We start from the raw sequence: 288358 nt of genomic DNA, 5'->3' as shown, positions 1-288358 counted from the left end.
TCGCGCTGGCGAGCGATCCGAGGGAGCTGCGCCGTTCCTTCAACGCACATCCCGAACCTATTCTTGCAACCGCGGTTTTCTCTCCATTATAGCCCAATCTCGCCAAAGGTACATGATCATGCATTACTGAATTGAATAAGATGGCGCAGCCAAGTAGTCTATTTTCCTCCTCTATCAAATAGAGGGTCTGCAGTTACTACAGGCAAAATCACCCAGCAATTACAGAGCCAGCGAGCGTATCGCTGAAAGTGCGGACGGGTATTAAAGCGACGCTGTAGCGTTCTTACTGAAGACCTCTATAACGCGAAAACTTCCCTTGAAGTGAAAGAAAACCTAACGCTTTCCGTGGCCGGAATCGACCCTAGGTCGCTCGCTATATGAAGCGGGCGACTATACGTTTGCTCCATTTTGACAGGGTAACCAAACTCAGACGATAACCAAAAAATCCGCCACGAGGAAGCTTCGCGTTCAACCATCGTCATCGTTAGACGGTTCATGAATTTTGTTTAGCAAATGCTTACTGACGACGCGTGCCTGTACAAGCCGTGGAGAGAAAAAATCCACGGCAACGGCAAAATACGGCTCCTCTCTTCTCATCGCCTATATGATAAGCGTTGCTATTCTAACAAACAATGCGGCCATATCTTTTTGTCGTTGTGGACGTTCTTATCCCTGGGTTGAATGTCACACGTCAGCGTAGGGGTTCAGCTTAGTATTAGCCCCAGAGTTCTAAATAAAACACAAAGCTGAACGATCAATATTTCGCGTTGGAAAAGAAGGTCATTTTTTATAACATGCGACAGCAGTAAGGAAAAAGAAATGCCCAATGGGAATTCCGATGGTGATGCGGACAGGGCAAACACTCGATTCGTGAGTTGGTGACAATATTCACCAAGGCGGCACGGAGGACTGCTAAAGCAGAAAAAGCGGCTGCGTCGCTTCAGCCAGTGGCGGTGCAGGCGTCGGAAACGATACGCAAAAAAACGGAGCAGTCAAGGCAGGCGCCTCAATTTCGCCCAGCGAGACGATTTCCATACTGTCCCGTATCCACAAGCGTGTGAACGAACATTTAATTTGTGACATCGCAGCCAAGACGACGACGACGAACGAGTGCTACGCGGAACGCATCATCGTCAGTTACTTGCTCTGCAAGCTCGAGAGCTTCTCGGTCAACAGCGTTCTTCTCCGCTGCTTCTTATATTAGCTTCATCTAAGAAAAGCTTACGAACACCCCTAAACGGGCATTAGCTGTATCCGTCAATGTGAAAAAGGACAATTTCTTCAAGATAGCACTTTAAGCGGCAAAAACTCCCTTTTCACAATTGTTTTAATATTGACAGCGTGTTCATATTACAACAGCTAAAATACTAACTTTTCGGAATTCTATAATCCTTATTAGAATACAATAGCCAGAAAACCGCGATATAGCGACCTTTTTAAATAAATCTAATTGATAGGTATGAACACCTATAAAATTTCAAAAAAGCTTATGCACTCTTTACAAAGTAGTGAATGCAGAAGTATTGCTAATATATTGCCAAACGCTACCTCACTTCATCCTTATTAGTACCATTTTACCTTTTTGTTAGTCATTTCATCGTTCTGGTATTATGACTCGCAACGATACGCGTTCGCATTGCGAAAAAAAGAGAATATCTGGCGGAAAGGCACTTTCCTTCACGAATTACTGCTACTTTGGCCCTAGCGCTCCCAAATTTCTTATGTATTCCTGAGTACATGTGTCTAGCAGGAGCCTCCAAGACGAAGGCTACAGCGCATCCACTAGGTCCTTCCACATTCCTTCGGGTAATAATATCCGTGCTGCGTACTGATGGTGTTCCATACTCGTCTCGCTATTACAGTTGCCGGGTTCGATTGCAAACAGATAAAACTATACCCAGCTTTCCTTTCCAGCAAATTGTTTTTGCTGGAGCTACTCTGAAAAATTTGGCAACAATCCGGGCATTCTTCCAGCTGTTTTCCATGTTCGAGCGGTCAGCCTTTTCCCCTCCTATCTGTCATCGATGTTGTGGTTCATCTCATCGCCAAGACACTGGGTTTTCGACTTGTAGTTATGTAATGCTTTCGCATTAGGGCAAAACCGGAAAGCCTCGTTCACAGATTTGTTTGTATGAACTACAGTACGTCTCGGGTAAACTGCGGCTGGCCGCGTTGCTGCGAATTCTTATCGCGGTACCGACCAAATATGGGGAATAAAGCAAGCAACCTATTGGACGAAGCACAAGGGTTAGACAGGAATCAGAAGCCGATTTTGGCACATTTAAAATAATGCATCTACCATTTTCTCTTAGGCTTTTCAGGATGAATTGCCATGAAATGCAGGTTACGTGTTACCTGCCTCTGTCCATTTCTGTGCAGAGTTAAATGCGCTATTTTTTTTTTCGGGGAGGTTTACACAAAAATGCCGGTGCTTGAACCACAACTCGGGTTCTCAATGCCCGCATGCTTTAAAACACAACCTTTCTTTATTCTAGATATTTATGCAGGTGTTGGTAAAACGTTTGAACTAGGGTTTGAGGGCTACCCTGTAATTTATCGCGCTTGTAATTTATCTGTTTTTTGCTGTCAAGGTAGTGCTAATAGCTCGTCTCAAATAAGAAACGAATGTGACTATTTCACAGTTCAGGAAATTAAGCAGTGTGATCGCCCTAGTTAGTAGAGTTACTAGGCAACAAGGTGAGCAATGAAAATAGCAACAAATTGTTTCCTATGGTGCTTTGGGGTACGTCAGGTCCGCTGTCTTTACGTATGTTCGACACACTAATGGGGATACGCGGGAGCCCAAAGACAGACTTTTAGGGAGACAATGGGAGTCTTGAGCAGAGCAGAAAACGCAGCTGATCATCTTCGAGCGATCTTGCTGGCCTTCCCAGCTTTCGCCGTTGTCCTTCAGTATTGTTATAAGAACTTGGCAGCACCGCACTACGCCATGCTAACCCTGATTTAAAGACGGTGGTGTTCCGAATGGAACATTTCCCGGGAATTCGTGCTTTAATGGCCGGCCATGATATCATCGCTTAATCCACTGTGGTGCGTGTCCCTACCGACACGTCACCGAAGCCCTCCAGCCCCGTCTCGGCCTCAAAGCGACCGTGGAGGCTACCTGTGCGGCGTCAGGCCACTCCGCCTCACGCCGGTCCACCACGTCGACGTTCGGCGCTCAGAGTCCGCCGCCTGTGAGCCGACGATGAATAGACCACGATGAGACCAGCCGTCACCAGAGAGGGCTACTTTCGCTATGCCCCCACGTTTTCCTCCAGCGCGCCTCCGAGTGCTTCGAGGTTGCTTATCGGCCATGGCGGCCATTCTGGTTCTAGGGCCAGTGGTCACTCAGCTCACCATCTTTATTCGCTGCGGCACGCACTGTGTAACAAATCACTTTCATTTCCCTTTCATTGTTAATGGACTCGTTCGTGAATGTGGGCCTGGACCGGGGCTGCCGCCTTCTACGCGGGCGGAGGGGGGAGGAAGTTTCTCTTCGGGGGCTTTGTGATGGGGTGGTCGTCACACCTATAGCCACACAGACGTGGGGACCCCCATCTGAAGGACCGAGAAACGCCTGCCTACCGTATGGCATCGGTATGTGAGCCAGATCCCAAGCATCTTCTGTATATGTGCCCGGACACGAAGACAGCTTACGTCCCCTAGGTGCCCCTTCTGTGGAGCAGACTTTACTCTTTTCCAAATGGTTTGTGGATGCCCCTCCCACCCTCTCCCCAAACCGAATCCGTACAACTCTCCCAAGCTCTGGAGGTGCGCCCTGTCCAGCTCATGCCTCTCCGACCAGCTTCGACTGGTGGAGCGGGCTGTAGCGGCTGGCAAAGCATAAGGGGGTCCTGGACTGAGGACTCCACCTCCTGAAGACGTCACACAAATTTATTACACAACAAAGATGTTTAACCTCCTCCTTCTCCTCCTCGGGACAAGCTGCTAGAACTCATGCAGGCTGTTCTCCGGTTGGATAAGCCAGGTGACTACAACAAATGGGTGCAGGAAAACGAATATCGCGTGTTGTTGCTGTAGTTTCTGCAGTAAACTGGACTGCATGCCAACCTATACATTCAACCACTGGTACTGCTTCCCTCACTACTTATGATTTCCATACACCTTCCTTCTCTTGCTTTTCTACTTTCTTCATTATTTAAACATTCTTTAATGTGCCATATGGCAAAACGGATTGAACAAAAAAACTGCGCAGTCTGAAGACGACGATGTTCCAAACGGCCGTAGCTATAATGTTCGTGCTATCATCACCGGCTTATAAATCATGGCTTCACTTACCAGTTTATTCTCTCCCTCCTCTCTTCATCCCCCACGATTCGTGTCTTTTACTCTCAGGCCGCTTGACGGTATTTTCGTCTTCATATGTTCCTTATTTTGTATGTACAATCTCCCTACCTTCTTTTAGTATGAGAAGTGAGGTCCGTAATATTTCTACCCCATTTAATTTTTGTCCCATGTCTTCCAACTCCGCCATACTATCATACGACGGCCTCACTTTTAAAGCATAGCTTTCTGCCTCTACTGTGCAACGGTTCTTTCGTGGCGTGCCGGACCAGAAACTCTCAACGCGGCTGGGGAGGCGTAGGGCGCTTTTCACTCACGAAGCACAGTGTAGAGGGCGCGAAGATAGGGCGCTGTTACCCGTGCTCACCCCGTCGGGTGCGTCGGCGGGACCCTTCCGTAGGCTTTTTAGATGCAGAGCATCTGATTCACTCGCCTTGTCCCTCCGGCGTCGTCGTCACCGTCGTCGTCGTCAGCGTTGTCCACCCCTCCCCCATTCTCCTCGCCGCGCCAGCTGCGCTTTCCGCCGCTCACCCCCTCTCCTCTCCGATAACGAACACGCTCTGGCGAGGGGCATTGGATTGGATTTGATTGGATTGGATTGTATTTGGATTGGATTGGATTAAAGTGGATTGTATTGGATTGTGTTGCGTCATAGCCGCCGCAGACGCGCTGGGGCCGGCGCATGTGCAGTACTCTCTCTTCCGCGGTGTCCTCTCCTTCGGGCGCGCTGCGCATATAACCGGTGTGCCGTTCTCCGGCGAAGCAACATCCACGCTTGGCTCAAACACCTAGAGTCCAGGCCGCTTTACAAGTACGCCAACGTCGTCATCGACTGGGACCGGCTTACGCAGTCCCCTCAATGTTATGCGCGCTATAAAACGCGGTCCCTTCGCCGCTCCGCCTATGCGTTGCATCTACACAGGGGTTCCCGCGAGGGGAGGTGGGCGTTTTTCGTCTGCTTTAGCGACGGTGTTGGGCCTGTTTTGCCGCAGCTTTGTGTCCATTGCGCGCTTACTCGGCACGGCTTCATTCACTTGTTCGACAGCACGTTCTTGGTAACCCGGCCAGACGGAATTAAGCGGTCGTACTGCAAAGATACGTTGAGGATTGGCGAAGGTGTTGGGCCTGTTGTGCCGCAGCTTTGTGTCCATTGCGCGCTTACTTGGCACGGCTTGATTCACCTGTATAGACAGCACGTTCTTGGTAACCCGGCCAGACGGAATTAAGCGGTCGTACTGCAAAGATACGTTGAGGATTGGCGAAGGTGTTGGGCCTGTTGTGCCGCAGCTTTGTGTCTATTGCGCGCTTACTCGGCACGGCTTGCATCACTTGTTCGACAGCACGTTCATGGTAACCCGGCCAGACGGAATTAAGCGGTTGTACTGCAAAGATACGTTGAGGATTGGCGAAGGTGTTGGGCCTGTTGTGCCGCAGCTTTGTGCCTATTGCGCGCTCACTCGGCACGGCTTCATTCACTTGTTCGACAGCACCCGGCCAGACGGAATTAAGCGGTCGTACTGCAAAGATACGTTGAGGATTGGCGAAGGTGTTGGGCCTGTTGTGCCGCAGCTTTGTGCCTATTGCGCGCTCACTCGGCACGGCTTCATTCACTTGTTCGACAGCACCCGGCCAGACGGAATTAAGCGGTCGTACTGCAAAGATACGTTGAGGATTGGCGAAGGTGTTGGGCCTGTTGTGCCGCAGCTTTGTGCCTATTGCGCGCTCACTCGGCACGGCTTCATTCACTTGTTCGACAGCACCCGGCCAGACGGAATTAAGCGGTCGTACTGCAAAGATACGTTGAGGATTGGCGAAGGTGTTGGGCCTGTTGTGCCGCAGCTTTGTGCCTATTGCGCGCTCACTCGGCACGGCTTCATTCACTTGTTCGACAGCACCCGGCCAGACGGAATTAAGCAGTCGTACTGCAAAGATACGTTGAGGATTGGCGAAGGTGTTGGGCCTGTTGTGCCGCAGCTTTGTGTCTATTGCGCGCTTACTCGGCACGGCTTCATTCACTTGTTCGACAGCACCCGGCCAGACGGAATTAAGCGGTCGTACTGCAAAGATACGTTGAGGATTGGCGAAGGTGTTGGGCCTGTTGTGCCGCAGCTTTGTGCCTATTGCGCGCTCACTCGGCACGGCTTCATTCACTTGTTCGACAGCACCCGGCCAGACGGAATTAAGCGGTCGTACTGCAAAGATACGTTGAGGATTGGCGAAGGTGTTGGGCCTGTTGTGCCGCAGCTTTGTGCCTATTGCGCGCTCACTCGGCACGGCTTCATTCACTTGTTCGACAGCACCCGGCCAGACGGAATTAAGCGGTCGTACTGCAAAGATACGTTGAGGATTGGCGAAGGTGTTGGGCCTGTTGTGCCGCAGCTTTGTGCCTATTGCGCGCTCACTCGGCACGGCTTCATTCACTTGTTCGACAGCACCCGGCCAGACGGAATTAAGCGGTCGTACTGCAAAGATACGTTGAGGATTGGCGAAGGTGTTGGGCCTGTTGTGCCGCAGCTTTGTGTCTATTGCGCGCTCACTCGGCACGGCTTCATTCACTTGTTCGACAGCACCCGGCCAGACGGAATTAAGCGGTCGTACTGCAAAGATACGTTGAGGATTGGCGAAGGTGTTGGGCCTGTTGTGCCGCAGCTTTGTGCCTATTGCGCGCTCACTCGGCACGGCTTCATTCACTTGTTCGACAGCACCCGGCCAGACGGAATTAAGCGGTCGTACTGCAAAGATACGTTGAGGATTGGCGAAGGTGTTGGGCCTGTTGTGCCGCAGCTTTGTGTCTATTGCGCGCTCACTCGGCACGGCTTCATTCACTTGTTCGACAGCACCCGGCCAGACGGAATTAAGCGGTCGTACTGCAAAGATACGTTGAGGATTGGCGAAGGTGTTGGGCCTGTTGTGCCGCAGCTTTGTGCCTATTGCGCGCTCACTCGGCACGGCTTCATTCACTTGTTCGACAGCACCCGGCCAGACGGAATTAAGCGGTCGTACTGCAAAGATACGTTGAGGATTGGCGAAGGTGTTGGGCCTGTTGTGCCGCAGCTTTGTGCCTATTGCGCGCTCACTCGGCACGGCTTCATTCACTTGTTCGACAGCACCCGGCCAGACGGAATTAAGCAGTCGTACTGCAAAGATACGTTGAGGATTGGCGAAGGTGTTGGGCCTGTTGTGCCGCAGCTTTGTGTCTATTGCGCGCTCACTCGGCACGGCTTCATTCACTTGTTCGACAGCACCCGGCCAGACGGAATTAAGCGGTCGTACTGCAAAGATACGTTGAGGATTGGCGAAGGTGTTGGGCCTGTTGTGCCGCAGCTTTGTGCCTATTGCGCGCTCACTCGGCACGGCTTCATTCACTTGTTCGACAGCACCCGGCCAGACGGAATTAAGCGGTCGTACTGCAAAGATACGTTGAGGATTGGCGAAGGTGTTGGGCCTGTTGTGCCGCAGCTTTGTGCCTATTGCGCGCTCACTCGGCACGGCTTCATTCACTTGTTCGACAGCACCCGGCCAGACGGAATTAAGCGGTCGTACTGCAAAGATACGTTGAGGATTGGCGAAGGTGTTGGGCCTGTTGTGCCGCAGCTTTGTGTCTATTGCGCGCTTACTCGGCACGGCTTCATTCACTTGTTCGACAGCACCCGGCCAGACGGAATTAAGCAGTCGTACTGCAAAGATACGTTGAGGATTGGCGAAAGTGTTGGGCCTGTTGTGCCGCAGCTTTGTGTCTATTGCGCGCTCACTCGGCACGGCTTCATTCACTTGTTCGACAGCACCCGGCCAGACGGAATTAAGCGGTCGTACTGCAAAGATACGTTGAGGATTGGCGAAGGTGTTGGGCCTGTTGTGCCGCAGCTTTGTGCCTATTGCGCGCTCACTCGGCACGGCTTCATTCACTTGTTCGACAGCACCCGGCCAGACGGAATTAAGCGGTCGTACTGCAAAGATACGTTGAGGATTGGCGAAGGTGTTGGGCCTGTTGTGCCGCAGCTTTGTGCCTATTGCGCGCTCACTCGGCACGGCTTCATTCACTTGTTCGACAGCACCCGGCCAGACGGAATTAAGCAGTCGTACTGCAAAGATACGTTGAGGATTGGCGAAGGTGTTGGGCCTGTTGTGCCGCAGCTTTGTGTCTATTGCGCGCTCACTCGGCACGGCTTCATTCACTTGTTCGACAGCACACGGCCAGACGGAATTAAGCGGTCGTACTGCAAAGATACGTTGAGGATTGGCGAAGGTGTTGGGCCTGTTGTGCCGCAGCTTTGTGCCTATTGCGCGCTCACTCGGCACGGCTTCATTCACTTGTTCGACAGCACCCGGCCAGACGGAATTAAGCGGTCGTACTGCAAAGATACGTTGAGGATTGGCGAAGGTGTTGGGCCTGTTGTGCCGCAGCTTTGTGCCTATTGCGCGCTCACTCGGCACGGCTTCATTCACTTGTTCGACAGCACCCGGCCAGACGGAATTAAGCGGTCGTACTGCAAAGATACGTTGAGGATTGGCGAAGGTGTTGGGCCTGTTGTGCCGCAGCTTTGTGTCTATTGCGCGCTTACTCGGCACGGCTTGAATCACTTGTTCGACAGCACGTTCTTGGTAACCCGGCCAGACGGAATTAAGCGGTCGTACTGCAAAGATACATTGAGGATTGGTTTACACGGCGGGAAAACAAAATGTAGAGACCACTTACAGACATCTCGGCGCTAGAGAAATTCCACCTTTTGCGCAGTGCTTGTCACCAATGGGACTGCGTTTTCTAAACTTCTGAATACCAATTCGGTTGTGTTATAACAGGTATTACAGAAGACGAATGGAGCAACTGGTTCTGATAAACAGCGATTATAAAAGTTCCGTCAGCTTTCTCGCAATTCTAAAACTTACGAAGCCGTTTAGTTTAAATCTGTATAAATGGGTATCACTAAGCTCACACGCCGGATGGTTCATTCTCTGCACTTGTGCCGCGCGGTAGTGTAGCCCCGAGCTGGCACACCACGATGGCTACGTTCCGCGTTCTCACCCTTCGAAACACGCTCCTCTCCGTTTTCTTACTTCCAATGCAAGGCCGGGCTACTGCGGCGGCGTCCGCCCCTCCAACCAGGATGTGAGCAACGCTGCTGCGTTCGGGAAGGCGCCACCGCGTATCCCAGATAACGGCTGGCAGAATCTCTGGTTTTACTCTTTCTAGAGCCACGTGTGTGAATTGAAGTGGCGTTGTATGTGGAATTGTTGTCGGGGTCGTTCACAGCTTTGCTTTTCAACAACTTTTACGGCGTGGATTAGAGCCAATTCTTTTTTGGTTTAGAAAGTACAGTGCGGATGAAAGGTGTATTGTTAAAACAGGTTTTGAAAAGATTTTCATTCCGGCAGTCTGGAGACGGTGTTGAAAGGGCAGATATATTAGACATCGCACATCACGGGTTAAGCAACCAGGCGTAGAAAATTTAGAGAGCACGAGTCTGAAATGATGTCTGCAGCATGAGGTGGTGAGCCTAGTTTTGCAGACAATGCATCACCAGCACTTCCTAAGCAGCGCCCGTCCGTATAATGCATTCCACGCGCGCACGTCAAAAGGCCTGGAAAAATCATGCGCCCGCGGCAACCTTTCCGCGAAGGGAGCGGAAAAATGAAGGTTCGCGCCCGTTGCCGTGCTTCTTCTAATGCGGTTTCGTGGTCTGCGGTGCGAGATAATAATGCGAGCGTGAGGGATTTTCTCTGATCTCAACGGGATGCTCTTGGGGTTTCCAGAACCATTTTCATTTGAATGCGTTCCTTGGCGACTGTTTGGAAAGTTGCGAGCCCCTCGAGTACTATGCCAAGCGGTCGTATGAATAAAATCCCATCAGGTTTTCTGCACCATTCGGACTTACTCTGATAGCATTTTGACAACAATGCATTCTCCTTCACGACAATGTAGTAGCATACGCGTTCGCGATATGCCACCGGTTAACGTTGCAGCCATTTCGCAGGCTTACACGAATTGGTGGACATCCCACTTGCGCCCACAAAATGGCGCGCAGAAGGTGCAGGCAAGATAAATAATGTACAGTATAGTGGGTAGTTATCTGCAGCATCTCTTCATGTTGACATTAGGGTCGCGGCACAGAATATGCAAACCACGTGGCATCACGACAAGAAAATAGTATAGAGCGAACGACGCTGGCCTGCCCATGGGTCGCATAGGCTGTTGGTCCGCCACCACATATCCAATAACCCCGCAGTGTTCAGGTAGAAGCTGTAACCGAACGACGCTCATAAATGTATGTAGGGGGCATGCTTGTAGGCTCATTGCGCAGACAGTGCATTTTCTGGACCAGAAAATGAGGCGAGTGAACTAATCCTACAAGAACTACTCGTAGAAACTAATCCTACAAGAACCTAATCCTACATGAACTAATCCTAAAAAACGCAACTACTAACATTTACTAACGATTTGCTCGCAAATGCTGATTTGGGAATTGAAACCGATTGCATATTCATAGATTTCGCTAAAGCCTTTGATAGTGTCCCGCATGATTTATTAATTTTCAAGCTCGGCAAACTAAACATTGATCGCAAAATTTTCGAATGGATCAAAGACTTTCTTTTCAACCGTTCTCAATTTGTTATCGCTAACGAATACTCATCTGCTTCATCTCTGGTAGAACCAGGCGTGCCACAGGCATCGGTGGTATGACCACTTTATTTCCTTGTTTATATGAATGACCTTCCAGACTGTGTTCAATTCTCGTCAATTAAGTTATTCGCGGATGACTGTGTAATTTACCACAAAATTTCTAACCTTGCTGATATTCAAATTTTGCAAAATGACCTTAACAGTGTAACTAACTGGTGTAACAAATGGCACATGAAGCTTAACATTTAACATTGCGAAGTGCAAAAGTATGAGGATATGCCGGCAGTCCAATAAAACATATACGCATGCGTACTTTCTTCACGATATGCCTCTTGCACATGTTAACTCATATAAATATCTTGGTGTACATATTTCTGATAACCTGTCATGCAACACTCACATTGACCACGTAATAAAGAACGCTAGTCGCATGCTAGGTTATTTGCGGCGGAATTTTTCTGCTGTACCTTCATCTTTAAAATTAACCCTGTACAAAACACTCGTCCGTTCCAAATTAGAATACGCATGCGCCCTATGGGATCCCCACCAAACCACGCTCACCCTGGCTTTAGAATCTGTTCAAAACCGTGCCGCTCGTTGCATGTTATTATCTTATTCACGGCTTGCCAGTGTCTCATCCATGAAAAATACGCTTAATCTCACCAGCCTTTCACACCGTCGCAAATGCTCTCGTCTTTGTTTGTTTCACAAAATTTATCATCACAACCCCACTTTAAAGGATCAACTTATCACTCTCCCCCCCCGTTACGTGTCATCTCGAATTGACAACTTCAGTAAAGTTGGTGTACCATATTGTCGTACTGATATGTATCATGAATCATTTATCCCCAAAACCAGCGTTTAATGGAACCCCCTCCCTCCCACCATCGCTGCCATCATTGATGCCACTCTCTTTAAAGCAGCCGTTCACAACGCTTCTTGATGAATCGCTCTTTTGTTCTTCATTTCTTTTGTTCTTTTGTTCTTCAAAGTTAAAATACACGTTTTTTACTGTAATTCCAAAAGGTACATGTCTAATTTCCTCTTAAATCCTTGTTCAGATTTAGCATCCTGTGCCATGGTTAAAATTGCGGGGTGACTGTTTAACATGTTAGGAATCTGGTAGCTCAATTTCTGGTGCCCGTAGTTTGTGCGAGTTTTTGGCTTTGTATATATTACCTGCCTAAACCCATATTCATGTGTTCGTGACGTGTATTTTCTGTAAAAGTCATTAGAGTCTGTCTTTATCTGGTGATAAATAGTTAAAGAGAGTTTTTTATTTAGAATGTTCATAATTGTCTATACCCGATGTTTCTTAAATCATGGAGAACTGTGGCTGAAGTAGGGTGCATTTTCAATTATGCGTAAGACTTTTTTTTGGAGCCGGTATAAGTTTTCTATGTTTGTTTTCCCTGTTGACCCCCACACTAGAAGGCAGTAGTTAAGGCGATAACGTACTAGACTGTAGTACAGTTGCCTTTTTAACCAAGCTGGTAGTAAATATTTCATCTTATAAATAATACCAATGCACCGGGATATATCCGTTCTAAGTTTGTCAATATGTGGAGACCAACTCAAATTTTCATTGAACACAATGCCAGGAAATTTGAGTTAACTAACTTGTTCAATACATTCGCCTCTGAAATTGAGGAGAACCTGTTGCCCTAAACGTTTGTTGTAAGCTCGAAAAATCATATATTTTGTTTTTCTTACCACTCCTGTATCTTACCACTCCTTTCTGTTATGCCCTATGGGCCTTGAAAGTATTTTCAATAAATAAATAAATAGAAAGGAGATTGTCCAGGCTGCTTTGCGAAATTTCTAGATGTTATACTTTATCACAAGAACTCCGGACCATAATGAAGAGCCTGATGCTTATTACGAATTAAGGAAGATTGCATACTTCACCTAGTTCAGGAACATAAACGTTAATTCATCCATTATTCCACGCAAATTTCTCCCAGTAACGCAGCATAAAAACACATTTTTGACGTTCTTGCTATCGCCCAGAACCTGCGCGCCTTTATATTCTTCATATTGTCTCGTACCAATTCAAGGTAATCATTTCGGTTTATGCAATGCGCCTGCAACGTTCGAGCTCATGATGTACTCTCATCTTCGAGAATTCATATTGTCCACCTGTTTGTGCTACCTTGACAACGTTATTGTCTTTTCACCCTCGCTTCCTCCCCGTCTTACCGTCCTGTCTGACATCCTCGCGCTTTTCCGCCAAGGAGGCCTCCAGTTAAACTCTTCAAATGTCCCTTCGGGCTGCGCCGGATACTATTCTCGGGCATCTTTTCGACGAGCCTGACCCTGGTAAAGGCAAAGCTGTGAAGCAGTTTCCTGTGCGACGCTCAACCGCTGACGTCCGGAGCTTAGTTGGCTTTTGTTCCTACTCCCGTAGGTACATAAAAGGCTTTGCGAAGACCGCCGGCCCTCTTAACGATATACTGAATAAAGACGCCACTTTCTCATGGGCCCGTGAGCGAGCTAAGGCATTTTCTACATTATTTCGGCGGCTGACATTTGCCTCCGTGTTTGCCCGCTTCAACGTGTTCGCCCCCACCGAGGTTCGCACTGAGGCCAGTGGACCTAGCATTGACGCCATTCTCAGCCTATTAGACAAGCCGGAAGCGAACACGCCATTCCACATGCTACCCGCCTTTTCTCGCCATCTGTACGAAATAGTCATATCCTTACGGACGTCGTGCAAGTCTCCCGTCGTAAGCCTTACACCCTACTCGTGAGCGCAGAGACGGCGCTTACACCGGCGGGGGTTATGTCACGGGATGGATCCTCTGAAGGGAACGCAGGCACCGAGAGATTGGCACCACCATGCGGAGCAATGAAGAGATAGGGGCTGTCTGTGGGGTCAGGTTGCGTGACGACATGAAAGAAAAACTTTGGCTTCAATCCACGCTGTGAAGGTGGTTGGAAAGCAAAGCTCCGTCTTGGCAATGAGCAAGTCTCGGCTCGGTCTTGGCACCGGTTCTATTCAACATTTATAACAATGACGTTTGCCAGGTTTTGAAGCCCCCTATACGCCTTATGTTGTTTGCAGACGATTGCATCATATTATTTATATAGTGTCTGCCGCTGAGCAGCAAGTTATTAACGCTGCAATATTGGAATGGTGCAATAAGTGGAATATGCTTATAAATCTCGACAGGACGGTTCACATGTGCATCCCAAATAAAAAGAATAAAGCTCCTTTCACGTATAGTTTCGGCCATTACCAGATTAAACAAGTGGAGGAACATAAGTACCTAAGAAGTGGGGATTCCTGAAGCATCGATTAGGGGATGCCCTCTCGGCGCTTAGACTTATTGCATACAAATCCATTGTAAGGCCCACCTTAGAATACGGAAGCATTGTCTGGAATCCTTACACTATCACTAATAAAGAAAAGCTCGAAAAAAATTCGGAGATTGTCAGCTCATTTCATCTATAAACGCTTTAGACGTCGCGACTCCCCATCAGCTATGCTAGAGCTTGCACACATTGAGACATTGGCCACTCGACGTAAAAATGTCTGTGTAAACTTTCTACACCTGCTCTATTTTAATAAACTGGGAATCCAACCTCGAGATCACATAACTAGCAACCCTGCTCGAGTGCCTCGTCACAAAAATGTTCGATGCATTAAACCGTTCTTTGCCCGTACTGATAAATAAAAAAATTCATTTTTCCCCAGAACTGTTTCCGATTGGAATGTTTTGCCAGAGTGCTCACCCTTGCTGCCCTCCAATGTATAATGATTGCATTCTTACCTGTTGATTATGTATCTAGGCGTTCATGTATTGATCTTGAAACCGTACACATGTCTTCTGGGTGTGTACACCCCTCTCCTGTTTGGACCACTCAATGTCCGCAGTATCGTACAAACAAATTAAAAGATATCCAGGCGGTCAAAAATAACCCAGAGCCATTCACTACGGCGCGCTTCATAGCCCGAGTGTTGCTTCGCAGCTTCAAACCCCCTGAATTCTTAGGAGACGGCAAAAGACAGGACCATCGCAGATCTTTCGTCTTCCGAAAATGATGCCTACCGACAACCGTGAGCCCCATTGTTTGGTGCACCCCTCAATACTGCTCTCGTCCAGATTAAGGGGCGCCAACCAGCCCTCTTCTTTTCTCTCAGATATGCAAGCCCATGTGCCGCCATGTTTTGTTACCCGCGCTAACCGCGCTGCCGTGGCCTTTCGATACACGCATTGGGCGGCACTGTGTTCTTTCTTTGTTTCTCAAGCTATGTCTAAGCTCCTGCCATAGTTATTTCATCTGCCGCGGAGCGAACATGATCCATTTCCTCTACGAGGTACAGAAGGGGCAGTGCCGCCATGACACTATTGATGGCGGATGCCCAGCCGCCACCAGTTGCTACCGCAACCGCGTCAGCGCCGCGTCTTGATCCACGCATCGTTATTTTCCAGCCCAGTAAGACGCTGTAGACATCCAACGATACTTCGGTAAGCGCGCATAGGCGCATACGTATTTACCGCCAGTCAGTGCCATCGCCGCATACCGGTGTGGCGCCGCAAAGCGGCGCTTCCGTGTGTGGTGCAAAGAGCGCATGCGCAATCAAAAGAAAGTTATCTTCGAGAGGAAGGCTGATAATAAGCAGTCAGTTGTTGTTTGGGACGCTGGTTGTTAACTTGCGCAGCTGTGCCCAGCAGCGTGTCCCAACATTGGTGACCCGGAATTCAGACTCAGCCACCGGAGTGTCGAACCAGCCGCAGTATGGCTTCAACGTCCACGACCGATGCCCCTCTGACAGTCTCATCAGTCAACGGTAAGCTGCCCCCCGTTTGGACTGCGGACCCCTTACTTTGGTTCATACAAGTGGAATCTCAGTTCGCAGCCAGACGCATCACCGCAGTCCTTACGAAATACCCCAACCTAGTCAGCAGTCTGCCGCCCGCCATAGCCAGTGAAGTAAGGAATGTTTTGCTCACACCACCTGTCGAAAATGCATATACAACGCTAAAAGAAACACTTGTTCGCCGAGTTACGCCCTCCGAATCAAAACGACTGCAGCAATTGCTTCACGGCACAGAACTCGGCGATCGTACTCCTAGCCAGCTTTTGCGGCACATGCAACAGTTGTTCGGCGAGGCATCAATTACGCTAGACGGAGCAGTGCTTCTAGAACTTTATTTGCTAAAATTCCCTTCAGGTGTCCGCATGGTCGTCGCAGCCTCAGAGCACAAAGATTTAACCGCGGCCGCAGAGCTTGCCGACCAACTGGTAGCGATGACCCCGCCCACGCCCGTGGCGGCCGTGCCAGCGCAGCAGTCTCGAAACGAACTTCAAGAGATGCGTGAGGAGATTTCTCCACCCGCAAATACAGTATCAGCTCTGCACACAAGCCGAAGGGCGCCAACGATAACCGAGCCTAACACGCCGTTAGCGCAAACACAGCAGGAGCATATATGCTGGTATCATCGGAGGTTCGGAAATAGTGCCCGTAAATGTGTCCAACCATGCGCGCACTATGGAAACGGCTGCGGCAAGCACTGAAGGCGACCAGTGCTACTACGTTGCCTCCAAGTCGTATCTCGGTATTCTTTGTTACCGACCGCAACAACGGAGAAGGTTTCTTAGTCGACACAGGCGCCGAGGTGAGCGTTATACCGGCGTCACAAGCAGAAAGATAGAAACCTAGTGCATCACCCTTGCAAGCTGTCAATAACACGGTGATAACAACATATGGCCATCGATCACTGTCGCTGAACTTAGGTTTCGGCAGAACGACGTTTAGCTTGGTGTTCATAGTTGCCGATGTCAAATTCGCCATATTAGGCGCATACTTTCTCCAGTTCTTCGGTTTGTTGGTCGACGTCCGCAAGAAACGGCTTCAAGATCCTGTTTCTCGGGGAGCGGTACAAGGCACGCCTTGTTGACACCCCCCTATCAGCCCGACCTTGCTTAGTCCGTCTGGAGAAGCGTACTTTACCGCAATACTACAAGAGTTCCCACAGCTGACGCGACAGTCACAGGTATTTCCTGAAGTAAATTAGCACGGCGTCCAGCATCACCTCGAAACCACAGGCCCCCGGTCTATGCGCGACCACGGCGCCTGTCACCCGAGAAGCTGCGGGTGGCCCCACAGGTGTTTGCCCACATGATGGAACTCCGGATAGTGCGTCCTTCATCCATCCCATATGCGTCACCTCTTTACATGGTCCCCAAATCAACAGACGGTGATTGGCGCATTGCGGGGACTATCGAGCGCTGAACCGGGTAACCGTACCAGACCGTTACCCAGTGCCGCACATTCTTGACATGACCTCCTTTCTGCATGGTGCTACCATTTTCTCTAAAATAGATCTAGTACGACCATATCATCGGATACCAGTAGCACCGGAGGATATTCCCAAGACCGAATTAACAATGCCGTTCGGAATGTTCGAGTTCCTACGTACGCCTTTCGGCTTACGCAACGCCGGCCAAACATTTCAACGGTTCTTGGATGGCGCTGTTCGTGGCCTCGACTTTTGCAAGGTATACCTTGATGATCTTCTTATTGCTAGCAGCACGACCGGCATCTGCGCTGCGTACTCCAGTGACTGACAGAGAACGGCATCGTTATCATTACGGCAAAGTGCGTGCTTGGGGTACCGACGTTATCATTTTTGGGCCACAGCATTTCAAGTGCAGGAGTACAGCCACAGAAGGACAAGAAAAACATCCGCCAGCTTCGACAGTTCCTGGGACGCGTGATCGTCTAGCGTAGATTTATCCCGAAATGCGCCAACATCCTTCACCCTCTCCACAGCCTATTTGCGGCATTAGGATCTAAAGCGACTGCCATTCAGTGGAACGACCAATCCATACAAGCATTCCGGATGATTAAGGAAGCTCTTGCAAATGCTACCATGCTCACGTACCCGCAGCCAGGTGTTCCTCACTGCGGAAAGGTAGACGCCTCCGATGCAGCGATTGGAGCCGTGTTGCAGCAGAAGGTGAGCGGAGTGTGGCGACCAATTTCCTTCTCCAGAAAATTGAGCCCGTCCGAACGAAGGTCCAGCACCTTTGGTAGGGAACTCCTGGCCATATACGCGGCTATCCGGCATTTCCGGCATTATGTAGAATGACAAGAATTTTTTGTGCTCACGGATCACAAGCCGCTCACCTACGCATTGCGCGCGAACTCCAATCCTGGCTCGCACGTGGCACGGGAGCTCCGCCAAATGTCGTACATCGCAGAATTCACGACAGATGTACGCCATGTCAGCGGGACGGATAATGCTGCTGCCGAAGCTCAACGCCGTCCAGTGAATGCCATCAGTCTGCCGAGCGGCGTGGACTACACCACACTAACCACGGCTCAACGCAGTGATGGTGAATTCAAGCGTCTACTGACGTCTTCAACCAACGCCTTCAAGCTGCAATGGTTGGCAGAACCCACAGGGTCCGTATGCTGCGACGTGTCTAGAGGCAGGGCCCGACCGTTCGTCCCCTCGAACCTCCGTCGCAGCATTTTAGATGCGACGCTGAGAGGAGCATCTCTTGCCGGCAGCCCTGTCCTGCGTCCGTCGGCGTCGTTGTCCGCGTCCGCACAGCTGCGTCTCTCCTCCGCTCACCCCCTCTCCTCTCTCCGATAGCGAACGCTCTCACCCAACATCTGCGGGCGCGTGGCGCAGCGCACTCCCACTCCGACGGTGGGCGGCGCTGCGCGCTGTGCGCATGTGCAGTACTTTCTCTCTCCGCGGTCTCCTCTCCTTCGGGTGCGCTACGCCCGCATCCCCTCGCGTGGAACCCAACGATGTGATTGAAACGCAATTCACGTTCACTACGCGTTTCACGCAATTCGACTAATCGACCCAACGGAAACACCCAACGGAACCCCCTTCAGCGTCGCATCACACCAGGGTTCCCGCGAGGGGAGGTGGGCGTAATTTTTTGACTCGCTGCACAGCCTGGCGCATCCTCGGATTCGAGCCACGCAACGGCTATGCACAGCGAGGTTCGTGTGGCCAGGAATAAACCAGGATGTCCGACACTGGACACGAGTATGCCTCGCATGCCAGCGCTCCAAAGTTCAGCGACATACCTTGACCCCCTTGGGACCCTTTCCTCTGCCGGACTCACGATTTGCCCATGTGCATGTTGAAATTGTAGGACCACTGCCCTTGTGCCATGGGAAAAGCTGCTTGCTAACTTGCATCGATCGCTTCACGCGATGGCCGGAGGCCGTGCCCATTCCAGACATGACTCCTGATGCCGTCGCCCGCGCCTTTATCTACAACTGGGTGGCCCGCTTCGGAGTGCCAGCAACCGGGACAACAGATCGCTGAACGCAGTTTGAGTCCGCCCTATTCGCAAGCGTCACCCGGCTCTTGGGTACTTCCCGCATCAGAACAACTGCCTACCACCCGATAAGCAACGCTATGGTGGAAAGGTTCCATCGGCAGCTGAAGACGAGCCTGACGGCTACTGCGGGTCACAATTGGGTTGAGGCACTGCCGTTTGTTCTGTTGGGAGTTAGGACGCCTCTAAAAGCAGATATTGGATCCCAATCTGCTGAACTGGTGTACGGAACAACGCTTCGTCTCCCTGGGGAGTTTTTCGCTGACAGTAAGGACGAGAACGTGTACGCGAACACGGACTACGCCGTGCGACTGCGAGACATGAGCAAGCTACGCGCTGTTCCTCCGCGTCCGGCCAGCCCGGCCAGTCCACGTGCACCGTGAACTCTCCTCCTGCTCTCACGTGTTTGTGAGGCACGACGCCGTACAGCGTCCAATCCAGCCCCCGTACGACGGGCCTTTCAAGGTGTTGCAAAAGGGAGACAAGCACATTACGATCTACAGAGGTGGTCGTCACGACGTGGTTTCCCTGGACCGTGTAAAACCAGCCCGCGTGGACTCCGACAACGAAGTAACTGCACCACCTCGAGCTCCATCTCCGCAGGGGCCTCCGGCAGACCACATTCCGCAGCCCCAACAAGTCTTCAAACGGTTCACGCGGAGTGGACGATGTACGAGACCGCCGGTGCGCATGAACTTATGAACCGCAGTGGGTCGTCCGAGTGCGGCCGTTGTGCGCGCACTCACTAGGGGGGGAGTACTGTGGCGACGCAAAGCGGCGCTTCCGTGTGTGGTGCAGAGAGCGCATGCGCACGCAAAAGAAAGTTATCTTCGAGAAGAAGGCTGATTACAAACAGTCAGTTGTTGTTTGGGACACGGGTTGTTCACTTGCGCAGCTCTGCAGAGCAGCGCGTCCCAACACCGGAGACGGAAGGAAACAAGCTTCCCGAATCTAGGGGATGTGAAACTAGGCGGCGGCGCTTTTAAAAAAGGGGTCATGGATGTGATGGAGGGGCTTTAGACGTAGTTATATTAAATTCCATGTTTGTAAATATGGTGTTAAAAAACGTATCAATAAAACGAGTCAAAGGAAACGCTAACAACAGTAAATAATAAGGAAGGGCTTACGTTATACCAAAGCTGGTACAAGGGACCTGTGGCTTGTTGGAAATCACAGTGAAGACCAAGGACAGAGAATGCATAACACAGCTAAACAGTTAAACTATTTTCTTAAGCTGTTCAACAAGTGTACAGATAAAAAGTATAAAGTATAGTGGGCGAGCGCAGTGTAGTTTTTTACGGGATCTTTACGTACATTTTGGAGCTATACGGACACAAATAAACGATTATGGCAATGTGTTTTCAAGAGACCGAAACATATAGAAAACCATTTTCTTTAGCTCAGGACGTTGATCACCTTGCTGAAACACTGTCACCAGATAAAACGTAGTGGAAAAGATCTGCTGAAGGTTGCATCGAGTTTGTTTTCTGTATCTAGCGCGCGCTATGGGCAGACGGTGTTCCGCGCAGGCTGTCACCCTTGTCACCGAAATGTATATAAGCACACTCGAGTGAAAGCAGTTATTCGTTCTCCAGCAACCCGAGGCTGTCGTCTTGTTTTATCGCATTACGCGATACAAAGGTCACATAAAGCAGAACTAAAAGCCGAGGATTAAGATCTAAGTGTTCATTTCAATATTATGCTGCAAAAACTGCCTTTCGCATACTCACACACTCAGTCTGACCTCTTCTAGTTCGACGCAACAAAATATCGCAAGAGACACATAATGAACGGGTGGGCTTTCGCAAAATGACAAAAAAAAAAGCAAGTTACCTCCCAGCCTCAGGCCTGTCTTCGGGTTTCGACAGCAATACCGGAGTAGACACAAAAAACCAATGGTTGTCCAGCCAGCCTAATGCCGTAATGGCGAAAGAGTTCATTCCTACGTGTCTCGACTGAAGTACGAACCCGCCAAGTGAATTAGAAGACAAGTTGCAGTCTACCGGATTACATTCCGCTGTCGCGTCCTGACAGTGTACTTCAAAACGTTGAACCAAAAAAGAGAAAACGTTACGGCTTCATGGATCTCCTATAGCGAATTAAAAAATTGTCATTGTCCTGTTCCTTGTGTGAGAATTTGGAGCGCATTATTGACTTTTTGTGAGTGTCTTCTAGGGCTTATACCACCAGTAGGGCGTTCTATCATATCACTTGTATATAGAATGTTTTTTTTTTCATGGATTTCTGTGTACAGGCGGCAGGTAATTATTGCAAAGCACTCCCGTAATCATTTTTTCGAAATGGGCCAACTCCACAAACCAACACTAAGTCAGATAAAACTGTAGTGACAAGCAAAACTCGACTACTTTCGCCTAGAGAAGAGGTTGTAACCAAATAGGTGAGGTAACTTCCGGAAAACGTGCACGCAGATCATACTTCGTATCCAAAATGAGCTAGAACCTACTGTATCAGCGATCAACATGAGCCAAATCTATTTGCCCAACGGGAGTTTCCTTTTGGCGTGGCTAATCGCACTTTTTCGTGGCTGTTTCGGAAGTTCTGTTTTGGAATGGCCCGAGAGCAGCAGATGTGGCCGTCGACAAGATGCCTTTAAAGCGGAACGACTTCTCTCGCTATAAGCCAAGAATACATGAAAGTAAGAAGCCGCGTCCGTTTGTAAATTATTTTGAAAGACGGGTACATTTTGCGAAACACACATTTTCTTTAGGTGTCAGCACCTGCTGGAAATCACAGGGTGTTACGATTGTTATTTTGAAAGCTATGCCTGCAATGCATCCTACCTGGGTTTCTTTTTCCATTTTTATTGTATCCCGCATCGCAACGCTTCGGAGTGCAGTTGCCTAAATGCTCAGCACCGAATACTAAGAGAAAACTGTTATTGCCTTCTTACAGGCAACTGTTATACCTTAAAAGTAAATACTTGCCGGAATTGAAGGCGCAAGAAAAGAGGAAGAAATTGTGATTTACTGTCTGCTTCCAGGCAGCTGTAGTAACCTGGAAGTTCATATTCGTGTAAATTTTCGGTAGCTCCCAAAAGATACCCGCACCGGTGCACCTATGTATGCCGGACATTGTCCCCGCCAGCAGTCGCTCCAGCCACGTAGCACATCACGCTTTCCCGGTAAGAGCGATTACTGCCTAGCAGGATGCCCTGGCTACAATTGCAGGCTGTGAAACCTATCTCTAATGGTATTGCGCGCAATCGATTGGGATACGGCACGCCTTCTGGTTTAGCTTTTGTCTTCTCTTTGTTCTATTTAGAACAGCAGAAGCCAATATCCTTTGTTTTAGTATTTGGTATCACGCCGACCCTCTTCCACAGCATTTGAACGCTGGATTTTTTTAATGGCTATCGTAAAACCCACGCAGAGTGTATTTCTTGCCAATAGAATGACCGTGAACGCGGCATCTTCTGAAATTTCGTTTACAATATGTCTTTGCACGGAATTATGTAAACATGCATCAGTCAGTCCAGCTGTGTTCGTAGTTTGGAATCGTGTTGCCTGTACAGGGTGTCCGAGCTATCACGCACAAAGATAAAAAAAACAGCATTGCGTTACTCGAAGAAAACCTACTGCATAATGTTTCGAGTAGAGTGGAATAGCGGCCAGCCATTTTTTTTCATTCATTAATTGGATTTCATTGGGAATTATGAACACTTATCTACCTCGAGAAGTACTGTCCCAATCATGAAAGTTTCAATGTGACGCTTGTGCGTACCCACGAGAGGGATTTACCTGCGGCATTTTCAGCGACGAACTAATTGCGTACTCATTTATTGTGCTGATAAAGAAACACCGCGAAATATGAAAAGTTCCACGTATCCGCGTTGCCGCCCGCATCCTAAAGCAGTTCGCTCCGATTGGCTGCCTCTCCGTTAGCCAGAATGAAATAAATAACAGAAAGGAAGAAGAAATCGCGACCCAGTTTGTTCCTATCTGCCACACGCGCCCCGCGAATCTTGCTCTAGCGGCTCCTTCCATGCTATTATCAAGCCGATGAACTGCCTCTTCGGGCGTGTGACAGGCAAACCAGATGGTTTTCAATCAGCTTATGTGAGAGCGCTAGTTTATGAGGCGTTTGTCAGCGCAGTCACGGGGTATTTCTCATATTTTGCGGGTTTCTTTAATGGGAAGATCAATGAGTGCGCAATTAGTTCGTCGCTGAAAATACCCAAGTTGTATGCCTCTCGTGAGCACCTCGTAGTGCCTCATTGACATTTTAATGATATGGACAGTAGTTTTCGAATAATAAAACTGTTACGAATAAATAATTATTTATCATTAACGAGAAAATTACTGGCGGCTACTCCGCTGCTGCGTAAACCTTACGCACAAAGTTTACTTCCAGTAACACCATTACGCTTTCTTAAAATGATAGCGCGGACACACTGCACATGTTGTGTGTTTGGCTGAACCCAGTGGCACCTCGCGTACATTGGCCCTAGGTTTTCCCGTTTGGGTAGCTAAAAAATAAAGGAAGCGCACACTAACGCGTAAGACTTGAAGGGAGCGAAGCTGTATGCGACCTCCACGACCATCACGACTGTTGAAGTCCACGATTGCAGCCGATTTGTTTCTATTTCGCTGCCGCAACGGGCTTTCCTTCATCATTGCTGCTGTAAGTGTAAGCTTCCTCAATTTTTTTAGACGCGATAGTCATGTCACATCACCTCGGAGGGGCGTATGGTATGACGTGTCTTTCTCTATCAGAGCAGAAGTGTTGCCACGATTACAGCGAACGCTGGTGTTTGTTTTTTTTTTTTTTGCCAATCTCGGCCAATCTCCATAAGTGGGTATGCTTGCCTCAAGAAACTTGCGTCGGGGAAGCTGGGCGGTCGACGCGAGGCTCGCACACATGAGCGCTCGGCATTTTCTTTGTTTTTTGTTTTTTTACCTGCCACGTCGTCGCCCTGAGGCACACGGTCAAGTGCGCGGGCTCACGTGCGCTCGGCGTTTTCTTGGTATTTTTAACGGCGGACACAAAACCCTAATGCTTTACAAAATAGCTTCGCCCTGAAAAAGACAAAACGTAATACAGCCCCCTGTTACGCTACTTAAAGTGCAGTCGCGCCTGTCACCGTGCTTAAAGGCCAACAGCACTCAAATTTAACCTCGGCCAAGTTTAGTTTGAACGCAGAATACGTACCACCAAAACAGCGGGAGCATGACTGGTAGCCCTGTGAAATGCGTGGTTAATTAACCAGAAGCGGTTAAAGTAGCTCCGTCGCAGGCGACGCCGCCCGTGCAGGGGATCGCGCTAACCGCCATGAAGCGGAAGTGACACTTCCGCTTCGTGGCGGAAGTGTCATGGCGGAGTTCAGTAACTCACGATGTCACCCGCGTTGTGCCGTCGTAGTCCGCACCGTCGTTGTCCGCACCCCTCCCCCTACACTATATAAAAGAAAATACTATCCGGCGCCTGGTTTCGATCCCTCGACCCTGCGGGCGGAACGCAATGTACATGCTGCTCTACCCACTGCGCCACAAAGCCGACAAAGAATGAGACGCTACGAACGCGCCTTATTTCGTTGACTCATTGAAATTACTGCTGACGAGCGCTGTCTCGTCAGCAGTTGCCACAATTGCACCAACATTAACGTAACGCAAACTACTTAACATCGTGTGCCCCCGGAAATGATCTGCATTTGATCGTGCCCCTCGCGAGGGGATGGGAAATCAAGACGCGCGTTATGCTTTTCCCTCCTTCTTCCCGAAAGCCGCTCGATACGGGGGCGGTGATCGATGTTTCACTGCGTCGCCATGCGAACAGTTTCCCACGCTTTAGTTTCAGTTCTTTCTTTGCTGGGGTGCCGACGAGCGGGGCCACCTCCTCGCACTTCGCCGCGGGAGGATCCGCGGCGCGGGCGAGAGATGGCGCTGGCGTCTCCGCGGCCGCGTCTGCGGCCTCCGCGGGCACCGGCGCCGGCGCGGGGTCATCGCCCTTCTTTAAAAGTTTAGTTCGCACGCCACGCAGGAACAATTTGGGGAATCGGTCGAGCTCCCCTGGGCGCGCTTCTCCTTGGGCTGCCGTGAGGGCAGAGGGCAAAGCTACGTGCACACTAGCGCCTAACTTACCATCGGCAGTGCGACACGCCAATGTTCGGCATGTCGTCCGGGCAATCCGGTTTCTGACGCAGCGCACCGAATATCTGGCATGTTCGATGCGCGAGGAGGGGGCGACGCAGCGGGTCATCCGCAGCCAAACCGGTTCTCGGCGCGGAGAAGCGTGAGGGAACGCGTGCTTTTCCGCCCATTTGTTCGACTAAAGCCCTACATGGAGCGAATTTCGCCTGAGAATCCTCTGGAACGAACATTCGCACTTGAGAAGTTCGCAATGCCTGGAATTGTCGTCTACATGGGGCCGGCGAACGCCGCGATTTTCACATTTCAGATGCGCCTTGTTTGTATATATGGACTGAATTAAGTTTGCCACCAGCAAAGCTTGTCGCGATTTTATCAAGGGTGGTTTTATTTTACTTTCTTGGCAAGTTGTTTCTGCCTGGTTGGCGGTAAATATAAGTTTATTTGCGGTTTTATATAAGAATCGCCAATTCTTTATCAATATACGCACACAGAGCAGAGAAGACAAACGTTTTGGTGTGCCCGCGCTTTTGTCGCGCTCATACAACCAACGCCATCTGGTTTCCAAGCGTGCAAGTGGTGCCGAGCTGTGCTCCTATTGGCCGCAGGTCCGGCCCCTCTACGCCGCACACGCCGCACGAGCGGCATTTCCTCGACCGCTTCAAATGTTTGGCACTTTGCCGCAGCAACAAAAAAAGGTGGTTTTGCCGCACGAGCGACGCCGCATCATCGAATTCGCAGGCTAAATCGCTCCATGTAGTACGACCCCTCCCCGCCCGCTTTCCTGTAGTTTGCCTGCAGCAGTTGTCCCTCAAGGTACCAGGGACACCTTCTTTCTTTCTTCCTAGAGTCACCAGATAATGTATCCGGATAGTGACACTGACGCAGGCAAGTCAGCAACGGGGGACATTTTGTCGTTCATCAGGGTAGCGAGATTGCCCCTTCTGCGCCATCGCCGCCAACTCCGACCGGCTCGTTTGTTAACAGCGCTGCCAAAGATGCAGCTGTTGCTGAAATGTACACGGTTGTCTTTGATTGGCATTCCGAACGACGTCAGTCACGTGCAGCCGCAGACCAGGGAGGACAAAGGACAAGGTTAGTGTACCAAGGTTGACCGACTAGAACGCATAAACAACATAATTGGCAGCGCCCATGAACAGTGACAGTGTAAACAAATATCTCGTGATGCTAACCGACCAATGATCATGGCGGCGGCGCAGAACAATAGAAGCCGGTACTCTATAGCCGATCTAGTGACACTAGTTCTTCCTAAGAAAGCCAGCTAATCAAAATCCTCTCCTGTTAACGTCACTGCAAGCAAGCCCGAAGACCATATTTAAGCATGTTTAACTTGACTGTGTCGAACTGCACTAATAGTTTTTCTTTATGTACCAATAGTCGCACTTCGACTGAACGCAGCAGCGCACGAAATCCGTCACTCACAGACCTGCGCATCCTGGCGCGGAACGAACGCGCATGCGCCCTTTGCGAGCGGCAAGGATATCCGCTTGCCGCACGCCCACGTCGCGAGAGCGCTGACATGTCATTTGCTACTTCGGCGTTTTCGATAAAACCGAAGTTTAAGTGAAATCTCAATCACGGTAATCGGCCATAATTTATGTGTCACAATTTTGTAACAGCTTTGGCAGTACACGTGAAAAATAAAGATCGGAATATTAGATCTATCGCACAGGGTGTTCAGCAGGTGTGGGGAATACAATTAGTCACCGAGTAAAAATGCTCCCGTCTTGATCGTTAGCCTCGTTTGATAAAGCAAGCCTGTATGACATTATTAGGACTAGTTTATCTGGATGAACTTCCGATTAGTCAACCATGTTTGGACCAATCGAGTCCAAGTACGCATGGGAAAGTAGTGGGGAGCACGTGGCACAAGACCGCGGAGGAGGGTCGCAACACAACACAAAAACCACGAATAAACGTTTCCCCAGTTCAGTCCTGTCCAAAGGTGAGCTACCATCCAAACCGCCAAACCATGTGACGTAGCACTAGTAGCAGGGGCGTGGGTCGAATGACCTGAGGTACACGTCCGCGCAGAAGTAAACGGAGCACGGAAGCCGTGGCCGAACTGCATCGCCGCGCCGCGTATGGGCGCCGACGGGAACCATGGAGCGCCGGTCAAAGAGTGTGTCCGCACTGCCCATCCGCCCTATCTGATATGTTCAATCGCCGCTCTGTTGGCGTGTCATGCTCGGCGAGACGGTCTTCAAAAGGCAGCGCTCGGCTATAGAGGGGCGCTGGTTGCATTGCCGCTCGGAGGCATCAGCGGCGTCCGAATCCGCTGCTCATGAGCTGGACGAAGCTGCGCGCGCCGGGAAACGTGCCTTGTTGGCGCTGTGAAGGGCGGCATAAAATTTTAGGCCACTGTGGTTTCGCATAGCATGTCATTGCCATATAATTAATTCTAAGCCGACAACAAAATTGCCATGTACAATATAGAAAGCACATTCACAGGCATTTTCGTTGTTCGGGAAAAAATCTCGCTTACGAGATTTCTTCTTTAATTTTGAGTTTGTCCCAAGTTATTGCTCCCGGTCAGTCCAGTTCTGCTCTGAAGAAAGTGAAATACAAAAAGTCCATGTGGTGGAAATTCTGTATTAGAGAACACCTTAAAGAATAGGTACAATCGTTGCCTGCTATTACAGCGGGCCTCATAGGGCGCATATTTTGTTGTCGCATTACAACCGACGTTGTTATTTTCAACGAAAACCTTATATTAGTTAAGATGGTGTTGTAGATTTAAACTAAACTCCGTATTGAATGAAAAATGGCGTCACCGCATCACTTCAAAGTCTTGCAGAAAAGCGCCCCCAAGGATCCAAAATGACCGATGGCGAGTATAGTCGTCATGACCGATGGCGACCATACTATTAATCGGTTAATTTGGTACAATATCTAATGGTGGCTATCCTCGTCAGCGGGAGTGTAAGGGTTATGGAAACAACAAAATATGTGCGCTATGAGGCCCGCTTTAATACCTATTCTTTACGGTGTTCTCTTTTACAGAATTTCCACCGCATGGACTTTTTATATTTCCCTTTCTTCAGAGCAAACCTGGACTGACCGGGAGCAATAACTAGGGACAAACTCAAAATTAAAGAAGAAATCTCGTAAGCGAGATTTTTTTTCCGAACAACAAAAATGTCTGTGAATGTGCTTACTGTATTGTACACCCGCCCAATTTTTTACCAATATCACGGGAGCGCCGACCATTCGGTCTATCAGCGCCGCGGGATGGAGCGATATGGCAAACTCGGCGAGAGTAGCCGCATGCGCACTAAGCAAAGGCCGCTGCTGCCGTCGTCTGCTAGGCTGTTCCAAGAGCAGACAGCGACCCCCCGATAGTTTATTCGCTTATCACACCGCGTGCCATACTCGAAAATTTTCTTCAAGTCAAGGCACGTGGCGCCAACTGAAAACAGAGTAATCGGCGTTGCCGAACGAACCTGCTATCAATGTATCGTTCTTTCATAGTTTGCTTCCAAATGTTTGTCGAAATGCGTACCGCCCACTGTTTTCATTAATTCAAGAAAACGCAAAGAAAAATGGGGAAAATGAATTCCGCTCAATAGGTCGGGTGATGTTCCCCTCAGGCTTGTCTTACAACTGCGCTTGTTTGATTTGGTTTGCGTGCACGCATGAGCCGTAGGTATGCACAAACTCATGAAAGCGTTGACTATCGAAATCGTCAAATTCCAGCCATTTTCAAGCAATATGCTTACCTTTACAGATAAGAGGGTTCGTTTTCGCTGCTAGGCTGATATAAGAACAACGGGGGCTGCCTTCGTTTTCAGTAGGTGTTGCATATTCGTTAGGATGTCTAGTCGGGTGCCCCATGAAACAAGACGAAATGTTGTGAAAATGTGGGCCAGGGGTTTGGCACAGCGGAAAATAGCCACCGCCGTTGGGACTACGCAGTCAACTGTCAACAGAATTATCCAGGCATATCGAGACGAAGGGCGCATTTGCGACGCAGCAAGAAACTATAGCCGCAAAACTACCGAAGATGAGGATTGCGCCATGATTGCTGCCGCCTTTGCGGACCCGTTCATTACCGCAGGACAAATAAGGGACGGGGCCGGCATCAATGTCTGCGACGAGGTTGTGCGCCAGAGGCTTCATGAAGCTGGGTTAAGAAGCAGGACCGCTGCCCAAAAACCCCTTCTCTCAGCAACTGCTAAAGCAAAGCGGCTTGCTTTTGCACAAAGCCATGCCGACTGGTCAGCACAAGACTGGCAAAATGTGGTTTTCACCGACGAATCTACAGTGTGCACTGAGTGGGACCAAGGGCGCAGAGTCTATCGTCCGGAAGGCACAAAATTGGTCTCTTTTTTTTAGACTAGTCTTTGTATTTTTAGGATGTTTTTATCTCCAGGCGCTTGTTTTTTCGGTGTTTGTCCATGTTGCTGGCTTTCTGCTTTTGTCCCGTCTCCATTCCTTATTTAATTGATAACTTCAATCAGGGCTGTTTTTTTTTTAATTTTAAAGGTACGAGCCAGCCTACGTCCAGCACGTCAGAGCTAGCGGGCGGAAATCGGTGAACATTTGGGGCCTCATTACAAAAGACGGACTGGGACCACTACACAGGATCGAAGGAAGATTTCGCTCGGAGTCATACGTTAACATCATAGACCACCACCTCCTTCCTCATTTGCTAGATGGACCGTTTCCGGACGGATGTTTCATCCTGCAGCACGCCCTCTCCCCAGTGCACACAGCATCTGCCGTGAAAACGCATCTTCAAGATTTTGGCGTGATGACCCTGGAATGGCCGCCCCAGGGCGCTGACTTGAACATTATTGAGAATGTGTGGGGTATTTTGAAAACGAACCTTTCAAAAATGGGTCTGCATCACGCGACTTGTGATGAACTCTGGGAAAACATCCAAGACGAGTGGGAAAGAATGAAGATGGATTCGGATCTTGTAGCGGCTCTATATGGTTCTCTTCCCCGTCGCGTCGCTGCTGTTGTGGAGTCTGGGGGGGAATTTACCAATTATTAAATTGGATGACGAGAGCGTTATCCATGACAAGGGTCATTTTAAGTGCTTGTTTTTGCAATGCTCTTTGGAAGAGATTTCTGTCAATGAATCCCGCAATAAACTGTAAACAAATTGTTCGTACAACTTGCATTTTTTTCCTGTGCAATTAAAAAAAGAAAAACGTATCAGAGGGAACACATTTAGAAACCACGTTTCAAATTTTACAGCTTCGCTAGGGAGATGGCCGCTTACTGATCCTCTTAGTTTTCACTTTGTCGGCTATACCTCAGAAACCGCAAAAAAACCCGCAAATTGAAATTATGTTTTTTGAAGTTGAAGTCTTTATTTATTTAAACTAGAAATAAAAGACACATATACAATCTGCACATGAACCCAAAAATGTTGTCAAAGGGTTCCTGGAACGATTACGCCGCTGTTATCAGTCGCTTTCACTTGCCCTCTTCGCACAGTTAACGGCGGGTTGAAGGGCTGTGTTATAAGCGAATAAAATATCGGGGGTGGCTGTCTGCTCTTGGAACAGCCGAGCAGACGACTGCAGAAGCGGCGTTTGCGTAGTGCGCATGCGGCTACTCTCGCCTAGTTTACCGTATCACTCCATCATACGGCGCTGATCGACCAAACGGTTGACGCTCCCGTGATATTGGTAAAAAATTGGGCGGGTGTACATGGCAATTTTATTGCCGGCTTAGAATTAATTATATCGCAATGACATGCTATGCGAAACCTCAGCAGCCTTAAATTTTACGCCGCCCTTCACAGCGCGCAACAATCCACGTTTCCCGGCGCGCGCAGCTTCGTGCAGCTCATGAGCAGTGGATTCGGTCACCGCTGATGCCTGCGAGCTGCATTGTGTGGTAATCCGGCAATAGTGGCAGGGGACAATCCCACGGGATGGACATGTGCCGGCTGAGGATGAGGAGGTGGCGCGAGAGGAGCGAGGATAGGACCTGGCGGACTCGGCTGGGCGACGTGTCTGCAGCCGGATTGGCTGAGCGGTGTACCTTGGCGTAGCGGGACTCCAAGTAAAGGTGTGTTCGAGGGGGCTCAGTGTCCTTTCTTGGGAACCGCGGCCGGGTGCAAGAACCCCGGTACCACATTTGGCGCCCTGAACGTGGGGCCGGCCGTGGTTCCTGGGAAGGGCATTGTGGTCTTCTTCCCGCCCAGAATGCAGTGGCACAGGACATGGTGAGTGGGCGTTTTCGAACGGAGGAAGCAGCGAGGCCGGCTCGGAGCGGTCGCTGCTTTGGGTCGTGCGTGATTTCGGTGGACTGCGTCGTCGCTGTGCCGGCCAGCGCCCAGTGATGATGACTCTTCAGGACGGCAGCGATGACACGGCAAACGTGACCGACAGCTCGCTGAAGATGTGGTCAGACACGATCGACCTGGCGGACCAGTCTCTGGTGGTGGACATCTCGGATGCCCTCAGCGAGAGGGACAAGGTCAAGTTCACTGTCCACACCAAGACGACGCTGTCGGACTTCCAGAAGCCGGAGTTCTCTGTGCTTCGGCAGCACGAGGAGTTCATCTGGCTCCATGACGCCCTGGAGGAGAGCGAGGACTACGCCGGGATGATGATTCCCCCGGCCCCTCCGCGGCCGGACTTCGACGCCTCGCGGGAGAAGCTCCAGAAGCTCGGCGAGGGCGAGGGCTCCATCACCAAGGAGGAGTTCGCCAGGATGAAGCAGGAGCTCGAGGCGGACAGCTGCTGACGACTGCGCCGGGCACCACCCCCGCGGAGGAAGGCCCGCGGACAGGACCTTGCCACGTTCGGACCTTCTGCAAGGACCCCCGGGTCTTAGGAGGCCACCTGTGGCACCGGTTTACTGCCATCCGGGCTGAGCCGTGGTAGTCCCTCGAGAGTGCCGACGCGACCCGCGGAGCAAGGCCCGCGGACAGGACCTTGCCACGTTTGGACCTTCTGCAAGGACCCCCGGGTCTTAGGAGGCCACCTGTGGCACCGGTCTTCTGCCATCCGGGCTGAGCCGTGGGAGTCCCTCGAGAGTGCCGACGACTGCAGCCGAGGGCAGTCAGCGTCGGCCTTTTCTTCGGAGGGGGGGAGAGTGTGGTAATCCGGCAATAGTGGCAGGGGACAATCCCACGGGATGGACATGTGCCAGCTGAGATGAGGAGGTGGCGCGAGAGGAGCGAGGATAGGACATGGCGGACTCGGCTGGGCGACGTGTGTGCAGCCGGATCGGCTGAGCAGTGGACCAAGTAAAGGTGTGTTCGAGGGGGCTCAGTGTCCTTTCTTGGGAACCGCGGCCGGGTGCAAGAACCCCGGTACCACAATTGCAACCAGCGCCCCTCTATAGCCGAGCGCTGCCTTGTGAAGACCGTCTCGCCGAGCATGACACGCCAACGAAACGTCGATTAAACATATCAGATAGGGCGGCGGGGGCAGTGCGGACACACTCTTTGACCGGCGCTGTATGGTTCCCGTCGGCGCCCATACGCCGCGCAGCGATGCAGTTCGGCCACCGCTCCCGTGCTCCGTTTACTTCTGCGCGGATGTGTACATGGGCAAAGCGGTTTGCGGGCAGTGGCATTTGTGCGACAGCTAGTTTCTCGTTTTTCTCAAGAAACGCCAACGGTCGATCTCCAGCGTGCTCCTGCAATTTAACCCACTGGAACGGCGCCGCTCGAGCAGACCGTGCGATGAAAGTGGCGCATCTATTTTCCGTTGTACGTAATTTTTGTATGGATTCTTTTCGGCAGGTTTGTTAGGCAGGTTTTACATCGGCTTTCTTAAATCTGTTTTAAACTTAAATTAAAATTGTTGTTGCATTTTGGGATTTGAACCTATGTTGTGCCTCGAATAAAACTAAAATTTTGCTTTCAGCTAAGGAATGTTGACACTAACACGGCGGAACAACAGGGCTAGTAGTTTGAAAAGTCCTTGCCTATATATGTACAGTGGAACCCCGTTCATACATTTTTTTCCAGGCCGGGAAAACAAAACGTAACAACCAGGAAAACACAGCAGTGAGGAAGCCTTCGAAAATAAACGAAATCAAGTTAGCTTTGACATACAACCATGTATTTCTGTAACTTTTGCTTTGGAACCTTAAAACACTCGATAATGTAGGATTGCCGCTTTTTGCGGTCGCTGGAGAACCCCACGCTCGGCAATGCAAGGTCCCTAGCGATGTCGACTCCCTTCCGCGCAGGCTGGTTGTCTGCTGCGTATAGTCCGCCAAGCTGTTCCTGAAAGCGCCTGGCCTTTTAGTGATGCCATCAAGGCACGGCGATGTTCGCGGTTGCAAGTTCAACGGTGTTCTCAAAGCTTGAAGCGCATGATGACGACGAGAGCGTGTGCTTTTCTTACGGTGTTCTTGGTGGCTAACACGCACTTCCGCAATTCCGAAGAGAAACTTGCGTTGTAAGCGGAGTGATGATGGTGATAGCATAAAGTAAGGTAGGGCCATCTAGTGGTGAGGAATCGCACCCGCGTGTGGCTTCACGCTGTCAGTTCCGTAGCTAAGCCTGGCCAACGCTCGTCAAACGTCAAAAAGTCGGTCCGCCCATGTGTGCCCGGGCAGCTTCGGAGTGTCAGATTACCATTAAAGATCCGGGAACGTACTGTTAGCCACTACGTAAAAGAGGGCCCGATTTTAATACACGGGACTCTATGTGAGATGCGCCGGGACTAGACAAAAACAACGTGGCAGCCAGGAAAACGCAGCACTAAGGAACGTAAGTGCCTGGTTCTAATGTACTTCTTCTTGTTCACATTTATTGTAAAACCCCACATGTTTTTGCTACTGTTTGCGGTGTTCCGGAAGCTGAAAACGAGAACACAAAATCAGCACACGAAAAGGTGAGCACGCACCCCATACAGATGGTTACCCAGGGAAGCTGTAAGGTGCGGGCGCTCTCGTGCTTCGCTCCGTCCCATATGGCGTTCACACTTACCACTGGCGCTAGATGTGAGAGGGCAGCTGCGTCTTCTATAAACGCCGGAAATCTCCCTCTCGTTATTTCAGACTTCTGTTCAACTTCGTTTATTCACGCATGCGCGCGAATGAGGCTTCGCCGTAGGAGTTTCCTGCGTACAGGGGACCACCTGGTTCTGCCTTCGCCTAGCCAAATAAAATTTTGCTTTAAAATACCACTGGGGCTCGCGGAATAAGCTCGGCGCACAAGACGATAAGTTGTTGTTATCTTACATAGAGCGCAGAGTTTTCTTAATCCTATGGCGTAGCAGGCGAATGCGAGCAGTGAGTACATTGTAGTTCTCGCTTCGACCGGCGCGGCTGCGATTTTCCCGCGAAAGCGGTTCATAATGTCTCGTCTCTGAAGACATTTTTAAGGCCAAACAGGACATGCTGTATTTTTGTCGCACTGGAGACATTTTCGGCTGCTCGGCTTAATGGTGTATATCACTCTGACTTGTGTGACGACATTCCACGGCAGTGCAAGTTTCGCAATCTTTGCCACCTTTCTGGGCAGGCAATTCTGTTCGACGTTGTTTTCTGCGTCACTGATGAAACAGTTAAAACGATAGAGTACATAATGGCAAAGCAAGAAAAAGTTATGCAGAACGTAACAAGAAAAGAAACTTTTTAATCGGCGACACCTTTGCGGTGGTTTGGCTTCGCCCCTTTTCGACGAGACAAGAACAGCGGCTACACACTTAAGCCACGTCACGCGCGTGGTGGAGGCAGAAAGCGTGCACAAAGACGGAAGTTTCCTGAACATAGCGAAGAAGAAAAGCCAAGCTTAGCCTGGTGTTATAGAAATTTAGTTCCTTCATAACTTGAGCACGCGCACTCCTTTAGAGTTGCTAATGAAGGGAGTAACCATTTTTGAAGTCCGCTGGTTTAGTGGCAAAGAATACAAAAATTTGGACAACAGCTGACAGCGCGCCAATTTGTCCGTCGATAATAATAGTGCCTGTCAAGGCAGTAGCCCTAGTAGATAGCGTGGGCATAGTAGAGGTTTCTGCCGCGTCCGAGAAAAAAAAACGTTTTTTAAAGCAATTGGTTGGAGCTTATAAAATAAGGGAAACATGCGCGATGAGCAAGAACCCTGTGAAAAACAGCTAATACTTTTCTGTTCTATTCTGTTCTTGTTGAAACAAAGAAAAGGACGTCCGCCACATCGTGTGCTGTCTTTTCTGTGAATAAAAGAAACACAATGAAGGTTTTTTAACCGATATACTCCAGAAGTTTCAAATTCTCGTCAGGAAATCTGTCATGTTACTTCTCATCGTTTCCCGCTCCTCTTTCATAACATTCTAGAGCCCCTTCATACCAAGTTTGAACCTCTTAGCACCAATAATTTTGCATGTATCAGCGTTTCCTTTTTTCGGCGTGGGGGTGGCCGCATCGAGATGGGTGTCAAGGCAACCAAAACAAACCTAGCTAACTTCCGTGAAAGGGTGGCCATGCTCGCATTACCTCAAGGCTGTTCCGACAGTATAGCTAGGTAAATGAGATCGCTAGGCGCAATATGGGAAAGTTACCACCAAAAGACCAAATGTAAACAACCGCAGTCGCCGTAGCCTTGATCGACGAAGCCGCCGGTGCAAATCAACGAATAAGCAAGTAATCCACCCGGTGGAGCCTCTAAACATTTCAAATGGGTTAAAAAAACATTTCAAATGGGTTAAAAAACGCTTCCTATAAATTGGACAGGAACTTAGAAACAAGGAAAGGTCGAATTTTGCTCAGCCGGTGGGGTTACTTCTGAAATAAAAAAGTAAAATATTTGCTAGACAGGGGTTAAAGATTGTCGTAAACGCTCAAACAGATCTTCCGCAGCATCGGACTCTAACTTAAGAAGGTGAAGAACACTAAATAGCCCCACGTGACACACGCCGCGTCCATACGTGGATAGGAACAGGATGCCGTCCCTGGGCGAGAAAAGTGGCATCGCTAAACTTTGAATAACTCCATAAGCCCTGGCTTCACAAAAAAGTAAAACCACTTGCTGGGACAGCTCGGGCAAGGGCTGCATCAATAAGAAATCAATTTTTATGTTGAAAACACGGAAATAAAGTTTTTCCACAGCTGTCGTGGTCCCCATGTTTCTGGACTTTAGAGCACAGGGTTGCCTAACTTTTTCGCTGCCCTGCCAAAAGGACACCGATGTTGTAGAAGCGCACGATAAACGCTTCTTTCGGGTAGAATAGTGTTAAAAGGGCGAGGAAGGATGCTAATACACCTTCAGCGGCTTCTTTGGCCGGCTGAGGTAGCCATGAGCTAGCTACGAAGTTACTAACTAGTAACCTAACTATTTATTTGTCGTTCTACACTTGACCATAGCAGCGGCTGACCCTTCGAATGGCCAGGCGTCAGTGAACCTCTCGTCAGTGCGGCAGCGTCTCAGCTAATTCGTTCACAACTGCTCGTAACTGGTAAAACTGACAGACGCTGCCTCAGTACAACTGCAGGCGTCCACGGCAACGTCGTTCATAGATAACTTCTCTCTCTCTCTCTCTCTCTCTGTCTCTCTCTCTCTCTCTCCCTCTCTTTATTTCGTCAGGAGAGACGTCCGCTCTTGGGTGCCCTGAGGAAGTGTGCTGAGGCCGTTCCTGTTCAATTGGTGCTCGCTCCCTGGCCAGTCTGGATTTTGGCTGGCCTCCGGTATCAGGTGGGAATTGCAGTCTGCGCAGACGACTTTGCAATCTGGACGCACGGGCCAACAAGACAGTGAAGGCGAGTGTCCAGGAGCTGCTGGGGGAGGTCGCAGACTTTCTGAGAAGCCGTGGCCTGCAGCTGTCCGAGCCCAAGACAAAGGCCATCATGTACCACCCACGTGGCTATGATTCACGCAGGACAACATCCCCCTAACTCTGAGCGGTCAGCCGCTCCCATGGTGCCTGAGGGTCGAATATCTGGGGCTCCTCATTGACGGCCGGCTTACCTGGATCACACCGGTGAGGGCACTCCAGCAGCGCACGGTGGGAGTCCAGCTGGACGTGCGGAGGCTGCTGGCACGAGGCCAGGGCTGCTCGCCCTCTGTGGCCCTGCGAGAGTTTCATGAAATGGCATCCATGGCCGTCCTGTATGCTGTGCCACTGGTACATTTGCAGCCACTGCGTTGGAAGGAGCTGGAGATGGACCAGTGCCGGGCCATACGCCTCTGCCTGGGCCTCCCAAGCACGTCCCCGGCTGCGGCTACCTACACAGGAGCTGGGAACTGGATTGTCCGGATGCGGGCCCTGCGTACGGTGCTGTACCACATCCTCCGGCTCCGTACCACACCGGATAGGGAAACTCTTCTGCAGCGCTAGCGCAACCGCCCTACTCGCAGATGGGTATGCGAGCATCGTTCACCTACGCGAGCAACGTCGAGCTGCCGCAGCGCCCCCCTCGAGACTCCGCCACCTGCCACCAGGCGAGCTCTTCGCATCAGCACCAGGCTCCCGGGGATGTGTTAAGCGGTGAACACCAGCCCAGGCTACCCATCAGGAGGTTGCTGCCCTGCTGCAGGACGAAACGCCCGGCCTCCTGCAGCTCTACAGAAACGGCTTCGTGCAACCGTCCATGGGCAGAGCTGGAGCCACCTGCACGGCCATAAAACTTTGCACGAGTCGAGTGTACTGCCTGCCTTTTTCCGCCTGCCCCACCCATCAAGAGCTGGGCGGGGTGCACCTTGCTGCAGACCTGCTACTGGAGCAGAAAAAAGAGATTCAGGAGAGCATCATCCTCACCGACTCTTGCGACTGCGAGTGGCGGACCAACCACCGAGCTCTGGTAGCTACGTGTAGCAATTGCTGGCGGTGAAGCTTCACTTGGTTGAGTCCCGCGGCTGTCACCTGCGGATCCACTGGTTGCCATCTTATGTCAGCATCACGTCAATGTGGTGGCCGAATCCCTGGCCACAGGTGTTGCTCGCCAGAAGGGGGCCCTGCCTCCTGCAATGTGAGGCCCTTACACAATGTAGAACCCTTCCTGGTGCGGGAGGTGGCGACGACGCTCCCGGACCCCAGAATCATAAGCGGCGAAGCTCCACAAGTCCTGCTTTGCCACATCAGCCGGGACGCCCGCCCCGTACTACTCCGCATGCGGCTCGATTGCTGTAATGTGGCAGCCCGCTTGCACCAACAAGTCCACCGGTCTTCGTCCACATGTGCTGACTGCCTAGAGCCCGAGACCCTGGAGCACCTGCTCTGCTCCTGGTGCGAGTATGACGCCCTGAGAGCAGAACTTCGAGCCGTAATCCAGCGTCTCGGGCAGCCCAGCCACACCCTGATGGACCTCCTTTTCCCGACGGGCTTCAATTCCATCCGGCGGGAAGCCTTCCAACATGTCCTGGCCTTCCTCGAGGAAACCGAACTCATCCAAGGGCTGTAGCCCAATGCCTGCCTGCCAGCCTTATGCCCTCCTTATCTCTTTCTTCCTGTCCCTCTTTCTCTGTCCCAATTTTTTTCACCTATCCCCTTTCATCCCCCACTCCTCTTAACCTGGACTGGGTTGTATGCAAGTGAACTCCCAAAAGAGTTCAAAATAACCCCAGTGTACTTGTTTTCCACATTCTATTTCAATAAATCACTTCCCTTATAAGCGAAGACTGCAGGAAGGAGAGCTAAAGGACGAAGAAAAAAAAGAGGAAAAGGGAACACAGACGTCATGCGCATATCAGTGTCGTATGAATATCCGATTTTTTATATATATTTGAAGCTCGCTTAAAAGTTCGCGATTTTTTTTTGTTTTTTAGATACAGACAGCCTTCACCGCAAAGGCTGAAGCCAGAAAAAAAATTTAATTAGAATTATAATTTCATTTATGACAATATGTGTGGGCGTACTAAAATGAAACACCGTTTTTTAAACAAAAGCGCTGAGACACCAGTGTAAGGTTAAGTGTACAACATACACTACTTCTGCGCGGTTACATCTAGAATGCGAAAGTATAATACCATAAGTACCCTTATCAAAAGTATGAGATGAACAAGCTCGAGCTAGTTAAACGGCTAGCTGCTAGATTTTTGTATGCAGCACATCGCAGGAATCCTACTGCAACAGTCTTGCTTCCCGAAGGAAGACTTCCAATATTAGTCACGCGTAAAAATTGGCCATCTCCTGTAAACGCCAGTGAGGGGTAGCAGTGTCTAAAATAAAGGCATAAAGATAGGACGCTAAAAATTGATAAAGGTCTCACTGAAAGGTTGCGATGACTGCTATGTGACTCCAGACATTGCAAGCCCAGCCAAACGAATTTTTCATGACTTTCAGCTTGAATTGAACATTTGCTGCAACCAACTTCGTAACACAGCACGCACGTTTCTTACGCGTCTTGCCCGTCATTAACATTTGCATCAGTGTTCTCTGAAATTAGAAAATATCCAGACTACTGGCGTTGCGGTTTCAATTCGCGCACTTGAAAAACTTCAGTGACCTTTCAAGACATCCTTGTAATCCGCCGATCACCAGATGGGTTATAAGAGAGGGTGAGTGGAGGGTGGGCGGGGAAGCACATTTAAAGCACCGTGACAACTTCATTTGTTTCACCTTTTGTGTATTTTTAAAGACAAACCCGTTCAGGTGTCCTTTTGTCACATAATTACTCGATTTTTCCCGGATCACTCAGCTACTCTTTTGGGGATCCCGTGAGAGACTGCTCTGTCGTAGTGTACGGCAAAGAAGATGCGGATTACGGAAGAAGCCCAGTGGATGGTGCATATAGAATTTTAAGCCATTAACTTTGATAAGCTCAAACACAATGGTCACCACATCGAATAGGCCGGAGAAGAGGTTGAGGGGTACACCGGTTCGAAAGAACAAATTACAAATTAAAACAGGTTTTCGGCTGCGCAATTCTAAGTATATACCCTCTATGGTGCAGCAGTTAGTGTGCTAAAGTGAACTGCTTACAGCGCCGGATCTACTCTGGAAGCACACACCTGAAATGAGTGATACCGGCTAACAACCTCAAACATCACCGCTTTTGACAGAAAACCCTCGTGTGCGTAATGCGTCAATGGTACAACAGGTTGCGGTTCCCGCCAGTGTTTATGAATAAAACATTTGTGTGTGCGTACTGTGACAACGTATGATCTAACACAGTTGTGACAGCCGTTGCAGCTCTCACACGCAACTTCGCTTGCTCTTAATGATCAGAGCTTCAAGGTTACAATATTAGGTCTAAGTTGACGCTTGTTGAAACACTCAATAACACTTGTGCGATGTTCAGACAACCGACGCAAAAGCCATATCATGACTTATGAACGTAAGAATACGTCGTGTCACGCAGTTCAGCTGACTCATACGGGAAATGACGTAGTCCTTTAAAGTTATTACAAGAGTTCTGGCAACAGTCTGAACCGGCCTTACTCAATGGCAGCTGTTTCACTAAAACTCATCTCTTTCAAATGCAATATTTAAAACATTTAGGACCGGGTAGAGGCATCGAGAAACAGGCGGTAATTATTCCATGTCCCTGCCGCTATTTCAGACGCTTCGGGCATACAAAGAAACTCTCCATTTCTATGTCGCTAGCAGGCAAGTGCTGTTCTCTAGTGAAAAGTTTCGGGTACAGTTGTGCTTCCCGAAGCATCGTTCTGAACCACGCATGTGCGGGTTTGTTGCGAAGCTATTTGGTGACAAAAGTGTGTACCTACATACAAACAGTTAAAAAGCAAGGGTCCTTACGGGGCGCTGCGGTTCTCCCTCCGCTGTTAAAATCCAAACATTCGCAGCTTTGCTTTCTTTTGTGTTCCTCATCCGGATGTTATGGCACAGCAGCAGGCGGCGCGAACTTCCGGTCCGCTCGGGATATAACTTCCGGCTGTATTTCTCCGGAAAGTAGTGATGCTCATTCTTTGCTCGTCAGTGTTGCTACGACCGTGAACTTTATTGCAAGAAAAAGAGGCAAAATAGCGAGGGAAGTTTATTCTGACAGCCTCAGGGCCGTGAAAGAATGTTTTGTACCAGAGCAAAGATAAGTGATATAACGAAGAGGATGAAAGAACCTGGGATGTCGCAAATGATAGGGGCCTTCTTAGGCAGTGACAGAGGAAAACTAAAACAACTTAAGGGAGAACAAGTGTTAAATATCCTTCTAGCAACTTTTAAGCATCATATTCAAAACAACGAAGACAGCGTTGCCTCAACTAGTTGCTTGTGTTATCAAATGCTGCGTGATTGGGAAAAGTCTTCGGCATTTTGAGTACTACGGACCTTGTGGATATCAGCCTGGACTAAATTGAAGTACTTTCTTTTTTATAAGTGAGCGCGGGAGAGGGATTCATTTACGTTTGTTGAATATTGCCGGTTTTTATGCTTGTCAGTGCAAGCTTATAAGTCATTGCGACATTTAGGGGCTAAGAAATTGGAACATGGCTATTTTGTCTAAATGCTTGAAACGACTGACAACAAAGAATAAAGTTCAATGAATTCGTAACAATTCGCTTACGCCCATTTGCCGTGCTTTTTAACGTATGCAGAAAAAGAGAGATTCAGAGTAGACGAATACCGTAGCAAATACGGCGTTTGTAGCCGTCGAGTCCTGGAGAAGACGTACGAGACATAGACTGTCCCACTATCTCCTACTGCTCATCTCTTCCAATTCTCTCTTTTCCTGTCCTTTAAAACCCCACTCCACTTCAATGGACTAGGTTGTAGGGGGTGAACTCCCGGTTGAGTTCAACAATAGCCCCAGTTCGTTTCTTTTCCCTCCTTTCTTAATAAATCAGCACCACCACTATATTTTTGAGAGAAACTGGTCACAGCTCTCCGGCAGGTACATTAGCTGCATAAGCCACTTATGAGTCGCTTAGGATAAGTGGCATAGGCCACTTATCTTACGCTGCGGTGATGGCTGTGATTATTTGTTTACTCATGACTGCATGCCCCGCATTCCAGTGCTTGTTACGTGGAATTTTCGGCGGGTTCGGAGATACTTATCACCCGGGTTTTTGTTGTGTAAAAAGAAACTAGCTCCTTCAATTGACCTTTTAGAATACCCAGCCTGAAGACAAAAGATACAACGGCAAAACCTTGATTAACAGAGCATGAAATTTAACGCGCGTGCGCTTCAGAGGCCATGACGCGCCGTAGTGTAGGGCTGTGAATTAATTTTGACCCCCTGCCTTTAAGATGCGCGGAAATCTAGACACACACACCGGAAAAATGTTCCGAACACGCTAGAGCTGGTAGTATTCTTTACATTGTCAAGTAGGAGGAGTGGGAGGACGTATTCTTATTGAGATTTCCCAACGGCCCAGAGGGCACCCTGCGGGAGTGTTTCCCTTCCTCACTGGAGCCACGTACACTCCGCGCTGCCTGTGCTCTGTGCACCAGCTGAAGCTGGGTAGGCAGAGAGGGGCTGGACAGCAACATCCCATCGCTGGGCACGCAGTAAACTTGGGCACGTTTAAGATCTAACGTAAATGAACTCGCCATGTTGACTGCAAGAATTTACGGATAGGCTGTACGCTTTCTCTCGTTCTTCCAGCCGACAAAAATGGCATAGGGAAGGCATCCGCACTTTGACGCTTCATGGCGTTAACTGAAACCGGTTTTAAGGTACACGGTGTTTTTTTAGCAGCGAGGCTGTTGTTGCTGGCTGTAATATGTGCGGCGCCATCAAAAAGTTGTGTCGTAGTTACTCCCGCCGTTTACCGCGACCGTGAGCGCGGGTTTTAAGAGAAGCGCCCGGCGTCATCCAGGCCTACGCGTGGCGTTCGAAAAATATGCTAAGAAGACAGCTAACGTGCGTCGATGTCTCAACGGGGGAGCACAAGACATCGCGCAGTACAGACACCCAGTTCTTGAATCCGGTTGCCACCAGTTCTGGGTGAGAAGTACCGACCCGGAATGATGAAGTTTTCAATGCCTCTTTTATTAACCACTGCGTCAGTACAGCCTGGCTGCCTCGCTGCCTGGCTGCCTGGCTGACAGCCTGACAGCCTGGCTGCCTTGCTGCCTCTGTGTAAATTGTTTTTTTTTTAATATGTGATTTGGCAATGAAGGTTTGTATGCGCGACGCCGAACACTTTGGCCACGCTCTGCGAACGAACGTTACTCGGTGTTCCATGCGACAGTACTTCAGTTCAGATTTAAGGTGACAATGTGGCTTCCAAACTCTCACAGCCACGTTGATATCGGCTCAGAAGCTTTAGCAAGAAAGGTTGTGCATGACGTCTCGGCCTCACCCAACTCGACGTTTTTCTTTCTGAATCCTGCATCCGCACCCTGCTTTCAATATCGCAGGATTAGGAAATGATGGCCTTGACACCGACGTATGTCAGATAACTTCTTCCTTTGTCACCTCTAACCGCCAACGAAATAAATTTTGTTCTTTGATGCAGTCGCATCGGTTCTATTGTTGTAACAAGGCTGATTTCCCCAGGCCGTGCTGATTTCCACAGTCGCAGGGGTGAACTTACTGGCCGTCGTGCACCAAGCGGCAAAGATGGCCGGCTCATCTTCCTCATGCTAAAAGTGAGAAGGGCTTTGTGGACGGGGCATGTATCATTGTCCCTGCGCCTAAGAGGGCTTCCACTGGCTACCACAGTGAAATCGATGACCAACGCGTTGAGAAGTGGTTTGCAGAACAACCTCTACCCTACATTGAGCCACGTAGTGTTAATTCGATGGACAGTGCTCCGTTGAGATCGAAAAGCTGCCCTCGACGTCGTGGCGCAAGACCGACATTCAGTCTTGGTTGACTGCAAATACCATCCCGTGATGTGATGTCCAGTTGAAGTCCGTCCTCCTTCGGCTTGTTCACGAGAACAAACGCAAGTTTCTGGACACCGGATTGAAGCCCTGGCCAGAGTTGCTGGTCATGACAATGTTCGGCTTCCTACTTGCCTCAGTGAATACAACACTATTGAAATGGTGTGGAGCCAGGTTAAGCGGTGTATGGCTGCTAACGGACTTCATTCACTTCAACGCCACCTAGACGAAATTCTAGGTGGCGTTGTTCAATCTCGCTGAAGTTGAACGACTGCTCGACGAAGTCATCGCCCTCGTGACTCGCGAAAACTGGGTCCGGGACTGCGCTCATGTGGACCGTCTTGCGAAAGAGGCCTGGGAGCGGGATGGTACAATCAACACCAGACTCGACAACGTCGTGATCCCGCTAGAATCCGACTCCAGCAGCTCGAGCGACTGCAGTGACAGCGACATGAGCGGTGTAGATAGAGCAACTGTGATGAAACCGGTGTGCGCTGGCTTATGTGGTACTGCTTGAGTGTGGCGAGTGACGACATACTTTGTTTGCGTTTCTTGTGCCCAGAAGCTTGGAAGTACGCTCTGCTTGTTTATGTGGTGCTTTTTTTGTGCAACAACTTACAGGACCCGCTTTTTCCCCTTCAGGTGTCAAGAAGCTTGGAAGTATGCTTTGTTGGTTTATGTAGTGCTGCTTTTGTGTGGCAACTTACAGGACCCCCTGTTTAACTTTTCCGATGCCCAGCAGCTTCGAAGTACGCCTTGTTGTTTATGTGGTGCTGGTCTTGTGTGGCAAAAGACGAGGTACTTTGTGTTCCTTTGTGGTGGCCAGAAGCTTGGAAGAGCTCTCTGTTGGTTTATGTTGTGCTATGTGTGCAACAACTTACAGGACACCTTGTTCACCTCTCTGATTTCCAGCCACTTGGAAGGTAGCTGCCTCATACGGTGCTGGATTTGTGCAGCACCACGCAGTCATAAGAAGTGCTTGTGGTCAGTATGCGAATCAGTCTTCCGATTGTCTGTTGCGGGTGGCAGCTAAGATGCACCTGTTGTACCTTTGTCATGCATAAAATGGAACCTGAGCACAAAAGCTTGGAGCAAGCAGTGAGGAGTGGCACGTCACGTATCTTGTTTCAACAAAAAGAAATGCAATGGGAAAACGTGATTACAACCCAAGAGGTGGTACAAAGCCTTTGCAAATAGCCGTTACCTGTGCATGAAAAGACAAGACTGGGAGAATTATCTGGCAAGAATTGCCGTACATTGACGCAGCTGCCTGATTGGCCAATGTACACATCACGACATAAAAACGGCCAAGAGTACACGGTGCCCGTCGAGCAGGGAACAAAAGGTGACACATGTTTCACACTGCTCCCGGTGCCAGCTTTCTGTCTTGACAGCTTGTTTTCCACCATTTTACATATTCGCCAAAGTTTATTCGGGACGAAAAAACAACCCGAACACCGTAACGACCGGCTACATTTTTCAGGCCGTGTGAGATACAATGCGAGATACGAGTTGAGTCAGCGCCGTCTTGTGTCCGCTCTTCCTCATCGTTGTGTTGTTAAGCGCTGTTTAGGATGGTTCTCCAGTGAAAGCGTTGGCTTTTGATTAAAATTAAGTGAAACGTAGAGAAGGAGACGCCAATATGCCTGCATGATTGGTGATTGCGGTTCAGCGCACAAAATCACGGAGCTGATGCGAAGAAACGAACTGTAGGAAATGTGTATCAGTCACGCTGAAACCGAAACCGAAAGTAGTTTACTGGGAACTACTTCGGCGCAGTAACACAAAGCACTTAGGCCCCCTCCTCCCTAACTTCCTTTCCATTGCCACAGAAAGTTGTACCCGATTATAAGTTCCCCAGTAATTCTGCTGCTCAGGCGCGACCGCTTTGGCCTCCATTGACGCGTGTACTTTCTCCTCCCTCCCTCCGCAGCGTATGCCTTCTCTCCACCTCCAAATGCCCTTACCCTTCTGGCGCCCGTTTCCATGTCGCACCTGGGCGCCTCCGACATCATCTCACCAATTTCACGAAAGGGCCACTAGCGCTTACGCGTAAAAAAATTCCCCGCATTTCCCCGAGGGGAAGAATGTGAAAGTGCGAATGCACGAGTTGAATTTGCGCGGTTCGGTAATGTTCGCGAAAGAGAGATCACACACACACACACAACTACAAAGAAAGAAAGATGCATTTATTCACAGACACCTATTTGTGTTGTCGTTGTACTTGATTGCTAGAGCGGATCTCAGCTTTGAAATTTCGTGTCAGTACTCCTTTAAGCGGGTGCATTAGCCCTTCTCACGCCCGATTCTTGGCCAATCCCCCACGTGGGTATGTGCCATGTCAGCGGCCAGGCAGCGCGCGCCCATCTCCCCCCGTTGCCAAGGAATACGAGGAGATTCCTGGCCAATCCCCCACGTGGGTATGTGCCATGTCAGCGGCCAGGCACGAGCATTCGCACGAGCGCTGACATCGCCGGTGGACGCAGGTTCAGGGTCGCTTAAGAAGTGCATTCACACTTAAAATAAGAGCCGTTGTACCCGCGAATGTGGCGGTAGCGCGAGGGCGAATGTGCGCATACGTTCGGTAGCACAATCCGATAGCAGCGAGTACACAGCCCAGTAAGGCGGAAAAGGGAGGAAAGAGAACGAAGAAGCACGGAAGAGGAGAATGAACAGGAATAAAGAGGTGGACGCGTCCTGTTGGCGCCAAGATTGCCCCTGAAATTCCCCGTGACCCCACGCACTGATGACGGAAACACCAAACAAGGGTGTCTGTAACCAGTCCGTCTATATTGACAACTAAGTTGTGCGTGCTTAAGACACAGTTCCGAAGATTTCAAAAGCATTTTTATAGCCTTCCTGTTTATGGGAAATGTGTAACAATTGAAACTGGTGCGCGGCTTCGTCGACTTTTTTCCCTGTTTGTTTTCTTTTTTCTTTCTGATATATTATGGCTGTACGATCGATATCTCCTCGCCAACTAATTTTTACATTGCACTCTCGCTTGAACCGACGAGGGGTGAAAGGAGCTGGCCCACTGATTTTGCGAGAAGTTGTGCACTTGTGGTGTTCTTCCGTCGAATATGTATGTGTTCTTGCCAGAATTTTCCGTAACACCATTTATTGTTTAGCTTGTTTTTCAATATTTTCAGTGTATACTTCTGTCACCGTTGCGCGACGATGTTATCAATAAGCACCAGGAACACGTAAAGTTTGCTCTGGGAAAAGTGTGTGAGTATTTTATAGTCTATTTGGCCTTTTCAAGACACTCGTGTAGCCTATCTATTAAAAGGGCTTTAAATAGGCTTCCGAAGGTCGCCATTTCAATCGCCGAATCGCTAAAGTACCCCTTCACAGCCACGTATACCGGATATTACGCCTCTGCGTAAAGCAGGGGCCGCATAAACACGCAAAAAAACATCCTTTCATTCTTTGCTTGTTTACGTATACGGCTTCCTCGCTGCCGTTCTACCGTGCTCTTACGTACGGCAGAATGCTCTTACGCAGCGTCTATGATGCATGGAGCACTGAAAAGCACGGCGTCGCTATTGTTGGGACCCTTTAAAGGGACACTGAAGTGATTTGTAAGAATTGTGGGATTACTAGCGCAAAGTGTAGTCCGGAGTCCACGGGCTATGTTTCGACCACTCTGAGCGCGTTTACGCGAATTTATTTAAAATGAAAAATCAATTCGAAAATGCTGTCCTCCACCCTGCACCCGCGGCCATTTTCGGAGGCGTTTTCGTGTGACGTCAGGAGGAGATTACTTGGCTTGACTGCGCTACTGCACGGCTCACCGATCTTCCGACACAGTCAGTCGGCCCAGCGCTTAGTCCGCCGGCCGCCGACGGGTCGTCTCAATTCGCCCGATCAGTTGAAACTAAGCCACAACACATTTGTGAATGGAAGAATGTGCCTTTCTTTACTTTGTCAGTTTGTACACTGTATCAAGCTCCGAGTCCGGGTTACTACACACAAGCGCTGCACAAGTGCACGAGTGCACACGTGACGCTTCGCTGACTGGTACGCTAGTAGGAAAATCTAAGGCCACTTGAAGGCGGGAGAAGAGTCAGCGAAGTCAGTATAGGTACTAGGGAAATAAAAACCACCTAAACCTTTACCGTACAGCGCAAAACTAGGGAGCAGGAAGCACTTTTTTGCGCTGGGTGAACAAGCACAGGGGTCAGGAGCACGACCACACATCTGCGAACGCTTTTCCATCTCAGAAATGCAATTGCTGGACATGAGATAATGTTGAAGTTTGGGGGACGCTTAATGCACGAGCGTAATACAAGAAATAGTCACTTAAGTTACTTGAAAGGCTAAAACTAAACAAAAGTGTAAACTGGTTATACATTATGTACCTTATACCCCGCCAGCGCTGCCTCGTTTTCCAGTGGTCTGAAGTGATAGGATTGTTGTTTTGCAAGTCGCAATTTCAAACCCCCGAGGGTACATGCTTTTTTTTTGTAAATTGATTTTTTTTCGTTTGCAGCCGATATTTTCTAAACTGAGTTCACCATTTTCGGGCCGTAACGTTCACGCTCCACGAGTGAGTTCACAGAACGCGCGCAGACTGACACTGACACGCTAGCGGGTACTCGTTGGTGTGTTGTTGCCACAAGCACCGACTACTTGCGGGCAGTGGGCACAGGCCAGAATAAGCAGACACGTGGCCTGGTGCGAACACGCTTTTTACCATACATGCATGTGTGAGGCAAGCTCCGAATACGCGAGAAAGCGTATGGCATTTGAGCGTCTGCGGTGCCGCGGAGGGCGTTCATCCACTGCGTAGGCCCTGGGAGGCTTATCGTAGGCATTTTACTTCCGACAACATGGCAGAAACACGGTACGACGATTACTGAGATATCGTCGTACCACGCTTATCTTAAATACGAAGGTCATGTTATTGCACGGGTGCATGAACGAAAGTTCCTTGGTGATTGGTTCCAAGAACAGTTTTAAACTGGTCAGTACGCGCAAATGATTTTGTTACGGCTCTGGCCCAAATCGTTGGATGCCTTTGTAAAATATCACACTTAATACCGGCATGGCTAAAAAGAAACATGTATTATTCTCTATTCAATTCAAAACTAACGTAAGGAATCATGGTGTGGGGAACAACGTCACAACATAATTACAATAACCTGGTCCAGCAAAAAAAAAGACATTACGGTGTTTCGAAAATTTTCAAGGGAAATTTCAAGACATGCCAACTTCACCTTTGTATTCAAAACACTCAATGCTTAGAGCTGACCAGCTGCATTACTTTAGACTTCTCAAGATGGTACACAAAAACAAGTTATACAGAGATGGTGACGCAGAAAACTGTCATTACTGTGCACGGCATCCAATAAGACGTACACCTACAACTAGGACTAATTACGGCAAAAAATCGGCCACTGATCAAGTATCATATGTCTTGAACATCCTAGGGGATAATTTAAAATTTAACAATAGTGCAACCGCATTTAAGACCGACACCAAGGTGATGTTTATATATAAAAAAAGTGAGATATGACAATCACTATGCGTGTCTCATTCTAAGGAATTTAAACTGCATTGCGTAGAGACGTGATTTTTTATAGATATAACGAACTATCACCAAAGAAATGTGTCGTGTTCGATTGTATCTGCTGGTAAAAGTTATTGCAGAAAAAGTTTGATGTATATCGTAAAACTTTCGATTCTCATTACTGGAAATGTACGATTTTTTGTATTTTCTTAATACTTTTTTTCTCTGTATTTCTGGATCTTATTTCTAAGCACCTATATTTGATTTGAACAAGTCCTCTGCTGTGAACTCCTCTGTCGTGAACTCCAGAGGGTCAGGAGCCCTCGTCAGGCACTCCATGCCCTTAGCTCCTGTCCCGACAGCAGGCATTGTAACATCATCTGCTGAAAAATAGTCTTCTTCTCCGTCTTCTTTTTCTTCGAGAACGCCCATCCAACGATGCCATCGGATGTCAAGCATGTTGTTTTGCAGAACCGAAACGGAAACTTTTGTTTGAATGCTAACCTTGGACATCGTCCAATCAAGGTGCGTCTCCTTCTGTCGTCACAGCCTTTAGTTGGTGCGGCCGCCACAGACCGCGCATCGTATTTTTTCTTCTTGCCCTGTTTGTAAAATAATTACCGACTTATCAAGCAGATAAGCAATGAAAAGTATGGTAATTTGAGCCAGTCTACGCAGTGCAAGCAAAATTTGGAACCTTGACAAGTTCACTTCAGTGTCCCTTTAGATACTGTAGCCAATCAGCGTTCCCAGCTATGCAGGGGAAACGCGGGTTCCCGTTTCATCGAGCGGCGCTCCCCCACTAGCAGCAGCAGGACGTATCTTAGTAGGGACGAATGTCGATCGTCGCCATCCGTCACTCTAGCTCAGCTGAGTTTGTAGATATAGCGCGTCGTTTACAAGTTACGAATAACACTGAAAAACACGGAGAGTCTCTGAAGGCGGAAACGCCGCTACACGCGCAACTGCGCCAAGCATCTGCCAGCACGGTCGGGTGACATGGAGCCCACTGTGCGGTACGTGAGCACAATACGGCATACACCGCAGCAGCTAAAACTTGTAACTGCCTACCAGAGCGGAACTATTGCTGAAAATCAGACTATAAATGCGGGAGAGGGGGTGATATTGCAGTGAAAGATTGCACTGGTGATCGTCGTAGGCGCGCCTTCGTAAAGCGGTAACCGTATAACTGCGGCAATCCTAAGCCTTTTCTGAGCGTCTGGGCCTCGGAGGGACCTGTTTGCCGCGACAACGCCGCGAGCCGAATCGTTTACGTGTGGCTAGTCGTCCTTGTAAATCTTCAGTTGTTGCCGTGAGCGAGCATGCTGTGTTTGGGACCACCTATATGGCCTTCAAGTGCTCCTATTCTAAAGCGGACGTGCCGAAGTGACCCCGGCCGACGCGAGGAATTCAGCCGCTCGGCAGTTCGATGCAGGCCGAACGGCTTCGCTCAACAGTTGTGGGAGGAGACGGCGCGTCCGCTGCTAAAAAAAACGTAACGTACCGCCTAGCGGAGCCAATGGCTGCGCGCATCCCGAACCTTTCCCTGTTTCACTGGGTGGTCTTGCGCCTTGTAGGTGACGTCACAGGCTCCACAGTCCTCGGAGGCGCGTTGAGAGGGTAAGGGCTCCAGGCCTTATTGCTGGTCTTTTTAACGAACGATAGTTGGGCTAATACTCAACGCTTTAAACCATTTTTGCGGAATGACGTTCCTTTGATAGTGCTCCAGCTATTGCGCACGTAAAATCGCTAGCTTTGGAACCTTGTGTAAAGGCGGGCTTGTTGGTTCATACTGAAGGCAAAAACAGCGCAAAGAAACGGCACGGAAGACGAGAAAGACACAAACACGGGCGCTGACTAACAACTGAATAAATTTTATTGCGCGCAGGCAATTTAAGAAAATCCAGAAAGTACACTAAAACAAGATGCAGTTAAGTTTGTAGAAATGCTATCTCCTTGGGCAACAAGTCGACAATGGTTTGGTGACACATGCGCCCACTCGCTCAGCAGGCGTGCGCCAGCAGCTGTTAGTCAGCGCCCGTGTTTGTCTCTTTCTCTTCTTCCGTGCCGTTTCTTTGCGCTGTTTTTTGCCTGTGGAACTCTGTTTAGGGGCCCTGTTTAGCGCTTCATATAAAGACCAGGATATAGAAGAGACCTACATAAGCCTTCTAGACACCATATTTAAGGGATGTCCGGGCAGGATAATTCCTCACAAAGCGATAAATTTCCGATCCGAAAGAGGGTGATACTGGGAGACACCTTTTCTCCAAATCTATTCACAACATGTCTTGAGGGGGTATTCAGACATCTTGACTTGGAAAACACAGGACTAAGGACAAACAGAGAATACTTGAGCAACATAACGTTTGCAGGTGACATAGTCGTGCTCGTACAGCATGTTGTTGGGCTTGTTGGTGCAGCATTATGAAAGTAGAAAAAAACTGCGCGTAAAAGACAGGACCGTGATAAGTAGACAGGACAAGCGCAGTCGTGCTAATTCGTGTCGCAGTCGTGCACGACAGGACAAGTCGTGCTAATTGAGACTGCAGAACACCCGCACAAATGCTCAAAGAACTAAAATCAAAAGCAAGGCCGTGGGGCTGAAATAAATATGACTAAACCTAAAGTAATGATGAATAAACCTGCAGAAAGCGCCCTCTTTTGTATATATAATTACACGTCAGAACAAGTACAACAATGTAAATACCTCGGACTGGTGGTCAGTGCTGACCCCTACCACGAGGGAGAAATGCGGCGCAGAATAGGCATGGGCTGGGGTCGCTCGCAAACACTCCCAAATAGCAATAGTGAAGAGTAAGCTACCTCTATCACTGAAAAGAAGCACACACAACCATTGAGTGCTGCCGGTGATAACATAGGGAGCTGAAACTTGGCGCTTTTCTCAGCAACCGGAAAGCAACCTTAGGTCGGCTCAAGTGGCCATGGAACGAAGAATGATAGGAGTGAAACTTGGGGGTAAGAGACGAGCATTCTGGATCAGGGAACAAACTGGTTTAGATGATATCATAGTTGAAATAACGGAAAATAAATGGACCTGGCTGGCTGTCTAGTCAGAAGACATGACAACCGATGGGCCGTCAGGGTAATAGATAAGGACATCCAGAGATCGGTCCAGAAAACTTGGAAGGCGACTAACAAGATGAAGGGGTGAAATAAAAAGATTAGGGGGAGATAATTTGCTGGAGCCGCGCAGGACAGGAGTAGTGGGAAGTCAATGGATGAATCCTTCGTTTCTGATTGTACCGGAGTAGGATAATGATGATGATGATGATGGTGGTGGTGATAGTGCAGTATCTCATAAAATTACAAGGTAGCAGGGCACCTTCCAACTTTAAAACGACTTGGCCGGTGTATCCATGACTGGTGCACGACGTGGAAAATGTTTGTTTTAATTCTCTGGTGTTTTCTTTTCCTCAGACTGTGTGCACGTTGTTGCGAGAACTGTCTTGCACTTACAATTTAATACATTGTGATTAAGATGTGTTCACCAGCGACTTTAAAATCTGGGTATTTGACTGGCGTATGACCAGATTTAGAATACGCATGCGCAATTTGAGATCATGCGGACGTGAACAGACGAAAAAATATGCAGATTAGTGCGGCTAGGCTCGGCCTAAGACGGTACTGACGGCGGGAGAGTGGAAAAAATTTGAATCGAAATCTGCTTTCATCGTGTCAGAGAAAAAATGCGATTCAGACATTTACAATTGATACACAAATAAAAGTGGAATGAAGAAATATACTTACTTGCTGGCAGCTGTTGTGTGTAGCGCCAAATTTATCCTTACTGCAAAATTGAACACCGTTGCAGGACTGGAATCTCTGCAAGCTCGTTTTCGTTCGATGCATGCATGAGTGACATCGGCTTTCAAAAGTATTGTCACGAAGCCAACGATCACGCAGTTGGCTTGAAGGAAAAAGATGTTTATTATAGCGAACTTGTGTTCCCCTAACAACTATAATAATACACGAGCAGCGAAGCAGCAGTCAATAAAGCGGCGTGCGCAGGCAAATAGCATGCGTCAGCGAATAGAATTCCGCGGCGTCTAGTTTGCAGGCATTCATCTTTCGGCGGAGGTGTTTCTCGAACCATCGAATTACAACGAGAACACTGTAGATAAAATAAGACTATTGTGGGCTAGTAGCGCTAGGGCGAAACATTCTCCCTATCAAGTGAGGTAATCTGCACGGCATACGAAAGAATGGAAAAAGCGCTTCACTCGCGACACAGATAACGCAGCCGGGCGCAGCACGGCGGTAAAAGCAAAAACAAAAAAATGCAATTCATGGTTTGCGGCAATATGTTTTTCTTAAGCTGTAACGCGCCCCTGCTGTAAGCCAGTCGGGTGCTACGGGTATGCGTCGAATAAAGAATAAATAAAAGTCGGCCCCCAACCAAAACATCCACAAATAAAATGTTCCGTTAGTAGTTTTGCTTCAATTGCAGGCAGGCATGATCGCACGCCTACACACGTGCAATGTCTATCCAACCAAACGTTTATATTTAGCTGGCGCTTGCTGCACCTCAGTGTCATTACTGTTCTTCCGTCGGCAAGTCTAACGAATAGCTTGCCTGTGCGATATCAAGGAAAAGAGAAACAGAAAAAGTGAGTAGTTGCCAGAAGACCATCACTGAGTCGCATTCAGGAGGGAAGCAGGTGCACTTGACAAGCGAGCTCATCCAGAAAGTTTCCTGTTTCTTATATTTCCTTCAGCTCCCAAACTACACCCCCCCCCCCCCCCTAGTGAATCGTGTCGTTTTTATAAATCTGCCTTTCTTGAGAAGACGTTAATGTCGCTCAACTTTATCGCGCAGCCTTCTGGGTAGGCAAAGAGGCCCGTAGAGGACAAGGCTTAATTATATGAAGTGATTAGCGCTTCCGATCAGAGATAATCAGGAAACTGGCTGTTTGATTATTACTCACACTCGCAGAAGCCTCGGTAGGATAGAACCAAGTGATTATGGCTAACTTTGGAAGGGGTGCACATGCATTCTACCATGTTGATATCATTGTGGAGAATATACGAGAATAGCAGCGATAGTCATTTTAGCTGCGCTAAAAACGAGAAATGTTTAACAATATGTTAACAGATACAGAATAAAAAGGAAGGAAGCTCCTTGTAATGCGTAAGACTTTAAGGTAGAGAAGCTATACGCAACCTTCAAGACAATCACGACGGTTTAAGTCCACCATTGCAGCCAATTTGCTTAACTCTAAGAAGTGGAGGAGTCCAGGTTACTCTTAAAGGAAGTCGGAATGCTTGTCCCACATACAATTCCTTTTTCAGACATCATTGGACTTGTCTTACACCAGCATAGCCGTACCCTTCAACCGGGAGTACATGGACTCTCGTGAGGAGGGGGTCAAGGTATTCCTAGAGGAGTTGGAAGGTGCCCTCGGAAACAGCATCGAACAACTCCCAACAGGAGTTGCGGAATTCTACCGGCCATGGAGTTACGGAACGCTGGACCAGCGTCCTGCTATATCTTCCCGAGGAGGATTTCCTTACACTCTCTCGGAATCATAGTAATCATACTCTAATCCAGGCAGATGTTTTTTTTTTCAAAAAAACCATGTGCGAAAGGGGAAGGGGGTGGGGGGGTCGGCTTAGATTTGACTACCGTGGCTTGACCGCTAAAGGCCAGGACGGGCCAGCGCCATGACGGCGCGCCATGCGCTGATCTCAGGCTGTCGTGCCTACGCGATTCTGCATGCGCGCTCGAGGCTCATTTTCGCGACATTCTACGTTAGCTGCACGGTGACGTGGTCGCTCAGGCTCAGCGGCGGTGAAGTGGTACGGCTGCACAGGTGGACCGCGTCTTCTGCTCTGTCCGGTCCATTATTCCGAAACTTCGCAGTCCCACGTTTATGCAGCTGGGATCGTCGTGCCGGCGAACTTTCGCGCCGGCAAGGGTGGATCGTGTCACGTGATTACGGCGCCGGCGATGGCCTGCGCTTTGACACCCCCTCCCCTCTTCCTCTCGCGTGGCGCGGTGGTGCGGGCCCGGAGTTGGCAGTTTTAGAGATGGGCAAAACGGGTGACTTGAGTGAGCGGCTCACAACGGCTCCGTTCACTGAAGTGAACCGCGGTTCATTTGAACGGCTCAGCGGTTCATTAACCTGTGTTAAGCATAATCTACACTATTTTATTTAAGTGGGAGAACTTTTTCGTGTAATGGGAAGCTTTCCTTTGTCACAGCATCCAGTGTATTAGTACAGAAAAGAATTGGAATCACGATCATTACAAAAGTTTTTGTGTGTCTGTGGTATTTCAAAATCGCTCTCGGTCGATATTTTTCGATCTCGGTCGATAAATTTTTGTCAAATTTATTAGCTCACAAACACGCTCTCTACTAGGGAGCTGTGATGCCAGCAAAAATGATTCTGGAAAACACAAGACGATAATTTTATGTTAATATATGAAATATAAATTCTTGTTTATGAACAACACTTTGCACAGTTCATTCGAAGCGATACTGGTCCGCTTCTTGGCACGACAGTAGATGACGCAAAACTCGCCCACAAGACGCGGCTGGGTCGGCCAATATGGCTCTACTAACTCTACCAGAACGCGCCGACACAATTCATCCACAGCCACCCCGCTCAGAACGGTTCTCTAATCTTGCGAACAGCCGTTGAGCGGCGGTTCTTTGGCAGAGCCGCTGTGCCGAAGAGCCTCCGGGAGCCGAGAACCGCCGCTGAACTGAAGGGCTCAGAAGATTCGTCTGGTTCCTGACTCGGACTATAGCTGAGCGGTGAATCATACAAGTCACAGGAGTTCATTTTCTGGTTACTTTCCCAATAGAGACTCAGTTTGTTCACCGCTGCAATTGCGGCCTCCCGATCTATCAATCACAGCCGCCGCCGCCGCCACAGTCACAGTTTCTCAACCACCGTTCCCAAATAGCAGCTCAGAAGATCCGACCCCGAGAAGAGCGGCTCTCCAAAAGAGCGGGTCAGAAGATCCGAAGAACGGCTCAAACGGACCGGCTCTCCAGACTCGGACTGTCTGCTCACACGGGAGGAGGCTGGAGGAATTTGGAAAATTAGCCCCACCTAGCATAGAGTTTCTCACTAGCTATATTGAGAAACTATATGCCACCTAGCCCGGCAGGCCAGTTGCTTTCACGTGCCGATAATAGATGGCGCGAAACTCACACCAAAGAGCCGACTCATTTAAGCCGGCTATTCGGCTAGCCCCCATAGCTCAGTTGGCTCTTCTTCGCCCATGGTTGGTTCTCCCCAAGGAGGTTGTATTGTACATCTGGAGTTGAGGCCGCCCATGGCGAGCAACGCGGGGAGGTGAAGCCGGGTGAACCGGTCGGCGGCCATATTGCCGTGGGCAGTAAAGGCGCTGAGCCGGCAGGGACGCTGAAGAGCGGTCGTGTTTTTTTGGCTTAACAAGGGAGAAAATAATGGGAAGCTGGTTTATCGATTACTATATTTGAGGGCAGCCTGAATTTTGCTTTACACGGAAGGTATTGACGTAAGTAAGATATTGACGTAAGGTATTTACGTATTAAGCCTCGAGTTCGCGTGTGCATATTTTACGGTGGTGAACAGAGCTGTCGCCGCGAGAAAACGCGTAGCGCTTGCCTAAGACACCACCCCTGCTTTTATTTCAATGAACGTTTATTCTGTACATCTAAGGCTATAGGTCGTCCCCCTTAACATTAAGATTACCTCATGTTGCACGCCATGGCAAGAGATGCCGCGTTATAAGGTTACTATTGGCCGTGATTTTACGCTGAAAGCGCGGGACACGCGACAACGCGAGTATTTGACGCTTGTTTCTTGTAGTGGAATTGCTGGGATTAATGAATGCTTATTCATTAATGATTAATGAATACAAACGCAGCTATTACACTCAAACAAGCTCCGTAGACACAGTTTAGCGGTTCGAATGGTTTTAGGCAGTACTGCAAGGAATCATATGCATCATGATACTGCAATCTTTCTATGTAATGCACATGCACGTTTTCTGGTTTAAACAACATGCCCAGTTTTGCCCTTTCCGAAGAACACCAAATTAAGCACGAGATTTTGATTTATTTATTTATTTATATTGATTGATTGATTGGTGTATTTATTTATTTATTTATTTATTTATTTATTTATTTATTTATTTATTTATTTATTTATTTATTTATTGTGGGGTTTAACGCGCCGACGCAACGCAGGCGATGAGGCACGCCGTAGTGGAGGCCTCCGGATTAATTTTGACCACCTGGGGATCTTTTGTTACACGGGCGTCTTCGCTTTTTGCCTTCATCAGAAAAGCGGCCGCTGCGGCCGGGAATCGAAATCGCGTTCTAGGGATGAGCAGCACAATTCCTTATAGCCACTAAGCCACCGCTGCGGGTCTATTTCCCGGTTTTTAATCGTATTTTGCAAAATGGATTAGGCACACACTGAAGCTTAATAAAGCAGTCTTTTTTTTTCGCGTGAACTTTACAGAAAGCATGATCACCACATGTACATGTCTCACTCGCATTGACTTTCTTTATTTTTCAAATCCAGAAGGTTACTTAATTGGATGCACGGCTACATTAACCACGCACGTTCGCACGATAGTAGCGTGCTATTGATAAGAAAACAATGCGCAGGAGGTTACTCAATCACATTCACAACCTCGTTGACCGCGCACGTTCATACGCGAGCACGTGCAATTAATAAGGAAATTACGCAGACGAAGAACGCAGGAGAGCACTGCGGTGCATCGAAGACTTCTACGAAACAGCGCTGAAAGAAACGTCAGAGTATTCCCGCAGGGACGGATGGAGATGAAATATATTAAACAGAGTGCCTTGATTTTTGACGGTAAGTGTCTGAGCAATGCTCTACATTTAAATTAGTGCGGAAAAACAATTTGCGCCCCACATATTTGCAAAGGCGATTTCGCGCAGTCAAGCGACTACAGGACCACCACAACTACGAGCGAAAACATTCGCATATCTGCGTAGACAAGCGCGCACGGTATGTTTAGTAAGCGGACGGCAGGTGCTACGGCGAAGTTTCTCTTTACATCACGCGAAAACGGCGGGCAAGTGTGCACTCATAACGTTATAATACTAGTAATGCCATTCAGACCCAAAACAAACAGAGACCCTTAGTACCTACAGATGAAAGGTGATCCCCGACGCCTTTGTCACGCGATTAGCGCAGCCGAACGCGACGCACGAGCAGACCATTTCTGCTTTCTACACCTTTGGAGCATCCATCCACGAACGACGATCGAAGGAACACGATTTCTGTTTTTTGGCGAGAGAGAACTCGGAAGAACGACACACGGGGCAGAAAAAAAGTCATTGGGTCTTCTGTTTGTGTTAGTTATTTGCGCCCAAGAATGTAAATAATTAGCAGATGTGTGCGCCCACCGGCGCCCGCACAAAAGACGTGCGTAGCGCTTAACTGGAAACACGAAGAGGGGGGCATAACCCAAACCACATGCGTCGAAATGAAAGCGCGCAAGAAAAGCTCGGTGCGCTTGAAGCTGGCCGCAAGAGAGAATCAACTTTCAAAACAAAACAAATCAAAACAAAATAAAACAAAAAAAGAACGTAAGCAAAAATATAACGTAACCCGCCGCAAAAACAAGTACATGTGCGACGGGTGCAATGCGTCTGCTACGACGGAACAAATTTTCTGCCCATGGCAAGATAGCGGCCGTCGGCGTCAGTTTTCGAGCGCCATCTTAACTCCAGAAGTTTTATACAACCTCCTTGGTTCTCCCAAGGCCGATCGATGGAAACTAGGTCCCGCCAGCCGAATGAGCCTCTCCGTCGGTCGGAGCTAGTTTCCTTTTCCGCCACAGCGTCGGCCCAACGTTACTAGGCGTCGGCCGTGGCGCTGGCCATCGGTGAAAGAACCGCGGTGGTTGCCGGCAGCAGAAGCTGCGTCGAAGCGCTGCTACCCGCGTAGATAAACAGCCGTAGTTGATTTCATCGTATTTTTAAAACTATTTGGTGGCTCACTCTTTGCAAAATGATCGACATTTCCAAAGTACTCACAGAGTCCGTTTTTTAGTGCTATCGGCCAGAGCACTTCATTTCTTTTCCTCGCAGCGCGATTTATCGGCATGTCCTACTAAAAACGTCCCGTGCGAAGCGGCGCATTTCTTCCGCATTTTTCAAGCCCGGTGCATGTGAGGTCTGGCCCGTCATGGTGTCGTTTTGAGTAGAACTGGGTTGAACCATTCTTCTGTTGATATTTCACACACTGTGGGATTCTGTTGATATTTCACACAAAGGAGGACCACAGCCTCTTTGTTACTTGCGAGACGTAAACATCCGGAAAACGTTGTATTCTGTGACTTACCGCCCACTTTTTACCAGCGCATTTTACAACTGTGACCACATTTTTCTCCTTCTAACTTTATTAGCGTATTTAAAAATTTCGCTAGTAGCCCCTGGGGATCATAACAAAATTGCGGTCATTGACCAAGTCAAAAGAATAAAATTGACGTTTCGGATCCCCTACGGAATCGTTGTTCACAACCTGTAGGGGATCCGTAGGGAAGGTCGTGCCACAAGGCATCTCTCTTTTTTTTGTAAATACAATTGTTGATACACAATAATGGGATTTCTGAGCCATATTAACTTGCACGGGGAGATAGCTTGAGCTCCTAGGCACCTCAAATACGTTGGTCAAGCTTAAAATTTCCCCGCATTTCCCCGAGGGGAAGAATGTGAAAGTGCGAATGCAGGAGTTGAATTTGCGCGGTTCGGTAATGTTCGCGAAAGAGAGATCACACACACACACACAACTACAAAGAAAGAAAGATGCATTTATTCACAGACACCTATTTGTGTTGTCGTTGTACTTGATTGCTAGAGCGGATCTCAGCCTTGAAATTGCGTGTCAGTACTCCTTTAAGCGGGTGCATTAGCCCTTCTCACGCCCGATTCCTGGCCAACCCCCCACGTGGGTATGTGCCATGTCAGCGGCCAGGCATGGCGCGATCATCTCCCCCCGTTGCCAAGGAAGACGAGGAGATTCCTGGCCAATCTCCCACGTGGGTATTTGCCATCTCCCCCCGTTGCCAAGGAAGACGAGGAGCGCGCGCACCCGCAGCTGTTGCTATGTGGACGGACGGTGGTCAACGGAATTCAGGGTCGCTTATAAGGTGCATTCGCACTTAAAATAGGTCTGTTTTTAAATTGCACTAAAGGATAGCTTCAAATAATTTAGGGTAATAAATGCCGCCAGTCACAGTTCATTTCAGCGCATACACAGAAAAAAATATTTAAACCAAATTCTCATTGCAACAGTCTGCATGGCCGTTTTCCAAAACACCGTGTGGTCGCTGAACGGCTGTTGAAGCGGAGGCGTCATTGCAGCCGTTTTAAACAGCGATTACCATTTGCTGGCGCCATTCCATTAGGTCAAGTTTTGTAGAGATGGCAGAGTAGTCTTTCCGGTCACTGGTATTACTTTCCCTATACACGAGACGGACCGTTAGTTCAAGCCGCTTTCATGCGCGATGATCCCGGCACCTCCGAAGCCGCTTCGAAGCGGGAGCCGAGTGAGCCGTCACTACAGTTCCTCTGTATCGCGTAGCGGAAGAGTTGCGCGTCTGATTTCGCGAAAACATGAGCGAGAACATCCTTGCGCGGCAAAGGAGTGTCGATCTGTTGTTCGGATCATTGCCGCTTATATAATTAGAAATTATTGATCGCTGCTTTGTTTTATGCCGGGGTGCGGTGTTTTATGGGGTGTTTTGCAACAAACTGTTAAAAGGGACATGGACATTACTTTTCTCACAATGCGGTTCTTTCCTTTTTGAGATACTGCTGGAGTGCCCTATTATATATATTTTTTTCTGATGGGATTGCATAGGTTCTGGAACTGCCGCATGACTTACCGGCATCCGGACTCTCCCCCTGCCCCCCTCTCTCCTCCCCACGTACAACGCTGTCTGTTTTTAGGGAGCTGGCTGCGCAGAGGTTGGCGAACTCACTCATGAGTCCACTCACTCAGACTCATTTGGACACAAACTCACGCGTGAGTTTGAGTTTGAGTGAGCGCGAGGCTAGTGTGGCATGGTGAGTTTGACCTTCAGTGAGTTTGAGCCGAGTGATACGACTGAGTTTGAGTCCGATTGAGTTTGAGTCCATTTTGAGTTCTGAGTCCATTTTGAGTTCTGAGTACACTTTGAGTTTGAGTCCATTTTGAGTTCTGAGTACATTTTGAGTTTGAGTCCATTTTGAGTTCTGAGTACACTTTGAGTTCTGAGGACACTTTGAGTTTGAGTACACTTTGAGTTTGAGTCCATTTTGAGTTTGAGTCCATTTTGAGTTTGAGTCCATTTTGAGTTTGAGTCCATTATGAGTTCTGAGTACAATTTGAGTTTGAGTCCATTTTGAGTTCTGAGTACATTTTGAGTTTGAGTCCATTTTGAGTTTGAGTCCATTTTGAGTTCTTAGTACATTTTGAGTTTGAGTCCATTTTGAGTTGTGAGTACATTTTTGTTTGAGTACATTTTGAGTTTGATTACATATTGAGTTTTGAGTACATTTTGAGTTCTGAGTACATAGGAGTTTTAAGTCCATTTGGAGTTTGAGTACATATAAGTAGCCTAGCAGGCAGCTATGGTTGGCTGCTAAGTTTCATGCGTCACTGTGGGCTCGGAATTCAGGTTACCTGCGGGTATGGCACCAATCGCGATCTGCATGATCGGTTGGGAGTGAGGTGGTGTCTGATTTTTTTTAGTTTGTTGTTGAATTTTCATGGCCATAAGCACTTGCTGTATAACTAATTTTCGCGGCTGGGCGCGTGAGTGATTTGACTAGTGAGGTCATAAAAAAGGGTTGTCTTAACCTTTCCTCCTGACGGATCCACTAAGAGCGTGGGAAAAGGTGGTGGGAAAGCACACGGCGGCGCTGGCGTGCTGGTTGTTCGCCTGCTACTGTTAACGGCTTGATATACTAGGGGTCAAAAAGGAAGAGGTGAGAGCCGGGGGGAAATGGGGGCGGGGGCTGTCCTTTCTACTGTTTCAAATGAATAAGCTGAATTGACTGAGCAGCGCCCCTTAAGACAGAATAATGACCACATTAGATTGGGTGAAAAGTGAAACTGATGAGGCTAAGGCGTGTAAGGTATCAAATGAAAGGTCCGGAATAACGGAATCACGGGGGTAAATAAAAAAAATGCTTCCTGATTGTATTCATCAAGCAGTCATAATGAGTCATAGATTGGGTTAAAATTCAAAATGACACTGCGAGGGCATGTGGGGAATCAAATTCAAGGTCTCGATGTGGGGAATCATTCGGGACGAACATGAGATATGGATATGTCATGACGTAGTCATGGTAAGTCGAAGAATTGGTTAAAATTCAGGTTCATGACGCTAGGACGTGCTTCCTGATTATTATCATGACATAGTCAAAATGGGTCATAAATTAGGTTAAAATTCAAAATGATGCCACTGGGTGTCCGGGGCATCAAATTGAAGGTTCCGATAAGGAAAATCACGTGGGACAAAAATGTGGTAGGGCTATATCATGAGATAGTCGTTATTAGTCATTGATTGGTTTAACGTTCAAATTGATTCCGCTAGGATGTGATGGGTATCAAATCAATGGTCTTGATGAGCCGAATCACGTGGGAGAAATACAAAAATTCTTCCTGGTTATAACCATTAGATTGTCATGGCGAGTCTTAATTGGGGTAAAATTCGAAGTGACCCCGCTAGGGCGTGTAGGGTATCAAATTTACGGTCTTGACGAGGGGAATCACGTGGTACAAATAAAAAAAGGCTTCGTAGTTCGAATCATGAGATGGTCATTATGAATCATAGATTGGGTTAAATTCAAGGTGAGGCCGCTGAAGAATGTGGGGCGTCAAATTGAAGGTTCCAGTTAGGGGAATCATGTCGGACACCTAAATAATGCGTCCTGGTTACAGTCATGAGAGGCATCGTTAGTTTGACTGGTATGAATTTTGTATGACCCTCCTAAGGTGAGGGGGGTATCAAATTAAAGGTCTCGTCGAGGGGGATCACGTGGGACAAGTATAAAAATGCTTTCTGGTTTTAATTATGAGGATATAGCAAAAGGTATATAGCAAAAGGTACACACTCACACTCACACTCACACGCTCACTCACTCACACTCACACGCTCACTCACTCACTCACACTCACTCACACTCTCACACTCACACTCTCTCACTCACGCTCACACTCACACTCTCACTCTCACTCTCACTCACACTCTCACTCTCACTCTCACACTCACTCTCACACTCACACTCACACTTTCACTCTCACACTCACACTCACTCTCACTCTCACACTCACACTCTCACTCTCACAAACACTCACACTGTCACTCTCACTCACACTCTCTCACTCTCTCTCACTCACACTCTCACTCACACTCTCACTCTCACTCACACACTTACTCACACTCTCACTCTCAGTCACACTCACACTCACACTCACACTCACACTCTCACTCACTCTCACACTCACACTGTCACTCTCACTCAGTCACACTCACACTCACACTCACTCTCACTCACACTTTCACTCTCACTGTCACACTGACACTCACTCTCACTCTTACTGTTACTCTCACTCACACTCACTCTCACTAACACTCACTGTCTCACACACTCACGCTCTCACTCACACTCAAACTCACACTCTCACTCTCACTCTCACCCCACTCACACTCACACTCACACTCTCGCTCACACTCACACTCACACTCACACTCTCACTCTCGCTCTCACTCTCACTCTCACTCTCACTCTCACTCTCACTCTCACTCACACTCTCACTCTCACTCACACTCACACTCACACTCACACTCTCGCTCTCGCTCTCGCTCTCGCTCTCGCTCACACTCACACTCACACTCACACTCACACTCTCACTGTCACTCACACTCTCAGTCACATTCCCACTCACACTCTCACTCACTCTCACTCACACTCTCACTCACACTCCCACTCTCACTCTCACTCTCACCCAGTCCCATTCACACTCACACTCTCACTCACACTCTCACTCTCACACTCACACTCACACGCTCAATCTCACACTCTCAAACTCTCACTCTCACTCTCTGACTGTCTCAATCTCTGTGAGGCCATGTGAGTTCTGAATTCATTTTGAGTTCTCAGGCCATTTTGAGTTCTGAGTTCATTTTGAGTTTTGAGTACATTTTGAGTTTTGAGTTCATTTTGAGTTTGAGTACATTTTGAGTTTTGAGTACATTTTGAGTTTTGAGTACATTTTGAGTTTGAGAACATTTTGAGGTTTGAGTACATTTTGAGTATTGAGTTTACTTTGAGTTTGAGTACATTTTGAGTTTTGAGTCCATTTTGAGTTTTGAGTTCATTTTGAGTTTGAGTCCATTTTGAGTTTTGAGTCCATTTTGAGTTTGAGTTCACTTTGAGTATGAGTACATTTTGAGTTTTGAGTCCATTTTGAGTTTTGACTTCATTTTGATTTTGAGTACATTTTGAGTTTTGAGTACATTTTGAGTTTTCAGTCCAAATTGAGTTTGAGTACATTTTGGGTTTTGATTACATTTTGAGTTTGAGTACATTTTGAGTTTGAGTACATTTTGAGTTTTGAGTCCGAGTGAGTTCTGAGTTTTGAGCTCGATGTTACTTTGAGTTTGTGTCAGCGCAGATGTGCTGCTCAGCATTGAGTCTGAGTTTTAGTGAGTGGTGATTCGAAAAAAAAAAAGAGTGAGTTTGAGTGAGCCGCGCCAACTTTGCCGAGGTACGTGCGTTGCTGCAGACCATCTATGCGGCGAAAAGTGACCCAACAGAGTGGCTGCACCTGTTGGACGAGCTTGTCTGCTTGCTGAAGTTTTGACGGCTGCTTTATTGTACCTTCTGTGGTGTTAACCGGAAGTTTTTCATGCAGAAAAGAAAAAATAATGTGGCATGTACAAGTGCCCAGAAGCACTAGATGCAGTGCGTCGTAGCAGGAGGTTGGAAACTCCGGTTGACTTTTTTTGCTGTTCATTTGTTTTAAATAGGTAACGTTTTCGCTATTGCATTCACCATTTTGCGGGGCAATCATAATTGCATTATGAGCGAGTTTAGAGACTACGTGCAGAAAGACAGTGGCGCGCTGGCGTGCTTTCGTTGGCGTGGTGTGGACATATCACCGGTACCTTTCAGGCCCAGTGACGAATCCCCTGACTGCCTGCGTTACGGCCCACAAACGAGCAAGGCAAGCTCCGAAGTCGAGGAAGAAGCTCCTCGCAGTTGAGCCTCTCTGATGGTGGCGGGGGTCGTGCAGCTACTGCGAACGCCTCAGCTAGTAAACGTTACGATTTTAAGTGTGGCTGGCAGCCTTATCTAAGCTATCATGCAGCCGACCACGACATCGAACCAGCGATAACGTTGGACGCCAAGCATGTTTCTACGGGGAACCAAAACCGAAACTGGTTTGAACAACTCTCCAAAAGTAAACAACAACTACGTTCCGATACATGTGCTTGTTTCAATAGTAGGAAAGTATAATCGAGGGACGACAAAGCCGTCCCTCCAACGCGCCCGCAGGTGCGAGCAGGCTCCTGCGTGCGGGGAGAACGCGCTGGGCAAAAGCGCCCTCTGGCCGCGCCATGTGCACTGTGATCCCGGAGTGGAAACCGCCTTCCCCCTCCCCATTCGTGTTCGGAGGTTCTTGTCCCGTACGCCACGAAAGTACAAAGCTTTGCTTTAAAACAGATTCTAAATTAGAGGTCGTTTAAGGAACATGTTGAAGTGCGCCCAATTATGAGTGTACCGGTGCTCCCAACCTGTGCCTCTTTCTTACAGCTTTGGATAAATAAATGGTCTACAACCACCACCACAGCTCAAGCCGGAAGCGAAATACGGTCCTGATCCAACTGCCGTGGCTTGTGTCGCCGAGATAGGCATGTACGCTAGCTGTTAGTAGGCTAAATAAAGGCGACCCGGCTACATAACCAGTATTAACAGCAACGTGGGGCCCGTCTACAATATCGGTAAGTGATGTACAGGCGGCATCACTGCGAGACCCTCTCAAATACAACGAAAAACTAGGAGCAGCAAGCCGTATGTATTCAGAGCCTAGCTAGACATGCCGTATTTTGCACGACGGCACCATCTGTCGAGATGGACTGCAGGTTAAACGCCGGCTCCTTGGGATATTTTCGTTTTCCTTTCTCTCCTGTTGCCTTTAGCCCTTTCGAGAACTGAAAATGAACATTTCTGCAGAAGAAACACACCCGTATCACACACAACCCAAGCGGGCTGCTACTTCACTGGGGCTGTTTCATAGAGTTTCTTACAATATACACTAGAGAGGAATCTGGCGCTAGCGTCTATGCGGCTCACATCCAGGCCGTCTGTGTCGTCATGGGCCGCCATGATATATCGCGCTCACCTTAGTTTCATCATTGGCTTGGATTGGAACGTTTTAGTGACCGCAAATATAAACGAAGTGCCACAAAAACGCGAAGAATAGTGTGCAATTATGTAAGTCGAAAATAAAAGCAGGCTGTTTTAAATCTAAGGAAAAAGGAAGTAAAGCATATTTCTGTAGGAATGGTTGTGCCTGCTATTCCGCAGGCCAAGGTTGTAGTTACGAACAAGATTATTATTTGGTCGGGAAACTCTGATTTTATTAATCGTACCATATTGCAAATAGTGTTTTGCTTGAAGAGTTGGAAAGTGTGTTGAGCGTGCTTAATAAAACGTTGCCTTCGTGGTGAACCGGTGCACCGACTGCCAGCTAGTTTAACAAGAAAAAAAGAAAACGTGGCGTTACACATTCGTGGATGATGACGAGATAGGACGCGTACAAACGCCCGTATCTGTCGTATCTTGTCTTCGTCGAAGTACGTTTTTTGTTTCTTCTTTTCATCTGCTACAATTTCGCGGCGAGATGTTACCTCCTCAGTCATACATCCTTCGACTGCGGCATGAGCAACGTCAGGTGCGATCACGCACTGCCTGCTGTTTCACCTTACACGGCTACCACAAAACAGGGATGATTTCGGCTTCCTTGTAGCTCGTAATTGTGTTAATGCATAGTGAAGAAAGCAAATCCCGAAAACCTCTTAAGAATCCAATTGTCATGCCAAGCCCAAGCCAAAAAGGGGGGTCTTCCGATGAACCCCACGACGACATGGCTTACGAGGCGCAGTTTCCTCTCTAGTATACTTACTAAGATGCCGCGATGGCGTAGAGGTAGAGCATCCGCCTCGCGTGCAGAAGGACCGTGGTTCGAATCCCGGTGCCTGACAATTCCCACCAGATTAAAAAAAATCCGCGTATTGATGGAATTGCAAAAAGGGGCTTGGGGTGCGGGCTGACCCCGTTGACCATTACCGGTAATGCCCTCCCTCACCAGAGCAGGATTGGCCACCCTGGTGTAGTAACAGCCACAACCCCCCATGAATACGCCAATTAACCCTCGGCCTTCAGTCCCCAGCGGCTGCGAAGCAACTGACCACGGCGGCGGTCAGACCTGTGACGCAGCAGACGAGGCTAAGAATCCCTGGATCCGGACAGACACCAATGGAATCTGAACCTGGCAACGTTTAACGCGCGAACCTTATCTAGCGAAGCAAGTCTTGAGGTGTTGTTCGAGGAACAAGAGGGCATTAAATGGGATGTAATAGGGCTTAGCGAGGTTAGGAGGGCAGGCGAAGCCCTTACGGTGCTGAAAAATGGACACGTCCTATGTTACCGTGGATCTGGAGGACAGAAGAGAACTGGGAGTGGAATTTCTAGTCAATAAAAGCATAGCTGACAACATAGACGAACACTACAGCATTAACGAAAGGGCTCAATGTCTTGTAATTAGGCTCAATAAGAGGTACAAGCTCAAGGTGGTGCAGGGCTACGCGCCCACATCCAGCTACGACGACCAAGTAGTGTAACGCTTCTATGAAGATGTGGAATCGGCAATGGCTAAAGTAAAAACACACTATACCGTAGTTATAGGGGACTTCAATGCTAAAGTAGGCAAGAATCAGGCTGGAGAAGAGGCAGTTGGGAACTATGGTCTGGGCTGTCGAAATAGCAGGGGGGACCTGCTGGTTGAGTTTGCAGAACGGAATAACCTACGCATAATGAATACTTTCTTCTGTAAACGGGAGAGTCGGAAGTGGACCTGGAGGAGCCCGAATGGGGAGCATAAAAATGAAATAGACTTCATAATATGCGATACCCTGGCGTCGTGCAGGATGTGGAAGTGCTCGGAAGGGTAAGGTGTAGTCACCACCGTATGGTAAGATCTCGAATTAGGCTAGATTTGAGAAGGGATCGCAACAAGCTAGTACGAAAGAAGCCGATATATGAGCTAACAGTAAGACGTAAAGCAGAAGAGTTTAGGATCGCGCTGCAGAACCGATATGCAGCTCTTAACGATGAAGCCGAGCTTACGACACAGGACGCCAGCGACAACCTTACACTCATTATCACAGAGTGTGCAGTAGAAGTCGGGGGCACTATGGCTAGACAGGATACTGGTAAACCTTCACAGGAGACGAAAGATCTAATTAGAAAACGGCAAACCATGGCAATCTACCGCAGCTGACAAAATAGATCTAGCCGAGCTTTCGAAGTTAATCACTAAGGGTAAGACAGCTGAAATACGGAAGTATAATATGGAGAGGATTTAATACGCTGTAAAGAACGGAGGTAGCCTGAAAGCAGTGAAGAGGCGTCTTGGAGCGGGGGAAAAGCAGATGTATGCACTTAAAGATAAGGAAGGCAATCTCATCACAAATAGGGATAAATTAGTCACAGCGGCCGAGGAGTTCTATAGGGACCTGCACAGTAGCCGGGACATCCAGGATAATGCCGAACGAGACAGTAGTTCAGAGGAGATCGACATCCCACCAGTAACGACCGAAGAAGTAAGGAAGGCTTTGAAAGAAATGAAAGGAGGCAAAGCACCTGGTGAGGATCAGATAACAGTAGACATCTTGAAGGATGGCGGAGAAATTGTACTTGAAAAACTGGCAAACCTGTATACGCAATGCCTAATGACCGCAAGTGTACCAGAATCTTTGAAGAACGCGAAAATCATCCTAATTCATAAGAAAGGTGACATGAAACACTTGAAAAATTACAGGCCGATCAGCTTACTGTCAGTCGTCTACAAGATACTTACCAAGGTAATCGCTAACAGAATTTCTGAAACCTTAGATTTCAGTCAACCTAAAGAATAAGCAGGGTTCCGTAAAGGTTATTCAACAATGAACCATATTCACAAGATCAATCAGGCGATAGAGAAGTACGCTGAGTATACTGAACCCCTATATATAGCCTTCATAGATTATGAGAAAGCATTTGACTCGGTGGAAACCCTAGCAGTCATTCAGGCATTACGGAACCAGGGGGTAGATGAGCATTATGTAAGAATACTAGAGGATATCTACAATGGGTCCATGGCTACACATCATCCTTCAGAAGGAGAGCAGTAAAATACCTATAAGGAAGGGTGTCAGACAAGGAGACAAAATCTCTCCAATGTTATTCACAGCATGTTTACAAGAAGTATTCAGAACGTTGGATTGGGAACAGGTGGGAGTAAGGGCTAATGGAGAATACCTCAGTCACTTTAGATTTGCTGATGACGTTGACTTGCTAAGTAACTCGGGGGACGAATTGCAAAGCATGCTTTCCGCACTGGACGTACAGAGTAGAATCGTGGGCCTGAAAATTAATATGCAGAAAACTAAAGTAATGATCAATAACCTTGGGACAGCACAGCAGTTTGAGATATGTGGCGATGCAGTGGAAGTGGTAAGCGAATATATCTACTTAGGCCAAGTTGTGACCCCAGATCCCAACCATGAGGCAGAGATAATTATAGGGATAAGAATGGGGTGGGGTGCATATGGCAGACATTCTCATATAATGAATTCGCAAGGCGCATAGATGGTGGCGCCGCTCGGCGGCCGATGAGAGAAACGGCGCATGGAGGATCGAGGCGGCGGTCGCCCTGTCTGTAGCGTGCGGAGTGTTTCTTCCCACCTCGTTTTTACGCGATGGCGAAGAAGTTTAACAGCAACCGAATGTGCTGCGTGCCACAGTGCACTAATCGAGCTGTGCCCAGCGAAATAAGTCTGCACTCGTTCCCTGACGATCCGCAAATGAAGAAAGAATGGGTGGTGAAACTGGAATAGGGAAGCCCGTGACGCCGCCAATGCGGGTGTGCAGTGTGCATTTCGTCGCATCGGATTTCTTCTGGAGCAGTACAGGTAAGCAAACAATCGTTCGACGCTGCTGTTTGCCGTGTTAAAAGACTCTAAATTTTCGCGTAAATAGCTGAGGCCGTCTGTGGTCTGGCTCAAGTGCGGTGTATTGTTGAAACATGGCTGAAGTCGGCGTCATCTCGCATGTAGGAAGGATGGTTGTATTGCGAGATTAAACCACTTGCCGTGCGTCCCCTTAGAACCGAGCCGTTCCGAAGGTAGCTTTATTTGTGGTTGCCCTCGTATCTCTGAGGCTTTATTTACGCGTCACCGAAAGAATTTCGGAAACGTTCATTACCGTTTAGGCGTAAACGGACGCTACGTTCACATCTTGTATTTCGTTTAAAACGCTTTAAGCGCTGATAAATAGTAAATCGCTGCCTTCAATCGTTTTTTAGGCATGTTTACGTTGAATAGTTGCTTAAATATTTTTCAGAATTTAAGCTTTGAATGCTTGAACAGTAAAACAGTGTCACAAAAAATTAGAACTGGTGATACAAAAACTCATTGTTTGGTTCTCGCACTGCACAGACTTTGAGGTGTGGACGCCTGTACGAAAGCGACTGAAGAAAACGGCAGTGCCGTCCCAGTGCATTCCTGTGCGGAGCCACGAGCATCCAGACCAGTGCAGGCTGCAAGCAGCAACAGCTCGCGCTGAAAGAGCAGCTTCGAGGACTACACATGGTATGCCTTCGTAAACGGTGGCGTTTTTTATTCTGTCATAACTCTTCAATGTGTGTTAAATGCCATTGTCATTCGTGGTACTGAAAGTGGTTTACAAAACGGAGGCAGCACTTACAACTTTTGTGGTTAATTACCGCATATGAGACACAGTTGTGGTCAGCATCAACTGCATTGTTGTCCACTTAGCATACTGATGCACTTTTCTTTGAATGAATAAAAATAACAGCCACCATAGCCACATTTGAACGAGGTGCATATGCCTTCTCAAGAGGTTGTGAACAAGTGAATAATGGCAGTCTATGCACATCTCTATTTTATCTAAAAGGGACTCTCGGTTTTTTTTTAATTTGATTCTGCAGGGTTGCCACCTGTGACGGCAGGCCCCATCGGTGGAGCTGCTAGAACTGCACCAGTGCAGGATGGTGGCAGCAGAGATGCTCCAGCTCAAGATGGAGATGATCCAGCTGCTGCAAACGTTCCAGTTCAAGATGAAGAAGGAGATGATCCAGCTGCTGCGAAAGTTCCAGGTGAAGAAGATGAAGTGGCACAAGCTCTTCTTGAACTTTCACTGGGCAGCAGAGATGTAGAGGATGGTCTTGCTGCACGTCTGCTCGAAAAAGGTGTGCAGGTAAACACACACTCACCTGAGTAGAAAACATCTAAACTTGTTGATCTCCTTGACACCGACAGCAATGTGCTTGCCTTCACTGGCTTACAGTCTATCAGTACATTGGAAACAATTGTTAGTGAGGTGGCTGCAGTCGATGTGCATATTTTAAAGCCGGAAACCCTGAGTAGGCGCCACTTCAAAGGGGCCCCTCCCCCAGTGATTGCTTACTTCCAGTCTGCTCTACACCAAGTTCATTGTTGTGCAACAAATCTGCCCGTAGAGCACAATCCGGAACTTAATACTTGTGTAGACTCTTGTACATTGCTGTAGGTCATTTTGCAGTCAATGCATTCTTTTTGTATGGCATCTGGCATTTTAACAACTAGATTTTGTAGATCTACCACAGTGACTTCATTTCACTGTTCCTGTTCCCAAGCAGAATGATCCAACCCTTTCTAGAGAACATTTTGCTTTAAGACTATGTTCTACGGCTCCCAAGAAAATACTGAAACAGCACCACCAGCAGAACTTGTCAGTACCTGTCCTGGGTTTTTCCTCTTTTACTCAGCCTGTTACACAAGATGTAAAGAAGTGAAATATGTGTTGCCATGTGCAGTTTATGTAGGCAGAGATATTATTCGCGTCTTGCAGTGTTGTTGCCCTTATTTTTATTGCTGCCCTTCTTTTTATTTTATTCATTGTTAAGTAAATCTACCAATCCAATGCAAATGATGTTGAAAAAATGCGCATGTAGTGCAAGACGTTCAGTTTATTGTTTCTTAGGCATCAATTCAGAAGCCCTCTTAAACTGATGCTGCCAGTTTCAGCAAAAAGTGCTTGAAGTAGACGGCCTGCAGCTTCCGCACAAGCATGTCGATGTGGTTGTCACAGTGTGGAATGGTCAGAAACAATGGTTCCACCTTGGAGTACACAACAAAGTGTGTGAGGTTCAGGTTCAATAAAAACATCCCAAGCTGAACTTGAGAGAAGTACTTGTGTTTTTGGCTGAGAACAAGGTTCTCTCCATCTTTCTTGATGTAGCGGAGCTTTTTATCTGCAGCCAGTTCTGCGGCCTTCTTTTCTTGTCCAGAAACGGGGCTTTTAATTTCAAGGAGAATAGCCGGCTTGCCCTCCTTGAAGATGACACCATCTGGGCTGTATCCAAGCCACGGCAGTAAAGGATGTACGCAAAAACCAACTTGCGTGACCTCATTAGCCATCAGGTTCTCGTACGTTGCGGTGGCCTCTGGTTCACTTTCTTTTCCGTACCGGGTTGCATCATTGCCACAAAAGGTGTCGGCCATCATAGCAGAAATCTTCTCTTCCCATGAACGGTGTTCTTTCGGCACGAACGTGAAGTATTCATGGCACTTGCTGCCTGTTATTCTCACTTTGCGTTCTCTGTGCCACTTCGTGTTTTCTTGTGACCGAGTCTCAGCAAGCATCGTTACCGCCTGCGCCTCACTGACAGCTACGTGTTTGCTGTAGAAACTTTGTTCAGCTTCTGAAAGGTCCTGAGCTGAGAATTTGTATATGTGTAGCTTCAGAGCGTCTTGAAATGCTGCATCATGAAAAAGCATCAGTGTGTAGGGATCCATATCCTGCTCTAACATGTGCGCTAGCAAGGCATGTTCCTTAGTTGTCGGAACGAGTGCAAGTGGTGGAGGGCCAGTCGCTTGCTGCATCCTGCCGTGAAAGTGCAGCGCAAGTGCACTTTGAGGGAGAGCTTTGATGAGTCTTTCCCGAATGGCTTGCTGCTCTTCTGCAGAAAAGTGAAGTCTTCGCTGAGGCTGCACGTGACACAGTTCTTGGAGCTCCCGTGCTTGATACATGGGCGATGCTTTCAGTTTCCCCCACGCCTGTTTGACGTCAGTACACGTCAGAGGCTCCAGGTTGGGGATGCCAGTCCTGTTAATCATGCAAAAGAAGTAATTATACTTTAGTTATCCTTTTACTATAGCTACCTGTGCAGTACGTGGGGTTACATGTAATGGTGGCCTTCACACACCCAAAGGTCTATAAAAATCTGCGTATGGCAGTTAGTGACGTGAATCATTTAAGAACATGACGTGCAAGTCAGTTTTGTACCAGGTGACCAGTATACTCTGCTGTGTGAATAAAGAGGTTATTTAAAAAAAAATGTCATTCTTGCCTGTGTACAAAGAGCAGCATTGCGATGAGGTGTTTGCAGCGTTGAGAATTTCCAGCTTTGCATGAACAATTACCCTGCAACACATGAAAAACAGCATATCAAACACTTGTGGGCATTATGCAGCACTCTGTCCACTGTGGAGACATAGTAAAAATTGCATCTCGTAAGCAGTGGAAAGGAATCAAGCGGGAAGTTAGATTTAATTGCGTGACATTATTTTGATGAAAGGCATGGCACAGGGTGGGAATACACTGGACGGACGCTATTCCTGTTCACGTGTATTCCCATATTGTGGCCGGCCTTTCAGCGCTAATATTCTTCAGCAATTTTCATGCATGCGAACTGTATGCATTTATGAATTCTACGTACTCTAAGACGGGCATCGTGATATGCGTGCCGTGCTCGTGGAGCTCGGCAACAAAATCAGGCGTCGTTAAATTGCCGCACTCACACGCTCGCCGGCGCGCGGCCCGAACTCTTAGCGTTTCCTGCCCGTACATATTATTTTCTCCCCCCTCCAATTTCTAAATTATCATATGTACAACTACGCCTCCTGCGTCCTGATCTCTCACCTACTTTTCGTCCAGCACAACTCCGCCAGCACCCGGTCGACGAGTACGCTGTCGGGACGCGCACGGAGAGCGAGTACGGCAATTTCCCGGCGCCTGAATTCGTTGCCGAGCTTCTCGAGTACGGGCCGCGAGGCGGACGGTCTCAACGGCGACAGCCGGTATCACGAGCACAACAGCTGCGAAGCGCTAATATTTCACAACGCCTACGAGGCGCCAGCCCAGGCCACTCCACTATGCGCGCTTTTACGTCGCTGAGTTGACCCACAATAAAACAGACCATTAGGTGAATACATGCATGTTTGACGCGAATTAAACGTTCTCGCCGCGTCACTTCACAACAACAATGGCACGACCTGACCGGGGCGTCACGACGGCGCTACTTCGCTCTAGATCACATGCCGGATTAAGCACGCTGGTACTACGATAAAACGAAACATATGCACACATACCTTGATGGGGCTGTCGCGTTCGTAGATGAATTCCAGCTCGTGCGGCTTTTTCTTGACATGGGATGTCTGTACACACAGGCCTTGTATCGTCACAGACTGGGAGCTGCACGCCTTTACGCCGCAACAAATGATATGATGCGCGTTCAAAACTTCTTCGCCTTCGATGATGCAGCGAATTCTTTTTTCTCTAGCTTTTATGTGCCGCATTATGTCACCTAACGACAGCTGCCGATGCAAGGGGAGCGGCATCGTGGGGTCAAGTTCTCACAAGGATATGACGCGGCCGACGCGGCGCAGATCTGCACACGGGGCGTCTGCTGCTATCCTCCATGGGACAGCCATCTTGGATTGCGTTGGGCGCCCCCTATAGGGCGTGCCCCTTGCGAATAGCAGCCTACCATTGTCGCTGAAGAAGAAAGTGTATGACAGCTGCATCTTACCGGTACTTACCTACGGGGCAGAAGCCTAGAGGCTCACTAAGAGGGTTCAACTTAAATTGAGAACGACTCAGCGGGCAATGGAGCGCAAAATGATAGGTGTAACATTAAGGGACAAGAAGAGAGTGGAGTGGGCCAGGGAACAAACACGTGTTAAGGACATATTTGTAGAGATTAAGAGAAACTACCAAAGTAGTTTCTCTTCAGAGACTCAGAAACTACCAAAGTAATATCCGGGGTTCCTCAGGGATCAGTACTCGGTCCACTTCTTTTCCTTATATTTATAAACGACCTCCCAACTGGCATTTCATCTCCAATCCGTCTTTTTGCCGATGATTGTGTAATTTACCGCCGTGTCACAACCAGCGACGACCAATCCGTCCTCCAAAAGGACTTACCTTTAATTGCCAAATGGTGTTCCCGCTGGATGATGAGTCTAAATGTTAGTAAATGTAAGTTCATGCATGTGACCCGGAAGCGCTCCATAACTACATTCCCATACTGCTTAGGCAGGTTTCATCTATCTGAGGTCCATAGCTACCGCTACCTTGGCGTTACCATCACTAACAAACTAAACTGGTCGAACCACATTCTAAAATTAACAGCCGATGCCTCGAAGTCCCTGAACTACCTTAGAAGATCGTTATACCTGTCCCCTCCATCGATCCGTAAAATAGCATATGAGACTTTCATCCGCACCAAACTGGAATATGCCTCCTCCATTTGGAACCCGCACCAAACGTACTTGGCTGATATACTAGAAGCTGTCCAAAACCGCGATACCCGTTTCATCTCATCCAAATATGGTCACCCTACCAGTGTCACCAACTTAAAAGCATCTGTCGGGCTGCCACTCTTAGCATCAAGACGTAAAATCTCACTGCTCTGCCTATTCCATAAATTGTATTATAACTTCCCTGACCTTCGTTATACGCTTTTATTTCCACCCGTGCGCTCATCACATCGCCTCTTCAACTATCTGAACATTCAGAGATTTCACGGTTCTACCAACGCTTTCAACAAATCTTTCCTTCCCGTAGCAATAGAACAATGGAACTCCCTACCAGAATCTGTCGTTGCCGAGCATAACCCTTCGAAATTCCGTGAGTTACTAAGCTCCTATATCCTTATTTAACCTACAATATTCTGTTTCTTGTTACTTTTTCTACGCGTAATTTTAGCGTCCTTTCGAACTGCTTTAACCTCTGGTTGCTTCTTTTCATGTCTGAAAAAATATAATTACTCCCCCTGCGTCCCGATGCCGGCAAGGCTCCTTCTTCAGAGGTGACACGGCTTACATTGCAACGCCGCCTTGCAACCCTTCGCCGCTGCCGGCCTTCCACGAACCCCGCCCTGCGGAACGCGCTCGTGTGTTTACACAGACTGGGGAGTCCCTTGCGAGCCACTGCGACTCCGTGGGGTTCGCTGTAAAGGCACTTCCTCCAGTTCGCTCCTTTTTCGAAGGTAGCAGTTCCGGCAAGGTCAGCTTTTTGGTCTGCCGCCCCGCATTGTTCGGAGACGGGGGCTGCATTCCTTGACCCGTCTGCGGTCGTCGTTCTTGCCCTGCCTTGTCCTCCCGGGAATATTTTGGGGTACTGAGCGCAAAGAGTGGGGAACTCTACTCCGAGTGCTTTGCCCATTGTTGCATGGTCCTTAGGGCAAGGGGATTACCCGGCCCACTGACGCTAAAAGCTTGTTTCCGTGTGAGAGTACTCAGGCCGGCAGGCAGGCGCCCTTCTGGCTCCTCGTTCGTAGGGCATTGGCACGCGTTTCAAATGCCATACGGTTGACGCCCTCAGTCAGTTCATTGCTCTTTCTAGCTTTGTTTTTCTTTCTTGTTTTTTTCGGCGGACTAGGGAAACTTCGACTTCTTGAAATTTCTCACCTCTCTCCCCCCCCTTCTCTCTTTTCATTTCTTTTTTCATGCCTGTTCGTCATCAGTTTCTTTACACGAATGTATGTCGGAATTGGTTCTGTTTTACTGTCTTAATTCTTGCTATGTGTGTGCTATTATTTTGCCCCCCCCCCCCCTTTTTATTCTTTTCATGCCTGTACGTCTTCACTTTCTTTACACGAATGTATGTCGGAATTGTTCCTGTATTACTGTCTGAATTCTTGCTATGTGTGTACTATTATTTCGCCCCCCCCCCCTTATGTAATACCCCGCAAGGGGCCTTTAAGGGTACATTAAATGATGATGATGATGATGATGAAGAAATGGACGTGGGCAGGGCATGTAATGCGAAGGCAAGATAACCGCTGGTCGTTAAGGGTAACACAGTGGATCCCTAGAGAAGGCAAGCGTTGCAGGGGGCGGCAGAAAGTTAGACGGGCATATGAGATCAAGACGTTTGCGGGGATAAATTGGTCACAGTTGGCACAGGACCGGGGTAATTGGAGAATAATGGGAGAGAAATTGGCCCCGCAGTAGGCGTAGATAGGCTGATGATGATGATGATGATGATACTTACTAAGAAACTCTATAGTCTGTTTCCTGGACGCCGCCGCTGATGCGCATGGAAGTGCAGTTAGCTACCTTGACAGCAACCTAGCGGCGGCGCCGCTGCGAGCGCCGTGTCTGCGCTCCATGTAATTCAGCAATTGCGAACTTCCCAAGACGGAAAGAAAGATAAAAAGGGCGTGCGAAGATTTCTCGGACTGTGCGCACTACCGGCGCTTAGTCGCAAATTTCGCCCGCATTGCAGAGCCACTCACCCCTTTCAGCTAAGAAAACGCCCAAGAAAAACCATTCTGCGACCTGCAACAATGCCTGCAAAGCCCGCCTGTGCTCGCGCATTTCGACGAAAACGCCGAAACGGAAATGCACACGGACGCCAGTGATATAGGCTTGGGTGCCGTCCTCGTCCAAAAGCAAAGCGGGGGTGAAAAAGTAATCGCTTATGGCAGCCGTAGTCTGTACAAGGAAGAAAAAAACTACTCAACCTCTGAGAAAGAGTGCCTCGCGAATATATGCGCTATTTCGAAATTTCGCCCATACGTGTATAGAAGACCGTTCAAGGTTGTGCCAGACCACCATGCGCTGTCTTGGCTTGCCAATTTGAAGGACCACTCTGGCCGTCTTCGTAGATGGAGCTTGCACCTGCACACTAAACTTTTTTACACCCTTTTGGCCAAAAAGGGTGTAATTGAAAAAAGGGTGTTGGGAGGCCCTCACACCCTTTTTCTTGAATCTCAACACCCTTTTTCATTGCTTTCCACCCTTTATTCGTGAAAAAAAGGGTGTTGACCAACCTCAACACCCTGTTTTTAGGAAGGGTGTTGAAAGGGTGTGGGAAAGGTGTTCAGCTCTTCATTGATTGAGGCCATGCATGCAATATAATTTCAAAAAGACATCCCATTGCACCATCCTCCCAACCTCGTCAAAAATATTCAAAAGAAAAAAAAAAGCTGCCAAATTCAATAAAAAGCATCGGCAGCACCGACGTTGAAACAGGAAAAAATATCAGCCCTTGCTTGTTACGACTTCGACAGAATAACACTCGCCCTCCCACTTTTTGTTTTCTACAGCCTTGCACGGAGCACAGCACAGCCTTGAACTGTGACATCTGTATCATCATTCCGTCGTTCCCTGTTCCTCTCCTGCCCCACCAGCACAATCATAGCCCTCTCTGACAAAAGTCATTCTCGTCACTCAGTGGAGTTATAACGTACTAGCAATCACAATTTTATTCCATTCTTATTGTTAGCGACCGTAAATATTGTGTACAAATGCAATAAACAGACCACATAGTTTCTCCTGCAGAAACAACGTTGGAGAACAAGGCAGATATCAAAAGAAAACAAAAGTTTGGGAGGTAGGGGCATGAAATCGGGCGCTATATAAACAGACGCCAAATAATAATACGATTACTTACACCAGAACACTGCCAAATTTCATTGCGCCGTGTTATCTTACTATCTGCTGCTTTTTTTAACGTTCAAATCGAGCGCCAAAAGCTTCAGTTCGCGTTTTGTGTTTGTAAACTTTAAATATCTAAGCTTCTTTATTATAATACACACAATAAATAATAAACCTAAAGATTATGTTATATTCAGTAAAAGAGGCAATTATTTATTGTTGTCGTTTTAATTTGTTTACGCAACTCCCTGCCAACGGCCGATTCCCTGAGTACGGCGCGCGGCGGCGTGGCCGGATTCCGGAACAGATACCCCGTGACCCGTCTTTCATCGATTGTTTACGTGTTTACTGTGGTGTGCGGTTAAACAAGCGCAGTTATTATGATTAATTGGGCACCTCGTCGTCTTCGGTTGTGTCTGTCGTGTTCGACTTCGCGATGGAGTATTTGAGAACAACTTTGCCACCTGAAGACGGCTAATTTCGTTGGCGCTTGCCTCTGAACGTCGCTCGCTCTTCTGCGTCGGCTCCTCTCGGTAAGCTGTCTCGTCACATTTGCCGCCTTTCTTGTCACTGGATGTCGTTTGTAGCTGTCATCGCCACTTTAAGGATTCGTTAACAGGAGCACGCGTGGGTGAATTGTTTAACTGAACTGGCGAGGTTGAACCTAGAGGGCTCGTCTCTAGAAAGGCGATGTGCGAAAGATTGTGGTGCTTGCATTGAGCGCTAAATGCACTGGCGCTCAGTACCGCCGTGGCGCTCAGTAACTCAGTAACGTTTCCCATTCCGCAGCACTATATTGAACAGCTTCAGAGTTTACCACTGCGAACCACGTCTTACGCGTAGTTTATCAGAACACGGGCGGCTACTCCTCTAAACTGTGCTGCGCAGCGTTTTCGGCTTCGTTGATCACCGCAGTCATTTGTGCCGTGTTGGGAATTGCGAGGGAGACTCGTTTTCGAGCGAATGTGCGCGCCTCGCAAGCTTCGTTGCGTTTGCGGCGAGCCACCTCACCATGTGTACGGTGCCGCGGTACGCGGGCAGTGATTTTGGCTGAATGTTGTGTTGCCCGAGACGTAACATTCGTGCACCTAATCATTTCCATTCTTGCATGTGTGGTAATCATGTGTCATCCCGTTTTAGACCTCTGGATGGTCTGAGCGCATCACGTCCCTCCATTCAACCGGACAAGAGCCACAAGCATTGTCAACAGTGTTTGGCCGCCAGAACGTAAGTTTTCAAACACAGTTTTGGTAGCACAGTGGGCTATCATACTTGAATATTGTTCGATCACTTGTATGTACAAGTTCTCTCCCCCGTAACAATTATTGGTGTTTCATGCATAACCTAACATGTAGGCGTTCAATGGCAACCTTTATTGTTAATTTCGAAAAACTCAAAGTTTCACCCAAAATCATAATGTGGGCGTAGCAGTTAATCACCATGTATACGAACTTCCTGGTGTTAGTCATGTTTACGGTGAAGCCATATTTCTTACGTGGTGACACAAAAATGTTATTACCTTTGTAGTTTAGTCTTCGATAAAGCCTTACCAGTTCTGTTTTCAGCTATTTTTTGGATGTTTATCATGTGAATTGACAGTCCTTGCAGTCCACTTTTTCAAATAGTTATGTAACTGCCTGTACCATTTAAACAGGCCTGATTGGGGTTCTGAAGGCTGCGATTTACGCACGCTAGTGCTGTACCGCCAATAAAGAAACATCCTTCCACAAAGAAAAAGATTTGAAAAATGTAAAGTATCCGCAGCATTATTCTTAACTGGAACATGCTAATTGTTAGGCCTGGGGCTTTTCCTGAAAGCACTGTGGATGTTATGAGAGAGGAAAACCACTCAAACACATCTGCCAAGGCCGTTGCTGCTCCAAGATGCGTGCAAGCATTGTGTCTTCTGAGCAATACATTACACCCTTTTTTTTAAACAACCGACGTGCATGCTGAACGTACTCCTGATTGGGCGTTTGCCAGGCGCAAGGAATTTTTTTTCGGGGGGGGGGGGGGGGGAGCCGTGGTCGACCAAAAGATGGGACGGGGAAATATGTAGGCAAGGCATCTTGCGCGTTGTTTTGCAAACGATGCTTGAAATAACTGACTTTAACATGCGATTTGTGTATGCTCAACGCTTACTGTAAAGCCCACCTTAAAGGAGCCATGAAGAGAAAATGCAAGTTGATTTTATTCGAAAGATTTCGTGTTTTATAGTGCCCCCAGCGCTTGTCTGGATACAAACGGTGCTTTATTCACTGAGAAATTAAACAATTTAGGTTAAAATTTTGATTTAACCGCTCAATCGTGCGTTTTCGTGGTCCCAAAGGACATCACAGGAACCGACCGCTCTGCAGCCTAGAGTACCTTCATTCACGCATCCGCCGTACAGGGCAAAGACACGTATACGCTGGCGCCGCCATTTTCGGTTGCTCGCTCGCCGCCGAAGCAAGTCATTGTGTCAAAACCGCACTAAAATTATCGCCGCAACGCGGTTTACTGAAGAAGTTTGAATCATATTGTCTGTTTCGCGTTGCTAGGTCTCGTGGGAAACGAAAAGAATGACGCGTTGAGCCTGTTGGCCCAATTGCGGCGGCACGGGACCGTTGAAAGGTTGTCTCCACCCTGTACAGCGGTGTTGGTTTGTTCCCGCGTTTTTTTTACGTTCTGTAACCTAGATGGCGCCACCATACCGTGGCAAGCGTTTGGTTAGTTTTTGCCCGCATTTAAATCTGGCTTGGTTTTGTTCTGGGAGAACATATTCGTTCCCTGAAACAGTGCTCGCTCGACAAATGGGGTCACGTAAGACACCGTTGCTTGCGTCAATCGGCCAGTGTCGTCTGAGACAACCCCAAGCCCCGCAGTGCTGTGCAGCTAAACCAAGCATGCTGTGCGCAGTACGAACAGCAGAACGCATCAGTACTTCTATGTTTACATGTGCTTTCGTAACTTCCACTGTTTGTCCCATCATTCTTAGTGCTTTGTAAACATTGTGCCCTAAATTTAAGCGCAAATCGCTCATTCGTCTAGTTTGTAAGCTCTACCTAATTGGCGTCTGCTTCTGCCAGCCTCCGCCAATCGCAGAGCTTAGCTCATGTGACATTATAGGTTCTGTTGCGGGAAATGAGCTGGTGGGTCGCATGACCATTCCTGTTTTTCCTAATTATGTAGCTTATTTGAGCGAAGTTTACGTTAAAAGTGGTGTCAGCATGATTCTAACGAGACAATCTTTTGAATGAACCAAACTTGTGTTTTCTCTTCATGGCTCCTTTAAGGAGCTTAGATGGTGATGATAATTAGGATCACCTAAATTCCCGTTTGCTGGTCTATGGGCAGACCACGGGCGAATCATTCGTCCGCAGAGCTGGTGGTCAGGCGGACCCGCGCTCGTGAGCGTGATAATGAGTGCGCTCGTGAGTGGCGCGCGGTCCCCGAAGTTCGTCGGGAGGAAGTGGAGGCCAACACTGAATGTTTCCTATCAAGATTCTCGTGTTTTAGATTTTCCTTTAGAAAAGGGACTATTAAGTTTTCTTGTCAGCTATGAAGTACAGTCGAGCACGATTTGAAGGTTATCGCGCCAGCATCGAGCGGCCAAGCGTGCCACCAGCCCACGGTTTCGTTTCGGAACCATGAAAATCGAGATTTCGCACTCTTCGCTCCCTTGTTGGCTGTTCCATGATACAACAATGGCCCGCACGACTGACTTGCCACCCTTTGGGTTTCAAGCTGTACATTCGTTGTTATCAAGCACAGACTTGGACTTGGTTGCCCTTTATTACGCCGACGATAACGAAACTTGCAAGGAATATTTGCTAAAGCTGGTGTTCTTTCTGCTTCGTTTGAAAGAGTAGCTTTCCCGCGACAACCATCGAATCGCAGTGGACTGTACATGCGGCGCATTCGTATATTATGGCGGTGAAGCTAGCAAACGTGCGTCTTCGTCCTTAAGTAATCGCCTTTTGTTATTTTTTGTGCTAGTAACGTGAGTAGTAAACTTGCGCTAGGCAGAACACCTTATTGCACTGCTGTTGAATGTTGAGCTTGTTGCACGTTTCTTAAATTTCATTATATTTCTATCTGTTAAATCGAAACAGACATGGCTTCAGTAAAATTCCGGTTAAGCAAATACAGAATGCTGATTCTAACCAAGAGGGAGGTCAAGGAAACAGTGGAATAGTGCCAAAAAAACAAAGCTCCGCAATAAGGAGAATTGTGTAGTTTTGTTGATGTGGAGGAAATACAACATGGGCAGAGCAATGCTTTTTATGCAGCAGAAATTATGGATCTGCAATAGTCAATTAAATGCGATGTCGGTAGAAAAATAAACATATCAAGGATTGATAGTTGACTGAACAAAATACCGCGACATGCTCTGTCATGTGATTATACTTTGTACCAGTGTAAAGACAAGGAATGACACGCTCCCGACCACATGTAAGCCCATATGAGGCTTTTCCTGCTGTTCTGCCATTCCCCGGCCGTGCTGTTCCGCCATTGAAACAGTGGGGCTGTTTTGATCGGCTCGCGGCAGGTTCCCGGCGCTTGTCGGTGTATCCGGCGCGAAATGCAACGGGCTGTATATATTGACAGGTACAGCATCTGGAGCGGCCGCAGGGATCAGACGTTGACATAGCCCTTGTTTTCAGCTATATGTGAGCAAGAATGTCCTTAAAACTGCAGGCAACTTCAGGCGGTTTTTCAGGCTGCCTAAACCGCACCCCAGCCTTGGCATAAAACATTATGAAGAAGGGGGGGGGGGAGCACCTGGACCCCCCCCCCCCCCGGCTACGCCCTTGGCGTGTGCTTATTCTTTCTTGCATCCACCACATTCGAGTCGTCACGTTGAATTGGGAATGCTGGAATCCAGCATATGCTGGCAAGATAGGAGAGCTTGAACACAACCCACTTGCCCGCAATGAGTTTTCAAAGATCTCCACCACCTGAATGTACTGAAGTGAGATGTAAGCATTGCCGGAAAACCATTCCAGATAAGGGTACGAAATCATAGTTATGGGCCTTTCTCGCCCATTTACGTGTTTTGAACAAAAAAAGTGCCATTTAAGGGTAACACGTCGTTCCCTGCCGATTTCTGATGCCCGATTAAGTTTGTGGGCATAAATGTAGCAGCTTTCTCACATGTCTAACGTGTATGCGGGCTTGTTAGGAGTGAAGTAGGTAAAAATTGAAAGGTTTGATTGTAGTTGTGCATAGATTACCTACATTGTTTTCATTCCTAGAAAAGAAAAATTGAGGTAACCTGCCAATTGTTCTGCATTGCTGCATTTTATTATGCTTGTATGATTCGTAGAACCTGCAGGAGTTCAGCTGCTTGTTAAAGGAAAAATGAACAATGGTACAAAAAGAAGAGCATCTACTAAATAAAAATCTTCACAATCGCAGGATGCCAACGGTCCACCTACCAACTTGCGTCCTCCATTGTTTCTGCTGGCTGGAGCGGCGCATGGAGCATTTTTCAGCTTCTCGAAGTTTGTGATCAAGCGGTGCCCCAAGTGAAGGATGCCGCAGACGGATCTTCTGTTTTAATGCCACAATTTCATGTGCTGAGCACTTACTCGTAAGGCATTTTAAATATTCATCATCCCAGAGGGTATGTTACCTTCGTCTTGGGTGGAATGTGGCTGCAATCAGGTTATTTGTGACAGAAACAAGTGAACCACGTGGTGAGAGTCATTAAGGCCTTGTTGATTGCGCATGCTTCTGAAATAACGTTTTCATTCAGCTGAATACTTTCTAAATATTACAATTTGTGAACAAAATATGATAAAAGTCATGATTAGTTGTACTACAGTGCAGGAAAGAAATGCCAGCACATGTTTTAAGAGCCTCTTATATTTCAGGTCATTGGCTGGTGAGCAATAAAACATAACTCAAAATTGTTTAAAGTGAAATCAAATATTTGTTGTCACCAGTGCATGACCCGTAGTAAAAGCTATCTGGTCTCCCAATTTCAAATGAGACAGGAAATGCCAAAAAATAAGGAAATAAACAAGACAGCTTGCTACAATAAACCAATTCAAAGAATTGCTCAATGGCCATAAAGTGGTTGCTTGCTACAATAAACCAATTCAAAGAATTGCTCAATGTCTATAAAGTGGTGATTCAGGCGGGTTAGTTCGGTGTTGATGAAATACAAGCAGGCACTCGCCTGGTCAAAAACAAATAAACAAATAAAGACATTTTGGGGGCCCTACTGGTCCCTTGATCACAATGAAAGGGGGGTGAAAGGTCTCGATTATTTATAGGTTCGGTGGCGCAGAGTGCGCATGTGTATCTCGGGGAGATTACCCCGCGACCGGTTAATCGTGTTTTTAGTTGGTTGAATATGCACTGATTCTAAAAGTAGTCGTGTCGACAGGCGCTTCTCTGATGCGATTATGCTTGCGGAATCCCAATTGATGACGTGGTCAGTAGCCAGGTGATGATCCGCCAAGGCATTTCAGCTTACATTGCCCTTTTTGACATCGTTCTGGTGCTATTGAATTCTTCTTTTAAAAATTTCCAGTGAACTATGTAGGATGCATCGCTATCCTTGCATGGAATTTTGTAGGCAACTCCGGGGAATCTTGATTTTTCTAAAGGGTCCTTCATGCGTACCAGCTTCTGCTTAAGCCTGTTCGTTGGCACGTGTGCAGTTTTAACGCCATATGTGCCAAACACCCTTGCAAGAGCTTCACTGATGCCTTGCGTGTAGGGGACGGCAGCGCGTTTTTGCCTGTCTTCTTCAGGAACCCTTTCGGAGGAGGCAACTGAAGCCCACAAGCTTTGAAGGGTAGCCGTTACTCCGAAGGTCCTTCCTTACCACGGCTAGCTCTTGCTTGCGCAGACCAGGCTCAGAGCAGATTCGTGATGCGCGTGAGAAGAGTGCAGCGGCGACGGAGCGTTTTTGGCCTATAGGATGCGCAGAGTTGAACCCCAGGTATCTACCCGTGTGGGTCGGCTTTCGATACACAGTGGTTGTAAATCCTTTGGCCGACCGTCTCACAAGTACGTCGAGGAAGGCGATCTGACCATTATTTTCCTGTTCCATGGTGAACTGGTTGCTTGGAACACAAGAGTTTAGATGCTCAATTAAAGGCATTACGTCTCGGCGGTGGATCACACAAAAACAGTCGTCTACGTAGTAGACAAAGATCTTGGGGCCGTCTTGTACGAGCATAGCGCAGAATTTTCTAGAGCCTCTAAGGCAATATTCGCACAGATTGTGGAAAAGGAATCTCCCATCGCTGTTCCAAATCGCTGCTTGTAACATTATACGTTGAAAACAAAACGTGTTCTGCAGGCCAAATTCCAGGCAAAATTACGCGGTCCGGAGTTGCAAGGACCTACTCGAGAACGATGCATCTCTGCCTTCACGTTCGCCAATTGAGACGCAAGACTTATATTGTCTCCTGGAATTTGGCCTGCAGAACACATATATTTTGTTTTCAACGGACCAGCGGTTTTGAACAGGGATGGGAGCTTCCGTTTCAGTAGTCTGTGCTAATATTGTCCTAGAGGCTCTAGAAAATTCTGCGCTATACTCGTACAAGACGGCCCCAAGATGTTTGTCTGCTACGTAGACGACTGTTTTTGTGTGATCCACCGCCGAGACGTAATGCCTTTATTTGAGCATCTAAACTCTTGTGTTCCAAGCATCCAGTTCACCATGGAACAGGAAAATAATGGACAGATCGCCTTCTTCGACGTACTTGTGAGACGGTCGGCCAAAGGATTTACAACCAGTGTGTATCGAAAGCCGACCCACACGAGTAGATACCTGGGGTTCGACTCTGCTCATCCTATAGGCCAAAAACGCTCCGTCGCCGCTGCACTCTTCTCACGCGCATCACGAATCTGCTCTGAGCCTGGTCTGCGCAAGCAAGAGCTAGCCGTGGTAAGGAAGGACCTTCGCAGCAATGGCTACCCTTCAAAGCTTGTGAGGACGCAACAATTGCGGGCTTCAGTTGCCTCCCCCGAAAGGGTTCCTGAAAAATACAGGCAAAACCGCGCTGCCGTCCTCTACACGCAAGGCATCAGTGAAGCTCTTGCAAGGGTGTCTGGCACATATGGCGTTAAAATTGCACACGTGCCAACGAACAGGCTTAATCAGAAGCTGGTACGCGTGAAGGACCCTTTAGAAAAATCAAGATTCCCCGGTGTTGCCTACAAAATTCCATGCAAGGATTGCGACGCATCCTACATAGGTGAAATCGAGAGCATGATGGAATCCCGTCTGGCCGGGAGGATACATTAGGAACGAAAAAGAGACGCCGACGAGTCCAAAAAAAACGTACTGACGTTTGGGCTTCCAGCACCGAAGCCTTGTTCACAATAAATGCATCACCAGAAGTGGGTCGTTTAAGTGGGCTTCTATAATCGCTGCAAAGAGCGTGAGTAGATCGGGTTTAGATTTCCGTCGTTACGATTGACTGTGTTAGATGTGGTCTGAATGATTAGTGATTCCAGATGTAGCCGTGATGGTCACTTTTTCTGTAGCGACGATTCTTGCATTGTCCCAATCAATCTTGTGGTCATTCACGACGGCGTGTTTGGCTAAAGCATTGTTGCGGACGCTTTTATTCTTTACTTCACGAGCGTGCTGCTGCCGCTGATTCTTAGAATTTCCTGATTCCCCGATATACACGCCGCTGCAGTCTGCACAAGGTATCTCGTATACCACACCTGGGAAGCGCTCCTTGTGCAAGCGGTCCTTGACTCTCACGAGCTCATGGCGCATCTTTTTGGCTGGAACGTGGGCCACCTGCACGTCATATTTCCGTAGGATACGTGTCAAACATTTACTTGTTCCTGGAAGGTAATGCACAGGAGCTCGCTTCATCGGGGCAGGAGGCACGTCCAGTTGTCCCCGTCGTGTCAGTTGGCGTTCTGTTGTGTTTATAATGCGCCTCGGGTAACCGCAGCTAGCCAGGTCGTCCCGTACCTTTGACGTGTCCACCGCCGCATCCTCGGGCTTCGAGCACGATCTTTTCGCACGCTGCAGTAGCGTGCTAACAACAGCCGTCTTGCGGGAAGCGGGGTGCACGGAGTTGAAGTTCAGGTAGCGGTCTGTGTGCGTTTCCTTGCGGTACACGCTGAAACGTAGCCTCTGGCCCTGCCGAGACTCGAGGACGTCCAGGAAGGGAAGTTTGCCATCGGCCCCCTCTTCTGACGTGAACTGAATGGCACGTTCCATACTGTTGAGGTGGGCCAGCAAGCTGTTCGCCGCGTCTTTCTGAACGATGCCGAAACAATCGTCGACATAACGCAAGAACACTTTTGGTTGAGGGGCAAAGGAGGCTAGCGCGCGTGCTTCCAGCGCTTCCATGGTCAGAATCGCCGCCGTGACCGAAATAGCGGCACCCATTGGAGTCTCCTGCCTTTGCTTATAAAAATGGCCTATAAAGACGAAGTACGTATTGTTGAGGCAAAAATCTAGAAGCCTGCGTAGTTCTGGCTCATCCATCGGTGATCTCTTGGGCGTCTGATCAGCCTCGAGAGCAGCGGTGCATAGGTTGACAGCCAGGTCAATCGGAATGCTCGTGAAAAGGGACTTCACGTCGAAGGACACCATCAAGTCGTCTTTCTCGATCACGGTGTTGCGAGTCTTCTCGACAAAATCGAAAGAATTACGAATGTGAGTGGTCCCTTTACCGACGAGCGGAGCCAGAACTTGGTGCAGGGCCACCTGTCGAAGTTCATGCACCAAGCTCTGGCGCCGCTCGTCGGTAAAGGGACCACTCACATTCGTAATTCTTTCGATTTTGTCGAGAAGACTCGCAACACCGTGATCGAGAAAGACGACTTGATGGTGTCCTTCGACGTGAAGTCCCTTTTCACGAGCATTCCGATTGACCTGGCTGTCAACCTATGCATCGCTGCTCTCAAGGCTGATCAGACGTTGCCCAAGAGATCACCGATGGATGTGCCAGAACTACGTAGGCTTCTAGATTTTTGCCTCAACAATACGTACTTCGTCTTTATAGGCCATTTTTACAAGCAAAGGCAGGAGACTCCAATGGGTGCCGCTATTTCGGTCACGGCGGCGAACCTGACTATGGAAGCGCTGGAAGCACGCGCGCTAGGCTCCTTTGCCCCTCAACCAAAAGTGTTCTTGCGTTATGTCGACGATTGTTTCGGCGTCGTTCAGAAAGACGCGGCGAACAGCTTGCTGGCCCACCTCAACAGTATGGAACGTGCCATTCAGTTCACGTCAGAAGAGGGGGCCGATGGCAAACTTCCCTTCCTGGACGTCCTCGTGTCTTGGCAGGGCCAGAGGCTACGTTTCAGCGTGTACCGCAAGGAAACGCACACAGGCCGCTACCTGAACTTCAACTCGGTGCAACCCGCTTCCCGCAGACGGCTTTTGTTAGCACGCTACTGCAGCGTGCGAAAAGACTGTGCTCGAAGCCCGAGGATGCGGCGGTGGACACGGCAAAGGTACGGGACGACCTGGCTAGCTGCGGTTACCCTAGGAACTTTAAAAACGCAACGGAACGCCAACCGACCCGACGGGGACAACTGGACGTGCCTCCTGCCCCGATGAAGCGAGCTCCTGTGCCCTACCTTCCAGGAACAAGTGAATGTTTGGCACGTATCCTACGGGAATATGACGTGCAGGTGGCCCACGTTCCAGCCAAAAAGATGCGCCATGAGCTCGTGAGAGTCAAGGACCGCTTGCCCAAGGAGCGCTTCCCCGGTGTGGTATACGAGATACCTTGTGCAGACTGCAGTGGCGTGTATATCGGGGAATCAGGAAATTATAAGAATCGTCTGCAGCAGTACGCACGTGACGTAAAGAATAAAAGCGTCCGCAACAATGCTTTAGCCGAACACGCCGTCGTGAATGACCACAAGATTGATTGGGACAATGCAAGAATCGTCGCTACAGAAAAAGTGACAGCATCACGGCTACATCTGGAATCACTAGTCATTCAGACCACATCTAACACAGTCAATCGTAACGACGGAAATGTAAACCCGATCTACGCACAATCTTTGCAGCGATTATTTAAGTCCACTTAAACGACCCACTTCTGGTGATGCATTTATTGTGAACAAGGCTTCCGTGCTGGAAGCCCAAACGTCAGTACGTTTTGTTTGGACTGGTCGGCGTCTCTTTTTCGTTCCTAATCCTACATAGGTGAAACTGGAAATTTTTAAAAGAATTCAATAGCACCAGAACGATGTCAAAAAAGGCAATGCAAGTTGAATTGCCTCGGCGGATCATCACCTGGCTACTGACCACTCCATTGATTAGGATTCCGCAAGCATAATCGCATCAGAGAAGCGCCTGTCAACACGACTACTTTTAGGATCAGATCATATTCAACCAACTAAAAACACGATTAACCGGTAGCGGGGTAATCTCCCCGAGAAATACATGCGCAATCTGCGCCACCGAACCTATAGATAGTCGCGACCTTTCACCCCCTCTTCATTGTGAACAAGGGGCCAGTAGGGGCCCCAAGGCGTCTTTATTTATTTGTTTTTGACCAGGCGAGTGCCTGCTTGTATTTCATCAATAACTCACCCTCCCCTGACGAGTTTTCGTCGAAATTTGGACTCTGTTAGGTGTCAGTGGGTTTACACAGCCAACTTGTGGGGACGCACATAAGCTCTTAACAAATGAGCTGCGTAGTGGCTATGCACTAGCCATGGTTTTTATTAGTTGCCTTGATGTATATGATCTTCTGTCGCAGTGTTTTAGGTAGCTCACTCGCACATTATTCCTTTGTTTTTGGACATTGTGGAGTGTCCAATGTATATTCGTTCTATTTCTGATTTTTATTGCAACTGTAAATATGTCAGGAGTCCCGTACTGTGTGCATGAAGGCAGCCTAAATAAAAAATTGGCTGCCTTGTCTTTGCTTAGAGGGGCCATGCAGACAACACACAAGTTTGATTCATTCGACAGATTGCCTCGTTAGAATCATACTGACACCATTTTTAGCTGCACTTCACTCGAATAAGCTATATAATTAGGAAAAAGGGAATGGCCATGCGACCCACTAGCTCATTTCCCACAGCAGTACCTATGATGTCATATGTCCCCAGCTGTGCGATTGGCTGAGGCCGGCAAAAGCAAACGCAAATTGGGCAGGCCTTATAAGCATGCCGAATGAGCTATTTGCGCTTAAATGTAATGCATATTCATTTTACAGCAGTAAAAATGGGGCAGTAAACAATGAAAGTTACGAAAATACGCGTACACATACAAGTACCGATGCGCACTGCTGTTGGTACGGCGTGCACTATGCTTGTTTTAGCTGCACAGCACTCCGCCGCTTTGGAGTTGGCTTGCACGGCCCTGGCCGATTGGCATAGGCGATGTTGTCTTACGTGACCCTGTTTGTCGAGGATACCTCATGTTTCACAAAACCAATACTTTCTACAGTAACGAAAACAAGCCAGGTGCAGACGCGGTCAAAAACAAAGCAATGGCAAACAACGGTTTGTGGATGAGTATGGTAGCTCCACCTGGGAGGACTGATGGCTAGCAAGGCTGCAGACCCGAGTGACGCAGTAGTTTGTTTGATTACATGCACTTATGGCTTCATTGCTGACATCCCAAAAACACACGATATGGTGGGAGAATCAGACTTTTAACCTAAATTAATTTCTCAGTGAATGCAGCATCATTTGCTGAAGCGGTGGGGCACTATAAAACAGGAAATATTTCGAACGAAGCGAACTTCTATGTTGTCCGAATGGCCCCTTTAATGCACTGTATTGTATTTTTGGTTCCTGTAGTGATGTCACCATGAAGGAACCGCAGTAGACAAAGTTACTGTTAGCGCTTTACCATGCATTTGTTTTTGTGTTTGATGGAAACAAATATAATACTCTAACCAAGGACTTTATCCGAAGCGTTCCCAACGTTTCGGAACTTACTTGGCTCCTTCATTAGAACTGTCTATGTTTGACCAAGAGCCATAGTTCTACATATAAACAATTTTTTTGTTTGCTGCAGCGGATCAGAGGCTAGGGCACAAATAGGGGGTAGAACAGCTAGATATCTGCTCATCTTTCGCCGGCTTGCTTTGGTGTGACAACTGTACCTAGTTGTCAATTCCAATTTGTTGTGGTCAGTTTTTCTCAACTAAATTGTAGCTTTTTTAAAGATTATGGAAGGTTTTGTGGGCCTAAAGGGTTGCCGCATTGCATGTTTGGCCTATGTAGCGTTTAAAGCGGATATTTTGCTTCAAAGTGGAATGTTGGCCTAGCATCATGGTCCTGTGGTTGCTGCTCACTTTCATTCATGCCATTATTTTTTATATTATCACTTAAAATTAAAAGTTAACCAATCTGCTGTCATTTTAATTTTGTCACCTGCTTTATACCTTCTTTTTTTTCAACTGTCTGTAAGGAGTGACAATTCGTCTTTTTATGATACCAAGGCATCGAACTGTGCTAGTTGGTACATGTTTGAATGGATGAAAAACCAGTGGAAAACACAGGGTACGGAAGAGAACGACGGGATAAGCTTGTCCTGTTGTTCTCTTTTAACTGTGTCCTGTGTTTACCGCTGGTTTTTCATCCATTCAATTTTCATGAATTTGTTCAACAGTGATTAGTTTAGGTGCTCAAGCAATTTTTGGCTTGAAGGTTCCCTGTAGCATTTATATAAGTGCTCTCTGCTCTTTTTTTACCCAAGACCGCATTACCAGCCTTAATGAGATTGTCTTTTGTAGACATGAAGTTGAAATAAATATTTGTTTGCATTGCTTTGCATATTTTGAAAGAATTGCTTGCTCACTTTCTTTCAACCCTGTTTCTTAATCCTGCTTAAAGCATTTTTCCATGTTTATTTTTTTTCAGAACCAGGAAGGGTGCTCATCCTCGGTTCTTGCTGAAGCACCAGTATCTGTACTTCACACGTGAGCTTTGAACACACAGTAATTATGGTATGAAACATTTTACCAGTATTAACTTGCTTTGTAGATGTCAAAGCTCTCAACAGTGTAGTACATTGTCTGGTGTAGTGCACAATCTCTCTATAACAGCACCCGCTGGGTGCTGTTGTAGAGAATAATTTTGTGGCTATAATACTTGAGATTATTTTAAAATGTACATCAAATACTAGTAAAAATAGCTCTCTAAACTGGTGGCCATTTTCCTGGTGGAGGCAGAAAGTGAAAATGCCCATGTGTGGAGATTTAAGTCCACAATAAATATCCCAAAGTTGCCAAAGCTAATCCAGAGCCCTCCTCGCGGTGCACTTAATATCCCATGTGCAGCTTTGTGTAAAAACAGCCCGAAATGTATGATCAATTTAAATTGATTTTAATGTTTCTAAATGCAAGTAGTCTAAGTTTAAGCTGCCTTATTTAGTAAAATATTTTCTAACAATTGCATAGCTACCAAAGGTTTACAGAAAAGCTTTCATTGGTTATGCACCTTCTCAGCGAAACAAAAATGTCATTAAGAAAAGCAGAAAAAACCTAAATATGGCAAGTAGCAACAGTAAAGCTGCTAATAAAAAAGATACTAAAGGTTTTATTGATAATATTGCTGATTTTACTTCTAGTCAACTCTTAAAAGGGCTATAGACGGGTTTGATGGTTCCCATGACGCACCTCGTAATACTAGACGAAACTAATGGGCACTGGCTGTTGGCTTTTCATTTGCAACATCGAAAAATGACCCCACATCCACCCGCAGGGACATAATGCAAGGCACCATGCACAAGCTAGACTCATGATAAAATACTGCTATAACAACAATGTCATCACATTTCAACCAGGGAACTCATATGCATTGTTCTGTGATGTTTACAGTTCTTGGTATTGCTATGTGGGGTCATTTTTCATGAAGCAAAAAGAATAATGTAAAATAAAATAAGTGGCAGTGGGGACCCAACTTTTATGGGTAGAATAAAGCCACAGTACGTAGGGAAGTATACATATTGTATTTGGTCTGCCTTAATATTGAGCTTTTCTGCTCAGCTCAAGAATAAGGCACTAAACATTGCGAGTAGCTACCGTGATTGGAAGTTTGATGAAATGCTGAGAAGCCAAGGGTTTTAAGGTTCGAAGAACTTTTGTGCAGTTGATTTGTGGCACGCCTTCTTGCTTTCACTGCATAACACGTTTATGCTGTGCAGTGAAGCTCGAAGGATGTGCGCTGCAGTTTAGCAAAATGAACATAAAATTGAATTTTTAACAGCGTTTCGAATAATCAACATCCTCTAATGATACAACTTCTGTACTGCGATTTGGCTGTAATATTAGACTTTATAAATGGATGTTTCAAAAATCGGTGGGTCAGAAAGTTCAAGTAAATTATCAGCTGACATTGAGCTTTAATGGAATGTCTCATAGAACGGAGCTTGGAAAGCACGAATGTTTCATACCGTAATTGTGTGTCATACTGTGCCATATGTGGCTGCACACCTGCAGCGCCATTTGTGAACCGAGGATGATGCACCCTTTTTGTACCCCTTTAGGTGGGTGCTTTTGCAGGAAAAGCTCCTACCTATGATATTTTGGGCAGAAAAGGGTGCTCCTGCGGCGGAAGAATCCAAGCACCCTAAAGGGTGTGCTTGGATTCTGCCGGTACTTGTCCGTGCTAAGCGCATGATATGGTTTGGACATTCCAAGCTCTAGCCCGCCGAACGCAAAGTAATGCCTTGACTCCAACGCGAGTGCTTTTAATAACAACTTTGATGACACCACTGTTGAGAATCGGTTGAAACGGAGCAGGCGACGCACGTCGGTGTTATATTTTTCTTCGGCGTGCGGCCGCAGTGGCACGAGCCGTGCGATCAGCCATGTTCGTGGCTATTTCAGTGTTGCCAAACGAAGAAATTGACAGCTAAACTTTTCAATGAATACCGGCTATAGGATGGGTCAAAGATAAATGTTCTTTATAGTTCAGACTGCTCTGTCCACATCATTGCATTCGGAGGGAAGGAAGTTCATAATTGCTTGTATCTTAATATTTGGTATGTGCTTGGCTGTAAAGTTTTAAGAGAAGTTGCCAAAATGTTTATTAATAGACACCACATTCATAGTTTATGGTTGTGAATTAGTTTTAGTCTCAGGATTCATGCACAGAATTTTGCAAACATTCTTGTTTCTTTTTTTGTGTTGCAACATTTACTGTCGATTGTAAAAGTTTGTTCGGAAAACGTGGTTTCATTCGGCTTGAGTCTCAAGATTTTTGACACAAAAGAAATTGTGCAATTTATGGTCAATAGAACTTATAAATGTGGTTGCCTGCCTTTTAAAAAAGTTGTGACGACAAATACCAATACAAGTTCTCTACGGGTGCACATCATATGGGATATTGTTTTTGGAAGCTACCACAAGAAAACATGATTGCAATTGTAGTGGGGGTCCAGTTCTGTCTAGTTGTATCACTTGAATGCTAATGTGTAGTGAGCACACTGATAACGGTTTTCAGTGGTCCCTCTAGTGCACCAATGTTGTGATCGTCACGTGCATGAAATTGGGAAGTTCTATTATTTCTTCTTTTTTGGTTCAGACTACTACGTTTTGTTTGTGTGTCATGTCAAGTAACCGATATTTCAAGATATCCGAGTTTGATGCCACGAGGGATCACTGTATATATAACTTAAAATTGTGACATTAGTCATAAATTGTTGCATTTCATTTACTTACAGATCCTCCAGACATACACCTGTCGCCATGAATTGCATTAGGACACCATGGTGATAGGTCGCAAGCCTCCAAGGCTATGGTGATGACATGCGCAACACCATGGTACTGCGCATGCCATCACCTTTAAAAAACGGTGTGAGGATGCTCAACACCCTTTATTTAGGGTGTTGAGCGTCCTCACCACCCTTTAAGGGTGTTGAGCATCCTCAACACCTTTTTTTTGTTCTTACACTCTTTTTTCGTCCGTACACCCTTCTTTGGCGAAAACACCTTTTAAAGGTGTTAGCCATGGGACAAGGTTTTTACACCCCTTTCGGCCAAAAAGGGTGTAAAAAAGTTTAGTGTGTGTGATAATTTGACGTTACAGTCGTCTATAAACCCGGGAGGAAACGCTCCGACGCTGGCTGCCTTTCTCGCGCCCACGTCGACACACCACCACAACATTTCGACGAAGAGAGCGCATTCTTCGGACTCGTAACGGAAAGCGACCTAGCCGCCCAGCAGCATGCCGACCCCTATTGACGCGTAATGATCCACTGCCTCGAAGGACAAAACGTCGCCGTGCCTAGGGCCTTCAAACGGAACTTACCAGCATTCAGCCTGAAAAAATCCATCCTCATGAAGAAGAATTTCAGCTCCGGAACAAGAACGAATTATGTTCTTGTCATCCCTACAGACCTTCGTGACGAAATTTTAGAAGCATGCCCCGACGAGCCGTCTTCCGGACTTCTTGGCACAGCTCGCACTATTGGAAAAATCAAGACGAAGTACTACTGGCCCCGCCTTGCATGTGACGTAACTCACTACGTCCGGAGCTGCCGTCACTGCCAGAGACGAAACACGCCACGAAAGAGACCCACCGGACTTCTGCAGCCGATCGCCGTCCCATCGAGGCCCTTCCAGCAGAATGGAATGGGCCTCCTGGGCCCGTGTCCTACGTCACGATCGCAGAACAACTGGATTGTCATAGCAACCGAATTCATGACGCGCTACGCAGAGACCACCGCTCTTCCGAAGGGGACTGCACAAGAAGTCGCCAAGTTCTTAAACCAAGTTGTGCTGCGACATCGAGCCCCTGAAGTCATAATCACAGACCGCGGAACGGCCTTCACTGCGGAGCTCATGCAAGGAATCTTACGCTACAGCAACACGGATCACCGAAGAACTACGGCTTACCACCACAAGTTAACGGTCTAACGGAACGACTGAACAAGACAATCGCGGATATGCTGTCCTTGTACGTCGACGTTGAACATAAGACTTGGGACAAAGTCCTACCGTATGTCACGATTGCGTACAACACGGCTATCCATGAAGCCACGAAGATTACACCGTTCGATCGTATCTACGGAAGACGACCGACTACGATGCTTGACGCCGTGCTTCCCCACTTGGAAAACGACGACCTCAACTCCGACGTCCAAGGATACCTTCAGCGTGCGGAGGAGGCCCGCTGGCTCGCTCGAGTTCGCGCAATGAACCAGGAGCTGGTGGATGCGAGACGCTACAACCTCCGATGCCCAGACGCCGAGTACCTTCCAGGGTTTCGTGTGTGGGTTTGGACTCCCATCCCATGACGTGGAATAAGTGAGAAACTTTTACGACGGTATTTCTGACCCTACTGGATTCTACTACGTGTTGGCCACCTTACCAACGCAATGAACCCCATGGTGATTCCGGAACATCACGACGACGCACGCGGCCCGAAGTCGTCCACGTGGTTCGCTTAAAACCTTTCTACGCACGATGACGGACATCTATTTTAGATGCCGAGCATCTGATTCACTCGCCTTGTCCCTCCGGCGTCGTCGTCGTTGTTGTCGTCGGCGTTGTCCACCCCTCCCCTATTCTCTTCGCCGCGCCAGTTGCGCTCTATGCCGCTCACCCCCTCTCCTCTCCGATAGCGAACACTCTCTCACGAGGAGCATTGGATTGGATTGGCGTGGATTGGGTTGGATTTGGATTGGATTGGATTAAAGTGGATTGTGTTGGATTGTGCTGCGTCATAGCCGCGGCATGTTGCGTCGTAGCGCGGCAGACGCGCTGGGGCAGGCGCATGTGCAGTACTCTCTCTTCCGTGGTTTCCTCTCCTTCGGGCGCGCTGCGCATATAACCGGTGTGCCGTTCTCCGGCGAAGCAACATCCACGCTTGGCTCGAACACCTAGAGTCCACGCCGCTTTACAAGTACGCCAACGTCGTCATCGACTGATATCGGCTTACGCAGTCCCCTCAACGTTATGCGCGCCATTAAACGCGGTCCCTCCGGCGCTCCGCCTATGCGTCGCATCTACACAGGGGTTCCCGCGAGGGGAGGTGGGAGTTTTTTTTATTTGTGCGGACTGTCGATTATGTTAACATCGGGTCCATGCACCCTCAGAGGGGGGGTAATGCCGCGAACCACGCATTGGGTTTGTTTATTTGTGTTTTGCTTTTGTCGCCCGGCTGTGCCGGTCTGTGTTATCGGTGTTGTGTGTGCCAAGGGAGGCGCGTGTTCCGTTATTTCTTTCTGTGCGCATGTGTTATCTCTTCTGATAGCGGGAGCGTTCCGAACTAACGTGAACAGCCCGGAATAATCTTCGTTGATCTACAGTGTTGTGGATACAATTCGGTTATTCCAGAAACCCTCGCGGCGAGTGATAAATTCCCGATGAGCAGATGCCACGGCATTCGAATTGCCGACACCAGTGTACGCACGTCACTTTGTTGACTGCTCTTTCGTCGCCTGTGTATTCTATGAGTTGTTAGGTAAGCACAGGTTTGCTCCAATAAACTTGTTTTTTTTCTTCAAGACAGCTGCGTCGTGTTTTGCTATGTGACAATACAAAGTCCTGCCACGGCAGATTTTCCGCCGCGCGAACTTCGTCGTGAAAGTTCTCTCCAGGTATTCCGGCCTTCAAGCGTCGTGTATGCGGCTCGTTCCGAAGAGAACATACAACCCGTAGTAACAGGGCAAAAATCTTCGCAGCCCAAGCGAGGTTTGTGGAATAAAAACCCATTAATTACGTCACTGCGATGCTGAAATTAATCTTCACGTCAGTTCTGTAATTTTGTCAGCGTGTAGCCGACAGACACCACTTTCAAAAGTGGGATGCTTAGCGCCCCCCTAGCTCCCCCCCCCCACCCCCGGTAGCTACGCCTATGTTATTTACTGAGAGGTAGTAAACAATGATTATTTCACCTGCGTAGCCTGTCTTCGGTCAAGATACGGTCAATGCTACTGAACGTGTTGCTGTAGTACACTACAGTTTTAGGCACTGAGACTTGGTAATTGCGTAATGAAGGCCGGGCAACGCTTTTGTAAGCGTACCTTTGTTCGTTATGATAAATTTGCGGGGAACGCACCAAATTACATTGCGCTACTGAGCCCGAGGTCGCGGGTTCAATTCCCGCCGTGGCGGCCGCTCTTCTGATGAAGGCGAAAAGCAAACACGCCCGTTTTTTTCGAGATTTCGGCGCACGTTAAAGATCCCCAGGTGGTCAAAATTAATCCGGAGCCCTCCACTACGGTGCGCCTCATCGCCTGCGTTGCGTTGGCGCATTAAATCCTACAATCAATCAATCAATCACCAACTTACACTTAAATATCAAGCTAAGCCTTCCCCAGGGTTCATTCATGAAACTCTAAAACAAGGACCAAAATACTCTTGTTTTATCCGATGTTCATGGCTAACCGTGATTTACAAAGGCCTTGTAGTGGTCGTGCGTTTGCAAATGCGTGTCGCAGGGCAACAAATCGACGTGCACAAGCTGTTTATAAAGCTACTGGAAATAGGGCTAACTTGTCGCCTTTGGCCAGGACTGGCATTTAGACATGTATAGAGCGCGCCATCTTGCATCTGAGATTTAAAATAAGGCCGCGGCTTGGCCTGGGCACTTCCTGACGTGCTCTTCAACGCCACGAAAGAATGTAAGGAAAAAATGGCGGATTTATATATTTATTTATATCTGAGAAAACAAGGTATCGTCGATTCCCAAAAAAACCGATGGACCATGGAAGCGTATGATTGTTCAGAATGAAAAGTTGTTGTGCACACGTTGTGCAAAAGTTGTTGTGTAAAAGTGCACACGTTCCCATGGCAAATATTTAAAGAAAATAAAGATGCCTTACTAGCTCAGTCTGTAGGCTTTGTTGCATTTAACTACCCGAGAGCTTCCTACTACATGCATGTTACCCCGCCCTTAATATCCCACCACCTCTCAGTCACCCTTTGAGTTTGTCTCGTTTATCTAGGACTGAAAATAGCGCCCATTCGGGAAATTTTGAAAATCCCAGCACTAAGAGAAGACGGAGTGTAATTTATTTAGTTCACTGAGGCTACCTGGCTGAGCCAAGGTACCGAAGAGCTCCGTGTCTCGAGTCGCCTTTTGTATTTATACTTTTGCTGCGGGGGATTCTTTGTCGTGTACCCCCCTCCCCCCCCCCCCCCCAGGACCGTGTAACACCCTCCATTCCCCAGAAAAGGCAGCTATCACGGAAATTTCACATGTAATCGTTATAATAGCCTGATTGGAGATAACGCAATTTCGCGCGAAAATCCGAAATTCGAAAAATCAGATGACCCGAAATTTCGAAAAACTACAAGATCCAAAAAAAAAAAGCGGAAAACCGGGAAACGTGCGACGCCTTGCATTTCCACAGTAATGCAGCTTTCGCGGACGTTGTACCTGTAATAATTGTTCTAATAGCCTAACTGGAGATACTTGGTCGAACGAAATTTTGAAAACCTATAAAACTAACAAAAATATAAACAAAATTGGCTCCAATCAACCGTGTGAAGGTAGTTGGAACGCGAGGATGCAAATGACACCCACAACAATTGCCCGTGTGACGTCACTTGAATTCACACACGTGGTTCTACAAAGAGTGAAGTCAGATTTTACTCCTGCCGTTTCCTAGAGTTCGCAGGGACAGAGTCCCGAACGAAGAAGAGTCGGCTACCGCCCGGCTAAAGCAAGCGGCGCACGCCGCCGATGTAGCCCGGACGTGCGTCGGCAGAAATAAAATGGAGAGGAGCCTCATTCGAAGGGTGAGACAGCGGAACCTAGCCATCCTGATGTGTTAACTCGGGGCTACACCACCGCGCGACAGAAGCACGGAACCCGAACGATTTCGCCATGGGAGCGCAGCGATTCCCATTTATACCGATTTAAAATAGTTAGCTAAGTAAGGTTGAGAATTGCGAGAGAGCTAAGGGAACTCTTATAAACGTTGTTTATCAGAACTAGTTGCTCCTTTCGGATTTTGAAATACCTGCTAAAACACAACCGAATTGGTATTCACCAATTTAGAAAGGAAGTCCCATTCGTGGCAAGCATTGCGCGAAAGGTTGTTTTTGTCGAGCGGCCATATGTCTGTATGTAGCCTCTACATTTTGTTTTCCCACCTTGCAAACCAATCTTCAACGTATTTTTGCCGCACTACCCCTCAATTCCGTCGTGTCCGGGTTACCCAGGCGCTTCTGTCGAACAATTTAATCAAGACGTGCGAAGGAAGCGCGCAATGCACGCGAAGATGCGCCAAAACAGGCACTAAAAAACCGTCGCTAAAGCAGACGACAAAGCCGGGTTACGCCCGTAGTCGCACCGGTGCGCCCGCATGCGTGAGCGCGCGGGGAACCCTTGGCGAATTCGCCGCACCACCTACACTGTGTTCCGTGAGTGAAAACAGCCCTCCCCCTCAGCAGCCGTGTTGGGAATTTCTTGTCCCGCACGCCACGAAAGAACCCTTGGCTGATAGAAGTAGACAGCTGCGCTTTAATTTCGAAAATGGCGAACCATGTAACGCCCTGCACTTGCACATTAATGCAAATGTCACAAAAGTTCCGCCTCCAATCATTATAATAGCGTAAATGGAGATAACTTGTCGAACCTCTAAAAAATAATAAATAACAAAAATATAAAAACATACGCAAAACGGCAAATCGTATAACGCCCTGCATTTCCACAATAATGTAGATTCTACGGAAGTTCCAACTGTTATCAGAAAATGAGCGTAAATGAAACGATTGGCCGAAGAAATTTTGAAACACTCAAACACAGGTAAAATATAAAACAATTATGGGAAATGGCAAACCGTATACCGCTCTGCATTTCAACTATAATGCATATTTCTCGGAAGTTCCACCGGTAATAGTTATGGTACCGTAAATGGAGATAAATTGGTCGGACAGCATTTAGGAAAACCAATAAAAGTGGCTGTAAAAAACTCACACTGAAAACTACCGTCATAAGAATGCTACGCATTAGTAGGCAATTCTCTGAATTTCTGCAGAATTTTTATACCGTGTGTCGAAACCTTCAAAAAGTCCAACACTTGAAAACACGCGACACAAATGAAGGGAACACAGGACGAGCGCATACTCACAACTGACGTTTAATCAGAAAAGACGATGAATATATACCCTCACAGCCACCATACCACGAATGCGCCTGCAATAATCAGATAGGAACAATCCAAAAACCCCCACACAACAATAAAAACCCACAAAAACAAAAACAAAACAACTAAACCATCAACTGCCAAAGGCAACTGCCAAGGGCAACATTGCATCTCGCCCCCGAGATGCCGGTTTCCCAAGCAATTCTTTGAGGTCACTATATAAAAAAATGATTAGAGAACAAAAAAGAAGGATGGATCACGTTGGTACGTTTGCAGTATCGGACGGTAGGAATAAGAGGCCACCAGTAATTCCCTATCTGCACAAAATGCCACATGCGTTGAAAAAAGTTTGTTCGAAATACAATGTTAAGGCTCTGCTTGCAGCACGAAACAAAGTTGGCAGGGTTTGTTCTTTGGTTGAAAAATGATTGTCTGCTCACCATCGAGCAGGTAGGAATGAATGCAGTGTGAAACATAAAACGAGGTATGTCAAGCGCAATGTTCACTGTGTTTGTGTGCTTCCACTGGCTTGCAGTAAGGAGTACGTAGGACAAACGGGCAGATGCGTCAACGTGCGCCTCAGTGAGCTCGAACTGTACCTGATAGGGGCTATATCGTCACATCTCCCGACGCATTACAGCAAATGCCGGTACCGTGGTAATTGCAGGCCGTTTTTCTCTGATGCAAAGATTGCGTTCAACCATGCGCGCCAGATGACGAGGGAAATCGCTGAGGCGTTCCAGATAAGCCAGAGAGGGGACGTTTGTGTCACTCAGGCTTGTGTTGCCTTACACGCCAAAGAGATTGCGTATCTTGGTAGTAATAGATTGGCACACCCCGTGGCAGTTGAAGATGTAGATGTTTTGTTTTTGTCAGTTTTTATTGTTGTTTGTGGTTTTTGGATTGTTCCCATCTGGTTATTCGAGACGCATGCGTGTTATGGTGACTGGGAGGCTTCATGATCTTCGTCTTTTCTGATTAAACGTCAGTTGTGAGTAAGCGCTCCTCCTTTTAAATGAGTGTGGCGAAGCACGCTTTATTGCTTCCACTACAGAAAACATTCAACAACTGGTTTCCTTTTCGGTGCACGCTCACAATTATTTCTTTGGTTGGCGAGAGTGTTCCTATCTTGACATGGACCCGCGCTCAATCTTCAGAGGCACCGGCGCGGCGCGCAGGCGCAGAAGGGGGCTGCCTGATACGCGCGGCAGTGGTGGCGATAACGTGCCGCCACAAATACTTTTAAAAATTCCGTGTTCACCCCTCCACTTCAAGAATAAAGAAAAATAAAGTGGCGAACAATACCCGCTCCGTAAAGGCTATGACAGGTTTAAAGCCAATATAAAATAAATGAATGGGGCTAGAAGCCAATTTTTTTTTTATTCGAACAGAAGCCAATTTGAAGGGTAAAAAAAATTACTTTCCCATTGTCGTATTCTCGGGCAGCAGGTACATAGAGCGTAAAAAGAGAGTCGGCAATCAAAGATGTGATTTAAAGCAAATAAAGAAAAACAGGTAGCAACATGTCCTAATTGGGAAGTGCCGTAGAAAAAATGTAGTTAAGATTGCGAAAAAAAAACGGATAGGCAGCAGAGGAAAAAAAAACAAATACATATGGTGCTTCACGTGTAAAAGTTCGCCACAAATGTCCTAGAGGTAGATGTTCGAAATGAAAGTCGAGTTGGGGTATTTCCGTTCACGAGTTTATCTAACTTTTAGGCGCTGCTAGAACACCGCACACATTATGTACGCTATTTACAAAATACAAAAAGAAGCACCACCGAGGCACTGTAAAGGTAATAAAAAGAAAGTCACTTGGTCCAGCGTGGACATTGCAGCTATCACTGCCACGCACTGTCACATAGTACACATGATACAAGAAAACGACACCACGCTGAAAAAAGGCAGGAATTGTCCCAGGGAACAGGACTCCAGAGGAAACACGCGTGTTGCCTGTTTATTTTCACTCAAAACACCACTTGAGAAAACCAGTAAAAAAAGAAAAAAAAACACGCGCACTGGCGAACCGCAAAGATCGCAAGTGACATGTTGGGCGGGAAAGAGGCATAGGTTTGTAGGCGGGACGGCGCCGATGAAAGACCATTCGAAACACACCTGCATCACACCTCGGAATTGAAACGGAAATGAAGTCGACGAGCTCGATTAAGATCTGGATGGCTTGACAATTATCCAATAGATGCCGAAGGTTTGGCGGTTCAAGGGGGGGGGGGGGGGCTAACAAGGTGAAGCTGTCGTTGAATAAATGATGACGTTTTTGAGCATTCCGTCAGATAGTAAGAGACAGAATTGGCGGGCACACCACAAAAAACACGGGAGTCCGGCGGAAGTTTGAAACGGTAGAAATAGTGAGGGAATCGGTCATGTCAGTTATAAGGTGGGTAAGTTTTTTAGACGGCGGAAAAGAAGCAGGCAGTTTGAGAACACTCGGCGTCCAGCGGAATAATTATGTTTCACCGTTGTTTGTTGACCACGTCGCCTGCCACAATAGGCGACGACCCTTCAATGGCGACGAGCGCACCATATGTTTGGATATTTTCCCGCACACATCCTCTCCTCTCGTAGCAGCACTTTGCGCGACTGCGTCCGCGATTTCGTTCCCCCACTCATTTTAGTGCGCTGGCACAGGGCCACGGAGAGCGAGCTCGAGAGCAAAAAAATGTTTTGTTTCAATTGGTGAGTTCTGGAGGACTGATTGAAAAGATTGTTGAGTGCCAGAAGTACAGAAAGATTGTCAGAGTATATATTGATAGGAGCCTGTTGTCCAAGAGGAACTGGAGGAGGAACTGCAGGGCCATCACTTCAGCGTCAAAGGATGTGGTGGGCAAACTAAACGGAACCTTCTTACGGCGTGTGCGCGGTCGGGTCCGTCTAGAATGACAAAGGCTGCTCCAGCCGCCGTGGGCGTGTGGGAACCGTCTGTGAAAGCGTGAAGAGGTGAGAGGTGAAGTCGCTGGTTCACCTGCGTGCTGGTCAGGCGGCCACTTCGGACACGAAGACGTCGCATAGGATTAGTGGCGAGACCGATGGGGAGGTCTACGTCGGTAGGTCGTTCGACGAAGTTCTACTTCGGTAGCTTCTACTAAGGAAGTTGTAGGAAGTTCGTCCGTTCGGAAGTTCTAGGAAGCTCGTTCTAGGAAGTTCTACTTCGCTGTCGACCTTTCAAAATGTCTACTCGGAGTCATCGACCTTACCCTTGTTTCCGGTCCCATTTGGAGGTGATTGATCATAGAATGTACATGACACGCCAACTTTATCAGATTACAGATACGTAGTATTCGGCCTGCAACGGTTTCCACTGCCCATGATAAAGCGGCTAACCAAAGCATCATTACAATATTGGGTTGACGAATTGGCAGCAGGTGATTGGATTTAAAATTTCAACCCACACGATGCCTCTGCAAAGGCCGCCCTCAAAAGAGTTCTTGGCGTTTTTTACTCCAAATTTGCCAGTTTAAAAGCGAAGTTTGAGCGGCCGCTGAAGGAACACAGAGGAAACGCGTTGTAGAGCGACGCTCTGGCGAGGGAAGGATTGCGTAGGTGGTACCAACATTGCCGGGATCCACTCTTGCGGGCAGATCGTCGTATTGCTTCTCACAGGAATTTCGCCGCCTACAGAGAGCACATACAGATCTCCAAGGACAAGGCCCTACGACAGGCTTCCGCAGATGTGTCCCACAAAAACTTGTTCGGGCAACCATCCAAAGCGTCATTTCGGAAGGACCGAGTACCTTCTGTTTTATCCCCTCCGCACTTACTAGAAGGTACGTCGACAACAAGCACATTAGAGTCACCAGGTCTCCTTCTGAAAACCCACTTCCCGTCTGATTGCCATGAAGACGACCCGTGTCGCCCACAAACACTGCTGAGCCCCAACATAAGGAGACACGGTGAGGGGAAAGATGTTGAATTTACGGCGGGGTATTAGGACCATGCATTGGGGAGTGTCTGGGTGCAGAAAAAGAAGCCACTCTGTGGCACTTCAAGCACGGTTGACCAGGGAGTGTATGGGTCACAAACTACACCCACATCAATGCGCTCTTCTTCGACGAAATCAACAAGGTGTGGGGTTGCCGCACGAGTGTTGTCTAGATTTGTTTGAATAAATTTTAAAGAATCCATGTTGAGTTTGAGCGGTCTGTTAGCGCTGTTGTGCTAGGCGGAAACGGAAGAGGGCGAGGCAGATGTCGGAGTGGTGTCACAAATAGTTTTTGATGCATGCGGGCCACCCTCCATTCTCCTGTAAAACAGCACAGTGTGGTAGCAACTTCGCCCTGCCACGCGACACTCCGTACACACAACGATTTCTTTATTTTTTTTTTGGAACCAACCAACCAACGTTTTCTTTGTCCGGAAGGTTGGAGTCTTCTGTGCTGTGCGGGTGACCGCACATTACAAGCAGCAGACACTCTCCGAGTTGCATCGTAAAGTGACGTGGCCGTATGTGAAACAACTGCACGCCGCCACGTAGAAATTTTCTTTAATAGGACAGGACGTCCAGCTGATCAATAAGCGATCTTTCGTTTTCAGAATGTGGTAGACGGACGGCGATACCTCCACAAAAAGGACGTTGTTACCAGTAGGGTCCTGGAAGTAGGTCCTGTGTTTAAACTCTACTTCGCGGATATTCAACCCAATGCTAGTATTGACGTTCGTGCGCAAATACCAGGAACGATGCTGGGATCTACACCACTGATTTTAAACTGTGGCAAACGCCGTGGAGGACGGATGGCTTTGATAGCTGTTCTATGCTGGGTATTTCCTTTTATGGCTTTTTCGAGATTTTCTATCGACTCTCGGTCCGCAGAAACTACCGTCAGCCAGGTACGATTGGAAATGAGTTTAACTTGTTTCGCTTCGATTCTGGATGGGTCGTTACCAAAAGCTTATTTTAGCAGGGTTATAGTTTCGGTGCCTGAATGAACAGATGGAAGAAGACGCCTAATGTGCAGGACGTGGTTTAGGTCAGTTGCAAAAGCCCTAACATCTTTATCTCGGCGGTGCTGCACAGGCTGCAGGGGACAAGAGAGTGACGGTTCGGCGACGTGTGCATTGCACGCAGAGTCCCTAGGGTTAAGCAGAGCATCCACAAAGAACTGCCGGGGCACAGAAGGTGGATTATGTGGCGCGACGTCCTCACGGCGCCGATCAGCTAACTGCGATCGTAGCTCGTTGATCGTACCTTCGGCGCGGAATAACGTCGTACGGAGCAACATGAACATTGTCTGCAAGTCGAAGAAGATTTCCATAATCCTTTCGCGCAGTGGGTGCGATACTTTGTTTCTGCCATCACTGAGAAGATTTACGAGCTACTTCCCTTTGTCGCAGAGGAGGGAGGTATCTTCTTCTCTTTCGACTGTCAATTCCTCGAACGGATGCGTCGGACGCGCCACAGGGCTGGAAGCACGGACACTGTCACTTCGGGCACAATCCCGTGGGGGATTGTGCGCCTCCGCATCATGATGGGCACCTTGGGGATTGCCAGCTAGTAACACCTCTTGATCATGACTATCTCGTTGAACGTCTCCGTTAGGACCATTCCCATAGTCATCAAGTGATCCACAAGATGTTGGGAAAAGTGCGAAGGGTGGTTCATCTTCCATTGCGTCCCTGACGCGAGATCTTGTCAGGCGCTTCAATACAGGTGTCCCTGCGGGTTATACTCGATGGCTTGCAACCCACACAAAGCTTAACCGGCTAACCGGGCCCCTTCAATCAAACCGATCGCTTTGGGAAAAAGTTGAAGGCTCACCGGCACCGCTGGAAATGTTCAGACGAAGGAACGTGCCGCTGATTGATCACATCGAGGTCCATGGACTGGAAAAACACGCTGCGAACACCGAGCAGAAAGAGTCGTGGGCTCGATTTACATGGTGCTGTGCGTCTCTCTCTCTCTCTCTCTCTCTCTCTCTCTCTCTCTCTCTCTAATCTTTTGTGAACATTTTATTTTGTTCTTGGTATCCTTTTGCAAACCTTTTGTTCACAGACGTTTCGATTTACAAGGTGCTGTGCCATGAGCACGGACGCCGGTCAAGCCTCGGCCGTAAGGGGCTTCGTCCTTCTAAGTGTTCTGGATTCCCCTCAGAAGCGGCACATACTGGTATACAGGGGTGGGGCTATGTAGTGGTTTCTTTTAAAGGGGGGGGGGGGGATGGCTCGAGGAGGTAAGTATTAATTTTCAGGCCACCAAGAATTCTATTCTTGGCCGTTGGGTAGCTTGTGCGGTGGGGCGTATGTTTGTCTCTGTAGACAATATTGCGCGGTAATCTCATGATACGAGACTAGAGGAAGCGGACGCAGATCTTCGTCTTCAGGTTCTCGGCCGGTCAGTCCTCGAGCTGTGCGATGAGCACTCTCGTTCCCTAAGACTCTAATTTGCACAGGAGCCCACATTATCTTGACGGGTCTTGCTAGTGGCTTCTGCTGCAGTATTTGAAGTGATGGTTTGTGTATTCGGCAGCACGAAAAGTTGCGACAATCCTTTTAACAGTCAGTAATTGTGGTCTCAACTTCTGTTTGTGTAAGCGCCCATGCCGCCGAGGCAATGGTACTGGGACCAGGACAAGTTATGAGTGAAAAGCACGCCACGGTATTTACATTGGTAAACTCACTGCAGGAACAATTCATTAAATGAGTTCTTGAAATCTCAAGGAACTAATTTATTAGTACAGGACATCAACACAGTTTTTTAGTAGTTAATATTCGTTTGCCAGGAACGGCACCAGTTCAAGAAAGATGCAAATCAGCGTACAAGCGAATCTAGAGCGAACAATGAAAGGCAAATCTTTAAAATAAAGCAAAAATAACAAAGGGCTAAGGACTGAGCCCTGCAGAACGCCAGAAGTGATTTTGACCAGGGAATAATCAACGGAATCAAAGTACACAAATTGATATGGGTTAGCAAGAAAGCAAGAAATCTAGTGAACTAATTGGGGGTTATTGAGAATGTTATTTAATTTTGCAAGAGTTTTGAATGAATAACAGTGTCGAAGCCTTTAGAAAAATCGATAAAGATGGCATCAATCTGATCTCCTGCGTCAAGGTTCATGGAAATGTCATGTGAAAGGTAATAAGTTGCGTCACCGTACTGAACCCGCGTCGAAACCCGTGTTGAAAATTAGACAGAATGTTATTAAACTCCAGGAAGTGTATGATATGATTAAGATTACGTGTTCAAGCATTTTACAAGAATATGACGTAAGTAAATTAGCCTGTAATTGGAAAAACAATGCTTACCGCCGAATTTGTGCAGAGGAAGAACTTTAGCTATTTTCCAGGACTATAGGGAATGGTACCACTGCAGACGTGCAGACGGAGTTGTTAAAGATAATTTCAAGGTAGCGTGCACACCACGGTGAATACCTGAGTAAAATGCATTGGGATTGATTGATTGATTGATTGATTGATTGATTGATTGATTCATTGATTGATTGATTGATTGATTGATTGATTGATTGATTGATTGATTGTAGGGTTTAACGCGGCGACGCAACGCAGGCGATGAGGCGCGCCGTAGAAGAGGGCTCCGGAATAATTTTGACCACCTGGGGATCTTTGACGCGCGTCGAAATCTCGTACACACGGGCGCTTTTGCTTTTCGCCTCCATCAGAAAAGCGGCCGCCGCGGCCGGGAATGGAACCTCGTGCTCAGCAGCGCAACGCCTTAGACACTGAGCCACCGCAGCGGGTAAAATGCATTGGGAATGCAGTCAGGACCACTGCATTTTTTTTCCATCGAGATTCAATACATGGTTCAAAATGCCCTCGGCGCTAATTGTAATATTTCGAATTGAGAGATTAGAGAGGAGATCGCCGAAGGGAGGGACAACGTTATTGTCAACTGAAAAATTAGAATTAAAATAGTCGTTGAAGGCATTTGATATGTCAGCTGGGTCAGATAAAGTTCCGGCATCAATAGTGAATGAAGTCGGTAAAGTAGATTTGGGAAGGACAGAACGCCAAAACGTTTATGGAATATTTTAAAGCAAATTTTGAAGCTGTTCGCGAAAATAAAAATCTCTAGCCGAGTTTGTTTTCCGTCGAAGTTCTTATTTGCAAGATTAAACTTAGTGATACTGTCAGGGTTATCGTTGCCTGCGGATGGCTTTAGGCGACTAACACGGCGTGATAAGTGTAGAATGTCACGATTGATACATGGAACGCTGGGATTGTTTTTCTTCGTTTTTAGTGCACGGGTTCTTCGTTGCATGCACGGGTTAAAAGCCCCTCGAAGAATTTGACAAGGGCGTTTTTTCACTACTGAGTCTGCGTTCGTTGAACGTCTTAAAGTTATTAAAAAATCCTCCATAATATAATTATCATCAGCGTCATTGAAGTCAGGGAAAGTTGGGAACATTGAACCTGGTTTAGGCAATGACGAAGGAAGGTTAACAACAAATGCACTGTGGTCAGATATACCTCAACTATGTCTTGAGTGAAGCCATTCTGCGCAACACTAGCATTAAGAAAAACCAAATCCAGTAGGGCGTTGGACCTTCTGGTGTCGGTAACGATCTGAACCAGCCCCGCAGAGCCTGACAACATTAGGAGTGTTTAGTTAATAATGGTATCACGACCGCTGCAGGTCATTGCCGAGCAGTCTACCCCAGGTGCATTGAAATTACCCATGCAAACGAAATGTGCCGCGGAAGAGTTATTTTCAAGAAATAACTGGTATAGGGAGTGAATCCAATCAACCGAACATCCAGAAGGGCGATAAAATATGCCGATTACAACAGACTTTCTAGAAAGATGCAGCTTTCACCAGACTGATTCTGTCCCTACAGGAGAAGGCAACACCGAAAACCTAAGGTCAGAGCACAGTAGCAAAGCAGCACCACCACCTTTTATATTAGATCGATCAGACCTAACTGCGATGACTCCAGGTGGGGTAAATTCTGAATCAAGAATGCCGTCGTGTAACCATGTTTCGGTGATCCCAATTACATGGCGGGAATACGAAGAGACAAGAAAAAGAAGGTGTGGAAATTTAATACTGATACTTCTAGCGTTAAGATTAGGGAGGATAACGTTATCTCGTAGCTTTCGTGCAGGTCAGGAAGACGACGGCTGAACGGCTGCAGGCACTGAGGGGGGGGGGGACGGTTTACTTTATCCCGGCTTTTTACTAGCATAATGAGGTTAGTGTCCCAGTAATGACGAGTGTCGTCAATGTAAACATCGTCAAACCGTATTTTAACTATGGAACCGTTACTACGATGAGATGAGGTGACCTCTCAAAGTTTCTTACTTAACGAACGTAGTGGTGCAGATTAATATTCAACAATGCGGAAACCAGAACCTTTTGGATTCGGAGCATTGATCATGTTACCCATTTTGTCTGAGAAATCCAACATTTTAAGTATGACTGGACGTGGATTACCATTGCGCGCAGTACCTATTCGGTGACAGCGCTCAGTACGTGGGCACACCATTTCGAAATGCTCAGACACAAATTTCGCAATAGTAGCGATTAAGAAAAAACATTCGTTTCTTCTGATTCTTTGGGCAAACCATGGAGCAGGAGGATAATATTAATTAAAGCAATGGAAGTGTTTGGCCTCGTTGGTTCATACTTCATACCAAAACAGCATTCAAGACGGCACACAACGAAACAGACAACACACACATAGCGCTGCTATGTGTGTGTTGCTTTTTTTGTTTGTCCCGTTTTGAGCGCTGTTTTTCTATGAGGGTACGATGTCTAATCAACTATGGTTTTTCTTATGTTAAGAAGTGCGCTCTTAGCGATACGAAATAAATTTATTTAACTACCTGGGTCATGCTGGGTCATGCCTAATGCTGGGTCATGCCTAAAGCTGTGCATATTCTTTTATATTAATCAGAATGACGTGATCGGTTATGTGTAAATGTTTTCACCGGGAATATTGTCTCGTGTTTAAGACCTGCGGATTTGCATAGTTTGCGAACCACTTCCGACATGTGCACGTGGAGAGGCAATGGAGGCGAGTCGAGCTAAAATAACGGCTGCTTTTATCTCGCCTTCCACACTTCCTGATTGATTGATTGATTGATTGACTGATTGATTGATTGATTGATTGACCGATCAATCGATCGAGTGATTCATTGATTGATTGATTGATTGATTGATTGATTGATTGATTGATTGATTGCGTTAATACCATAATGGCTGCACTGCATCGTGTACTTTTTTGTCTGTTGTGCTCTTCTCGGAAATGGGCACGGCAACGATCCGCAGTCAGTCGACAAGAGCTGGATGTGGTTACGTAGCCTCCCCGGAGTTTCTTGGGAGTTGTTCAACGTAGCGCAACGCTTAGGGAAGCAGGTGATATTCGGTACGAATACGTTCATTTTCTTCCATAGCACGCAGTAGTAGGATATGCCAGGAATACACCCACAAAAAGTTTGCAACGTACGGTCCGTGTACGTCGCTTGTCATGCGGCCAGCCCTACCATGTTAGCGATGACGTTAATGTCTTTACGGAAATACACGCTAGGAAGTATGTGCGATTGTTCCTGCAGTAAGGGTGAAATTAGACGGAAATACTACGTTGGTTTTGTCGGAACCATGTGTAGGCCAGTTGCACACCCGAAGACTGCTCCAAATGAGGGAAGAGCCGCATCGTGGACATGCTGTGAACTAGCCTTGGCATTGTACTGGTGAGCACGGTCACTGAATGAACATATGCATTCAGCATCAGGGGGGAGGGTAACGTATGCGTGAGACAGCGTGTTCAACCCTACCATGCATCAGCGCTTCGCTGGCTTCGTGGGCTCTGGCCCTGGCAGCTCCTGGAAGCCCCACTAACGTGGGTTTGGTGGCCGGGGGTAATCGCTCAGACAGGCATATTTCCTTCGCTAAGAACAATGGTTTCTTCGTGGTGAAATCATAGAAAAATAGTGCAGGCGTTGAGGGCGCCGTTATTCAGGCGACTGTAAGATATGTTGGACGACAAAGCAATTCAGCGTGTCTGCAAGCAGCTGTACAGCACGATTCGGGAAGCAGCTAAGTGACAACTTGAGCACCTAAGGCCCAAAGAAGTAAAGAGAGCACGGCTTCGTGAAATTTAATTAATTTATATTTTGTGGTGCTTCCAGCACAAACGTAATCTGTGCGGCCCGATTTTATTTTACAATGACTGTCTTGAAAACTCACCTAAAGGTTGCTGGGTAGGAACATGGCCACAAAATTCACTCAAGATCTTCAACCCACGCTCCGTTTACTTTTTGGGGCAACTGTACATAAATTTTCGTATGCGAAGACAAGGAGGAAACTCTTCCGTCAGGTCCTGGCCGTAACCGTCCATCAATAGCCACCTTTTACTAATTCCAATGCCCGGGAAGTCTATTTTCCTCCGGAGGCCTCTGGTTAAACAATTTTTCGGCAGCAAATTGAAATGATTTACTGCAGGTTACAATAGAATTTTTGCAACGATCATGTGCACATGCTCGTTACTTCCTTTATTACGTGGTCATGACATTGCGGAAAACACTGAACTGACATAGCGACGATGAAAGAGTACAAACAGTACAACGATGTCAGCATCGCAGCGCAGCTGCACATGTTTACCCATTTGGATGCATTTCATTTTTGATAATTCTGCTGCTTTATATCATTGGTAAATTCTTCTTTTCTCAGCCAACAAACTGTACATCTTTATTCTTCTAGATGGATTTCATATTTTTCAATGTAAATAAATTGCAACCAAGGGTGTTAAATCGGGAAATGACAGTAAATTTTAACGCGGAGCACAAAAACCAGCGTTGTATGTGGCGTTGACCGTCAGCGAAAAGAAAAATCCCGTGGCGCCACCTTGCGACGCCCACTGGAACTACCGGTATCCTAGTTAGCTGCCAAACAGAGGGCATTTGAGCAGGAGCAGGAAGTTTTGAATGCTCTGTGGCCGCGCAAATGCGCCCGATGACCTTAGCGTTGTAGTGGAATACACCGTAGCACGTGCTTGCTCCTGATACACGTGTGATGAAGGTGCTACCATATGTTTGTGCCCGGCGCCCTACAGTCTTTTTCATCACAGAGTACGATAAAGGTATCATGCTCCGCGGTTGAGACAACCCCTAAGCGCCCTCTGATTTTCGTAAGAAAATCTCGCACGAAAGTGTTCTGCACACTTCGCATTTAAGCGGTAAGTTTTTTCACACTTTGTGCAGAGTCACGGAGGAGGCAAACGCATTTGTTGCGCACAATTCATCTTCAAGACGGCGCACATGCTGGTCAAGCTATTTTGTAGCTTTGGGAACATACGCAACAATTGGGAAGTGTACGCTTGGTGTGTGTTTCGCCTTTTTTACGGTCGCTGGATGCACTCCATGCTTGCAATGTGACGGGGCTTTGAAAAAGGGGACATTTAGAGAAGAAGTTACACGTTTCATACCAACAATGACACAAGAAACTCGTGTACCGAGCAACGTCACAAATCAGATGAGCTTCGATTTGCTCTTGCATTCCTTCCATTAACGTTTCGTGGTTGCGCAACCTACAGTGGCAAGCCATTATGATAGTGGTGTTGTGTCATGCGATTATTTTAGACATGGTGAAAAAAAGACACCACTCTACGCACTGTGGATAATTTACACTTCACTCCATGCATGTTTGCTGCGCAAGGCAAGATACCAGCGCACATAGTTGAGTCAAACACTGGCTGGGGAACACACCAACCGCAGATCACACTTTAGCGCTGCACAATGAGAGGATGAGCATACAATAATACCAGCACACTTAGGCACATTATGTACAAACCTGCAGGACAGGCGTTTGTCAAAAAGGAAAAGAACGCACTATCAGGTTGTATGGGCCACAGACACATCGCAGGAAAAACTGGCCGAAGCTATGAAGAAATTCTCAGCATGGACGTATAACCACGAGTGGTTTGATCTGAAGCGTCGACTCTATTCTCTGGCATAATGCGAACATGCGATCTGGCCAGGTTTGCCGTGAAATACTCTGTTTTTGTTTCTACAATGGTTTTCCAGACGTTCACATCCGGGCTTAGCCCTCATCCAGGAAGAGTCGCCGTAACCATGTTAGAGCCCTCCTACGACTGCCGCCACTTAAATTGTGAGTGCCACTGAAAGTACTTTTGGTGTGAATACGCACAGATACGTTCCAGCCTGCATCCACCATCATCTGCCACTCTTCTCCCACAGCGACAACATGCTAGAGATAACTGAGCCGTCATCCGCACTAATAGCGTCTGAAGTCTTTGCAGATCACCGAGGCTACATCTAGCATGTCCTCTTCGAAACATCATGCCAACAGAACTCGGACAAAACCTGAGGCAACTTCTCCCTCAATTCGGTCACGTCAGGACTACGCAGACACACTCACACGTTGCTCACACGGAGTATCCTCTCCGCTGAACTGAGGTCCTGTTGAAGTCATTACAACCCCGCCCTCTAACTTTCAAGCTACACTGGAGGCGGACAAAATCCGTCTTATAATGTTCGTCTATTGAGCGATCCACCAAACAGAACGCTTTGAGTGTTTGTTAATGGATTGGCACGCCATCCTCTTGTTGTTGGGGGGTTCAGAGAAAGTCCTCTATGGTTGTGTCTCTGCTGCGGTGTTGGTGGTGCCCACTCTTGTTTTTGGCAGCGCCCTTCGCGCCTGCTGCGTGGAAATGTTGAGCGCCGCGTGCATTGAGCGGCGGGCAGGGCGGGTGTCACAAGGCGAGAGGGTCGCCCGGTAGCGACGGCATCGAGGACGGGACAGCGACTGTTGAGGTCGCGTACGACGTGAACGTGTAGGTGGATCCGAGACGCGTCGTGCCGTTCCTGGACGATGAGCGGTTGGCCGCCGTGGCTGATTTGACGCGGCAGCGCGGTGTGAGACAGGTGTGGTGGCAACACCGCACCATGCGGCGCCTGAACTTGCTGGACATGAAGCAGTACACAATGGGATTCAAGCAGCTGTGGACGAATGGCAGCAGATAGAAGAGCACACGCACAGCGTAGATGCCGTGGTTGAAGACGTTGAGGCAGCACTTGACGACAATCTCCATAATCAGGCGTGGACCCCAACACAGGAGAAACAGGACTACGACCAGGATGAGCATCTTGATAACCTATAAGCAGAAAATGAAGATCGATGCCATTTAACAAGCCGTCCTTTAGCATGGTAATGACGAATCTATGGAGCATTGTAACATGCACGATCATGGTAAGTCTGGTCCTTAGTCTGTGTTAAACCGTTGGTGAAACAGCCATCGCGGCCGCAAAGTGAACTTAATCAGCTACCTTGCCCGCTACACGTGCTACACGTGCACACATTCGCTACACGTGCACACGTCCGCTACAGTTGCACTGTGATTTAGCTGCTTGTTCACGCATGCTCGACAATGCCACAAACAGGGCGTCTGACCCCATTCTTGGAGTTCGTCTTTCGCGTACCCAGTACTTTGTTAGAAAAAAAAAAACACAATTTCGCATTTTTCGCTGCTCAAAACCCCTTTCAGAAATAGGCATCAAGAAGCAAAAACCTTCATGGTGGTTTCGGGAAGCTATAGCATAGAAACTAAGGCGCGACGTCGCAGCTCTTAAGCTAAGGTGGTGAGCCATTGCACGATGTTGCCAGTACATTTTTTCTGGTTCAAATGGCTATTTTCCGCATGTTGGAGTAAGAACCGCCACTTTGAATGATATTTTGGCAGTGTTTAAAAGTGATCAGGGGTCCTACTTCTTCTGTGATCATCCATGCGGCCGGTCTCACACCCCGTGTTAGCTACGTCGTGTTGCAACCGAATTCGGGTGGGAATGTCAAATAACAGTATCCGTCATCCCGTTATGAGTGACGACCCCGGGACAACGAATGTAATACCTGCTGTCGGGCTTTCTTCACGTCCCGGATGTCTGAATTGGCGTGGCCCCGAAGAATGAGCTTGCAGTTCGGCTGTTGTGGAGCCGGGCTTGGTAGGGAACCTAGCCTCGGAACCATGTGGGCCTGGCACTGGTAGCTGTAAATGAAAGTAATTTAATTGATTGATTGATTGTAGGGTTTAACGCGGCGACGCAACGCACACGATGAGGCGCGTCGTAGTAGGCGGCTCCGGATTAATTTTGACCACTTGGGGATCATTACGTGCGCAAAATCTCGCCCACACGGGCGTTTTCGCTTTTCGCCCCCATCAGGAAAGCCGCCGTCGCAGCCGGTAATCGAATCTGAAACCTCGGGCTCAGCAGCACAAACATGAAAGTAATTTATATCCAGCCAGATAAAAAAAGTCCGTGTTTATTTTTTCGAAAAGCGTACAAGTGTGGGTTTATTCATACTGGCAGAGAAGAGGACTATCTTTTGGGTGCATTTTGGTGTTAGGAGATGCATGTGCATGAAACAATAGAGCACCGTGGTAGACCATGAGGCTCAAGAGAGGCTAACGCGTGTCGTCGCACTTCACGCCCAATCGCGCTCCCCACTAAGCTCGATGAACATGCTTGGACCGTATCCTCCTTCAGAACTGTATAACGCTTCAACGTACAATCCTATAGCATTTATCGATTTCGCCGTGGAATATTTGGGTGTGCTGTTCGTACTTATTTATATCAGCGGTCCCGAACTCACTGTGGCTCATCGCTAGCTCGCGGCAGTGTTGTTGACTGTTTCATACCTGAACTTGGCCGATTGGGTGAGCTGATCCATGGTCTTGGTGCTGACCCAGAGCTCGATGATGACCCAGGAGTAGCAGATAATCATGACCACGGACGGGAGGGCAAACAGCGTGACCAGGCGATACCACGACACCGACTGGCCCTGCCAGTCGTGCTCGTCTTTGCACCGGTAGATGGTCACGTTCACCCGCATATTCGTAAACGTTGTCGGCACCACGTTCTGCGCAATACGACCGAAAAAAGCAGTTTCAGTGGATGTAATTTATGTTTCAAAGGAATTTTTTAGAATATGTGATAGGATGACTAGCGATAAATACAGCCCCGCAAGCGAAATACATCCCTGCTACATCCAGTGCTGAAGTTGGTGAGCCGACGTTGACACGCGATTGTCTCTGCTGCATGAAAAGATCATTACCTGCCGCCATGAGTCCACTGGGGATGCCTTTGACGATGGGATAGCTGTACGCTAGTGCAGGTGCTTCGCTGCTAGAGTTGCCGCTCATGCATGAGGTCACGAGTTTCATTATGGGAAGTGAAAGTTATTGTGGTAACAGAGGCAAACGTGGAAACACATTTTTACCACTTTCTGGGACACGTCAAGAGCCGCAAATATCATTCAATTAGAGAGACGCAGGGAAGTCTGAACCCATACAATGTTTTTCTTTTATCTGCGCTGCATGTTGGTTAGAGCTCTTACATGTCGGGAAAGACTTAGGAAATAAGTGCGCACGGTTTTTCTCCAGCACAAATTCATCCGTTAGTGAGCATCCTGACGCTGTATACTCAGCAAACGCCTTGTAAATTCTTTCAACAAATACGGTGTGTTATTGCACACACCGTAAACATTGAATTTCACAGAAAATATAATTTCTATTTTTTTGCGTTCTCATCCTGTTCTTGTCCACTTTTCTCCATGGTAGCGCTCTCACGTCTCTGGTAAAGCGTGAAGAAGGATGAGGAGCCAGAGTCGCAGAGAATTAAAGCGGAAGTGATGTGCCTGATGATTTTTGACTCCCAGTTATAGAGACGAGGTTCATCTCGATGGCGGTGTTCCGTCGCGACGTTGTTTCTATGCGTTTAATACCATTTTATTGTAACAACGTACTGTAACAACGGAGCGCACCTTGACGACGAGCATGGGGAGGGCGACAACAAGCGAGACGAGCCACACTCCCCACATGAGACGCTTGCAGTTGCTCATCGTGCACACGGTGCGGGAGTGAATCGGGAACACGATCACCACAAACCTGCGAGAGGGAAACACCCGCAAGCACACGGTGGAGTCAGATCGGTGAAGTATTTTGTCTAACAACGACAGCTCGCATGAGTTTTCAAGATTCGAAGAACCCTTCTGGGGAAACAGCCTCAGACCATCAAATACTCTTGTCAAATATTTTTAGTGAGACGTGATTGCGAGTTTAAATTTCCTTTACAGATGTCCCATTTGGGTTTTTGGTCATACCAACACTAGCACTGTCGAGTGTTTGTGTTCGAACGATATCAGAAAACTTGGTTCAGGTTTCCGCTTATGTTTCCATTTACGATGCTTCAAAGCACCGAACTACCTACAAGCATTCACTGAAATCTTAACATCGTTAATCGCTGACATCGTCAGCACCGAAATCTTAACACACAGACTCCGCGAGATTCAAGGTAGCATATAGCAGCCATATTGCTGCAAAGCAATTTTCGAAGTGAATCCAATGTTGCATAAAAGGTAGGTACCATCCTCCTTCGCAATATCAGGCCGACGCTATTATTACGTTCCGAAAAAAAATGTTAGCTTCGGAATTTTGTTTATTTATTCATTTATTTCAAAATAACCCTAAAGGCCCTCCGGTAGATGGCATTACATAGGGTGTACAGCAAATAACAAAGGTAGCAATCAAAATTTAATAAAGCAAAACACAAAACCAGTAAATGATAATAGAAATGACAGTACATCATGTAACAAAAAAAAAAAAAACACTCGCAGAGAAGCCCCCTCCTCTCCCCCCAAAAAGGTTCTGGGAGCACCCTATCAAAGTTTATACAACGTCACACGCACGTTTCCTAGCCTGCGGAAAGAAAGAAATACAGTGACAAGAAAAGAAAAACAAATGTACAAATGCGACAGTGCAAATGGTGTTTTGCCTACATGTTCCTGCTTAGAGCATGAGTAAATTTCGAGGCATTTCTTTCGGTGGCAATGTGCGATGGCAGATTAGTCCATTCTATCGCGGTTCGAGCTGTATGAATGATTGAACAAATGCGAGTGAAGGACACTTGACGCATTTGACTGTGTGGATGATCGCGACGCAAGAAGATGGCTGAAGGTTCACACATGAAATCATTATGAAGAGACGCATGATAGTAAAGTTTGTGAAAGTGTTAAACGAGATGTACAACGATGATGGGATAAAAATTCTAGCTCAGCGCAATTTTTTATTGCTCTTACAATGGTGTGGCGTGAATAATCGGAAACAGATGAAGCGTGCAGCACGGTTTTTGAGGGCTTCCTAATCAGTTATTAAGTAGGCTTTATGAGGATCTCATACAAATCGGAATTGAACACTGACCAGACTAATTCCTGCATTTTAAATAACAATTTGCAGTACTTTCCACGGCTGCGAAAGAACACAGATTTATGCAACTGATCATGACTGTGTGCATTCGATTTCTTGTGCAAAGTAACCATTGTGGCTGAAGGTGATCACAGCCCTCCTTTCCTAATCGCCTCCTACTGGCAGGTGTGGCCGTGTTTAAACGAAGGCGAGCCTTCCACTAAAGCTTTCGCATTTCCCCGCCACTTTGTTGTCGCTCTCTCCGTATACTCCCCCTTCTCTACTGAAAGGCAGCCAGGCGAATTTTGTGCCCTCGCCAACCACTCTCCATAACAGAGGTGTGCTTCTTTGTTATAAAGGCTGAAAGGAATTGCAATAATTACAGTGTATTACGGAAATGCGATGACTACAGCAGCTGCCACACTTATTTCCCACTGTCCTTTTCAACTTTTCCAAGATGACCCTTTGGCTGTACAAAGGGCATGTTAAGAACTACGCCTTTCATCTATTGCACTGGAATTAAATATCCAGGGGGAGATTTTTCTGCGTGCAATATAAAAAAATGGAATGTGCATGCATGCTCGAATAACCTTGGAACATACAGACCATAACAGTGCATAAATCATGGAAACTTTTAAACGTACCAGCGTCCGGTGTACGCTCCGCACGTATCGATAAGCTCCTGAAATCACGAGATTAAGAGAAGTGATGCAAAGGTGTAGCGAGATATCATGTGACGATGAATGGTAACGAAGAGGAGGAAAAAGAGGACTAGTATAAAACGAAGCCAATCACCCGTGCGTGGCTACCCCGCCGGGAGGAAATACAAGTCAGTGGAAAGACGAGCTAGAAGAGGACGTCGCGACGTGGCGGGCAAGCAAGACCGGCTGGGGCAAAGGGCTGCTTATCGAACGCGACCTGGCGCTGCGAGGGCAAGAACCAATGTCAAGGCGACCGTGCCGTTGTGCCGGGACGTGGACAGCTCCTGCCGGCATAGCGGGGCCCGCGCCGTAAAGCCGGACCCTCGTTCCCCCTCCTCACCCGCAGCTTACTAGAACTGAAGAAGTAATTCTCCGGAGGCTTCAAACAAACACCTTTCCTCACCCAACTTGGCTACATCGGATGTACCCCACCCAATACCCTGCCACATGTAAATTCTGCCCTAACCCATGTACCCTCATACACATGATCTTGGGGTGCGCACACAACCCAGCCCTCCCACCTTTACCCACTTTCCTTCCCCTCCCTGAGCTGTGGGAGAACCTGACGACCAGCGCCGGTATGGCGGATCAAGCAAGGAAAGCCGGACCCAGACGTCCGGTTCTCGTGGTGGTCACGGAACACTCAAGCTCGAGCACGCGAGCGCGGCCGATCTTCATCTTCTGATCGTGCCGCGCCCCCTGCCTTCGCTTGTCTCAACCACCCATTCCACCTTTATTTTCTACACACTCCCCGGCCCGCCAAGAAGTCTAAGGGTTAGCTTCAAGGAAGTAGAGCCGTTGAATGGGCCGCCTGATTTCTTGACCAGTTGACAGGCGGAGTACACAGGAGCGGGCGATTCCGTCGCGTCCGGGTAGCAACTTGGCCACACGGCCGAGTCTCCAAAACGTAGGGGCGTATCTTTCATCGTGCACTACAACCACGTCTCCGACTGCGAGTTGGTTTAACGGATGTGACGGCGCTTCGTGAGCGGACCGCAGAAGCAGCAGGTATTCATTCCGCCATCTTTGCCATAGGCGATTTGTGACGTTCTGTCGGTGCCTCCAGCGGCGTGTCAACTCGGAGCTTGTCGACGATGGCTCGAATGGCCCGAGGTTCTGGGGGAGGCACGTGTTCGGCTTGCCGAGCCAGAAGTGAGCCGGCGTTATGGGATGAGGTCCGTCGGCATCCGTGGTCAGGTACGTCAAGGGCCGGCTGTTGATAACCGCCTCCACTTCACACAACGTGGTTGCCAGTTCCTCAGCTGTCAGAGAGTTGCGCCCAAGGGTACGTCTCAGCGTCTCTTTCGTTGTCCGAATCACTCGTTCCCACCAGCCGCCCCACCACGGTGCCTTCTCTACGTTGAATTTCCAAACAATGCGCTGTCCGCTGCAGAAATCTTGGAGTGTGGCGTCGGTGAGGGAGTGGAAGGACCTCGCACAGTGTTTGAAAGCGAGGGCGTTATCGGAGTATACCGTGGCAGGTATTCCTCGGCGAGCAATGAAGCGCCTGAAGGCGAGCAAGAAACTTGACGCTGTCATCCCCGTCGTCAATTCCAGGTGTAGAGCCCGCGTGACGCCGCACGAGAATACAGCGACGTATGTTTTGACTTTGGAAGGGTCGTTGGTACGGCAGTACAGAGGACCGCAGAAGTCGACGCCCAAAATAGAAAACGGGCTTGTTTCCGTTATGCGGTCACGCGGTAATGGTGCCGTCGGTGCTGTCTCTGGTGTCAGCCTGCGCCTTCGGCACGGCAAGCACTGGTGGAGGGCTTTATTCACTGTCTGGCGTCTTCGAATGATCCAATAGCGCTGGCGGATCTCTGTGAGCGTGGCCTCTGTTCCAGCATGCAACAGGCGCTCGTGGGTTGCCAGAATAAGCAGCCGGGTTAAATAGTTCTTTCCGGGCAGAATGATCGGATGTCGCACTTCGAAAGGAGATTGTAAGCAGTGTAGTCGTCCCCCCACGCGGATAACGCCAGCGGAGTCCAAAAACGGCTGTAGACGAAGCAGTCGGGAGGTCCCAACACCAAGCTGGCTGTTCGATAGAGCTTCCCGGTCTTGGGGGAATGCTTCCTGCTGTACCTGGAGAATCCAGTACAGTTCGGCTTCTTGGACTTCGTTAGCAACCAGTGGCCCGGTCATCGATGGACGTTGCGGTAAAGCGTTGTTTACGAAGCGTCGAACCCAGGCCGTCACTCTAAGTAGCCGTGAGTAGCGGCTGTAATCTGAAATTTGGCATAGTGGTTCCGGTGGCGAAGACCCCACAGGGCAAGATGACGCCAAGGCTGGTGACAGGTCGACGAAGTCAGCGACTTTCTGGGGCTGGTTCAATGGCCACAGGTTTTCTGTGTGGGTGATCCATGATGGTCCATGCCACCAAAGCTCTGAGGTTCTGAGGACTGTTGCACTTATTCCGCGTGTGATGAGGTCGGCAGGATTGTCCTTGCTGCTGCAATGCCCCCATCTGCATCCCTTGGTCAGGCGCTGGATCTCTTCGACGCGATTTCGGACGAAGGGTGGCCACCGGCTAGGTTCCCCGCATATCCAGTGCAGGGCAATCTGCGCGTCCGACCAGAAGAACGCACGTGTGGCTGATAGGCCATAAACTCGCATTAGGTAGTTGTAAAGGCGCGCTGCGATGAGGCAGGCAAGGAGCTCGAGGCGAGGCAACGTCGTCGCCTTGATAGGGGCCACACGACCTTTGCTGATCAGCAGATTTGCCTCAAACGGGTCACCATGCGCGGAGCGTCGGCGGACGTAGACAGCTGTGCCATATGCTCGCGGGCTAGCGTCCGCGAAGAAGTGGATTTCAATGGACTGCTCCGGGTAACCTTGGTCGTCTGATACGTTTCGTGGCAAACAAAGGTGTTGCAGCTCGGTTAATTCGGAGCACCATGCGTTCCAGGCGGTGAGTTGCTCACGTCGTAGAGGACTGTCCCATGGGTGCCGCATCTTCCATAAATCTTGAAATATAACCTTTGCCCGGACCGTGAATGGTGCCAAGAAGCCTAGGGGATCGTAGATTCTTGCAAATGTTTGTAGCAGGGTTCGCTTGGTGGTGGGCTTTGTGTTGATAAACGCGGCCACGTTTCCTGTGCTGATGAGCAGCGTGTCGTCAATGCGGTTCCAGCTCACCCCGAGAACTTTCATTGTGGTGGCGTCGCCACCTTCATCCTCCAATGCGAGCTTATCTCTTATGAACAAGTCCCGCAGGAAAAAGATGTTGGAAGCCCATTTTCGGAGCTCCATTCCGGCTTCGGCCCTTACAGCCCTTGCTTCCGAATATATCTGATGAGCTCGGTCGACGTTGTCCATGCCAATGATGAGGTCGTCGACATAGAAAGACTCTCGCAAGATGGCGGCGGTGTCCGGAAACTTTTGTGAGACTCGCAGATGATGGTGCAAAGTGGCGGCGAGCAAAAATGGACTCGATCTCGCACCAAAAGGAACCCGTGTCATTCGCCACTTCACTACTGGAGGAAAGGGCTCCTTCGGTGTAGGAAGGCGCTCGACCCACAAAAAACGTAGCGCGTCCCTGTCCTGTTCCCGAACAATCATCTGGAGGTAGGCCTTCTTTATATCTGCGACCATGACCACGGGATAGCACCTGAATTTAAGAATGAGCCTTAGCAGGTCCGCATCCAACTTGGGCCCCTTACAGAGCATGCTGTTCAGCGAAGGTTGCCCCGAAACATGTGAGGAGGCATCGAAGACCACCCTTAGCTTAGTTGTGACGGCGTCCCGACGAACCACACCGTGATGCGGCATGTAGTACCTGGTTGTCGAGCATTGGTCGCCGTCATGCTCGGGAACTCGTTCGGCGTGGCCGTCGTTGAAATACGTCCGGATTGCGTTGTCGTACTGGGACAGCAGCTCAGGCTGACCACGAAAGCGCCGCATCTGCACACGCAACCGCTGTTCTGCGAGCCTATAGTTGTCAGCGCTGGCGTCCAGCCCTGGCTCCTGGATCATGAGTGGAACCTCGTACCGCGCGCCATTCTTCCTCACGTCGCTCTCGAATTGCTCTATGGCCGCGCGGTCCAGCACTGACGCATCAGGTCTTTCTTTGATCCCGATAGCCTCCAGTCGCCACAGTGACGATAACTCGTTATCTGCCGCTGCGTCATCCAGCGAGGGCTCCATGTGGGCCAGGAATAAAGCACTAGATGATCCCGAAGTCCAGCCAGTTTCGTCGCAGTGTGCACCCTGGAGAGTCCAGCCGAACATTGTTTCGACGGTGGTCAGGTGCGGAGTCAGCCGTGAAATGTTCCCCGAGGTAACTTTCCAGTAGAAATCTGACCCAATTAGGATGCTGATGTGGTCATCCATGTAAGCCGACGCGGGCGAAGTGTCAGCGGCGAAAAGACCATGGTCGTGCATCAGTCTAAGCGTGTCATCGGTGATTGGGGGACTCGTAACGACGCAGATACTTGGGACCTCAAGGGCGTCGATGACCACCTGCTTGCCGTTGTTCTGGCTGGCCACCGTGACTGACACGCGAGGATACTTCTCCGCTGCTGCGTGGTGGCTCTTGCCGAATGTGACTAGCTTGAGGTCCTCAACGCCTTCAACGGAGTAGCCCAGAGCGCGCGAAACGTCACGCCGAACGAACGTCCGCTGGCTGCCCGTGTCTAGCAGAACCCTCACCAGAAGCTGACCGTTGGGACCCGTCGCCCATGCGCGGCAAGTCTGCAGGTAGACTGGAGTGGGCCGTGTGCTTCTAGTTGACGCTGTAACCACCGACGATGCCGCATGTGACGGTTTGGGCACTGTGGGCGGGCCCCCTTGACCAGCCGAGTGGGACGACCTGGTAGCGTGCGGGGAACCTGGCTGAGCCACGTCGCAGAGTGACGTTAGATGCCGGCGTGAACAGCGGCTGCAGGACAACGTTCTAGCAGTCTGGCAAGCACGTGCAATGTGATTCTGCTTGCCGCACCGGAAGCAGTGTCTTCCTGCTTGCAGTCGCCGTCGCTTCTCCTCTGGTGGCACATTCGCGGTGCATTGCGCGATCCAATGGCCTCGCCCGTCACAAAGGGGGCAACAGTCACCACGAGGAGGCGGCGATGACTCCGCATGTAGCGCTGCGGCTGACGGTGGAGAAAACTCCTCATGCGGTGTCGGCCGGGGTGCTGGAGGGCGTCGAACCTGAGGACCGGTGCTGTCCATGTACCCTTCTTCCCGAATTTCCACCTGAATACGGAGGAAATCCAAGATCTCCTGAACTTGCTTGGCATCCCCGTTCACCTCATTCGCGGCTGATTCCTTCATCCGTTGCCGGTAAAGAAGAGCGATGTCATGCGGCAACGCCTTCAGCAGGACCCGGTGGATTATGACGGCGTACCGGTCGGGCGCGATGCCTAGTGCCTCCAAAGCGTTTAGGCGAAAGCTAATGTCGTCATGCAAGCGCCGCAGCCCCGCGACGTCCGCAGAGGTCTTCACCGGAGTTATGGCGAGGAGGGCATCGACATGATCCGCCATCAATAGGTCTCTGCGACCAAAACGGTCTTTAAGGATCTTGATCGCAGCGTCGTATCCATCCTCCGCAAGCCTGATGCCCTCAATCGCGGTCTTAGCGGGGCCGGTCATGTACGAGCGGAGGTACTTGAATTTATCGATTTTCGTCAAGTGTTGCTTTGCATGGATGGTGGGCGTCGAATTGTTCCCAGAATCCCTGCCAATCGCGACGGGCCCCAGAGAATGGTGCAATCTGCAGCTTGGGGAGGGCGACGCGAGGAACTGGCACGGCGGGAGGAGCCGTGAATTTGCTCACCCTTGGATCTTGCGTATGTCCACCAGCAGCGGAGCTCGAGGGACCGGAGACGGCAGAAGGCGATGATCGGGCGGTGTGCACGCGGGCCCGAATTTCGCAAATGCTGTGCTCGTAGTCCCATGCTGTGGCGTAGTTCGCCTGAAAGCCTTCGTCCGAGAGTTGAGCGTGGATCTTGGCGTCCAGGGCGCGGAGCTCTGTCTGCTTCTCAGTAAGTTGGGTGACGTAGCCCTGAATTCGGGTCTCGGGGGCAGCGGGATCCTCGAGGAGTGCGTCAAGCGCGGCGATCGCCTTCGTGACGGCAACGCGCAGGGACCCCCGAACTCGGCGTTCGTGCTCCATGAAGGAAGGAACCGGAAGCCTGGGCGGGTTTTCGGCACCAGCGTATGGCGGATCAAGCAAGGAAAGCAGGACCCAGACGTCCGGTTCTCGTGGTGGTTACGGAACACTCAAGCTCGAGCACGCGAGCGCGGCCGATCTTCATCTTCTGATCGTGCCGCGCCCCCTGCCTTCGCTTGTCTCAACCACCCATTCCACCTTTATTTCCATTCCACCTATACTAAAACAGAAGAAGTAATTCGCCGGAGGCTTCAAACAAACACCTTTCCTCACCCAACTTGGCTACATCGGATGTACCCCACCCAATACCCTGCCACATGTAAATTCTGCCCTAACCCATGTACCCTCATACACATGATCTTGGGGTGCGCACACAACCCAGCCCTCCCTCCTTTACCCACTTCCCTTCCCCTCCCTGAGCTGTGGGAGAACCTGACGACCAGCGCCGGCTTGGATGCACAGCAACTCCTGGTGTCCAGGGCTGAGACAGCAAGGTCGTCCCATGGTCTCCTGGTCTGAGGAGCCACTCCCACATCACCAGGCTCACAATAAAGTTTTTCCTCCTCCTGCTCCTCCTCCATCTTCAGGCACTCTGTTTTGCGCCGGGCAGCCTGGCCATCGTTCCCTCCTACGGTGGCCACGACGTCATCTTGCGGACCTCCTGCTGCCCCCACATAGCGAGGTACCCATGCTGTGAGCCGGGGAGTCTCGACTCGTGCCGACTCTGTGGAGCCGGCACGTCTTCTGTTCCTGCCACGGTATCGGGTATTCGCTGACTCCGATTAGCCAAGGCAGTGGCGATACGGAAGCATTGCGCCACATCCGTCCCCGACGCTTGCGACGACATAGGCCGCGGCACACGTCACTTCTAACAACTCGACGCTTGACCCCGAGAGCTCTACCAGGCGACATGAACTGTGAGCTGATCCCTTTACTTGCGTAGCTCCATAACTAGAGTTACTGTTAGGACTATCGCGACTGGTACCTTAGTCTTCAGTCTATCTGTGGTTGTTAGTGGGGTGTGTTTTGTTTTGTCGCTTGCGCCACAATTATCTATTGCTACTTCACACAAAGGTGCTGCTGTCGTTCCCTGGAGAAACGTGTTTCCTCTCGTCCTTTGCCCGTCACGTGCGCGGGTCTCGTTGTTCAACACCCGAACCCTGACATCACAAAGATGCATCCACGGATCAACATAGACGCGTTCAAAGGTGGCAAACTAAGATTATCATAGCAGTAGTATGTGGGAGGTATGCGGAGGTATGCGCTGTACGTTTTTCTGTACTCAGAAAAAATAAACTTCAACTTCAACTTCAAACTTCAACTTGAACTTCAAATATCATTTTCTTTGATTTACAATGCTGGGTGATAAAAGCGGCTAGGCTATGCTGATTACATTGTGCTAATTTCGGATGATGCTGTGTAGGTTTTTTTATGCCTAATTATATACTCCAGTGTGAAAACTGTGGGAGATCAAGTTCAATCTTTTTTCTGTTTACAGTTGGCTTCGTATTCTCGTAATCGTACGGCATCGCGTCTAGTGCCGTTTCGTACGCGCGAGAAATTTTGCGCACTATTCAGAACGCTGTTTTAAGACGATCCACTTTTCTAGAACTTTTACATCTGCTCGCATTGCGTAATTGGACTTCCGTACTCATGTGGTACAGAATTTGGTGCATATCCTCAGTTCCGGTATATTAGTAAAACCTAAAAGAGCGCAACAGACACCTATTATCTCCATTTTTTTAATTTGGCGATATGCTTGAATGTTCCCTATTGTTGTGGGCTACGTTGAAAAATTTCGCTTCATGTCTGCTCATCCTTTCTTATATCGCAGGTTGTATCCCTAAAACACGTTTGCAACCCTTGTACCTTGACGTCGAACCATGTTTGTCGTTCTAATCAATAACTGGGCAACTCTCGTCTTTTGTCGGAGCAACAGTTGGTACAAATACATCGAGCAAAAATAACGAGGCAAACGCATCCATTACTTTTGTTGACAGAGTTCTGGATGCCCATTATACGATGTGATTATGCTTTTAGGCTGACATCAAGCGTATGAAGGAAGAGCTCCTATAATAGCGATAGTCTAGGTGTAGTCAAAATCTCTGATAAAGACAGCGGCTTACGTTGCGCCAGTGGGGGTTCCTACCTTTCAAGCGTGACGGCGACCATGTTGAGGACGGAGGCGAAGGCCGACACCGTTTCGGCGTACGCGGCTAGCTTGCACACTGTTCCGCTGGCGTCCCAGCGGACCACGAAGTAGTGGGCCACATCCAGCGGGGCGCATATCGTCAGGAGGAGCATGTCCGACACGGCCAGGCTCACGAGGAAGACGCTGGTGACGTTCCTGGAAGACTTGTCACCAGCCATGACGGAGATCACCACCAGGTTGCCGCTGACGCCGATGGCGAATGTCACGAGGTATGTGGCCACGATGAAGAAGAAGTACTCGTTGATCACCCAAGGCACAAGCATCTCCTCCGGGTACTCGAAGTACATATGGCCCGGCGGCAACATGGGCCCGGTGTCGTTCCAGGGGTACTCTCCCACCGGAGATGGCGTCCTCCAGCTCGTGTTGACCGCCAGCCCGTCACAGTTCGTCACAATGGCGGTGTCATTGAACGTGAAGCAGTCCTCGCTGACGGGAGGCTCCATTGTGGATGGGGGCCACGGGACGAACATTCGTGAGGGTTTCGGTTGGCGCAGAGGGGATTTAAATTATTCGGGAAAACCAGGCGGGTTGTCTCAGGAATGCACCGCGTTCGAGTAGGCACATGGTTTGCTGATTATCTTCCATCGGAAAGATTTGTTGTTGAGCCACAGCTGCATTGGCCGTTGCCTATTTTTTTGAAACTGCAGTTTCATTTGCGGCGTTACAGCACTCTGCGCGAACTGTCTTCCGCTTGTTTGGCTTGCACCAAGACGCTGCAGTTTGCAACTCAGAAGCCACCAAACACGAAAGTTGTAACACCTTGGCGTTGAAAAACTAAGTCAGACGTATCTTGATGAGCTGAAATTCTTATAAAACCAGCCACCATTTCTCCAGGCAAGGGCCGGTAGTGATGCAGCTGCGGAAACTTATCTGTAAGGGGCGACGAGTTTCGGTTAAGGTGTTATCTGGCACGCAGGCAAGAATGGCCGTGGAGCGTTCTGTTTTCCTTCGGTTCTCTTCAAACCAGAAACCTGCGACAAGCAGAAACGGAAGACGAACATTAGTTTACACGTCTATCTTTTTCGTTCCTGAAGAATAGGGTGAGCCATTCTTTATGTACGGCATTCATATGTACGCTAAAGAGTGTTCTCTTTCCGGCAGCATAATATATACGTCTATCCAGTTACTCTAACTTCTGCAAACACCAACGACGCATTATGTATGTTAAAGCGCATCCCACACGACCCACGTCTCCGGTTTGACGCATTGACACCCGGACGGCACATGTGCGCATTCCTGACTAACAAGACGTAACTATTTCCGCATTGAAGAATGCTTCTACCGGTGCACGTACCTCGTCCCTTCATAGAGTCTACACCAGGACAACGAAAGCCCCGTGTCGTTCACATATCAAGGCTCAGCACAGGATTTGCGGCGCGACAATGTACTAATCTGTAGTAGTTTCAATCAATCAGTACTGTGACGCTCTTCTTGTCTCCTCATAAAGAAAATTGCACAACTGCGCACGAGACTGGAGAGAAAGCTGTGAACTATCCTCGATTATAAACTGTGGTAGGGAAGCACAGCCGAGGGCGAGGTCTCAGCGTTCACATCAGTAATCCGATTATGCGCATGCACTCCGCAGGCAGGCGACACCTCTGCTTGACCTGGACGTAGACGCGTCGGCAATGCCTATGTTAACGAAAACGCGAACACGCAACGTGTAGACACGGACAAATGAAACGTGAACAGGGAAATATCAGCCAGAACACGCGAAATTGAGAAGTACTATTCGTGGAGGTTGCATAGCAGCACGCTGTTGGTATGTTTGGAAAGCCACATTTCACAACACCGTTGCTGTAATTAAGCCGCGCGTACATTTCACCTGCAAGTAACTGAATAGCGCTATTTGTGCGTTCTGGTTCATATTTCTGTGTTCGCGTTTCATTTGTCCACGAGTGTACATGGAAAGCGGTGCACACATCAAAAAAACAAAATTACTCGTTTACAGCTCACCCAGTTGATACGTGAGCAACGAGCGCGGCGGCTCGTCAGCCAGTCAGTAGACGGAGATCGTACTGCTCCTGTGTGTTCACGTAGAACGTGTGCTCTCCTCAGGAAGCCAAGCAGATAATGCATATCGCCCTCTGCCCTTATCGTTGCAATGAACCCTCAGTCGGTTTTTCTGCTATCTGCAGTAGGGTTTTAAAGCACAGCTTTCTACCTCTACCAGCCAACGGTTCGTTTGCGGCGTGCCGGACAATAAACTCTCAACGCGGCGGGGGCGGAGGTGGGGAGAGGGGACAGGCTGAGGGTTTCACTCACACAGGCCACTGTAGATGGCGCGGCAAATTTACCCAGCATTCCCTGCGCGGAGGTACCTGCTCGCCGGCGTTACGGCTTTGTCGGCTGCTTTAGCGACGGTTGTTTTGGGCCTCTTTTGGTGTAGCTTCGCGTCCATTGCGCGCTTCTTTCGCAGGGCTTGGCTTGTTCGGCAGCACCTCCTGGGTAACTTGTACCCAAAAAAGTAACTAGTCGTACGGCAAAGATACGATAAGAATTGGTTTGAAGTGAAGAATTGGTCTGGTTTGAAATTGTAGAGACCACATGCAGATATGTGGGCGCTAGAGAAACGCTACCTTTTGCGGACTGCTAGCAAATAATGGGACTCTGTTTTTCAAATGGATGAATACCAATTCGGTTGTGTTTGAAGAGGCATTACAAAAGCGGAAAGGAGCGATTATAAATGGCGATTATGAAAGATCCCTCAGCTTTCTCGAAATTCTCAAACTTACTAAACTAAAATTTTAAATCGGTATAAATGGGAATCACTCAGCTCACATGCCGAATTGTTTCAGTGACTACGCTTGTGTCGCGCTGTGGTGTAGCCCCGAGCTAGCACTTGAAGATGCCTGGGTTGCGCAGTCACACCCTTCGATAGGCGCTCCTTTCAGTTTTCTTTGTGCCGACGGCGCACGGCCGGGCTACAGCGGCGGCGTCCGGCGGTCTAGCCCGGCCGAGGGCGACGCTGCTGCATTCGGGACGCCGCCTCTCGAATTCGAAGTAACGGCTGGCAGAATCTCTCGTTTGACTATTTGTAGAGCTACTTGTGTGAATTCAAGTGACGTCACATGGGCAATTATTGTGGGTGTCGTTTAAAGCTTGGCTTTCCAACCACATTTACAACGTGTAATGGAGCTATTGTTTTTTGTTTCAGTCACTGAGTACGTGTACGCGCGTTGGCGTAAAGTAGCGGTGGAAAAACCTGTTCCCTAGATTATTGCTTGGAAGCTTTCACCGTCGCTGGCTGTCAGTCCCATGGCACTTTCCGACACACAATCACGACCGGAACGTACACATGCCTTAATGTGAAGTAGAACCGCTTCTAAAAAGAAATCGTACCATCCCCAGTTTCTACGGCTGCATGTACGCGATTGCTTGCCCTGCGAGTTCATTTCGCTCTGTGAGGCTACTTCTCGGTCAACGACGCGACCATTAGTGGCTCTAAAGACAGGAAGTCAGCAAATGCTTACTTCTGTTTGAGTACTTTTTGTCTATAAGGACTGAGTTTCCGTGGCCGACATGCGCTTTTCCGCATCGCCCACCCCGTTTTAGTATGCCACCGTAAGCAACGCACTGCGTCCACCAGAAAAGACGTCCCTCCGCGATGTAAAAAGCACTCGGAAACATCCTGAATCGTTCGGCTCAATATCCGAGTAGTCCGTGGACGAAAAACGCCAGTTCGGGTGTCCATCTCTCACTGAACGCTCACCGACAGCCTTGGGTCACGGCGTCCTTGTAAAATACTCAGTCCTGTCCCTTCCCTGCTAACAAATTGCCTTGTCTGCACGTGCTTGCCCGATGTAAGAAATACGTGTGATTACTTTTTACACCAGCATAAACAAAACTCTGTGCATGAAGTTTCGGTGAAACGGAACTAGCGACTTCATCAAAAGACAAGGTAGAATCTGTACATGTTCCCACACTTAAAGTCCCTAGAAATATTTCTAGGGACCATATTACACTGAAGCGGAAGAGATTCTCGCGAATGTAGGCCTCATCGCAGGGGAAATGCCAGTAAAGAAAGTGTGCACCGTACACCATACGCAACGCGACCACGTTGCTGCTCAGACGGAAAGACCAATGGTGTGCCTGTCATAAAATATGACGCGGAAATATCAGTGTACGGGAGTAAACGTCTGCCGGCCAGGAAGCCCATCCGGTCGAGTGCCATAAATCCCGATTAAAGTGTACCAAGAGGCACGATTATCTCAATGAGAAGACTTATTGCTCAGTTGCTGGAGATGATGGGGAATAGCGCGGGTTGACGATAGGTAAACTGGACACCACTGTCCTCCAGCCGAAATACTGTGAATGGTTCACGCCACGCGTGTGGCTCCCCGATCTCAGGCGATCTTCATTACTAATAACACGGCATAGAATTTGCTACCACGTTGAAACCATATGCGTATCATGAATATGGTGCAGATGCATAAGCAATGCTTGCCGGACATCGTGAGCTTTTAAGCACTCCAAACATTCATTACCCGTCTCTGAATAATACGCGACTCGTATGATTTCAACCCGTACAAGAGTAAATGCTTAGAAAAATGTGGGTACTCAGTCAATGACTGAGTACAGGATAGCATTCGTCTGATAGTTTCAGAAGGAAGGATCATCCTAAGCTTCATCATTAAGAAAACATGCTAGAGCCCCCCCCCCCCCCCCCCCCAAGTTTTCTCACTCTTATTAAATGTGCTTGTTTACGGCTTTGTGTACAAAACAAAACACGACAACCATTCATGAGCCTGTCTATTTTTCCAGCGTTTCCCATCAAGCGCGACCGAAATGCTACTTGTGCAGACGTTTTCTTTTTCCTAACTGATTGTTTTTGAAACGCTGTATGCTTTGGTAGATGGATACGTCGTGGTCTTTGACTGAAAGGAAAACAGCTGCCAAGCAAAATCGCAAAGGCTCTCGAAGGCTTTGGCACTTGGAATAGGGCTGGGATGTATAACTCTGTCTCCCGTCATATATTCTTGATGCAATTCTAGATACGCAAACTCCTAGACTTCCCGTAGCAGTCACGTAAAGGCATCCCGTCCTGTGGCACCATACCTGCACATGAATAAAAATTACGGGCCACCTCCAAGGGGTAATTTCCCTCTCACCGTAAATTAAAGTGCAACAATAATAATTTCATCACAGCGCCTAAACGTTCACTCTCACATGCCCCAAGTCGGTAAAACTCTGAAGGGGACACGCGGGTCGAAAAATCGCCATTTGTTTGAAATATGCTGTTTTTTGTTTTCACTTGCATTATCATCTTTGACTATACTTCTTTCATGAAACAAAGATGAAAGCGAAATACGAACGAGAACTTGGTGAAAATCGCGTCTGAATGACTCGCGGTGAGCCTAGAAATCACGCAATCAAGTCGAATTTCGGCCATCTCTGAAAGTTTTTGCTGCACGGAAGCGTAGCTGGCGGCCAGTTCAGTCACTTGAGAGAGGTAGGCAAAGCCTTCTTCTTTCAAGCAAACCACCCGCCAGCTTTGTATCTTCGCGTAAAAAAATAAAAAAATATATTTCTTCCCGCGTGTTTTGAGAGCTTCAACTGGACATTTAAATCACGTGACGTGAAATCAGGACCGCCATTGGCTCTAGCCACTTGACAGCCGCCATCGCCGCCATCGCCTCCGTCCTTCTGTTCGCTACTTCGCGCTATCTTTTCTATTTCCTTATCGTGTGTTGCTAATCATGAACGGTGAGGAGAATCATGACTTTAATCGCCGCAAGTCCTGGACTTCACGCCCTTACAAGGGAAAGTGCAAGCGGCGCAGCATTGCGATGATTACGGCCAACGCCGGCACGGCGAGGCCTAACGGCGACGCCCCTTCAAGCATTGCGAGCGCGGTTCAACCAGGCGAGGGTGGTTTTATCAGCGACGCTATCAGCTCTGCAGGCGCATCAGAGAAGAAGTTGCAGGCTTCCAAGGTGGGGAGACAGCCGGCAACGGGAGCGGTTCAAGCGCAGTTATCTGCGAAGTCGACGGTCTGAGTGACCTTGTGAGCGGCGCCGTGCGCGCGATGTGCGGAAAGCGCGAACTCGTCGTAGTTGAGGTCACGAACAGGCGGAAGGGCCTCGCATCGGTACTGGAACTCAATTGCAAAAACGTGGAGTGCCCTGCAGGAGTGGCCACTGGTTTATTCTGTCTACTCGTCACATCGCCCTGCCGCCATCGGCCGCGGAGGCCGCAACCTTCAACTCTGCACTGGAAGTCCCCGTGATAGTTTCGCCTTCATTGTGAAAGCGGTACTGGCGGCACGCGCTGTTGGCATCCGACACGATCGTCTGTCCAGGTGTTGTGCCGTTCTCGGTCTACCGAAACCACTGCACCAAAAGACATTCCACAACATTGCCAAGAAAGTTCATGTTGCGGCCACAAGAGTCGTCTCTGACAACCTTGCTGGAGCAAGGCAAGTAACTGCGTTGCAAACTGGTCAGACTGACGTCAGCGTGATGTTTGATGATACTTGGCAGAAGCAAAGACACAAGAGCCACAACAGTGTTGGTACTGCCATTTCTCTAGACACTGGTCTTTGCGTAGATTTTGAGGTGCTGTCTAACTACTGTCAAGGAAGTTGCAGCCGCCACCAAAAGCTTGATGAGCAATAGGAGGAAGTGTGGCAAGCCTTTCATACCCGTGCGTGTGAAAAAATGTCGACTGCTTATCCCATTCCATGGAAACGGAAGCAGCACTGCGCATCTGGCACAGGACGGTATCGTACAACCTGCAGTTCACTGTAGTGGAACGGCCACTGCTCTCCCAGTGTTGTGGTTCAACAAGGGCCACACTAGCTTTGAGCAAGTTCACCAAGAACTGGGAATCTTTCCTTCAGAAGAACTGGTCAGACTAAGCAGGGCAAGTGACCTGCGGAAGATCAGGCAGATGTCTGCCAAGCTGACAGATGAGTCTAGGTCCCATCGCTGCAGCCTGGTGAAACGGTCCCGCACCGAGGACTACAACCGCACGAACCGCGAGGGTGCAACTTATGGAGCAGGAGCGTTCTAGTTTTGGTACCTCAATGTGGGCATTTCAGACTATATCCCCACTCAGTTTCATGTTGTTTGATCAAGAATGTCTGAATATTCCAAAGAAATAAACTTTCAATTTTGTTTTTCTCAGTTTGTTGTTTTTGCCCATTTTCTGAGTTTGTGCACACTCATTTTCTTCTTAAAATTGTCGTATCACGATGAAATTTTGCACATATGTTCATTATAACACGTAGAGTGCCGACACCTTGTTAATTATGACATTTGCCTCTTTCGATACTTCTGACAGTCATAAAACAAGAATATGCAGAACAAGAAAAAGGACACTACCAGTCATCTTTTTTTGTGGTGAGGAAAATGAATATACAGCTTTTTCAGGTAGATTTTGGATCTCTGCAGTTCATAAGGAACCACCTAAGCTATTTTAAAACCTTCAGTAAACTTTTTACTATAGACTATAGTATGCACAAAAAAGCCATTTTTCTGGACGTCATGCGGAGTACAATTTTAACCAGAGCAGATATTTGAAATCTGATTGCATATATGACAAGAGGACCGCAATCTTTACAAGCTGCGAGAATTTCAGCCTCCTAACTTCATTAATAACAAAAGTTGTTTCGAGGAGCATGTAAGAATACGAAGCGGGGAGTATACTAAGCCGGATTTGTATAACAGTGGATCCCAGTTGTAATTGGTATACTTTCAACCGCAGGCGCATATAACGAGATGTAACGGTCGTTAGAGTATTTGCAACGTAAAGTAGGTACACATATGATCATCCAAGCTTTTACATTAAAAAATGGCGATAAAATTTGAGGTCTGCTATAACTGCGGCCTACTCTTTTAACAGCGATGCTGTTTAGGCTGGTGGTTAGGCCTTCGAAAGTGCAAAAACGTGCCGTGAACCCCCTGCCGCGGCTATGACGCAACGTGGAGCGGCTATGACGCAACGTGGCGTAACTATGACGCAACACAATCCAACACAATCCACTTTAATCCAATTCAAATCCAATCCAAACCAATCCAATCGAATCCAAGCCAAGCCAAGCCAAGCCAAGCCAATCCAATCGAATCCAATCCAATGCCCCTCGCGAGAGAGTGTTATAGCGCCGAAATCGCGCCACCACACGAAGGCGTGATGTTGACGTCACGATCCCGCCACAGATGTTAGCGACCGGTGCGCGCGCGAACGAGAAATTGGGCCCATCTCCCCGCGAGGGGGACTCGAGTAAATGCGTCGCATAGGGGGTGGGTCTATTGCGTTAACGTTTAGTGTTTGGGGAGTTGGTGGTAGTAAATGCGTTGTATCAGCACCTTCTTGACGTTGATTGAATGAGTCAAGGAAATTTCGTCATTCTTGCGTGTTTCGCTTTGTTTACAAAGCAAGAAACGCAAATGCTTGCGGAGTTAACTAACTTACTGACTGACCGACTGACTGACTGACTGACTGACTGACTGACTGACTGACTGCAACGGCTTACTTGCACGAATGCTTTGCTCTGTGGACAGCCAATGCACTCGCCATTTGTACAAGTGCGGCACGCACACACACAGCTGGCTTGCGCCGCATCTTTTCAAAGTGCTACGAGTTGTGCCGCGCCTCCGCCAGATGGTGCCACGGGTCCCGCGACCGAGATAAGACGCAGTGAAACATTCCCCTTGCGAGGGGCACGATCAAATGTAGAGCATTTCCGGGGGCGCACGACGTTAAGTAGTTTGCGTTACGTTAATGTTGTTGCACTTGTGGCAACTGCTGACGAGAGAGCGCTCGTCAGCAGTAATTTGAATGAGTCAACGATATAAGGCGCGTCCGTAGCCTCCCATTCTGTGTCGGCTTTATGGCGCAGTGGGTAGAGCACCATGTACATTGCGTTCCGCCCGCAGGGTCGAGGGATCGAAACCGGGCGCCGGATAGTATTTTTTTACATAGTAGGGACAACGACGGTGCGGACTACGGACGTCAACGCGGGTGACATCGTGAGTTACTGAAATGCTCTGCGTTTAAAAGAATAACTCGACGAGCGATGACGTCGTCGCCCGTGCCGGAAGTGAGGCTTTACCCTAGCTCTCGGGCGGACACGTATCACCACCTGTCGGAGGAGCGGTACAACTGCTACAAATACGGCTTTGGAAACGCGTCGCAGCGTGGCTCTCTCTATCGCTTGTTGCGACGAGTGGTTTAGTTTTGAAGGTGCAAAGAAAATAATAATTGCCAAAATAAAAGAAACCGGAAGGCCGAAAAGTGATAGCGTTACTTGTTCACTAGCGTTCTACGCGCCAACCAGACAAGCCTAATGGTGGCCACGCAACTAATTCAAAACGCTTGTCCGAAAGCTTTCCCGCTGCGCCCTCCGCTCTTGGAGCATCACCGCAAAGCCGGTGGGCACGTGTACATTGTGCATACTTTAATGACCAAGTGGTCATTGCTCTTTAAGCGGCTTGTGGCGTGAATGCCCAACGAGACGAACCATCCACCGAGTCGGAAGGTCCAATCCGTCATGTGTCGTATTGGACCTTGCTTGAAGTGCTTGAAGTATTTTGGGGTATTCGCAACCCTCGGCTGACACCGTGGCCGACACAAATCGCGCAGGTATTGCCGTCCGCTAAACCATGCAATACGTGCTCAGACGTCCCACAGACAGCTTAAAACGTGCCGCCGCAATTCTACCACGCTGTACGGCTTCTACACGTGGATAGAACTAAATCGCGAAGCTTAGTGTTGGAGCTGCAATAAAGAACTCGATAGGCTTTTATCGAACCACCGTCCCAACACGGTAATGGTCGGTCGCTGGGAAATTGAGACCCGAGAACAACCCTTTCGTAGAAGGGTGGAGTAAATAAACTGCACTGTCGCCCTTGAGGGTCAATAACACGCAGTTATTTACTTACTCAGTCCTTTAAAGCGGTAGAACTATCACCTCAGAACCAAACTCAGGCTTCCCGGCTTCATCCATTCCACTGGTGAGGACGGTATCGCGCACACCTCAGAACCAAACTTAGGCTTCCCGGCTTCATCCATTCCACTGGTGAGGACGGTATCGCGCACACCTCAGAACCAAATTCAGGCTTCCCGGCTTCATCCATTCCCCTGGTGAGGTCGGTATTGCGCACACCTCCGAACCAAACTCAGGCTTCCCGGCTTCATCCATTTCCTGGTGAGGTCGGTATTGCGCACGCCTCCGAACCAAACTCAGGTTTCCGGGCTTCAGCCATTCCCCTGGTGAGATCGGTATTGCGCACACCTCCGAACCAAACTCAGGCTTCCCGGCTTCATCCATTCCCCTGGTGAGGTCGGTATTGCGCACACTTCCGAACCAAACTCAGATTTCCCGGCTTCATTCATTCCCCTGGTGAGGTCGGTATTGCGCACACCTCAGAACCAAACTCAGGCTTCCCGGCTTCATCCATTCCCTGGGGAGGTCGGTATTGCGCAGTCTCGCGCAGGATCGAAAGGCGGCGCAGTAAAATGGGGCAATTTCTGTTATTTATTAATAGTTAGGCTCCTAGATGCGATGAGGGATGTTATTTGAAATGTATAGAGGGGACTTGTGCACTGTCGGAAACCCACCTAAATTATAAATGAAAATAGCAAAGTGCGCAATTGAGGAAGTGAGTGTTCGCAGATTTCAGGTATGCTTGCTTAAGTCCTGCACGGGCCCATGCGGTGGGAAGGAACTTCAGCTCGTTCATAGGAAGGTATTGTTTTTAGATAGGCCATTGGAGCGTTCTTGCTGAGGGGAATATAATAAATTTGGCACACCCGAACGCACGCACACACACATAGGCATAAAGGAGAACCCAGCGCATCTGCAAAAATGTTTGCTGTGGGCGTGGATCAGTCGATATGACAGTTATAGCCTATATCTCGTAAACTAGTACTTTCATCTCCGTGAAGCTGTTGTTCGGAAATAGCGTTCCTGACCACATGAAAAGGCCAATGCCGGGAGTAAATTTAAATCTAAACTATCACGTACATATACTCGCACCGTAAACGCCCATGTTTTCGCTAATAATTGGCTGAATTGGGTAGTGAAGGTTATTTTGGTGTGGTTCGCATGTTCATATAATACGGAAGAGCCTGAATATCCATGATACGGAAGATCGACCGAGATGAAAAGTCCAATCGAGCCTGAATGTCCAACGAGGCGAAAGATCCACCGAGTCGGATGGTCCAATCGAGCCTGAATGTCCAATGAGATGAAAGAACCAACGAGACGGAATATCCACTGTTGTATCTTTCGCCTCGTTGTATCTTTCGTCTCGTTGGAGCTGTAGACGCAGAATCCTCTTTATGGGGGAGGGGGGGGGGGGGGGTTAACTATGACACTACGCAGAAAAGTTTACTGAGTCTCGAAGCATAACCATGCAGAGAAATTTACGGAGTCTCCAAGCATAATTACGCATAAACTTAGTCGAAACAAGCAAAAGCGAGGTGGAGCCTACATCTTCGCTTTTTTCCCAGTCGTCACGCGACTAGAACGAAGCTGTACAAATATGTTTTGGTTGAACTCACTAAGACTGAGAGAACGTTAAACAGCTTATCAAAGTGACTACTTAAAAAGCCAACGTAACTGCAAGCGCCGAGAAAAACCATTTGCGACAATCACTAGCAATTGCAGAATCATTGCCTAAAATAAATGCGTTTCTTGTACTCTTCGGGAATTCAGGTGCAACCATCCTCCACAAGCATCGTCGAAGGCGCCAGCTTGTAGAGTCGGAAAACTCATCGCCTTCGAAGGCGGGTGGCATTCTCGCATTCACGGAAGGTGACGCTCCGACGCACACATGCCGAGGCAGCGCTCGGTCGAAGGCTCACCCCCATCCGCATAGAGCACAATGCCTCCTCGGCCACTAAGTCAACTCAGTTGACGCATCACTAAAGCCGATTCGGGGAAAGTGCTTCGCATTCTGATGAATATTCGAGCTGATCCCGCAACTTTCGAGGCCGTTGATTTTTAAGCGTCTTTTTAGGACTCACTGAGAAGTGTTTATGTGGATCAAAATATTTAAGGTATTCTCTTTGTGTATTTAACCGTACAGACAACAAAAATATCATGGGGTACGAGGTATATCTTGGGCTTTGTTTACTCATGGAGAAATGTTTAAAAAATCGAAATGAAAAGGCATAGGATGGTTGGCATTCAATAATAGAAGACGAAGTTGATGGAGTTGGTATTCTTATCTCGATTCCTCACATAAAGCGTAAAAACAAATTTCAATGCTTCTAAATAACTTTCTCCAAATTAGGTTTTCTCAAATAATAATAGGAATCATTTTCTTTTCTATAACTACTTATATTTGGCGGATCCCATGATTGAGTATGTGCTTTTTCTTCAGGAGCACTTCAGGAATTTCATGTTGGAAAACATAAAAAGTGCATATTTGTTCAGCCGCTCAGTGCTGGCGAAACAAGGCCGTACGTCTGCGCAGGACTCCCCACTATTTCCAATGCTTGTGCACCTCACCCTTAGCTCGATTCATCATGCCTGTATTTCCGGGGGTTATCACCCTCACGTGCAATACCCGCGTGTGAAATGTCTGACAGTTCACATGTGCTATCTATTTGTAAGGCGTGCCGAAGCCCGCCTGTGTGCATGAAAATGGGAGGGTAAAAAAATGACCCCGTATTTGCTCCTTTAGTTGCAAATGTCGACGCAACACGATAGTCGACTGCACCCCTTGCGAGAAAATGCATTTTTTCTCTTCCCCGCTCACCTCTGAAGCTGTTCCTCTCCCGTTTCGTTCCTTCCAAGATAAGAGAGGTTTGCTCACGTCAATTTATATTTACTGCGTTCCACTGCTCCAAGACAGGTGCCTCGATGCCAGCGCAGCCGTACGGCGGAGACGCGCGTGAATCGAGGCATCCGATTACAACGTTTATAGAACGAACGCAATGCGGAACGTCTAGTGGAAACTTTCGTTGCTGTTTCGGTTTCATTTTTTCGAATTCCGCCAGGTAGCCCGGGCAACAGCAGGCGACGGTTTTCTGCAGTTGATGTAGTATTTTATTTGCTTTTGCAAATACCAAGCATCTATAATATTTTTTAATAAAGGAGCACTGCAATTATCACTGATTTATTGATTTTCTGCCTTATATTTGCGTATCCTGTTTTTGTTCAACATTGTTGACAAGTATGAACAATAAAACTCGACTAAGACGTTCAGATGTGGCTATGAGTATATATTGCGCAACATGCGCTCAGTTCGGTCGGCTGGCTGATTCGAGTGACAGACAGACAAACAGATCAAACTATTCCCGTTCAAGTAACCCAAGAAAGACTATCGTCTTTAAAAAAGCCTACTATGACGCCCAAACGTGGGGTACATTAGTCAATCCCTGTGATCGCTGGCGCAATTACTTTGCTGTCCATCACCATTGTCACCTTCCTCGGCGACCTGCGCGAGGTGAGTCCGCAAGAAGGTGTAAGATCCCAAACTGGTGAGGGAGTGAGTGAGTGAGTGACAGACATCTGTGCAAGAACTAGTGACGTTGATCACAATACAGTAAGCCAGTAAACGGAAGACTTCGTAGTGCAATACCGCAAGTTGGGCTAGTTGGTGCATGATATGGAAAAAACTTCAAAGCGCACAAATAGACGGGGGCAAAGAGGAGCGACACACACACGCGCTTACTCGCAACTGCCGGTTTTATTGAAAAACACAAATTTATACATGAACACAAAACAGATTAAACAAACACTGAGCCGATTAGTGCTCACCTTCCCGTAAAGAATAATGGATGATTTGCTTATACACTTGTAGCTATGTTCCTTGATAAAGTATGCCTCCACCAATTCTCTGACAGTTTGATGATTATGCCGGTAGAGCACCTCTGTGTCACCAAACAACGGGTGACACTTACACTTTTTGCAATGAGCAGGAAAATTGGCGCTTGTTGAATTTATCACAGTTGACGCATGCTCATTCTAAGGAATGTGTAAACAGCGTCCAATTTGGCCACATACACAGACTTGCATTATAACGGGATTCTGTAAACGACACCAATCGCACAACGAACAAAAGGCTGTGTGTGGGTGACGCCACACTCATTCCTCTTTTTCTTAGGCCGGTCCTTGTTGTTAACGATGCGGCAGACACTGCCCACTTTTGTTTTTGCCGAGAACAACACCCTTACGCCGTATCGGGACCCCACGTTCTTCAAACCGTGCGCCATTTTATGGACGTACGGGACTACAGCACATTTTCTTTCACGCCGGTCCTTCTCCTCCTCTGAAAATTTGCACTTTATCTGGCGCACAAGGCCACCACACACTGCCGACAGTACAGACGGAGGGAAACCCGCCGCCTTAAGGCGAGTGATCTGCTCCGAAAAACTCTCTCCCACCAAATGCTCACACGACTTCTTAACAGCCGACCCAAGACATGACATGGCTATTCCTCTTTTCACTACATTTGAATGTCCAGAACAGTAGTTCAGCAACGGCTTCTCCGAACGCGGGTGGTAACGCAAACACGGGTGCCGATTTGCGAGGTGAAGTTTCAAATCCAGAAACTGTATGCACCCTTCACCTGCTTGCTCAAATGTGAAGGTTAGGCCCATCCCACACTTGTCGAACACATTCAAAATGTCGTGTAATTGAAACTTAGGTTCTTTCCAGCGCACAAAAACCAAATACTCATCCACATATCTGTAGATACGGCATGCATCATCCTGAAGGCACTCTTTTATGAAAACATCCACTCTCCCAAGGAAAATACGGCTCAATACAGGGGCTTCGCAAGAACCGATGCAAACGCCTGCCCTTTGGAGCACGACTTGCCCTTTGAACATTATGATCGTCGACCGCAAATACATGGTTAGTAACTCCATGAAGCCACCAACAGTTACACCACTCTCAGACTGAAATTTCTGCTCATCATTGTCTTTAACAATACAAGCCTTGACACAGCTCAGTAGATGTTGCTGTGGGAGCGAATAATAGAGGTTTTCAACATCCACACTAAATGCCCTGCAACCATCTAACACACCACTCTGCAAATCATCAACAATAGCATCAAAATTTCGCAGCTCAAAAGGATCATGTTCATGCAGCTTGTGCAGCTCCCTCTTTAGAAAGGCCCAGACCACAACCTGCCATCTTCCCCTTTCCGAAACAATGGCGCGCAGAGGTTAGTCAGGCTCGTGCGTTTTTATCGTGAAGAACACGTCTAAGCTTAGTCTTTCAGACTTATGTACCGACTCATATAAACTGTCGAGATTCATTTCTTGGAGAAGATTCTTTGCCCGTTCTTTAATCTTCTTCGGGTGCAGCTTAACGCTTATGAAATTCTTGGCTACAGCAGGCGAAGCTTTCTCCGAAAACTGCCCTTCGGAAAGCAACACAAAAAAAACCTTCCAAAAATTTCACATCTTTTTCGTTCAAAGTCTCAACAACAGTGGCAAACAAACCTTTCTTCTAGGCCGATGCGAGCGCCCTCGGCCACTCATCGAGGGTGCTCGGTACCATCAACAGGTCTAGAAACACGTCGTGCATGCGCTACCTTTTCCACGGCACTCAGGGTGGGCTCCACACAAAACTTTGGCCCCAGCATGAGGACCTCACAAACGTTCTCGGGGATCCTGACGCCGGACAGGTTGTGCACTTTGGTCCCAGTATGTCCTCTCGCGTGGCACTTGGGTAGACGGGGCCTTTGTAGGTTTCAAGTTACTGCCTAGCGGACCTCGTAATCGAGTCGGCCACGTCTGTCGACGCCGCAGTGAACCCTGAGGATGTTCGTGAAGAACCGGGTAGTGCACACATGCACAGCAAAAAACGGATCACTAGAACAACCTCGTGAGTAGAAGATACATAGAAACAGAAAAATATTAACAATGCTTTTCATACGTTTTATTGCTCACGACCAAACGTCACAGTAGCCAGTAAGTAGCAAGCTCTTACTACATCTGCTCACAGCGCTTGCGTATGAAGTTCTGATAGAAACATTGTACGAAACAACTAGGTGGCACCACCACGTAGCCCTGTGTTCTCATTAATTTATGGAGTCGAGTCAGGATGAAACAAATGTGAGGGAATCATCGCCCAAATCACCGCCTTGTCGCTTTTAAGAACGACAAAGAGCGCTCTTACTATCCACGTAATATTAGCGTAACTGCCGAGAACCAGCCCCAGAAAGGACACAGCCGAGCCAGCCAAGAGAAACTACGAGCTAACCAACCAAACCGCACATGCCTCCAGCGCGTCATTTCGCCAGTCCTATTTACGCACAGTTAGGGCAAAGCCGGCGCAACGAGCGAAACTGCCTGGCTTAGCCGAGGGTGTGCCGACGACGACCGGCAGGCGATAGAAAGCGATACCGACGCCCTTTTCGTGGTCTTCCTACGGCCACAGGCGCGTAGAGAGACCATGTAAGCCGATCACTCTCTAGGCTTCCCCAACACGTCCCCGGCAACTCCAGCTCGCTGTGTTTCGGGTGTTCTTCTGTTGTTTTCTCTATCAGTTGGAGAATTTGTTTCTACGCGGCGTATCGGGAAAGGAAGCAACGAAACAGGGCCCTCCTTCGGGAACGCAACCGCCGCGGAACTAATCAGGCAACTGCCGCTGCTAACCATGCAGGCGCCACGCGGTATCTGGGATCCTTTTTTTCTGTTTGCGCTATTCATTAGGGCTTACCCGGATAGAACGAGCGGCTTTGTTCCTCGAGAACGGCCTCTACAATTTGATTCTCTGGCCCTCCCGGGAGGGATGGTGTCAACCCTCAGCGTGCGAAGCAGATTAGCTCTTCTCTGTTTTTCCACCCCTCCGTGCAGCGACACTGCGTTCGTTTGAGAGCATGCGCTGGTGTTTAGAGGGTTGCGCCACGGCGATCCCTCACTTTGAACACGCGCAAACCACTGTGAAAATTGCTCTCATTTGGAAGAAGACCTTGTATGCCTAAATGATCAAAGGTGACATCCTGAAAAGGACTCTAACAACAAGGACTACGGAAGAAATGCGAGCACATATAATCTTGCCAAAATGTCTGTTCTGCTTTAGAGCGTTTTCCATCACATCACGGTTGAAATTTTCAGGAGTGTAGCAAGCGGCGTAGTTCATGAGAATATACACTGTCCGCACATATCCAGAGTTCTAAGGTCAGTGTGAAGGCAAGAGCAAGGCAGCTGACAAAAGAGCATTGAAGGAAACAAATTTGCTTCGGATATATCCAAGATATGTACATAATTTTGTTCATAACTAACTTTACCAACCCTTCAATTCCCAGTCACTTGTTCTCGCGTCAAATCAGTCCACATGTCAAATTGACATGCGAATAGAAAGTCATCGAATGGTAACATGGTCAATATTGCGTGACTTCCGTTAATGGCAAACTGTTGCACCACAGGGAAATAATTACGAATCGCCCGCACTAACCGGTTATTCGTCATCGGTGAAGGAAAATTTAATTTCTGTGTGTTGTGGTTTTTAGCTTATGACGATATACTATTGTGCAGAACCTTTCAATTCCAAGCAATGTAAGATTTAGGCAAAACACTGGGTGTTAGTTGAGCACATCCCGACACATCGTCATATTAACCGTCATGGCGCGTTAAGTTCCAACCGGGAAAACAGCATCCTCTTTACTAGCACCACATCAGATCAAATTGATCAGTTATTTGATCAGCTGGCTATGAATGTGATCGCACCAATCAGAACAGACTGGGAAGGGCTATATTGTCCTTCAGGTTAGTGAGGAACAGAACAACGAGGAGGATTGTGAAACGAAATTTAGGGTTTGTGAATGATGTTTCAGTAGGTGCGACAGGATAATACCACTGCGTGGTAGTTTTACGCGGTATCAAATTTTAAAAATGTCTCTATAGCATATCTAAATCAACGTGTGGCTAAGGCCACTCGAACGTGATTGTTATGAATGGGCCAAGGACCACGCAGGCGGATACGAACGCTGTTTAACGCGTAGTATATATATTTAACAAGGTGAAGGACAAGCGCACGAAGGGGGCAGAATAGACGATGGGTAAAGGCACAACACAGTCTGCAGATACACGATATATAATGTGGCAGTTCGCAGGGTCCGAGAGCAATGCGCGGTAGCAAGTGAGCTCGCATTCCGTCGCGATGTGTTTTTAGCGGCTCAACAGCAGGAACGGCAGCGCACAACAGCTGGAACGGAGCGTCAGCAGTCGGCGCACCAGTGCCGCGATGACGGTGCCCAGACGCGCTTCCGAGCCTTGACGGAGGGTAGTAACGGTCTTGTTCTAGGTGGCCCGTGGAACAGGATTCCCACGGGGTTGTTTTCCACGTTATTGCGCCCTGTTCCGCCGCTTGCCTTCCAGCCGTCGACTTTCGAGCCCTCGTTGTTGTTGTTGTTGTTTTTCCTTTTTTTCGTGGGGATTACCCAGGATCGGGAGATATATTGGGGCTAATATGCCCGCTTTAGGAGACTAAATTTTGGAGAAAAAAAATAACGATAAGAATAATGGCACTACATATACAGGAATTTGTAGAAGAAAAACGTGCACTATGCAGTAATTTGCAAGAAAATGCTATGCGGGAATTTTCAAAAGGCTCTTCTTTCGTCTGTGTACAAGAAGAGCGGCTAACAGGGTAGTCGCCTATTTTCTGAGGCGTGGGTGTGGACGGCTGTAGCCAAATGCCTGTGAGGAAACCCAGGCAAAATTGCACCAAACGACATTAAGACCGGCATTTATAGGGTAAGTACAAGGCACTGAATTGGCTCCATGAGGTATTTTCTTCTCATTAAGGAGAAACCGCGGCAACGCAAGAAAAAATGCTCTATGGTTTCTGGTTCATCACAAAGAGCACAATGACGAGAGGAGGTGAGGCCAGCGCGGTGCATATAGAAGTTGATCTGCGGAACCCTACAACGTCAGCTAGTTAAAGTAACCTCGCATTGGCGAGATTCTCAACATCGGGAGTTCCACGCATATCTCAAATGGGCGTAATCATCTAAGGAGGTGATGATACCCTCCTGCCACCTCGCCAGATGTTGATGCCGACGTATCCGTGTTTCGGCCACTATGCAGGGAAATGGACAGACGTCGATCGGAGGGCCGTCTAGAGATGACCTCGCAAAAAAGTCTGCTTATTCATTCAGTCATAAACTCTTATTCCCAGGCACCCATAGCAGGGGGATTTCTCTTAAGTGGGAAGGAACTAAAAAATTGGCGCCTTCCCACTCTGTAAAGAAGGATGACCTGCAAAGAAGGACGCAGTCGACGGAGTGGGCGAAACAAAACACATTTATTGTAATTTGCGATGGAACACATTTGCTAGTCAATTACGTGAACGTATCTTTGACGGATCCAAGCTTTGTTCTTGTCGATAAACATGGAACTGCCTGTGTCCCTGCCGCGTCGTAAGCATCTCGCTGTTTGTGTAAGGCCGGGTTCTGCTTGTTGCCGCAACTATCGTAATAACTACGTCATTTAAGATCTCAGCCAACCTAACTGCATGATATGACATTTTTTTGTCCATAGATAACGATAAGGTTTTGCGTCGGTAACCTGAACATAGCCTAACACAAAAACCCAATCGCCTCCACCAATAAGGACTCCGGACAGGAACCATTGGGCCGTTTAACGCCCCAGTTTAAATCTCGCACCAGCCCTACGGACATGCCATCCATTACTACAGGCATTAAAATTGTAGGCGCGCGTACACGCCTGCCCTCCTCCCTTCAACTATTCTCGACTACAAATCTGCGAACGCATAAACCTCCACCCCGTCGTGTGGGCGTGCTTAGAAGTGACAGACACCGTCGAAAATATCCCCTGAAAGCCCTCTGAAGAAGTGACATTGACTCACGCTGGCGTTCCAAGCGGGTAATTTGCGGTTCATCCGGGAGGGATTCGTCTCTACTCGAGGACCTGAACTTGAGGCGGTAACGGCGGTGCCAGCAGCTTTCCGTTGTTTTTGCACCCATTCGCGCTTGTGTTCGGGCCAACGCTTCGATTCTTGCTCTTCTTCCTCCAAACGAACGGCATGCATCCGTCCCATAACGATTTAAAACTTGGAAGCCCTTGCGCTCTATTCTCGCGTACAAACATGGCTGTCCGTTTTCATTCCGCCTCGTGCATTTTCCTGTGTGGGTAAGATGCCTGTGTAACACATCAACCCACACCCGGACCACTCGATTGAGGTCAGCCGATTAACAACATTGAGCCATGTAATTTCGACATATAAATACCAGCACAACCGGCATTTCATCAGTAGCGGCATGAAGCCTAGCTGTGCGTGCACGCCACCCTTTTTCTACCCGCAAACGCATAAACAGGCAACCGGTGATGGCACACACTTTGGCATTAAAGACGCCGGCAAAAATCTCGCTCGGAAGGCCTTCCAAACTGAAAAAAAATATGGGCTCAAGCCGGCGTTCAAACTGCAGAAGTTTCTCTTCTACCGGGAAGGATTTGCAGCCACTTGGCTAAGTTAATTTGAGTGGTAACGGTGACGGCGGGTTTCGGTTGTTTTAGGGGGCAGCCCTTTGGCAGCCGTTACCTGGGCTTCACGGGAGCGGCGTCTGTTTATATCTGCATAACCGAGTGAGCGAACGCATCAGCGACGAAAGAAAGAAAACGGAGAGAAGCGTCTAGCGAAGGGTGAAGTGAAGTACGACGCGTGCGGCTACGGTGTCATCTCTCTCACTGCCTTTCCCTCACACACGTTTCATGTATCACCACGCCCTCCCCTTGACATTTTCCCCAGACGCTGTTCCATTCTCCACTAATCCAAACCACGTGACGTTTGCGCAGGGGTTCAAACACGATATGAAACAACATGCTCGCTCCTCCCTCGTGCGAGGTAATCCGAACCACGTGAAATTAGCGTGGGAGGTTCAAACACGATTTGCCACATTCTGGCCGGCGGCGGCGGCGCACTGCGAGGCTGCAGCAGAGTAGCGCACACCGCAGTACGTTCGCTGATCACGTGAACACTTCCTGAGACGCAGCAGAAAATCGCCGTGACAGACAAGACTGCAGCTAACGCTGTGCACAAATTTCATACTATGGAGTGTAGTAATCGTCAGCGCATTTTTTATGCCCATCCGTGCTTCTGTATATTTTTCGCCATCGTCTGATAACCGCATACCGCCGTTAGCGGCCGACTGCGCAACTTGCCAAAGGGGAATCGGTGAAGGCCAGGGGGAAATAGTTTGAAAGAGGTGTCAGCGGTGGAGAAGAGGAGCCCCGGAGCGGCGCCGAGTAAATCGATGACACCGCAATGAAAACTGGGGGGGTTACACATATACTGCTTTGCAGTAAAAACCAAATGTGCGAAGAAGAGCAGAATTTTTTAGGGATATCAAAGCGGAGCAAACAGCTAATGAATCAGACACAATTAGGAGATTTAATATCTGGGGAGGTAAGTTTTTTAGTGCTATGAATATTGCCATAAACTCAGCATAGAAGATTGGCGTGAAGTCCGGTAGGCGAATCGAAAGCGACCAGTTGAGTTGTGGACTGAAAATCCCCACACCCGCTCTCTCCTCAAGTTGAGACGCATCAGTCGCTACAACCACGTATGAATCCAAGCAAGCCAGATAGTCGCTCAACGAACCCGTCAGTAGACGTGTGGGCAGCATTTCCGTATTGTTAGGAAAAATGTTATTAAAGGTTAGGGGAACAGGGAGAGCTTCCCAGGACATCTGCATAACGGACGGAATGTTAATATTAAGGAGTGAAAGTAATGTCTGGGCATATACACATTGAGGGCGGTATTGGTGGGGCCACCATGAGTTAAAAAATGTAATCCCAGACGCGCGCTTCTCTTCATTGTCGTTTTCGCTGAAGTTCCTGCTGACTCAACAGCGCGGCCAATTGCTCGCGGGGCCATTCATCACGATGATCCTTATTCTGAATTATGAGCAGTTTGTAAGGTAGCTATATTGATCATTAGACGTATTGCCGAGCATATTTGTCATCGTACTTGTAGCTTCACTATGATCCATAGCTTAAATTCTTTGGACACCGTGAATTACTTATTACGATCGTGTAAACCACGCAATGTAGTTCGGTTAGGATCTACAGCTATTTATTTCAGCGACGATTATCTATACCATCATTTCGTCTCAATATGAGTTAAAACCATTGCGCCAAATATACCACTCGGGCGAAGCGAAAATACGGTTAGGGCTGAAGCTGTACGGCGCGATAGCGTTACTTCGGCATGGATGCAGCGTTTTGGATTGGAGTCGTGAATTTACCATTTATACTAGCCGAGAATTGCAGTTGAGTGACTAGCCGCAACGATCACTGCGGCACAGGAAAGACTGACGACATCTCCGCCTGTGTGGCTAAAGATGTTGGCCCTGAAGGTTGCAGGTGCACTGTGTTGGCCAGCTTGAGTAAGAAGGTGACTGTCAGTATTTCACCATATTTACCGTAAAAACCCGCGTATAATACGACGTTCTTTGTACAAATTTCACTATGTACAATTTCTGCCTCGTATTGTTTGTGGATCCCAACGTTTTCAGCCGAAAATGTGCACTTTCGGTTTCGGTTTCAGCCGAGGGTGGGCTGTCTTGCGGTGGCGTTAGCTAGCTGCTGCTTCTCTCAGCCGGCGCCATTTTGATTGTTTTGACCACGCGAAGGATCAGCACGTTTACCGCAAGTCTAACACGATATCGGGTGCACGAAGGCAGCATTCAGCGGCAATTAAAAGAAAAGTTATTTTATGCGCCAAGACCATCAGGAATTGCGCCGCAGGACGGCAGTTCGGCGTCACCGAAAGCAGCATTCGCGGGTGGAGAAAGCAGCTGGTGCTTGACTGGATAAAGTTTGTGTGGTGTCGGCGGCCTGGAGCACTGTTGGGGGTTCCCGTCAGTGCTCGTGTTGGACGCCCTTCGCTGCCACCTGGCCGATTCCATGAAGAAGTTGTTGCACGAACCCCGCATTGAACTCATTGTCATTCCAGGAGGAATGACATCCCAGCTGCAAGAGCTAGACGTTTGCATCAACAAGCCTTTCAAAGACTGCATCAGGTCCTGCTACCAAGAGGGGATGAGGTCAGGAGACCCGTAAGTGACAGCTACCGAATGGCTGACGCGGGCTTTTCCAGCGGTGCTTTGTAGCTGGATCGCGGATGCGTGGGCCAGCATCCCAGAGGAGCTCGTCAGTCGCTCTTTTAAGAAATGCGGCATCTCGAACGCCCTTGATGGCACTGAGGACCACTTTGTGTGGGAAGACATTTCCAACAAGGCGACTTCAGGAGACAGCGGCAGGGAACCTGACGATGACTGAACGGACGTCGGGAGACAGTGCCAGCGAAAACTGACAATGACTGACGGGTAACTGCAGTAAAAATAAATGTTTTCTGTGCTCTTTACCTCGTATTATATGCTGATGAAAACTTTTTTTTCTGATTTTGCTGTCCCCGAATTACACCTCGTATTATACACTGGTTCGTATTATACGCGGGTTTTTACGGTATTCTCTAGTGTTGTGGGCTAACTGAAAGTTTTGGTTTATTTATACCATACACGCAGAGTGAAACAGAAACACACATAGAGAAAGAGGGTGACGAAGAGAGAGTCAGAGCTTTATTGAGTAAACCTAAATGGACGTTGTTCGCCCCAGAGCATATCCTCGAATATGACAATGTCTCGTAAAGAGGGTGTGTGTTCGCCCGTATATACCACAGTTTATGGTTAGTGTAGCACGTTGCCTACTTAACATATTCGCCCATCTAGACTTGTGGATATATGTATTTGATAATATTGTGCGCCTAGTTTGCAGTTACTCGGCGCTAAGAATGTTGTGTGGGATGGTTGGTGGGAAGGATGGTGTTCGCAGGCGTAGGATGAGGATAAGTTGCCAATATTTTTCAGGGAGCGAATGGCGGTAGTCGGGCTCAACCTGGAGGACGGTACGCCAATCATCACGGATCTTCGTCGGCTGCATCGTTCCCTTTCAGTCCGCGGTGTGCTGGTTTTACTGTGACGTGAACTTTCATCTTAGTGGGTATAAGAATCCACTTTAATGGTTTAGGTACTATGCTCGCAGCCAAGATACTAAGGACCTTTTGTGCGTGTTTAACGATGTTTAAGCATTGTTCCGTTAGGCGTTTTGTAAAAACAATTTCCGATTTTCTTTTTCTGTGTGTGGAGTGTAACGATGTCGTAGCTATTACATCTGTTGTACCGTCCGACAATTGTTGCCTTCGTCCTTTCATACGTCCCGGCATCAGCGTGAACTGTGTTTTCATGGTTTTGTAGCATTCCACAAAATAGTTTGATCCTAGCTTTTCGCCTTTTCTTGTGTAGGTCTGGGTTTATGTTTTTCGGTAGCGGGAGGGCTTTAATGCAGAGCCGCTGCATTGGGGAACAATCATGGCGCCGAGATCCTTTTCTCCCTGGAGGTGTGGCATATATTCAATAGGATGGCCAGTACCAACTTTTTCCCAGGGGCTCCTTTTTTGCTACGACAGTGGTCTGTCAAATATATTCAAAGTTATTGCAATACAATTTAGGACCTGTGCGGTGATCTTGAAAATTGAGTTGCAGGCGCGTCGAGCAGCCCTGTATGCTGTTGTGATATTTGGCTTTTTTCAGTGCGGGTAAGTTTTTTGGTACGGCAGGCTGAACGATATGCGACGCATTATCACTGCGTGTACGTTTTTTTCTTCTTTTATTCCTCATGTACCGTGTATCGTCTTTTTACAATGTAACTCGAATGTTCAAATATTCCCTGTATTTTTGCGACTGCGGGATCGGCTCCGTCGCTTCCCTGTATGGCCATGCCAATGATTCTTACGGCGCTGTTTTCTGGCACCACATGTGCACGTATTATTAGGTCTTGAAAATTCTCCGCCTGACGCCATTCATCGTTTGCCGCAGAGAGCATGCGCTGCTGTCGGGCCCGCAAAATTCAAAAAAGAGCATTTCCGAATTCTCGCAGTTTCAAGCCACACACACTGAATTTTACTTTTTTATTTTGACACATTTTATTTGCTTTCTGGTGATAACCTAGGTTTCCCAGGATTTTAGAGACTCTGGCGTTAATCTTTTGCACGTATTTTATTTAGGCGACACAACTTTAGCGCCGGTATTATGTAGATAGAAGAGGCGCTTTGGTAGTGGCGTAGGTTGTGGGCACAGCTAGCGAGTATGTGCCGAGCACGCGACTAGCTAGAGTGCGCAGAACGAACATCTGTACGCAGGCGTGGCGCCTGCTTGAATCACCTATCTTTTCTTTCGACTGGGCCGCAGTATCATATTGTCCTCCTTTCTACAATCTAGTTGCTGCTGCTCTGTACTGCTGCTTTAGGCAAGCCCTCGTATCTGGCTGCCTCAGTTGTAGTTTCCGGTTTGCAGCGGTGACGTACTTCCGTGGACGCTTGATGAGCACTGCTGATAGTGAATGGCTAGCAGGCACGGAAAAACGGAGAAATGAGCCTAATAATGCTACTGCGTTAAACGTTCCAGAGACATCTACGTTTGTGTCCTAAGATGCAAGGCGCAATAGCGATACTTCGACTCCCACGGAGCGTGTTCGTACTTAGCTGCTGCTATCGAAAAGAGAAAGGCTAGCAACCACGGTTCTTAATCGCCGTGGCCCAAGAGAGACAGAGGCTGTCTGCGGTTCTGTGGCTTAAAATGTGAGCGTGAAAGGTTACAAATGCGAGGTGTTGGTCAGTTTGAGCAAGGAGGAGTCAGCGTCAGTGTATCGAAATGTTTCTTCTGTGATGACTCGGTCAGGCTGAACCATTTTGATTTTTTAGGAGTGAGAGGGAGAGAGAAAAAGAGAGAGAGAGGGAGAAAGGGAGGGAGAGAGAGAATATCTTTGTTCAGGAAGACGTAGTTGTGGTTTAGGAAAATGGGGCAGAGAGATGGCAGGGAGCTTTAAGGTGGAACCTGAGTCTACGGCACCAGATGCAGCAGCTCCTTCCCTTGCCCTGTCAATCAGCTCGCGCTGATCTTGAGGCAACGAGATGGTCAAAGCTGCTTTCTATGCCTCGAGGAAGTGGGATATGTTATGTTTGAGTTGTTCTCCCCTGGCCATACCCTTGGACAAGGCTAGGGTGCACGCAAGAGGGTGGAGGTTTCCCCAATTCTAGCAGAGTTGTAAATCAATGTCCGGTGTTCCCACCGAACACCTTAACACACATTGATTTTCAGATAACTGCGTTCGTTTTTCGTCCACAGAGATTGTGATTATTTGGGATTGAGACCTCGCTGTACCAAGGGGCAGGATTGTGTTCCTAGGCATAGGATGAGGATTCGTTCTTAACGTTTTTCGAAGAGGGCAGCGCGGTAGTCGTGGTCACAAGGGGCACGGTATGTGAGTTCGTGTGCCTCTTGCATAGTGCGTCGTTCACTTCCGGACCATTGGTACCGACTGTACTGGTGAAATTCTTAACTTTTTGCATTACGGATGCGAATGCTTTGTATTCTGCCACCAGAAAACTGTAAAATGCCTTCTGTAAGTCTGCAGTGATGTTACGATTCTTTTTTTTACTTCAGGTATTGGGATTGCGAAGAAGATTGCTCCAACTTCCACTTCTTTGTTCCTGTATGTTCGAGGGTCGTGCAGACACGAAGATTGCCAGAGTAGCCAACTATATATACGGCAATGGGAGCGTAGTGCTTTCGTAGATCCCGGAGTCGGTGTATACCGTGGTCAACTATAAATACGAAAATTCGGGCGTCGATCTTTCGTAGATCCCGGAGTCGGTGTGTAATGTTGTAAACTATATATTCGACAATTGGGGCGTCGTGCTTTCATAGATCTCGGAGTCGGCGTATACTGTGGTCAACTATATATACGAAAATTGGGGCGTTGTGCTTTCGTAGACCCCGGAGTCAGGGTGTAATGTTGTAAACTCTATATACGAAAATTGGTGCGTCGTGATTTTGTAGATCCCGGAGTCGGTGTATACTGTGGTCAACTATATATACGAAAATTGGGGCGTCGTGCTTTCGCAGATCCCGGAGTCGGTGTGTAATGTTGTAAACTACATATACGACAATTAGAGCGTCGTGCTTTCGTAGATCTCGGTGTCGGCGTTTACTGTGGTCTCTTGATATCGAAATTTTTCCCGATTGAAGTTGAGCCTGCCATAACGCCGCTTCTTGTGTAGTATTGTATTCATATTTTTGGTAGAGGAGAGTTTTTATGCGGGGTCGCTGGATCGGTGCCGTGTCTATCATGGCGTGCAGTGGTGTCCTTTCAGAACCCATTCTTTCGTCTGAATGTTGTTATTTCATCCTTCAATCAAGTAATGGGCCCCTTACTCAATGCTCTTCAATGGCCCTGTAAGGTATAATAAATAAATAAAATCCCCTTCTGCTAGACCCGTCTATGCACGTTCATTCTGGTACCCTCGTGGTTCACCCCTTGTTAGTTCGTCTAACGGTAAAAAATGTGTGGTTGAGAACTGCCTTTTATGCTGTCGTAATAATGGTGTTTCTTTAACTTTCTTTGGTGCGGGTAAATATGTGGTACGCCAGGCTCTGCAGTATTCTGGTCATAAAGAGTGGCTGCATGAGTATCATCCTTTCTTTTCTCTTTTCTTGCTCTTCTTAATTGTTAATTCTTTATTCAACGTATACCTGCACGCCTGAAGGCGTTATACAAGGGGGTTTACATGTTCTAAAAAAAAAAAGTTTTTATTCACTGAACACACTTGTACATTTGAGAGCCCATTCCACTGATGTATCGTTTTGACAAAAAAAAATGAATTTGCGAAAATTCCAGTCCTGGGACGGTATTCCCTGAGTATCGAATTGATCATATAATGTGTCGTCTGTAAATATATATCCTTGTTGATTCAAGTTTTAATATTAAATAATAAATATAGAAGTTTTAAGCGCCATTTTCTTCTACGTGATGAAAGCAGCTCCAAATTCAATTCTTGTTTCATAACGGTACAGCTTTCCCACCATTGATACCATCCCAGGACGAACCTTGCCGCCCTGTTCTGTATTTTTTCTTTCTTATCACTGAGAGATACCTGCGCCGGATCCCAGACAGCGCAGGCGTATTCTAAGACTGGTCGTACACACGTCAAATACGCACATTCTTTAAGTCGCTGATGGGAACATCTTAAAGGGACCCTGAAAAGCTTTGTGAATGTGGCAATCAAATGCATTCAGGTGGTAGAACACATAACGGGGGATTTTTGAGCCAAGTGTGGAGCCCCATACGTTGTACGGATAATTTGTAAACAATTTTTGAAGATCGACTTTATCAGCCGATGAGCGCGCCGCCGCAGCGAGCCAACCGCGGCTGACGCAACGGCGAGGCGCCCGCCTGATTCGGCCGATCGTCGGTCGCCGGCAACGTCACTGCCATTGGCTTCCGGTTGCTCTTCCTCCTTCCTGCGCGATCCCGAGGCAATGGCCTTGGCAAAGGCTGGTCTCCAGCGATTTACGCGTGCCTAGGCGCAGGAATGTAGCAGCGGAGAACGGATTTGGAGCGTCGCGATGTCACATGGCTATTCCCAGTGTTTCCAGCTGCTTTGAAAGAAGTAGAGAGGGAGGATGGATCGATCGGCAAGTGGAGAGAGGTGCACTTAAAGGGGTCCTGAAATACCTTCCACCGATGCATGGGTGCACATGTAACCAAATAAATCAATGTATTAGCAATCTCCTCCCGCAAGAATTTTGTTACAGCGATGATAAATCGTAAATAAAAAACCGCGCATTATCGTCACTCCGCGTTTCCTCCTCCTTTCAACTTACTCTTTGCTGCTGACGGCGCGTTAGCCTTCCTTCCCATGATGCTGCGCTCCTCGGCGGTGACGTACTTCCGCTTTCGCGCTGCTCATACTGCCGTCTGCTACGGGCAAGCTTTGTTGACACCTTGAATCCCGCACTCCGATCAAGGCTGGAAAAGCGAACGAAAAACCTGGCCGCATGTGTGCGGCGGCCTGGCCTTGCCCTGTCGCGGTGTACTTTTAAATGCAGCGCATTTCTTTAACTCACGATGTCACCCGTTCTTGGCGTCCGTAGTTGTCCGCATCGCTCGCCTCGACATGCCCGGCTCAGACGTTTCGCTATCGGCGCGATCAACTATCGATAGCGCGCCCAGGCACGTTTCAAGGACACTCTCTCCCCTCCCTTGGACTCAACGTGCGTCCAGGCTGTCAATTTTACTGCTGACGAGCGCTCTCTCGTCACCAGTTGCCACAAGTGCAACATCATTAATGTAACGCAAACTACTTAACGTCGTGCGCCCCCGGAAATGCTCTGCATTTGATCGTGCCCCTCGCGAGGGGGATGTTTCACTGCGTCGCCATGCGAACAGTTTGCCACGCTTTAGTTTCAGTTCCGTATCTCCCCGCCGCGGCCGTGGAGTGAAGGCGGCCGGCCGCGACTCTCGCCACCGCGGCGCTGCGGTTGCGAGTTGCGCTAGGAAAGCGAGCGTCGTCTGCTAGCGGGGAGCGGAACGCGTTCCGCTCGGCATCTCCGGTCTTCGCCACTTCTGGCTGCGCACTACATTTGACGGGGTGGCGTTGCATTTATGGGCGGCGAATTCGCAGCCGCACGCGGAGGATCGTGAGCTCGTTCTCTTTGATGCACCGCGCACTGTTTATCCAAAAAGTGCCGTATCAAATGTGGCCCCGCTGGTGCCGGGTCTTATTTGGCGGCGGTGGAAATTCCTGGTGGCGGCATGTGAAAAAGACATTTTAAACCGATACAGAACCCGTGCACGAAACGCTTCAATCATGTGACCAGTTCAGCTTGGGGAGACACGTGGTGGAGAGGGGCAACGTTGACAAAACATGCTGCGCCACGGCTATGAGCTTTCTAGCGCAGGAGCGCGCGCCATTTCCTTGACAATCTCAAACATCGGTTGCCTTGTCAACAAGGCACAAACCACTCTAAAGGTCAGTTACGGTTCCGTGATCCCGGTTCAACTCGGGGCCCCACCTCGCGACATGTGGGTACTGCAGGCGTACCACTCACTCCCATTGGGAAGTGCGAGATGCGTTTGGCATTACACGAGGCTATGGTGTGTGTGTTGTGGATGCCTTTGTTTCGCGATGAAACGCGACGTTGTCCTTCTGCGGGTGGATAGTGCTTCCCATGGTATGGATTATCTTTCTCGAGCGACGTACGACTCAACCTCGCATGGTGTGTGTGCAGTGTGCGTGGCTAAAAGCTATCTCGGCTTGTGCGCCAGAGTTAAGTGCCTTCCTGTTCGTCCCCGCAAACCGCGCGCGAGGTGAGTGCCAAATTTACGACCGGCAGGAGGAGGCAACACATCGTCGGTCAATCGCGGTTCCAACTTGCAACGCATGTTGTGACGTCGTGTTAGTTCGAAACACATCTCTGGATTATTTTGAAGTTTAATAAAATGTGTGCGTCAAACCCGGGCATTCGGCTGAGGGCGTTCTCTGCGATTGCACGAAAGAAGTGTCACGGGGCTTTAACGCTTTCTTTATGGAACGTACTCAGGTGAGAGAATACCCATGTCGTGTTATGGCCGTGTTGCATTCAATACAAACGGTTAAGCGTTTGTTTACACTTGTTTCGTTTGTCGTAAAATGTCCAAGCACTCCGGCACTACGCTGGCAGATCAGCCGGCGAGCCGACGCTGAGCAGACGACTCATCTCTTTGCCGGAAGTGCGTGAAAAAGTCGCCAAATAGCAGGATGTCAGCTCATGACGAACATCTGGGAATCGATGACGTAGACATGTGAAGATGGCGGCGTCCAGAAACACGAAGGGAAGGGTGAGAAAAAAGCGACAAACTTTGCAACAAAAGTGTGAGCTTTCCGCTGCGCGTGAAAGAGTAATACTCTGCACAGATGACGTTGACGACCCAATCTAAAGATTGCTCTAGTTCATTTAGTGTGCTCAGAACGCCTTTCAGGGCCCCTTTAATTGCTTCTGGCGCAGCTCATACTCAATGTAGATCAATAATTACAACGGCATTGCATTGCTATAGCTATATTACTACTACGCGACGATAAAGGCCTTTTGTAACTTTAACAAAAGGCTTTTCTGGGTCCCTTTAAGTTACGCTGAATAAAGTTTAACACTCTCGCAGCGTTCGCGACAAGATAATCCACATGTACATTCCATGAGCAGTCAGAAGAAAAGAAAACACCCAGGTATTTGTAAGTTGTGGTTGCGGTAACTGGTACACCATTTACTAAGTATCCATATTCCATCTTCTTTTTCTTCTTTGAAAAACAAAGATTAACGCACTTATTAAAATTCAAAGATATTTTCCACGTTGCACACCAGTCATGAATGCGCACCAAGTCGTTTTCAAGTAGGGAGGCATCCTGCTCACTGTTAATTTTCCGGTAGACTATACAATCATCGGCAAAAAGCTGGATAGACGATGAGATACCAACCTAAATATCATTGATATAAACTAAAAACAACAAAGGACCTAAAACAGAGCCCTGTGGCACACCTGAGGTCAGGACGACATAATTTGATGCTTTTTCATTCAAAACAACACACTGACGACGATGTTTTAAATAACCTTCGATCCAGATTATCATATTATCACATGGTTGACGTTTTGCTTGTGGGCAATAATAGGCACTACCCGCTGATTCGGCACTACCCGCTTGTCTAAAACCCCACCGAGAATTCTTACGTGGCCGTTCTCAGGGAGGATATTTGTACCTGTTTTTAGGGTGGATTTTATATTGGCAGCGTTGCGCCGACTGTCGTTTACCAAACCGAGCTTGCAACGGAGACATAACCATGGGAATGTTGAGAAACATTTTCAAAACTTCATGTGATTAGACCTTGTACAGTTGGCTTTATTTTGACTATTTTTGGCTTATACTCTATCCCTTACTTGATTTCTGAGACCAGCTTTAATCCTTTGTCCCCTGTTTTAGTTAGGTCATCCGCTGTTGGTGCTGGCATAAGTCCTGGTGGAAAACACAGCGCAGTGGCTGAGTGGGTAAAGAGTCGCTTTGCTGAGCCCAATGACGCTGGTTCAATTCCCGGATGCGGCGGCCGTTTTTATTATTAAAGTAGAAAACAAAAACGCCAGTGTGTCGAGATTTCGGTGCACGGTAAAGATCGTAAAGTGGTCAAAATTCGTTCGGAGACTTCCACTGTGACATGCCTCGTAGCCCAGGAGTAGTATCTGGGCATGAATTACCGGAAATTCACATTTTTGATCTCCTGGTGGAAACGCGCTTTGGTGTGATGGCGTAAGTTGGGGGCACGGCTTTCCGTGAACGCCCGATGAGCACGGCTGATAGCGGGTGGCTGGGAGCCACCGGTAAATCGAAAAATGAGCCTAATAACGCTATACCGTCAAAAAGTCAGCGCATTTAACTTGACAGTCACGCCAAGTGAACGTAAAAATAGAACATACGGAATACCTACGAAGTTAGGTCAGGGGATGCCAAACATAGATTTAGTCAAGCGCATCAAGATGCTCACCCTGAATGACGTGTCTCGCTGATGAAATTTTAATTTTCTGCTATAAGCCTAGTCATCACCACTTTCTTCATCATAATCACCTTACGTCATCGTCGTCATCATTATTATCGTTATCAGAATCCCGTGTTTCTTTATCTGCACGACCCTGAACTTACATCGCCGCAAATTTACAGCAAGCCAATGAGGGAACACGAGCAAACACGCAGTAGTCAACCGTGCTGACTCGATCGGACCCAGGACCCCGCCACGCCGATAACTGTGTGGAATAGTTTCCGACTGCAGAGCCGTGTGGACTGTCACGATGACGAGCAGTGCGGTACAACCGTACCTTTCTTTGTACTTAGCGGCCAACCCGCAAATGCGGCCAGCACCCCCAAACACGGGTATTTCCAGTGGTGTCACGCTCCACGTGGCAGCGTTGGACCACGTCAGCGGGCCTGCTCATATACGGACGACACTTACAGGCTTTTCTTGGCAGCTCCCTTTTGAGGCGAATGCCTAAGTGCCGAATTATACCGTCGTGGTGGTTGCCCGGTACAGAAAGCGGCCGCCGCTGTAACGATTAATAAAAACAACGTTTCAGTTCGCTAGGGATTTCAACACGAGTTTCCAGAGAAGGAAGCTAGTGGGCTTCCACCCCCCGCTCTCTCCGCACGTTCGCAGCCGTGAACCAACGGTAAGAATAATATTGCGTGCAGCGTGACGCGTGAACGTGATGGCCTATGCGTAGAACAGGGACACCAAGCCGCGCAGGTTTCTGAATCAGGTGAAGCTGTGGCGTGTATTACGAGTCTGCTTGTTGAATAGATTCGTGCCGGAAGACGAAGAAAAAACCGCAAATAAAGCGTAGCAGTAAAAAGGTCTTTCCAGGCTTTCACCTTCAAAGCACGTAAGCCGGCCGTAAATTTCCCCCAATTTTCCCCTAAACTTTCCCTAAACTTCCCCTAAATTTTCCCTAAACGTTCCATAAATTTTTTTTGCCTTATTGGTAACTCAAGTACGGTGGCTTTAAAGAGCGTCTTTTGCTCCCGGTGTGTTTTTTGATTTAAAACAATACCGCTAGCCCCGGTTTTATACTTACGCATTTTGTACTCACATGTGCCTAAAGTGTTCTCCCCGATACACCCCGCTGACCCATGCGACCCATGGCAATGGTGCCTGTACTAGGGAAGGTTGTTTACTTATAGTAATTAAACATGTGGCATGGCGCGGAGGACCAGAGGCAGCAGCGGCGGCAGATAAAAAAACATTTCTAAAAGAGAAAAGAAGAATATGAAGACCAGGGAGACTAGCCAATGGCCAATTAGCAGAAGCCACTGAAGACGAAAAAAATTTGGCCGCCTATCTACTCCTTTCGTTGCAAATGTCGACGCAAGGCAATAGCCGACTGGCACCCCTGGCAAGAAAATGCTTCTTTTCTTTTTCCCGCTTACCTCTCATGCTGAATATCTCGCGACACCACGAAGATTCACAGACCCTGCCGATAACAACACGGGGTGCTTCATTTCAACCCGTTACCGTGTTTTAAAAAAACTGCTACGAGACTACCGCAGAAGCCCTTTTTAGTAGCATATTTCGAGGCGAGGCGGACAATATTGTAATCGTAGGTCTTTCAGTATAACCTAGACGATACTTTCTCCTACAAATAAACAGACAAACAATGACTACGGGTAAAACCCAGACACCCAGGAATCGGATAATACAATTGGATCTTTCGCTGATTGGAGCTGGCACCGACGTTGGAAGGCAACCGCACCGCTTTCGTCTGGCTTTCATCAAAGCAAAAAAAAAAAAAATCGAAAACGAAGAAGCCAGCGGGAGCTGTGGTAATAATTACGACGGTTACACCATTTCGATTTCCTCACGCGTTCACTGCTCCTCCCACTTAGTTCACTAATTCATTGGCCCTCCAGCTCACTAGTTTCTTCGCGTAATGTTCGGTCATCAGCCTCAATTCCACGAATTAGTGGTACGTGGTCGAGGCGCCCCACTAATCCGGAACCGCCATGCAGCGCATCGTTAATAGGCTCTCGACATCGGCGCTGCCGTTCGCGGAGAAACGACAGAAGGAAGAGGCGCAGCAGGGGAGTCAACACAGAGCCTTGCGGAATCGTAGGCGTATAGAAAAGTAAAGTAAACACGGGTTCATCGCTAGCGCGGAATCCTGCAAGCCCCATACGCCTAACAGGAGCCTGCGGAAGCTCGTTTCCCGCGGCAGGGGAGCTGGGTGAACGCTTTACAGGGGAAAAGGCGTCTAATCTCCGCAATCATTACGTCGTGTTTTGCGCCGTTTCTGACCCGATGCAGCGAATCCTTTCACCAGTAGGTTCATAGGAACAAAGGTCATGGCACACCAGACAAGAAAGCCCACAAAAACAAAAGGAGAACTAAGAGGCATAGGAAGGCTTTCTGTAAATATGTTGACATAGTTGGGCGTGCGAAAAGGCTGTAAGAAAGTGAAATGGTGGCCGGAAATTACGCTTATGGAACTTTGGCAGACTTAGCAGAACCACTAAAAGTGTCGAAGACTCTACTTCAATAAATTTGGCTCAATCTTTGTGGGGCTCATGCAAAACTTTTAATTCGACACTTCTTAGAAGCTATTTCTCCGGGTTTCGTGAAATATTTCGTGAACTGGGAGCGCGCTCTCACTGCCGTGAAATTGACCACAAAAATAGGCCTCCTGCGCTGGACTTTGGGCGACATTCAGCGTCCCTAGTAGCCGATGCCTATGGGTACTAGGTAGTACAAAAGCAGACGACCCTCAGCGCCCTTCATATGTTTTCAATTACAAGCCACAGCGAAAGTTGGTTCTACTTAATTTAGTCACATTGTGGCGCCTGTAATTGACTGCATACCAAACAAAATGTTTTTAAAGTAGTTGCAGAGGCTAAACAAAATAATATCCCCCCCAACGAGCCGATTTATCGGCGTTTTTTTTTTCTTTTTTGAGCTACCTATCGTGATCGTCGTGGCTTGGGCTACATCCGGTGGCCTAACTTCTTGACGATCACTATCGTTCGTTCTCCTTGCGTGAGGACGACAAAGGAGAGTTTACAAGTAGCCTAAAAACAGAACGTTGCTGAGCCTGAGGTCACTGTAAATGGTCGCTTCAGCAGGAGCATGCCAGCGGACGCGAGGAGCACAGCCCATTGAGTGGACGCTGCTGGCCTGGCAACGCCTCGAAAACGAGTGGAAAATTTGTTTTGTACTTGCGCAAACTAAATGATTCCTTGCTTAAAATTTTACGCCGCGAGTAGGGGAACAATACCATCAAATAAACAAATTCAGCGCAATTAAAGTAATAAAGGACGCGAATCAAGCACCGAATCGCAAGTCCGCTGCATCCGTTGCCTGTAGCATAACACAGTCTCTTGCACGGTAGACGGCCCGAATATTTATATAATATTTACATAATTTTATATAATATTTATATATTGTATATATTATTATAATATTATCAACAAATATAATAATAATGTAATTATTTATTTAATATACTATTAATATAATATTATATATGCTATATAGTATATTAATTATCTAATAATTTCTACTTACATGAGATTGTCACTGGCTGTGTTGGTTATCTTCTAGTGCAGGGGTCGTCGCTAATATGAACGCCGACACGCCAGTTTTGTTCCTTAAAAGGGACAATAACAGATCACAATTCATCACTTCCATTTGCATTGCCCCCCATCTTGACACTTCGCCAGATTATTGTCAAATATTGGCAATTCGCTGATTTTTTTTCTTCCCCCCCCCCCCCCCTCTCCCACCCGATTTTCCGTCCAGCCCTCCGCCGTGTCGACTTCATGCAACCCGGCACTACACCTCGAAACGTTGCCGATCCTTTCTTTAGTCTATTAAGAGCGAACTTGGAACATATGATGCAAGAGCTTAATTAAATACGGTGAGAGCATTAAGAAAACGCAACGGCCACTCAGTTCGCCCGACCACTTTGTTTTACGGCCACTACTTTAGGAATCACAAACATATTTGAGGCTTAGGACGCTCGCTGAATTTTGTGACTGAGCCACGGAAAAAACAGCAAGCTAGCGCTGCAATATGTATTCGTAACGATGACGCAAACCAGAAGTGTTTATTGGCAATGCACGCATAAGTTCGCAGGTGCGCAAAAGTACGGCCAACTAGAGCGGACGAGCCTGCGGTCCGCGAGACTCGTTGGCTTTTACGCGCGATCATCGCCGATAGCGTTACTCTTCTTGTTTGACCGGCTGTTGTTGAAAAGTCATTGCCACTAACTAAGCGTATTAGTATACACAAGAAGTTTTCACTTCAAATTTCACTTCACACCACCACCGATCGGTGAATCTGCGAGTGGCAGAGCGCCGTCACCGTCCCAGCACTTTCCGCGACGTTGTAAACGTATTTAGCGCTGCAAAGCTTTTTTCAATAATGCCAAGTTGATCGCCGGACGAGATCGGACGCGTCGGGGATGGGCCAGAGACCGTGTAGAAAGACAATCGGCAGTATCGAGCTCATTTTGGTTCTGTCAACACGGGATCCTATGGGACCCCCGCAGCTTTGTACTACCCGGGTGTACTGCCCGGAAGCCGGTTTCGCAGCGCCCCCTGGGCAGCGCAGGAGCCCTATACGCGTGTTTGCTAGGGATATTTGATGGCGGAAAAGAAAGAATCACGGGAGAAGCAGTGTTTGTAGTTTCCTTGAAAAGTCGTACGGCACAACTGTCTAGGCATCTGCGATAATTTTTCCGCCTGATTGAATTTTTAAGAGACTCATGTGTGAATTTGTTCCTAGTAGAAACTCTTTTTTTAAGTTAGAATAAGGTACAGCCGCTTCTTCGCTAGGAAGGATGAGCTTTGTATGAAGTTAGCTTTTTCACCGCATGAATGACCCTTTTGAAATACAACAAAAATCACAACCGCGCACGACAATCTTACTTCGGTTTATTACCCGCTTACAAGTACGTGTAACGTTTGACTGCATGTGACGGGATTAACGCTATTAACCACGAGGTTATTAGATACCGCGCTATCTCAACCACAAAGTTTGAATTAATTTCTAACCTGCTCTCTTGAAGCGGATGTAAATGCTAAATCTGCCCACGAAAGAATGTAACGCAGCAACCACTAAATGAAAACTGGCCTGAAATATTTATCAGAAGTGTAACACGCCAAGTCCACAGTATAGCCCTGTCCCCTCACCCTTCCCGCAAAGTAATAATATACACTTCAGCAGGATCAGGTTGCAATGGGCCACGTTGCAAATAGTAATAATATATTACCTAGATCATCAAAGCAGCTTTTAAAGCATTGAGGTTCTCCGCACAGTTAGGTTGACAAGAGAAATAATGCGATTATGAAGACACTATAAGTCTTGGGGAATTTCACGTCGTGAAGCTAAGACGCGCGCTACGGATTATCAAGAACGCCTTGCGAATATTAATTGCGCGCCGAAATATCGACACGCCGGCAGTTGTATTTTCTCCCTCCGACAGAGAACAGGTCACCACGGCCTGGATTGAACACGATATCTTTGAGCTCAGCAACACACCTCCTGTAGTGTTTTTCCAAAAGAGAAAGCATTCTTAGTGAGACATATGGCGTTCTGACAAAAACTAATCAATTTGCATATATACCGGTTTGTCGAGGGAAAAGCTCTGATAAGATCTCTTGACGCATGGCGCGTGCGTGAAACCTGGCTTCCGCTGTGTAGAAACGTCACTTGAAAATCTTGAAAAAGGAAACGCTTTAGGTAAGACAATACACCGTCCGATCATGGAGAAAGTGCACAATTGCAGACCTTTATCTCATAAACCACATATTGATGTGCATGTAGATCGTTTGTAGATGCGTGTACTTATTGCGCGAAAAACCGCCACATTGGTTCGTTGTTCGTTTGCGATTTGGCTCCTTGAAAGTGTGGCTATCGATTGGATGCACTTTCAGATAAAATTGGACGCACTTTTAACAACGGTTTTGACACACTGTTGACGCAGTTTTGATTTCAGAAAGATCTAGCGCTTCTCTCAACTTTGTTTAGGAACGGATGGTAAAGTCTTTGTTCAGCCTGCCTCATTGTTATTGTCAGTATACATGTGCCTCTAGTACTCGTGTATTCAGGCCATGTTTCCCGAATAAACTTACTACTGGTAGCGACCCCTCCGTGGTGTCTTCTTCAGCGCTGTTTTCTGTTTAGGCATCATGCACCAACTTGCCTGAGTTTTTGGGGAAAACAATGTCGTTCGGAGCCTAATCAGTTACAAAACTAAACAATGCCGTATTTTGTTTCCATGGGTCATTTTGCATACAATACTTTCGATAACCCCAAGGTCTCGGTCAGTTTCCCTTTCCTGAAAAAAAAAACGTTACTTGAATCGGTTCAGCGACTACACGATGAAGAACACTCTTAAAGTTTAAAGTCTAAGTACGATACTTTTGTTTTCAGATAGCAACTCTTGAGACAGTTGGTCAACTTTGTTTTGAAGCCATATGACTTACCACTTGTGTGAAAGCTCCGTTATTTTCGTTTTTTTTTTCTTCAAATATTGCTCTACCAATTGAGCTTTGCGACCATATACGTGCAACTATATGGTGGCAAAAAGTCTCGCCCCACGGATGGCTTGAGGCAAAGAACCAGACCCAGCGGCCAATGAGGTGTAGGGAACTTATTTTCTGAAATGTCTGGCTCCGCTAGCATGCTCCTTTTAAACAGAGCCGCTAATTATTCCCCTTATGGTTCGAGCGTCTATCGTACGAGGGAAGCATTTGCATAAGACGATTATGAGCCTCCAGAATGGGCATTCTGTGTCTCAACTGACGCCATGTAATCCGATTAGCATTTCTGGCTTGAAGCAGAGCGAGAACTAGAGTCCATTAGGTCGTAGAGATAAGGACACCTGTAAACGCGTACTAACGTAACCGCTGTCTACAACAGAGCAGTATGACTAGTACAAACACGCATATTGAAAGTATGGGCGTGTACTCAGCATTCCAACATACATTAGCACATGCAAAGGAAGCACCGGCGGGATCTTTGATCATGGCGTGTAGCAACATTTCTGATCTAAAGATATTGCCGGTCAGGAAGGTGCACTGTCTGTAAGAAAAACTTGTTCTGGTGAGAACACAGGTATCCTCCACCCAAATGAAATCATAGAAAGAGCAGCCTATGTAGCATAAACACATACAGAAACAAAATGTTGAATTCGGCTTAGTACAGCTTTGTTTCCTTTCCTGCATAGGCCCTCTCAAATGCCTTGAGTATAGATGTAAGTGCCCCCTTGTATTTCGCAAAATGTCTTTGCCGTATAACGTTTCTCTGAAGCTTAAATTAGCCTGTTAATTTCTACCACAATTGAAACTTCGCGCTTATTTTTAAAATGTTAATTTTTCTCTCATTTTAATGATGAAGACAAATGACTGAATATGTAATTTAATTTTCAATGGTTAGTTTCCGAAGGCTCGCCATTACTAACCATCACTGTTGCTATTGAGAAAGCAAGTCATTTGGCCAAACTGAAATGCAAAACTGGGAGTGTGTACAGCCCCAACGAACGCATACACCAATTTTCCAGTTCCGCTTACTGCAGGCTCAATTCCTTTCCTACACACGACTTCTGTTTGCTTTGAGGATACATAAAGGTAATTATTTACCCGATACTATTTCGCAATAAGTCATTGCAGTGTAACGTTTTTGACGCTTTAATTAGTTCGTTAATTTTTCTTCCCGAGGGAGAGAGACCAAGTGGATATGTTAATTTCATTTCTTCCCTACTGCGGCACCCCTGTTTTACTATATCATTGTTGGGAGCCCGTGCACCTTTTTAATCTGTTGAAAAACCACTTTTCTCCTATAGTATTTCCGGTGTCGTAAAGATTCACACGTTTCCCCTTGTTTGTAAAAACACCTCCAATGGCTCAGCTGCAACAGTTCCTCTGCTACGGCGCGGTGCCTCCAACTGAGAAAATATAGCTCACTATCTGCGCAGTGTGGCAAAAGGTGCGCACGTCGGTCATTGTTTGCGCCAAGTCTCGCTAACTGCCGTTGACAGACCTTTGTCCAATAAAAATTACCGCAGCAGACTCATTTATAGCAACTGTATTTAGAACCCAGTGTCTTTAAGCAAGGCTTTCTACCTCTACCTGCAAACGGTTATTTCGTGGCGTGCAGGACAATAAACTCCCAACGCGGTGGAGGCGGCGTGGGTGTGGCGCGCGGATGTTTCACTCACCGACCGCAACAGGATCAACGTGCTCATACTAAGGGAATACAAGGCCGCACTCTGGCTTGTCGACTGTGCAAGCACGGAGAAGCTCCTGTCACTAGGGGTGCACGACACTCTCGAGGAGATTGCAGAAGCCCAGACAATGGCCCAGCTGGAGCGGCTCTCGGGCACGAGAACCTGCCGGCAGGTGCTCCGTAACCAAGGACTGCAGCCGAGGAGAGCGGACGAGGATATTGCGGAAGCAGCGGAGGTACCACAGTGTGTGCGGAGACACGTGCAAGAGTGCCCGATACCCAAGAACCGAAATCCTCAGTACAACAGGGAGCGGAGGGCGGCAAGGGCCAGGACCTTGATCGACCTCCATGCCAGAGACAGCGGTGCCGTATATGTGGACCGGCCGAGCATGTGGACACGGTCGGCGCATCAGGCCGAGGAGGTAGCCATCGCCCTGGCCCTCGCTCACACCGGTTGCACGACCGTGCTGAGTGATTCCAGGACCGCGGTGCGGAACTACGCCAGAGGTAGTGTGTGTGTGGCAGCGGTGCGGGTGCTCCGCGCGGTGAACCTAACGGACAGAGCGGTTACAATGAAGTGGTTCCCGGCCCACATGGAAAGGGACGTGTCAGCCCGAGGCAACGCAAACCACAACGAGACGGCCAACGAGGCGGCGCGAGGCTTCCCATACCGCACCGCCCAAGCGGCCGACTCGACGAAGGAGTGGTGGTGCGAAGCCAAAGACAGGATGACGGAATATAGTGAAGTGTTGAACTGGTATAGACTAGGGCGCAGGACTATGCCCCCGCCTCACCCGGGCCTGACCCGAAGCCAGGCAGTGACGGCGGATGCCGGGCTAGAGCGGCATCCGCCGCTCTAGCCTGGCCTTGGCCGACGCTGCTGCGTTCGGGACGCCGCCACCGCGAATTCAAAATAACCGCTGGCAGAATCTCTGGTTTCACTTTTTGTAGAGACACGTCTGTGAATTGGAGTGGCGTCGCATGAGCAATTGTTGTGGGTATCGTTTTAGGCTTTGATTTCCAATCACCTTCACTGCGTGGACTGGAGCCGCTTTTTTTCCCCAAGCCACATTTTTCAGCTTTCTCAGTGTGTGTGGGTGCACACAGCTGGGATAGCTTGCGCGGCGCTGAAAAGTTGATAGGCTAGTCAAATAGAAAGCCCTATTACCGCTGTGCAATCCAAGAAAACGCCTCGATCCGTCAATCTGACCTACAAGCTCAACCAGGGTCAAGCCAGCGGCTCGTGCGGATGCCCAGTAAAAATATCTAATCGCTCGTTTGTCCTACAAGGAAAGGTGCGGAAAGGTTGGTGGGTGAAAGTGTAAGGGATCCGATGCTACCAGAAAATGATAAACAAGACGCTGACTTGATCCAAGTCACGGAGCAAGAAGTTAAAGGAAGGGAAACGGCCCATTGACGCTGGAGCGAGTGAGCGACCACATAACATCATCGCGAAAAATGAAGCTTCGTACCTCCGACGGCAAAGAGGAGAGGGTAGCGACATCTGATGGACGAAATGATGGCGGCCACAATTCATTCCGGGACTGCGCAGTGAAATGGCGATGGTGGCCGAACGACGCAATTTCTTCTCGCGCGATAGATGCCGCTATCGTAACATTGGCCGAACGCTTGTGACGTTATTTGGTCACGGAAGCTAGCGCTGTTTCCCCTCCTGTGATGCTGTCGCTCCCTGATCCAGAGTTTACTGCGTGTTCGCCGTTAAACAGGCGGCCGCGCCAAGCAGCTGCGCCTGGCAGCGTCTTTGTGCGTAGTTGTGCGCGCGTTCGCTGCGCACTCACTACCCGAAAAATGAGCTATCGCTCGGCAAACTTGCTTGACCCGTCTTCAACCAGGGCAAATTTCTGTACGTACTCACCACTTGAAAGGGGAGTTGTGAGCTATGGGATCGATATTAACCATTGTTGACACCCTGTCCGAATTCAGAAAGGCGGAAAAGTCCCCCCCCTCTTACCCCCCGCCCCCAAATCAGGGCACACGACGTGTTCTGCAATAATGTCGGATTGGCAGCTGCGAAGGGTACACTGACATCACCGAGGGTGCAGAAACTCAGTAACCTGAATCGCAGCTTTACCTCTAAATACTGCTTATATGTGTCCAAGTTACTGTTCTTTTAAGAGAATAACTTGCATTGGGAATATTTCAAAGTTCTCTAGCGACGCACACAAGTTAACCTAGAGTCGTAGCTGTGAGATAGGATGAATTATCAAAACTAACGTGAGTATTACCTCAACAAGTTCCGCATCATCGTTGTGTTGGCTATTTCAGTTGAAAGGTGTTCTTGTGATTCGTTAGATATGCCTGAAAGATGCTCAAGTGGGTGTGGTTTTCTAGCTTCCATTAAACGCCCCCTAATCCCCCGATTGATCAAATGTGTAAGTCGAGTGGAGCGCGTGAGATGTGCCAATCTGTGAGTCAGAATGTCGTGCTTTAGATAGCGAGGTATTAAGGCGTGTTCCCGAAGACCGGAGTCGTACGTCGTGCTAACGGCAGGGCTATGTTCATAAAATGACGACTAAGATAAGGTAAAGGCTGTCTGGTGGGTATAATCAACAACAAGCTTATGCTCACGCGCATTCAGAACCACACACAAAGCCCACGCTCCCCCAAATGCAAAGAAGCGCATAAAACATCTCCCTCCTAAGCGTTCAAGGTGACGTTAGATAATAGTAATGCTTCGTATTAAACGCCGCTAAGGCTTCAAATGCCTTAAACATTGTTACCAAATGCCCATGCGCAATAGACCGACTACGGCATCAGACTCTGTGGTGACTTGGTTTCAGATGTATCGTTCCCAGTGACCAGCTATTACGAACCAGAGCAATTTGACAGCTAAGATGATTGACTTAAGAAGATTAGTTCCTTAGCTTAGTTTTCAGCTAAGCTGCGTTTACAGCTAGGCTACGAACTAAGCCGGTGCAGAAACCTTCAGGATGCTTCACCCTCCATTGGCATTCGCATGAGTATTCCTGGCAAAATGGATATCGAAATAGGATTAACTGGACATCCGCGGACGACTTATACCTGCGAAAATGCTCTTTCGGCAATACAGCCCTTGTTCTGCTGAATTACTTCGAATTTGGCTTCAGTAATGGGGTTAACAGAGTTCACCGCTAGTTTTGACACTTAACTTCGGTCTCTGCGAGCGTTATTGATAAATAGTTCCACTGAGCCCATTAAGAAACTGCCTACACAGTTTATGCAGCACGCCCAGTGTGTCGGAAAGAAACAAAAACCGGTAACAAAAAACGAACTAAGCGAAATTCTTGGCCTGAACGAAAACGAACACGTAACGATATTTATTATGTTGTCCAAGAACGAAACCGAAAAAATTGCGTTTCGGTATTCAGTTTCAGTGGCAATTTCAGGTATTTCAGGATTCATTTGTAGCTGGCAGATTGCCGCCGATTCGGTGGTATGAAATTGTATTTATTTATTTATTTATTTATTTATTTAATTATTAATTAATTAATTAATTAATTAATTATTTAATTAATTAATTAATTAATTATTTATTTATTTATTTTAGCAATATACCCACATTACCGCTACGGCGTTGTTTAGGGGGTGTCTGATACATGAATAAATACCAATGTTCTAAACTACGACAGAAGACCAAGGAAGAGAGCACACAATCTTTAGCATGGACAGCAGCATACACGACTAGCAGCGCAAAACATCAGACTACAGCCGCACACACAACGGAAACAGCTACAAGGGCAGTTGCATTCGTATGCTGCAGTGCTGCCAGAGCGCAGCGGAGAACATTTCACAAGGAGGGGAAGCAACAGTGCCGGGCAGGGCATTCCTATCTACAATAGTTTTTCGAAAGAGACGCTGGAAATTCGGATGTGCACCATGAATATTAACCAGTTTTTATGCTGCTATCCCTTCATACCGAAGTTCATGCTGGAGGATGAATTTTCTGATGTTGTTCCGCTGCTACCTTCCCTAATGCATCTGTTTTAACAAAAAAGAAATGTGTTTTACAGTGTGTCATAAGACAGACCTTTGAAACAGACCTTTTAAACTTCACAACCAAAGGAGTTTTTAACAAAGCGCGCCGCGGGATTCTGAACTGCCTCAAAATTTTCAAAAGAATTAATTTTCTGGTTCCAGACCAAGGCGACATACTGAACAAGAGAGCGTACGCGCGCCGCGCGCTGGTTTTCTGGAAGTTGGTAGTGTTTGCACCTAAAAAGTGTCTACTTCACCAGCATAGGGCGCCCCAAAACAAGGATGGATCGAGGATTTTTTATGGCAGGCATTCAGTGAAACATTCGTGGCAGGTTGAGGAAGGCCGGGATGTAGTGTCTCGGGAGCAGGGTGGTAAGTTCCAGCGTCAGGGGCAGCTGCGCCATCAAAAAGTATACGAAAAGGGGTCCTTCAGTGTCCTCGAATTTTTTTGTGTGCATTTGAAATATTTAACTGATATTTTCTGAAAAAATAATAAGCATCCACTGTAATGTTTTTAAGGTAATTTCATACTTCTCAAAATTTTTAAACATAATTTCGTACAGCTAAATTTTTTTGCGCGCAAAAATTAACCGTTATGAACGGTGACGAACCATTATTTGTTGTTCCGGAGCCGAAACGCAACGGAACTTTAATTTCTAGGACGAAATAGAAACCCGCACAGAAAAGGTTTTGCTCCGACACCTTCATCACTCGTGCATTACTTAGGGCAGTTAGATAGCCTTGACTCAGAACCAGACCAAGAAATTCCCAATGCGTATGTCATCAAAATTCTGATTAGACGCGAGCGCGAGTATGCGCCGGCATGACGTCTTCATTCACCGCGATGAGCCATGCGCCTGCGATGGATATAAACGGCGGTACGTCTCGGTTTGACGTGCCCATTTAGTATGTGACGGCCTGACGTTAGCCCTAACTTCACGCGTTAAGGTTTAACGTGATCAACAAGAACCCGCAGCTTGGCGTACAGTGAGCTTCATGGTGCTTGGCACGTGGTTAGGCCTGCATGCAGTCTTAAGGTTAGGCGGCCTTAACCTATAACCTAACAACGTGTATTTATTTATTTATTTATTTATTCAATACTGCCATCCGCCGTTTGGCAGCCAGGGCAGGTGAGAGAGAGAGCAATCTTTAATGAAGTCTGGCGATGTTAGCTGGGCTAAAATGCCTAACTTGCTACGCTAGTTGATGACGTGATGAAGATGATGGCGATGATGGTCACGACGTTGATGCGTACAGATACGGCGAGTTATTCGCAGCGACTGCTCTAGACCTGTGCGTTGCAGGTACTCTATCAGAGCTTTGGTAGCCTGTAAAGCGTTTGGGACAAGCCCATGGTCCTAAAACGTCCTTTAGCTGCATGTCCACGGAAAGCGGCCGTCCTAAAGCCACTGCGAGGGCCACTCTTCGAGCACTGAATCGAGCACATTCACAGAGCAGGTGCTGCAGGGTTTCTCGCACATCACAGTGTGAGCAGAGTGGTTACGTAGCCTGTTTTACCTTTATTTTATTTATTTAATACATACTGCCAGCCACCTCTTGGTGGCCTAGGCGGAGTGATACAAACTTGCATACTTGCAGCCGCGCAACACAGTACAGTTCACGGTACAGAAGTAAAATCACCACATAACATGGCTTGCGTGGGACATGTATACTCTGGCTACTGGAGCAACACAAGAGCGGTACAGAAATACAATCCAACTTTTGTTCACAACACGAAGTGGAAAAGCAAGTTGCGCGTGTATGCGATATTCAACCGCATGCGATGTAGAGTTGATTCTACCCGCTTGGAGGGTCCTGGTGGTATTTTAAATTTGCAGTTGGGATCGATGAAAGATAGCGGCGCGTAATGACGCGATACGTCGTCCCAGGCTGCCAGCTGCATGTTCCATACCACGCTGGATGCACGTATACGTGCATCTTTCCTGGAGAATGGTATAGCTATTGCATTTGCGCGATGCTTATGCGCAACGGATGCAGCAATGTCCGCCTTCACATTGCCAGTTATCCCACAATGGGCTGGAATCCATTGAACTGCAATGTGATGGTGGGCTTGTAGAGCTTGGAGATGTAAAGCGTGTATGTCAGACACAAGCTGGTCTTTTAGAAAAGACGCTAGACATTTAAGGGCAGCCCTTGAGTCCTTGAAGATGGCCCACTGTCCAGCGGGTTGCTTGACGATATGAGCGAAAGCCACCCCCAGAGCTGCAGGTTCGGTAGCCGTAGTTGACATTCTGTGACTGAGCATGGCACTGATGGTAGTACGAGATAACGGTATCCAGACACCGATAGTGAATGATGTTGATGACACCGACCCATCAGTGTAAACATGAGTGTGGTCTCTGTATATCCGCGACATATAGTCCAGGGCGAGGAACTTTAGTGCGGGAGCCGGAATATACTCCTTCCTCGTGATACCGAGCACAGTAGTCGTGACTGGTATGGGCAGGAACATCCAGGGCGGGTGCTCAGGAGCAGAAGGCTCTTGATATGCCTTCGGCAGAAATTCACGCACTTCTTTGGCCCAGCTTGTCGCTAGAGGATGGCCCCGCTGTCTTACCACAATCCACAGACGCGCACGAAGCAACTCCTGCGTGGTTAGAGCGAGTGGTGACAGCTGCCTGCATTCTGTCAGCGTTCCGATGGTAGAGGTTGTCTTTGGAACGCCAATGCAGACCCGCAGGACTTGTGCTTGCATGTTTTCTAGCGCTTTGACAGTTCCTTTTGATAGAGGTACCAAAGCAGGGATGCTGTAACTCATCAGACCAACGCAAAGCGCTTTGTATACCTGTAGAAGTGAATTGACTGAACAACCGCCAGTGTTGTTGGAGAGCATGCGGAATATGCGGGCGAACGAAGTAATGTTGTCTTTGAGGTGGCGAACATGAGGCGACCAGGTAAGATTACTATCAAATCTCACTCCTAATAACTTGGGGGTCGTGAGGTGTGGAATTGTGGTCCCTCCAACAGTGAGGCCTAAGCGTGTAAGGTCACGCTTTGTGAAGGGTATCGCATCACACTTGTTCCCTGAAATCACTTATCCTCTAGTTGCCAGACATGCCGCAATAGAGTCAATTGCTCGCTGCAATCTTGACCGTAAGACTCGCCTATTGCGGCCAGAACTCCATGTGCAGATGTCGTCGGCGTACAGAGAGATTTCTACCGACTTTGGCACGCATTTCTCTAGGCCAACTATGGCAATTTTGAAGAGTGTAGGACTCAGCACCCCACCCGGGGAACACCTCGGGTCACCTGATGTAGCGATGAGTCACCCATGTCGGTAGACATATACACATACCTATCGGAGAGGTAGTCCTATAGCCATGCGTAAATTCGGCCCCTGATGCCTAAAGACTTCAGCGCCGAACGGATGGCTTCATGCTCGATGCAGTCATACGCTGACGTGATGTCGAGGAACACGGCAACATGAATGTTCCGCCGACATTGCTTCTCTTATGCTATTTGCTAGGGTCATGACGTTGTTGAGGCTGCTACGACCCTTGCGGAAACCAGACATCTGTGCCGGGTATATATTTCGGATGGTCAAATCCCAGTACAAGCGGAGCAACACCATCTTTTCAATCAGTTTGCCTACACAACTCAGGAGCGCTATGGGTAGGTATGACTCGATGGCGCTGGGAACTTTACCTGGCTTTAGAACTGGGACAGCGTGAGCTTGTTTCCACCTTGGCTCTAGACGACCAGTTTCCCACGAAAGATTGAAGGCATGCAGGAGGCAACTTCTTCCCTTTTCACCTAGGTGCGAAAGGGTTGTGTAATTGATGTCATCCGGGCCGGAGCAGCTGGATTTCTTGACAGAAGCCAGTGCAGCGAGCAACTCTGCCATGGAGATCGGCTCGTCCATTGGGGACACCGGGCCTGAGCATCCCTCGTTGCGGGAGGAGTGTGGCGGAAGAAGAGCTGCTGGCGCTGCAGTAATTCTCCTGCAGAAGACGTCAGCAACTTGGAGGTCACTGGTGTTCGTGCTCAGTGAGATAAATTTGAACGGGTGCAGTTGAATCTACGGGGTCCGTAAACTTCGGAGCAAGAGCCATATTCTGGGGAGCGGCTTCCGGGGGTCCAGCTTGGAGCAGAAGGATTCCCACTCACGCTTGGCGAGCTTATTCATATGCCTCCGAATCGCCTTCTGGGCTCGTCTTGACGCACGGATACCTTCAGGCGCTTGTGTCCACCGCACTCGTTTTCTGCTCTTCGACGCACCGCGCGCAGCCTCTCATACTCCAAGACCGCGGCGGTGTAGATATGCGGAAGCCGCAGTACTTTGCTGCTTGACTTTCCAGCCCTTGACATCGGGTCCACGAAGGCTTCATATGAGCTCACCGAGTCCACGGCTTCCTCCACCACAGTTCTAAATGCTTTCCAGTCAGAGGAGCGAACCACACGCTGTAGACGAGAGCCCTAGAGACCATCTACTGCAATATCAGTCGGCGTATGATCGCGGCCATGCCGTTCAATGTCCACTGCCCAGCTCATCGACGGAGAAGTTTTGACGAAACAAATGTGACGTCGAGGGCGCTGGACATCTTTCCCCGGTTGAAGGTGGGCTCTCCAGAATTGACAACGCACATACCCCGCCGGTGGGCAATGTCCAGAAGGTGCCTCCCTTTAGCCGTCGTTTTCCTGCTTTGCAAGATAGGATGATGGGCATTGAAGTTTCCGTTCAAGATGTGCGGTGCTGGTGTAGTACTGATGATGCCTTCTAAGCGATTTAAGTCCAGTGCTACACGAGGTGGAATATAGGCGACGAATATGGTGAAGGGCAACCCAGCGCCGCGAACTGCGGCTGCCACGTATTCATTCCGTGATTCCAGTGAAAGACCATGCTCTATTAAGGTGAGGTCACTTCTCATGGCCAATAAAACTCTTGACATTTCTACGCCAGTCAGCGACCGCAGAACTGTGTATCCCGACAGGCGTATGTCTTCCATCAACCATGATTCAGAAATAGCGATCACCGGAAAACGATGTTTTCGTAGGAATTGGCGTAGGCCCGAACGGCACTGCTTGAGTGCGCAGGCGTTCCACTGTAAGATTGTAGCTTTATCTCGAATTTCTTGTACTCTGGGAACAGTGATTGCACCAGCAGTTGCAGCTAACGACATTACATAAGTAGAGGTGAAACATAGTGCAGGAGTGTCGGGATAGCCACGGCTACCGGTGATGAAAGGGGGGTGACGAAGAGGCGAACCGCCTCTACTACAGCTGATATCACAGAACGCAAGCCCCCGGAGCTCTGGTGATCCTTTGGCTCACGCTTCTCTCTCAGAGCTCTTCCATGAGCAGGCTTCGAAGTTCGTACAGCTGGAGTTCGAGTCTCGTCTGATGGCCCAGCAGGCGCGGCTGTCGATGCAGGCGTGGCGGCATCTTTTGACGGGGAGTCAACCATTGCTGCAGTAGCTCATACTGGCAGAGCTGCTGTGGGGGGATGCTTCTGCTGCGATTCACGATGGAGGACTGGCAGAGCTGGGAAATCCTCCTCATTGTTGATGAACCCGAGAACCGCAGATGTGTACTCTTGCTTTCTCCTGTGTTCCTTATGCCCAGCCCACGGCGTTCCAGTAGAGCCTGTTTCGCTGATTTGTAGTCAGTGTTGTTTCTAGCCTTGATTTTGAAAATAGCCTTCTCATCACGGTGGACAGAACAGTGAACAAACGTCGACTCATGCTTTTTGCTGCAGTTTTAGCATTTTGAATTTTCAACTGAGCAGGATTCTCGGTCATGAGTGCCACCGCACCGTGAACACCGGAGCGGAAGTTTGCACGTGTTCGCCACGTGCCCGAATCGCTGCCACATTTTGCATTGTATCGGTGTCTCTACGTTAACATACGCGCGATAGCGCGTGTAACCGATGACTACATGCTCTGGTACAGTTTCTTTGGCGAACACAATCTGCACACTCTCTGATGATTTTCCCAGTCTCCAGGCGTTTTTGACAGGCGCTCTGGCTCGTAACGCACTAAGGATTTCAGGGTCAGAGAGCTCCTTAGCTACTTATGAAAGTAGAAAAAACTGCGCGTAAAAGACAGGACCGTGACAAGTAGACGGGACAAGCGCAGTCCTGTCTATTGCGCTTGTCCTGTCTACTTGTCACGGTCCTGTCTTTTACGCGCTGTTTTTTCTACTTTCATAATGCTGCACCAACTAGCCCAACAACATGCTGTACTAAGCTCCTTAGCTACTCTCCTGATCACGCCCACTTCGCAATTGCTCGGTCGTGGTTGATAGGCCTGGGCATTCAAACCAGCAATGGAGGAGATTTTCAGGAGATGCTCGGTGGCATCAGCGTTGCGAGTGTCAATGGCGAGCAGGTTGAGGCGATAATTTGGGCGTATTTGTAGCACGCCATCTGGAGCCAGAGTCTCTAATCCTTCCTTGATAGCAATGTGGTTCTAGCGAGTGACATCCTTCCAGGAGTCGACAGGTTTGATCACCACAACGACGCCATGTCTCAGGGGACTTCCGATTGGGCTGACGTCAAGGGGCCTGTAGACAGGCTTAGAGCCACGGCAGTGCTTTGAAGGAGTCAAAGGCTCAAATGGCTTTGACTTGTCAGGTGAAAGAACGGTTTCATTTCCGTAGATGACCGTTCCAGATGATGGGTCCGAAAGATCAGACATGTCGTCTGCGTCATCTGGCAGAGGTTGTTCGGCTGGTATCACCATCGGGCTCACTTGACCCGGCGGAAGCGATGACCCCGAGGACCCAAGATCAGAACAGGGGTGACCGGTAGTTTTCGATGGCCCTGACGAGGCTACGAACAGCGGAGCGGCCGGAGGTGCCTGCCTGATCAACCGCCAGGGCAGGAGTGGTACAGTGCAGGGTACGGGCACAGAGTTTACACGCGACCAGTAACACGGCCCACGGTACACAAGGAAGCAATATTGCCGTAAGCTTACAATTTTCTACGGCACACAAGCACACACAATCAGTAACAGGGTCCACGATTCGCAAGGCAGCAGTAATTCTCGTTACGAATCAAATGGCTACATGAATATACAATGAAACCGGCAACGCTAGTCCAATGTAAAACACAAGCAAAATACACTACGTACGCTCATTGTACAGTAAGTGCGAAAAAAAATCTGATGTTTTCGTGTAAAGATAGGAAAACACTCCACAGAAAAAAAGACCAGCAGTGTGCGTTAGTGGCATGGTAGCAGGCTAATACGTGAAATATGTTAGTTCAAGAGAAGGAGCAGGAGGAGGAGAAACATCTTTATTGCGTAGTAAATTTGTGTGACGTCTTCAGGAGGTGGAGTCCTCAGTCCAGGACCCCATATGCTTTGCCAGCCGCGACAGCCCGCTCCACCAGTTGAAGCTGGTCGGACAGGCATGAGCTGGACAAAGCGCACCTCCAGAGCTCGGGAGAGTTGTACGGATTCGGTTTGGGGAGAGGGTGGGAGGGGCATCCACCAACCATGTGGGAAATAGTGCAGTCTGCTCCACAGTTGGGGCACCTAGGGGACGTAATGTGTTCGGAGTAGTGGCAGACTCTTTTTGGGTGGGGAAAAGTGTTTGTTTGCAAGGCACGGTAGTGGTGAGCCTGCTCTATAGATAGGTGTTGGTGGGGTGGGGGGAGGTTGCGTCGGGCCAGGCGTAGTCGTTGGATCATTTCTCTGTATGCCAGAAGGGGAGTAAATCTCTCCAAGGCGGCGTCTTCACTCCTCGTGCGGCGTGTCATTTCTCGCGCAAGGTCTTGGGCCGTCTCGTTCCCTCTCACTCCCAGATGGGCTGGAGTCCATACAATCTAGATCTGTCGCTGCGGGGGGTGGCGTAGTAGTATTGCGCGGGCCGCAGCGTGCACCGTTCCATCCTGGAAGTGCCGGCAGGCCTGTTTGCTGTCCGTCACTACAGTAGTAGCCTTGGTTGAGGAGATGGCAAGCGCGATTGCCGCCTGTTCAGCTTCAGCTGGTGAGCGTGTTTTTATAGAGGCAGTGATAGTCGGTCCTCCTTGGGCGGGGCTTACTGCCAGGGCGAACGCTGGGTAGAAGGGGTATGCCGCCGCGTCTGTGAAGACGGCATCAGCATCTTGACTGTACTGCCGTGAGATGACCTCCGCGCGAGCCTTGCGTCGTCCACTGTGGTGATCCGGGTGCATGTTACGCGGTAACGGTCGGACTTGAATGCGTTCTTGAATATGTCGGGGTAGGGGCTCTAGAAGTGGGCCGTTGTAGCCTGGTGTATTTATTCCTAATTCTGACAGGACATGGCGGCCAGCCTTGGTGACAGAAAGCCGTTGGTGTTGCTGTTGCAGATGGCCTTCAACTAGCTCCGACGACGTATTATGGATGCCGAGTTGAAGGAGGAGCGAGGTGCATGTGTTCGGGGGAAGGCACAGTGCGGGCTTGCATGATCTTCGGATTATTGTATTCACGCATTCTTCTTCGTGTTTGTTGAGCAGAGCATATGGGGCTGCGTAGGTGATGCGGGAAATAATGAAGGCCTGCACGAGACGTAGCGCCACATGCTCCCCTAAGCCACGCCTCCTCGTGATGATCCTGCGCAGCATGAGACACCTGGTCCGTAGTGTGTTTGGGGCGAGTTACGAGAGTGGAGTTGCATTTGTCGTGCTGAAATATCGTTCCAAGGATCTTGATTTCAGGTGTGGGGCGAATAGTGTGGCCCTCTAGGTGTATTTCGACCGGTGGGAGTGGGTCCCGTTTGGGTCTCTCTGGTTGAACCACGAGGAGTTCCGACTTTTGCGGGCGCAAGAGAGTCCGCAGTATTTGGCGTACTCAGTGACCACATTGGCTGCTCCTTGAAGGCGAGCTTCCATGTCCCCCCATGAGCCTGTGCCTGTCCAGACTGTCACATCGTCGGCATAGTACCATGCTTAATTTTTGGAAGAGCCGCAAGGCGTTGTGGCAGTTTGATTAGGGCGATATTAAAGAGCATTGGTGAGAGTACTGCTCCTTGTGGAGTGCCTCTGCTCGCCAGGTTGATGGGGTGGGACTTTGCTTTACCGACGTGGATCACTGCTTGCCTGTGTGTGAGGAAGTTCCGCACGTATGCCTACGTGCGTTCCCTGCAATGCATCTCTCGCAGGTGGGCCAAAATGACTGATTGAGACACATTGTCAAATGCCCCCTTGAAGTCCAATGCCAGCATCGCTGTGAGGGAGCGCCGGGTGGCCGGGGCTATGACCTGTTCCTTGATCTGGAGGAGGATGTTCTGGGTGGCGAGGTGAGGTCTGAATCCAAACATAGAGGCCGGCATGAGATCCCGATCGTCTATGTGACGCTGGAGGCGAGCGAGGACGGTATGCTCCATGAGTTTTCCGACACATGATGTTAACGAGATAGGTCGGAGGTTATCAATGGAGGTGAATGGAATGAGGTGAACGTTGGCGAGCTTCCATTCGGCAGGAATGTTGCCCTCTCGCCACACTCTATCAAGGCACGCGGTGAGGGACACGAGGGAGTCGTCATCGAGGTTGGCTAGTAGCCTGTTGGAAACTCCATCGGGACCCGGTGCAGTGTTTTTCCGTAAGCGAGCCAGTGCCGCTCGTACCTCCGAGATGAGGATGTCTTGGTCCACTGTGGGGTTTGGCTCGCCATCGTAGTCTATGTGTAGCTGTTGAGGACCAGGTGGGAAGAATTTTGCCTCAAGGTTCGTCAGAAGTGTGTCTGTTGAGTGCTTGTGCAGGAGGGACCGTAGTTGGTTCAGTGACGTTGTCTTAGAGGTAGAGGGGTCCAGGAGGTAGCGAAGAATTTTACAGTTTTTTGACGTGCTCACATGATTACCCACGGCGTCACAAAGGGAGAGCCAACTCTCACGGCAAAGTTCACGTGCGTATTTTGCCGCCTTTTCAGTGAGCTGCGCAATGCGCTTGCGGAGTTTTCTATTGTGTCATTGTTTTTTCTAGCGCTTTTGAAGGCGGCGTCTAGCTTCCCATATGTGTAGAAGGTGTGTGTGCACGCAGGGATTGTCGGTACTTGTATATAACTTCGTAGTACAAGTGGCCTGGTCCTGAATAAGTTGGGTTATCCACGCGGAATACTGATCTTCCTCCATCGGATCTGGGATGTCCTCTGTATACCGTGATGACCTCATTTTCCTAAAATAGACAGAAGGGGAACAAGACTAGCACTTCAATCATACACAATTTTGAATAGCCGTTGAAAAAGCGATTTGATAAGTTGTGTTAGTAACGTCGCGTGGCAAAGTGTTCCCTTCTGCTATCGTTCTCGGAAAAAAAGAAAGATGGTGGGCGTTTGTTCTCGTGTAAGGCATTATGATTGTTTTGTTGTGCTTGTTCCGGGTGCAGCGTGACATGCTGAAGTCCAGGTGTGTATTGAAGTCAAGCTTTGAATAACCATTGACTATGCTGTGTAATACTTTAAGTCGATGTAATTTGCGGCGGGACTCTAGTGTTGGTAGGTCAGAACGCCTGCGCAGTTCTGTCACGGATACTCGCCTGATGTATGCGTTGTGAATAAATGGCACCGCTTTCTTTTGTATACAAGAATTCGGCCGTACTGGCCAGTGAGGATGACAGCAGCTTTCAAAAGCTTGTGGTTTATTACAAATTTCAATTTGGCCTCAGCTCCAACATACCCAACCGCAACCCACTCAAGGACAAAAGACGACGACAGTGCCGCCCGAAGCTTGCAGCCAATTAACCACTTCCATTTGACTGAGACGTCAATGTACCAAGCCAGAACCTTCCCACATTGCTCAGAAGGTGTGACATTGAGAATGACAACAGCCGTAAGAGGTGCATGGCCGATTCCACAGTTTCCTTTGGTTGTGATGTCAACTTACCCACCCACACATTTATGTTTCTACAACCTAACGACAAGTGATGCTCACGCATCCATCATCTTTTGGTTGCATCAGAACGAAACACGAAGACGGAGAGACGAGCAGCCAAACGCAAATAGTCAAGCTTCCTTTATTTACATAGCGTTCGAAATGGCAGAGATATAAGCACCAAAGTTGCGTTACCCGAACGGAACAAAACATTCATCAGGATATTATTTCAAAAGGAGACTGGTAATATGTAAAGCGGTGGTCTCCTCTGTAAAGGCAATCTGCGGCGGCAATTAAGCATCCGCACGTAGCGCTTCCGTACTCCCGGAAACCTAATTTGGCGTCTTCCAACTTCCATGAAGGCGCCGCGTCACAGCTGCTTCTTTAGCGATTAGCGCGAGCCCAAAGCGTTCTTTTGTTCCCGAAAATGACTTGGCCACCGCGGACGTAACGCTTACGATAAATGACAGCGTCACATTGGCCTTCTCAAGACTTTGCCTCTTACTTTGCTACCCGCTTTGAACAAGCGCTGGTGCTATCTAATTCCTCGGAGTTCCTTTTTCTCCAAGGTAAAACCATATATCCAGCAACGTGCCTGGTAGGATGATAAAATGTCCGAAGCTGTACGACACAGGACTCCCAGGAGTCTGGTGTAGCAAGTCGGGCACCCGGCCTGGCTGACCTCCCTTGCCCATTAAAGATGTATCGCTCCCTCTCTCTCACACAAGGCTTGTTACGTGATCGTCGCATTTGCTTCTGACATCCGCAGTAAGATCTCTTTACGCTTCTGTGGATTAGATTTTGAACCGGTCTAAACGTCTACGAATATGTGGCTGCATGTAGCATGAATAAGAATTCCCTCTCGCGGAAGCTTTATAATGCGAAGTACGGACCATGCCTAGCGATAATTTGTCACTATGGTTGTGCTAACGTTCTTGCTACGCTGTAGTTGTACTGATGTTACACGAAAGTATGTATGGACTAATATTACAGCCGTTCATTGCTGACAAACCACATCATAACTACATGGAGCTGCCTTCACCAAAACTAAGAACCCAACCAGTTTTTTCGCCACTTATGGAGCTATAACATTCTTACATCGAAGACCCCAACAATCGTCACTAACGGAAGCCGTTCGTTTTATACCCCGTCCGCCGCGATAGCGTCAAAATCTTTGCCCGGTACTCCGACCTTTACAACTATCTCAGGAATGTTAATTTAAAGCAAAGCTTTCTACCTCTTCCAGCCAACGGCTAACGGTTCTTTCGCGGCGTGCGGGACAATACACTCCCAACGCGATGGAGGCGGGGGCGTGGGGGGGGGGGGTAGCGGCGGCCGGAGGGTTTCACAAGCGGAGCACACTGTAGATGGCGCGGCGAATTTACCCACCGTTCTCCGCTCGTCAGCTGTACGGCTTTGTCGTCTGCTTTAGCGAGGGTTTTCCGGGCCTGTTTTGGCGCAGCTTCGAGTTCATTACGCGCTTCCTTCGCACGGCTTGATTAACTTCTTTGACAGCACCTCCGGGAAACCCGGACCAGACGGATTTAAGTGGTCGTACAGCAAAGATACGCTAAGGATTGGTTTGCAGGGCGAGAAAACAAAATATAGATACCACATACAGACATCTGGGCGATAGAAAAACGCTAACTTTTGCGCTCTGCTTGTCACGAATGGGGCTCTCTTTTGTAAAGTGGTGAATGCCGATTTGGTTGTGTTTTAAGAGGTATTACAAAAGGCAAAAGGGGCAACTGCTTGTGATAAATAGCGATTATAAAAGTTCGCTCAAATTTCTAGATATTCTAGTTTTAATCGGCATAAATGGGAAACCCTAAGCTCACATGCCGAATTGTTTACGTGTATGCGCTGGAGTCGCGCGATGGCTGGCACATCAGGACGGCTGGTTTCCGCTGTCTTACCCTTCAAAAGGCGCTCCAGTCCGTTTTATGTGCGGAGTACCTTGTGACCGGAAATTGTCCATCCGCGTCCGTGCGCATAGCATTTACAATCGCAAAAACTCACACAAGCACCAGCAGGATTCGAGCGTTGTGTCTGGTGGACGACAAAGAGTTAGTGTCAGTCGTCTTACCCATTGGCTGCGACCGCGAGTTAGTACACGAGAGTCAAACGGCTTACTCCCTCGCCTGTAACATTGCGGAGTACCTTAGGATCTCCCAATGTCCATCCGCGTCCGTCTGTGCGCACACTACCATCAAGCGAAAATCAAGCGAAATTCGATTTCAGCCGCGAGTTGCAGTTTTATTTAGGGAATAATCAAGGTGCAACTCACACCCGCCGCGGTGGCTCAGTGGCTAAGGCATTGCGCTGCTGAGAACGAGGTCGCGAGTTCGATTCCCGGCCGCGGCGGCCGCTTTTCTGGTGGAGGCGAAAAGCAGAAACGCCCGTGTGTACGAGATTTCGGCGCACGTTAAAGATCCCCATGTGATCAAAAAGTAATCCGGAGCCCTCCACTACGGCGCGCCTCATCGCCTGCGTTGCGTCGGCGCGTTAAGCCCTACAATAAATCAATCAAGGTGCAACTCACGGCTCAAATCGAATGACGGTCGGGGCGCAAATCGGATGTCACTCGGGGCGCAACGTGGCTGTCATTGCGCCCCGAGTCAAGACATGCAGAGCACGTCTTATACCTAGGCTGGTTCCAGCACCTCAGGGAAACGTACCCAGGCACTCTCAAATCGTACGAGGGTACTTTGACGCACCGCACACTTTATCTGGATGGGGCCGCGACTCCAAAAGAAGCGTACAGGTTCATAACAGCTTCACAGAGATGAACCTTTCCTTTCTTAATTCTGCATTACATACTATCCCTTCAACTCGGTCAGCTTACGTCGTGGCTTGGCCACGGAACCCTTCCTGGAATCCCAAACCAGATGATTGGGCAAGCGAACATTCCCAAATTTTGATTGCCCTGCACGAAAAAAGTTGCAAAAGTTTAGAATTGTTCACTTGGACAAAGCCCGATCGGATTTACCAGCTTTTTCGCTAACTGAGAAACACCTCTTTCTAGGCTGCATTCCGTCCTCACAGACTGCACTATGCATACCACCGTGATAGTGGAACAGCTGACACCGCACGTGCACCTTTTTAAACTCTGGGCATAGCGCCGCCGAGCAGAGCTTCATGCTAATCGGCACCCGACGCAACTGTACGCTCCTGCCACGGCCAATTTTATCGCAGCACAAGCTCGACGCTAGAAGAAGCCGTTGTCGCGTCGCCGGTGGCACCACTGTTGCGTTTGTCTTGGTTCCGGTGCAGGGAACAAGGCCCTATGGCGAAATTTCTACGATATTGAGCAGAGTGGCAGCATGATTAACCCATCAGCTGTCGTTCACCTGGATCTCGACATCAGCCAGGAGGAGTTTGCGGACAGAGCGGAAGTGAGTTTCTTTCCAAACTTCCGACAACCTCCGGCCCCGCTTCTATATGTTGACGTATCAGACGTGTCAGGAAAAACCAACCCATTTACGATGGCCGAATTGATCGGGGACATTGACGAATCAAAGGCGCACTCTTCTCCAGGGTATGATGAAATCTCATGTGAACTATTCAAGAACTTGGATGGGCAAGCCTTGGAAGCACTACTCTGCTACTTGGGCTAAAGGTTTCATTCCACCCTAGTGGAAACACTCAGTGGTAGTGGCTTTTCCCAAGCCGGGAAAACATCCAACGGGTATTTGTGCACTTCGACACATTTCCTTGACACCTACAATATGCAAGATATTCGAAAAAATAGCGGCCACTCGATTATCCTGGTGGCTATAGCATAAAACGAAATATCATCCCACTCAGATCGTATTCAGAGCGCACCTGGGTACCCAGGACGGCCTGTCTGTTCTGGCTGACGACATTTTCCATATTTCACCCCACAGCCACCTTGGGGGAACTGTTGTGTCTACCGACATTGAAAAACCTTATGACAACATAGACCACAGTACAATACTCCGAAACATGGTGTCTTTGGTGGTTCCACTTCATGTAACCTAAGTGGTACACTCCATGTGCTCAATGACGTTTTCAGTACGAGTGGCTGGAAAGCCTGTTAGCCTGTTCGACTGGAACCATGGCGTACAGCAAGGTACCGTGCTAACGCCTCTACTGTTCAACATCGAATTTGAACCATTGGCATGGAAGCTGCAAGACATCCCTTGGGTGAAATTTCTCCTTCACGCGGGCGATGTCACGCTGTGGTCAGCAAACCGAGACCGCGGCTTGCAGTGTCGTCAGCTAGTCACCTACAACGAGATCGTGAAGGCGTACCGACTGGCTCGAAGGAAGCTCCCTCCACGCAGCCGCAAGCTGGACAGAGCCCAGACGATAACATTTCGACAACTACAGACAGGGACCTTCCCGACACCACTACTCTTGCACAAGCTGTATCCCGAGACATACCCTGACAACAAGTGGAATATCTGCCCAGAGAGACGGCGACTCTTACGCACGTGCTGTGCGACTGCAAGAAGCATCCTGAACAAGCTAAAACAGGAACTTTACCTCCGCCACTTGAAACGGCACTGTCGTCGCGCCACCAAGACGAACAGTTCTGGGCCATCCTGCAAGCCGGAGAGGCTGCTGCTCGACAGCATCGGGGCGCTCACTCGAAGGCGACCTCGGCCTGGTCGGTGGGCGTGCAGCTGGACAAGGCACGCACAGCATGGGTTCTGCAGGCTAAATGAACATTTCTTTCACTCCACTCCACTAACGTCCAGATCAGTTTGACCGACTTGACATCAGGCCAGTCAAGCGCCCAAGGCAGGAACCATGTCACCTTATCAGGAACTCCAAATCGTACCCACATTCCTTCAGGCCCAACCTGCACCCCTTCTCCCCTTCAGACCGCTGGTGTTCCTAATCGATAACCAGTTTTATTATTGTGCTCACAAAAAAACTGGTCACAGATTTCGCTGACAGTTTTTTCCTTTTTTCCCTTGACTTATCTCATCAAAAGCTACCTGAAGTTTTTTCCAACGCTCTGCCTTTTCTTGATACTATTTACCCATCACGGTGCCCAACTGTTCGCGCTCCGACTATTGCGCAACACCAACTCCCTTTTTGGGCACACAATTGACCTCCACATCACTCCAGTTTGTCGTAAATACTGAGATTTTTTTCTCAGTATTTTCGACAAACTGGAGTGAAGTCGGTAAGAATATATTTGATAAAGAACGCACGAAGACGCCAACGACGTGAAAGGAACACTCCTTCCTTTGAAAAAGGGCTTCAGACACTGGCTCTATTCACGCGAAAACTTGAGTTCCGTCGTATCACGTCAGTACTTCCCAAGGTCGATAGCTGCCACCGACCATCAGCAACCGTGGCTTCCCGACCGCGACGCCTTTTTTGCAGACGAAGTTCGGAACCCCTGTTGGAACCAAACTCCGGTCGGAATTCTTCCTGTCGGTCTGCTTCGTCCTTTGTTGTTGGGCGTGCTCTCTTTCCCGCCGAACGGCCACGTCGCAACTTGTGACAACGCGTTCTCCGTGCAGTGAGCACGGCGAACCCTTTTCGACCGATATTGATGATTCATAAATGCTCTGGCGTGCGAGAATCTAGAGCATTTGACGTGGTAGTTTCGCGAGGTTTGGGTGCGGTCTCCTTGTAGTGATGCAATAAGAGTATTTGGAGTGGGCCGCGGTAAAATGTGCCCTATACTGCAATAAAAACATATCCCGAAACATCGTTGAGAAAACAAGCTAGTGTATGGCAGAAAAAAGTTGAACTTGCGGCTGTACCCAATGAAGCTTCACTTGGGCTGTGAAGCGCACTGTGACTGGGGGCAACAGATTAATTAAGAAAAATCAGGGGCCTATGACGCGCACCACAGCCTTCAGAGATGGGCTCTTTTTGTTTGTTTTCTTCCTCCACGGCGAAAACAGGCGCTACGGCTCGATAATCAAACCCGTGGCCTAGTCTGTGTAGCGCAATGCCTTACGATCGCTACCACAGCGGCGGAAAGAAAGCAGAGGGGTGGGGGATGTCAAACGAGACTTATTTTCTGTCCACCGTAAAACAAAGAAGCAAAAAGTGCAGTCGTTACACGTCATCATCATCATCATCATCATCATCTTTATACCTACGTGCCCACCAACAGCCAATGGCCTTAAGCGTGGTGCACAGGATGAAAGACAAAATTTAAAGCAAACTCAAACAATTTAAATATGTAGCCTAAACGAAGAGAAATAAATACGAGAAAGATAGAAAAATGCGATCAGTACCCTTGAGTCAAAGCAAGCTTTAACAAATGCAAGTTGTAGTAAAAAATATCAAGGTGACTTGTCTTTTCATTGTACAATCTAAACAATCTTTGCATAGAATAATTTCGCCATCAATGATGCTGGTGTAAGGACTTAAAAAAAGCAAATACGTGTCCAGCCTCTTTTTAGACAATTTAGCCAATTCATTGTTCTCCAACATGTTTTCATACTAATAGTAAACTCGGCGATCGAAATGCCGGTCGTATACAATTCTAATAAAACGTCGACTTTGCTCCCCTTTCAGCTTACAGCGCGGTAGTGCAGCTGTATGGGGTGAAATTCCTAGCCCCTTTCAAAGCGAATGCTCCTATGCTTCACTGATGGCGTATTTCGTGACTTGGCAGCAGCGAAAGCAGCCTGAACAGCAGCGCTAACACGCCTGTCTTCATTGATTGCAGTTGCCTGGAATATCACCTTATCACCGTTGCTGTCACATCTCGTGCAGAACACCTTCCTGGGGCCAGGCTGTTATCGCCTACCGTCGACGATAGACCGGCTTTGACGAAAGAGAACGAAGGAGCAAGTGACTACTCACCGCCACCAGGGGAAAGCCACTGCTGTAAAGCGGGATGTTCCGGTGATCGTCGACCACTTGGCAGCAGCGAAAGCAGCCTGAACAGCGCTAACACGCCAGTCTTCACTGATTGCAAGGGAGCACGCTTGTGGCTACTGTTGCTGCCCCCCCCCCCCTTTTTTTCCGCTGCTCCTGCCAAATACCACTGTAGGGATTTCTTTTGTACACAATATGTCTGATTTTGATGAATTTCGCGAGGAAATGCGCAAAGATGTACGCGAATTCCAGGCAAAAATCGAACGTGATCTCCGAAAGGAGCTGAGGGAGCTGAAAGCTAGCTTCGAATTTTTGAATACTGAGTTTGAACAATTGAAAAGTAAGAACGCCGACCTTGTGACCGAGGACGAAGAGCTAAAAGCTAGCTTTGAATTTTTTAATGCTGAGTTCGAAGAAATGAAAAGTAAGAACGCCGACCTTGTGAATGAGAACGAGGCTGTGAAGAAGTCTAATAGAGGTTTAATGACAGACTGCGAAAACTTGAAGAGCGAAGCTTTGGAACATGAGCAAAGGATTACGGCATCCGAGCAGTATTCCAGGCTGGCTAACCTCGAAGTGAAGGGCATTCCATTAGTAGTGGGAGAGAGCCTCCCTGGCACTCTTCACAGGATCGGTGAACTTCTTGATGAGCCTATTGTTGAGGATGACATTGAAGTGTGACATCGGGTTCCTATACAGAAACCAGACAACGTCCCAAACATTGCCATGAAATTCAGAAGCCGCCCTAAGGGGGACACAGTGCTCGATAAAGCAAGGAAGACTAGAATTTCCGCTCGAGATTTTGGCCATTCCTGCACATGCCCGTCTACATAAACGAACACCTGTGTCCTGTCTTGAAGCGGCTACTTGGAATGGCCGTAACAAAAAAGAAGGTGGCGAACTGGAAGTTCGTTTTGACGAAATCTGGAAAGATTCTTGCTCGGAAAGATGAATCCGCCCCGATTGTCCACATTCGTAACGCGCATGACATTGACAAGATCGCGTAAGAACAGCAACCGCAGCACCAATGCTGACCGTTTGCTACAATGGCGATAACATCCACCGACGTTAATAACCTGGGAAGTAGTTTTCCCAATGATGGGCTATGCTGTTTCCATTTAAACATTCGCTCAGCTCGTCATAAAGAAGACGATTTGTCGATTTTTCTAGACGAATTTTCTTTTTCTTTTGGCATTATTATGTTGACAGAAACTCGGTACACGCTTCAATGCGAGGTGTTCAAACGCCCTGGCTATCAAACCTTTTTCCTAAATCGAAACAGCAAAAAAGGAGGCGGTCTTGAACTTTTAACCAAGAGTCCTTGCGTTCCCTTTTATTTCCACTGACATTGAATGTTTGAATTGAATTGAATGACATTGAATGTTTGACATTGAATTGAAGCCAATGATTGTGTTTATTCGGTTATGTACCGACCTCCGGACTCCTCTCCAAATAATTTTTCCCACTTTTTGACAGGCTGCTGACTAACGTGAATGACAGTAATCTAAAATTAATTCTGGGTGGTGACTTTAATATGGACCTCCTAAAGCAATAGCCAGTTCAAACTTCGCTTGTTTCGACCATTGAATCAAACGGCCATGCTATCGTAACAGAATCATCCATACTTTGACACAGAACTCGGCAACGCTCATTGATAGTTTCACGCATGTGGAATGTAGTTAAGCTAATCTAGTAACTCCATCCTCCAAGCTGAAGAAGAAGAAGAACGGGTACGTTCGAGGAAGAGAAGAAAGAAGCTGGCACCTCTCGACGGTTTGGACAATCGGCGCACCAGTTTTCCCTCCGCCTCAAGAGCCAACGTTCTGGAAATAAACCTGTCCCGGACGTGACAATATGTTTGTTACAAATATAAACTTAAACAGAGAATCAGCTGGTGTATTGGGCAATGACATCAGCGACCACTTACCAAGTTATGGTCTTGTTGATTTCACTGTCAAAAGACTGAGTGACCCAGCAACTGTAGCACGGCAGAATGTCACGCCCCTAACATTTAGTGTTTTCTATTCCAGCATCTCGAACATAAAGTGGAATGACGTATACACTTCTGAAACGGCTGACGAAGCCTACGACACATTTATGGCTATACTCAAACGCGTGTACTTCGATTAATTCAAGGAAATCATCGTTAAAAAAGACCGCAATGCACGCAAGCGTTGGATAACCCAAGACTGCATAAAAATGATAAAAAAGAAAAATATAACGTTTAAAAGGTTTCTAAGGACTACAAATCCATCAAATGTCGCTGCTTTTAGGCGTTATTGTACTAATTTAGACGCTTTCCTTAAATCTCAAAAAACGAAGATATCTGCACAACCAATTTCGCCATGAATTCTGCCCAGGAAGTGCTCAGGTTTGGAAAAAGCTTAACTTTTTACTAAACAGAGGGTATAGTGTACATGACACTAAAGAAATGAACATCCAAGGGCGTGTGATTAAAGGGTTAGGACCTTCGGAGGAATTTAACCAATTCTTTAAAGAAACTGTACAGACTTCACTCAATCCAAATCATACGGGACAATCGTTACCCTCAAACCCTCATAATATATTCATTCAGCCTACGGATGCACATAAAGTTTCCTGAATTTTTTCGCTCTTAAAAACGGTACTGTACGCGATGTAGACAACCATCAAATTGTACCTATCAAACATTTTTTTGGCATCATAGCTCCTGTGCTGGCATACATATATAACTTAACCTTATCAACCGGATGCTTTCCAAAAATGATGCAAAAGTCTTTGGTGAAAGTTTGTACAAGAAAGGAAATAGGAACGATATCAACAATTACGGGCCCATTGAAATACTGCCAGCGTTTTCCAAATGCTTAGAAAAAATAATCTATAAGCGAATCGTGAATTTTTGTTCCAAATATAGTTTAATCTCCTCATCTCAGCATGGTTTCCTTCAAGGTAGATCCGCGGAGACAGCACTGCTCGCTCAAAAAGAAATAATTCTCAAGTACTTAAAAAAATACTTGTGTATTGGTGTCTTGGTGGATTTCTCAAAAGCGTTTGATCGCCTCAGTCACAACACGCTTTTTAATGAACTTGATCTATATGGAATTCGTGGCACCCCACTTCTTATGAATTCATATTTACGGTATCATGAACAGCGCGTAAAAGTAGATAACTTTATTTCTTCATTTCAGTCAATCACAACTGGGGTCCCATAAGGTAGCATTTTAGGGCCTTTGTTATTTATCTTGTACATAAACGACAGCACAATGATTAATGATAAACCTATTTACATTATGTATGCTGATGACAGAAGCATATTTTTTACTGGTAGTAATCTGCCGAGCTTAATTCCACTTGTGAACAATACACTACAGGGCCTCCAGGCGTGGAGTGAAATGAACTCCCTTTTTGATAATACTAATAAGAGAAATGCGATTGTGTTTCATACGCGACAACTTCCTATTTCTCTTGACTGTCTGCTATACTTGGGTAACACTGCTATTGCGCTTCCGGATTGTGTAAAAACCCTTGGTGTGTACTTTCACAAGAATATCTCATGGGATGTTCACGTAGGTTCTGTTGTAAGCAATCTGGGTAAATGTGTTGGTCTTCTTGCCAAAATGCGTTCCTTCCTTTTAGTGCCAATCAAACTACTAATTTACAACACACTGTTCTCGCCTCATTTGAATTATTGTTTTTTGGTGTGGGGATCGACAACAAATACCAACCTCAATAAACTTTACATGCTTCAGAAAAAAGCAATTGGGTACATTGCTAACGTAGAATACTCTGCGCCTACAGATGAACTGTTTATCCGTTTTAAAATAGTACCAGTGTACAAACGTTTTTATTGTTACTTGGCCCTTCGTTACAAATGAGCGGTATATAATAACAATGAAAGATTTTGAGTCTATTTCATCTGAAAAGAACACTTGCGGTTTATAAAACTCGGAACCAAGATTACTGGTAGAATCCTTTGTGTAGAACCGATTTTGGTCGTCAAACGCTTCGTTATACTGTCCCTCATGTACTTAACTAACTATTTGAGAATAAAATTAGCGTAGAACGCAGTAGTATCCATGCGATTCGTAAGCCCTGTTGTAGTTGCAATTGTTTCTTTTTTTTTCCTAGTGAAAGTTGGAAAGTGAAAATTGTACGCTGTCTCCAATGAACTTTGTTATTGTTTTTTGTTTTTTTTTATTATGTATTTTTTTAGAGCTTTGGCATGTGTCCTTTCTTTATAAAATGCACGTTCATGCAGCGCACTTCTAAGTATGGCTAAGTTTAAACGAAGTCATTTTGATGTTTATTATTACTTCTACTTTTTTTATTCTCCTACAGTGTTTCTTTTTGAGTCTGTGTGTGTGTGTGTGTGTGTCTTTAATACTGTATGTGATGTGCCAAAGTTTGTGTTCAAGATCGCGCAGTCTGCCATGTAAAAGGGGGGCTCGGGTCTCCTCAAACGACACCAAGTCGCTTTTTTCCTGGGCCTACCCTCATCTATGTGATGGAAAGAAATAAACTGAAGCTAAACTGAAACTGAAACTGAAAAACGGACTGCACAAAATATGACTTCTCAGACGGGAGTGAAAAAAACACTTCCAGTAGACGGACTCGAACCTGGGTCTACACGATCGCGCCATTTTGGCACGGCCGAAGCAGTTTACAAAAATTTGAAAAGGAGCGCATGGACATGGATTTGAAAATGTTTGAAAATCATGCACCCCTCCATCTAACGACGACGGTAGTTGAACGCGAAGCTTTTTTCGTGCAAAATCAAATGAAAAACAGTCAGTGTGAACGTCGCGGTGATCAAAAGTACAAACTGCGTGCGAGTTGAAGTCGAAGCTCAACCGGTGAAAGTCCAAACCATCTGCGAGTCAAAGTTCAAACTGAGACGACAACTAAGAAATCCCTCACGAAAAAGCTTTGCCTTCAGCCATTGTCATGGTTAGACGGAGCAGGATTTTTTATGCCCTTCCGGGCGGCACTGTTCTTCCTGAAAGAATGGATCAGAATATTACGAGTGAAACCAGCGATATTTTTTAGGAACAAAGCTGTAAACAGCCTAACAGTGCAAGGATTATCGATTCCTCGAGGGCAAGCAAATTTACATTTCTAGAATGAAATGCAGAAAACCTTATCTATATTCCGAGAATGTGTCGAGCCGCAGAAGGCTTCAATGATGCACTCATACTCAGCGATTGTCAGAATTTCGCGTGGTGTCTTCTAACCGGGAATTGTCATGATTGCGGTGAATAACCATTTTTTTTTGCAAAACACCGCATCCACTGTGTATTTTCACGCTCTACCTCATACAGAATGTCACTTGCGGGTATGCTTCCGGATGTACACTTGCGGCCATGTTTCTTCAATAAATATTTAGTTATCTAACTTAAACCTCTTCATTAATAATTCGAAATCTAAACATAGAGTGAAAATGTCCATGCCGACTTCACTATTACTACCTATTACTCTGCCAAAAAGTTTAACGTATATAACATCACTATATTGCACACGTTACCTGCACACGCTTATTTTGAGTTAGACTTGGCTTATTAATTTTGCAACCGGTTTCAGTCTAAAGTTCAAGTTCTAGCACGACTGCGTAATCCTTGAACCGTAAAGTTCAAGGATTCCGCAGCTAATCCGCACCCGTGAGGACGATAAACCGTGAGGACGATAAAAAAATAAATACAAGTTTATCACGAGATATACGCTTTGCGGAAGCAGCTCAATCCTTTTAGATTGCGAGCATCGGTGAGCTTAAACTTTCTTCGTACACGGTAGAATGGGTTGGGAAAAATTGAAGAGGAAAGAGAAAAATAAACTATGATTTCGCAGGTTGTATACCCAGGTTGTTGATGTTTTTTTATTGCCATTTGCAAAATACAGTCCTCCCTGCTTTTCAAGAGCCCTTCAAGCTTTATGTCCTCCAGAACCACTTGTTATGCTTGAAAGCATTTGGGGAAAGCGTTTCCTTTTTTCTAGAGGCTCAGAGGCCGCTCTGCTGCAGAGAGCAAGTGAACGTGGAGCCTGGCGTCATTGTTTTGTCACCCGCATTCATTTACGAATACCCTGTGACGCAGCCGGAACAAATAACACGACGGAGAGCAGAGGTGGCACAAAGGGATTGTCGATCGTCGGAGGCCGCGGGATTGCCTTAAGCGGATTAGCTGAAGACGAAGTGCTTTCTCTAGAGGCAGAGCCTTGAGGAAGTAAACAGATGCGTCAACAAAAACAGAGATATGAGAGAGCAGCGGCGTAGGGATTTGCGCCTGTTGGTGATGCACCATCGGAATAGGAAGAGGTAAGGCAGGGAACAAGAGCTGTACCAGTCCTGGTTTCTTCTTAGTTCGCTGGAGTCACTTTCAGCCATTCCCTTGATTAAGATAGAAGAGGGTGGCGCTGCAATGTGGTGAATGATGGTCATCTGGTAAGAAAGCAGGCTTTCAGCGTGGATGGAGTAACTATGGCTTCGCTATGTGCACCCCGCTGAAGCGTGAATGGAGTAATTACGCCTTTAATACCCGCGCAGGTAGAGTCATTTCATCGTCGGCATGTGTGCATCTCTGCAGCGTGAATGGCATTACATCACCGGTGCATGTGCGCCACCCCATCGTCAGGGTTTTTCAGAGCTGCAAACGCAACGGGAGGAGATCTCCCGTGCGTTCGCGGCGTGGATGTTAACGGCTACTTGAAGCCGTGGTAGTGGGCGGATCAAAAAAATAGTTCATCATAAACACGTCATCACCAAGACCAGACGATGACAACGGATAATGACTGGCGGCAAAGAGCGATGCTGGTTTCATGCCAAAGTTATCGACACACAGCTGCAGTACAACTGTTGTGCGGCAGTTACACATCCACTTTTAAGCAATGTAAGATATACATCTGCAAATAGCAGACACTGAAATATAACCTATGTTGTACTGAATGAATTTTATCAATCTGGTTGTTGCGAAAGGTGGAAAGAACTGCGTTGGTTCTTTGCGCAAAAGTAAAATGAGTGTTGTTTGTTTTGTGAACCTTGAAATGCGCACATATTCGCATGTTTGAAACTGTATTTCGGAGTTGTTTTTGTCTTATACATGTTTTCCTTGGAAAAACTACATGAAGTAATGCGAATGTGTTTGAGGAATTTGTATCAATACCAAAATATTGTTTAAATCGTGAGGCAATGTCGTTCGGTACATGTGTGTATATATTATATGAACTATACAGGTAATTGCTGCTTTGTATGAAATTGTTTTACACATTTCTTTGTTTTTGCACCTACTTGCCTTCGAATGATCTCCTGGGCCCTGTCAAGCTCGACGCGTAGCTTTTAGTCCGAGACCATCGAGCTCTATATATTTTCTGGAAAATAAAACATGTATGTATGTATGTATGTATGTGGAAAGCAAGTTCTCTTTGCTGAAACGTAGGCCACAATCGTGCTTTTACCTTGTTCGAAGTTTTTCTTCTCTTGTATGTATGTATGTATGTATGTATGCATGTATGTATGTATGTATGTATGTATGTATGTATGTATGTATGTATGTATGTATGTATGTATGTATGTATGTATGTATGTATGTATGTATGTATGTATGTATGTATGTATGTATGTATGTATGTTTGTTTGTATGTATGTATACTGTATGTATGTATGTATGTGACCCTACCCCCGCATCTGAAGAACACTATAAAAATATTGTGGAGCCATTGTGTGGCCCAGGTGTGGATGACCAGAAAACATGTTGGAAATAGCACCATTCCGGAGCTGTACGCTATGTGCGTAATGATAAGGAGCAGAATTTCCATAAGTAACGACATTACGCTGTTAAACAGCCCACAAGACTGTCTGCAACTAAAACTTACCATCAAGTTTCAAACTTCCTTGAAAGTTACCCGTCGCCACCACATTAATTATGAGGTTCCCAGCTGCACATTTCCTATAATCCGTCTTACTTCTTCGTGCCGCACATGCTGCCGTCCGGCGGTGTCCACGTGATTGGCAGCTGAGTGTGCATGTTTTCGGGGCACGACATTAATGTTTTCGTGTTTCTGGCAGCAGACTGTCACTGGCAGCAGACTGTCTCTACCTATCCTGAACTTCGGTTTTCATGCACAGGTATTACCGGAAGGAATCACGCTTGCGTCAGTGTGCCCCTTACACGACCACGAAGTCTACACTTTGGCCACCACTACCCCTGACTGTGACTTTACTCATACAGCTGCCCCTGCGTCCACTGACAAGGTGATGACAATGATGAGCCCGGACGTCTCACAAGAGCAAGCCCATGATCTTCGCCGCCTGCTGCTTAATTACTCCGAAATTTTTGACTTCCCCGATCGTCCTTTGGGACGAATGACGGCCGTAAAGCACCGTATCGACACTGGTGACTATAGTCCCATTCACCGACGACCATACCGCGTGTCGCATGCCGAGCGCGCCGTCATCCAAAGCGAAGTCGATAAAATGTTGAAAAAGGACATAATTGAACCATCCTGCAATCCATGGGCCTCACCAGTGGTGTTAGTGAAGAAAAAAGATAGCACTTGGCGCTTTTGCATCGACTACCGCTACCTGAACAAAATCACCAAGAAGGATGTATATCCCCTGCCCCGCATCGATGATGCCCTTGACTGCCTCCATGGTGCCCAATACTTTTTTTCCATTGACCTCCGTTCCGGCTATTGGCAGATTTCTGTAGATGACTTGGACAAGGAAAAAACCGCTTTTTTCACCCCTGATGGCCTATACCAGTTCAAGGTAATGCCTTTCGGTTTATGCAATGCGCCTGCAACATTCGAACGAATGATGGACTCTCTTCTTCGAGGATTCAAATGGTCTACCTGTTTATGCTACCTGGACGACGTTATAGTCTTTTCGCCCTCCTTTGCTTCCCATCTTACCCACCTGTCTGATATACTCGCGCTTTTCCGCCAAGCAGGTCTTCAGTTAAACTCTGCCAAATGTCACTTCGGCCAGCGCCGCATAAACATTCTCGGGCATCTTGTTGACGCCCAAGGTGTTCAGCCTGACCCTGATAAAGTCAAAGCCGTGAAGCAGTTTCCTGTGCCTCGCTCTACGGCCGACGTTCGCAGCTTTGTTGGCCTTTGTTCCTACTTCCGTCGGTTCATAAAAGGCTTTGCCAACGTCGCGAAACCTCTCACTGATCTACTGAAGAAGGACGCCAGGTTTTTGTGGACCATTGAGCAAGCTGAGGCATTCGACGCATTAATCTCCCGGCTGACTTCTGCCCCGGTGTTAGCCCACTTTGACGTCGCCGCTCCCACCGAGGTTCGCACTGACGCCAGTGGGCATGGCATTGGAGCCATTCTCAGCCAAAGACAAGCCGGATGCGATCGCGTCATTGCATACGCGAGTCGCCTTCTTTCCCCATCTGAACGCAATTAATCCATCACTGAGAGCGAATGCCTTGCTCTAGTATGGGCCGTGGCTAAGTTTCGTCCCTACTTGTATGGCCGCAACTTCTCAGTAATTACTGACCATCACGCTCTGTGCTGGTTGTCTTCGCTCAAAGACCCAACGCGACGCCTGGGTCGCTGGGCTTTGCGCCTTCAGGAGTTCTCCTATACTGTCATATACAAGTCCGGCCGCCTGCATCAAGATGCTGACTGCTTATCGCGGTACCCCGTAGATCCGCCTGACCCAGCTCCGGCTGCGCCCGCCATCATGTCTCTTTCGACCCTCACCAACATCGGCGGCGAACAACGACGGGATCCTCGTCTGCGCTCCCTTATCGAGAGCCTTATTTCTGCGCCTTCGACGCCTTCAGTTCGCATGTTCGAACTGAAAGACGGAATTCTGTATCGTTGGAACATTCGTCCTGACGGCCCTGAATTATTACTTGCCATTCGTGAGCACCTTCGTCTGGACGCTCTCCAACAACTTCATGACCTCCCAACTACTGGCCACCTCGGTGTTTCCCGCACCTACGGTCGCATCAGACGCCGCTTCTTCTGGCCCGGCCTTTACCGATCTGTCCGGCAGTATGTGCGTTCCTGCGACCTCTGCCAACGGCGGAAAACTCCCAATTCTCCTCCAGCTGGGTTTTTTCAACCATTGGACATACCAAGTGAACCATTCTTCCGCGTTGGGTTAGACTTGCTCGGTCCATTTCCCCAGTCCACATCCGGCAATAAATGGGTAGCCGTCGCCACCGACTATGACACGCGTTATGCAATAACACGGGCCCTTCCTACGAGCTGCGCTACTGACGTTGCCGATTTTCTGCTTCGTGACATTATCCTTCTTCACGGGGCCCCTCGACAGCTCCTTACCGATCGTGGCCGCTCCTTTCTGTCGCAAGTTATTGCCAATATTGTTCGCTCCTGCAGCACCCATCACAAGATCACCACCGCCTCTCCTCATCTCAACAGTCTCAGAAAACACATTATGACAGCCGGCACAAAGATCGCCACTTTGCACCGGGATCACTAGTACTTCTCTGGTCGTCCTCACGCCGTGTGGGACTTTGCGAAAAACTCTTGTCCCGGTATTCTGGGCCTTATCGTGTAATCCGTGAGGTTACCCCCGTAACATACGAAATCGCCCCAGTTAAACTTGGCACGTCGCGCCACATCCTTACGGACGTCGTGCATGTCTCCCGTCTCAAGCCCTTTCGCCCAACTTCCGCACCAGGCTCATGAGCACCGAGACGGTGCTTCTACCGGCGGGGGTTATGTCACGGGTTGGGCATGTACCCTCTGAAAGGAATATGGACACCGAGGGATTGGGCCCAGCCCGGACAGCTGGTGCGGTGGACGGTTCACCGACGAGGAGGAAGAGGACGAACCATCTCGCTCTCTGGCTGCACCCACTTGAGACTGTGCGCTACTGTGTTCCCCACCGTGTGGCATATTTAATTCCCCTGCAATATACCATTTTCCCCGTAACAATATGTTCACGTAGCCTTTCCTCCCACCCAAATCGGGAGGTGTCCTCGTTGACCGTGAGTAACACGTACGCGGCGGTGCGGCGTTGACTCTTTTGCGTTTTCAAGACAATAGTCTTTGTTCGGCTACTTAAACCCAGAAATTTTGGTCTGTCTGTCTGTATGTATGAGGCTCGATTCAGCCACCCGGCCAAAGTAAAATGGATACTGCGCAATTGTCTTATGTACTCACGGCCATATGTAAACGTCTAAGCCCGGTTTATACGCTCATACTTGTCACCTTTGTTGAACAAGAAAGATATTACGCGAATATAAGACAGGAAATTAGTACACAAGGGTTATTTACAGTGTTCCTTTATTAAAAATTCATGGATGCTTTGTTTTTAGATAGGAATTGATATTCTAAATGTACTGCAAGAAACCCCCGCCTGCTGTTGCCCGCGCAACCTCCTGGCGGCACATGAGAAACCACGCGGCAACAGCAACGAAAGGTCTCACAAGCTAGGTTCCACGTTTTGCTTCGAACGCACGTGGAGCATGGCAACGCGGTTCTATAAACTCTGAAGTCGGCCGCCTTTATTCACGCGCGTCTCCGCCGTACTGCAGTGCTGTCATTGAGGAACCAGGCCTGGAGCAGTGGAACGCGGTAAATTCAAATCGCCTTGAGCAAATCTTTAGTCTGTTTACCTTAGGATGAGCACGACCGACCAGGAACAGCATTAGAGGTGAGCGGGAAAGCAAAGTGCGACGAAAGGAGCAGATACGCGGCCACTTTTTTTGTGGTTGGTGCTACCTTGCTGTTCCTGTTTCGGATAACTTCCACCTCCTTTCGGATAACTTGCAGCTCCTTTCTGCCCGTGGTCGTTTTAAAAAATTCTCCCCGACAGGCCTACAACTTCGATGTTAAAGTTTGGTTTGGCGTGGTATTTTTTAGGGTTTATTTAAGAAATACTGCAAGCCAATAGCAGAAACAGGAGCGGTACATTTATCACACACTCAGAACAATACGACAAAAGTATCTTGTGTACATAATACCAAATATACTAGATAAGCCTATACATCTGTAGTATCAGTAACTCAATGGCAAAACAAGAGGAACAAGAATGTGTCAGAACAGTGAAGAAAAGCAACAAAACGGTCAGCAAAAGCATACACAGAAAAGTGGCTATGACGATTGAAGCATGACAGGTATCCATTTTAAACATCCGGTTCAAGGCGTTCTACTGATATCAGGTCCCCTACAGAAATGTTATTCCAATCGCTGACTGTTCGCGGGAAGAAGGAAAATTTGGACAACTCGGTCCGAGCAAGAAACGGTGTGAGGGATAAAGCGCGTGAAGGAAGAATTCGCCGCGTTGATGGAGGTGTTACGAAGTGGGAGGGGTCAATGGAGCCTGCGGCTATAGTAACAGAATAAGGAAACGTAAGGCGAATAAACTTTCGTCATGATTCCAAGCTTACAATCGCATGGGTTTCGATTGTTTTAGTAACTGAGACATTTCTACCATATAAGGATTGAAAGCGAACCATCTAACCGCGGTTGGACAAAATGCACGGCGTTAGAGTGTGGGGGTGCAGTCATCCTCCAGCGCAGAACGTACTCCTCTGGAGTAAAGCACGCCTTGTTCTCTCCGATAATATTAGCATTAGATGTCTCATTTTAACAAGAGTGCTCTTCAAACATCAAGTGCAACCATTCATTTCTACGCCTTTCATCTCGTCTTACATACCATGAACCTTGGACCTGCTTTCTGCTGGATTTCTGGAACTTACTGCCAATGCTTTCTTCATAGGGCTTCGGAAATTTACTTAGTAACGTTTGCTGTCCTGATATTGCCTTTGCATTGCCTTTTAATTAGCATCATCATACATTCCAGAAGCCAGATCTATCCTAAGTATCGGTTTCGGATTTGTGTCAAGTGGACGTTCTAATCGGCCTCGAGTACATGTCTTAGCATAACAAACTGGTTTTTAGCCTATTTTGTTACTTTGTTTAAAAACAGAGTGATTGACATTATTGCAAGAAAATTATTGTGCAGTCTGCGTGTAGTTTTCTAGCTTTAAAAACGTGAATGACGCATTGGGTGCAACATTTTTAGTCAAAATGTCTTGAAAGCTTTTGTAAGCCATAGACGTATACGCTCCTAAAGTTCTCCGAAAACGCTCGGGTTGTGCAATAGAAGTTCCAGCGTTCTAGGGGCATGACATGGTGAAATAAACCACATCTCATGAGCACTTGCCGATTTTTAATATTTTCAAAGTAATTGCTTCCATTCTTTTAATATGATTACTTTTAGTCACAAACAGCATCGATAGATAAGGACTGCCGTTTCCCACAAGTCCCGACACTTTCCGCGAAATTCGAAAATGTTTATTTTTTCCTTACACTTTCATGCCTTATTACCTGTAAGTAGCCTACCTTCAAGTGCGACTTCCCGCTTGGTGAATCTGATCTTATCACATCACATAAAGCAGCACGACGCGAGTGGCTCCGTGCTAAATCTGCGAAGTGTTGCATGGCTGAAGGCGAAAATTTCAATAGAGAACATGACTTGCAAAAATGGAGCATTACATTCCAGGAGAGATGAACTTCCTGGAAGCGCACACCACATTAGCCAGAGCGAAAGTGAAGTCATTATACTTGGTATGTAGCAAGCGCAACTGAAAGCTCGCGAGAACAGCGGCTTAAGCGTAGAGAACATGAAAAAAGTAACGTTTAAAATGTAGCTCACTCTCATTAGTGCACAGATATGGCGATTGAAATCGTTTCAAAATTACACGTGTCGCAGAAAAAGTATTCTTCACGAGTGAAATTTCACTTTGTAATGCGAAAGGAATGTCATTGTTAAACGACAAAAATACTAACAACACGGTTTAAACACCATTCAGTCTCTTTGCAGTCACGCATATCTGTTTCTCTGCGCTATTTTTACAGCGAAGACGTCTCGGGCTGGGTTCTGACCAAAAATTCGTGCGTCGATAGATTCCAGCTGCAACAGTCCGACTAACCGACAGCGATGTCGCAGTACAGACAGCCATCGCCCTTCCGGCAACGTCCAGCAAAAAGGGTACGATTACCTTTGTCACTGACTCACACCAGGCTTAGCGGCATTACCTATCCGGGAGAATATCTCTACATGCACTTACACTGCTACAACATGCCAAAACTCCGCCAACCATTCATATTGTTCGGACGCCTGGCCATGTCTCCTTCCCTTGGAACAAAGCGGCGCACGCCGCTTCCAGCGACATTTTACACCGGACATTCGCAATGGAGGCCGACGAAACACCTCAGATCGCCTTGGCCACCACCTCCGTTGAAAAAAACACACAAGAACACCTTCACCCTTGACGCCGAGAACGCCTGATACGTCAAACATCCAAACCCAATCCCATTACCCCCGTCGGAGCAGGGGGAGCATATGCTGACCAACACCTCGTCCCCCGTGCTGGTGAATGGGCATCGAACCTGGACTGCGGCCACCACCCATCGTCCTTTCCCCTCCCTTTCTTACCTTGGAAAAAAAATCGTCAAATTATCGCACTTGCTCGCTCCACAGGTGGTGTATAATGCTCGGCTGCCCAGAATCTAATTTAAGCATCTTGGGAAAAAATATACTGAAATGGACCGCTAAAACGGCTGTATCATGACGCCAAGCTTCACTTATTTGTCGTGATTAGTTACTTCACAGCCAACTTGTAAACGTTACAGACTTCTCTCTGGTTAACCCAATATAGTTAACTAATACCTAACTCAATATTGTTATCTGCCAATACAGCCCCGCTGCTCTTGCATTTTCACAGTAGTGGAAAAGCTCTAAATATTTTTTTTCGACTCTTACTATGTTCATGATCTGCGACATTCACGCGTTTTAAATTACCTGTTTCGCATCTAAGGTATTGAGATACATAGAAAGAACACACGGCGCTTATCTGAGGCAAATTATGGTCTTCAAAGGGTAAATATAATACCGACAAGACCTTGCTTACGTGGCAAGATGAGCGGGTTCCATTTTTTGCTGTGCCTTTCAGAAGCAAGCTGTGTTTTGTGGACAAAGTCCCTACGATCACAAGAAACCGGTTTTGCACTCAATCGTTGAAGCTTGTCTTTATATATTAGCGAGAGGCACATCCTGCCGTGCTCTAGCAGCTTTGCTGCGAGCTATTTCGACGTCCTGTTTTCTTTTTGCGGTTATGTTTTGAAGCCGACTTCCGCTCCCCGAGATTATGCAATTGCACAAAGCGCTTAGAGCTGCCGCACCTGTGTACATGGGTAGGAGGAACATAAATCAACTTTTTCAACTACTATCACACGTTCCACCTTCAAGAGGTCAGTATTGTTTAGTGCAAAGAAAAGTGAAGTTAGCGGCGACATTATTAATAGATTGATTGTTTAGGAAAACACGTTCAAGCCATCCCGTTTGACTTAAAACTGTGTCGCAAAAGGTCGAATAGTGCGCACACGCATATATGCACTCCCTCACTCACAAACAACAAAAGTTTCACAGGCATTTAGCATGTTTGGCGTTTTCGCCTGCCGAGCTCCAGTTGAGTCGCCCTGGTTGACTGTTTTCTAGCACTTCGTTGTTTCGCATTCGATTGGATTAAGGATGCATAGGTTTACGTTGGCGTCGCAGAAAATAATTACTTGTGCCGGTTAATCATGCGGATTTATTTCATCATACCAAAGAAGCCATCACCCTCCCCCATTATCCTTCTTGACTTGGCAAGTATATGCCCTCTGCCGTCTCAGCAACGCCCGGTTAGAGTCTTTCTATTTTTTTACTATTTTTACTTTTCTTGCAACAAATTTCTGATGGGTGTCGCTGAAAAAAGTGCAATGAAATACGGAATGGCATGCGTAACCTAAACAGCTTAATGTAAAATTAAAGAAATTTTAAATAAGAGTGATATTAAATATTTGTTAATTTTACAATACCGCAGGCTCTCTTGAGTGAAGGAGAAGTGAGCACATGCGATTCAAGAAACACAATATTGATATATTGACTACAAAGTTACGAAAATATTAAAAAGTATATCTTTCAGACATAGGTTTCAATTTTGTGAGGAACACTTCAACGTTCAGGCAATCAACAGCACTCTATGGTAAGTCATTCCAGGCTTCTAGGGCGCTAGGCAAAAATCCAGAGCTTTATATCAAGATATCAACTGGGGATATCAAGAAAGTTGGGATAAGGAGAACAGGGAGCAAAACCAAGACGACAAATTGTGATGACGAGATTGAGATTGCCGCCGTACCGAGCAATCGTTGAATACAAAGAGTTAATTATATCTAACAGGCATGATAACATTTTTAACCCAGCTTAGTTAATTGCAGCTTTTACACTTTTTTGTTCGTGTTCTAACCTACAGATTGCTAAAAACATGCTCATTAGATTGTTAAACAGAAGCAAAGTGAGAGCTAGATTTGACAGCGAAGCCAAGGTAAACGGTATTAGCAAGATATAGGGCGCATCGGTATTAAGCTAATCTTTCGCGATCAGCTAAAACCCTGCACCGGCTAGACTATTACCCGAATAAAAACCCGGAGTCGAAACTGGCCACGTGCATATATTGATTAACAAATACTTCTTTAATGATCTAGGCAGACAGTCGTTCTATTAAAGTTTGGCGGATTTGTATTAGTAATAATATTTTTTTGTATTGCAGACACGCACATAAAATATGTGTAACAGCTATTTTCTAGGTTTCACATATATCATTGACCAAGGGGTAACAAATTGCCTGCAAGGGATGAAACAAAAGGTTCTTTTTTTCCGGCTTCCTTGCCACCAGGATGCGCCTAACGAAGGGATTACTGTGTTCAACTCTAAAGCTGGGAGGCAGAGGCTCTTACTTCAAGCCCTGAGGACATGAGCTTCCCAAGTTTAAGGGAACTGAGCTGTTCTAATATAATGCGTGTGTTCGCTTTGTGCAACACTGCGGCTGCCTTGACTCCGCTTGCCGTTCGGCTGTAGAATGCATTTCCATTTTCAGCAGAAAATATAACGTCCACTGAGATATAAATGCTTCCCAAAGCGCTTGGCCCGAAACCTTTGTTGAAGATTTTTGACTATCTTTCTGAACATCATTTCCTACGTCTTTCCGAGGCTTTGAAGCTTCATTTTTTAACTTCAAAACCAGGATCGCAAATTGGCCAACTATCTTCCCCAAGTTCTGAGCAAGCCGGATAAGGTGTCGGAGATGCTTTGCAAGGAGGAAATTCTGTCCGAGGAAAAATACGCGCATTTTCTTTCTCGAAACTGCGAGTACGATCACCCGTAATAGCGACTAATAACCCCAGTGCGGATAGTTGACACGCTGCGAGGAAAGTGAAACTGAGTGTCTCAGAGCAGCGCTGTGCACTCCATCTTCCCACATGAAAAGAATTTCTTATCCCATGCATTTCGAGCCGCTCATAGCTAGCCAGCGGTTAACCGGGGTACTATGTTGCTCCTCAAATACGTCGGCGACCTTTGCACTGTTCTTAAATGAACCAGCTCCTAGTATTTTGTCAGGGCCGGGAGGTACACCTACATAAAAAGACTTTCCTTCAGTGCCACCTCATAGCGCTGTGGTTTGTTCGAAGTTACTGAGCATTCTGAAGCCTGGCGCTATAACCTTTAAAGTTTATATTGTGAAATTGATAAAGCACGGATGATCGCCAGTATTGTAGGCGTCACACTTTACGGACACTCTTATTGACATTTTTGCGGCACCACTTATGGCCGTACAGATATTTGAGGCCAGTTCAGCTTCACCACAACATTTACTATATTTTGCCGTTGTTTATGATTAGGGCAAATTTTGCAGATCATGATTGACATTTGTCAACTCCTGCACTTGATAACAACCACTGAAAGTTATGAAAGATCGAATGTCCTGCGCTGTCTTCATGTTGTGGGATAATTAGCCTGCGCTAGCACCGTGCTTTGTCCGTACTTGTTTCCCTGTAATGGAGACATCTATCTACCCCGCGTGTGAAGTCGGCACCGGCCGACTGCCGCGTTCCCGCTAAGGACGGAACCAGTGGCATCCCCCCCTTACTTTAAAGGGGCCACGAAGAGAAATACAACTTTGTTTAATTTGAAAGAGCTAGGCTTCAGAACCTCATTCACCTCCGTTCCAACCACGGAAGACATTTTTTACCCCCCCAAAAAAACGCCAGATGTAGTTAAACTGGAAATTTCGCGCCATAGTGACGTGTTACGGGACTGTACTAAAGCACTATTTTCAGGGCGTTGACCTCACTTTGGAATTCAAGAGATGTAATCAAGCGCCGTTAGAGGCCCCAATCAGGTGTCTTAGCGGTGGTAAGTTCAGCGGTAGCCAACCACACGAAGGAGATTCTGTGACGCAATATAAAAGTTTCCAAAAATTAGCCAGGGATGCGCCGCTGCTTGCCCGTGTTTTATGTGATATCTACATTATTTTTTTGAAGTTTGCGATAAAATCGGTATCATACTGATCGGCACAAAGCAGTATTTGTATTGAACCAAACTTGTATTTTCTCTTCACGGCCATTTTTACGGTCTTTCTTGCTTCGAAAGAGGGCGCGGAGGTCAAAGATTTGTTCCGTGGCACACGAAACCTTTTTTTATTTGATTTTACTTCGCGCTTGGTGCGTTGGAAGCCCAAGAATCAGTTCAGAATAACTAGAAAGTTAGTCCAAATACAATCGTTAATTAGCTATGAATTCGACTAAGAAGTGATTTCTTTGTTGCCGTCATGCCCGTTGAGCTGAGTTAAATTGTCGACTGCTTGAACCTATCTGCTTTGTCATTTTTTGCTACACTAAAAAAACAGCTTGTGTAGTTATAGCTATCGTATTGTTTTGTCTTGTCTCGGTGTCATGCCCCAGCAAATCCCGTGAAGGCAGTTTTGGCGATGACAAAAAGCGGACGGCGCGAGAATCAGCCCCATTCCCAATAAAAGAAACATAAGAGTAGAAAACACACCAAAGGCAAACATAACGAGCTCCTTTCATTGTTTGCTGAGGACTCGAAGCAAATCGGCCTCATGTCGGGACGACGAGAGAGAGGGACAGATTCGCCCTGTGTACAGTTAGTATTTCTTGCCTTGCAGCGCTGCGGATGCTCCCGAGGCAGAACCCGAACGGAGAGAAAAGAACCAGACAGGCGATAAAAGCTCAAGGATTCCCAGACACATGGTCGCCTACGCAAACAGCGAGCAATGATTTCCATGCCCAACTTGTGCCACCCCCCCCCCCCCCCCCAAGAAGAAGGGACTTGCTTCATCTTTTACAGCTTGAACGTGTCCCCAGGCTGTGGCCCAATAGCAAACTGTCTTTCGGTATGCTACCGTCCTTTATGGCCTGACTTCTCCTTATCGGCACTCCCAGCTTGCTTTCCTATTTGGGCACGTGTACTTGCGTGTGCAGACGACAGTGTGCATACAAAAGTGTGCTGGGACGTCCACACCTCTTTTTTTCTCTTTAGATTCGTTGTTCTACATTCATACGCTTTCCGTGGGTGTGTGGGTTTTTGTTATTAATTGTGGGAAATATCATGGCCGAAAAGCTGACAGTCCTTCATTGCACAAAACATAGCTGACAGTCCTTCTCTTGTTTTGCAGGTTGGCTGATTCTGTGTGGTGTTCGGATGATGCAAATATCTATGAGCGTGTTCATATAAATGGCGAAGGTAAAGGCCATACAAAAAGGATTGGGCTAGTCTGATGCGAGCATAAAAGGTCAAATGCCCAAAAAAGTCTGGGCTTATTGGCTGAACTGTGCCAGATAAACGTGATTGCTATATTATGATCACTGAAGAAGGAGCATGCGTTTGAGACGCCCTCGTAGGCATTACAGTCGTCATAGTTTAATGACGGTACGAGCTAGGTTCCGCTCTATGCTGTGCAAACACAGCGCCCGGAAGCGCATATTTGTAGAGCGACGTACTTGTTTGAGTTCCACTAAAGGCCGTTATTCTATCTCGCGATCCCTTTCATGACGATGGTGTGCTGCCCCGGCTCCCACAGCTAGCGGGTCTTCAAAGGATGCCCCTAACTATGTCGGCCATTGAACACAAGAAAGTGTATAATCTCTCAGGGTGGAGTTTACCTGGACGCATTATTGAAGGCTTTCCTTTATTCCACAAGCACGACGTAAATGATTTTAGGAGCCACGAGACCCTGACACACTTTCGAGTTTTCGCGGACTATATCTTTTTGCCCCCTTTATTATTAAGAGCGAAGCTCTTTATCAAATCGTAATTTTCGTGCCCGGAGTTAAAAATACGAAGGAATTGCAGATCGCACGCATGCGGCGGCCACCCGACAGTTCACAAAACCAAGAAAATGCATAGCGTTCATGTGTACGTGCGTCGCGACGACCGCCCAGCGTCCCCTACGAACGTTTGTCAAACCAAGCATCCCTACTTAGGCAGATTGGCCAAGATAGCACCGACCAACCTGGAGTTTAAAAAGCCAACGAAATGCCGAGCGCTCCTGTGTACGTCACTCGTGGAGACGGCCCAGCGTCCTGGGCGCACGTTTACCAAGCCTAGCATACCCACCTAATGCTATTGGCCAAGGTCAGCCAAAACAAAACTCCAGAGCTCGCCGTAATCGTGGCAGCAATTGCAGCGAACGAGAAAGACCCCAGCGTTTGCCGTAACAGTGGCAACACTTACTCGGAACGAGGAAGACACATGATAGCATACGTTTCTCCAAGGGGGTGTCCAATGAATATGACTTCAAAAAAAAACTTTGGCCGTGTATCTGCTCCTTTCGTTGCAAACGTCGACGAAAGTTCATTTGAAAATCAAACATCTATAAATTCTTTATAAAGTAAGACTGCAATTATCACTTATCTGTTGATTTTCTGCCTCCCGTGTGCGTAATGTTTTCTGTTCAACAATGTCTACAAGTATGAACGTTGCCACCGGATTTAGACGTTTAGTTTTGGCTGTGGATATATAAACCTATTGAGCAACTTATGTTTCACTTTTGCCGGGTGGCTGAATCCAGTTACAGACATAGAGACAGACAGACAGACAGACAGACAGACAGACAGACAGACAGACAGACAGACAGACAGATAGACCAAAATTTTCAAGTTTAAATGGCAGAAGAAAGACTATCGCCTTTAAAAATAGGAAGAAGCTCTCACTTAGAGCAAAATGACACAGTAAAAATCGTTGCGACAGCGAAACAGGAGCAAATCAGCTTCAATCGTGGACTTAAACCTTTGAGATCGTCGTGAAGTTTGCTTACAGCTTCGCTACCTTGAAGTCTCCCCCGTTAGTGGGAACTTCCTTCAGTTTTGTGGAGGAGGTCGTGAGGAAGCTAAGCTATGTCCTTTAGAGGGCAGCATAAACAGGGAGCTGTGTCTTCATTTATCTGGTCGGCGCGCTGTGTCGTCGATAGTAGCTAGAAATCCTGTAAGGCAATTTCCGCGAAACACCAGTCCACAAGTTTTGTGCAGCAGACTGCGACAGTGCTGAGAAATAAACATGGCAGTGGTTTTCAAAATTTTGCAGAACATGGAGGCGGTGTCATGGTACTTCTAAGGTGCCTCGTAGATTTTCAGGGCGAAGTAATTCAATGTCTAAAATATCAGCGAGAATACTCTGCGGTATTATTTTGACATCTACGAATAAATGCAGTGCCGTGCCGTAACCACCGTGGTGCATGCAACCAATATATAGACCCCTCAACTCCAGTACATGTATGCATGCAAATATGATGATGATGATGATGATGGTTGGTGTTTAATGGCGCAAGGCCGACGAGGGCAAAGAGCGCCAGAGAAGTTATTTAATGAAAACAAGTGATTACCACAAAAGGTAGGTATAACATATGTAAACTGGACATAGTAAGATCAATAAAGATAATGGTGATGGCTGGTGTATAGGGCCAGATGTGATTACGCATGATAGGAAATGAGGTTTAAAAACTTAACATCTGACAAATATTTAAAAACACGTTTCGGAGAAACCATGGCATCGTCACCTAGAAACAGAGATGGGTGTAGGGGAATATGTTGTCTGTAGAGTTCTCTGAAGTGTTTGTGTCGTGTTGTGTCAAGTGCCTTGCATTGTATGAGTATGTGGACTACGGATAGGCCCTCCCCACACCTGCTACACAGGGGTCTTGGAGATCTCGTGAGCCGGTGCGAGTGCGTTACATGCGTATGGCCTATCCGTAACCTAGCTAAGGTAACTTCAATGTGCCTGTTGTGTGAGTCAGTAGTGTATTGTCCCAAGTGTGGTTTTATTACGTGTAGTTTGTTGTCTGTCTGTTCGCTCCAGTCTGCTTGCCAAGTTTTACGGAGTTGTTGTCTAATGTGTGGCTTGAGGTCTGTGTAAGGTAGTGTTGACATGTCGAATGTGTTTCGGAGTGCAGCATTGGCGGCCATTTCATCCGCCACTTCATTACCGCCAATGCCAGAGTGGCCTGGCACCCAACACACAGTAACCCCAAGGTTTGAAGAATAAGCTACCATAATCGTTCTGAAGACAAGAATAATGACATGGTTTTTTGATGACTGTCTGGATGATAATGCACGGACGACGCTCAACGCATCTGTATAAATGACGGATGTAGGAATATGATGTTCAAGTATGTGACTTACAACTAGAAATATGCCATATGCCTCTGCCGTAAAAATACTTGTATTAACATTCATTGTTCTACATGCTTCAAAATTGGGCCCATGCGCAGCACAAGACACCGCAGTGGACGTTTTAGATGCATCGCTGAAAAACTCTGCAGCCCTGTATTTATTCTGCAGATGCATGAAATGCTGCAAAATCCCACTTCTTGGTGTCCTGTTCTTATTGTAGGTTGTGCGCCGTGAGGAGTTGGGTAGCTTCTTCAACGTGTAGGTGTCCTATGGATGTGTGGTGTAGTTTGGATGTCTCTGTAAATGTATTCCAGTTAGCTCGTGCTTCATTGAACCTATTATGGGAAGATGGACTGCTTGGGCCTTTACCTATGTATGTGAGTGAGGTGGGGAAGTGGTCACTGCCATATGGGTCAGTTCCCACTCCCCACTCGACAAGAGGAAAGAGAACTGCGGAGCCAATACCCAAGTCAAGACGTGAGTATGTGTTGTGACCTATGTTATGGTATGTAGGCTGTTTATTGTTGAAAAGGCATGCTCCAGAAGATGTGAGGAATTTTTCTATCAGGCGACCTCGGGCATCCGTTCTGGAAGAGCCCCAAAGAGAGTTGTGAGCATTAAGGTCGCCTGTAAGGATGTATGGTTCGAGCAGCTGGTCAACCAGCGCCTCGAAGTCGGAGCTCGTAAGTGCAACATCAGGAGGAATGTATATGGAGCATACCGTTATCAATCTATTAAATATTATTGTGCGGATGGCTACAGCCTCAAGGACGGTGTTCAAGGTGACAGGGTGGCATGCTAAGGATTTGCGGGTGATTATGGCAACACCGCCAGAAGAGTGCGTGCAGCCATCCCTGTCTTTCCTGTATACCATGTAACTATTCAAGACATTTTGTGTGTTTGGAATTCAGATGTGTTTCCTGGACACAGATTATACTTGGCTGATTGGCATGCAGAATCTCATAAACGTCGTCAAGATTATTCAGAAGGCCTCTGCAGTTCCATTGAACAATATTTTCTCTTCCCATTATTATGTGTTCAGAGCTACTGGAGTGTGACTATTTATGTAGGGTCTTTCGGGGCTTGCACTCTTGGAAGGGGTTTTCTGACCTTCTCTACTGACCTGGACGTCGCAGCCCGTTCCTTCCGCTGCGATGAAAGCCGGAAGGGCTCGACGTCCATGTCGTCATCTGAAGGCAAGGGGGTGCCCAGCGGACTGGGCCCCCTTGACATGGTACCCTTTCGGGTGTTCTTTGCCTGCGCTGCCAGTGCCGACGGCGTGGGGAGCACCCCAGATGGCACAGGCAGTGAGGCGTGGGAGGGGGTTGCTGCGACTGTCTCCGTTTCCATCTCGTTCGGGCCCTCGCGTGTGCTTCGGGCCGGTGGAGAGGGGGAAACGGTGGGTGCAGCAGCATCCCCACCGGACGTGGATGCCACCACAGCCGCTGCTGGCTCAGCGAGCGGTGCGGAGGCGGGTTGGGCTGCCTGAGTCAACCCAGGGGGGGCGGGACCAAGTCCGACTCGCGGTACTGGGTCCCCACAGAAAGCAGACGTCGCTCCGCCCCCCGGCGAGCTGCGTCGGCGTACCTCCACAGAGGGAAAGAGGCGAACCTCTTCCGCGCCTCTGGGAATGTGATGTTTTCAGTGACCTTGATGTTAATGATTTTCTTTTCTAATTGAAACTTTTCACAGCTGCGGGACCATGCTGCGTGCGGCCCCTGACAGTTTGCACAGGTGAAGGTAGTAGAGTCACAGTTTTCAGTAGGGTGGTCATGTGCGGCGCATTTCGCGCAGGTCGTTTTGCCGCGACAAGAAGTTGTAGCGTGCCCGAATCGCTGGCACTTGTAGCAGCGGCGCGGGTTAGGTATGTACGGACGTACACCACACCTAATGAAGCCAGCATTGATGTGCTCAGGAAGTTTTGATTTGTTAATTGTCAGGATTGTATGCTTTGTGGGGATTTCCTTATTGTCTCGTCTGATGGTGATACGCCTCACTGCAGTTACACCCTGATCTGTCAGGCCTTCCAACAGATCAGCTTCGGTCTCATTCAACAAATCGGTCTCCGAGATCACACCCTGAAAGCTGTTGAGGCTACGATGGGGAGTGACTCTGATGGCCAGATCTGCCATGCAGGTTTGCGACAGGAGATTAGTGGCTTGTTGCTGCGTCTTGACATTGACTAGGACTTCACCGGTACGGAGTTGCTTAGCATCGAACGATTTTCCGAGGATGCCTTCCAGGAACTTAGTGATCAGGAATACGGACATTGAAGAAACAGGGTTTGTTTTGTCAACTGCCTCGATAACCAAGAATCGAGGATAGTTGTCAGGTTTCGGACTTGGGCACGTGTTTTTACCAAATTAATACCAAAGCTGGCTCGAAGGTTCAACGACAGTGAATTCACTCTTGGGACTCTTTGCTAGCCTACCTGGCAGATCGACAAACGCCACCTAAGAAAGAATGGAGGAAGGGCTCTGCACACGTGCCCTTTTTCCAGACCATGATAATGGGTGGTGATTTCGGGTGGTGATTTCGGGTGGTGATTTCGACGCTGTTTCGGCCTCGGCAAGTTCCAGCAACCGCTTGCCCAGCCAAAATAAGACTGGCCCTAACACGTTAGCTGTATGCCCTATAGGCACCACACTCTTGATGCCGCATGTCATGAGACCTTAGGTCCAATCTTGGTCTCAGATACTCTGAGTGCTGTTCCAGAAGAAACTTCCAACAAAAAAGAGACAAGGCAAAAAAAAAGAGGACCAAGTAGAAGGGAGGTGGAATCAAATGCACTGTAATATGGAAACATTGGCGTTTTCCTTAGGAATTGAAAAGGACGTTTTAATAAATTTAGAAAATATTCTAACCATTGTGGCTGATGTCTAGATTGGTAATCTAAATTTAAAGATGGTGAACATCTATTCAATGTTTCACAGAGTTCGAGCTGATATAATTTCGTATGTTTATAATTTTAGAATAAAAAATTATTTGCTATGTTATCATGTCTAACACGTAACTAAGCAGTGAGCCTGGCTTTAAAGGAGGACCATTTTCCACTATCTCTACAGCTCCCTACTGCGCCAAAATCTCGCACAAACGAGTGCTTTCTCATTTCATTTGTGGAGAAATTGGGCTATGGTCAGAACCACGATCAGCGAATCCGTACCAAACGAACACCTGATGGGTAAAAGCCGACCATTCCCATCAAGCACCAGCTGGATTTGTAGGAAAGCAGACTCGGTTGGTGTGGCGGATACGGCTTCCTACATTTATTTGAAGAGCGTAGGCCCGGCCAGAAGTGGGAGCAGTGAAGACGAGCTACCGCCGAGCTGCACGGTGCTGTTCAGTTCCGTGAGAGCGTCAGGTGAATAGGAAGCGTCCTGTGGCCTTGACAGGGAATGTACCACGGGACGAGTCGTGGTGCAAGCGTGACTGCGTTGGGTCAGAGGTACGATCGACGAAATCTGGTCGCTTGGCCGTGCAAATAGGCCGTTGCACATGGTCAAGCGTATCAGAGGTTGTGGCAGCCTAGAGAGCCAGCACGCATATGTCGGGTCTGGGACGGCGATTGTGGCTCAGTTCGATGGCGCTGTTGGTGAGCTTGATCGCTGATTGTAATGGCGAGGTCGCCGCTTATCAACGGGTGGTGGACGTCGTTGAAGTGCTGACGAGGCAAGACGTACGGTCGAGAAGGGCTTGTGGCGTCGCTTACGAAGCCGCCTGCGACATCGACGCCGGAGAGCAAGGATGTCTGTCAAATGTATACCCGAGCCCTCGAAAATTACGTCTTTTGCACGTGGGTTCAAATGCTGAGACGGCTCGACTTTGGAAGGACCAGTACTTGTGTCAAGCCCTAGTCCCGTCGATTCATCCACGACTTCCGTGTCTACGATGCATTCGGGTGGGCTGAGGACTGGCGTGAACGCTGGGACTTGAGAGGTGCCGATCACGTCGTCCTTGATGTGAGCGTTAGGACCACAGGAATTGGCACGTTTTGGCGTCAGTAGCGTGTCAAAACCCGGAAGACTACAGTAGCGTATAGGTGATAAAACGGAGGCAGTTTCTTGCCCGGCAGGTGACCCTTGGGGTGGAGAACCAACTTTTGTGGTTGACGGTGCTGGGGTTAATTCTATCTCGACGCCGCTCGAGGTCGCGGTGCCTGTGAAGGCCAGCGAATGTGTCGCTCGAGGTGAAACTCCCTTGGAGTCTACAGCGGCTCTGCAGGACGGTTGTGTAGGCGACTGAGGCGGAAGGCGGGTCGCCGCCACGGTAGTGGGTGGCTCACCGGTGCCTGCGAGTAGGGAGATAGCAGCGCGCGAGGCGGGTGGTGGTTGGCGGGCGCCCGTGATCTCGTTGGGCTCCAGTCCTCTCGTTGAAGGTGCGGCTGCCGCGCTGGAAATGGACAGCAGGGTGTCGGCGTTGTTGAGAGAGGACGTCGCCGTGCTGGGTGGCATGGAGGGTACCGTGTGTGGCGGCGTAGCGTGTGCAAGCCGTGCGGGTACCTCGTGTGCTGCAAGATGCGGTGGGTAGTCTCGATACGCGTACTGCTTGAGCACGGCAGCCCCAAGGTCGGCTGTACGTCTTGTCGTTGCAGGTGTGGCTGCCGCGCTGGAGATTTTGTCTAGAGGCCGCAGACGATGGTGATTGCGCAGAGGGTACCACGTGCAGCTGCTAAGCGTGCGCAACGGGTGCATTCCGCTGCAGGCCGAACCAGGCCGTGCGTGAGGTGGTAGTGCGTCAGCACGGCAGCGCGAAGGTCATCGTAGGGGGTGGCGCTGGGTGGTGGTAGGGCGAGGACACAGCGGACGTCCAGCGGAAGCGTCTCCCAGAGGACGGAGTGCTTCACACGCTGTATGCTGACGTGGTTCAGCCAGAGGGCAGCGTCGAACTTGGAAGAAGGGGTCTCTGAGGTAGAGTGGCTCGAACGCCGGTATTGGCAGGTCCCCCCACTTCGCCGTGTGGGTGTGCCGCTGGCCGGGTAACAGACGCGGAACTCCCGGGTCACCACTTCTAGGAAAGTGAGCCAGGGGCTCGGTTGGTGCAATGTGGCTCTCCTACATTTATTTAGGTTGCGTAGGCCCGGCCAGAACGAAGGGCTGCCCAGCTGCTTACTCGACGGTCCATCTGTGTCCCGTGGAACTGCTCACGAGCCAGTACCATTAGCGCTGATGATGATCGTGGTGATGATGGGGACGGTGGCGATTCGCTACAGATTGGTTGTGTAGGTTTACGCGCCGACGCAACGCAGGCGATGAGGCGCACCGTAATGGGGGGCTCCGGATCAAATTTGAACACCTGGGAATCTTTACCGTGTGTCTTTACCGTATGTCGAAATCTCGTACACACAGGCGTTTTTGCTTTTCGCCTCCATCATAAAAGGGGCCGCCGCAGCCGGGCATCGATCCCGCGTCCTTGTGCTCAGCAGCACAACGCTTTAGCCATTGAACCACCTCGCACCCGTTTTCTTGACACCCCAATCGACGCCCTCCTCTCCTCCCGGGTTGTGACGTTTCTCTTGTAGGGAAGCTTGAAAAGAAGGAGGGGCAGGTCAATACCTCGATGGAGAGTGGAAAGAAGAAATAAGCAATTTCGGAGGCAGGGAAAGGACTCGAACTGCCCAGGACAGGGCGGTGGCTGGACACCACTGTTAAAGGCATTCGTCCTGCAGTGGACTGCTGCTACTGATGATTATGAAGCTTGTATAGGCTGACTGGCGTTGTCGGTGGTGGCGTATGCTATAACACTTTGCGGCAAAGCCAACTTTTCTTGATATGTCGCAGATATCAATAGATTTCTTCTAGTTAGATATCTGTAGAACGGGGCACCGACACTGTATCGCACTTTGATTGCGATTTTTAGGGGCGAAGCTACTCTTGATCGGGCCCTGTCCCGTCCCTCGTTGCAGTGTACATGCCACCACGATGATGATTGTGGCACGATCCCCCTCGGAATTTGGCCAACCAAAGATTTGCCGAAACGGTCAAAACGTTCAACGCGTTCGTTGCTGCCTAATAAGGAGGAGAGGAAGAAGAAGAGGTTGTCGTTCGTCGCCCGCAAGCTCAAGACACGTACCGGGGGTACGCGACACAAAGTTGCTACCCAACAAGGAGGAGAGGAAGAAGAGGTTGTCGTTCGTCGCCTGCGAGCTCAAGACTCTTGCTCTGGCCCTGTACCGTTCCTCGTTGCTGCCATAAACGGCGGAATGATGATGATTGTGGCAGGATCCCTCTAGAGATTCGCAAACCAAAAAGTGACCGAAGAGCTCAAAACGTTCAAAGCGTTTGTTGCTACCCAACAAGGAGGAGAGGAAGTAGAAGAGAATGTCGTTCGTCGCCTGCGAGCTCAAGACTCAAGACACCTACGGGGGTACGCGACACAAGACAGGATGCAGAAGGCGACGGCCAAGGCGACGGCCAAAAAGGCGACGTCCAGAAGAAATATCAAAAAGTATAGTCCGACGCACGTCTCCAAAAAATAACAAACATGTTTACTAACGTTTCGACTGGAGGTCCAGTCTTCATCGGAGTAACATTTACAGTACACTGCAGCACGCTTTTATAGGTGCGTGTGGAGAGAGGATGTTGCGCTACAGTGCGCCCTCTTTAAAAGAAACCATACGTCATCATTCAGCGAAACAAGAAAAAACGGAAGACATAGACATGAGAGGGAATGCACTGCCCTCCCTCTTTTTTGGGAGAAAAGGTGCGCTACAATGCGCCCTGTTTAGAAGTAATTATTGGCAGGTGGTACAACACAAAGAGAAAAAAAATGCTAAGGGACGTCTAGGAAGAAGGTAAATTGTCGCCTCCCCTCATAGGAATTAACAGGAGAAGCTGGGGGGGGGGAGAAAGAAATAAAGGCGGCAGAACGAGATATGGAACTTGGGAACACGCGTCAGCACGCTCTCGCTTTTCGTCTTAGGAATGTGTCACATAAAGCCGGCGCTAAGTGGCTAAGCCGGCGCTAAGAGGCTAAGTGAATGAACCTGGAGGGGTGAAGCCGGCGCTGGTATGCCTAAAAAGAGAATTGGTCACGCGAGAAGCGAACGGAAGATAGGCGAGGAATTACTGTGGCAAGCATGTCAGCGCGCCCACGCCCTTGTTCAACCCAGAGGATGCGGTTTTGAACCTAAATATGAGATATGATTCGCGCACTTCGCGTGCGTGGTTGCTGTTGAAATTTGATTCAATTATTGTTACCTTCAAATTAATTAATGAATGACAGGAGATTCCGACGTGACGGGACAAAGGAAGGTTAGGAAGAGACTTCGCGTGTGCCCTATGATTGTTGAACCTTAACCTAAAAGCGTTCGCCGGCTGGGCGATATTGCACTCGAGCAGGTAAACTACGTTGGAACTGTCACAGTTAAAATTTCCCTTCAGTTTTACAGAGAAGTGCGAGGTGGTGGTAGAGGCTGTTTTTGTTCTCGTCATGTAGGGGCATACCTGACAACGAGGCTTCTTGCAGGGCCCACAACCGGTCACTGGTGAATGGCTGAGCCTCGAAGATGTCAGAATGTCGCGCAGGTTTTTGTTTCGCCTGTAGACAACACGTGGTGGTTCGGAAAATATAGATGCTAGTCGAGGACTGACTTAATATGTTGTGATGCTTTCGAAGTATGCGAGAAACATTCGGCACAGATGCGGAGTGAGTGACAACTAGGTTACTTGAAGGGCGTCGGTCGGCTGGCTTCCTGGCGTTAAGGAGATCATTGCGGCTCAGCGCTCCTGCTCGGCGAATGGAATCGTCAATTAATTGGAGCGGGTACTTTTGTTTGAGCAGATCATTTTTTAGTCCCTCACAGTTGGAAAGAAAATCTGTTTCCTTGGAGCATATCCGCAGGAAGCGATGCGCTTGACTATAGGGTATGCCCGTCTTCCAGTGCTTAATGTAACTACTTTGAAAATGCAAATATTGATGGGAGTCTGTCGGTTTTCCTTAAAGGGTGGTCTCTAATTTGTTCTGCGCGACAGATACCGTCACGTCGAGGAAGTTGATGCTGGTAGCGGAAAATTGGTGTGAGAAAGAAATGTTAGGGTGGACCGCGTTAAACTCGGCTATAAATCTTAGGAGACTGGATTCTCCGTGTGGCCAAATCAAAAAGACATCATCGATGAAGCGCTTGTAAAAAAATGGCTTCAATCCGGCGCTTGCAATAAACTCCTCCTCGAGAACTGCCATGACAATATTTGCATAACTTGGCCCTATCTTTGTGCCCATGGATGTACCACTGACTTGAACATAGGGCTTGCCATTGAACTCGAAATTATTTAGATCAAAAAATAATCTCAGTAATAAGGCCAATGAGGAATTCTCAACTGACTTAGGCTCCCACGATTCACTGTAAGCGTGGATCACCGCTTGTATTCCATCAGAGTGGGGAATATTGGTATGGAGTGACGTGACGTCCATGGTGACAAGCAGACAGCCACTGGAAATCTCAAGGTCAACGACAACGATAAAGGAGGCAACGATAAAGGAGGCACCACAGAATTTGGATCTTTGTAGGCACGGCATGACGCTTAGCCGCCCCTACTTAATTTGCGCAGGTTAGTCTTCACTCGACTTCATTTCTTAGCGACAGCGCTGGCGTAATAGATTTCCAGTAACTTCAGGTGTACTAGGACCATTGCTTTCGTTATTATGTATAAATGATATTGTATCTATCGTGGTACCTGTTGTAAGTATTCGATTATTCGCGGATGACCGCGCTTTTTTGAAGAGTTTCTCCTGTGTGAACGATCAAGATGCGCTTCCAACAAGCCTTAATAACATTAATGAGTGGTGCAGGGAGTGGGACATGCTGTTAATAATAAAAAATCCTTTTTCCTTCGCATAACTCGTAAAAATACCCGTTTCTTTCACATACACGCCGATTTCTCCTTTGAAACAGGTCACCAACCGTAGGTATTTAGGTGTAACAATTAAAAATCTATCCTGAAATTTACATATCGACAACATTTGCTCCTCTGCTGTACGCAAGCTCTGCTTCTTGAGGCACAAACTCTGTAAAACACCCGTAAATGTGAATTTACTTCGTTATCTCTCCGTTCCCACCCACCGAAGATGTACCAAGATTCCCGAAGATTCCCGAAGATTCCCACCGAAGATGTACCAAATAGCACAGACCAGAGCCATTCTGGCCATTGCCGTCACACTGTATCTGTCCCCTTTAACGACTCGACAAACGCACCATCACCCTCTCATTCCCTAACACCCTATTTCGCTAGAACAGACACATTTAAATTCTTTTTCTTCCCTCGTACAATAGGCGAATGGAATTCACGTGCAGATAGCATGTATCGCTCCCAGTGATGTTTGTTGTTTTGTTTCACTGTATTCATGTTCGCATTGTACTTCTTGCTTTGATTACTATGTCAACACCCACCCTCCATGGACCTTCAATGGTCCGCAATATGTAATAAATAAGTAAAATAAACTGAAGATATATAATGTATGGACCGCTGACGTCCAGCTCCTACGAAAAATTTTACCACCCGCGTTCACATGTGCGGAGGTCTCCAATTGCGTGGACAGTAAATTATACCTGCTGAAGTTATTCTTATTCAGATTTCATGCACTGTCCTTGATATCAATCAACAACTACAGCAAGCACAGTCCAGAGTCTTCGGCCGGTGGACTTGGGTGTAAGACTGCGCCGGAGCATACATTGGGAGGTTCATTTCGAAAACCAACGAATTGTTGTGATTGATCTCAGAGACTGGTTCAGTCGCAGAAATAAAGTTTTCGTTCCCTTTAAGCTGTGCAGCCTGTTGTAGGGTAGCGCTCCATAAAGGGAGAAAAATGCTGAGTAAAATCGGTCGTCCCTAAATTGTATATATACAACATTGCTGAATGCCTACATTTCCGCGCTTACACGGTCAGGCGCAACAAATTCCGGCCTGGAACTATACTCGGTATTCGATAGCCTGAACTTATCGTTTGTATAGCAGCCGTGCAGAAGAAGACGCATAATGTAAGAAAGTTCCCTGCCAACAATTGGTTTAAACCGAAGCTTTATATGACTAGATGAAAAAAAATCCGGTGTTCCCGTGTACGGGGAAAACTCCTCCCGCATGCGCATGCGCGAAAATAAAAAAATTGGAAAAAAGTGAGGAGTAAGGGCAGCGATATTGGCGTGCTTCATTGTCGACGCAGCTACACTCTCGAATCAGCCGACACTGGGAAGTGGAAACGGAGCATCGGAGGGAGCAAACGAACGACTCCCATAATCCCAAGTAAACTCTGTGTGTGTGTGTAACCTAGTGTGTAGAATACCAAAAACATACACCACAGTACCAGAAAGTATTTATAAACCAATAGGAGTAACGCACAGGTAAATACCGGCCGTACAGTACAGCTTCGCTGGTGATTTATCTGTACTGAGTACATAGGCGAATACTTTTACATTTTGTTACATGAAAGGTCTCCGAAGATCAGTCAAAATAAAAGAACTCTTTGCATCCAGCTTTGGAACCACCTGCTGTGAGAAGCTCTCAATCGAACGAACGAAAAATGAGCATGATGCAGCCACCGACGAAGTCCGAAATGGAAAATCCTGAAGCCCCGGACACCAGGAGCCTAATGTGGGCGGGTTGGTGAAACGTATTGAGTGCGTATGCTACGGAGGAACGTTCAATTGACAATTGTATGCTTACTAGTAAGAATTAAGCATACCTGATCGATAGTCGATTGGCTACTCGATAGGCAGTTAGTTCAAAGGCTGCTGAAAGGCTTTAACAAGTACAGTGAAAGTACGCGAATTATGCCCCCAATAATTCGGACACTCCGTTAATTGGAACATTTTCTTTGGTCCCGTGAAATATGATTGAGGCGGTTTTGCTGTATAAGGAGTTTTAGTTGGAAGTTACCGTACACGCGTCGTTTCTTCTGTTCTTTCGTACTGTTTTGGTGCTATTTATATAGACACCCGGACAACCTGGGGAATTGATTGATTGATTGATTGATTGATTGATTGATTGATTGATTGATTGATTGATTGATTGATTGATTGATTGATTGATTGATTGATTGATTGATTGATTCCAGTTTCTACGAAGGACACTTGCAGCCTACGTGAATACACTCACCAGGATGGTCCAATCATTATATTTTGTGATGTGTATTTCCCTCCAATCGCCGCTGCGCAGAGAGAGAGATTTTTCTACATTGGTTTGAACGACATACTTAACTTGAGTAACACTCACTATCCCAGCACACCACCGTATCTCACGCGCTAAAGCATACCGATGCTCCGGCGTGTGCCTGTGGCCACGGCTACAAGTGTTACTTGAAGAAAACAATGGACCATCGCTCTGTGCTCACTCACAGTGCGGGATTCGCTTGCACCACCTTCCGTCGAAGAGCCACCCTTGAGCTACGCGCTCGCCAACTTCAAAGGAGGCTCTTCACACCTTACAAACTGGGCGGGATAATGTGTACCAACAGGGAGTTAAAAACTAGCCCTTTTGCCCAGAGACACAGGTGCCGCGACCACCGCAATTCAAAAGTTTGGACACCATGCAAGAAGATTAATCACGACCAGCCTCCCAGGAAATTAGAACGCTATGAGCGTAAGACGAGCCTTTTTCAGGAAGATACACACAACTGAAGTTGACACCACCTTGAGCCAAGGCAGTGATGGATGCAGTTTAGACACTAGCGGTAATTTTGTAGCCTGGTCGCGCCTGCAAGTGAGAATGAGGAATAGAGTTTGCGGGGCTTTGTTTACTGAAGAAAAACATAGTGACACCGTCATGCTGAGGTGATCAACCCTGTATTGGCTGCAGCTCAAACTAGGTAATGTCACGGACAACCATAACGCAGGGATGAAAGATGGGTTGGCATTTGGAGTCAGCGACTTTACGAATTGGAAGAGGCGTTGCTATTTGAGGAGGGCTGCTTCACGTACTTGTTTAATCTTAGTATCTTATTTTTTCAGCCGTTCTTCTGTTAGGGGGGAAGTTTATACAAGAGGAATTTGCACACAGGGATTAAATTTTTGGAATAGCATGTTCATATTGACGATTTGCAGAATAAGAAAACGGTAGATGTGACAAACATGATTCCCGTACTGTTGTTTTTGGGCGCGGCGGCACTCGTCGGAGCAGCATGTTTGATTCTGCTTGGCTTGTTGTACAGGTTGTATTTTTGATCCGACCGCTGCCATGTGCCGAACAACCCGCTCATGTTGGGCCTGCGCTGTGGACTGCCGATGTATCGCACAAGTGGAAAACGCCTGCACGGACTGATCGTCTTTTCATCGACTCAGCGGACGGGACACCGAATTGGCTGCACAACTCGGTGACGTCGACCATCCAGGATATAAAGTCTCCGGTAGAGCCCTGTCATCTTAGAGGGCGCGGCGGCACTCGTCGGAGGAGCATGTTTTATTCCGCTTGGCTTGTTGTGCAGGTCAGTTTTTACAACACGCTTTCTGGATTTCGTTCAAATTCATGCACTATTGTAGTGCTGCCGTGCCCTCAAGGATGTATTCATGTTGTCATAGATTGCTGGTCAGTTTTTCTGCTCCTGTTATGTGACGACGTGGAAAGTAACCCTGGTCCCGAGATGGAACAAATGTTGAAGGATATTATGCTTCAGTTAAAAGAGCTAAAGGTAGCGGAAACAAAGCGCGATGCCACCCTTTCTGAGGTAAATGCGAAGCTGTCAAAACTAGACGAGGGTCTGAAAATATCGAACGCAAACGAAGAAAAGATACAGAAACTCGAGGGAACAGTGCAGCAGTTGGAGAAGGCCTTGGCTGGGCAGGACCGGAGGCTGAATGATTATGAAGATCGTACACGCAGAAACAATATAGTCGTCTTCGGAATTCCTGATGTTCCAAAACAAACAAGACAGGATCTAGAGGATAAGGTTTCGCGTAAGGTTTTCGGCAAAACACTTGGTGTTTCCGTCCGGTCTGTAGAACAAATTCACCGAATAGGAAGGCCGCAAACGACTAACATAGGCCAGTTATACTCCGGCTGTACTATTTTAATGAAGAAATGGAATTGTTTAAGAACTGCCCAGAGCTCAATGGTTCTGATGTGTCGATCTCCCACGATTATTCTCAAGCTACGCTGTGCATAAGAAATAAGTTGTGGAAATCTGGAATACAGGACAAGCGTACTGGTGATAAGATGCAATTGGTGCATGACAAGTTGTTTTTAAACGATGACGCGTATGGGTGGGATGACAAAGCTGGTTGCAGGGTGTTTCTACGTAAGTCTTCCCGCTCGGAAAAATGACAAACCCAAAATAAAACTGAGGATGCGCAAAAGACTCTCCGACTGCTGTGCCTGAATGCTCAAAGTGTATGCAACAAGCAAGAGCATCTCGAGCACATTTTGCTTTCTTACGGCCCACACGTAGCAGTAATATCGGAGACATGGTTGCACCCTGACGTTCCAGATAATTGCACATTTCCTCCTTCATACACATTTTATCGGAAAGATCGTCAAACAAGAGGGGGCGGAGTTGCTATTGTTGTTAAACGCGAGGTATCGCCTGTTTACTTGCCTGATATTATTAGCTGCCACGAAAGTGTTTTTTGTAAAGCTGTAATTTCTGGTAACCCCATTATTACTGCGGGAGTTTATAGGCCCCCTGGCGCCCCACCTGCTTTCTTTAGAGACCTGTACGAGCACTTAGAAAAATACCGAAATGAAAACGTCATTATCGCGGGTGATTTTAATATACCGGGCATGGAGTGGCAATCGATGAACTGTGGTTCAATCGATGTGCAATGTGCTGAAATATTACTGGACATGTCGCTTGCTTACTCTCTTACGCAGACAGTCTTTAATCCTACGCGCGTGACAAGTTCAAGTTCAAGTTCTTCAATATTAGATCTCATTTTCTGTTCCACAAGTTTCGAATCCTGCATGGCAACCGTTTTTGATGGCATTTCTGATCACAAATTAGTCAACTTTAATTGTTCTTTACATCGTCGGACAAGGTCCGCTAGACCCGAGCCCATAGTTGTAAAACAGTATTCTGCTGCAGACGATTTCCAGATTGTTCACTACCTAGAAGAAGCTTTGCCATCATTTTGCGACGGCAGTGTTAACTCTCTATGGACAAGGTTCAAATTTATTGACACTTCTGGATTAGCAATTTTGTTTCAGATAAACTTAAAAAAAGTTGGCCGTACGAACCCCGGGATAAAGCGTCATCAAATTCACTTAAAACGCAAAATTAAACAGGGAAGAAAGCGAAAAATAGCTAAGGATGTTGTTCTGCTCGGTCTAAGAAATACTCTGGCATCCAAGTTGAGGGAGGCTACGGAACATTATTCCACCGTGAAACTAGGCCGCTTTGCGTCAGAGAGTCCCCGGAAATTTCACCAGTTCTTACAAAACAAAGACAATCGTATTCCTGATGAAGTAATGAACGGAGAAACCCCTGTCACAAATAAAAATGAAAGAGCAAACGCGTTCAATTTTACTTTCAGAGCGTTTTTTCAAGACCACAAAACTCGAGTATCATGACGGTGCCATGTCCTTCAACCTTAATAAATGTATCCTTGGAAGGGATGACAGAACTATTATTGTGGTTAGAAGTAAAAAAATCGACCGCCCTGACGGTATCCCAGCTATTTTTCTAAAGGGGTATGCGGAAATTCTAGCTAGATTCCTAGTAATAATATTTGACGTTTATATTAAAACTATTACAGTGCCCGACGATTGGCTGCTAGCACGTGTAATTCCGGCATTTAAGAAAGGTAACAGATTATTAGTTAGTAATTATCGACCAATCTCCCTGACTTGTATTTGTTGCAAGTTACTTGAACACATCATAGCGAAATGTGTAAATTATTTTCTTGAACAAAATAATGTAATTAACAGCACGCAACATGGCTTCCGACGGGGATTATCTACCACCCCGCAATTATTAGCAACTGTTCACGAGTTCTCCCAAGTCCTGGACAAGACTAGACAGGTTGATGTCATCTTTCTGGACTTTTCAAAGGCCTTGGACAAGGTCCCGCATATCAAGCTAATAGACAAAATGAAAGATCTTGGCATTCCTCCGGAAATAATTAACTGGGTCATAGCATACTTAAATGACAGAAAACAGTACGTAGATATAAGCGATTACAGCTCTGGGTATTTGGGGGTGTTATCTGGAGTCCCGCAAGGGTCAGTTCTTGGGCCAATACTATTTAATATTTATATTAACGATTTAGTTCAAGCCATCCAACCTGACGTGTCTGTTAAGTTATTTGCCGACGATTGTATAATTTTTAATACCATAAATTCTATCACTGACCAGCATGACTTGTGTAAGAACTTAAACTACATAAAAGAATGGTGTAAAAACTGGGAAATGGTAATTAATTTCGAGAAAACAAAATCCGAAAATTCAAGTACTTATAATGTAGGTGGATACACTATCAGGCAAGTAGAAGAATACAAGTACTTGGGCGTAACAATTACATCGAAGCTTATTTGGACAGCACATATTGATGGTATATGTTCTGCTGCCGGGAGAAAATTGGGCTTTATAAAATATAAATTGGGTCGTTCTTCTAGTTCACTAAATCTTAGAGCCTATAAATTGATAGTTCGTCCTTCTCTTGCATATGCCAGCATTGTGCGGTACCCCCATACAGCTGGTAATATAAAAAATAGAAAAAATACAACGATTAGCTGCTCGATTTATACACAATCGGTATAGATGTCGCGACTCATCGTCAGCCATGTTGCAAATGCGAACCTTGAACTTTTGGCCGACCGAAGGAAAACTGCACGGCTTAACCTTTCCCGCCTCTTATACTCTTCCAGATCAGGATTGCATACGCCCGATTACATAACAAAGGACACAACCAGGCCTATTTTACACCTATATTTTACACCAATATTTTACACCTATATTTACACCTATAATTACACCTATATTTGCACGTACCAACATTTACAAGTTTCATTTTTCCCGAGAACAGTGTCTGATGGGAATGCTGTGCCCCATGATTCCCCTATGCTCGACACGCCGAGATGAAACTCTATAACTTTTTCTTGTCGCTTAAGTCCGCTTCTTTGCCTGTATTTATCCCTTGTTTTTTCTGACTTTGTAGTATAACATGAATTTTGTTCTGCAGTGTATGTATACTGCAGCAGAAGTGTATTTATGCAGAAGAGTTTTGAACTGTGTCGCCCTTATCCTGCATGGACCATATTGGTGCGCAGTATGTGATTAACAATTAATAAAAAATAAATACTAATTTAACCAGAAATCCACGTGTACATAAAAATACCCTGTAAAAATTATTTTATTGCTTTATTTCCAAATTTTATACCAAGCAACCTGCTTTGACCAGTAATCTCAAACAGTGCTCATGGCTTGAAACACGATAACAAAAACATTTGATTTTAATGACAAGTGGTACAGAAGCCACATGCCGTCTAAAATTTCGTAAACGGTTTGTGGTAAATAAACGGTATCTTTCAAATTTACGAGCATGGGAGGATTTGATTTTGAAAAAAAAAAAGTATGTGCATAGAACCCATCACTATGGCTGTCCATTTCATCCAATAAGCAATTTTCGCCTTCAGTAGCAAATTTTTAGTTTCAACTCAACTTCCCTCTCCCTACCCTTTCCCCTTGTTTAAATTCCCTCTACCACTTACCCACTCCCACACACCTCTTTGTTTTGAAGGTCGACTGTATCTACGACCACGGGAATAGGGCTTTGTAGATACTGGCGAAAACATCCTGTGATATCATCCTACAATACTAATCGCATTTCTGTGAATAGGCTTCTTGGGCTACTTATACGTGACGTCATTCATGAGTGACGCACACTAGGACGCTCACTGTTTCAGTTCTAGCTTCCTCGCAGTTACCTCACGCTTATAAAAAGAAAAACATGCAATTTCCACTACTTGTAGTTTTCCACGTGCAGTTGCGCATAAACTGAGCCCGTGGCATTTTTTTTGTAAGTGTAAATAAGTACCACTGGTTCCGTTTTATTGACTGATGCCATTGCGCCCCACAATACTATAATTTCAGCAAAGCTGAGTCAAGCGGCCATTTAAGAGACGTATACGGCCCTTGGCACCACGCAGTTGCTAGCGCCACTCGCAAACATCGTCAGCGCGTCATCGTGGCTGGTCTGGACAGGGATATTTACATGGGCGCGAGACATGGGCGCGATATTTACGCGACCATGTCTCGACACAAACACAGCTCGCGCTAAGAAAGCTCCGTTGTTCCCATCCGTCCTTGACCGGCACGTCACGATGAACGAGCCCTCTTCGCTCAGCAAGAATCACGGGCCCGGATGGTGCGCTGTCAGCCCAGCCGTTCTTGTTTGTGTTGCAGAATGAGTTAAGCCTCTTCTTGTTTCTCGCTACATCACGTTTCCGTTGGCGTCTCGAGCTCGCAACGCGCGTCCATGTTGTTCGTCACTTTAAGGACGGAAGCTTTAAAACTAGCGGTTCGAATGGACGACCAAAGCTTGGTGTGCAAGGGCCGTCGCTGAGTTAAGATATCCGTTGCTAGAAACCTTAAATCTGGAAAGCCATCCATTGTTATCATCTGTTATTCTTCTGGCTCAAAAGAACTGACTTCGTGGTGATTGAAACGCTATCCGCAATTTTTAACTTATTTTCTCCTGCATTGTTTTCCTTTTCTACCTCGAAACGCAGCTTTTTTTCTTATTAATTTACATAATTTTGAAGAGGCTTCTCTCTGAAGGTGACTCGATTTGAGTCATAACTACAGCATGCGAAAACCAGGCACAAGCACAAGAAAGTGGGTGTGAAGGAACGAACCCATCACATGCGTTTGAAGTAAGTAAAGGAGTACAGTATAGTAGATAAGGTAACGTAATTCGCGAAATAACTAACCGTAAGCGCACTTAATTTCCAAACCAAACAAGTGCGTACATACAATCTATCGAGTGCCCCATTACCCACTAAACTGTTTGCTGCCGTTCCACGGTACCCTCACACTCTATTCAATCCTTACATCAAAATAAAGAACTTGGTACGAATATGTGGTCGAAGCGTGAGATATGCAATTCCCCCCATAGCTTCCAGACTTTTAGGACGCAGTGAACGAGAAGGAGACCACAGAGGGGCCAGAAATGGTGAATATCCTTCAGGAAGCCTCCGGTGATCTTTGCACATGTATATTTATATGTGTAGGTAAAGTGCAAATAATAACTTTTACACTTTATGCGCCATTTGTGCCAAAGAAAAATAATACCGTTACCAGCGTTTGTTCCATTTAAGTATTAAGGCATCGGAAAGGCCACAGCAGCACAGGAACTGCCACTCCACGTAATGTTCTTTCCCTGCTTTTCTGTGCGGCGAATGACGGCGGCGGTATCCGCTCGCTCGTTTCACTGACGTACAGTCTTTGTCAAATTTTTGGGGCCACGGCTAGCGTGGCTAGAGCAGACGCGCGTCCGGTAAGGGGCGCTGCGCTTGCAGCTGTCGGCTGGTCGCGCGGATGAAGAGAGCGAGGGGAACCTACGCGTTTCCTTTAATGAGAGCTTGCTTCTTGGCCACTTGGTACATTATTTCTTATAAACACACTGCGCTAAATTGAAATTAAAAGAGGAAGGACGGCGGAACACGAAGGAAGACGAAGGACGGCGGTACTTATGACCACGGGAATAGGGCTTGGAGGATACTGGCGAAAAACCCGTCGGAGATCACCCTAGAATACCAATCGCATTTTTGTAAATAGGCTTGTTAGGCTGCTTATGTGTGACGTCATTCATGAGTGACGCACACTAGGACGCCCACTGTTTCAGTTCTAGCTTCCTCACAGTGACCCCACGCTTATAAATAGGAAAACACCCGGCGCGGTGGCTCAGTGGCTAAGGCGTTTCGCTGCTGAGCCCGAGGTCGCGGGTTCGATTCCCGGCCGCGGCGGCCGCTTTTCCGATGGAGGCGAAAAGCAAAAACGCCCGTGTGTACGAGATTTCGGCTCACGTTAAATATCCCCAGGTGGTCAAAATTAATCCGGAGCCCTCCACTATGACGCGCCTCATCGCCTTCGTTGCGTCGGCGCGTTAAACCCCACAATTAATAAATGGGAAAACATGGAATGTCCATTACTTGTATCGTTAGTCTCCATCATGTGTTTTGCCGTCCTTCGTCTTCGTTAATTTCAATTTAGCGCAGTGTTTTTACAAGAAAAGCGCTTCCTTTCGCAGTACGGCTGGCGCGATAAGCGCAGCGGGGCCGGTTTCTCAGAGCAGGAGCACTTGGCTTCAGCGCAGGCACTTCGCGGCCTGTTAAGGTGTCGGCACCCCACGCCAGACAGTTTCGAGCCCTTTTCCCCCCTCTCCTCCCCCCCCCCCAAAAAAAATTCCCCCGCATTTCCCCGAGGGGGAGAATGTGAAAGTGCGAATGCACGGTTGTCGGCCTGCTTGCGGCGCTTGCGCTCGGCCCCCGCAGCCCACCGCCTCGCCGCCTTCTGTTCCATCTCTTCCATCGGGTTTGTAGTATCACGTGTACACCACGCAGTTATCAAGCCGCTATAACGCCGCTGAGTCGCCAACGCACGCCGCTGACGACGTAGTTTGAATGCGTTAAAGATATAAGGCGCGTCACTAACACTGATATCAGCGTCGTGTCCGTGGCTTGGTCGGTAGAGCGCCGCGCTGCGGCCGCAAAGTCCTCGGATCGAAACCTGGCGCCGGATGCTGTTTCTTTTTTAAATATAGAGGACCACAGCGGACGCCGACGCCACCGCCGCCGCCGCCGGCGGTGGATGGTTTGGGGTCGCTTATAAAGTGCATTCGCACTTAAAAAATCGCATTGCATCGCAGGAACTTCGCGCAGAACTTGTGGCGCCGGCCCCTGACACACTACAATGGCAAGAGCAAAAGTTCCCCTCGCTCTCTCAGCCGCGCAACCAGCTGAGAGCGGCAAGCGCAGCGCAGCAAGGCCACGGTCGCCGTGGCACACAAAATCTTGACAGACTGTACGTTACTGACGTACATTACACATCACTGGTGAATAGGGTAAGACCCACGAGGACTCTAGAATGGCATGTCGCGGGCCGCACCCTCAGTCTCGAACGTTTTCGAGTTCTGCCTTTCTTCCGAGTTCACGCTGGTGTCAAGTTCTCGGACACTAATGGGCGGTTGAAATTTGTTTTTTGAGCGATGGACTTGATGAGCCTCCATCTGCTTATGTTGAGTGTTCATGCCTCCCGGAACAGCGATTTGACATTAATTAACGCCTTACCATTCACTGACAAAGCGGTAAGGCGTCCCCCAGCCCTTTTTTTTTTTTCTTCTCCGAGGTTTTCTGGGTTTCATGCTTAATGCGTCGCAAGAAGGCTTTCTAACAGTACGTTGCAAGCTCCGCCTTGTTTGAAATAGGAAGAAAGATTTATTTAGAGTTAAATGCACCAATGCATCTAAAACGGAGAGGAAGCACTAGTTCATTTGAGAGTAATGTGTTATCGAGTGTATTCGTATTTTTGCAGGTGGTTTGTTTTTAGCGTAATAGCTAGAATATTCTTGTCCTATCCAGGATAATTTGGATTGGACTGCCTTCTACAATCCTAAAGCGTTTGCCCACAGATCCGGCAATCAAAAATAAAATTGGTGGTCATCCAAAAACGAGGCTGCGTGCATATTACACTGGGGCATTCAAAAAGTAAGTGAATTTGAAGATTCGAGGTTTAGGCGCGTCAGCTTTCCTGAGTGACGGGTGGTAAGGGCAGAAGAACAGAGCCTAAGCAGACCTGTGAGCCTCTTTCTGTAGCTTTTGAAACTTCTTAAACTGCTCAAGTCTAACTGCACAAGGTAGGCTGGTCCAAACAACTTTTCTTGCTATTCTTATTGTCTGGAATTCTCGTTTGCATTCTCTACTCTGCTGGTGCCCAAGCGGACTAAAGCAAACGAGTGACAAAGTTGCCAAAGTGGACGAGCAGGTAAAATTGTAGCGCAATCGCCAATGTTTACACTTGCATTTTCAACCATTAAATTATGGAACGACTGTGCTATCAATGGTAAATTATCGTAACTCGCTCATCTTACATTCAATCAATTATTAAAATCATCCGCGAAGAACTGCGCCTTTCAGCTGATTAGTTTGCAGGAATTAGTTCAGGTTTTGCTCAGTTTCTTTTCTTGTCTTTTTCCTACGGTTTTTTTTTTTGCCATACGTCTCCGCGCTTTATGTATATCTTAGAGATGTGTGCTGTTTTTGTGAACGAAATTATTATGAGTGTACTTTGTCTAATGTTGCGATCGCTACTATGTATTAATATGCTGTTCATTTACAAGAGGTACCACCGCAGTGCCACACTTCGGGACCTCTTTCTGTAAACCAGTCACCATGCACTGTACCTTTGTGATTTGTTACAATAACCTGAAACTGAAACTGAAAGCAGATCTTTCGAGAATATTTTTAAACAGGCGGGTACAGCCACATGTCCAAATTAATGAATGTTTGCTTGCCAATGTTTTTTCCGTATGAAACAAAAGCAAATAGCCCGATGGGCGCGCACGAAAACATCATCTACAATTACTTTCTATCTGTCAGCTCCAACGAAAGCTGTCTCAGAGTGTGATGTGATAGAACCTTCCATTGTTTTTCATGGTAATTCGGTTTAGATAATTTTGTCAACGCTGCGTCTTCAATAGCTCTAAAAAGAAGGAATAAACACAACTTTAAATAAAATGGATGTACAGAAATTAACGGGGGTGCAACTTGTCTGGAATATTAAGCATATTTTTTGATAATCTCGACACCCCTTTTTTATAAAACAACAGAGAAATACATTTAGGGTATAGAGAATTTTCCATATCTAACAATTCGGCTAATTCCCACGCACTTCCTCGCCACAAGCTGCTTATCACCAGGGCAGAAACTGAAGCGAGCACCATGCACATCTTATACATGCTAGCTAACTTTCATTTGCTCAATCGCTTTTCTGCATAATTTTTTGAATCCGAATTCAGCTCGTAGACGCTGTACGTTGGTGACTGAGCTGTTTGGACATAGGGCCTACAAATGACCGACCTACCAAACCATCCTACGTAGCTGCTGTATGCAGCGTCTTTCTGAAAAGCCCGACACCGAAACGGAAACAGGAATAATGTGAAAAGACAGGAGGGGGCTAAACCAAAACACAAAACGAAAAGTGAAAGGTTTAAAGGCAGTCGAACTCTAATTAAAAATAAAACAAATACAAAATACACTGAGCAAACTCAACGTGGAAGTTTTTGTCCTCACGTCCAATCTTTTCGCTTGTTTTCAAGAGCATAGAAAATGCCTGATCGTCTTCGTGAGGCACACATCAAAGCCACGTATGCTTGGCGCATAGTGTACGTAGTAAAACAATCATTAGATCATTATGGATGATAAGAAGAGCTAGTGGCCTCTTGTAGCTTTTCGTCGCAACCAAGCGAGCTTTCGCGCTGTAGTGCAGGCCGGTTATCTCCGGAATAGCTCGTACACAGCACTGGTACGTCAGTAGGATCGCGGGATGTTCCTGGTGGTCATGCAGAAGAGTCAGTGCATTGAAAAAAACAAGAATTAAAGGCCCTCAACGAGTGTCCTCTCTGCACTATTGAGGCAATATAAGCTGCTCATTTTATGAGCTGCGCTCGCCAGGATCTTGTTTTTTTTTTTTTTTGTCTTTCCTTAAAAATCCCCAACTGAGCACGTTTCAACCAGTTTCAACTCTACTTACAGGGATAGAAGACAAAACTCGCCTTTTCGCAATAAGGAACGCGTGTGCCTTTCTTTTTTTTTTTAATTTCATTGATCCGCGCAGTGCGATTGTACCAAAGAAATGATTGAAGATTCATTGGTGTGTATTGAGAACGCCTGAGCATCTCGTTTCTCTCCTTTGCGAGCTTCAGCATTAGCCCGATACGCACACATGGCTCCAACTTCAAAAGTCCGCAATGTAGCGTTACTAGCACGTGTCTCGTATTCATTTCAACCGCGCAAAAATACGGTACAAGAAGGGATCGCTGTTGAAATGAAGTCGAACCAACTGGTCCCGATTTCCCTCACATGCCTCGTACATCGTGCCATCTGTGCTTAGCCTTCTTACCGTCTCAGTAATGGTGGTTTCTCCCTATTAGCAGGGGCTCCTTGTCACTGCTTTAGTTGCCCACCAGTATCAAAATTTCGTCCACGTCATTTCTATTCCTTTCTCTTTTGCAACCCCGCACTGGCTGCACACTTGTATTGAATTGAGGTGACGTGACTTGACTTGACTTGAATTGAATTGAATTCACTTGACTTGGCTTGACTTGACTTGACTTGACTTGACTTGTCTTGTATAACTGCGTATGGCAGTAACGGCACCAGCAGAGACGGTGCGTAATCGGCGTATCGGCAGAAGCACGTGGCGAACCGCGTTTCGACTTGACGCCTCCCTAGCAGCATCTCCAACCATGCTGAGGCGGCAAAACCGCAGCAATGCGCTCTTTCGTTCTCGGTTCTGTCGTACTGAGGACGGCTTTTCTCCAGGCTTGTGCCTGGCTCGTCCCTGTATACGCCTGGCACTACGCCAAGACCACTCCTTTCCTTGCACAAAAGGACACTCTCTGAATATAAAAAATATAGATTTCTCAGTAACGCGTAACTCCAGAGCGAGTGTTTGCTCCTTCCTTTTATATGACCATTAAAACGAGTTCTGCTTCAATAGCGGGCCAAACAGATGGCTGCAGATGCCCAAGGCGGGCCTGATGCACGAATAATTAAAAATTTTAAAAACGGATAGCCGTGTTTTAATGGTAACGTAGTACGCCGTTAAGTAAGGTAAAACAAACACTTCAAACACATCTCATTTCACTGTAGCTTACCTTCATAATAACAACATCGCTCTAATCCAATTACCGTTTCATTTGAAACCAGCCATGATCTCAGCCCACCAGTCTTCCGTTTGAGACACCAGTGCACAAACCAAATTACTTATTATAACGACATTTCTCTGGGCCTTGATGACATTGATATAATGGGTATTCGTTGTACTCGCCTCGTGAGAGATGACTGTTTCATTGGGATTAATCCACGCTACTGCAAAACGGGCAATACCTCTGGCTCCAAGCTTCCTGAATGGAACTGCAGGCATTGAGACAAGCGCTGTCTAGTTCATGCGATAAGGAACCAGTTGACTTTAACGCGGTCTCCCCGTATTGTCAGCGTTATCGCAAAGTATCTTGACTGATATTTGATCCAGTAAACAATCTTGCATGAAACGTGCCAGCTAGCCAAACCTCTCATCGGCCTATAAAAGGCAAAAAAATATCAGATTTATTGCTCGAAAAAAAATATTTTTGTTTTAGCATTTTTCTTTTAGCTGCCTGTTGTAGATAAACCGGGGTTCGATTTCGGCCAACACCTTCCTATGTCTCAAGCTTCCTTCGTGTGCTGGGCTGGAGAGCAAGTGATGGAAACAATTTCGACAATTTCAAACGCGCGCATTCTGAGAAAAAGAAAGCACCTAACGATTCGGTTGCTGCGGCATGCCAAGCTGACGCATATAGCAAGAATTTTGTTCAGTTTCCTTCCTTAACTTGGCCTATTTTAAATTACTTCAAAGTTCATAATTTGACATTTGACGTTTTTTTCTTGAGTGATTAAAGGATTTATGGTGATATATACTAAATTTTAGGAAAAGCAAGTTTCATGTTTCTCCAATAATTTATGCACCAGCCACGTTTTACGTGGCATGTAGGTAATTGTGTTATATATATTGTGAGAATTTCTTAGTGCGTCGGAGAAGAATACGGTTATTTTACAACTGACGCGCTTGGTATAAAATGAATGGAAGACTATATAAAGTGAGAAGAATATGAAGCAGAAAGCAATACCCGCAAGTTATTTTAAGATGATAGAAAGGAGAGGTTACAAAAAATATAAATAAAGCCAAGATTACAAAAACAAGACAAACAAAAGAGTGCCTAACAGGTGCTACAGAAAATAAAGACTGGCCGTAACAGTTGCGCAAGACGATTGCAATCAGGCATGAAATACATTATGAGCTTAGGATATATATGGTGTGTTTTTCAATTTTTTTTGTAAGTTTTTTTACTGTTTACAACACCGCATACAGATTGAGGAGATTTTTTCCGTGCTTTTAACTACCACGCATTCCTAAGTAGGAGATATGCTGCCCCTGGCTGCGATCGTACAAAGGACTTTTCGAGATACCTAAACATTTTTGTTTGCATATTTGCGTTCTTTGTCCTGTTGTTAGTATTTGAGATCGTTTATTTTCTGTGTCGAATTTTGTATAACTGTATGTATATCTGTACGTAGACAAATATTCATTTTTGTTCATTTTTCGATGACTGTGAGTTCTCTGAACTTGTGGGCTGTAATCCTTTGGTTTGTGTTTGCTCACATGATTTCCCTAACTCTCTTCCTGGTTTCTTTATAATACTTTCTTATCCCCCTATTTGTGAGAACGATTTGCGCGGTTCGATTGCATACGCAGACAAGTGTACTGAGATATACGTTGCGCACACTGTGCGTGGTGGGCTGAGGACCTCCGTCAGGCCGTCTGTGCCTTTAGTTCCAGTCTCCTCTCGCTGAGAGAGAAATAAAGGTTTTTCAATGGAATTCAAAGTAAACTCTCGCCGACAGAAATGTTATGTGTAAAAATGTAGTTTAGTTTGGTGGCCTTCGGTGATCCTGGAGCAAGGTCGTGTGTGAAAGTGTAGTTTTCTTTGGTTGTGCTCTGTAAGATGCATTTATGAATGTGGAAGAGAAGCTTCGTACAACAGGACTACCACATGACGTACTTCACAGCGGCACTCGCAAAGTTTACTTTTTCACGCTTTCTTTTTGGCTATGCAAATAAAGACGCCGTAATCCCGATTTGCGTAGTCCACGATGCCTAGATACGAATTCAAGTTGTCTTACGCATTCTCAATAAAATAACCAACCGTCTCACCACGCACTGTTGAATGCCAGGGATATTTGCGCTAGCTGAGGAAAACTGGCTGCTTCGAAGGCTTGAGTTTACTGCGCAATGAAGAAAGACGAGCGGGATGCGGAGAAGTGCAGATTATTCTCAACCTTCGTTTATAAATATAATGAGCAACAGGCAATGAATGTCGGAATTTGAAGTGCCGTAATCCATACGTAGAAAAAAATATGAGCGCGCTTTAAATCGTTACCTGGGCACTGCCGATGTATACTATGCTGGCTCAGTATTTTATCATACAGTTTTCTGCCTTGCTCTCACTAATCGGACCATTAATTAACGCACCATGGAAAAGCGCTGGCTAATACCGTACGCCTTATCTGCAGTGCAAACTGCAACTTCTCGCGGACTAAACTATTGTAGCGAGAAGAAAAGAAAAAAGATAAAGTTCTACATAGCCGTACGCAGTTTCAATCTAACTATTCCCTGCTGAGTAGCTAACGAATTTTCTTCCTGAAAATAAAACTCTCTAATCCGGTGCCGTATAATTTTAACAAGGCGAGTAAGAAGTTTTTTTTTTTGGTACCATTAGGATTTGTCCTACTTCTCTCTCCGTTTTTTTACGGGAGAACAAGCTGAGGTTATAACGTTCTTCATTATTTTGTGGATGTTTTGACATCCGCGAAGCAGGATAATTTCCCGAAACAAGCTTTTTTATAACGTCACTGTTATTAGATTAATCGCATATTTTGATATGCGCGAGGCGGAATCTTCTTCCATAAGTTGTAGCAACCCTCCCTAAAGCAGTATTTATTGAGTGTACTTTACTTGGGTTGTCCGTGTTTCGTGACGACGTTGCCGAAAACCCCCAAAGCGTGCCTCACTGCGCACTGGCGTGTAACCTGACGAAGCTCACGCACGTAGTCCATTTTTGCTAGACGTGAAATAGAAAACACTGCGTGTAATCCCGTGTGGTGCGAACTGAACGCGAAAGCTGAGCGCACAATGTCGCGCCAACACGTTGCGATTGATTCCAGACTAAGCGCCCTGATTTGTTTTCGATATTCCATCAATGTAGGATTGCAATAGATTAAAAAATTCGGCTATTTAATGTCGCAAATTTATTTGATATTCAGTTCATTCTGCCAAAAAAAAACTGAATAATTGTACACAATTGGTTGCGACGCGTTAATTTACAGCGCAAGCTGTCGGATAGTGCTCTGATATGCGTTATGGTTTTATGTCGCATTGTGAAAGATTGTGTTTTGATTTTATTTGCTGATGCATTTAATTTATTGTGAATTTTACTCACAGAAGCAAAACCTTTGCTGTGAGACACGCCGTGCTACAAAAGTCACCATGATGTTTAAGCTTGGCCAAAATCTCGACACATGAGCGTTCTCGCTTTGCGTTGCCATCAGAAACAGCTGCAGCGGCCGCGATTTAAACATGAGCACGTGTTTAGCTGTAAACAGTTTTGTCCACTGAGCCGCCTCACGGATATTTAAAGAATAGGTACAATTGTAGTTGTTAGCGAGAGAACGTCTAGGCGTATTACCTGGGCGTATTACCCTCATCGCGCCACCTACCACAGCTATTATCATTCCATTCGCCTTTGGCACCACTGATTATATCAATATATACGAACTGGCTTCGATGCTTAGGTCATCTCGTACAATAAGCCCGAATTGGAAAGTGCGGTCCATGAATAAGATCAGTTTCATCCAGGGTATTGGCGGTGAGATGCTTGAGTGGCGCCCTCTGGCTTTGACGTCGGCTTAGGGACTCGCACCGCTGTCGTCTGCTACAGTCCGCTTGTGAGGCGCGGAAGTTTCTGTCCTGGAAATCGCCCGGTTTGTTGCTGCAGTGCATTAAAAAGAGTATTTATAGTGATTAAGTTACTTTACCAGCTTCGGATGCACCTGAATAATTTGATGCTGTATCCCCCACAAGTTTGCAACCCACGAGGAGATAGAGAACTTTCTTCAGAGCATCGGTCAGAAGAGCGTGTGTAACTCGTCCTTTCTAGCTTATTCGCGAGGATCAGCACTCAGAGCTCCTCGATAAGTATTCAAAATGCGTAGGCTTCCCTGCAGTATTTTCGAGATGCTCTTATGAGGAATCGACAGTCTAATGATACGTACCAAGCAGCGGGGCTCTACACGCACGCATCGCACAGCAGGAAATAAAACGACTGTCTTCTATTTCTTTAGTTGCTGTAGTCTTGTATCAGAATAATGTTTCTTGTTTTTTTTTTGTGCCCAACGTTTTAATTTTTCTGCACCCTCACAAACGTCTTATTAGGAGGTTTTGGAATGTTTGAGAGGCCCAAAAAGATACTGTGGATATTTTCTTCAGGTTGTCTGGCATACATTCCTACCTTCACAAATTGGCTTTCATTCCGGCTGCGTGCAAGAAGGTGCATATCCGCAGCGTGCTTTGTTTATTCACATGCAAATACAATGAGAAGGTTTGTGCTACGCCCGCGCGATCGCGCCCCAAACAACGTTGTCCACAGTACTCGAAGGCGGCTTGCGTACTCCGAATTTCTATCGTAACCATCGTTATCATAACGAACTGACTCAACCCGAACAATGATGACATTATTATGGTTTTGAAGGCATGACATACTCCCTAACGGAATAAAGAGTATACCTGCATACATTACAAGATTCGCAACCGATTAATATTTCCAAGCTCATTCCCAACTGTTCCAGGCGCAAAGAACAAACTCTACTCGGGATGGCGATCTATGAATCGAAGAAAATTGCTTTAACTATCTTGTGCCCGGCTCACTAACCAGCTCGATTTCATTGTTAAATAAAGTTTTCTCCGCCTCCTCCTCTTGAGTGCAGTTTTCCTATAACGCATATCCGAATATAGGGATGATATGGCTGTGGAAAATGTAACGAAATATCCCTCTAGGTCTGAACAAACATAGTGTTACTGTATCTTTAACGTAGACATGACCCGCTTTCCTCAAAAAACCTCCATACTGGTTAGAAGCCCGGTATAAATCCACCACGCGCCTATGCACACAGTGGGTTATTTGGAACTCAACCTGCAGTTTTTGCGCGGCCCATAGTGCATGGTGGTATACTTTCACGCCATGACAACGTAAAGTGATGTAATATAATTCTTTCGGGCGTTCGGCAAGGTTGCAACAACTGTTTCACCTTGCGTGTGATTACCGGGAATCGTAATGCCTTCTGCCAAAGCCGGCAGCTTTGAAGGCCTAGAATTTGTTTTAATCTTCCATTTTCTCTGTTTTTGGTTACTAGCAGCTGACTGTTGCCTTTGTTAGAAACATTGCTGAATACAGAAGCAGACGTCTAGCTCCGACTCTTCACACCCCGCACAGGACCGGCTTCGCGAGGAATGGGGCGACGCCGGCAATGTTTCTTCCGTAGCGGTATCCAAAACTATACTTTAACTCAAACCATAAGCTAGTGCATACGATTTTAAGACTTACTGTAATAAAACGTTACCCACACGCCAATTCTGGTGCGGAGAAGCATCAGACGTTGACCGAACCCAAGGAAACAGCACGGAGAGCGAGCCCGAGTGAAGCAGACGACAAATGCGAGAATCCCTAAGCCGACGTCACGGAGGCGCGCTTCGCAGCGCCGCCCGTGTTCGCGCTCACCGCCAATAGCGTTAGCGCGAGCGTTATCGATTCGCGTTGTATCACTGTGATCGCCCGCCAATTTGTTGAGTTTATTTGTGCCAGACTGACGGCAAAAAATGGAGAAAAAGTATTGCTGAATTATTTTGCAAATTTTGAATTACCACAATTCAATATATCGGAGACAATGCATTGGGTTTCAACGTATGAACGATATGGTAGCGTGCAGTCAGAATCACTTACGTCCCTACAACTTGTAAAATATTATAAGTGGGGACCGATTTTGATGGAAAAAAATTAAAGCAACATCGCCTAAAATGCTACTGGTGCAATTTAGCATTGTCCAGCACTTCATTAGGTACATTCGCGAAGAAGGAGTGGTCGCTCACACCACAGGTTACTTGCGAGATTTCGGTTTCCTGGGTATCTGCGACCACTAAACACGATCAGTGGCATAAAAAAAAATATTTTTCTCGGTGGTTACTGCACCGCCCTAATAGAATATTCGGCGCTGCAAATAATGTAATGCCTACAATGACTATTCGTCATTCCACAACCTTTATTGTAACAAGACTGTTTTTAAGAAGCTACAAGTTTTAAAAACCATCGGTAGAAACATGCGGTAATTTAGTTCATTGTTAAATATAAGAAAAAAAAGCAGTAACAATAGGAGCTGAGGGGCTTGTTGATTTCACAGTAAGTTACAGTAGTGAAGCAGACATATTGCACGTCGAAGTTACACCTGCACTAGAAGGCACTCCGTAGTGGGAGGCTGCGCTTTAAATTAATCCACTTCGCGATCCTTAACCTGTGGAGAAATCTCACAACACGTTTTTTTTTAAGTGCAATGCACTTCTTAAGCGACCCTGAACCTGCGTCCACCGGCGATGTCCGCGCACGTGGAGATGGGCGCGCGCAGCCTGGCCGCTGACATGGCACATACCCACGTGGGGATTGGCCAGGAATCTCCTCGTCTTCCTTGGCAACGGGGGGAGATGGGCGCGCGCTGCCTGGCCGCTGACATGACACATACCCACGTGGGGGATTGGCCAAGAATCGGGCGTGAGAAGGGCTAATGCACCTGCTTAAAGGAGTACTGACACGAAATTTCAAAGCTGAGATCCGCTCTAGCAATCAAGTACAACGACAACACAAATAGGTGTCTGTGAATAAATGCATCTTTCTTTCTTTGTAGTTGTGTGTGTGTGTGTGTGTGTGTGTGATCTCTCTTTCGCGAACATTACCGAACCGCGCAAATTCAACTCGTGCATTCGCACTTTCACATTCTTCCCCTCGGGGAAATGCGGGGAATTTTTTGTCTTTTCGCCCCCACGAGAAAAGGAGCCGATGTGGCGCCCTCGTCTTCGACCCCGTTTTTACGTAACTCACGATGCATCGCCATGAAGCCCAAACTGGCACGTTGTTTCTGGATGCATATATTTTATTCACTCAAATTCAAACAACCTCACCTAAGTTAAAAGCATTGAGTTCCGCTGCCGAAACCATCCTTTCTTTCCAATCAGCGGCGTTCTCTTTGTTTTTTTTTTCGAATTTCATTACCGGGGTTTGCCTTTGGGGCTCCTGCTGCCATCTCGCGAGGAGCGAGCGCAACAGCCCGATTTTTTTCAGATTCCGGATGAGAAAACCTTGGTGCTGGTTCATTCCCCTTAATTCACCCCGCAGTGCTTAAAAGCTGCGCAAATTTCTGCCTGGCAAGTTAAACGCTGTAGGAGTCACAGAAAAATATCAGTGAAGTTTCGCTACACTGAATGCTACACTTTAAATGCTCCAGGAACTAAATTTTCAGGAATAAATTTCTACTCATATTCGACCTTTCTTGATGCAGGATACCAGCTGAAGAAATAAACGAAAGAAGAGTTGGGGCACAAAAAGCCAGGGGCAACATTTAAAAAAAAATCGTGGGGACAATAACATTGGACGCTGTAAATCATAGAAATAAAATTGTAAAAATTGTTGGCTGTGACGTCGTAGGCCTCAAAATGCGTGCGCTGAATATTTTTTTTTTCTATCAGTTTACTCATTTCAAAAAAGTATGTCGGGTATTTATGTCCCATGCACGCACGACCCAAGTGCTCTGAATGTTTGGACAGCCATGCGGAAAGCAGGTATTAAAAGCTAGTCGGTGAATACTTTGTCATCAACGCACTTGCGTAAGTGCGGAAAGCAAGAAAACGTCAAATACTCTCTGAAACTAACCACAAGAGGACATAAATTAAACGAAACTTCCGCTTAAAGAAAGTACACTTCTCCAACCTTTGATTTTGCACGTGGGAGAGAAGAGAAAAAACAATACAAACTTTGCATAAAGACATTGTTTGGTTGTTTCGAAGCCTCCCGAGCTCCTTTAGCGAAAAACCCTTTGAATAAATTCAAATGCTGGGGACATACACTTAGCTTGTCGGTTCATGCATCGGTAGACGATATTCGGCTCATATTGCACCGTGTCAAACTTACTGGGGGTAGATATCTTTTTGCGATAACTGTACCAAAACTTGCACTTAAAACAACCAAATAATCGGTTAATCTTTTTAGATTCACTCTTGAAGTTTCAACAAATCATCGCTATAAAGACTGGGGACGTTGTTTCCTGTTTTTATTTGCAGTTTTAAATATCACACTTTTTTCCCCCCAATCCAGGGAGGATGAGCTGCGAAAGGTCACTGGTAAGAATATCATGTTAACGGAGCCGCAGCTATCCAAATATTTATGTTGTTTTAGAAAACAGTAACACTGGCCTAAATTTTAGTAAACTGTGATTGGTGTATGTCGAAGAGGCGGTTGACGGAAATAAAACCACTGACGGCAATTTTTACCGCAGGTGATACCCTTTTCTAGCGCTCTTGAAAGTTTGGAGTCATATATTCTGTCAAGAGAACAAGATCATGGCGGTCGACTTACCCGACCGATGGGTCTGGTTCCGGAGACAGTGGCGATGAATTACTGAAGTCCGTAAGCGAAGACAGCCTTTTTTGGACAATGTGCCGTTGCTGTTTTTTTTTTTCGGATCTTGTCACAACAGGAGTTGGGCAGTGTTAGGCACTACACAACACGTGGAGTCACACACATCTGCAACCGGCGAGTGGTGTGAGCGTCCTCAGAAGACACTATTGAAAAGTTCTTGTCACTGAGATCGCCCAAGTACTGTGAAATACGCATAGGAAATGCAGCAGGGCGGTCTCCTTCCTATAGCTAAGCTCGGACAACGTTTGTTGGGCTTCCGCACTAGCTTGCAGAAATGTGTGCCTGTTTCCTTGCGTTTTGTCGGGGTCACAGCGATAGACTATTTGCTACAAACACTTCAGAAGTGCTACTGAAAGCAACTTCAAGCGGGACTAACAAATGGGCCGCGAGGAAACTAGCCTAATTCGCTTATCCCTTTCGGGGAGGAGTAACTCTGGCCATCTCAAAGGTGGCTCCTGTTAGGAAAATTCGTGTTGTTTTCATGCGGCCTGCGCAAGTTCCGACGCTGAGTAAATCGCTAAAACCAGTTAGTGCTCAGACGATGGAGCTACTCTTATCAGGGTGACGTTTGCTATTTCGTATCTTTAAAAATTGTCTTTCGCGTTATTGGGCGCATTCAAGATAATTTCTTCCGCTAAAATAACTGCACCTAGCTGGTGCTCAGCGTAGGAAGAACGGGTGCACTAGAATATTACTTCATAATTTTCATTAGACAATCCCGCATCGATAAAAATTCTGTTCTTCGTAATAATTTTCCTCATCCTATTGACAGTAGGCTCCGCTTTTTCGTTTATAAATGCGTACTGCGGGCTTTTATCATCGCCAACTTTCTACACAAGGAAAAAAAATAACTGAGGGATTAGCATCGACTACCAAGGCGTTCAGCGTTGACGCAGGCGGAAACGGGTGGGGCAATATTCCTGAAAAGGTTGTCCGTCCCGACTTAATAATCTAAACGAACAAGTCCAGTTAGCACAACTGCGCACTGGTGTCAACTATAGATCGCACACGGGCGCAAGAATGCTACTTTCCTACCGCTAGGAATAATTCTCAAGGTTTCCTTCGGATCCTCTCATTGACAGCAAAAATGCGGGAGGAGTAGCGCAGCAAGCAGGAAAGTTTTTGTTGTTGGTGTCGTGCAGTGCAGTGCCTCTAGGTAAGCTTTCTTGCTGAAGGTTCCACCGGACAGAGAGGCCTTCGACTTATAGAAACCACCGTGAGGATAATCAAGTTCAAGCCAGTTGAGTCCGACGTTTTCAACACCGACCGATGCAACCGAAGAACTTCGTTAATAACGAGGAAGTTCAAAGAAAAATGGCTAACAAAAAAGAAAAAGGCACCAAAGGGGACGAAAAAAAAAACAGTACTTGCTCACATGATCGAAGGTCGAGTTTAGTCGAAATAGTTCAGAAGCTTCCTTCAGTCTATCTTTAAAAACTCGTCAGCACAAGTACAGAACTTTCGCGAACACCCAGTCACTCACTCAATCGGCGACGGAACCAATTTCCTTTGAAGAAATAGAATTCGGAGTTTAGCCAACACTGCAAGCGAAACGGCTGTGCGTACGAAGAAACTTCGTGGCGCCGAGAATTCGTTATCCGCTCGCGATGACCGTTGTGCGCGTCTCGGAGCAAAGCCGCGGTCGAGCACCGGGGAGAACTGGACGAGCGAACTTCCGACCCGGTCCACGACTGCGATGCGACTCCCGCGTCGGATGCTCGCGGGCAGAACGGAGCAGTCGGAGCTGGGATGGGCGCTGCGCGTCGCGCTCTTTTGCAGCGCATGCGCGTTGACGGCCTCGGTAGCGAGGCGGGGGTCAGGAACTGTTGAGCGAGCACCGCAGGTTACTCGAGCTGGGGCGCGCTTAACTTTTTTTCGCCGCGCTAAAGGATGTTTTTTTTTTGTCTGTGGTAATAATACGCATTGGCGAGCTTTCGCGGCGGAATACAAGATTTAAAAAGTCAACACTGTAGGAAATGTTCGCAAACGTTATTAGAAACGTTGTGAAGAAAACTGAGGTGCTGCGAACTGCATCAAAGGATGTATTGTTGTTGATGGAGATTACTCCTTTATTGAAACATTTTGATTGGTTGATTACTTTGAATTGACGGAACGAAAATATCTCGGTTAGCTGTATCATCGAACCTTGATGAGTCCCTGCTTTTGTGTGCTGCTCCGTGAGTACGCTTTCACTGCGAACTGCTGACCGGACTTGGTTTCAACTACGAACAGCAACCACACCATAAATCCACAACGCTGCATTGCTGACAGGGATATATGACGCCTCTTGTAAGTTTTAAGCGTTTTAGTTGACCCTTTCAATTTACCATGGGAACGCAGACTTTGCAAGATGGTCTCGCTTTCCAATGCGCATAGATGTTCTACTGCGAACAAAGTTCGCCCTGACTATTCTCCCCTGCATTCTTACAGCCTTCATTCTGTTTTGCATTTACAAATTTCTGGAAATAAGTTAAATATTTCCGTCGCTTTCTCATAAAAGCATTCTTGCGGGGTTTACACATCACTTGAGTGCTACATCGACAGAATGGTTCAAGTTGGATGCTCTGGTTGTTCGATGCTGGCCACCACAAAGCCGTCTGCGTGGCGGCGGTTCTTTCCTTACAAAAAAAATGTCCCCAACTATGCTCTGGCAATGTGGATTGACTGCGAAGCGGCCAACCATGTGAAAAATAGAAAACACGGTTGACGTTGCAGGCGAAACTTTCTCTTCCCTCCACTCCCTTTATTTTTTTATATATAGCCTCTCTCACATTTGACTCTGCCCTCTATCTGCCTGTCATCTCATCCACCCACTATAGTGGGCGTTCCGGTGTCCACCATTAGGTGGGACAAATTGCGCCTGCTGGTGGACTTCCCTTTCACGTCTTCACGCAATAAATTCACTCATTCATTCATTCACGCATTGATTGACCAGTGTGCAGCCCTCGTGGTTTCGGTACATGGCTTTACAAACGTGTTAGAGACATGTTCGAAAGCGACGTGTGCCGGCCTGAAACGGGAAGTTCCACAAAGGGGGCAGGAGGGGGCGTCAGTGCCGGCGCTCTGTGTTCCGGGCGTGCATTGCTCTTCGTACCATGGGTGTACCGCATGTGCTGCAATGCAGAAGGCCGGAAACGTGGGCGCCCACGACAATTCCGTGCCGAAAAGCAGCGGAAGCGGCGAAACGCGCATAGAAGAGCCAAATGAGCAGCCATCGCAGCTCCAAAAGACGTCTGCACACCACCACGAAGAAAGTCGAGAAAAAGAGGAGAGCAGAACAAAGAGGGGCGCAGTGAGGAGATGGGACAAAGTGGTGTCAGCGAGTGGGAGTAGCTAATGTAAATCGAACCCGGGCGCCACTGCTTCTGCTCCTTACTGCGCCGAGGAAAAAAGACGCCTCGCAAAGTTCCGGCCAATCCATTAGGATAGAAATTCTCTCTCATTTATTGCGCAATAAAGACTTCTTAGCTGTCCTCAAAGCTTTTGCAGTGACATTTTCTGGTAGTTAGGCATAAGAAATGCCGATAACTTTTCAGTCTTATGTATTTGATCGATCAGTGCACCTTCTTGCAAATTACTTCACAATAGTTCACGAATTACGGCGGTTTTCGGTGGTCATATGCTTCTCTCATAGAAGTCCACGTATTGAAAGCAAAACGGAATTTCGAATTTTTGTGGGGAACTAAATATTCATGTCTAGGGAACAAAACTGCGCAGAATATAGAGTCGTCTTATCAGTAAACGGAGTGTAACCTTTCCCGAGACATCTACGTTAGATGGACAGCGAATTCACGGAAAAGTAGGCTTTGCCGCTGATCCTATTGTGCTGACACGAAGAAAAATTCTGCAACCAAACCTTAAACAACAGCAGACGTGTGGAGCTTGCTGCGCAGCCCGCGTCAATTCTTACGTTTACGCAGGAGCGTGCAATGCTGCAACGCTATTGGTTTATTTTCCAGGGCAATATTCACCATAACCATCTATCCTCGCATACGAAGCGGCTGATTTTGGGTCTCTCGATAACCAAGCCTTTTTAACTTTCCCGTCAAACCAATTTACCTAGCAAGTTATTGTTTTTCGAAAACTCTTTTTTGCGAAGATGAAAGTCTAGCCTCGCCGGATACCAGGAGCCTTAAATCCATTTTACAGCGCCATTTCTGCGCGACGCAAGTGTCCATAAAGCGCAGACAGCTGGTCCACGTGGTTGCCTCACCCTGACCGGGCAACGGCTTCCCTCTATCATCTGAATCCTGAGCTTTCATGTTTTGCTGCAGTAAGCTTTGCTCGCCTTTGGCAGGATAAAAATAAAAACAAGAGCAAGTTTCGCCGTGGCGTTCACCATCGTCCACTCTTTAGGATGGCTGCTTCCAGGATACCAATTTTCTCTTCACCGTCAGGAGCACGCTGTCTGATACGGCTGTACGGTCGTCGAGTTTTTTCCTGCTCTTTATGGCGAGGCTTAGCGGTAATGGTCGCCGCATGGACGAAAGGTATGGCGGACCCCAGCTGCACGCCTGGCTATCGAAATCTCGTTCTGCCGCCTCCCTGAAGAGACGAGGCGCGGGGGAAGACAGGAACCAATCCGAACGGTGCAACGAGACGGTTGGTTTAGAAAATACAAACAGCTCAAAAGCAACAAAGACAGGAAGAACAAAACGATAGCGATAACTTAGATTTCCTTTCATTTTTGGCGTATTCTCAACACCCAGTTGTTCTTATTGGGAAGAAGGTTAGAAACAAGAATGGTGAATTCTAAAATGTAAGCCGTTATGGATTTTTGTACCCACTGATCTGATTGCAACATGTGGTTAAACTTCGCTTGGGCTCTTACAATTTTATTTCATTCTATGATAGATCGACAGCCGAGCATACGAAGCAGGTGGGAAATTTTGTGGAATGCTCAGCCTTGCTATACCTACAGTTGTCCCAAATAGAAACTTGAAGTATTAGTACTTGTGTTTGGCGTACTGAAGCAGCACGGGTTCTGTCAACGCCGCAACATTTTAGATTGGCCGAATGATTAAGCTTACAGGACTTTGTGCGACTTGTACCAAAACATCACCAAAAACTCAACTGTCGTGGCTGGGGAGCAGAACGCACGGCCTTGTGGTCGGCAGAGCAGCGCCTTGAGCCCTGTGATATGACGGCGGGCTCAAAGCGCGAATTCCAAGTGCCCCGAAGCTCTTCGCGGCACGCAGTAACACCTACAACTTGCCCGCCTAATGCTAACAAAACAGTCGAATGGGGAACTTGATCCTAAATTTAGAAAAGTATGCATAGCGGCCAGGAAATAATATTCCCTAAAGCACTACACTTTACTGACTTGCTTCACATTCCCCCTTTGTAGAACGGAAACTCAGAATTGCAATGGGCAAAGGAGGCTGGCATTTCTGCGTTGCCCTTCAAAGGCTCGTCTTATATGCGCACATACGGTGGGATGCCTTGTATCAGGACTGGGTCAGCAGTTGTTTCTGCAATGTCGTGGGCGTTGCTTGCAAAGACTGCTTCTGGTGCTGTCAATTCCTCTTCGTTTTCTTCCCCAGCACGGACACGTGTCAAATGCGACGACACTGCGACATGTACTACTCCCTGCTTCATTGCCAAGAAAAAAAAAACACTTCCGCACGCTCCAAATTTGATGCACGGAAGCCAAGCGAAGATCTGGTACGGTGGCAGTAGAGCATTCGTTGGTGTGTCAGCTGATGCACCCGCTGCGTAGGGCAATTTTGTTTACGCCCTGGGAGATGTAGTACGCCAGATTTACGTTCGCCTGGTCTCATTTTCCTCAGTAGCTTTAGGGAAGATACAGCGTTAACGATGCTATTTTTACACTGGTTGCCTAATACGGCTGCGTGGCATACAATAAAGCCCAGCGGATCTAAGGGGGGAAAATTCACTGCCCTTACGCTGTGCGAGGAAGGATGACCACTGGAGCTAGGCGCACGGCACGAAACAAACACGCTGTTCGTAATTTGCAATTGGGAATACTTTGTAATTAATTAGATGAATGAAGCCTGAAAGGAGGAGACTTACTCTGGCGGACAAACATGATGCTGCCCGTTTTCCTGCCGTTGATACCCATGTAATGAGAGCATACGAGACTTCTACAATATTTACAGCGTTTCTCTGTACTGCGTAATATAAAAAAAGGTTACTCAATTTACCGTAATGTTATCATCTTAGCTGATAATTTTATAGAATGTGTTTCGGAATACGTAAAAAAACAAGAGTTGCAGCCATTTTCTGTAACCATACTCTCACTGTAGACGGTCACGTATTGACAGCATCAGGGAACTGTGTACCGCTACAACTTATCATCATCATCATCATCACCAGCCTATCTACGCCCACTGCAGGGCAAAGGCCTCTCCCATTAATCTACAACTACCCCGATCCTGCGCTAACTGCGACCAATTTATCCCTGCAAACTTCTTGATCTCATCTGTCCATCTAACTTTCTGCCGCCCCCTGCAACGCTTGCCTTCTCTAGGGATCCACTCTGTTACCCTCAATGACCAACGGTTATCTTGCCTTCGCATTAGATGCCCTGCCCACGTCCATTTCTTCTTCTTAATTTCTACTAATATGTCCTAAATACGCGTTTGTTCCCTGATCTACTCCGCTCTCTTCTAGTCCCTTAATGTTAAACCTATCATCTTCCGTTCCATTGCGCGCTGAGTCGTCCTCATTGTAAGGTAAACCCTCTTAGTGAGCCTGCAACTTTCTGCCCCGTAGGTGAGTACCGGTAAGATGTAGCTGCCATACACTTTCTATCTCAAACAGCTGTGCTGTCCCGAGGTTATTGATCACTACTTTAGTTGTCGGCATACTAATTTTCAGGCCCACGGTTCTACTCTGTTTGACAAGCGCGGTAAGCATGCTTTGCAATTCCTCCCCCGAATTACTTAACAAGGCAACGTCATCAGGAAAGCTGAGGTTACTCAGGTATTCTCAATTAACCCTTACTCCCACCTGTCGAGCTAAAACTTAACTGTCAACTAACTGTCAACTACTTAAGGTCATGATCGGACAAGCCTTGTTCCACTGCTACAGTACTCTCAGTAAAATCACGGTGAACGAAAGCAAGATCCAATGTAGACCTGGATGTACCCTTCATACGAGTGGGTTCCTTAACTAATGAACCAAATCATGTGAAAGCATAATATCAAAAAGAATATTTATTTGTTTGTTGGATTCATAGCCTGTCTGACACCGCTCCCAGTTAACGCCTGGGAAGGTAAACTTACCAATCAGTAATATCTTGCTGTTTTTGAACTCCAACATGTGATCACGTAATTCGGCAACGTAATCGATTCCGGCATCAGGTGGTCTATGCAGAGCGTACAGAATGAAGCTGAAGCCCCAACAACGTAATTTAAGGCATGTGCACTCAAGCTCAGAAACGTTATTTATAAAAACTGCTTCTATTGATTTCTTGATCAAAACGGCAACCCCACCCCCCTCGATTATCTGTCTTTCTGGTATATATACCCAGGTATATATACCTGGGTGGAAAACGTGGTCGTCACTTACATAACTGTGCAGCCAGGTTTGAGTAACCAGAGTAATGTGAGGGTCATGCTGAAGTAACAAAATTTACAACTGTTCTGTTTTGTTACTAATACTTTGAGCAGTTAAATTGATAATTCGTAGTTTCTGTTCCTTGGAGACTTTTGCAGTATTTCCTCCGCAGCGTTTGTCAAAGTGAACGGGGCGTTTTGCTAGGGGTGCGCTCTGGTTTAGCGAGATGTGCCTTGTGCGTGTGCGTGCTGTCGTGCGATTGGGCGGCTTCCGTTCGTGGCTTCGTTTTTTTTTTTTGTAGTGGTACTCTCTCACCCTTATCGCTGTCCCAGACATAGGCTTTGTCATTTGGGTACAATCTGGTGAATGCTAATGCAGCTTTGTCCTTTATAGCGATTTGGTTTCTTACGTATTTCTCAAATTTTCTGGGAAAAATCTTCCCCAATCGAGAAATTCGTATCTTTTAGTTTATAACCGTTCTTTTGTACGCTGCTGTTGTCCCGTGCGTCAAGAAATTTGAAAATTACGGGCATTGTCTTGTTGGACTCCGGCTTTCTTAAAGGAGCCATGAAGAGAAAATGCAAGTTGGTTTTATTCGAAAGATTTCGTGTTTTATAGTGCCCCCAGCACTTGGCCGGATACAAACGGTGCTTTATTCACTGAGAAATTAAACAATTTAGGTTAAAATTTTTATTGTCCCGCTCAATCGTGCGTTTTCGTGGTCCCAAATGACATCACAGGAAGCGACCGCTCTGCAGCCTAGAGTACCTTCATTCACGCATCCGCCGTACAGGTGGTAGAGACACGTATACGCTGGCGCCGCCATTTCCGGTTGCTCGCTCGCCGCCGAAGCAAGTCATTGTGTCAAAACCGCGCTAAAATTATCGCCGCAGCGCGGTTTACTGAAGAAGTTTGAATCATATTGTCTGTTTCGCGTTGCTAGGTCTCGTGGGAAACGAAAAGAATAACGCGTTGAGCCCGTTGGCCCAATTGCGGCGGCACGGGACCGTTCAAAGGTTGTCTCCACCCTGTACAGCGGTTGTGGTTTGTTCCCGCGTTTCTTTACGTTCCGTAACCTAGATGGCGCCACCATACCGTGGCAAGCGTTTGGTTTGTTTTTGCCCGCATTTAAACCTGGCTTGTTTTTGTTCTGGGAGAAAATATTCGTTCCCTGAGACAGTGCTCGCTCGACAAATGGGGTCACGTAAGACACCGTTGCTTGCGTCAATTGGCCAGTGTCGTCTGAGACAACCCCAAGCCCCGTAGTGCTGTGGTGCTCTGCAGCTAAACCAAGCATGCTGTGCGCAGTACGAACAGCAGAACGCATCAGTACTTCTATGTTTACATGTGCTTTCGTAACTTCCACTGTTTGTCCCATCATTCTTATTGCTTTGTAAAGAATGTGCCCTAAATTTAAGCGCAAATCGCTCGTTCGTCTAGTTTGTAAGCTCTACCTAATTTGCGTCTGCTTCTGCCAGCCTCCGCCAATCTCAGAGCTTAGCTCATGTGACATCATAGGTTCTGTTGCGGGAAATGAGCTGGTGGGTCGCATGACCATTCCCGTTTTTCCTAATTATGTAGCATATTTGAGCGAAGTTTACGCTAAAATTGGTGTCAGTATGATTCTAACGAGACAATCTTTTGAATGAACCAAACTTGTGTTTTCTCTTCATGGCTCCTTTAAACGATGAATGCGTTTAATTGCGACTGGGTTCATTTCAAAGTATTTTCAATGATTTCATTGTACTCAGAGTGCTCCAGCATTTTGCCGGTCTCCGTTTCAACCACAGGTATTCCGTAAACGATTAAATTTGATCTCCTGCTGTGGTTTTCTAATTCATCAATTCTCTTCTCTAGAACCCGGATATGTGCTCGCATGGAAGTCACTTCTTTCTGATAAGACTCAACCTTTTGTTCTACTAGTCGTGTGAGGGCGTCCATGTTGCCTTCTATGTTTACCAATGGCGTTATCTTTATCTCCTTAATGTCACAGGCAATTATTTCTGGCTGATTTTGATTTGAGCGAGTTCGGGCCCGAGGTTTGTTTCAACGTCTCCTCCGAGTAGTAATAACAATTTCTTCAAGAGGGCAGTAATGAAACACATCATCAGACACAACCGTAGGCACTCTAGCACCAGTAAGCAAGGGTCAGTAGAACGGATACACCCATCGTTTTGTAGTCTCACCTGCATAAAGAAGATCAAAGGGGGCGTGAGTAACGAAGGCTTGTAATATGTAGCCCAATTGTACGGTGGCGCCGACTGTAGGTTGATGTCTTCGGCGGCAAACCATGATGTGGACGATCCGCGAGATAGACCATCCAACGTTGATGATTGCACCAGGCAAGCCACGTGCAGATTTGAATGCTTGTCATGCGCAGATGGGCCTCCAAGAAGCTGTCCCGAATTTCCGATGTTCGCAAGCTCGAGCAAGCAGAGCAGCTGCGTAAAGAAGGTCAAGGCACTGTGAGCCCACCGCATACTGCCAGTGCCGCCGTGCCCACTGGGCGTGAGGAACGAAGGCTACTTATAAGTAGCCAAACTGCAAGATGGCGTCACCTGTAGGTTGATATCTTCGGCTGCAAACCATTATGTACACAATTAAAGCTGGTCTAGCACGCGTTGTTCGAGTGGGTCCTCCCCCGAACGAACTGGCAAGCCTGTGCGAACTCCTGACTCTATTGCGATCACTGCTGCGGTCACCCCTATCTGGCCCGTTAATTGCAGATTCCAAGAGCTGGGCAAGTTATTAACTCTAGCGAGAATGACCAGCATTTATCTATTTTCTCTTTCCCCCACTCCGCATTTCTTTCGTCCATCGTGACCTGTATTTTTATACAGCTTCTCTCTCTCTCTCTCACTCCCCCTTCGCGCGCCTCCGTCCTGTTTTCCTCCCCTTTCTCGTCTTGGGCAAGCCTGATGCCGCCGTCTAGCCGAGGGGTTGTCCGCACACCTTTCACTACACCTTTCCCCTGGTAGGTACCTTCGAGAGGCGCATTGTCCTGTATTACGTTATAATCTCATTATAGAGTTTTAGCATAGCGGGTACAGTCCGCTAACGCTACGGTGGCGGGTAGCGGGGCCCGACTGGGCAGGTGGAAATTCGTTTTGGTACGGTAGATTAGTTCCGCGGGCTGGCCTTCGCCATGCCCGCGCATTCACTCCGCTCAGGGGCAACCGTTCTCCCTCCCCGCATGCGCATGCGCAGTCGTGTCCCAGTAAGCCGCCGCCGTACCATGAGCCTGCGCTCGCCGCTATGCTAAAACTCTCTAGTATAAAGATATTGCTTCATTCGAAATCTCACATTGCTCGAGGTGTTTTGTTGTCCCCACTCGTGCGCATAGAGCACAAACCACTATCGCATTCACGATATATCGCTTCTAACGAAGTTATTTCTTCGTCACGAGGACTTTGATATGGCGAGGGCTCACTGTGTGCGCGGGTAGCTTTTACCGCTGAAGCGGAACGTAAACTGCAATCGCTGATAAAAGAAACGAAAAGGCTGACACACAATCAGCCCGTCATTCTAATGTCACCACGGCGATGTGGTTACTACGATAACTGCACTTCCCTGCTAGCAAGGTTGGCTTTCCTAGGTGTATTCCGGCCCGGTGCAGCGCCACTGAAAGCCGGTGGCTCGGTAATGCGCCACAAGGAGCTCTGGCCGACCGACAACAAAGCCAAGGTAATACGGGCGAGTTTTTTTGTTGTTGATTTGAACTTCCTCTAGGCTCAGCTCCCAATATCGCCTTGGACGTCGCTGGTACACTAAGCTTCCTCCACCATCCCCGTGTATTAGTGACCGCGAGGGTTGTTGACACAGCCTCGTTTACCGGCCGGGTCTCGCTTTCGGCAAAGTTGGGCAACGCGCGTTGTCGTCGCCAGGCCGATATTTTCCGGTCATAAAATCCCCACGCGGAGATAATTACGAGTCCTTCGGAACAGGCGCGCGCTAAGAAAGTGCAACGTGGAGGCCGAGTGCTTTGGGGTAAACTGGAAGAAAATACGTGTGTCCCACCGACGAGCGAAATTGCGACGTACGTAATTGAACGCTTTCTGCAACTGTCGGCCGCAATTCCATGTCCTTACTGTCTCTTTGGGCGTTCTTATTCCACGAAGCTGTGTAGGGGTAACGACTGTAGGCGCTAAGAATGGCTGCTTGTTTTGAGAAGCCCAGGAAATGTTCGATAACAAACTCACTGCTGCAAAATGGTTATTTGGAATTAGGATTCAATAAGGTACGTATACGTGAAGCGCACACAAACGTTGAGGAAGCTGCGTGCCGTTAGCCAGCCGCTTGTCACGCATTGTTGACTGCTCGTCCAAACTTCACAGCAGCTCTCGCCGAGAGCAGGTGCTCTCACGGCTCGTTTCGCGGCAAGGAGGTCGCGTTGCCTGTTATACGAGCCAGGTAAAGCGCGTGCTCACACTGCCGCCGGCCAATCAACGTTGAAGGATGCGCGCGCGGGTTGAAGCTTCATCTCAAAATGCTGAAAGGGCCGACTAGAAATGTGTGGCGCTCAAATCATGCTGTTGCTGCGCTAAAAAACATGCTTTCGCAATCTCACTTGCCAGATAACTGCGGGAGCTTGGCGAAAAATGTCGAGGACAACCCAGCTAGATAGATGTCGAGTGTTATCAATCTTAAGCACGTACCCACGTATGCAAAAATTGTACTTGCCCAGCTTGAAGTGTCGCGCATAATAAATAGAATATGAATGCACCATGCTATGAACCAAATAGTCATTTCTGGCATGGGTCCTGAAAACCTCGTCGATAAGCTTTATTGGGGCCTTTGATTAACTCTCCACAAATAGTTCGCGGGAGACCCAAGGGCTCCCATCAGCATAGAAATACACGGGAAAACGAGTGCCAGATTGTTTCTTGGAGAGACACGTGTTGCATCCTGAACTGGCAGTCGACCAGCTCCGCTGTATTTTTTAAAGCGAAGCTTTAGTGTTCGCACTGATGGCGTCAGTAACGCGAAAACAGGTGGAGTGAAAGAACAAAAAAAGAACGCTTCCCGTGGCGGGAATCACTTAGGTCCCTCGCGTTACCAAGCCGGCGTCTACTCGATTGCTCCATTTAGGCTTGGTGGAAGCTGTTTGGATTTGAGGAGGGGTGCATAGACATGCAAAATTATACATAAAAACCCGGCACCCCACCGTGTAAAGGCGACAATGATTCGTCACGAGAAGGCTTCGCGTTCAACCATTGTTCTCCTTGCGCGGAGAGCAGCGTGATTTTTTGTTTTGCATTTTACCCGGTCAAACCTCTATATGTGTAAAGGTCAAAGCTGTTTCCGATTAGGTATAACTTCTATCTACGACGTTAGGCTCCTGAATGTTTCGAGTGTATATAAAAATAAAAGATTAATCGTAATACTTTCGCAAACTGACACCATTTCTGGCGCGTCACACTATTACTGTGCTTTAAAGAATGTAAACAGGTGGAGCGTGTCTACGGAAGACAAGAAGCCCGTTGAGTATTGCTTTAAAATCTCTATTTCTACCCTACCAGTGCTCTCAACCGACGGCGTCATTGCGGCATTATCGGGGGGAGCGCCTTCGAGTAGTTCGGAGATTGTTAATTACCTTTCTACAACAATTACATCCAAGCAGAAAACAGGGGTTCCATTGCAAAATGTTAGTTACAGGGATCCCCCTCAGGTTGATCATAGATAAGAACAGCCGCCGATACAGAATCATTCTGCGTCTTTGCTTTGGCGGAGGTCTGCCGGCCGTCCCTCCATTCTGTGTCAGGGACCGACACGGGTTCAATGGTGGTTGCTCTCCAGAAAGCCTCACAAGGATGACACTAGCAGACTAGGCTAACAAAACGCCTAGTCTACCAGCCTAGCTCTCATGCGGGTATTAATTATGGGAAAGCGTGCTGTATGTATAACACGCTTTCCTGGTTCACTGCTTCCCACCACATCCACGCACGCCTGACTTCGCAGCCGAAGCACGCAAGTATAATTTTATGTGTATAAATGAGGCAGTGCATCGAAACACAATTGAAAGTTGGGTGAGTTGGTGATACATTCTCGGAATATGCGCGAAAAAAAAAACACGTAGAAACGAACACACGTACAAAAGAAGCGAGCCGTCTTGTGTGTTCTTTTCTACGTATCGTCTTTTTCGGCTTATTCTCAGGATGCAGAGAAACAGGCAGCATGGAATTTAGACAAGCATCCACTTTGTGCCTTCGCAGTGGTGAACATCGGCCTTAGTGAGGGATCGCTGAAGCGTATGTGAGGCGTATGTGAAGCGTATGAAGCGCTGAAGTGAGAAAATCTGAAGCGTATTTCTAAGCTGTTGCATCTCGTTAAAATGCGCAATTTGACAGTATTTTCGACGCCACACAACTTCTTGCTGAAGCGATACCTCCTACAGATACACAAATTGAATAAAAAAATATCGATGGCTCACGTGCTTTGCTTGCAGTTAACCGGGCGTTACGCGTTAAAATACATGGGCCTTAAAAACCCCTCTGTTAACATGAAGATGGTTATATAGCGAAGATTTCTCGCCTGCAACCTGAGTAAAATTTTAATATCCAAACTGCTTCGACGCTGCCCGAATATTTAGCAGTCGCCCTCTTCAAGAGAGGGGCCCAGGTATGATTCGACCACGGGATGGGGTTTTTTTGCTTGACGCGCTTGATATGTCATTGAGGAAACTAATTAGCGTCATCATCGTTTTGTGGAACCCACTGTTAAAAGTTGGCTTTCCTGCAGTGCGCTTTGCTTGCACGCCATCACTGCGGCAAAGCACATGTTGCAAAGGTACCCTGGAAATATTTGCCTTTTTATGAGTGTGCGCGGCTGCCCATGTTTTTCTGTATGTGGAAGTATAGGTACAATTGTGCACGCACCTTCGAACATACGTAGAAGTGCCGGTATAATAACAGGCTCAAGTCCAAGTGTAGGCTGCCAACAACGGCGGGATCAGCGAGGAGACACAAGCAGCACTTTTTTGCCCCCTTCGTTTCCAGTGATTCGTGAGTGGCACCGCCTCTTCCTAACCCTTACCTCCTAGCTCTCGCCGACGAGATGGTTGTACTCCTTCATTTGCGGGAAGCATAACCGCGATTCCGTATTCCACCCTTTTAACCAACTTCAAGAGGGCCAAGTAGCAAATAGACATGTTGGCCACAGAACAACGAGCAAATTTAGATATCAAGTTCAATATGAACAACTGGGGCTTGCGTGCTATGAAAGAAGTAACTTAACAGCTCATAAGCCGCAGTCGGTGATCCCTATCTATAGGGAAGAGTTTCAGCTATATGCATTAACTTGGGTTATAGGCGGTTCCGCATCATATGGCAAAAGAACAGCCCTAAACAAGAGGGAGGTTCCCGTTTGAACCCATTCCCATTTAATCCTTCCCGCTTTTTTTCTTCCGTTTAAACCCGGCGCAAAACGACCTTTTCTTTTCGCCCTTTCCCATTACGCCTGTTCCAATTTGAACCCATTTCAATTTCAACCTTCGCGTTTGTTCTCCGCCGCTTCAAGCCGGTACAAAACGCTCTTCCCGTGTCGTATTTTCCCATTTAGCCCCTGCCAGGAATAACGAACCCAGATTCGACTCGGGTGACTCGGACTGAGGTGTGCGATTTTAGATGCGACGGCATCTCATTCACTCGCCTTGTCAACGAGTCTTGTCAACAACGACAACGCCATACGACGTTGTCGTTGTCCGTCCACACCCCTCCCCCATTCTCCTCGCCGCCCGAGCTGCGTTCTCCGCCGCTCACCCCCTCTCCTCTCCGATAGCGAACACTCTCGCGAGGAGCATTGGATTGGATTCGATTGGATATGCTTGGATTGGATTGGATTGGGTTTAGATTGGATTGGATTGGATTTGGATTGGATTGTATTGGATTAAAGTGGATTGTGTTGGATTGTGTTGCGTCATAGCCGCGGCAAAGGGTTTACGGCACGTTTCACGCGATGCGAGAATCAACCTAACGGAAACAAAAACGGAACCCCCTATGCGTCGCATCTACGTATTCTACACAGGGGTTCTCGCGAGGGGAGGTGGGAGAAATTTTTTGAAATTAAAGTTGCGTCTAGCTGTATTTTCACCTCATGTGTTGAGTTTCGTGCGACATAACGGACAGTCAAAAATTACTTGCGCCCACTGGAACCGGAAAATTAAATTGAAGTTACGTCAAACGTGTTCCACTGTAAATAAACGTTACAGCTTGCGGCGCCAAAGTATGCAGACGCCCTATTAACTTGCAACCTTTTTGTGACGGTGCGTTTTTCGATACACGGCGCCAGTTAACAAACAACACGTAGGTTGCTGCGTTACGTCCAACCCGGTACACCTGAAACCGCACCTTTCCGTCTGCATCCGTATTGATCCTGTGGTCGGAAACGTGTTGCTCGCATGTATACTCCGCAGCAGAGGTCATGGTTCCAGTCCCGACGGTTGCATATCTCAGTTTCAATTACTGAATTGTTTTATATACCAATGCACATGCACTTCTTTCCATGTGCAGCATACACAAAAAAGAAATGACGAGAATCACCAAAATAGAATCTTTCCGCGGTCGCAGTGCCAGTTTCTAGCGTCACTTGCCGATAATGAAGTTTGGTTGTTCTAACAAATGCAACTAATAATTTATTAGGGGTAGGACAGGGCTACTGTTTTACTTCTACACAGGAAAAAGACCTCACGAAATATAATTACCAAATATAGGTAACTACAGAAAAACGTATTTCATGAGAGCGGTAACTCTTATGGGCCAAGGCAGTGGTACGATCCATTTTATTTATTTATTTATTTATTTATTTATTTATTCAGTTACCCTCAAGGCCCGAGGGCATTACAGAGGGGAGTGGGTACATACATACATGTACAGCATACAAATCAAAATACAACAACAGAAAAATTGCAATCAAGTAACATCGCTTGCTACAGGGTTGAACTAAGGCTAAGTACAAATGAAATTAGTGACAGCAACTTTAAATAAAGCAGCATCTTTGATACCAACAATATCATGAGGAAGATGATTCCAACATACAGAAGTTTTTGGCACAAATGACTCCTGAAAACACTTGGTGCGCGCTGACGGAAGTCCTACTTTATGGCGATGATCAATGCGAGTGGAAACGTAAGTTGGTTGGGCGAATAATCTATTTCTGAGTAATGAATTGGTGAAGTAAATTTTATGAAATTGGCACAGCCGAAACACTTTCCTGCGAAGGGACAGTAGGGGTAATGCTAGTGTGATTTTCATTGATGTGACGCTCGAGGTGCGATGGTAATTAGAAAGGATGAAACGCGCTGCCCGATTCTGCACTCGTTCTAATTCGTAGATAAGAGAGTCATGACCAGGGTCCCAAACAGATGCCGTATATTCTAATTTGCTACGTACCAATACTTTATAAAGTAAGAGTTTCAAGGAAACGGGTGCCTGATTAAAATTTCTTCTAAGGTAGCTGCAATATATTCAATGTGTGTCTTCCAAGATAATGTAGAAGTTATGTATATACCCAGATACTTATACGAAGTTACTGCTTCGAGAAGAACATTATTAATTTGATACGCCCTGATACTAGTGCTGTGACGGTTAACGTGCATGTACCTGCATTTGTTAACGTTTAACGTCATGCCCCAAGTCTCACACCATTTCTGAACCCGATCCATATCTGCCTGCAATTCTAGAGCGTCTGAATGACCCTTAATTGCCCGATAAATTACGCAGTCATCTGCGAAAAGACTGACTGAAGAAGTAATGTTTAAAGGCAAATCGTTTATATAGACCAGAAAGAGCAATGGTCCCAACACAGAGCCCTGTGGGACCCCAGAGCCAACCGGGACCCTGGGCGAGTCAAAGTTATTAACAGTTACAAATTGTGAACGGTTACTGAGAAAAGCAATCACCCACGCGAGGACGTTATCATCTATATTGAGGCTCCGTAATTTTAAAATGAGTAAATCATGAGGTACTTTATCAAACGCTTTTGAGAAATCTAAAAAGATACAGTCAGTGGGTGTGCCGTTGTCAAGAATAGAATGCAAATCGTGAATAAAACATAATAGTTGCGTTTCACAGGAAAAGTTTTTACGAAATCCATGCTGCGAATCAGTAAAAAAAGAATTGCCCTCTAAAAATTTTACAAGCTGCGAATAAATTACGTGTTCCATTATTTTGCATGGTATCGAAGTGATTGATACTGGTCTATAATTTTCTGGACAAAGTTTATCACGTGACTTAAAGAAAGGAATAATTCTTCCCACACTCCAATCGTCCGGAAGACAGCCTGCTTCCAGAGATTGCTCAAATATTTTTGTTAAGATTATGGAGCTGTAGACTTTAGTCTTTATTAGAAACTTAGAAGTAATGTTGTCGATTCCGGAAGAAGACGAGACTTTAAGGTTTTCTATTATTTTTTGTACGCCTGCTGTGTCGAAACGAATTGCTTCCATCGGGAGATAACCACTAGCTTGATAAACAGGATTTGATCCTTTGTTGAGGAAACCGGACACTGCCGCCGCGAAGGTGTCACAGAGAATAACAGCGCAGTCATCTTTATGGGTTAACCCGTCCGAAGTTTTAAGTGTTATTTCGCGAGTATCTTTTTTATTCACCATGTGTGGCTAACGCTCACTTTCTATGCAAACGTCTGTAAAATAATGGCCCTTGAAGTCTAAATCTGAAATTTTTCCTTCGAGGAAATGCTTTGCACACATTTAAGAAAGCCCCAAGCTGTATTCTCTTGCATGTACTTTTTACGGATGATACATAGGCTGGCACGCAGTACGTGTAATAGCAAAAGCAAACATTTAGGCAGTTATCCGTCTATAACCGAGAGTTTTAACATATCATTAGCGTGATTGCGTTACCGTTTACAGTGTTACCGGAAGCTGGAGTTTCTGTTTGCCGCGGAAAATGGTAGGACACGTTTAGCCCACCGTTTGCATTTTGGGTATTCCGGCCGCCACGGCACAGGTAGCGACATCTGATGAATTAGCCTCAAAGCAAATCACGCATAATTTTGTTGCTCATATCTATTGCTTTCGTTTAAAGTCGCGTGAATATTTCGCTTTTCTGGTGAAGCATTCACAATAATTGTAGTTTTGAGAATACTGTAGTTATCACCTGTAGAGCTTTAAAAAGAAAACGTGTTGGTGTTGCCATCTACCAAGTATAGTTAGAATCAAGGTAAAATAGAATTTGCCCCGGCGCTAATATTTAGGCAAGAAATTAGTAAGCTATGTTGTAGTAATTACTCAGTAACGTACACTACCTTGCCCAGCAAAATTTTGGAGGCCTAAAAGTGCACTGCGAGCTCAAAAACTTACCTGAATTATTCGAGGCCAGCAAGGCTTAGCACGAGTAGGGGCGGCCTATTTTCTCGCCAATCTGAGAAAAATGGTCGTTTGTCATTCTCCTGAGGATTATTTAACACGGAAAACGTGATAAACAGCATCAAGTAAGATGATTTTATCGGCTGTACCAAGCACGAGGCGCCGAGCGCACTGCGTTTGCTGTAATCAATACGCGAGGGAACACTTCGTCTGCTCAGGAAGCTCACTGGTGACGGCAAAGCCTGTGGCGGTAATTCCCGGTCGTGGTAACTCTCGCGCATGCGCAGTCGGCTCCCGCAAACACGGTAGACGGTCACGTAAATACGGTTACGCTTTTTTTCCGGAACCACCTGCCAGTTTGAGAACTTTTTCGTGAAATTCCAGTACCGACATGCATGACATGCAATGCACGCAGTTCCATCGATTGGGTCCTTGCATAGTTGCATTTTCCCTTTGGTACACGATTCTCAGTTATAAAAAAAACCCGTGCAATTGTAGGAATTTTTCCCTCCTGAAACTTTCCGTATATACGGAATTATGGAAATGCGCAGTACGTTCCTAGCATAACACAAAGCCGCCAAAAAACGAGAAATATTTTTGAGACGCACATGAAAATGAAACAGTGCATGCCTATTGAAAACTTTGACACCTGTTTTAAGTCCGTATGATCACTAGAACCGCGAAATCATTGTCCGTATAAATTCCGTATATACGGAGTATACGGAAATCATACGGAGCGTGATTTTGCTTAATATTGAAAATAAAAACACGAGAACTGTGCCTAACGTTCATACTGTGCGAACTCATGTAACTCCCGTGTTTCTGGAAATAATATCTACATTAATTACGCTTGGGGGTGTAACACTCCGTATGAACTCCGTATTCTCATAATTCCTTATATACGGAACTTTTCAGTAAGGAACCCACATCAATGCAGGATATTTCTTGCACATGTTTTTTGTCAGTGAACTATTTCCGGCCCTGACTGATTAATTCTACGCGGTGGCCGTTAGGAGCAACAGTAGTAGAAAAAAAGTCTTCCGAGAGCATAATTTAATTTGTTTCAGCGCTATTGTTTCTTTTCTGACAAGAGTCATGAATGAACGAGCAAATTTCGTTGATTCTGTGAAGAAGCCAGGCAAACGATAAATGCGAAAGCATTTCCTTCTTCAAAACGCTTCAATGGCCAAAGACATTTGCTAAATTTTATGGCCCAGAAATATCGGCCGTATGCTCAATTCCAGATAAATTGCTACGTAGAAGTTTTTACACTAATGCATGACCCATTCATGGATGCACATTTCGTGAAACACTTTCAAAAACAGTAACGCATATTTTCGAAATTTCGATTGGGTTGAAACGATGACTTGAAATGGGAAGGGCATTTTGGGAGCGGGTTGAAACGGGAAGGTTGTATTGGGAACGCGTTGAAACAGAAAGCGGTCAAACTGGACGGGCGTTTTGGTAACGGGCGCACACGGGACGGGCCAAAAGGGAAGGGCGTTTCGGAAATGGGTTCAAGCGGGACGGGTTCAAACTGGAATGGGTTGTTTCGGGCTACACCCAAAGAAGAACCAAAGGTCCTGGTTTAGCGCTGTTGTTTAGCTTGTGACCTTCGTTGTCAAAGGTGCGATGCACAATGAAGTACGCGAAGCGCTTTGTGCCATGTCGCGACAGCGTCGTATAAGAGGTGCTCCTCGCATGCGGTCGCGTCGGCAAGGGCAAACCGGGCGGCGCCTAAAGGAGCATGCCTATATAGGACAGTTGCAAGCTGTGCGAGTTGGTAGGTGTTCATAACTAATCACAGCGCGAAAGACGGGACACACAGGACCGACGCTGACTCTCAACGGAATTTATTGAAAACCCACCACAAACATTTATACCGAAGGCAAATAACGCCACACGGGCCAAAGTAGCATACATAAACAAAAAGGGAAGTAGAAAGAAGAAAAAGAAAGAGAAAAAGAGAAAAGGAAATGAGGAAACATGACTTGTTCGTCGTTATCCATGAACTGAGCCTCTTTATCAGTAAGCACCACTAAAGGGTGGCGCACGCACGTTTTGCCCCTTTTGCTAATGTGATAGGCTTCAACTATCTCTGGGTGTAACTGCTTCGGGTGCTTCCTAACAATATAAGTTTCCTCAAAGACCGATTGGCAGCCGCACTTGTTGCAGTGTGAGGGCAAAGGCGGTCGCGGACATTTGTCAAAGGAAAGGCCATGCTCTGGCAATCTAACATTAGCACACCTGCCAGTCTTGCCTATGGATGACGCACCACACAAATAGGGACTTGCTACATGACGTGGGTTTGGCAGACCACATATCTGTGCTCATGGTTTTTGCCACACCCTGATTTTGCTGCCCTTCCTTCCAGCGAAGCCTTTCTTTGTACGGCAGCGCACCTTCCCACCAGTTTACACGGGGCGGAAAAAACCACCGTGACAGCATACCGACCGGCCACATTCTTCAAACCATGCGACGTGGTGGACATATAGAATCACGGCTAGTTTACTTCCATCCGATTTTTTTCTTTCCTTATCGGGGTCGCCACGAAATTTGACGCTGGGGGTTTTCAATGAATTCAGTTGAGAGTCACCGCCTGTCCTGTGGTTATCCCCACACAAAATAAAATATCATCTTCCAAGTTTTGTTATTCTCTATAGGAGCAATAAAATTTGGAAGATAGTAGTAAACACAAGAAAAGGAAATTTCAAACAAGGGAGCGATTGTTGCCAACGTTTCAGCATAGAGACTTGCCTTCGTCATGGTGCTGACGAAGGCAAGTCTCTTTGCTGAAACGTTGGCAACAATGGCTGCCTTGTATATAAATTAATATATATATATATATATATATATATATATATATATATATATATAAGAGAAAAGGTTCCTGGCTATAAGGTTAACTGTACGGTAAAGAAGTCACGTTGAAAAACATAAAAATATTTATTCTAACGTTTAGACCAGGGGCCGGTCTTTTTAAAAGGTACAAATAGTGCAGATCAGTTGGGTTTAAATACATTTCATTTGTGGGCCGGGCAAAAAGAAGTATCAAACAAAACGTAGGCTCTACGTGACACCGAAGCATACCAAGCCCCAGAACGCAAGGGGTGGGGAAAAAGTGTATTGTAGTGGTGCCGGGGAACAGAGGGGAAATGGGGCGTAATCAAGACAGGTGAGGCTATAGGATAACAGGAAAGGGCTGCATGGCACTGAGGTCACCACGAACGAGAGGGACTAAGGAGGGGCTCGTTTCCTGCTCGTTTCTTGACCTGCTTCTGGCGGCTGCTGCCTGGTTCGGCAACCTGCCGCTATTTTCTGAAAGCATTGCTGCCACATATAGGTATCAGGGCACGGGAGTTTAAAGAATACAGAACTATGCAAAGAACCAGAGGAAATTGACTGGTTACGAGAAAAGGGTGGGAGAGCCCAGAGTAAATTACTGACGCCTAGTGCAAGCCTTAACAAGAAAAAAGGAAGGAAGAGGGGGATATATTCTGGGGAGGGGATTTTCTAGCCGGAGGGGCGCGGGAACCAGAGCGGGGGAATGTGGGGATGAAAGAGGCTCGAAGAAATCCCCAAACGACATGTTGTTTCACATGAAGTGAAATCGCGGAAACGTTTTCCTGTGTAAAACGTGACAGCCATCCACGAGACGGACGCAGAAAGACAAGGTCATGCAATGCAAGGACAATACAACGCAAACTAACGCTAATTTAAGATAGATCACATAAAGACCGAAAAATAAGTGGACATAAGGCTAGAAACACATACAAAGAGTGAGATATACAGTGCCACATAAAGTTCTCGAAGAACATTCACGCAAGATCATATTCCTTTGCATACCCGCATGCAGACACACAGAAAAAACTATACACAAAGTACCCACACAAAAAAAACGAAGCGGTTTTATCTACCCAATAGCAATTGTTCAGTGCAAATAGACACAAAATAATAATTATAAAAATATTGCAAGGGGTACTATGGTGAAATCTATGTACATTCGTGCCTATACGGTACGGCAACTGTACACAAGCAATCCACTGACACAGTACAAAGTACACTACGTACACAGTACACTATATACAGATTTGAAAAAATTACGCCCATCTTCCCGCGAGGGAACCCTGATGTGATGCGACGCATCGGGGAGTTCAATTGGTCGTAACGTTGCCTTGAGCGTTTGGGCTGACGCTGGTATTGGATTGTGTCAGCCCACTCGCTGAAGGGACAGTCGCTTCCATCATGTCTTCATCGGAAGAATCAAGTCACGCCCGGAGTCGTCAAGCAAAGTCACGCGGAGTCGAACGAGAGCGAGCGCTGACTGAACCGCCGCAGCGCGCTACCCGCTTTATATTCACAGCGCCTGAAGGAGAAGAGACACCGGAGGAGAGTCGCGCATGCGCGCACTTGCGCATCGGAGCAGACGCGAGCGGAGCGAAGCACGCGCGCAGCTGTTGTTGTTATGCTAATGCGACGGAGTGAGAGTGTTGCAAACAGCTATTGGAGAGAAGAACGGGGGGGAGTTGCACATGCGCAGGAGGTGTGCGTCGCGCATGCGCGCACTTGCGCGCGCCGGAGCAGTTGTTAATGCAGCGTTACGCAGCGAAGCGCGCCAAAACAAGCGCGCCAGCTGTGGTATGCTAATGAGCCGGAGTGAGAGTGTTGCACACAGCTGTGGGAGAGAAGAACGGAGAAGGGATGCGGATGGACGCCGCGACAAGGACGCAGGAGGGACATGCCTGAGCGCAAGAGATGCGTCGCATCTAAAAAGGAGGCAAGAGGAAGTAAAAGCGCTTCTCTTTGAGACCAAAGTTTCTCAATTGCTCGCTGCATCGACCTTCCCCGGTGCCGCCTGATTGGGCAAGCAAGACAATCGGCCTGTGTTTTTAGTTATGCCGCTCAAGACAGTGTTAAACTTGCAAAGAAGGTACGATTCACGGGCTTCGCGGTCATAATACGTTTTGAAATTGGACTGAAGCACCGTGGCTGTGAAAGCGTGGAAGGGGTGGCCTAGATTGTTTACATGTTTAGATAGGGGAAGGTGTGGTAGGGACTTTATGTGAGCTCGGTGGTTGTTGATTCTCATTCTAAATGGATGCTCAGTTTGACCAAGGTAGTGGGCGTGGCATATGGTGCATTCAAGAAGGTAGACAATGTTTGCGTTGTCACAGTCAGTGTTTCCTCTTTTCGAGAAAGAGAATGAAGACGTGGTGCTGTTGGCGACAGAGGCTTTAGTCATCATGGGGCGCAGCTTGCACCAAGGGTTATTGGAGGGTCCGCTGCCTGTGAAACTGGGGGTGTTGACCTTAGATGACGTTACAATATCTCTGATGTTCCTTGCACGTCGGTACACGACGCGGGAGGCTCAGGAAAAACACGTCGCAGCCTTTCGCTTTGAAGTAGAATGTTGTGGTGCTTTCTGAGTATGCAGTTTACGCTGGAGGACGAAGCGGCATATGTTAGAATAAGGTTGGAAGTCGTATTCAAAGATTAGGCTTTTGAGTTAGTTATCAGGTGGCGGCGGTCCTGTTTTTCATACTTTCTAATAGCATCACTGATGACAGACGGTGGGTGTAGTTGTCGTGTTAGGTCATTAGTTAGTTGTTGACTGTTAGAGGCAAAATCAGCTAAGTCAGAGCATATCCTTCTAAAACGCAGAAACTGACTGTATGGTATGCCGAGTTTACAGTGTTTAACGTGGTTGCTTTTGAAATGCAAGTATTGATGTCGGTCTGTTGGCTTCGTGTACACTGAGGTCACTATAAATATATATAGAATACGTAAAGTGTCGGATACACAGCAAGAACAATAACAAAGAAGGTTTAATTACGTAGAGGCAACGGGACTTGCCTTCATCAGAGTACAGTTACATGATTTTGCTATGTAACTGTACTCTGATGAAGGCAAGTCCCGTTGCGGCTACGTAAGTAAACCTTCTTTGTTATTGTTCTTGCTGTGTATCCGACTATTGTACTATTTCTGCGCGCTTTGTGAGTTTATCTTGCTCTAGATTTATATATATATATATATGGTGCGTGTGTGTGTGTGTGTGTGTGTGTGTGTGAGCGAGTGAGTGTATTTGAGCTGGTTGTTTCTGATATTTAGAAATTTAGCTGTTTGATAGAACCTGTACAGAACCTGTACGGTTTTCTCCTGAAGAACAAAAATTGAAACGTGCAGAAACAGGCCAAAATGCACAATGGTTATAAAAGCAACGCAACAGTGATTAAAGCGTGGCCCACAGAGCGAAATTCTAGCGGAAAAACTGCGAACGCCTCCCGGTGATGGCCGGCGACGACAGACAGGCGGCGAAAAATGGGCAATCCGTTGGCGATATAGGCTCCGTGTGCTGGTGTTCAGAGCGAGATCGCAGCGCCGCCTTACGGCGACGTCGTCGTTGTTCGGATGTTTCCGCCCGTCCGCGCCGTGCACCCGTGCGGAGATTTCCGCGTGGTTGCGATAAAGTGGATATCGGAATGAGTACTTCTGTGTACTGCTGTGTTTACGGCTGTCACAACAGCTATAAAAACACACTGGACAAGCTTCCGAAGATCACGTTCTATCGGTTCCCCTGGAAACCGTACCAAACCGTACGAAAACGACGATGGATCCGAGCAGTACGACGTGCGACGTAAATAATGGCTTATTACGGGCCCAGAAGAAGTCTGTTATGCTGTTTTTTTGCAAATATGGTTTATATTTGGCGATCTTCTGTCTCTTCGCGTCCGCGATCAGCCCAAACGGGGACCTGTGGCAGCCAGTGCGTGACGAAACACGCATATTCAGCGCGCACTTCGTCGGCAACGACAAAAGCTCGGTCGCCATCACCCAGCTTACGTCCCAGAAATCTCTGCGTGCTACGGTAGACGAGACAGCGGCCTGGGTTACGTAAACTATATTCAGGCTCTGAAAAGGATTGTAAAATAAAACTGCCTCAGCCGGTACCACTTGCGTATACCTATTCTTTGCCAATTGTAAAATAAATGAATAGGCCAAACGGCAAGAGAGGTTTGAACCACCCGAAGGTGGAAATAAAATAAACCGGGAAAATGGTACTAAGCGACACCACAGCCAGGAAAGCGGGCCGGGATGAGGGAAAGGGAAGTGGTAGAAGGGAAGTGTTGTGGCAAGTAGGAAGGGAATGGGTACAGCAGGCTTTTGATCTGATCCTTGATGTCCGGCTCCTTTTCAGGACTGAGTTGTACTCAGGGAGGGCATCAGAAAATGCCAATATTGCCAATCTCGCGGCCCCTGCACGGGGTAACCGCTCACCATTTGGGCTTTTGAACTTCTCCCCGACCATGGGAGACAGGAAAGTCAGCCTAGCTGAGGGCTGGAAGCGTAGTACCTCCCAAACCCCGGGATTTGCTGCCGGAGTTTACTCATTGTACACGGTCGATGGTCCTGAGAAGCAACTCTGCACTCTCGCCCCTAAGACTTCAGGTCACGACGGCTTGTCCAAGGCCGTCGGCTTAGCCCCCTCTCGCGTTGTGGGTTACAGAAGTTGCTACGCTCCCGGCCTCTGGCTGCTGTACCACTTCGCCCCTGAGACATTAGGTTACAAGGGTTCGTCAGTCCCTCGACCAGCGAACAGTCCGCACTTGGGCCCCATATCCCTTTCTAGGTTACTGAGGTTGCACCGCCCCCGGCCTCTCATACGGACTGTACGGTTGAGTGCAGTATTTGCTGATGGGAACATTAAACTCCCAGCCTCCTCTCACACTGAATTACAGGGGCGCGTTACCACCCCCGGTAGTTGGCTCATACCCTAGCCAACAGGAGTCGTAGTTACCATGACTGCCCATTGCTGGGACTGGTATAACTGCGCTCTCGCCCCGAGGCTTCAGGTTACGAGGGGTCAACCATTTCCCTTGGAGTGACGGACCGGCCAGTACTTACGCCCCCTCACGCGTTGTGGGTTACAGGAGTTTCGGCGCTCCCGGCCTCACATAAAGACTGTACCGCCCGCCCCTGAGACTGCGGTTACAAGGGACCGTCTATCCCTCGGCCAGTGACCGGTTCGCATCTATGCCTCCTCTCGCATTGTGGGTTACAGGGTTCACTCCACCCCGGCCTGTAGGCGAACTGTACACGTGAGCGCAATAGTTAGCAACGTTGACCCTCCGGCCTCCTCCCACGCTGGATTACAGGGGCGCGTTACCACCCCCGGCCTTGGCTTCCTCTCACGATGGATTACGGGGGCTCGTTACTTCCCCTAGCCAGAGAGTCATAGTTGATCGACCGTGACCACTTTAAGCCCCAACTGCTTCACCAAGAGAGTGTATAGTACGCAGCCACCAACCCTTGCAAATGACCTGATTCTCGTGACCAGGAACCTCCGTGGTGGCAACTAGGAGCACGATCCCCGTGCTGAAGGTGCTGTGTCCTAGAATTTCGGAGGACTCTTTTCTGCAGAACTCCCCGCACTCCTGCGCTGTCGCCCCCAAGACAAGTTACAAGGGCCACAACCCTCGGCCTGCAGACCAGTTCGCCTTAAGGCCCCTTCCAAGCAACGGTTACTGAGGTTCGCAACACCCCTGGTATACCCCTTGCTTCAGCAATGGTGCGCCCAGCATAGACGAACTGTACTACTTGAGCGCAGTCAGAACTTCGCAACATAGACCCCCGGGCCTCCTCCCACAATGGCTGGCAGGGGCGCGTTACCACCTCTAGCCTTTGGCCTCCTCCTACGCTGGATTACGGGGGCTCATTACTTCCTTTAGCCAAAGAGAGTCTTAGTTGATCCACACAAATTTCGGCCGAAAATTTTTGCGAATTGCCATTCCAAGCAGCAACCTCGGTAGCCACCCAGGCTGTCCGGGCCTGCATCCGCATCCCGCATCGGTGTTCTTGGAAGGCACTTGCCCTCAAAGTGCCTTGGGAGCTGCTGCAAACTCCCATGGGCATTGAATACCCTATACAGTGGGCCTGGCGCACCACTGACTCCTGTCTTTGCGACGGACCAAAGCAGGACAGCCGAAACCGACCGACACAGCCCAGTCCGCCGCCAGGGGGGGCCACGTTCAGGGTGCCACGAGATTCCAGGGGCAAGTACCGCCGGCTGAACCACGGACGGTCTGGACGCGCTCCCGAGCACGTCCAGACCGGCCGCGGCTAAACAAAATAAGCGCAAATGCGTGCGTTAATCATGTTTGGTAAATGTCACTGTGAACGGCCTTTTTTGTCGCCGAACGTCGTATACCCTGTACATTAGTATGACGTTTTGCTTATGTTTTGGCGATGCGTATACTTGTTCGTTCTCCAGCGTTCCGATGCTCATCGCTGCTTACCACTTTCTAGGTCTGAGCGTTTCTGCCCGTGTAAGAGCCGTTGCGTCGAGTACAGACATCGCGACAGATGCTTCGTTGCCGCAGGGAGATGGGTCACGGGACTTTGCTGAAGATGCTGAAAGTGAATACTTGCTTTCCTTTGTTGTCAGTGAAGCAGCGCCAGTACAAGAAAGCACGGGCTCCGTATCTGTGGTGAGCCGCCTACATGCTTCTTTTTATGATTACACTTTGCGACCGGCGGTTCTTGGTACTCTGCTCCCATTTTGCACCAAAATCACAAAACTGTTTTTTCCCTAACTTTGTTATTTCATCTGTCGCGAGTGGCGAGGCTTTCATTGTTGTCTTAAATCAACCCACTTTTACTTAGTGGCACTGTGATTATCACACTGCTCAACTGTTTGTATTTCACTTTGGCAGCATGATTGCAGGTTTATTTGATGACATTCAGAGTTTTCACGTCAGTATGTGCAACATCTTTTGCAGACGACTCACACCGACGTTGATTTGTGCAAAGGCTCCTGCAAGATCTTCTTGTCGTTGACGTCGAATGGCACAGCATCAACCCAAGTGTGCCATGTTGGCAGTCAAGATTGTGCTACGCAGGTAGACGTTATTCCGAAGCGCACAGTTGCTTGTGGCCATGAGGAGCGAAGCTCTGTATTTACTGGGTACAGGTCCCTAAATGAAAGCGAAGATTTCTTTGCGGAGCTTTGTGGCGTAAATGGCAATGGATTTGCGCTCCTATTGTCACTGTTGGCACCACTGGTGGTTAGAAGTACCTATGTGCCTATTTCTCAAAACCTCGTTATTTTTTTAATGAAGATGAAGCTGGGCCTGTCTTTTGCCAACATCGGTGTGTTATTGGGCATCCACAGGGCAACTGCGAGTCGGATATTCTACTTCATATTAAGCAACTTGCTCAGGGCCATGGAGCCGTGGATACCTGAACCACCGACCCGCTGTAGCGCAGGCATTCATGCCTGCTTGCTTTAGGGTGCACTACCCAGAGTGTCGGTTTATTATCGACTGCACCGAGCTAAGGACAGAGGATCGCCCCACCATCGAGCAGCAGAGAGCGTTGTTTTCACACTACAAGGGCAGCTACACCTTAAAGTTTCTTGTTGCAATCCTGCCAAATGGAACGATGAGGTTTGTGTCCAAAGCGTATGGGGGCAGAGCCTCGCATACATACATTATAGTGGACTCGGGTTTTCTCAACCGAGTTGAGCCAGGAGATGTCGTGTTGGCTGACAAAGGATTTCCTGGCATCAGGGCAGCAGTGCAAGGGCAAAAAGCCGTTCTCGTTATACCCCCTTTTTCGCAAGGCAATGCCCAATTCACGCACGAGGAAATGCTACAAATGTATCACGTCGCTAAAGTTTGTACACATGTGTAGCGCGTGATCCAACGCATAAAGCTCTTCAACATTCTGAATGCAAGGGTGCCGAGTGACTTTATCCCCGACATGAGTGACATCATGCGCATGTGCTGCATCCTAACAAACCTTCAGGCCCCAGTAATAAAGGAAGGTTCAGAGTGATGATGGTACGACATGTACGAGTGAAGAAAGTACCCGTAAAATTTTCATGTGCAGTATGCGACACGTTGTGGTTGATAGATTGTGGCGTTTAATAAACTGAAGCTAGACATGGGCTCTGAGGTGCCCGCACACGCCCCCGCTACACACTCGAAGAAAATTCTGGGCGCCCTGAATGCGATGACAGCGTAATCCGATAGACGTCAGTTTCATTACGTGAGGGACCCAGGTTCGATTCTGACCACAGGAGGTATTTTTTCTTGAAGGGCACGCTCCCAAAACCTGCTTGCGGACTCATTGCCTCCGCGCCACTTTCTCTCACACTTCTCGGCTAGCATGTTTTCCCTGTCCCCTTAGCCCATGGAGTTTTTTTTAACGTTCATTATAGCGAGAGCTCAGGCTTGACCAGCTCTGCAGTTAAAAATCTCACCAAGTTCCAAGCAGCCGTGCCCGACCCGACCCTTGGTCCCGTTGTTTTGCTGAAGTGTCACAGGGGCTGACATTTGTTGCACTCAAAAGTATTTGCAGGATTTCCAGAAAAGGGCGGCGTCAGCCACGTCAAAGATTTAGCAAGTGATCAGTGGTGTGACTTGTTAGTAGTTTGTACAAAACCGTTCAGTTCCAGATGTAATGTAAATAAGTAAAAAAGCGTGAAAATTTTTTCATTTTGTTGCTACTTATTCCCCCCCCCCTCACCTTTGGCCGTATCTCCTTAATACTGCCCTGGCAAACATGGCAGGTATGGGTAGCAATTACGACAGCCTTGACACTGCTATGCTGTGGATTCAGTTCCAACCACTGTAACATGCATACCTTCAATAAAAGATTATTTATGAATGCTTGTGAGCTGCTTTATTGGATTTGTTGATTCATGAAAATACCTTTTTAGGCAGCCTGGCTTTTCTCTGCAAAACAGAACATAAGCTACTTGGCATTGACTATTTCCATCCTACAAAACAAAGGCAGCATATAAATATAGGCACTTTTTCTATCCTATAATATAAAACGGCAACGACCAGAAAGAAGATGATTGCACAGTGAACATGACTTAGATATTAGTTTTTTTGCCTAGGTACATCAGAACTAAGGAATTAGATGGCTCTAAAGTATACGAACTTCACTGAAGTTTCAGTTTTCACTCATTTTTCAAACTGCATCCAACACTGTGAAGGCAACACAGCATTCGAGCAAACCAATTCCTTGAATGAGCAATTCTATGGCATTCGACAAAGCGACAACATGCAGTGGAAGGACTAGTGATCACATTGCACTGACATCATGCAGCCTGATGGAAGTCAAAAACAAATACCAATAGGCCAGTTTACTTTCAATCTCCCCAGCCCACAATTAGCGGGAGTAGGTAATAAAAAACAAGTGTGGGGCAAGACAAATAAGGTATGGCAACAGAGCCCATAACTTTTTTGCAGTGCACGACTCGCGGCAAAAGTGCACGTACAAGACAGCATGATATTCTTCACATGAATGCAAAAAACATTGGTCATCTTTTGTGTTATTTTCTTTTGTTTGTGTCTCTTCAAAAGGATGAAGACAAAACATAAATTAGCTATGCTATTATGGCAGGACCAAACAAGTAAATAATGAATTAACAAAACTGATGGCTCAGCAAAGGCAGTTTTCATAGCGCATTAAATGTGCAGCTACGAAGAACTCATTCCAGGAACACAAGAAAGTAGATCCCAAAATGGGGCAAGAAAACATCCTGAAAGCCTCAACATGAAATGCCAAATGGGAAAAGGAATTACTAAAACAATTCACAAAAGGACTACCCTGGTCGCTTAACAAAAACACAACGCAAGTTAGGTTCATTCACAATATTGCCTTGTTAGAATTACACTGACACCACTTTTGTCGCAAACTTCAGTGAAATAAGCTATGTAATTAGGAAAAAAAGAATGGCCATGCGACCCATTAGCTCATTTCCAACACTAGAACTTGTGACTTATTATGCACAGCTGGTTGCAATTGGCTGAGACCGACGAAATCCAATAGTTTGCAGAATGAGCTATTTGAAAGTGCACATTCTTTTCATACCAGCAAGAATACTGAGCTTAACAATGGAAGTTACGAACATGTAAACACAGAATAAAACTAGTTGTGATGCAGGTTGGTTTTTCAAACAGGGAGGTGTTAATCATCTGACCAGGCGGAGAAGGACGAGGCTGTTGGCTGTGGACAAGGACAACGTGTCTTTACGGGACAAATAACTGACACAATAGATAAATCAGCATTAACCTAATCAAGTCAAGAGAGTTAATGTCCTACGTAACAAAGTTCGCGCCTCAAAATAGTTAGCGCTCACGTGTGGGAGTCGCTGACGTCGGTGAGCTGGGTAGGTGCACTTAGGTCGGTGCGCTGGTCAGTGTGCTTGAGCGGTGTGCTGACGCGGGGCCCTAGTCGGTAGCACTGCTGCTGGTCGATGAAAAAAGCTGTTTGCTTGAAGATTCGGAGCCCTTCTGACGCTGCTACTCGAAGTAGCTCGAAGAGACCTGGCGTAGCTCGGTGCGGAGATCTCCTGGGCGTTCACACCAAGCAGATAGTTTCCAGGAGGAAGGCGCGGCTCGGAGCGGAGGTTCCCCGAACGTTAGCGTCCGGCAGGTCACTCCCCCAAACCTCGTTCTTCCTGCTTGACCGTGTCACCACCGTCTTCCTCCTCCTCCCTTCTTTTCCTGGCGTGCTCTTTTTTCCTTCCGTCCCCAGCACGAGAGCTTCGTTGTCTTCACTTCTCACTTTGGCTCCTGGCTCTTAAACGCGCCTCCTCACAATTGGCGCCATCAGAAGAAGTGTTTTCTGGGAAAAGCACTTCCAGTGAGAAGTTTTCCTGCAGTCACACTAGTGTCCAGTCATTGCACACGCACTGCACCACCTATCACTAAGATCATCCACACAGGTTCTGTTAAGGAGCACATACCAGCAGTCTATACAATAATCAACTTAACAAGCACACACACAGAAACTAAAAATCCAGCTACTTAAGAATACAAAAACTGGCTAACACTTTCAAACCATGTCTTCACGAAAGCGACACCTAAACATTAGGAGAACCAAGATTGTGCTAACCGAACCAACAGACGCCTTCTAACTATACCAAACAACAAAATTACCACTGTGCGAAAATATTCCACACTCCAGACAATTGGCCTTGGTTCAAGGCGGCTCAAGTTCAAGGCGGCCCTTTTCACAGAGTACAACCCTTGAAAATATTACACCACAATGTGCCACTTTTCTTTCAAAAAAAAATTATACAGTCGAACACGGATATATCGAACTCCAAGGGGATCGTGAAAGAATTTGATATATCGATAATTCGATATATAAAATACGCCTATCTGAAGATTATCTGACAACTCCGCACATCACTGAGAGTTTTCTGAAGTCGTGGTAAACGGTAATTTACCGCTTTGACCATCAAAGCACGGAAAATTCGAACCGCAGCATGATGACCACCGCACTTTAATTATCATTGAAATGTCTTTGAGCTTCGCTTGTTTTTTCTTCTGCATCGTAGAGTTCGCCAAATTGTCTTCAAGAGTACAAACACACACAAATGAGAAAATCAACGCTGTACACTGTGCCACAACAGAGGCGAATAACGCTGACGTAACCTCGGCTGCAGTAGGCGGTTGGGAACGTTGTCAGGCACTGCATGCCGTTATCTTCAATATCCGAACCGAACACCTCCCCCATCTGGAGGCGTGCAACGAAGTCGCTTTGCACCCGACACGCTCCGGAATAGCCGGGGCGGGTTGTGCTGCATTTGCCTTTACGTCAACGTTGATGAGTGCATCGCCCTCAAAACTACTGCGAGGAATTCCGAATGCCTTTTCAACCAACATCTTTTCAGCAGCCTGCACCCGACGAATTGCCGCCTTCGTTGCTCCGAAATAAATGCCTTGTATAAAACAAACACACAATGCGCCATCGGTTCCCCTGCACGAGCCACCAAACAGCTCAGTCACAGAAAAAGAGTGCCTCCGGTCAATTTCTTTTGCTCCTTTATATCCTTTCGCCCCAACCAATATCCGCGTTCTAGCTATCATGGAGCTGCCCCTCGTGCTAGCGTGAAAACAGCTGTTGAAGGCCATCGAAGCGACATAATGCCGCGGACGCCGCCCCTGTCTCACCAAGCCAGGCAGCGCCTGCGATGAGTCAAAATTATCATCAACTCCACCCCACCAGAGGACGCAAACTTTCAGGGGAGCCTTCAGCGCGGAATTCGATATATCGAATTTGCCCGTGATCAGGAGTTCGATACACACGCACAACAGCCCTATACTTTTGCATGGGGTTTTCAAGGGGATGTTTGCACTGTTCGATATAGACAATAATTCGATATATCCGTGTTCGATATATCCGTGTTCAACTGTATTGAAATCTGTCCTTTTCCCTTAGGCATCCGATTTCTAGACAAGTTGATGCCGTGAGCTCATACCGGTTCGTAGATCGTCGGCTTAATTTTCACTATTTTGCGGCGCTTCCATTCAGCACCTTTCCCTGCGTTCTCCGCATGGCTCTGAACAACCGCGCTGTTCACATCGCTCATACGTCTGATTCACGAAAGCGGGTTAATTTGTTTCGCTCGAAACCACTGCTTCACGACTTTTCAGGATACCTTGCCCTTTCGAGCGATTCTTCGGGCCCATTTGTGAGCTCCCAAGCGGCGGGACACATCAGGTAGTAGTTCAGCCTGCGGGCTTTGCGGCGGGTAAGTATTGGTTCCATCCATCTGGAACCGTCCTCTGCCCGTCTGTTTCTTTCGGTGCGTTACTTTCTCGAGTTGTTCATTTGGACTGTATCCAAATTCAGGTTGACTCTCACCTCTGTCAACAACTGCAGGCTTTGACCATTTGGCCTCCCTCTTATTCGCAGGTTTTTTAGAGGGTGCACGCTTTCGCTCAGAATCGCCAGTTAAAGATTGGCCGCCCTTTCCAGGCAAAAGCTTTTTGCCCGGCAACATGAACTCCTGCAGGACATTTCTGCTCAATTCGATTACTCGCTCCTTGCGTCCGACAGCGAAGCATTCCGACAGAGAACGCGTTCCCAACTGCCCGGATAGCTTGTCACATGGCTGTGCACCGCTAACCTCACTCGGCGCATTCACAGTAGGCGTTCCAGCACGCGGCTCGTCTGCCTGCGTACCACACTGAGCACGTGCAACTTCTCGTGCCTGGGAAACGGCCTCCACCTCTGCGGCTTGCCACTCAAAATGCTTTTCTTTATTGTCTTTGGTCCCCATGGCACCATCGCAGTTTGCGACCCAAGCGACTTCTCTTCCATCGTGTGCTTAGAGTTCGGTGCCTTCTTTTCTGCATTCTTTCTCCTCAAGGGAACTGTCTATCTCTAATATTTTACGGTCTATATCTGCAATCGAAAGCTGAGCTGAATTCTTCACGAGCTCTATCTTGCGGTCTAGAGTGGCCAGTTCGAGTTGGGGACTTCGCACGTCTGGTTTTCTCGCGTGGGCCCTGGGCCCTTCTTTCGCGAGCAGCGTCTACCTCTCTCTCCAACCATTCCCTAAGGTCAGCGCCCACCAGTCCTAGCCCTTTTCCGATCTTCAACAAATATTCTAATTCCATGTCGGCTGCCAAATACTCTCCTCTCCGCCAAAATTACATCCCCGTAAACTCTCTATAATATATTCAAAGAGTCCTGTCGCGGACGCCATTTTTGTGATACAGGTTGTTCTTTCAAACAGGGAGGTGTTAATCTGACCAGACGGAGAAGGACGAGGCTGTTGGCTGCGGACAATGACAACGTGTCTTTACGGGACAAATAACTGACAAAATAGATAAATCAGCATTAACCTAATCAAGTCAAGAGAGTTAATGTCCTACGCAACAAAGTTCGCGCTCACGTGTGGGAGTCGCTGACGTCGGTGAGCTGGGTAGGTGCACTTGGCTCGGTGCGCTGGTATGTGTGCTTGAGCGGTCTGCTGATGCGGGGCCCTAGTCGGTAGCGCTGCTGATGGTCGATGAAAAAAGCTGCTTGCTTGAAGGATTCGGAGCCCTTCTGATGCTGCTACTAGAAGTGGCTCGAAGAGATCTGGCGTAGCTCGGTGCGGAGATCTCCTGGGCATTCACACCCAGCAGAAAGTTTCCAGGAGGAAGGCGCGGCTCGGAGCGGAAGTTCCCCGAACGTTAGCGTCCAGCAGGTCGCTCACCGAAGCTCGTTCTTCCTGCTTTTCCGTGCCACCACCGTCTTCCTCCTCCTCCCTTCTTGTCCTGGCGTGCTCTTTTTTTTTCCGCCCCCAGCACTAGCGCTTCGTTGTCTTCACTCCCCACTCCGGCTCCTGGCTCTTAACGCGCCTCCTCACACTAGTATTTTTTATGGCCCCTTTAAGTCGTTCCATACCATGCGGGAAGCAAATCTGAAATGCCAACGTAATGCAGAAAGGGTTTCTTTGCAGGCACACATTATTAACCTAGCTGGTCATTTCACACAGTGCCCTACCCGTGCCATCAGAGGCAAAGTGCTGGCCTTTCTAGCTAGTAATGACAAATCACTGAAAAAAACCGTAACCGTGGTGTGTTTGACGGTTCATTAACGCCTGAATTAGGTAAGTGAAATAAAACCATTCAAGCTTAGTTATGTACTCGGTTAAAAAGGCATCATCTTTTTCATCCACAACTGCAATACTCTGCTGTGACGAGTACACGAATATCAGCACACTGCCTAGCATAAGTACATAGAGCATTACCATATTCTGAGTGTTATACGCATGAGTTTTTTTCAACGTGAGCTGCCCATTTACGTAAGTTATGTAATACACACAGCATTCTTCTTTCTCCGGGTTCAAGAGAAGGCCGTCCTTGAGGAGTTACGGGAACTTGATTTCTACAAGTTTAGTTGCGCTGCCTGTTGAAATGATGCCATCTGGGATACAGCAAAGCCATGGTTGGTCGGAGTCGACGACCAGGCCAACCTGTTAAAAAAGTCAGAACAGCAAAGGGTGAGCTTTTACAATGTTTGCACGCATAGGGCCATAAAAATGGTACTAAAAAGTGTGCCATTCTCAACATCACGAACCAAACATATAAATCAGCACACCTCCAGCCCTATATGTAGCCCTTGCACCTGAAACGACAAATTTATCTGTATTTACCTGTTGCACGGGTATGCCGAGTGCCACCTCCAGCTCCTGCCTCGCAGCGTCTTTCGTATCCATCCCTGCAGCAGCACATACAGCAAAAAATATTTCCTAACCACCAGAAGTAAGCAATAGAGTGATACTAACAAACTGAATGAAGTGTACTTTAAATTAAAAAAAAAACAATTGGTGTTAAATTTACCGTGTGGGGTGGCGTGGGACCAAAACTGCTTGCGGGACCCCATGGAGGAGGCTAGCGTTTCGAATGTTCCTTTGCGTGTTTTCACGCTGTGAGCATTCAAGAACCTGTGAGCATTATAGGCACCTGCCGTTCCATGTGGCACCTGCATAAACAAATTTTCTTGATGAACATGGTGTGTGAACAAACTGTTTTAGCAGAAAACGAAGCAAATAACAAACCTCCGGACTGCTGCCTGGCCCTTCGTTATAAAGGCTATTTCAACAATCTGATCAAGATTTGTTTTACAAACTTGTCATAAAAATTGTTTTCTTTTTTGTCAATGTGACCTCCATGTGCAGCTGCCTCACTCTGAGTGGGGAGGTTTCAGCCGCCTTCATCATGACGCAGAGGCGTCGCTCATTGCAAATCATAGTTGTTATGAAATTTTGATAGGAGCTGTTTTCTTCAGAGGGCAAAACGTGGCCCTCTTCCTCGACTGGGCAGCTGTCTTGAGTATGTAGCACGCGGGCTAAGAACAAGTCACACCCGGGAACGCGTGCAGAACTGCGGCTGGATCCACAAGTTGGAGGCTCGGTGCTGGTAGTGGCCGGCCTGTGCCAAAGTTTAGACGCTGAGGGTCGACCGCAGTAGCGGGCACACGATACGGCTGGCGCCTCGCCGGCGTCGTGAGTTACTCCCCCCTAACCAACACTCCTTTGTAAGCAAACAACCGTGCAGTGCGGCACACAGCTACCATCGTAGTATGCGTGCCGTACTCTTGAAGCTCGACAACAAAATCAGACGTCGAGAAAATTGCCGCACTCACTCGCGGCCCGAACTCTCACTCCCGTCTCCGCGGTTTCAAGCTTCAACCTGGCTCCGTTTCCTGCCCTTGCATAACATTGTCTTCCCCGTCCGCTTTTAACTTCTCTCCCTGCGCCCTCATTTCTTGCTTGCTTTCCTTACAGCCAAACTCGCGTTAATCAAGCACTCCGCCTGCACCGCGTCTACGCGCGCGTGCTCTCGGGGCGCATTGGCCTGCGAGAACGGCATTGCACGGCGCCTGACTGCTGCCTAACTTCACGAGTACGGCACGCACATAACGACATAACGACGGCCGTCTTCGGGCCGCAAGACGGACGACGCCTGCAAGGCTTCAGCCTACGATGCAAACGTAGGAATGCTGATAAACAACCTTACCTGGAGAGAGCTCCCCGACAGACTTTATCGCGTCAAGCGTAGGCCGAGATGACGGCTTCCTCCGTTCACACGGCACGTACGTGCACAAACCGACGTCGTGCTCACTGATGTAAATGGCCACCGCAGGAGCATGGTTGCACCAGCCGCGGCAGCCGGCTTTACAACTGCAGCTTGCCCCGACTATTTAACTTGGGTTAGCTGAAATCTTGATGAAATGCAGCAGTGTGTTAGAGTGTTTAGAACCCAACGCATTCCAGATTATATTACTCACCTCCAACCAAACGTCGCAGTCGACACCTTTCATTTGCGCGACGCACTTTCCGAGAACGTCAGACGGATGGTCCGGCCGCGCTCCCCAACTCTTTTCGGACGCCGTAAACATGGTTTGCGGCGAACAGATTGCGAGTACGCTTGACGCTTTTCTTTTTGAAAAACGTGTCAATGTTGCCAATGCCTTCGAAGCCACAATACAGCACGCGTTGCCCAGAGCTGCTGGCCATTGCGCCGTAGCACTTGCCGTAGCCGAAGGTGCACAGGAGGCGCAAACAACATCCGAAAAAATGCCCGGAGTGGTCGGAGGGGACGCTGGTTGTTAGTCGCCGGTGTCGCCGCCATACCAGCGAACGGAGCCTAAAAACCATTTTCCATAAGGAGGCGGAAAAGGAGGAAAATACAAACCAGTTCTCTCGGCGGCCCCTGCGCCTTCCGCTTCCGGCGGACCAGCGTTGCCTGTGCACGCTGGGCTGCTAACATCACTCGGCGCGGTGTGCTAAATCCTCCCTGTTCTGTGGTGTGCTCCACTGCGTAGTTCAGGAGTGTTTCGCACCGTGTGCTTTGTTTTTGCGGAACTTTCCACTGTTTTAGTCAATGCTGCGATGCCGTTCGAAGCGCAAACGTCGCTTGGTCAACACTGTGCGGTGGTCAGTTAACGAACAACCAGAGAAAGCGAGAAAAACTCGCCGACAGCACGCATCTGCACGGCACTGCCTGGAGAAAATGCGGTGCGGTTGCGACGTGTTTTCGCTGCATCGCTCCCTAACGGACACCGAGTTGAGATATCGGTGGACGCCGTTGGGAATATTGTTGTACGTGAGTAGGGGGTGGGCATCCAGGTTGGGAGGAGGGGGTCGGGGACAATGGCCCGGTGTACCACTTCTCGGGCCCCGTCGTGCGCCGCTTCATTGCCGGCCAACCCACAATGGCAAGGAGTCCATAAAATCTGGCACTCCTCGGGAAGGAAAGTGGAGTGTTCGATGATGTGTAGGGCAGCGCGATGAAGTAGACCTTTTTCAAGATGCCGGCAGGCTTCCTGCGAGTCCGTAATTACTGTCACGTAGTCGCGACGAGGGGAGGTAAGGGGGAGCGCGATGGTTATCTCTTCCGCTTCAGTTTGTGTTGAGGACCTCGTGGAGGCAGTGGCGATAATGCATTTTTGGCTAGCGACAGTGGCGACGGCATCAGTTGATCGGTTTGCATATTTGGGTGCGTCCACGTACAGCGTGTCGGGAAGATGCTGATAGTGGGTGCGGATGTAGTTGGAGCGGGCGGTGCGACGACCATCGTGGATGCCTGGGTGCGTGTTCCTGGGTAGCGGGCAACTTTAATGCGAGGGCGTAGTAGGGGGGAAGACGTGCCAGGCGGTGAGGCTGAGTCGGGGTCGGACAGCCCAGGCGAGCTAAGGTACTACAGCCAGTGGGTGTAAGCTTCAGGTGTTGAAATTGCAAAGTTCGTTGAGCTTCGCACAGCTCTGTCCAAGTATTATGTATTTTCAAGAGTAAGAACAAGTATGCTGAGGTGTTAGTGGGGAAGCTGAGTGCAGTTTTGTACGCTTACCTAATTAAATGTCAAGTTTCTTGTGCTCTGCTGGTTTGAGGGGCAGGTAAGAAGCTCCGTATGTAAGGCGACAGATCAGGAAAGCTTGAACCAGACGGGCAGTTTCAGCTTATTCGAGACCAGTACGTTGGTGGGTGATGCGCTTAACTAGTTGTGCCAATTGAGTAACTGTGCGTTGAAGTGCCAGGATGCTGTGCGAGTCTGAGCAATCTCGTGGGATTGTGAGTCCGAGTACCTTGGGGTGGGTTACTACAGGAATGGGGCGAGTTCCGGCGTTGGCACCGTGTGTCGTCCCGTCCCCTAGTTCTCTGCTGAAGGGTTAGCAGTGCGCATTTTTCTTGGGAGAAGGTCAGACTACATTTATAGAGATACATGCTAGTGATGTCGATGGCTCGTTGAAGTGATTCTTGTTGTTCGACCATGGAACCTGAGTTGGTTCATATCGTAAGGTCGTCGGCATATAAGGCATGACGGAGGGATGGGACGGTGTCCAGTAGCGGAGGCAGATCTTTGACACCTATGTTAAATAGTAGGGAAATAACGGAGCCGTGTGGTGTTCCTCGGGGAGCGCTGGGAAGGAGGGTGTGCGTAAGTGGGCGATCGCCGGTGTTCGTAAGTGGGCTATCCCCACGGTAGTGGTGCGTTTAGTAAGGAAAGCTCTCACATAGTTGTAGAGTCGTGCCCTAACATGGGAAGTGGCCAGGCTGTTTAGTAAGGCGTCGTGGAAAACGGTATCGAACGCACTCTTGATGTCCAGAGCGAGGATACAGTGTTTGTGGTGCTTCGGAAGATTAGTGAGAAGGTCTTCCTTGAGCTGCTTAGGACGTTTTGGGTAGACAGTTGAGGTCGAAAGCCGTCCATCGTCGTGGGGAAGAGGTTATCTTCTATGTACGCCGTAAGGCGATTGTACGCCGTGTGTTCAAGCAGATTCCCGAGGCATCAAGAAAGGGAGATAGGACGCAGGTTGGGTATCTCGATTAGTTTGCCAGGTTTGGGGATCAGTGAGATGTCAGCGCGTTTCCAGGCAGGCGGAAGCGTCCATTGTGTCCAATGATCATTGATAAGATTCAGGAGCTGGTTGAGGCTGGCAGGAGGAAGGTTGCGTATTAGACGATTAGTGATTTTGCCATGACATGGTGCTGCGTTGCGCGTGAGATTGCGGAGCGCTGCATCGAGTTCTTCGTAGGTAAACGGCCTGTCCAGCGTTGCGTTAGGGTCACCAGTATAGTCTGAATAAGAAGGAAGAGGAGTCTGAGCAGAAAGTTGGTACCTTTGTCGTAAGGTGTTGAGGAGGCCTTCTTCATCTCCTGTGAAGACATGCATGAGTCGGCGGGTGTTATGTTGATTGGTGGTCTTCTTCTCTCGGGTACCCATTAGGGATCGAAGTAGGTGCCATGTTTTACGCGTACGACGCGTTCCTTGTAACTGGGCGCAAAATTGCAGCTAATTCTGCTGACTTAGCTTTTGGGCGTAGTCTTGCGCTTGTTTTGTGAGGTGACCTATGCGTAACTTGAGGCGCCGGTTTGTTTTGTTACGTTTCCAGTGTTTTACCAGGCTGTGCCTGGCTGTCCAAAGGTGATCGAGGTGCGGAACTAC

The 288358-nt window shown here is 47.7% G+C and overlaps 1 protein-coding gene and 1 long non-coding RNA gene across 2 annotated transcripts; one reads left to right on the top strand and one right to left on the bottom strand.

Moving 5' to 3' along the window:
- The first annotated feature begins 79720 nt into the window (after window positions 1–79720).
- Window positions 79721–86264, top strand: LOC144153982 (uncharacterized). Its single transcript, XR_013319419.1, has 3 exons — window positions 79721–80027; window positions 80635–80721; window positions 84895–86264. It is a non-coding gene; the product is annotated as an uncharacterized LOC144153982 (long non-coding RNA).
- Window positions 86265–113941: 27677 nt separating this feature from the next.
- On the bottom strand, window positions 113942–248451 carry LOC144151946 (cholecystokinin receptor type A-like). The gene is made up of 6 exons (XM_077683129.1): window positions 246707–248451; window positions 129617–130650; window positions 119241–119364; window positions 118117–118337; window positions 117330–117465; window positions 113942–116577 (listed from the first exon to the last, which is right to left on the bottom strand). The coding sequence occupies exons 2-6, from the start codon at window positions 130147–130149 to the stop codon at window positions 116176–116178; spliced, it is 1416 nt and encodes a 471-aa protein (XP_077539255.1). The 5' UTR covers window positions 130150–130650; window positions 246707–248451; the 3' UTR covers window positions 113942–116175.
- Between the last annotated feature and the right edge of the window lie 39907 nt (window positions 248452–288358).

Source organism: Haemaphysalis longicornis, unplaced genomic scaffold (genome assembly GCF_048455015.1).
Source record: "Haemaphysalis longicornis isolate Haplotype H1 unplaced genomic scaffold, Haemaphysalis longicornis Haplotype H1 scaffold_9, whole genome shotgun sequence".
In the NCBI taxonomy this organism is placed as follows: Eukaryota; Metazoa; Arthropoda; class Arachnida; order Ixodida; family Ixodidae; genus Haemaphysalis; species Haemaphysalis longicornis.
The sequence above is the reverse complement of the archived record's forward strand: the minus strand, read 5'-3'. Positions and strand labels throughout refer to the sequence as shown.

What these genes read in the sequence shown, in the direction of transcription:
- LOC144151946 (XM_077683129.1), bottom strand. Translation starts at nt 130,149, where the DNA reads ATGTTCGTCCCGTGGCCCCCATCCACAATGGAGCCTCCCGTCAGCGAG. An exon ending in GTCGCCGTCACGCTTGAAAG is followed by an intron (nt 119,365 to 129,616) that starts GTAGGAACCCCC and finishes TCCCTCTCGCAG; the next exon opens with GTTTGTGGTGATCGTGTTCC. An exon ending in ACCCAATCGGCCAAGTTCAG is followed by an intron (nt 117,466 to 118,116) that starts GTATGAAACAGT and finishes TTTCATTTACAG; the next exon opens with CTACCAGTGCCAGGCCCACA.